Here is a 286,179-nt window from a genome sequence, read left to right on the forward strand (position 1 = left end):
AATGGTAGATGGTACCTACACAGGTGCATACACCGGGTTAGTAACTTGTTTGTCCCTTCCATGCATAATTGTTGCGGATAATAAAGGAGAGCATGGGAACAAAGGCAGTCAGCTATTCCAAGTACAAAACAAACAATCCTGCTGTTTAATCCCTGGTAGTCAGAGAAAAGAAACACCTTCTAGAAATGAGAGTTTCGCATCCACCACTAAGCATTATTATCCCAAGCATTTGAAGAAGCCAAAATCCAAACCTCCTCCTCTCTTTTTGAGTTGCTTCTGAAAAAAAAAAAAAAAAAGAGCAAATAAAACCCCAACCACCACCCACAAAGCAACCAACCTCTCCCCAGCCTTCCCAAATTTAATTGTTTTGAGTCCCAAATCCTGGGCCTAAGAGGCAAAAAGACATGGGTTTTTGTTTGTTTGCTTGCTTGTTGGTTGCTTCAAGACTTGCTAGTCTCTTTGAGACACCACAGGAGGCAAATTTCCATTTTCCCACCACAGAGAAAGTAGATTACACAGTTAAAATAATTATAATTATGGGAACCTGGGAAATTGGAAGAAATTGAAGTGTAATGAAATTGTTACAAGTCTGTATCTCTTCCCCAGTTGTAAAGTGGAGGGGGGAGGAATTACGCCTTCCAATCCCTTGTGAAGTAGTTCTGAGGAGTTACCAGTTAATGACCGAAAGACAATCTCCTGCTACTGTTGAGGACATATAAGAATTTAAAATAATGTGAAAAAATTGAATAATCTCATTTTTAATAAAACAGAAACATGCCTCACATAAGGTCACCTTATCTGAGTTATGTTTGAATTGGTACGTGACATAGTTAAATACATGGATTTAAGATCACAAAAGAATGAAAACGAATATAACAACTGCATTCCTAGAATGACTTTGCCGAGGAGATCCTATCACTGCAGTCTCTTTTATTGCTTATTTCCAACTTTGTGTTCTCATTTGTTGTAGCAAATCTCAACACTGTGTGCCCTGCATCTGCCTGCAGTTACCTGTTACCGCGTTTCCAAGACCACGTGCCAACGTAGGCACATGGAGGAAAAGCAACACCGGATTCAGTGATGATGGGCACACTCGGCCCTCATCCAAACGAGGCAGCAATGTAATAAGAAGTATGTCCTGTGACACATGAACATGTGCTCTGCCCCTCCGCGCTAAACTAGGGGTACACTGATGCCACCTTTCTCCGGTCCCTGCAAAATCCAAAAGTAGCTCTGAAAACAAAACATCCTCCATTAAAACACAGCTTGGGCTTTCTGCTTTTGTTGCTGTCACTAAATTAATGTTCCTTGGGCCATCGTGATTCAGTTTATCTGGCCTGCCAACAGATCAGATTTCCCAGGCACCCAGTGACCTTGCCCTATCATACCGAAATACTGCAGCGATTTAGTAGTGTGTGAACAGTGATACTCGCCTGAAGAATTCAGCAAATTTACAAAAGCCAATTACACAGTGAAAGTGTTATAAAAGCAAACAAAGAATAAAAAGGCACTCTTACATACGGAACTCTTAGCCTCACCCATTGAGAATAACATAGCCTTTACATTCCTTGTACTCAGGAATAAATGAAAGCACTCTGTTTTGTTTGTTTGTTTGTTTTTGCTTACAGTAAGCCATATGAATTGGAAATAATATCCATTTCCTTATTCTCCCATATATTTTTCAAGATTAAATCTTGTGATAAATCAAATCTGGGTACTCAGCTCACCAAATTTCTTAAAAAAATAAATAAGTCTGGTATGATTACCATATATTTTTTCATTTACATTCAAAATTACCTAAAAGGAAGCCTGCCTCTGACTGTAGGCACTTTAATATCATTAGTAATATAAGAAAACCCTAGAAGCCTTAGAATAATCATTTCACCAGGAATCGAGCCATTTAGACCTCTACAGACACTCCTTTCTAACCTTCATCATGCTGGGAAATGACTTTAATTCTCTTCAAAAATTGCTACCAAATAGATGCTTTTTGCAGAAAAAGATGACCAAATTTGAGCAATTTCAGTTAATGACAGAAAACAAGTCCCACAGTCCTGGAGAATGCCCTGCCACCTGCTCCTTCAGTTACGTTGGGAGAGAAAACCAGCTGGCTGCCGATGATGGAGATAAACTCTTCTCCAAGGGTTAGGTCTTTGTAAGGCAGAACCAGCAACTTAAATACAAGCAGTAAGCAGTGGCCATCCACATGGATACCAAGTGAGATTTTCTGCTTAATAAATGAAGTACTGATTCTGCTTCTGTCACGTTGGCAGGGTGGCCGCAGCAGCAGCTGTGAGCGTGCCGTGTTCCGCACCTCCTTTGCCAGCCCTTCCCGCAGCTGTCTGGTCGAATACCTATGGCCCGCGGGAATGAGGCTGCGAGCACGTTGGTTTGCCAGGCATCTTTGGAAAGTGCATGTGTTACGGGTGTCACGCTCGGAGGGCACTTGCACGGTAAGCTGGAAGGTATTCAGAACGGTTTTGGGGCCATCTATTGCAGACAGCACGAGGAGACATTTTCTGGGAAAGCTCAGTTGCAGGGAGCACTCCACGCTGCTCCCAAGTGCCCACTGCAGCAGTTATTCACTTCAAGTACACAAAGGTAATATAAAAGCTTCTTCAGTTTCAATGTCATGCAATTTTCACACTAATAGTTCAAAGACAAAGTAAACAAGTTTCAACCACACATGCAAACACTTCCAGCTTTTTTTAAGAGTTACCAAGTGCATACCATAAAGACAAGTCTCGCTACATCCTTTGTAACCACTGTGAATTTTTTCCCTGCACAGTTATTCAGATCTCATTCCAAAATCCAGATCTCATTCCAGAATTCATCATTAAGTTAATTAACAGATTTCAGTTATGTTCTGGGTTTAAGGGGAGATTGTGGCTTGACTCTGGGAAGAAAACACAAAAGAAGAAGGCAGCTTGTTTTTCAGCTCCCGTTTTTGCATTTTCTGCTCAAGAGCCAGAAAGAAGGGAAGCATTTAAATTAGGAAGCACACACGTCTTGCAGGATTAGCATTACACGATTCTCAGGAGGCAGAGAAATTGGAAGATGGAAAATTTATCATGTACCATTTCAGGGGTGTTTTTAGTTTAGCTTTTTTTTTTCTTTCCTTTTTCCTGTTTCTCTGCCAACCTGCTGAACTGAAATCTTATTTATATTTCATTCATCCCTCTTTCTGTAATAGCAGCTACTCCGTTGGTAATATAATTGCTTATATCATAATAATGCCTTAAGTGAGGTTAAGACTCTGTAATGCAAACATATGCAACATATAAATATATATAACGTACAAAACATGAAATCTATCAGGATTCATTTGGGGTGTTCTGATTCTCTTGGCCTCGAGGCAATTTTATGTAATTGATATGCGTGGTGTGAAAAGTTTCTTGGATGATTATGACACAGATTTTATATGAAATTTCCAGACAAGGATCTATTATTACTTCAGAAATTTAAATGGAAAAGCAGATTTTTTTTCTAAGTAATCCCAAGAGGGTAAATTTGGGAATCAAAAGGCCAAAACCTCTAGATCATGTCTCAGTAAGTATATTCTGCAGTCGAACGTTTAATTCAGATCAGCTTTTTATGGAACATAAGTATTTCAAGGGAAAAAAAAAAGATTCTAATGCTCATGGTTATTAATGAAATGTCTCCTTCTGGCATTTACAATGCAAACCATGAAGGTCCCACTAGATGAACCTGACACAATGCGTAACACGGACCATCAGATTTCAACCCGTATTCATCCAGTAAACTGAAATGTAACTTCTGCTTGGCTAAAAAATGATTTTCAGAAATACATCTAATCTCCAGCAGAAGACATAAAACGATGGAAAATCCTCGGCTTCTCTTGGGAATGCTTTCTGGTGGTTAACCATATAAAATGTGTGTCTTATTTCCTATTTGAATTTGTCTGGCTTTTGCCTCCAGCCACTGCTGCTTATTATGCCTTTCTTCAACAGATTAAAGAGCCCTTTAATATCCTGTACTTTCCCCCAGGAATGTTCTTATACACTACAATCAAGTCACCTCTCAATCCTTTTAGATAACTTTTAACAGCTTGAGCTCTTAAAGCCTCCCAGTGTAATGCATTTTCTCCAACCACCGGAACATTTTGCTTCAGTGTTTTGCACTCTCTTATTTTCCAATATTCTTCTTCAAGGAATGAAAACCAGAACTGTATGCACTGTCCTACGGATGGTGTTGTTGATGCCAAACATGAGAAGTACAATAAGCATTGGTTTATTCCATTGTGTATACATCGATTAATCTTTTCTTTCTGCCACAGCATTGTACAGAAGAGCCCTTATTTAATTGCTTCTTTATTGTGACCCTTAAATCCTTCTCAGAGCCATTACCTTCCCAGGGTTTAATCTTTTATTTAACAGTTACAGCCTTCACACTCGGTTCTTTGACAGACAGCTTTATGTTTGGCTGGGATAAAGCTCACTAAGTTTGGATAGGACGCTTCTACCAACCATTCTGGCCATCGTTATTTAGGACTCCACTCATCCTTGACCTGAATTTTTGCAGCAGCTTCCAGGCCACTGCTACAGATGTAGTGCAAGGTAGGGATCTGCTTGGGATCGGGCCGCCAGCTCCACACACACAGTTTACTGGCACAGCATTAACGAGGCAGCACAAAAGTTATTTTTCTTAATTTTTATGATCTCAAAGCAGCACAGTTATTTTTGCTATAAAACCGTGTAGACTTCTGTCAGGTTCCTTCAAATTTTTATTCATAGAATCATACTTGCCGTGGTTGAGCATTAGTTTACCTCACAGTAAGCCAGGCATGTTTGCATTTTGCTACTGCTTTTATAAGATGTAAAGAATTCTTTTATGTGAGAATGAACTTTAATGCAAAGTGGTTGAAAGGCTGTTTTCCCTAATAAGGGGCAGTAAAACCAGGAGTTTTTTAGGAGTTGTACTCGATGATCCTTGTGGGTCCCTTTCAACTTGGGATATTCCATTAAGGTTGGAAAAGACCGCCAAGGCCATGTGGTCCAAATATACTATTATTTGAATTCCACACAGGATCTCTTGTTTTGGTTGGGATTGCTGTTAGGCTAACCAGCCACTTCCGTCATGCCTTTACACAGACAGCACGAAGCGGCACATTTCCCACTTGTTTAACCTTGTGATTTTAAGGCAGAGTACAGATATGCCTTGGTACTGGGGCAGGGAACAGAACTGCTGGGCAGCAGGGAGCAGCGGAGGTTAAGCTGAGGAAGAGGGGCTCGGCCTGGGACAGGAGGGAGGACAAACAAACAGCTCCTGGGGACGGCCATGGACACGGCCATGGGAATGAGACGACCGCGCCTCACGCTCGAGGCTGAAGTAAAGGCTGAGGCAGAGGCACGCCGCCCGCTGCCTCCCTCACCACCCCTCCCTGATTGGCTCCCCCTTCCCTTGCGGGCGGGACCGGCAGCCCACCACGACCAATCCGCGCCGCGAGCAGCTTTGGCGGGGAGCGCCCCACCCGTGCTGCCCAGAGTTGTGCGCAGGCGCCGAGGGGGGCGGTGACGCCAGGCTGCGGGCGGGCGGGCGGGGAGCCTGAGGGCGGCGGCGGCGGGCTCGCGGTGCAGCGCCTCGCCTCGCCTCGCCTCGCGCGGTGCCGGCCATGGCTGCGTGCCGCCGCCTGGCCGCGGGGCTGCGGGACCCGCAGAAGGTGGCCGCCTTCCAGCGGCTGTGCGGCGTGGAGGGGCCCTGCGGCTGGCCCGACGCGGAGCAGCGAGCCGGGGGCCGGGGGCCGGTGGCTAACGGCGGCCCCGCGGGCGGCGGGCGACGGGAGGCGGCGGCGGCGGGGGCCGGCGGCCCCCAGGGGTGGCGGCGGCGGCCGCGGCGCAACTCCCTGTCAGAGGAGGAGGAGGAGGGCTGCCAGGAGTTCTCGACCCGCAGCCGCCTCCTGTACTACCTGTTCAGCCTGGGCACGGAGCTGGGCAACGAGCTCTTCTACATCCTCTTCTTCCCCTTCTGCATCTGGAACGTGGACGCCTGGCTGGGCCGGCGGCTGGTCATCGTCTGGGTGTGGGTGATGTACGTGGGGCAGTGCACCAAGGACGTGGTCCGCTGGCCGCGGCCCGCCTCGCCGCCCGTGGTGAAGCTGGAGGTGTTCTACAGCTCCGAGTACAGCATGCCCTCCACGCACGCCATGTCGGGCACCGCCATCCCCCTGGCGCTGCTGCTGCTCAGCTACGGCCGCTGGCAGGTACCGGCCGTGCTCCCCCCCCTACCCTGGGGTACATGCACCCCCGGGGGGGGGTTTATGGAGGGGGAGGAAGGGGTTGGGTGGGGGTGGAATGTGAAATCCCTGCTCCTTTCGCCTGCACAATCGCTGCTTCATTTTTCTGGCATCCCGGCGAGTGCTCAGGCTGTAAGAGCAGTTGTAATGTTTCCGAGCAGTTCCAATATTTTGTCATATTTCTGAGCAGTTCCAGTATTCCAGTATTTCTGTCATGTTTCTGAGCAGCAGTATTCAGTATTTCTGTCATGTTTCTATCCCCAGTATTTCTGTCATATTTCTGAGCAGTTCCAGTATTTCTGTCTTCCGAGCCTTACTCTAAGTGATTGCCTCATCTTCTGAGCCCAAGTCTTACTGCGAGCTATCGCCTCCCTGTGCCCTAAAAATCAGCCCGAGGAACGTGCACGCCTTTCTCGAGGTTTTTCAGGTTAGCTGTTGTAAGGCTGGATGGTTTGAATGTACACTATTTGGATAGGCAATAGATGTTTTTGCAGGCTTTTGGTCCTGCTGACTGAGAATGGGCTGGCGAGTCAGGATCTAAAGGTTTTTTTTTTTTTTTTTTTTTCTTTGAGGCACTCTGTAGCTTGAATCAATTTGGCTTTTCTCTAACTCTTGTTTTTTAGGTTAATTGCCTGTAAACTGGAGATGCTTATTTTTGCTTTGAGGAGTACATGTACTTTCAGATGGCTTTACAACTATTAACGTGCCAATAATTAGCAGGAATCGGTCTCTGAACCTTTTCAGAGCCTTCATTCAGCAAAATCTGGAGATGTGTCTATTGCACTTCGAGTCAGTGTGTGTTAAGTTGCAGTAACACAGAACATCTGGCGTACGCAGGCTGTGCTCTCGGTTCGGTGCTGGCTGCTTGCGGTACGGGCAACACAACTCCAAAGAAAGCGCAACATGTATGTGGTTCTCCAAATCACTGCACCAATTCCAGCAGTAAATGGAGGAGAGCGTTTTCCAGGCAACAAACATAGGGTTTTAGCATTCTATGCATAATGTTTAACAAATTAAGCAGTAAGTCTACTTTTAAGCTGTTAATATTTACAAATTCTTATTATAATACCTGGCTATCTTAAGTCACGTGTCACCTTTGCAGAGAACCCTTTTCTTAAGCTTTATGCAGGAGATGAACCCTTATCTTCCAGTTACTATTAGCAGTCACCAGTTGTGTGCTGTCACGGCGTGACACTTTGTGGCTTTATCTTAGTATATCGAATGGGTGCCTGAAAGGAAAGAAAGAGCTGAGGGTTGGACACTGAGTGGTATTTGGCCTCTATTTATCAAAGCTTATGTATCTGTTTGTGTAAGGTGATACCATGTGCCCAAAAGAAAGCCCCTAGGGATTCATATTCTTTGCTAGGAAAATGTGAAATCCTACTCTGCCACATCTGTGCAGGCATCAGGTGTCACATTTTGTGGGTGTTCACAGAATAAATGCTTGGAGTTCTGTCACTGAGATGCTTAAGCTTAACATTGTTTTTTATGACTGACTGCAATCTGAATATTTGATTAGTATTTTTGTTAGATGTGTGGGGCTGATGTTACCTAAAGAATGAACGGGATTTTCTCCTGGCATGTAGGAAAGCTCATTTGGTAGTATCAGTCAGTTATTTTGCACACACTGTCATGTGTACAAAGGACAGCCTGGCTTGATTGCTTTTATACAACTGGCAAATTGACAAAGTATTAAATATTATTTTTTTAACTTAACCAGATTAAGTTTAGCTGCAGTCTACAGAAATATTGTGCTAATTAACCAGATGCATTTTTAATGAATGCATATTAAGAAATTATAAATATTCACCCCTAATGTTCTTCACTTAAAACCACACTTAAGAAATCAGGGAGCAAATTTAGTCTTCAGATGAATTGATTTTTGTCTATGAAACAGGTTTGAAAAACGACCTTTCTGAAACAAACTTCCACTATTTCAAAGCTTTCATTTAAAAAAACAAAAAACACCTGACTTTTAAAAATAATTTATAGTTATTAAAGGGTAACCTGTAGAATGTTGAATATCTTTCAATATACCTCTAAAAAGAAACAAGCTTCCATTTAATGCTTCTGCTGTTCTCCATATTTCTTACATTGACAGGAATTGGAATCTATATGACAACCTTTGTGTCATACTGTTCTGGAAATAAGATTTAAAAAAAGAATGAAGCAACTGACATCCTGACTTCTTGGAAAACTATTAATGATGAGAGAGTTTGTCACAGCTCTTTTATTAAACTGCAGCTATGTATCAGCAGCTCCAGGTGGTGAGATTTATACTTGTTGGCAGATATTGGGGTACAGTTTTCCTGGGTGTTCAGGCAAGCATTACTTGGACACTGATTGCAGTAAATGAGTCCACATCTTAGCATTATTTGTTCAGAAAAATCATAGTGGAATGAGACTGAGTGAATTTAAGGAGATACAGCTGTAACTCTGTGCAGAGATCTACTGCTGGAGTAAAGGTAACTTTAATTGAGTTTGACAATTTAAGGTTTATAATAAACCAAAGAAAGCCACTCTCTAGAAGAGATTACTCAGATGAAAAGGGAATCACTTTCCTGTATAGCTTACTTGGAGCTTGCTTTCAGTGGGTTATGACTTCCTAGTATTGTGTAATAATTTTCTATCAAATGCAGTCTGTGAGTCTTTCCCTTGAACAATCTAGAGAACAAAGAAAATCTGCGCTTAATTTTGTAGGTATGGCCCAAATTACCCATTTAAAAACAACAGTTTTGATTTCCAGTTGGTTTTCTTTTAACCTGTTGAATTAAGTTTGTGGTTTCTTATTTTTCAATGTCTGTCTAATGCTGGTACAATTCCATGCCTTTCACAAAGCATTCAGAAGGATGTGGGGCTATACATAGTAAAACTAAAATACTTGGTTATAAATGCAATTTTTCAGGAAAATTTTATCAGAGATACTGTATGTTAAAGATGGCTGTGACAAATTTTTTGTTAGAGATTTTGGACACAAGGAAAGTTCAATGCAAATGATGTGCTTCCGGATGAAAGTCAGATGTTAAGATAATTTTCATTGTAGCTAACTGTTCTGTCCCTAGTAGAATGTAATTTTTCAGTTTCACCTTGTTCAGTGAGAGCTTGCCTGAATCATTTGATTCTACTTGCATCATATGTTAAATATTTTTTTTTCAGTTTCAGCAGGAAACACTGCCTGTTTCAAAGACACTTCAGTAACCTCAAATTGCAAAGCTCAAATCAAAAACTGACCAGAATTTGAGCATTGTAGACACTAATATTTTTCTTTCCATCTTTGAAGCTCTGAAACCCTGAAATAAGAGGACAGACACTTAAGACAGTGAGGTTTCAGATCCTGATATGATGTAGGAAACACTAAACCTTTGTCACGCTGGGGAGAACCTGCTTGCTTTGAAATACTTGCAGCTCGATGCAAGTTAGCTTATACAGTGTACTGAGCAGGGAGGAAGAGGTGGTGTGAGGTGCTAATTGTTATCTGCAAAATCTCCAAAAGCCGAAGTCTGAGGCTATTGGAAACCCCCCTTTTTTTTTTTTTTAATTTTATGTGATGGCTTTGAACTGCTGCTCTCGAATAGACATCAACTCGTACTTGATAAGAAACACTGCTTGGGTTCGGATGGTACCCGAATGTGTCACAACCCTGCTGGTTTGTTTTCAGGGGAAAAAGGATCAGCCAGGGGGACAGAAAAGGCCCTTTTCTGCCCGATTTCCTGCAGTGCCCAGCCTGGCTCTGGCAGCAGCTGCTGGGCTGGGACAGTGACGGGTTCCGAGCCCTGCCTTAATGAGCTGAGGCTCCTGCTGTAGGCGGCAGAACAAACCTCGTTAAGTTGATACTCACTCAGCAGGAGCCCGGAGCCTTGATTGATGAGTGGCTTGCCTCTGTAACTACATTAACCAACCTCTGTGGAAAGGGCTTATCTCTGGTAGCAGTTGAAAGCATTGAATATGGCAGCATTGTCCTCCCTGTGTGCTTGCATGCCAGTGTTTTATACAGAAATCCTGTCCACAATGACTCTTTCCACTCCACTGAGGATAATGGTGACCCTAATAAGCACTGCAGCTGAACTTCCAGTAGTCATCGGTTCTGTAATCATTTCTTTGACACACCTCAAAGTATTTTCCAGTTTTCATTTACTTAATGCTCTGATTCTTCATGCTCCTAATTGTGTGTTTAATGTGGCACCGGGTCAAACACCCCTCCAGAAGTCTTTCATTTGCACCGTGACTTTTATCAACCAAAGCTGATGAATCTAATAACACGAGACGGGTTTGACAGGATCTGTATTGGGAGTTGAGAGAGTTGTGCATCATTGTGATTGTCCACTGCTAAGTTTTCCCTCTAGAATTGCCTTCCTGCTATCCCGTTTCTAAAGTGTAACTTCCGTCAGGTTCCCCTGGGCAGGGGGATTAATTAGCTGTTGGGGTTAGATGAACAGTCCCATCACAACACCGCTATAGTGGGAATTTTACAGCAAGCAAGTTGTACGCTTGTCTCATGAGTTTATTACGTGGTTTGCTTTAAACAATCCAACAAAAACACTTCTGACTTGAAAAGCAGAGAAGAAGAGGTGATCTGAAAGCCCCAGATATCGCAGTCAGGAGGTCTTGAGAAAGAGCTGGGAATTTGAAGGGTCAGCATTGGCCTTGTGTAGTTGAGTTGTGAAGCTGTGTTTTCTAGGTTCTATTAATGTTGTTAGCTTATTTGTAGGGGAAGCTGGAAAAAAATGGTGTCTTTTTTGATTCAGGTACTCTGACAAGTTTGAATTACACTGAGCAAGCAACCTATTACAAATCCCACCGGGGAACACCAGCCTGGCCTATTGAACTGCGTTGATTGGCATTCAACGTTTTTCAGTTTTGCATAAGCAAATCTTTAATTTGTGTAGAGCATCTTGGGGGACTATGCAAAAACAAGTACGGTAAGGTTAGAGGCCGAGTCCTTGGTGCAGGAGGGATTCAAAGGGAATACTTTGCTTCTGAAGCCATTTTTTTTCTTGGTGCATTGCACACGTGTAAAGCGCTGCTCATACTTTGACATAAAGTCTGTTGGTTGAGCTGAGAGAACGTCAGTTTGTAGAAAAATGTCTGTAGGTTTTGAGGGCATAAAAAGAGGAAGCTCTTGGTGATTCTTGCTGGGTGTGCCGAGGGAGGGACTGCCGTTTGTGATGGTTGCGAGGAGAAGCAGTAACAGGCTGCAGCTCCTGTTGCAACTCTTGATGTCTTTTCAGATGTGTAGCAGAAAATTAAACCTTTAGCTGCCTGAAAGACTGGCTTTGAAATCTTTATATTGGAATTCAAAGAAGAGGCATGTATCGCTCAGATTTTTGTGCTTTTTTGTATTAAGGTTGGTCAGCAGAAAAAAGTAACTGATAAATGTAGCTCAGTGTTATTTACCCCATAGCATCTTTTGAAGAGACTTTTTTTTGACTTTATTTATTCTAAAATGACTCATAAATGGTATTTCCTTTTTTTTTTTTTAACCACCATCTTCTCCCTTTTCTGCCTTCTCCAAAAAATGATCGTTACATGCTGTGTGTTTTGTACTCAGCTGACCCAGCAGTGCCTCAGTCATCTTGTAAACATCGCTTACAGCTTTTGGACGGGCTGTTGCCCACGCACAGCCCAAGCCTCTTGGTAAAGGCATGATGCTCTGAGTTTTCCTTGGGCTCTTCCTGCTAACTGTCCCACAATAATTGTTTCAAACTTAAGCTGAACTTCTGAGTTATTACTCGATGATCTTTTCTAATCATACTACAGAATACTGAAAATGTTTGGAACCCATTGTGGATATTGAAAACTTCTCTGGTACAGAATGCACTCTAGGGGTGTAAAAGAAATGAGCATCCCGAGCGTCGAACGAATGTTCCGTTATGAAAGAAGGAATTTTCTGACCGAGGTCAAAGCTTTTCAGATGGATTGTTTCCTTATGAGCATTTCTAAACAATGGTTATGTTATTAAGACTCTTGGCATCAAGTCAGATCGAGGGGAGGGAGGAGGACAGGCACTTCAGGGAAGCGCTTGCTATGCGATCCCATTACACACTTGCAAGCTCTCTTTAGAGGATGCGGTTAAAGAAAATGGGGATTTCTCACTTAGAAACATAAGGCTTGATGATCTGTCCCTCATTTTTATGTATAAAGACCGGAATGTTTCTCTTTCAAAGAAACATCAATTCAAGCATTTAAAGGGCCAAACGTCAATGACTGTATCTTCCTAATCTATATGTTGCATTTCTTTATCTACGATCTCTGCATTGCTGTCAATTCCATCTGCCTCTGCTCCATTTTGTAGTGTGCTACGTGCTTACGCATATTATCAAAGATTTATTCTGACCTTTGGGGAAAAATATTTGTGCAAGCTGGTTATCAGTGATTTGATGTAATATGAAGTGTGGGTACTTCTCTCAAGGAGAAAAATACCAGGTTAATGTTGATTTTTGAGTCAACATGTGATTTTGAAGTTCAGACTGAGTACTATGTGAATATTATTGTTACGATTTTCAAATCACAAGGCTTCTTACTGTATGCCATACTGTATGCCAAAAATGCCATACACGGTTTGATAAATATTCCATATACTTCAAAACTGTTGAGATGGTGTGGAAGTGATTGAGATAGAGGTTTTTGGGGATAGTCTTAATTATATCTGACTCTAAGTGACTTGGAGTGTGGTCAAGAATGTCAATTGATGTGTCAATTCTGTTCTTAGAAGGAACGAGCTAAGAGAATGGAGGTTTTTGGGTTTTGTTTTTTTCCTACTTCTGCCAGTTGTGATCTCTAGCAACTTTTTGGAGCCTCATTTGCAGGGAGATGCGATGCTTTCCGTGTAAGAATAGTGATGACCTGGGAGAGAGGGTAGAAGTGAACTTGTCATCTTTAGTGGTTTGTGCCTCTATGATTCTCATGTGGCATGTAAGGAACCATAGGACTAGAATTGCTGGAGTTCTGCAGTGTTGGTTTAGCCTCTTCCATTTAAGTAGAAACTGTCAGAGTGTATATTATATATACAACTGTATAGACAAGATATGAGCTTATAACACAGAAGTAATTGATAACTATTCCCATTTACATATTTGGAAGTTACATTTTTCCAGAATAAGACCCAAAATAAGACTGAAATGAACTTTAAAAAAAATATATGGTTTTCTTCCACAAGTACTTGAGATTGGTTTATATTAAAGCTTTCACATTAATCTTTCATACCACAGCTATTTAGGGTAGAAGACATAGTAAAAGTTGTTTTTTCTTTGGAGGTTCATTTGTAACCGGGAGAGAAGCTTTGTGAAATACGGTTTCTTGCAAAGCAGGGCTGATAAATGTTAGTACTTGTAAGGCATTATGCAAGTCGGTGGCGGATGGTGTTTGGGGGATTTCACATGCCTAGGCAGTGGGAGGTTACAAATACCCACAGCCATGGTGTAACAGCCATGGTATAACCTGTGTGTGTGTATATGCAAAACAATAGCCGGGCAGTCATTTTCCAGTTGCAACAGCACTTTAACAACACTTGTTAGTACTTCAGTACCGTATTATTTTCAGACAGTGATTTGGAAATAACTTTATAGCATAAGCTTTTTTTAGGGATTACGGTGATGTCCCCTGTTGGTGTTACGACTTGGCACGCTGCTGAGCAGCTGTCTTGTGAGCTGCGAAGTGTGTGGGAGTGTTAATGTGCTCCTTTAGTCACCTGGTGTGCTCATCCCTTATGCGTGAGGACAAAATTTGCAACTGCCTTATCACCTTGAGGCAGATCTTCAGCAGGCGCTACCGGTTTCGTGCTCGAGGAATTCTTGAACCCAGCGGTTGCTTTTAAGAGGCAGGAGCGAGCGCCCAGGGGAAGCAGGGATTGGTGCTGTGCCTTGTAGCAGGGCGGTGGTTCGGCTTGGTTTCTGCTTGCACCTAAGGAGGTCAGTGGGCTATGTTGCCCAGAAGCGTGCCTACAGCTTTGTGATGCTCCCCAGGTGGGTTCTGGGGTTGCGGGAGGAAAACCGGAGCAGTTGGTTGTGCAGGCTATGCTGGGAGGTGCAGATGTAACACTGGAAGGCACCAGGAGAGAGGAAGGTTAAAACCTTCTATAGGTTAAACATTATTCCTGTGTGTTATACACAGAGATGGCTGCCTGAAGCTCCTTTGTATCAGCCTCTAAAATAGCTATCCCTTTAGATAAACTGGTAGTTGTCCAAGTGTGCCAGTTGGGAGCATGGGAGAGAAGGCTTAGCGTGGGAGCTAATCACAAAAATCTGCTTAACTGTTTGGTGGTGGAATAGTATTCCAGAGCAAATTAGAATAATTGTTTCATTTTTTTTATAGTGGACTGGAGACACTACAGCTAGGTATATTGTGCTCGTTTGGGTGAAAAGAAACTGTCTGGGCTCAGGACTTCTACTGTTATGATCATCATGCATTAAAAATAGCAAAAATCAGAACGTGCCTAATGCTGCAAGCACACTTGTGGGCAGGTCATATGAACTCTGTCCCAGTCAGAGTAATTTGTGCTTCAGTTAAAAATTCTTCTGCGTTTCAGATTGTGTGAATCAGTGTAAAACGTGTCATTGGCTTTTTATTTGGGACACGATAGGGAAGGTTTTGAGCTCTCGGATACAGATGCTTTGGTGCTGAGGTACTGAGCTGGTGAGTGGTCTTGGATGTTTTAATGGGCATCTGTTTGCAATAATATCTTAAAAAAAAAAAAATAGTGTGAGAGCTAAATACTCTTTCCAAAGTGTTCTTCGAAGTAGGAGTTTGTGACACAGTTTCATTCTTCCCCAAACACCTCTCCCTTGAAAGTTCCTAACTGAGAGCAATCGCTTCGTTTCCAGAACTGGAATGAATTTCTGACTTTTCCCTGGGGTTCGTAGTTGCCTGCCCAGGACTCCTCACGCATGCCTTTTCCTTCGTGCTCCTTTTTAGGCTCTTGCTGTTCAGTTGCTCCAACATCTTCTCCCCCACAATCCAAACTTATCCCAGCATCATTAGCTGCTACAGCCTGCTGATCCTGGCATTTCATTAATCTTCCTGTCAAAGCTCCAGCTTCTGAGCTCATTCCTTCATCGTTTCAGTTAAAAATAAATTATTAGGAATGTGATTTTATTCAGTTACAGTTTCTAGACAATTGCTGTAGCAGAAACATATTGCTCCATGAATTAGTGTAAAGCCAGATGCAACACAGTTGTGAGCTGGGCACTTAGAACAGATTTTAATGTGAATTCTGTTTTTCCTGTGAAATGGAAGATTCCTGATTTTCTGAGAGAGTTTTTCTTTTTGGTTTGTCGTATTAACATGATCCTGGAGATGAGAATTCAAAGAATAATGGAATAATACAGAAGGCTGGTAATACTTTCTCAGACCTTTTGTTGAAAGACTGATTTAGAAGCTTGTAAATCCGTTAAATGGCCTTCACAAAGGATGACTTTCTCCAAGTAATTTAAATATCTTTTTCTCTAATGTGGTGGATGTTCTGCCTTCCAGCTTGCCCATAAAAGCAGCAAGGGAAAAGGCAAGAAAATTGCCTGTAATTCGCAAGTTTTCTTTTATTCTGAGATTCAAGTATATCCAGACTACTTGTTTAAATTGCAAATAATAAAAAGTTTATCTTGGTATCATTGCTTTTGTGTAGGAAGTGAAACAATTTTGGAAATGTCATTTTTTGTCTTGTGACTTCTTCTATAGAACTAATGCATATTTTTTAAAACTGAAAAAGGAAGTTGTATCCTGTCATGTACAACGTCTTGCAATACAGTAGTGGGGAAGTATTTCTTATCGTGGTGTAAGATGTGAAGTTAGTACAGCATATTTTATCCAAAAACCTATGAAAGTTAGCAGAAAGTGTAGAAACTTAGTATATGATGAGCAAAGTAAATTGTTCTTTCCCAGTGAAGGGTCCTAGTAATAACTTCTACCAAAAGGTGTTGGAAACAAGTATATGATGTTTTTGATAAATTTCTCATACCAGCCACGTTAATTAATAAGGCTTTACAGAGATCAAAGAGGATTACTATTCTAGGAGTTTCACACTGACGCTCAGAGACTTGAGTCAAGGATTGCAGAACCTCTAAAAGTCTGTAGAAAATTGAACTCATCAGTAAATTATTATGAGTTGTGTTTTCCCCCCCCCAGGAGAAAGGTAGGACTGCTAGATTCTGCCTGGACAGCTCTTGACAGTACTAACGTGTTACGTAACTGCTTCACCCAGAGTAAACTGTTCCAGAGCTCATAACACAAGGATTGACCCTCGCTATGTTCCCTACTTAGGGTACCATAGCACAGCAAGACTATTAGAGATCCATCCACTTGTTACTGCTTTGTCTGGAAGAAAAATGGAAATAACGGCCTGAAATTCGTATAGCCTGAATGCAAAGGAAGAGGACAAGAAAAAAATGAAAAAGTTTGACTTCATAAAGTTTTGACTTTATAAAAAGCAGACTTACTGATAAGCTTGGGAAGGTTAGGGCAAGAAAAAGGGTAAGCAGAAGTTGCATTAATTGGTTTTTGCTAAGTTCCTTTTGTGGGGTTAACCATGGAATTTTTATAGTGATTTTTTTCTTCAAATTCTAATACAATCTTTCATTTTTTTTCCTACCAGTACCCCCTTATATTTGGACTGATCCTTGCATTCTGCTGGTGTTTATTGGTTTGCTGTAGTCGAATTTATATGGGAATGCATTCAATTTTGGTAAGATATCCTAAACTTTTATTTCAACTATTTCTGTTAATTTCTGGTTTCATAAACTTCCATCACTTGATTTTTATTTTTTTTACAGTACAATAATTGTATCTAGCTTTATTTATTTTAAAATATGCTGTAATATAAAGTACAGGATAGATACACAGGTTGTGTAGGGTACATACAGAAACAGAATACTTGTATTTCCTTAGCAGAGAGCATACACTACAATGTGATCTGCAATGTGTACTTGCTTTTTCTAGGCTATCCTTACCATGCAGCAATCATGTATTAACAGGAATGAAGCAGCCAGACCCATTTAGCTCTATTTCTTGGCTTCCCCTAAAATAACTGGGTACTTGACTTCCAAAATTTGGGTCAATTTTCTAGCAGGTTTGTGTTACTTCGTCTCTGTAACTGTTATTTGCTAAACCTGGGATCAATACAAATAATGATGTTAGTACCCAGATGCAGTACCTGGGTAGCTGATTTGCTGATTTCTGTACAAGGTCTTCTGGATGACAGTACTGCTCAAAAGTCTCGGAATCTGTCATAAGAAGTGACAGCTAAATGAAACAAAAATGTAAACAAATGCATTATCAAGATTTACAGTAATGTGTACTTCTTAAATCTTAACCTTAAAGATTCTGAAGTCTTTTTAGAAAACTGTCGATATATGGTTGCAGTATTTTAAGATTGCATTTGCTCTTGTTGCATGGAATAAAGAAAGGTACGTTGAGCTATATTGAAGTGGTCTCCAGTGATGTTTTACAAAAAAGGCAGTGTCACTGAAGGTTCTTCTTTTCCACAGGGAAAGTGAGAACTGCATCATTCATTACAGCATCTTAAATGAGTTCAAACATAGTAATTTAAACTTCGATTATGAATGTGGAGCCATAGGAACTCCTACAAGCATCCAAAAAATTGAGGGAGAACAACCTTGGAAAGTTTTTTATTTTTTTCCTGCAAACTAACACATGCTTGGATTTTTTTCACTGTCAAATTCATTCAGGCTTGTTTGTATTGTGAGCATGATGTGGTGTGACAGACCAAAGCAGACTGAGTTTGTTCTGTTAACTTGGTGTTACATGTGCACCTGTAGCTCACTCAAAATGAGGTGCGTTGCTTGAAGCACATTTGGAACAAATCTGAAATCTCTCCTGCAGGAAGAGACAAACCTCAGAATCTAGCAAATTTCTTGAAGTATTGGGGGAATGTCAGAGATTTATTTATTTAATAATGGCTTTGAGCAGCCTGGTCTAGTGGGATGTGTCCTTGCTGAGGGCAGGGGGAATGGAATTAGATGATCTTTAAGGCCACTTACAATCCAAAGCATTCTGTGATTCATTGTTCTGAAAGTTTGTATATCAAAGGTTTGCATTTTCCCATGAAGTACTCTGTGCATCTGTCTAGGAAGGTATTCCTTCAAGCTGATCACTAAAAACATCTCTCCTCAGGCGTTAAAGATAAATTGTATGCGTTGGGTTAGCAGAATTCTTAAAGCATTGATACAGTAGCTAAAAGTGCATGTCAAGCTTCTGTTAATTTACGCTCCATCAGTCTTAGTGCAGAATTGGGTGATTAAGGTTACAAAGTGTAAACTGCCTTTTCTTCAACAGGGCAGAAGTAATTTTGCAGGGTAAGGGAGTGGCTGTTAATGTCCGCTCAGGTTTCATGTCAGCTACTCCAAGCATGTGCTAGTGTTTTACTTACTAACGTTTCAAAATAAACAAATAACAAAGTTGTCATCGTTGAAAAACAGAATTACCTATTAAAAAGGATTAAAAAATACACATGTGGATGCATGCAATATAAACATGGGAAAAACAAGAACACTACAAAATAGTGATCTGAAATGTAAGACCACTGCTATGGATGGCTAGAAAAGTTTTTGAAGATCACTTTCTAAAAGGAGAAGAGCTACCAAAGTGATAAACTTGGTAATGAGCAATTAAATTGGTGGATGAAGGAAGTGTAAAAGGTGCATGTGAAAATCACAGGATGGTTTGGGTTGGCGGAGACCTTACAGCCCATTTAATCCCGGTCCCTGCCATGGGCAGGGCAGGGACCCCTCCTGCCAGCCCAGGCTGCCCCCAGCCCCATCCAGCCTGGCCTTGGGCACTGACAGGGATGGGGCAGCCACATCCCTGTGGATGAAAATAAGGCAGCTGGAGAAAAGCTGAGGGATTTATTTGCATTAGTGATCAGGAGGCTTCCCGAGTCAGAACCATTTGAATGGAAGGCAATTGGGATGAACTGTTGCTTCAGCTGACAACAGATAATGTCTTAGAACCAAGTCATAGAAGAAATAGCTGTGCATCACATAGATGGGTTATTCAGAGCTCTCGAATCTTGGTAGCATTTGAGTGAATGCCATTAATTTTGTTACCTATTATATAAATGAACCATCCTGCCTGAGTCTGGGGGGGAAGGTGGTAAATACAGCAGGAGGCTGTTGTGATCAGTTTTGAAATGAACAAGTCTGACTTTCGTATGAGTTAAATTGTATGAGAGCTTTTATTAGGTATTTAATTAGTGGAAGTGAATAAAGATAAATTCAAGACAGAGCAATACAAATATTGCTGATGGAAGTCACACCTGGCTCATGGAGAAGTTGATATTCATGTGAATGAAGGTGATCTGCTCTGTAGTGCTTGGATTTCTAAAAAGCCTTCAACGAACTTCTTAAAGGTGACAACACTTGTAAATAGTCTACAACTGAGTGATTAATTAGCAGTGGTTGAAACTTAATGATAAACTGAAAAATTATTAGAGAAACCTCCTTCATTAAGAACAGACACTTTTAAAAAATGATAATAAAACCAAACTTCAGGTGTGAAGACACAGAAGTTCCCCTCTGCCTCCTCTGCTTAAATCGCTGCACCCCTGGAACCAGTTCTGTTTTTTCAGTGTTGTTTGTTCTGAAGCTGGAGTTGTGTGGAGTCTCAGCTGCCCTAATGCCTAGCTGCAGCAGTCCTCTGCTGCCTCACCAGTTTTTGCTGCCAACCCTCTTTGTGTTGGCCCCAGGCACTTAGGTCCAGTATGGAGCTTTTCAGCAAACTTAAGTTGGCAGAAGCCATTTAGCTGGGCTGGCTTTGTACTGGCTGTAGGCAGGAATGCCCCAGTCCTGGATAAAGGCCGTCGTAGCCACCGAATAGGTAGGTCTACAGTGTCATTTGATCATGATGCAGATGTTCTATTCATAGTTGACCAAATATAATTCATTACCTTACCCTTAACATAAAGAAAAGAGAAGTCTTGTGCAGTGAATGTGAAAATGTGAAAACATGGGAATTTGCAAGTAGATTTTAGCACAGAGCAGCTAGGTTTGTCTCCATGTTACTGTAACTTATTTTTTGAAATAGTTATTACACTGAAAACATCTTTCTCTCTCCTCACAGGATGTTATTGCTGGATTTCTTTATGCTATTCTCATCCTGATTGTCTTCCATCCAGTTGTGGACCTGATCGATAACTTCAATTTAACTTACAAGTATGCACCTTTAATTATCATCAGTCTCCACTTAGCCCTGGGCATCTTCTCTTTTACTCTGGACACCTGGAGCACATCGCGAGGAGACACGGCTCAGATACTGGGCTGTGGTGCCGGAGTAGCCTGTGGCTCTCACGTGAACTACCTGATGGGCATAGACCTAGATCCTCCTCCTGACACGCTTCCTTTATCTCTTTCCTCTCTCACTGTGACTGTGTTTGGAAAAGCCATACTGCGGTTGTTGATTGGAGTAATAATCCTGCTACTAACAAAGGTAGCGATGAAAAAAGCTACTATTCCCCTGGCATGTAAAATATTTCGCATACCGCTCGATGATGTGCGGAAAGCAAGACAGCGCATGGAAGTCGAGCTTCCCTATCGCTATATTACGTATGGAATGGTTGGCTTCTCCCTTGTGTTCGTTGTTCCTTGCCTCTTCAGTTTTATGGGTCTTTCTTGATGCAGATTGATCACTTGAAAAAGGAAGAAGAGAGCTAGTTGCTGTCTGAAGAGGTGCACTAGTTTGCTAAGGGAAGGCCAGTGAGCTTGGCTTTCAGCAGTCTTCACTTTAACAGCAGTACCTAGCAGGCAAAGCATTTAAAGGACATTGCACGTCTCTGGTGTGGTATGGGGCTAGGGGTCAAGTACAGTTCCTGAGAAGTGCTGAACTCTGTAAATGCTATGTCTGGCCTTATTGCTGTAACAAAGTCTGCGTGTTTGTGTGCGGGACGCGGTGAATGTACCTGGGATGTCTGTCATACTGTACCTGTATACACCGATGTTTCAACAGGTACATCTGACAGCTAAGCAGAAAGCTCCACTCATGATTTATTTGCCATTTCATAGGAACTTATTCAAGTTGTTGGACCATACACTGCCAAATTTGTTTCCCTCAATTATCACCTGAAGTCCTGCGTCATGATATTTCAGCTAATTGGCATTTTAATGGACCAAACTTGTAATGAGGTTAAATTTTAAAAAAGAAAACAAAATAAAAAAAAAAAGCTCTTTTCTTTAGCCTCCCATGCAGAGTACACTGTCTGGATTGGCATTGGTGATAGACAGAGAATGTATGATTCAGGTACTGTATCTTATGGGTTAATGACTGTGCCTTTCTGTTGTTAAATTAAGAAATGCCATATATACTGTGATGTAAAAAGACTAACTTTGTTTAAAACCATACGTAATTAGGCAGATGCTTTTAAATGTTAAATTGTCCATGTTGCTGGCATGGCTCAAGTTAACCGGAACGTTCACAGTTCAGCCTGTTCGAAATCGCATAAATGAAATGGCCCAAGAATTGTGCTCTTGAGCTCAAGAGGTGGTAAATGGACAATAACCTATTTGTAGGTATTTTTAATGTGTATTGTAAGTTCCTGGAAGAGGATATATTTTTCTGGAGATTGTTTTTACAATGCAGAGATGTTCAAAATTAATTATCTAAAAATATAAACAAAAAAATACCCCATTCTATTAAGAAGTGGACCTTGCATATGATTCCAAACTGAGAAGGACCATTGTTTTTAGAATGTGCTTAGAAAATCTTTATCCTTGGAAAAAATATGTATTTTTATTCATTAACATACTGTATTAAAGGTGGTAATCACTTTTACCCAACTTAGCTGTAAGATAATATAATGATCAAAGTAAATTTTTAAGCGTTCTGATAGGTAGATATGAGCACTCAGAAGACACTATGGTCGATGCATAAATGGCTTCTGCATATGTAGATTTTGAGTTGTTATGCACTTTTCAGCTTTTCATGATCCTTTTTTCCAGTGATGAGTATAGTATATGATGTTTGAACTGTAATTTCACATGTTTTTTTCATTTTGTCTCTTATACTGTTACCTAATATGTTACCAGGAACTGCTGTGTTACAGCAAGAGGTATCTAACTGTCTGGCCAGACAATAATTACTGTTGTTTTTGTATCAGTGCATTTTCTTTTTTTTTTTCCGGAAAAAAAAAAAAAAAATTTGGATAGGAAGTATAGGGAATAATATAGTTAGAATACAAAGCTTACTTTTTCTTACAAATTATTTGGAATCAAAAGTCTTTTTCTGTTGGAAATATGAGCTCCAAATTATTAATTTGTAAATTAAAAAAAAACCTTCCCATTCCTGTCTTTTCTCAAAGCGAAGTTATTGTACACTCCTATTAGATGATGTGAAAATCTGACTTTCTGATGTGCATTCGGAATTCACTGCTATGAATGTATTCAAAAGAACTGAAGTGTGTTAAACAACTCTTATAGTTGAAAAGATCTTACCTTATAGGAGAAAATCAAAAACAGAAATATGCACTGAAACAAGCTAGCTATTTTCTGTCTGTTCCTTTATTGCAGTTTTATGCTGAATGTGTAGTAAAAGATAAATTCGTTTCCAGGTTTTTGAGGGAGGGATTTCCACTGATTTGGCTTTGCGCACTAAGGTAGTTGTTGAATAAATAGCTGGGAGGAATGTACACAAAATGCCTTATGTTTAAAGCCCTGAGCAAGTGTTTGTAGTTCCAAATTACAGTAGTCTGAAGTCTGATAAAAGCGATGGGATGATTTTCTCTGAAATTTAGGGCATAATAAATATCTTAGTTTTACATTTTATAGTGAAGAATGTTTAAACTATAGCACAGAAAGGATGGGTCAACAAATCACATTTTTTAAGGTACGTATTTGATTTCTAGGAACTTCAGGTTTACAGAATTAGTGTGTTCTTAAATGTGTCTTCTCTAGCTGCGCTTGCTCTGTTGTACTATTAATGGAAAAGAAAACCTGTTGTGGAAAGTGTAGAATGGGTGGGAAAAAATAGGTAGGGCTTTCACCGGGTTAAGGAAAATTGCACTGTAGCTTGTTCTACTGTTACTCAAATATATAATATTCTATATTTTTATACATTACATTGGGTAACTTCAAAATGTCACACGTGTACCACATTTAGTCTGCAGGAAATACATATCAGAATGTTGGTTTATCCAGCACCTTTACAACCCTATTTGTAAGACTGCAACTACTTCGCTGTAGTTTACGTGAATAACTTTTACTATTCTATTTTCATGTTTTATAAAGGACTTGGCTCAAGAGGGCAGTTTAGCACAAAGTATCATGCAATGTGAATTACTGTTACAGAGTAAAGAATTGTAAAAATACAAAAATTAAAAAAAAAGATATTTATTTTAATAAATGTTTGGTTAATAAGATTTCTCCAAATCAGTCATAACAAAACAGGTAAAACTAGAGCACTTTTTCCCTAAGCTATTGCTAGAGTTGGACATGAAAAAATGTTTCCAGTGTGAGCTGCTGCCAAATTATTTATAACTAAATTTAACATAGCTTTAAAAATGTAGTTAAATGTCTTTTCAGAAGGATAACACACTTGAAACCTCTCGTGAAGTGGTGCAAAAACATTATTCATGTCACAGTGAACTTTCTTAATTGCAGTTCATAAAGTCCTGAAGGTAGAAATACCAGATTATTGAAGCAGATAGGGATACGCACTTACTACAAAAAGATACGAGATAAATTTGTTTTATGTAATTACTGTGTGAAATACAAAACTGAAACTAACATTAGCATAGAATGTAATTTGGCAATAAGTTCTGTTTTCCAAGAGGCTGAAGAGACAGGAATTTAGTCTTAGACTGCCTTAAGCCATGAGACAAACTTTTTTCCTGACCTGGCCCTCAAATAGACAAACATAGGCGTTGCATCTTGGGTTAAGTTCTGCAGCCTAGTCTTACGAAAAAAGTTTCGTGTTTACAATAAAACTCTTGCTTTTGCTTCCCATTCTGTGAACTGGGGTTGAAGCATCTTTCTTTCATGTCATCACCCGTGAAGCCCTTCAGCCTCTGATCACGTTTGCCTCATTACTTATCTTGCAAATTTAAAAAAGAAAATCAAGGTAATTTGGCAAACCAAAGGGAGATATCTTTTTTAAGAAACTTACTTAGAAACTTTTTTCTTAAGCTTACATACAGCTTTTCTCGGGGTGGGGGGACAGACACCAACTAAAAGATGCACTTCTTTAAAAATGGTATCTTTAAATGTGATATGTAGTTTTGTTTTCTACCAGAACAGTGTTAGATTGTCTGGATTTTAAAAGCTGGCATATTTTCCTTTGCTACTCGATTTTTACTATGCTTTCACTGTGTTTTTTACACATTTCTTGCTTATTTCCTGGGGAGTGTCCTGAGCTTCTTGTAAGCAATTGCTACTTATGTGAAGATTGTTGGTTTGAACTTGTAAATACTTAAGGGCTGTTAGTGGCTGTTAGCTGCTCAAATGCATAAAACAAACCTTGCATGCTGTAAGTAAATACATCTGCTGTGTTAAAAGTTGCTTCTATTTCAGCGTTTGCTTTCTCAGTACAAAAGAAGGGAGACTGACATGCAATATATAAAATATTTAATACTTCAAGTGTATGAGGGGGGTATTGCTGTCTAACCCCCACTAACTTTGCTGGGAGTTCTGCACCTAGTTCTTTATTTCATTGAGAGTGAACCCTGAAGGTCGTGTCCACAGTCTGGTGTGCATCCATGAAACTGTGTGCATTAAGTGACTTACTTTGTAAGGGACTGTTCTTTTTAAAATCACTTAGCCCAGTTTATACAGGACTTTTAAAGGGCTTACCTTGGAAGATGTTTCTTAGTCGCTGGAACTGCTTGTACGTTTGCAGCAGTTGATTGATACTTTTTCCTCTGTACCATAGTGGTGCTGAATAACAAGATCACTGAATGCTAGTAGATGAAATGTTGGCAGGAGAGTTAATTCTTGGGGGGATTAATTTTCTGTAATTGTTTGCGCTGTTTTCCTTAGATGTAGAATGTTTCTGGGTTATACAATTTACTGCTATATTCTACAAATGACTTTGAGGAAACTTTGACTTTTTATGTGGGAGGAATTGTCATTGAATGACTTCATGCCAGGACTTTATTCTAGTGTAAAGCTTAAGTGGTATTTTTGTTTCTGCAAAAAATATACAAGCCTATTTAAAATTTACTGTAAATACTGTCTTTGTCAAATGGATTAGTTGGGTCACTAAGTTGTTTTCTTTCTGTAACACTTTGTGAAACGAGGGCAAACAAAACTTAATTTGGAAGCAAAGAAAGGCATCATGGTAGAGAGGATATTGCTTTTTAGGTGTTCTCTAATTCTAACTGCATGCTGGAGTTGAATCAAATTTTCTATGCATTACAAAATGTGTTTTGTGCTTAGTTCTGCACCTGAAATAATTTGCATATTAGTAAGTGTCCATTTAACAGAATGAAGGGGTACAGAGGAGAATACTGCTACCTTAAAGTGATTGGTAAGTGTAAATAATATGCCCTATCAATCTAGACTAAACTTTGTGACTAAATTAGTCACTGAGCTTTTTCTGACAAATTTATTTTGTTTGCAAGTCAAGGCTGATATGCCAGAAATGAAAATGAGTTTTAAGACAGACATTTAAAATACCGTAACTGAAAAGGAGAATTCAGTAACCGGTAGCTTTAAAAGTAAGAGCAAAGACTGAGGGGGATTTTGTATTAAACTTAATGCACTTAAAATTATGCCAAAATTTGGCCTATACTTGATTTATATGAAATCTGTAATACAATATAGATACACATATATATAAAATAGTGCATATTGCTGTTTAGTTTTTTTAAAAAATATATGCATATATTTTTCTTGTTACTGCATTCCCTGTTAAAAGCAAATATCCATAAAATATAAAAAAGCTTTGTATTAGGTAAGGCTATATGTTGATAGTATTTTGGGAAATAGTGCAGTTGTAACCCCCCAGTCTCTCAACCTCTTGGAGAACTTTTATTTTAAACAAAACAAAAAAAATGCTTTCAAGTGCAAGGCCTGATTTTGGTTGAGGATCATATAGTGGTTGCTGTATAATAGGATACAACTGATGTGTAAAAGTTAATACATTAGAATGTTTTTGTTATTGTTAACGACTTTTGTATTTGTACACTTTCTGCGGTTGTCAACTAATATTTAAACTTGTATTTACTGGTAAGTGAAGTATCTAACTTCATCTGCAATGAGCGTAATAAACTACTGTTGGATTCAAATGTCTTCCCTTGTCTTTATTCCTTCCAGTGCTGAGGAGCATGTGGTTGGATTCATATCATGAATGTGAAACAATGACCACAAGAAAACTTGCATCATGTTATTACAGCAATAATTGTTAGAACAATATTGTCTCTTAAGATCTGGGTTTAGATGCAAAAATTCAGGAAAAAGAATGAAGAAATATCAAAATGTCTTGAATTTGGGGCTGCTTAGTTTCATATTGTTCATACTGTATATAAAGATTTAAGTTGCACCTTTCCATAACTTTTTCTACTTGTTGAACACTGATAAATCAATATGGAAACATGTTCTTATTCTTAGTGACAAAAAATCTGCTTTCCATGAGAGTTCCTGTTGCATGGAGGAAGAAAAACCTTCACAAGTTCTGAAAATACTGAAGTTTGGGTTTCCAGTGGGTATCTGATGGGTACTTTGACTCAGGCTGCAGTTGTAGCTTAATGAGATAGCTGAGTTCTTATTTAAAATCAGAATCCGCGTAGAAAACAACCACGAGTTTGTATCCTGTTGGCCCACCTTCTGGTAACTTGCCTTGCTAATATGTTTTGAGAAGCAGCCAGCTGTGGGTATTTTTTAATAGACTAGTAGTGAATACCTACAGCTTCTCATAGAATGCGTGTAGGCAGCATGTTAGCATGAGCTTTGATTCCATAGTAAACATTCCATAGTAAACAAATCTAATTTCAGAATAGTGTTAATTTCTAATACTTAATTTTGCTTTACTGTGGTTCCAAGACGTTTTAACTGCTATGTAATACATAAACACTGTAAAATATTGGTTCGTTTTAATATTTCTATAACTATCTCTAGCCTCAAGCTTCTTGAAGAAGAGCAGAAAAAAAGTTGGCTGGCATAAGTCTTGCTTCGTATCTTCCTGCAGTTGTACAATACCAAATGAGGAAGTATTACAGAACACCCTAGCACTGGGGAGAACTGACACTCAAGAGGAAGTAGTTATGCTATTTCAAGCCCATTTATTGAGGGCTGTACAGGATTCCTCCTTGCTATGCTAATTGCAAGGATTTACGTGGAGTTAGCGTACAGGATTCTACTTCTTATGTAAGGTAAGAACTTCTATGACAATCATTTCTCCTGCAACTCGAAGAGATGGTTGTGGTTGTCGACCTATTAAGGCCTTTTTGTCCTCTTAGAGCTGTCAAAATTTAGATAACCAGGTTGTTAATTCCGTGGACCACAAAAATGTTCGATCTGTTGGTTATTAGTTTGTTCTAGTTAATTGTTATAACAGATAACATGCTTTTTTTCTCAGCATCTTCAAAATGATCTTAAAAAAAACTCCAAAGGATAACCCCCCCCCCCCCTCCAAAAAAAAAAACAAAAACACCTATAGTGTGAAAACCTCACCTGCTCTGGGTGACACTGCTTGAGCACAAGGGTTGGACCAGATGGCCTCCAGAGGTCCCTTCCAACCCCAACCATTCTGTGATGCTGAGAGATGTAGATCAGCTGCAATTGTATGTTGCGTTCCTTGCTCTTTCTGTGAGACTGTAAGACCACAAGAGTGGCCCAAATACAGGAAAAATAGATAAACTACATCAGTACAAATTATCTTTAATAGTCCCTTGATGTAAGTTTAACCGTGATTTGCATATAGATTGTCTAATCTGATCTGACTTTTTTGCTTGCTAATTAGTTTGTGGAAATTGTCATTTTGTTTTAAAGCTAAGTTCCTCGCTAAATGTGTAAACCTACAGTACATTTGGAATTGTCCCTTTTTCTCCATCTTACATATTGCAATGTGTAGTGTAAGTTTATGCAAATGACTTACTCTGACCTTTATTCTGAACTTTTCTGAATTGCATGGCAAATACTTAATTTACAGATTGTTTTAGGTACAGCATGAAGAAGCCCTACACGTGGCTGGTACGCTTGGCTTCTCTTACCTCCAATATTCTGGTACCGCTCCCACCCACCCCTACCTTCTGGGACTAATATTCTCTTCTCCTATCTGCACAATTGTTGAAGGTGGATCATATCCTAGAGAAATATTTTTTTAACTATATAAAACATTTTTTAGGTTTGGGGAAGGTTTGTAATTTCACTAATAGTTTCGTTAATGTATATTGCAGAAATTTGTATGGGAGTCAAACGTTTCTTAATCTCAGGAAAAAAAACCTTTATGCTGCCACAAAATCCGTGAGAGGCTGCTGTTCAAATAAACACTTCATAATGAAATTCAGAGAAGCTTAAACAACAGTAAACTCCTCACAGAAGCAAGTTTCTCTTGGATGTTACCCTAAACATGTTATCTCAACATTACTAATGCATTTTGTTCTACTCCAGAAACCCCTAAAAGTTAGATAGAAAGCTGACAGAAAACAGCAATTTTACAGTAGGTGAAATTAGCTGCAGCTGGAGTCCGATCCACCTTTCATGGGTGGGAAAGTAATAATTTCCTCATTCTGTTTAAGCGGTCACTAGCCTCCCAACAAAGCATTTTTCTTCCCTCTCACGAACACCTCCTACTTCTCATCTACTTTTCTACTTTTTCTCTTCAAGTAGCTCCAAAGACCAGCAACCTACCAAGCTTTTACAGTCTTACTTTATGCCTGGTGATACACTGTGGCACGTGTCCTTCAACTTGCACTGGAGAGCCTTCATGTGCTAAACTGATTTCCTTCACGTGGTCATCCTCCACATAGGTGGGTATCTTAATTACATCTTAAACTCCGTGGCTGGTCTGAGATGCGCAGAGTAAGACTGTAGATGAGAAATAGCAAGAAAGTATGTCACTAGAGCATTGTAGAAGGAAATAGGAGAAAAAAAATGTGTAGCCAAGGTAATACGTTGGCATATGGGAGAGAAAAAGGATGTGGGAATGGGTGAGGGGAAGGACAAAAGGGATTAGCAAGCATTGGGAAGTAGGCTGAAGAAAATATTGAGAGTTGTGAACAAGATGAGCTGTATATGCTTTGCCATTTTCATAACAATGTTGTGGTTAGGAACAAAATAAATTCCATCTTGATAGTCTTAGTAACTTTTGAAGTTGTGTGCATGTTTTTTTTGTTGTTCTCTTGGTTTTGCTTCTTTTCCTAGATGACATGCAGTTACATCTGGTTATACTTTGAAGAGGGACTAGTTAGTCTCATGAAGTTGAATATTGGGGAGCTATTTTGGCTTAGAAATTGTGATCATATGGTAGCTATAGAACAGTCCATTGTTTGTGCTAATACTAGTGTGGTTTGATTCCAGGTAGCCTCAGATTTGTTTATAGACAGATTAAGCAAAGTGTTCCCAGAATTTTCTAAAAAAAAAAAAAAAATAAGTTTTTTTCCCCTTATATTTGTGAGGCTAATTGGATTTCATAGCAAGCATTTGAAGAAAGTATGTTGTACTTCCATGTCAGTTAAAAATAAAAAAAACCTGTAGTATTTAATCCATCACATGTTTTATCACCTTTCCTAGTACTTTAGTAGCTGTATTCAGATAATTCCTGCTGTAGAGAATTCAGTCCTAGTGGCTAATCAAGTCCACAACTGCTTTGGGAAGATTGCCAACAAAAATGCCTATATAAAGAGTTGCTTTGCAATTGCTAATCTCATGCTGTTAAGCAAAGGGATGTAATCATATTTGCCTTGCACAGAATGATTAAATTTCAGAACACGCTGACCCAGATTTCTACTAACCTGCAAAGATTTTTAAGCTGGAAAGTTAGAAAGCCTGTTACTTATGCTTTCCCTAGTTAGCATCTACTTTAATCATTCATTTTTGGTAATTTACTGTTTAGAGCATTATTCATGTTGTAACAGCTACTGACTGCTTAATGGTTATTGCTGTAGACTACAGTGGATCAGTTACAGATGCTGGAACTATAAATTAAATGAAGCTGTTGCTCAAATGGACACACGCTGCTTTAAGAGTGATTTTTCTCTGGGCTAATGTCCATAGGACAGAATGCAGTCTGACAATTTTTATAAGTTTTGAAGGGGTAAAAATTGCTGGCATCTTTAAGACAGTGGTAAAAGCACAAAGTGAACCAGTTTAGCATTCAGACTGATTTCATACCAATGCTAATTAGTGCACTGCATTGTGCTTGGCTTGCAGCAGCAGCAGTTCTTTTCTGGTGCCTTGGCCGAGTGACAGTATTGGTATTGTGTCTAGACTTCATGCATAACCCCACTAATACATAGTTGAAAGAAATTAAAAATTATAGTCAGGTTTGGTTATTTTCATTTACAGACATGTTCAGGCGTCTTTTTTTAAACATCTGGTTGCTGAGATTTTTCTTGTCAATGCAAATAAATGCCTATTAAAAATTTATGTACAAGACACTTTAGTTATGCAAAACAATATTGATGATACAGCGGTTTTTAAATATGTATCTGCTCTGAAGATCTTGTGCTTCTCTCTCTCTCTTGCACAGGCTTGAACGTTTGTGGGCCTAGTCTTACATAATGGATCTCATCATCAACCAGTTTCAGTTAGAAGACCAAACCTTGAAACAACGACAAAGATGGTAATTCCCAACAACAAAAAATGTACAGCACGTGGAATCTGACAAATAACATCCATTTTCTTAAGAAAATACCAAAAACAAATGAATGGGTAACAGATTTCATCTGTTTCACAATACACGTCAGTGGTATGTTAGGAACCTCACACATCGATCTGTTGGCTTGATAACAAGGTTCTCAAGAAAAGCCACGAAGAAGGGAAATAGCTCAAGCTAAGCTATCCTCTTTAGCATAAAATTAGAGCTATCCTCCTCTGTACAAATACAAAAAGGGCAGAAAATGCTATCAGATGAGCCCTCTGGGTGGTCTCTGGCTACCAGTTAGATGGAGGACTCCTACTGTTACTTCCACTTTGATCTTTCTGCCTTCAGGGAAAGCATAAGGAGTCCTTGCCACTAACTAAATGGCCAATTAAAAACAAATCTCAACACATGTACGCCTGTAGTATGGGTGGTCAGAAGGAGAAGAACAGAATACCTGTCTGCAATCAATCTATTTCTTGTATCTGAACTATTCCTGGAACACCTGCTAGCCTTTTAGGGGTAGTTAGAAAATAGTTGGGGAGGCTGAAGATGAGCCCACACTGCATGGCCTAATTTTCCTGTGATCATCTATGAAATCTTAAACTGGCACCCTGTGCAGATTGAGTAAATGCTAGCATTTTTATCAATAGTAGCATTGCTGACATAAAAAATTCATGCAGAAAAGAGATGACAACTCTTACTAGAGGATGCAGAAAGTTAGCTTAGGTTCTCTCAAGTCAGAAACCGGTAGCTCTGAGCTAAACTGTAGTACATGGGTGTCTTTATCAAACAGCTTGACTCTGCAATCAAAATATCCTTTTATTGTTGTATATAATTAGAGTAAATGATTTGTTTTGGTTTAAGTATTTCTTCATCACTAAGAGGCAACTAAGCATTAAAATACCTTCAGTAATCCAGGAGCTTGATAATCAGTCATAATAAACTTGCCTCATTTTACATTTTCTCTCAAGTTCTATTTCTCTTGAGTTCTGCAGGAAGTGATGTAGGGTAAACTCAAATTGAAACACAAATGAGATGTAACTTTTAAAGATGTTTTAAATCAACCCTTCTGTCTTCAGCAAATTCCATTATCTTCTAGTACTTGAGCTGCAGAAATCTGCTGATGGAATTATGTTCATTGATCCCAGGTATGTAACAATTCATCTATGTACATATGCAGATTAACTACAAATTGCTTCAATGTACAAGTTGGCATAGGTGGCCAAAATATGCTATCACATAAATAATCTTTGCATGTTGAAGTGAGCATACAATGAAAGAAGAGACATTGTACAAAGCAGAAAAGTATGAAGAAGCTTGTACAATAAAACTTCATTGTACATTCTTTTTAGATAACTAAGTAGTTAGCATATCACTGCTTGATTTGATAGACCTTTCCTGAGTAGTTCCAGTTAAAACTGCAACATGCAATATTCGTTGAATTATCAAGTCTTACCAACATTATTTGACAGGGAGTAATTGAAAGAATTTTCACCTTTCAATTTAAAGTAATTTCATATACATCTAGGTATTCTCATTTATTTTTCTGCTTTGAATGCTATACATAAAATAACTAAAAATAATGGAGCTTTCATGCTCCCTCACTTTTTAATTCAACTTCACTATGGGGGGGCAGAAACGCTTTTCAGGACCTGCATTTGACAGAAGGCAACCCAAGGACAGGTTAAAAAGCAAGATACTAAAAAATCTTATGGTGCATTATGGTAATGTCTAGAAGTTGCTGGCCACAGCTGGGGACAGTCATGGGCAAGCATACAGCAAAAAGTTCCTGTTCCAGAGAACTTACTGTTTGAGTACTTGATCTTAGTCCTAGACTACATGACACTGAAAGTCAACTTTGTCTAGACAGTTTCACTTTCTTTTAAGGTGGGAATCATAAAGATGCCTTTCTAAAAACATGTTTTAAGTTCTTTCTGTAATGTAACTGTCAAGAGTTACAAGCAATCTCCAGAGCAACTGCCATGCAATTACTGTGGTAAACTTCACAGATATATTTCTAATATATATTGTGACTCAGTACTTTCTGTAATATAGCTGGATTCATCTGGGAGTACTGAATACCAAATGTGAGGCTGTGTAACTATGTCATTCCAGTTGATCTTGCAGCTGTTTTCACTATGTGAACAATGAACAGAAGGTATTTGTTGAATTTGTGGCAATACTAACCAGCCTGGGAAACTCAGATGGAAAGCTATTAACTAAAAATATTTCTCACTGTATTATTGATATTAACCATACAGCCTTAAGTATTATAATGTATATTGTATTAAATTCAAGATTGTTTTAAATGAAACAATATAGATCTTGTTTTCAAAATCCTCAGGACCACTCCCCAGTCTGAGCAGTGATTACAGCGCTGAGTGATGGACTTCAGCCGGAGTAGCATTCACAACAATGATGGGAAGTATTTACTGTGAAAACAGTATGCATGTAATTTGTGTCTTTTGTGCTTTGTTGCCATGTGCTTAGGCATTTCAGGAAAAAAAAAAAAAAGGCCTCTAACTAACTAGAGCAAAATTAACAAAGAAAGGGTACTTCTTGGCAGTTGGTGAATTGGTCTGTCCTCTGTGATACATGCTTGACTAGCAGTTTTCTGTCAGCTGTGCACCTGAGCCTCCTCATGAATACCAAACAGCTGTATTAAATCTGGTTCTAATACACCATTTAAAGAGCAGACTTTAAGCTGAAATCCAGGTGAATCATTAATGTATCTGAAATGCAAATTGATCATCTCACAATTTTGCAGTGTGATTACAGAGAAGGGTATTAGGGTATTATCTCCTGATAGATTATAGTGCTGGTAGGTACTAAAAACAACAAACAATTAGACTGGAGTATGTAGAATTAATTAAAATTTTGCACAGTAGTGTCAGGCAACTGAAGTGTCAGTACTTTGAACTATCTTCTGACTGTTCTGCTTGTGTGTTAGGAGTTAAGAAGACCATTAAATTGAAGTAAAAATGTTTTTTTTAATAATGTTCTGTGGTTATTACCCATGTGACCTGATCTCATTACTGGGCTTAGTTAAAGCTCCTTTTTATCTTGCTAGAAAAATATAGTTAGTCCAAATATTCATATTTTAGGTTTAAAAATGCCTGTGGAAATCAAACATGAAAAGACTTCTATGTTTAAAGATGCTTATTGAAATAATGCATTGATTAAAAAACTAAGATTATATAACATTGATAATACTATGTACCATAACTTACATTTATCAAAGAAGATCACAAATCTAAAAGTTGAGGGCAAAATAAATATGCAAACGGTATTTCTCATTAAAGTCTATTTATTACACTTGTCAGGGCTGGAAAATTCGAGAAATATTTTGATGACTGAAGGACAAACTGCTGTCAGCCTTTAGGATGACGCGTTAGCCCTATAAAACACGTAATTTTCTTTTTTTTTTTTCAGAGGTTCCCGAGGTGCGCACCGCTCCGCCCCAATGCCACCTAATGGCGGCGCTCCCCCACCTGCCACACGCCCCTTCCTGCGCATCACTTCCCGCCCCGCCGCCCAGCGCATAAAATGGCGGCCGGCGGGGCGGGCGGGGCGGCCAATGGGGTGGCCGGGGAGGGCTGCGGGGGCGGGGCTCGCAGCAGGCGGGGCTCGCCGCGTGCGCCGAGGTGAGGGGCGGAGGGGGGGCGCTGAGGGAGGCGGTGGGGACGCTGCGGAGGGGCGACGGGGGAGAGGTCCCGGGGCAGCGCTGCCTCTCGTCTTCCCTCAGCCCGAGCTCTTCTCTAGCTGTGTGGTAGCGCTGGTGTCCGTGCTGTTGAGGTCCTGTGAATAAAACCACGCGTGTCCGTGCCGGTGCTCGGGGGGGCTATCACAGCCCGGGCTGTTTTGGGGAGCTCCAAGTGTCCTGAGGGGGGCTCTGACCCGAGGCTGCACCCAGCCTGCCAGAGTTTTTTTTTACCTTTGGGGGGAAAAAGGGGGAAGAAACTCGTTTTCTGTTCTTGAAGAGCAAAAGAGTACTTAAACTACTGTCGAAGATGTAATGTTTATGCCCTTGCATGATGATTTGTATAACCAACGGGTATTTTGAAATACACTGTCTTACAAAACTGAACTTTTTCCTGTGGAATATCGGGAGTGGAATTGTTAATGTTGAGTCACGTTAAGGACTATCACGGTTATAACACTATCATTCCAAATTCACTTTCACTACAAACTTATATTCAGAAGGATCCAGAAATGTGAGATCTTCTCTTAGTATGCCACGTTTTGGGTCTGTAAAAAGTTTATTCTGGCAATTAAGCCGTGTTTATGCCTTTTATTCCTTAATATTTCAGTTGAATTTTCTGTTGGAGGGTAATAAGATGCAGTGAAATGCGGGCACAAAGCAGCTCCTGTAGGATAACTGTAATTGTCAACAGAATAACCAAAAAGATTTCTGTTTATGTGTATCCCGAGAATTGCTTTCTATGTGCTGATTTTACAGAGTGCTTCTTTAAAGCTTACATGTAGGTTTCTGTTTATTGAAAAGTTAGAAAACAGGGTAGTTTCTTACATTTTCCTCTGAATATCTTTTTATGGGGGCTGGGAGCAGCCCTGTAGGGAAGGTAGACCTGGTCTCTTTAGCATGCTCTGTGTGTAGGCAGTGTTGTGGGGCCTGGTCAGTAGCTTTTTAAATGCCGTAAGTATAAGGTGATTTTTTTTCTTCTGCATCAGTCTTGGGAACAAGGGTCCTTTTGCTGGGCAACCCCAAGGTCTGGTCTGTACTGACTGTGTGGGAGGGAGGTCTTGTGTGAAATGACTGCTGTCATTATGTGCTGGTAGCAATTCCCAGCTGGGCTATGCAGCCTTGGCATGCGTTTACTGTAACCGTACAAACAATGTGATTTCTGAGCTTTTCTGAAAAAAAGCAAAGCTGGAGGAAATCACTGCTGCCATGCTGATGTAAATTTACCAGTGCAGACTTCTAGGGCACCATCTTAATTGGTGGGTGAAAGACATCTGTGTGGGTCAGCAACTCTGGTGCAATGACAGCTCTGTTAGAGGGCTTCACACCAGTCACAAAAAAGTGTTGAGACTTGTGAGTTAGAGACTTGGTCTGTCCAGGTTTTGGACGTAGGTGCGTTTTGTGACTGGAAAGGATTTTAGGCGTGAGCTGGGCAACGGAGGATGTAAGACAGGCAGGAAAAGTGCATTGCCTTTAGTTATGTGGGATTAGGAAGTTCAGCCTCAGATGTGTCTTTGCTCTCTTCAGGTTTTAACCCGACCCACTATCAACTTCTCCCTTAGCTCCTTCCCCTGCTTATGTTGCTGCACTGTCTCTTTTCCTTTAACACAAGCTTATATAAATCTTGCTGCTGTATTGTCCTCGCTTATTTCCTTTTGTCACCTTTTCCTTCCCTTTTCCTCCCCTCTAAGCTACTCAGGCTGCTCCTTCCTCCTGAAGCTGCAGGAAGGAAGAGCTGAGCTGCAGCCCTATGCACCTCCAAACCAAGCGGTGTTATTGCTGGTTCAGCGCAGGCTGAAGGGCACTTTGCTGACCTGCGGGTTGGTGCAGTCAGCATGTAGAGGTGAACATTATCAGCGCAGTCTGTAAAATAAGCTTAGAGCATTTCGTTTTGGGTTAAATAGGTTCGAAGGTAACTGTGATGCATGGATCTGACCAACTCTGGAGTGTTGTATTACCTTCTAAATCAAATGGGAGGAGGGAAGATTATGAAATTGTATGTAGAAGATTGTTGCTTTGTTAGATAAAGCTTTAGACTGGAAGTGAAGGATGCCTGACGCTGAAATCTTATCTTTAGTTCAAATGTCAGTAATTTGGATGAAATGCTTCTATGACATACACTTTATCAGCTGATATTTTGGTGTGAGTTTTGACTAAAAATATTTTGGTGAGAAGAAAAAAAAATGGGGGCAGACAGCTCACTGGAAAAATAAAGTAAGCCAATCTATAACACTGGCTCAAATTGCTGGATAAGTACTGAGTAGTTTCATTAGGCTGTTCTGAATGTCCCAGCTTTAGAATGTTTTCTATCCCGTTTCTAGGTCGTAGGGGATATTCAAGCATTTTCAACATTCAAAATATTTTGTAAGTAGTGGAAGGAAGCATATCTAGCTATGCAGCTGCCCATTTTGACAAGTTCACATTAATATTTTCTTAAAAACTCTTCAATCTGGCAAATTTTGGTTATTTCATTATGTCAGGTGTTCAAGTCCAGGAGGACTATTGCATTATCAAGTCTGATTTCCTTTGCAAGACAAACCATCTGTACTGCAGTTTATATCCTTTACAGGCTTTTACGTAGATTTATCTCCCCTTTTAAATGAAAATGTTTTGAGTTGACCTTAATGTTTACTTTCAAACTAAAAGTTGCAACAAATGAAGGAAAGAAAATATTTTCAAACCTATTAGTCTGTATTGGTTTTGTTATTTGAGACTTCTTGTTTTTCAGTCTTCACTGTGCCCTTATAAAGATGCTTGCTATTTTTTCATTCTCTAGTTTTTCAGCTATTCTGGTAAATGAGAACTCACTGCAAAATTAAAGGATTCTGGAAGCCCTTTTCCTGGTACAGCAACTGAAGCTGTGAAAAAGCAGAGGTGCATTAAAGTGCTCAGTTCTTACACTGGATTGAACTAACTGACTTCCAAAAAAAAAAAAAAAAGCTTTAAGATTACTTTTTTTGATATACTGTGCTTGTGTATAACAGTGATTCAATTTGAAAATGTTGAATGTCTCCTTGCATTTTCATTTTGCTTTAAGATGGAAGAATGTACATATGGTCAATATCTGTAGCCACTACTGGTATTTTTTTCAGCAGAATCTCATCTTTGTTCTTGAGTTATCAGCAACTTTTCACTCATTTCTTTCTGCAGCTAGACGTAACTATTGTGATCTTTTTCCCTCATGCCTGTTATTCCTAGGCAAAATTTTCCCATTGCTTAGCTTCCCATTAAAAGTAAGATGTAAAAGTGCTGTACGGTTGGTAAGCAGTTAAATGGGTGAACTGACAAGCCAGCAGTAAACTGAAATTGGCAGATGCTAGCTGCAGTTACGGTGGCAGTACCTGGAAATAGGAAGCTTCAGATGCTGAAGATTTTTCAATAATTTGAGGATCTTTTAGTAATAAGCGTGTACTTAGGTTTGTTGCTGTGGGAATGGTTGAGAACTGGAGTTAAGTGCTGTTGTTCCCTTGTGGAATCAGAAGGGACGAGCAGATGGCTGGGAGAGCAGGAATTCCTGTTTAGAATCATACAGGTCTTTTATGACCAAACCTGACTTACTCAAGCTTTTAAAACAATTTGTGGGGGATTTTTTGAGGTAAGTTAATTTGATTTTAGCTTATTTTAGTTTACTTGGTATGTCTCCAGGAGGTAAATCACCTGATTTTTGAAAGGTAAAAATGGATTTAAGGAAAAATGCATTTAAGTGCTTTAATATCTAAGGTAAATAATACTACGGTATGTGTATCGAATACCTTTGCTTCAGTAGCGTTTGTGCGACCCAAACGTGAGCCTCTCAGATGGAGAGGGGCATGGTTCCTCCCCCCTGTCATAACAGAAGATATAGCGATGGGTGTTTCTGGACTTCATACTTCTGGGATGCTTAAAGAACAAATACGCACGTACAAATCACTTATTTTGTGTGTGCTACTTCGTGTGTTGGTTGGAAATACCAGATCTGGATCAGGGTTGTTGTCCAGGAGTTGGATTCTGTGATCCTTGTTGGGTCCCTTGCACCTCAGGGCATTCTGTAGTTCTGCAAAGTCTGGAAGACCAAGAGCTACGAATTGATTTCACAAAACGAGACTTCAAAACAGTCTGCAGCTTAGTCTGATTTGGGAAAGAAAAAGCCACAGCGCAGTTGAATTTGAGCTGTTCTTTTCAGAGGCTTCACAGCGATAAATGAAAGCTGTGATTTTTTTTTTTTGATTTATGTCCTCATTTGAGGATCTTTGGCTTTTAAAAGGGAAAAAAGCTGGGAACTAAATGCTGTTGCTTGTAGTACTTCAGAGTTATTTCCTATGTCTTACAGTGTAAATTTAGTTTTTGTTTCTTTTTAATATCACTCTGTCGAGGAGATGATCAGCTTATCGTAAACAGATAAAAAGAGTGGAGGAATACAAAGAAGTAACGAGAAGAGTAAGCGCTCTCCGGTGGAACTGCGTGGTCCAGAGCCGAGCTGTGGGCGCTGATTGATGGAGCTGCTTGACTGGTGGTCATGGGTGACATCAAGCGGGCTGAGTGCGAAATAACACATCCTGCACGCCCTGGGAGCCCCAGCTCCATGGGGTTGGCTGCGTGTGGCTGTTTGGGGGGCACGCTCAAGCCCTTGGGTTCTTGTCCCAACAATTTCGAGGGCTTGGGGAGGGAAACCCATCGCCAGCTGGAAGGTGGGTGCTGGCTGTGTGCCTGCCTACCCTCTTGGTGCGGGTTTAGTGCCGCTTCCGAACTGCCCCGTGAGCAACTGTTGCTGGTTGGCAGGCGATTTGGTGTCCTCCAGAAAGAAATGATGAGCCTGCTTATCTCGCAGCTGCTCGCTTTTCAGTCAGCTTTCCTGTTTGTGCGGGGATGGCTGTAGGTGCCAGGCTGACGAGGCTATAAAAGTAGATAAAGTCAGCCAGACTTTTTTGCCCCCACTGTTTCAGTTGGAAACTCTTGACGGTTAAACTTGATTATAATTTCTGCTCTAAATTTTATTTATGGTCAGTTTATAGTCTTAAATTGTTGTGCCAGTATTGTTCTTGAGCAGTTCCCCTCCCTACCCAGCACTTATTCCTTTGATGTATGTGGAGATAGTGATCGTGTGCCCTCTCTGTGAGTCTCTGTCTCTGCCAAGCTATACAAGGCAAAGTATCCCAGCTACGTCTTGTAAAACAAACAGTCCATTCCCTGGATCATCTAACCCGTCCTCCTCTGCACTTGATTACAGTTTAGTTATCGAGAGATTGGCTTCAGCAATGAGTCGTGCTGGCAGCCTGCCGTGACCCTGCAAAATTTGGAGTGACTAAAGTGTTGAGAACAAGTAGGGCTTGAGAGCGGGGTTATTAAAATGCATGAAACTTTTGACTTGCCTTTTTTCCTTGTCTTGTTTTGGAGCAACGTTTTCCGCCAAAGATGCTGGAAAGGTCTTTGTGGGTCTCTGGAAAGTAAAAATTTCCTTCGTTGGTTGTAAAAAGCATGTAGTTTTTGTTGGGATTTGCCAGCACACTTGATGCTTCAGCATCTTTTATATGGAGACTGGGAGGTAAATTCTCTTCAACAGGATAGTGTCAACATAGCTCCAAGACCTTTTATTTCAGCCTCTTCCATCCCACTGTTGTCGCTTAGATGGCCTCTTTTTCCTTTTGTCCGCTACAATGCATTGAAAATTGAGCTTAGAGCATGGTAATGGTTCACCAGAGCCTGCCAGCTGCCAGGCTCTGCACAAAGGGCATGTTTTGGAAACTGACAGCCTGTGAGCTGCCACGGGCATGCAAGGATCTTCGCTTTCTCCTGTTGCTTTGATACTGGAGAGGCTCTGACAAATCATCTCGGAGTGGTGGTGTTCTGGATTAGCTGAATAGCTGTAGGATGTGGTTGGGGAGGATGCCTGAGGGAGCTGCGCGTTCCTGGGGAAGCAAACAAGGAAAACAAGGAGATGCCATTTCCCCCGCTTAGGCTCTGCAGTTTGTGCTTGCACAATGCACCTAGAGCTGGGCGCAGCAGTGTCGGCAGCGTGGTGTCACACTGTCACACACATCAGTCCTGCCTGGACAACACGGGCCACGTCTGCACCTCTGGGGGAATATTTCTGATCGGTTCACCGGCAGCATCCTTAGTGAAGATGTGAGCTGTAGTAGCTGATTTGAGCTTATTTTTTTTAAGAAAAGTATCCTGAAAGCATAATAGCCTCGTGTTTTGATGCATGTATGTACTTAAGCTAAATTACTGTTGTGAAAGAACTTCTAAAATACCCTGGTAAATAAAGCATTTTATCTTATTATAGGTATTTTGGCACTGATGTGTGGTAGCAAGAGCTATTTTTCCTGCCGTAGCTAAGTTTCTTTATATCCTTTTATTCTGGTTGCTGCTAAATTTAGGCTGAAATTTCCCAGGCTTCCTGTGGTGTAGAAACAAATTCCTTGGAAGAATTTCAGCAGAATTTACTAATCCCTGGGAAGGCTCTTCTTATTTCCAGTTTCTCATACGAGGCAAGTGGCAGTACCTAATTCAAGGGAAATAAATGCTCTTGTTTCCGAGCTACTGAAATATTCATGCAGGTGCACAATTTTTTCTCTCTGCCGTTCCCTGTAGGGTGGATCATTGGGGTTGCCCGCTTGTGTGGTGGTTTTGTTTGGTTTAAAATGGCACTGAAAGTCATCGCTCCTAGAGCCCTGTGCTGTGATCCCAGACTTGAAAGGACATTGAAGCACTCCTTGACTGGGGAATTGGAGAGTGCATCGCAGCATTACTGTGACTCCTGCGTTTTATCTGGTAGCACAGATGTTCAGAACAAGGCTTTTCTTTGAAAGTTTGCTGCTGGCTGCACTTACTCAGGCTTCTGTACCTGACTATTATGAAGTAGGCAAATGCAATCTTTGTTTCACTGATTAAGAAAGGAAAGAGTGAATGTTGCAGTTTGTTGGGAACTCCTCAGTAAGCTATTCTTCTAGGATCAGGACTGGCAAGTGTTCGAAGGCCAAGGTCTTGTCCAAATCCAGACTTCCACTCAGGTAAATAGCATCACTTCTGTCTTCCTTCCTTGTGAGATGGCCGTCTTGGTGCGTAACTCTGGTGCCAAGTCAGACACCTTGCTGTGTCCTTTAACAAAAGAAAACTGTTAGTGAGAAGGCAGGTGAGAAATAATTCAGAGGAAGCTGTGGACCTTCTCGTGGCTGATAACAGTTGTGTTGTGGAAGTGTGAGCAGAGACAAACGTGACGCTGCACCCAGCAGCACATCACACCCCGCGCGTCTGCTTTGCACCAGCGCTGCTGGCTCTGTGCAGAGGGCTGAGTTCCCTCTCCCCTGCCCTGTGCTGGTGGTTACGAAAAGTGTCTGCAGTGGGAGGTGCTCACAGGAGAAAGGAAATGACTTCTCTACGGTTGCTGTGGTTGGAGAAAAGCACAAATACACAAGGCTGAGACTTGGATTCCCTTCGAGGTTTGCAGCGGGCTGGCTGAATAGCCGTGGTGGTGTTACAGGCACCGGGACACGAAGGCACTGCGCTGTGAAGCTGGGAGCTGCCAGGCGTGCCCTGGAGCTGTGAGCACTGCTGTTAGCACAGCACCCGGACTGTGCAGGCTGCGGGAGCTGCTGGGTGCACATCGTCAGCCCTGTGGTTTGCCTGTGGGTGTCAGCTGGCACCCCACGTCCCTCCCTGGGTGAGAGGTTGTTAGAGAAAGGGTCGGTGACACAGAACCAGCTGCGATTCCCTGCTGGACAATTCTTCTTGTTTTAGAAGGTGATGTGGGTGCTTCACCACAGGTGTTGTGTGCGTGCTGGGCTAGAGGGCACTTCAGGTGCTGACTGTGCCTGGGGGAGAAGGAAGGAGCTGTGGGCATGAGCTTACCTTGGATGTTTGCTCTGGTCCAAACACCAGGGCCCAGCACTAGGATGATTTTCCTGGCAGCTCTTGCCTGTCCCCTGGAATCCCTCTGAGGCTGTGGAGTTTCACCTGTTCAGAGGCTGTGAGTGTGCAATTCCCGCATAGATCTGCCTTCGCAGGGAATTCTTACATACAGCGTTGTTTCCAAAAGTAAAGTGAAGGAGAATAAATATCATCTGTAAGATAAATGTCCCGGTAACAATATCTGTCTGCAGTTTAACCTTTCCTTGGGAATGTTTTGCATCTGCCTTTCTAAAATAGGATTGCTTCTGCTGCAGCATCCCTCAGCTTGGTCTGGGAGGAGCCAAGAAATGAGAGAGAGCATCTCTTATCCTCCTGTTACTCAGCCTTCTCCTTTTGCTGGAGCACCTCAACACATGGATGCAGTTACAGCTTCTGCCTGGTGAGGTCACTTCTAGGAAACCTCCCTCGATGATCAGATCTCCATTGGATCCAGCTGCTCACCTGAGCTTGAGTTTGGTGGCAGAGAGCTCACTTTGCTGCCTCTCTGTTAGTAGGTCTGTGTCAATAGCATGGGAGCAGATAAACAGAGATTAAAAATGGAAAACCCTCAAATTTATTTGGAATAAGGGTTGATACATGTTCTGGAGTAGGTAGCTTAGCTGTCTGAGCATCAGATTTTAGTAATTTTGATGTAAATTTGAAGTCAAAATAAATAATTTGAGCATTTTTACAATTTGTATAATGTTTTCTGGCTTAAATTATTTTTACATTTATTTGTCCATCCAGTGGATATCGGGTTGTTCTACACTTAAATTTTCTCTTGGTTCATGAATTTTTATCATTAAGCTTTCAGTCACTGAAGTTTAAATACTGATTCGTTGTACTTTGAACCTGAAGGCATGCCTAAATTTTTAAAATCTTCACCTGCCTCCCCCATATTTTTGTAGTGTTGGATACAAAATCAGAATAGGTCTTACTATTTTGAATGCAAAATCTTACACCAACAAACTTACTCAAAAGTTTTGTTTTAATGGAGATATTAAAAAAAATGGAGATATTCAAACTGTGGATTTTGATTTCTGCTTTTAAAATCAAGCTTAGTCAAATCCAAAAGCTGTTCTCTCTGTGGATATCTGGTATAGTTGAAAAAGAGGCTTTGTTCCTGTACTGCCATGAACGTTTGCTTATGCCCTCCAAAGATGAGTACGCAAATGCTATAGTTTCCTTTTCTGTTGTTGCTAATTCTTAAAGCCTAAAGCAGGGAGTTCCTGTGATGTTTTCCCTTTGCTCTCTCCTTGTTCTGATTCATATTTTTTCCTCTCAGCAGTACTGGTATTTAAGACTTATGTCCTTGGTTCTCTGTCCCAGCTACAGATTCCATTTCTGAACAGGATTGTGGCCCTGAAGTCTGTGTTGGAGGGAAGGTAGGATGAAATGGAGCTCATGGGATGCAGAAAGTTCATTAGCTCTGCTGTGGTTTTTTGTTCTTTTCATAGACTTGGGCAGTCATTTTTATCTCTTTTCCTACTTTCTGTTCCCTTGATGTAATATTTTTCTCTGTGCTACAGATGCAAAATTGAGGAGTTTTTCCTTGCCATGCTTTATTTGGAACCTAGACGTAGCTGATATGAAAGGATGAAATAATTCTGGCAGTTTACATCTTGTCTCTGCACTTCAGTATAGCCTCTTGTGCATCTTACTCCCTTCCTGCGTGGTGGGCTGAATGCTGTTCTCTTTGCCTTAAAAATGGCTCTGTGGGAATGCTGGAAAAACACCTTATCTTGCTGCTTTGGTAAAAATAACAAAATCAGCTACGGGAGCTTGTATCCTGCAGAAATTATGCATGCCTGATGGGGTTTCTGCGCTTCCCCTCAGCGCTTAGATCGTTTGGCTGATCCATCTTCTGCTGTGAAGTGGTGCCAGCGAGGAGAGGTCTCCTAAGACGTTTTGCATTAGTGAAGTGCAGCGTGCTAATGCGTCTCCTCCACCAACGCTGTGCTTTGCATTTTAAAACAAACCCGCAAAGCACACGTAGCTTTGCCTGCGTGAATTGCCTTCACTGTCCAGGGCTTCAGGTTTATTCCTCATTTGTTCTTGAACTTTCAATAATCATAAAAATGAAGGGAGGGCCTCTTTGCATTGTTTATAGTAGGAAAGAGCAGTGCAAGATTTCATCTACTGCTGTTCAAATCCCTTGCTATTTTTGGTATTTGACCTCTGCAGAGAAGATTGCCAAACCTACAGGTTGTTTTCATTTTTATTATGCGCTTCTCTTACAAGTTACTCTCGTGTATTGGCTAAATCTTTGGGGTGAAGTTCCATTCCTTCCACGTTTCCTGTGGTGGTTTTCAGAGGTAATTTTATGTTCCTATATGCTGTTGAGCTAATGTTCCCTTTCAGAATTGAGACCTATGCAATTTCACAGCATCTCATGTGCAAAACTAAAAGGAGAAGGAAAATTACTTATGAATTGCTGATTTATTTTTTCAAAAGCTTTTTGGATTATAAAGGACTTGGGAGCCTGTTGGCTTGAGTTTAAACTGTGATGTTTGGAGTGGTAAACAAAGAGCCCAGCAGTACGTGCTCAGACAAAATGAGAGGTTTAGTTAAAGGGTGGCTTTGCCTTGTTCGGAGTGCAGGTGAGGGGTGCAGCAGCAGTTACAGATGAGGAGTGGCACCACTGCGGATGGCGGTGGGCGCTTGTTTCAGGAGCAGGTGACTGGCGATAGCCAGACGCTGCAGCCAGTGCATGTACTTGTGTAAATGCACGTGGTATTTATTGCTTTCCTGGCACGTCAACAGCGCTGCATTTTGTCTGTGGTAAGACTGTACTTGGTAGGCCCAGACTGTGGGCCACTGAGTTGGAATAAGGGAAGAACCTGAATTTAATTGACTGCCTTATGCCCAGAGCACCAGCCAAAAACTCTTCTTTTTCCAAGGTCTCTCTCCCTTTCCTGCTGAGACAGGAGCAGTTGAAGAGCAAGCTCTCTTCTGCACAGCCTCTGAGCCCTACAGCTTGTGAAACTGATCCCTGTGATTGGTGATTGTGCCTTGTCCAAACCGTGCCACGCTGCGGAGAGGCTGACCTTGCAGGAGGTTGCTCGGTGACCGACCCAAACCAGGTGCCAGGGTTGTCGAAGTCAGAGTGCGCTAGGCTAAGCGTGCTTCCCTCCTGCAGCGCAGAGCAGTGTGTGCTCTGAAAGTGGCAGCACTCCAATGCTTAGTTATCTCCTATTGTGTTTGGAAGACCATTGTTTCCTATTTGTCTCATAAATTTAACAGAGATCCTATTCCTGCCATTTAAACTTTCCCATCAAAATACAACAGTGACTTCCCCTCCTGCAGAGGAAGGGCTGGCAGCTACACCCTGAAGTTTGAGCATGAGCTGTTTATATAACCTTCAATCACAATTTCATAATAGTCTGAAGACTTTCTTGCTCAGGCAGACATTTTCTGGGGTTTTTAGCAAAAACCTGGCTGCCATCAAATGCACTATTACAGCTTCTTAGTTGTTGCAGTGGAAATAGGATTGAGAACTGTACCCTCCAGCCTCCTGATGATATATAAATTGCACATCTATCTGGAAAATATGAAGAGCGTTTGCTGGTACTTTAACCTAGCTGTACCTGCGTCATTTGGGAGTGAAAGCTTAGGAGCTATCTTGGGCTAATTTTATTTCCCAGCGAGTATTATTAAATCTGAATGAAACATGGCTTTGCAGTCTGGCCTTTCACAACTTCCGAGAACCTGCAGAATTCCCTCACCCTCCTCTGACGTCAAAGCCCTGACATGAGAGTTGCAGAAGCTGCTCCCTGAGTAATCTTCCTCTATCACAGCCAGTAATATTGAACAACTGCAGCCTTCTTTCCAAATGGACAGCGTTTGTCAGGAACGTGTCTGAGCTTACTTGGCCTTTTGAGTATAGAAAAAGGTCTCAATATTTTGAGCTTGAAGCTTCGGTCGGTCTGGAAAAGTACCTTTTTCTAACAAAGTTTACAGACCCCACCCCAAATTTTCTGTAAGCATGGCAGTGCATGATAGCTTGTTTATAAAAACTCCTTTCTCCACATGCAAGCACTTGCTTGGAAACTGCATTTTATTGGAAGCTTCTGTTGTGATTCTTCAGGCTGATTGGATTCTTCAGATTAAGTAAAAGTTGACATTATTAATAACACTGTTAATAATAAAATGTTCTAAATTTTTAAATTTATTTTTTAATTAATTTACATGGAATTTTAATAGTTTTGTAATTTTCTTGCAGTTTTGTCTCTTGACATCGTGTTATGATCTTTGAGGTACTTTAATTAGCCTGACAAAAACACTGTACAGTGCTACATGGTGATTTTTCAGAAGTGAAGTTCAACAAATCCAGATAAAATTGGGCCTTAGCCTTGCATGTAGCTGAGCAAGCAGCGTTTGACAGCGGTCTGCTTTTGGTTCTGCTAAAAGCTTGTTCCATTTGAGGACAGACCAGGAAAAGTGGGTAAGAAGTAGGCTTCTTGGGTAGGTTGTACGCGGGCTAATGCCAGAAAACATGTTGAAATTCTTCTTGGAGGGGAAAGGAGTTTCCACAGGATGTCTGCATTTTATGGCAAAAATTACTTGTAGATGTGCTCTGAAAAGCAGCTTTGATGTAGGAGATTAACCTGGGACCTTGTTGTCGGGATATTACCAAGTTGAATAGTCTCGGCACATTATTTGTGACTTGGGAATTAAGCTTTTATGAGTGTGTCTACTTAAGCTGTTTTTTAAGAATTTGCTCATTTGTCACACGGTGTGATGAATATCTGTATGTGCCTAACAGGAGCAGGGAAAGCAGAACCTTGAAACTACCAACAACAGGGTAAAAAAAAAAAAAAGGCAGATTTGTCATGGCAACTTTTCCTTTGTTGCTGGTCTCTCTTGGAACATTAAAATGATTTGCCAAGACCAAGGAATCGTGGCAACTTGCTCGTTCCATCCCTAAAAATCCAGCCTGAAGAATTGGGAGAAAAAATAGATAGGACAGCTGGAAAAGTTGGAGGATCTCTTCCTGCATTTTGGCCTGCCTGAGTTCTCTTTGGTTTCTAACTGGACATTCTCAAGAAGAATCCATCTGTGTATGTGCTGGGCACTGGCCTGGTTCTTAAGGCAATAAGGAGATTTTTGAACACTGCTTTACCCACATTTACGTTAGCTGAAATACCTGTACAAGTGAGAACTTCAGAGTTGACCCCCCGAACTTACTCTGATTCCTTTTTTTTTAATGCAAAAGAGCAGTCTAATTGACCCTGTAGTTTGAACAGGAATCATCCATGTGGATGGTTATGCCTCCTTTCCATGCCCCAGCTACATCTTTTTGTTGAAAAACGGTCAAAGTTTGTGAACCCTGATAAGGTTCAGAACACAGGGTCTGAAACCACCTGCTGTTTGTGGTGGTAAGTGCTCCATGTCAATTGAAATGTTTCAGTACTTTTTCTGACTCTAAACGGATGGAAGCCTTCACCGCAGTTGCAGAATTAAGTTTTCCTTTGTGCTGCAGGAAGGAGGACTTTTATTTTCCCAAGGACTCCACGTTCTTTATATGTGAGGACTGAGAGAATATGCTTGAATGTTGTTTTTGCTTTGTAAAATTTTATACTTCTGTATATCACTGAAATACTGTCTGTTTCTAGAAGAATTCAGTAATGCCAGACGAAGAGCTGCCTCTGAAGGAAAGATTTTTCATATCCAGTTGCGCTAAAAAAAAAAAAGGCTATGCATTTTTTCTTTAGGAGTCCCAAAACACGTGTGGGCTCTTAGGAGAATTGACAAAAATGCCAAAGGTGCTCAGCTTCTGTGAATTGTGGTGGTGTCCTGCCGCCCGTCTAGGTGGTCCATGGTATGCTTACTGGTGTTGGTGTGTGTCATTGGGCACCTGAGCACTTGTACAGTTTATCTCATCTGGCCATTTCAGGCTATAGTTCTTAATTTTGCTTTGTTCTATGCCTACGCTTTGTGTGGCTCCCAGCAGAGAAGTTGACCCAGGAAGTCTTTGCGGTTGTCCTGGTGGGGTTGTTTGTGAGCTGTGCCTGCTAGCAGACAGAATTGTTCTTCAGGTGGTGATGATGCCTTTGTCTTTCCACTTGTGGAACATCGCTTTGCTGTTTACCTCAGAAAAACAATAAAGCAAATGTAGCTAAATGACTCTTAAAACATTCACAAACAGACTATGTAATCTTTGAAGGGGATTATATGATGTAGTGCTTACAGTCAGGAGAGACTGAGCTCCTTTACTTGGGAAACCCGTGCTGGTTTTCTGTTTCTGTAAATGAAGTTGTAGGCAGAGTATCAGGATAATCAGATTTGATTTCATACATTACCTTTGTGCAAGAAACTTTTTCATATATATATTTAAAGCTAATATTTCAGAATTTTATAATTAAAACTCATCTTGGGTTTTATTTATTGCAGATTTCTGACAACCTCAGGAACAGCATTTGAGATGTCTGCACTCGAGAAGATTGAGGAGCAGCTCGCTCGTCTGCGCATAGCGAAGCGGTCTGTGCTGAGGGAGGAACCCGCCTACTTACTGGACATAGACGTTTCCCGCTCTGCCCCGTCTGAGAGCAGTCGCTGTGTGGCAGTTTCGTGTTCCAATCAGTCCATTAGGCTATACAACAGAGAAACATTAAACTTCCTGCGGGAGTACAGTAGCCGTCCTGGGATGCTTAATGGAGTCAGGTTTGCACACACGTGTGACAGCCTGGTGTTTTCTGCGTGCAGCGATGGCACAATAAAATGTTGGGATATCCGTTTAGCAACTCAGAAGGCTGTGCAGATATTTAGTGGCTATCCTTCCAACGTCTTTATCAGTTTTGATATCAATTGCAGTGATCTCATAATTTGTGCTGGAACAGAAAAGGTTGAAAAGGATACGTTTCTGGTGTTTTGGGATGCAAGAGGCAACACAGACTGTGCCAGCACGACTAAAGAACCCTTGGGAGTCTATTCTGAAAGTCACAATGATGATGTCACCAAAATTTGTTTTCATCCTGTCAAACCTAGTTGGGTAGTTTCCGGGTCAACTGATGGGTTGGTTAATGTGTTTGACATCAACAAGGACAACGAAGATGATGCTTTGATATCAACTTGCAATTCAGATTCATCGATAAGTTTTATTGGCTGGTCCGGGAAAGGTTACGAACAGATCTACTGCATGACACATGACGAGGGATTTTGTTGGTGGGACCTTGCTCAGTTAGATACTGAAGAGCCCATAACTCTGCTGCGCATTCTGGACGTCAGAGACACGGTCTGTATTGAGAATGACAGCTTAAATTACCTGGTAGGTGGTGTGTACCACGAAAAGGCAGACAAACTCTTTCTTATTGGAGGAACATCAACAGGAAAAATTCACCTGCTGAGCTGCGGCGCTGATGGGCTGAGCCTGGTGGGCACCCTTTGTGGAGGACACTCTGCCACCGTTCGCTCTTTCTGCTGGAACCTGGCAGACGAGTCGCTGCTGACGGGCGGAGAGGATGCTCAGCTGCTGCTCTGGAGGCCCGGAGCTGTGGAAAGGTCCCTCACAAAGAAAGAGACTATGAAGATTGCTTCCTCTGTGCAGAAGAGAGTCAGAGTTCACAACAGCTCCCTCAAGAGCAGGAAAAAGTGAAATTCTGAAAATGGGAGCCTGCTCCGTGGAGTTCTTCCATTTGTTTAGGCTCCTGGGCAATACGTGGCCGTTGTTTTATTTGGAGGTGCTCTGTGGAAAGAACTCTGATGCTCGAATTCTGCTTGGGAATGTACATCAGTCATCAGATGAATGCCGTTTTTTTTAAAAAAAAAAAAAAAGATCCTAATATTAATCTGAAAAGAGTAAATGTTTGCTCTTTAGTTCTTGAACAATAGATCTTAAATCATGTTATATAAAAAGACTTTTTTTTATGGTTGTTTAATGTCTCAGCCAACATATTTAATGCGTAATATAGGCCTGTGGCTTGCATAATTTGTTACTTTCCCGGTGAAATTCCCTGGCATGTTCTTAAAAGCTTTTGTATCTCAAGCTGTGTTTTTCTTTCTTTACAGAGAACTTAATGAAATTGTTCAATATATTAAAAGATTTTATGTCACTTCTGAACGCTGGAGGGAATTACTTCTTGATGAAACAGAAAATAAGTCCTGTTCTTGCATTGTCATATTCCTGGTTTGTAACAGGCTCATAAAGCAGCACTTGACAGAGCCATCTTTTCCATATCAAAGATACAAATGTATTCAACTAAACAGGAATATGCTATTCCACACAGCTAATTTTTTCAAGTGTATGAGAAGTCTTAAACTGGTGTTATTTAGGGCGTATTTCCTGCATGAAAATACCCAAGGATCTCCCCAGCAGCATTTACTCTTCCTGGTAAGTGCATCTCAGGGGGCGCACCTGGAAGATGGGAGATGTTCAGCGAGTTAAAAATGGGCATAGTTATACCAGTTATGCGTAAAATCCCCAGTCCTGCATTTGAAATCATCTAGTGTCATGTGCTGGGTGGGAACGGTAAAACCCAAAGGGGACACTGCCTTCTGAGAATAGTTACTGAGTAACAGACTGATACGGGGGAGCTTTAGCAAAGCCTTTTAGAAGTCAGTGCCTGTCCTTTAAGAAGTAGTTCTCTTTGCAGAGTTTATGCATCTCTCTCTGTGATACGTCTGACTGCTTTGTTTCAGTGTTCCATCAAAGAGCTATTAAGTGTTGCAAAAATTGCCCAGTTCTGAAAGGGCCGAGTTTTTTTTGCTTATTCTGCTCCCCTGGCAGCCTGCGAACTGTGTATCTGGCTCTGCACACACAATTACTGTCAGCCTTCTGAGCGCTGCTGCAGTCAGATTTCGGGTGGTAATTACATTGAATTGAACATATGGGAGCCACAACTGGAAACAGCAGAAGAGTATTTAAGGATTGTGATGTTACAGAACAGCTGGCAAAAGAAGAGAGAGGTTTGTTCATGTGAGCCTGGACAGGTGATTCTTCTACAAGTTATAAATGTCAGATGCCAGGCTTGGAGGATGAGCTTGGAGTTCAAAAACTGTTTCTGAAGTACAGAGGATACCTCCAGTGTACGGTCACGGCTGTGCTGAAGATGCCTTAATTATCTATGGAAATGAATCCCCTTCACACACAAGCACCAAGTTTCCACATGGTGTGTTTTGCAAGCTGTTAATGCCCTCCAGCCACAGCTGTGCATCCATCGTTGTTCTGGGTCTGCCTGTTGGTAATTAAGATGTGATTCAGTTTGCTTTTCTTCCTGCTGGTTATTTAAATGTGCAGCTTCAATTCAGAAGTCACATCTCTCTGAACTTTATTTTTTTTAAACTTGTGTTAAATTCAAGTTACATCAACATCCTTATACATGAAAGATCACCAGAGTCTGTTGCTTTCCAAATTACTTCATGCTATTTTGAGACCCCTTGGGCAGTGTCATGGTTGTGATTCACCTGTACCATGTGCCCTTTCAGGTGTCTTTTCCTCTTGGTCACAGGTTATTGCCAGTTTCTGTGGACCTATTGGTTTTGTAACCGAGTGGGCCAAAAGATTCAGACCCCTCTGAATTCACCTCAGTGGTCAGATGTGGATGTGGGTTGGTACCAGCACCAGCAGTTGGAGGTGGGAAGCTAAAGGATTTTTCCGAGACCTATTTCATTGCAGATATGATGTACAGCTTGGTTTTTGTGTTTACCCGCCCTTTTCTTGGTATTTTGACACAGTCTGTGGAGTAAGGATTTCTTCTTGAATAAAATGATGTGTTGTAGAAATGCAGAGAGAGCGCTTTGGGTGCTTTCTTTGAAGTGTCTGAGAGATCATTTGTGTGTGCTGCCAGCGGTATCTCAGTGAGAGCAGTGGAGATGGAAGTTACGGGACTGCCATGTTTGAAGTTTGCAACCTCTCTCTGAAGTTAATTTCTATATTAATTTGATCCATAACAATTCCATACCCATCACAGTAGTTAATTTCTATATTAAATTGATCCAACAAATCCATACCATCACAGTTAAGCCATGATAAGTTCTCCCTGTTATGAACGTGACTTCTGCAAACAGTGGGAGGGGAAAAATGTGTGTATTTATCTCAAAATCCTGCAAAAGCACAGCAGCTGGCAGGAGACTTGGGCTTGTGTTGCCCTTGAAAATGCTTGATTGTTCTTAGTTTTCTTTTGTGTTGACTTAACCTGAAATTAATATCCACTAACAACTAATTAGTGCTGTGTGCTTTTGTGAACTGAAACTTTCTTAAAGCACAAGCAGAATGTGTCTGGAATCATACAAATAACAGACCTGAAGTGCGGCAGGTTAACTTGTCTGGGTGCACTTCAACTCTTAGGTCAGTTTTGATGTCTGTGAGTTGACTTCAGTATTGTTAAGAAACAGATTTGACCTTTATAATTGAAACTGCAAGTAGCAGGCATTCAGAAATTGGCGTTGTATTAATTGCTTAACCCTGGGGGAAGCTATCATTCCGGAAGCAGGATCAGATTTTTTCCAGTAAATGAAAATTAAAAATCCAGATAGATTACCTGACTGAAGAAAAGTGTCTGTCTATATTCAGAGGTGACAGTAAACCCATGGTACAATATTTCTGAGCAGCAGGGGAATGTTATTTAGTGAACACATGAAAGAAAACAGATTTACTCACATCCAGCATGTTCCTAAATTTCCTCTCTGTTTAATCTTCTTTCCTCTGCAGGTGAAACCCAACACTGGCTTGCCAGCCCTCGTGCTCCTTGCATGTGAACTTCCCAGAACCAGAGAACCACAGAATGGTTGGCAGGGACCTCACAGCCCATCTACTCCCAGCCCAGGTGTGCTGGGGTTTGGTAGGGATGTGGTCATTTGCAGTTATTCAGCAGAGCTTTTATGCTTGTGAAAGAATCGACACTTCAGGTGCACCTCACAAAGCTCGTCTGTGTTTGTCATTGTTAATCTGGAATGACTTCACCCCATTCCATGAAAAACATCTCCTGTTGTTTGGCTCCTCGGTCTGTTCTGGGGGGTAGCAGTGAGTTGTGGTTTGGTGTCTGCCTGTCTGGACTGGGAGAGAGGGGCAGCAAAGGCAGGCTTGCCCCTGCCAGCCCCTGCTCCACCACAGAGTCAGACCTTCTGCCTTTGAAGTAAGTGTAACGGCTTGATGGAAGCAGGATAGGGCCTTCACTAAATTATGCACAATATAAACACCCTTCGAGCATAAAAGCCAGTTCCTGTTTGTCCCTGGGATGAGCAATTTGCCAGTGAAGCATGCAAGAGAGGCTGAAGCTGCTCCTAGGGCTGGGTGTGCTCTCAACCTCTCACGGCTCCAGGCAGCAGGGCTGCTGCTGCCGTGTTTCACAGGGCAGGGAAAAGGGGAAGGAAAGAGCGAGCGGGGAGGTGACAGAGGCGGCAATTCAGTCTGAGTTTATAAATGTCTGTTACAGAGAATCACAGGGTGGTTTGGGTTGGCAGGGACCCACAGCCCATCTAATCCCAGCCCCTGCCATGGGCAGGGACCCCTGCCCCCAGCCCCATCCAGCCTGGCCTTGGGCACTGCCAGGGATGGGGTAGCCACAGCTCCCCTGGGCCAGGCATTGTTGTACTGTGCTCCACTTCTTGGTTCCTTATCGGAATTATTTGCAGATAACCTGATCTTGTGAAGATCTTTGGTAACTTCTTGTTTTCCCTACCAGTTTACTAACCTGCAGGGGAATGGTGGGCTGACGGGAGCGGAGCGGGGTTAACTTCAGTTGCTGCTGTCATCATGGTCTGTCCTACTCCGATTTCAGCACATGCATTTCTTCAAGCTGTACGTCTTCATGCCTTTAGATCCTTTGTGATCTGTATTTTGAAAGTATTTCTACCTTTCTGGAAACTGAGTGACAGAAAATATTACTCTTCACTTTGATTCTATATACTCTTGCTGCAATTTCGACACCAATATTTTTATGGGAACACATTCTCTTTTCAATTCAATATCAATTTCAGTCTCACCCTCTCATGTTCTGAATAAAGATTTGATGCTGATAAAAATCCCATAAAGGCAGCACTCGAGCAGCCGTTGCCACAGGAAATCAGAACTGGCAATGGGAAATGCGAGGAGGGATTCAAGAGAGTTCTCTGCGCTAATTTAAAACAATCACTTGGGAAGGTTAAATATTTAATAAAAGTTTAAAAGAAAAATACGCAATTTCAGCAGATCACCAAAGGACCGTTGCATCCCAAACCTGCTATTATTGATGCTGGAAAGTACATTACGCAATAAAGCTGAAGCACAAATGCAGACTTCACTTTTCTGGATGTTTTTAATACAGGAGTTCTTAGTTACCAGTGGAGCACAAATCATGGCAACATTCACTACTTTGGACCCAGATTAAAAGCAAGAAACACACACATGCAGGTAAGAAAGCTGGAAGTGACGGTAACTCAGTCCTCATTCGGACTTCTCCATAGTGATGGAGAGCTCTGCCTATAAATTAGCGCGGTTGTTCTGATTTTTTGTTTGATACCATTCTTGCAGGTATATAAGGAGTGAAAGCATAAATTAGTAAAATGTTACAGTACCTTAAATTGTAATTATTCCTGCCACATATTATTCTTTGCAGGATGTTGTCAAGTTTGCATTCACAATTTCATGTCTCTTGCCTTAGGGAAAAATGATTTCTTCCTGCACTGTTTTTTTTCTCTGCTTATCCTATCCAGAGCAAGGGAGGACGAAATCTGGACTCTGGGCCCAAACTCTGGTTCTGTTGTGGTGTCAGTGGCTGCCCAGCTGCACGTGCCTCTGAAATAATCCCCATGTTTCAATCTGGCAGCAACGTAAGATGTTTCTTTGGCATCTCAGAGCATGCAGCACGCAGCGGAGTGCTGGGGAGGACAGCAGTCCGTGTGTGAGCTGGGCACCGTGACTTGAGAGAAATTGTGGCTGACTTGTTTTGATGATGGAAACTTTTATTTATACGTGAAGATCTCAACTACTGGTTTAAAATTATTTTACTTGGGCGTCTAGAGAATGCAGGTGCAAAATTTTTGGGATCCATTTGAAGAAAGAAGCCTCAAGACTTTACTGCACCAGTGACCTTGGTGAACTGTGTCAGTTTAGGACTGGTACGTGAGAGATCGGGAGAAGTAGGTGGGATGTCCCTTGCTATGAAGTACAGTATTGGTGTTTTTTTTTTAAGGTTTGTGTAGCTGTAGATTTGCAGTAGGATCAGAGAGTTGCATTTGCTATGCTACACTTCCTCAAAAAATGCACACCGACTATACCTGAACACACAAATTTAAAACTTATGTTACCAAATGAGCGCTTTGCTGCCAAGCAGTTGTAGGTTTCCACATCAGACCTTTTTGACAAAACTAAATGGGGAACAATTACATTTGTCATTATGCCAGCACTGCAGAGACAATACCCAGAGGGACAACGATATCTTGGATCAGCTGGGGTGGTGTTTCTGCTTGACACCCTGAATCAAAGCCTAGCTGAGGCCGGCACTACACAACCTGTTCTTTACTAGAAAGAAATGAGCACTTTATAAAACAATTCTGTTTTGCTAAATGACAATATACAGTGATGCATGGGTTAGAGGAATACTTCTAGATACCAAACCAAGGTAGTCATAGGTAGTCATAAAGATCTCAGATAGCCTTCTACATGTGTATGTCATTAGAGCGACAAGAAGATTAAATGATTGCTGGAGATAATTCTTAGTTAGGCTGAATTTGTTAAGTCCTAACTATTGCAAATAATAGAAAGCATTGAGGCAATAAAGGATTGTAATAGGAGCACAGAGGCATCCCACACCCTCCCAGGGAATGAATGGTGGCATTTTGGTAAAACATCTTGGCTAAAACGTGCCCAAATCCGTCTTTATTTTTATAAGTGTTATTATTTTAACATTTCTGTTGTGGTTGAGTGCGAGGATGCCTAGACAGCAAGCAAACGAGCTCTTGGTCATTATGAACCAGCTCAGTGCAACGACCAAGTGCTTCTCATCCTTTTAGGCATTCACCTGCTGCCCAGGACATTGTGTTCCTCAGTTTTCACCTCATTTTTGCTCCACCTGTTCTAAGCCTGAACATTTATTGTGTTTCATTTAAGAATTTGCTCCCATTTGTTTTCTAACCTGTGCATGCATTCAGATGAGACATCAAGTAGCTGTGGATTCTTACAGGCACGTGTAATATATTAGGCTTATTTGCTGATCATTAGATTTATTAACATGGTAAAGTTGGCACATGGAGAGTCACCTAGTTATGCGTTAATATGGCAGTTTTAACTGTCCTGACAATACCCCTCAAATATACCCCCTCCCCCCCCCCCCCCCCCCCCCCCAAAAAAAAAAAAAGGCCCAAGACTTGATTCTAGTTCACAATTTCTGTAGGTCTGGGTGTTTTTGAAGAGTTTGGTTCATGAAACGATTCAGAAAAGCTCTGTAGTATTCTGTAAAGGAAAAATCAGTGTTTCTCAGATGGCTCTATAAATAAATTTGGTAGCTTCAGAAATAAGTGAAGGTATTTTGAGAGCTCCAGGCGTGTTTTTGCACATAATGCTCTGGTGAGCTAACAGAGGAAATGAACTTCCTCTTGTTTGCAAAATAGAAACCCCCTCAAGTTCTTAACATTTTTTCCACGCTGCTCGGAGAGTTAAGCTATGACGCAGGTTTTTCTTGTCGATCACAAGCTTCCACACCTAGCATGTTCCTGAGCTCTCCTACAAATCCTCGAAGAAAGATGACAGCGTTAGCTAGTGAGGATGCAAACCAGCACACTCAGTTAGGTCAGAATCACAGGTATGGGAGAATAAAGTGTGTTCATATAGCCAACCTATAGAAGAAAATTGGAAGAACAGGTAGTGGTGTGTTTGTGTCATTTTTCCATTCTTTTTTCCCTTTTTTTTTTTTAAAAAAAAAAGTTGATTTAATGTACTATTCAACCCAGGGTCATTTAGCATAGAAGAGAGAGTTCTCTGGTACCTCTGAGAACCTCCTGTCCTTGTTCTCTTCTGGACCTCGCACTATTTCTGCCATTAAGCCATTTCTGTCCTTTAGGCAAAGGTGAGCTTGGCAGTTACCAGGATGATTTCCAACTGTAAAGCTCCCAGCACAAGAGCTGGGACAGCACCAAAGAAACAGGAAACACCGGTTTTAAAAAACAACATGTTTTTACTCACCAACCTGCAGGAACATTACCGAGTGCTCTACAAGCACTGTTTGGTTTGCTGACCTTTTGGGCCACGTGGTCTCCATGCAGCATGCGGAGCGTGGCATCTGTGTGCCTGTTATCGAGCACAAGGTGCAGAGGAATCTCGTGTTCACGCACACCTGCTGAAGTGATGCTCCAAGAAGTACTCTGTGTGACGGAGCAGGTGGAGGAGCTTGCAGCTTGCTTATGCAGGTGATCAGTCAGCTATCAGAACTGTTGTGGTGGATGTTAAAGCAGCTATGTAAGTGGAATATTCTATATATACACGTGGAATAATAAACCACTGGTAATCTTCTGGAAGGACATGGTGTTCTGACATTCAGAGCTTACTTCTCCCAGATTTGAGACAGGATTTGAACTTTTTTCCATTGACTCCAGTACAACTAAAAATAAACCACCTAATTTTTAAAGGCACACCTTTAGGCTTTACATAGTTCCATGGTTATCCTCAAGGAGCAACTTTAGGACTGCTAACCCTTACAGCCCAAGCACAACTTAGGTGTCTAAAAATGGGTATCTCAGTTTTTGTTTCCCAGCCAGGGGAAGCGAGGCAAAAAGCTCCTCAGGTGCACGTGAGAGATCTGTGCCAGAACTGGCTCGGAGCTGAGAACTCCTGCTGCTCTCATCCAGTTCCTCTGCATGAGGCTGCCGTGGCTTTGGCCTCTTCTTCTGGAGCTTATCATATTACTTGGAATTTACTCTGTTCATTTAATGCCTTGAAGCCTCTGCTGAGGTCTAGACCCCCCAAAGACAGAGATGGTCCATGCCACAAGGAGCATGCAGCCGATATACTAGAGGGAATAAAACACACATAAACAGAAGCAGATGGGTGAAGAAGGTAGGCAGGATGTGGCCTGAAAAATAAATAAATAAATAAAATCGCATCTCACAGGTCCATACCATTTTTTTTGTCAAGCTTTCATGGACATTGGTGGCAAGGAAGGGAATGTGGCCTGTGCTGGTTTTAAAGAACCCTTGAAGGAGAACCAAGACATGACTTTGTGATTGCTTCCTGAGAGCCCCTCAGGACTGCAAGGGGTGGCTCAGGGGAGGAAGCAGGAGAACCTTCATTTGAAAGTCAAAGAGGTGACAAACTCCTACTCGATGTGTATTGGTGAGGTCAGAGTAAGACAGGTGTAACCCACGTGGCCTCTCGCGTGCTCCATCGAGGCTGAATTGCACAAACAAATGGCTTCTGTAGAGAGGGCAAGGGGATACTAAGGTCACAGAGCCCTATTTTCTTAAAGCGGTGAGACCCGGGGTGGCTGCACGGCTCCAAAACATGCTGGAGATGTTGCAGTGCCTTTGTCAAGTGTGAGACTGCAGCACCGTGCTGCTGGCGCCTCATGGACAGCAGTAATGACGAGCCTTCAGAGCACCCAGCAGGGCTCCGGCTGGAGAGAGAGGATTAAAAGCCAAGATAACCCTGAACAAGATGTGCAAGAGGAGCAGTGGCAGAGGCAGCCAGTGGCACAGGCAGGAGGAAGGGGTGCGGCTCGGGAATCAGCTAAGACGTACCCGAGACACTTTAGGATGATGCCCTGCAAGGTGATCTCAGTTTATATTTCAGTAGATCCACTTAGCAGACATGGCGGTAGGATTCCTGATGGTTCTGTTCTACCAAGGTTATTTTCCTTGCTAGGAGAAGGCAAGCACGGACAAGCAACTGCTTGTGCCAGTCTGACAGGCAGCTGCTCTTGGGCAACGAGGGATGTGGGGCTGACAGCGTGCTCAGCTCAGTTTCTCTCCTCTGAGCAAGGATCTTTGCCAAGCTCTGCCCTCAGACCTCTCACGCTTTGCACCTGTACGCACGCATCACACTGCTGGAGAACAAACAGTCCCTGTGAAACATCGCAGAGCTCAGCCTGCTTCGTTCCCACTGCCCCAGCCCTGCTACTCCAAAGCCATGTCAGGAGTGCACCAAACGTCATGTGCCATGCTTCAGTCACTGTGCACAGGCCGGGGACTTACAGTTTGGGAGCCCTGAGGTGGGATCTGACCTCAGCAAGGCTGGGCAGGCGCTGCAGGCTGCGCTCAGAGCGTGGCTCTGTGGTGGGTGGGCTGTGTCAAGTGCAGGGTTCGGAGCTGGGGAAGCCCGGGCTGTGATGGCAAGTAGCTCCAAGATAAAACTGCATGAATGCTCTTCACCTGGGTGAGATGAAAGCAATCTTGTTGGGTTTTCTTGTTCTTATGTTGTCAAAGAGCCAGAGAGGAGAGCATTAACGGCAAGCCTTAGGAATGGCTAAAAAGGAGGTGGCTGTAGTGGCAGACAAGGGGGCACGCAGAGGCTACTGCCTTCTGAGCTCTGCTGGAGTGCCTTCATCTGCCTGCTGCGTTCCCCAGCATGTCTTGTAAGCTGCAGTGCCTCTCGATCCATACCCACGTGGGATGGCAGTGCGAGGTGTGTGACGAAGCGAAGGCTGCGCTCGGTTCCCTCTGTAGATTGCGTAAGAAGCAGAGATGATACAACATGGGTTTTGTTTCACTGAAGTTTGACAAGTCCATGGAGCTTTCCTACCAGGTCTGTTTGGTTAACGACAGATGAGTATTGTTGTATTTAATGCGCTAAAGCCACTGATAATGCCTTTAAAATCTTTCTCAGAAACCAGGGCAGGTCTTCAAAGGCTGTGATCATTCTTAGCCTCCATTATGAGAAAGTTAAGTATGTTGTTAGTACACATTTGGGCTTTCCCCAAGCCATGGAAAACACCTGGAAAGCCTATGAAACACACTCTAACACCTCCTGAAAAATCTTAATTTGGATAAAGTCGCATATTGTCTCTGTCTCCCTTTTATTCTTAATGTAGGGGAGAAAAACCGCCTTCAAGCAACGTAGACCTTTTGGAAAACTGTACAAATCCCCTGGGGTGACGCTGCCTCTGAAGGCTGTGTAATGCAGACTATGAAAAGCTGCCAGGGCAACCCAAGGGCTTCAGCCACCACCATCGGGGCCGGTTTTGCAGGAGCCCACCTGCTGAGGTGACACACTGGTGGGAGATCCACCAGCAAAGAAGTGGTGGTGCTGGTGATGTTACTGCATCACTTGCACCGCAAGCCTGCTTGGAAGCCTGCTTAGTGAAATGCATTTCTTTAGTCGTGTGATGTTAGAAACACCGAATCTTCCCAGGAATAAAAGCTGGCCAAGCTGCAGCTGTCACAGCAAGGCACAAGTGCTTTGGATTTAAAACAAAACAAACAAACAAACAAGAAACCAGCACAAGTCGTAAAAATTATGATCTTATGTAGATGACACTTCTGGTGTTCTCTAAGTGACGCAGGGATAACAGTGGCTGGATTTTATACTTACAGAGTGGCTAGGTAAAAGAGAATTACCTAATACGTTTTTTATCTGGGACCGTTACAGTTACAACTGAGGAGTTACAACTGTAAGTTGTAACTCCTCAGCTGGCTAGAAATGTGCATGTAGCAACATGGCCTCTATTAGTAACGTGGAAATGCACACAACAAGCTGAACTCTACAAATTGTCATTTCTCTAACTTACGGTGCTTTGACTCAAGTGCAGTATATAATTATAATCCCAAATTAGATGTGAGTGGTGATCTGCTGGAGGGTAGGAGGGCTCTGCAGAGGGATCTGGACAGGCCGGACCGATGGGCTGAGGCCAGCTCTCTGGGGTTCAACAAGGCCAAGTGTCAGGTCCTGAACATGGGGCGCAACAACCCCATGGCGCACAGTGGGCTGGCGAAGGAGTGGCCGGAAAGCTGCCTGGTGGAGAGGGACCTGGGGGTGTTGGTCAACAGCCTGATGAATATGAGCCAGCAGTGTGCTCGGGTGGCCAAGAAGGTCAATAGCATCCTGGCTCGTATCAGGAATAGTGCAGCCAGCAGGACCAGGGAGGTGATCGTCCCTCTGTGTTCAGCTCTAGTGAGGCCACACCTCGAGTGCTGTGTTCAGTTTGGGGCCCCTCACTACAAGGACATAGAGGTGCTGGAGTGTGTCCAGAGGAGGGCAACGAAGCTGGTGAAGGGTCTAGAGAACAAGTCTTACGAGGGGCATCTGAGGGGGCTGGGGTTGTTTAGCCTGGAGAAGAGGAGGCTCAGGGGAGACCTTACTGTGCTCTACAGCTACCTCAGAGGAGGCTGTAGTGCTGTGGGGGTCAGTCTCTTCTCCCAAGCAACAAGCAATAGGACGAGAGGAAATGTCAAGTTGCACCACGGAGGTTTAGGTTGGATATTAGGAAAAATTTATTCACTGAACAGGTTGTGAGGCATTGGAACAGGCTGTCCAGGGAAGCAGTTGTGTCACCATCCCTGGTGGTATTTAGAAGACGTGCAGATGTGGTGCTCTGGGACACGGTTTGACACCCCATGGTAGGCTTGGCTGCACTAGGTTAATGGTTGGACTTGATGACCTTATATCAAGATCATCACCTAAATGATTCTACAATACACAGCCTCTGTACAACTGAAATCTACTGACATATTCAAAAAAACTTAGGGCATTAAATGTATAACTTGGACATGGCAATTTTTTAAATTTCTTTTGGACCAGAGGTTTCTATGAATACATCAAACTTAGGGTAAAATTAATTAACAGCAAAGAATGTAAATATCTAATTCTGCAACACATCTGTGAGAACTGCTGAATTCAGATTCGTTAGGATGACTGCACTGAGTGGGAATACTGATCAATATTTTCCTTGCAGAGGTCATAATGCAGAGAGAAAACACGCCCTTCGGCATGTCGCAGTTTACCTGTGTATATTATAGAACTCAATCTTTGAAGATTTTTTTTTCTATGTAATTACAATTAAAGGAAGCTTAGTCTCTCTGAAAGGCATGTGAGTGTGGGCCCTCTAGATGGGGTTCCTGCACTGTTCTGAGGAGTACCGGCTGCTTTGGGACCTCAGGTTCAGATAGGATCCCCCAGAAAGGAGGAGCCCTGGCTCCACAGCCTCTCCTCCACCGCCATACCCTGGAGTCCTTCATCTCTCCCGTGTGCCAGAAAAAACCACAGGAATGAAGTCAGAAGGATGTAAAGAGGCTGCTTATCCCACCTTCAACAGCCTGCGAGCACTGCAGACTCTGCTCTTCAGCTAATGACTCCATATAGGATAGAACGCGGTCATTTATTACAATAACCCAAGTGCGAGAGGGTGAATGCCTGCGAGCTGAAACTGGACACCACTCAAATTGGCAATAAGGTAAGTTATAATGGGGGGTGGGGGGCAAAATTAACCTTTCCAACAACTTCCCTAGACCCATGGAACACCATGGCACCGGAAGTTTTGACTGGATTATTTTTTTTTTTTTTTGAGAAATGGTTTAATGCAAGTGCCATTTTGAGTTGTATCTCTTACCAGACTAAATTATCACAATTTTCTGGCCGTCTCCCTCTACAGTTTGGGCTGCACCCTGTCCCAGTTAAAATATTAACTAGAATAAATGCAACTGTTAGATGTCTTGCAACATGACTACTCGGTTTGGCAATGCACGTAGACTCCGCATAATGCATCGAGGCTGACTTCAGCCTGCACGACTATTCCACTGGCACCTGCTTTCAGAAGGAACTTGTGTGATCTGAAGGGACGTTAAAAAAAACTTTCCCAAAGGGTCAAAAGGACTTTTTGTAGAGTCAAGAACAGAAATGGTTTAATGCTGGTTTTGGTCCGTGCTGTAAAGTCCCAGGATCACTCCTCTTCCCAGCCAGCAAGCCGGCTGGATCTGGGAAAATCACCGTCTTTCTCTTAGGTGTTCTTGGAGTTTCTGAATGAGCAGATGTGATGAACTTGTCCTCTCCAGATGACCAGAAAAGTCTATTAATATATCTGTCCCCATTCCAGAAGCAAAAACGTAAGGTGTTTCTGACTGGAGGTTTAACAAAGAACTGCTGGCGTTAGTTGCACAGGCAGTCTCAATTTCCAGGTAGGGTCTGCTGTAGCTGTTAAATGAGCTGGACTGTAATCTATCTGTAGCCTAAATGACCGAAACCCAGTCTCAACAATTACCTGGTGGTAGAGCTCTTGTAGCAGTCAACTTTGGCTATGATGAAGGGTGGCTGGTTTTGGATACTGGCAGGAGGAGAAAGTTGCTCTGAAGTCAACCTCAAGTGACTAAATAGTGACTGATGGATAACAGCTTTCGGAATAGTCCTTGATCACTTTACTGACCTTGATTAGTATTTTATGAATAATATTCTTAAAGGGCTTTTCAGCATTTATTTTGCTCCATCTTTTGTTTGCCAAAAGAAAATAAATAAATAAATAGTCCACCAAAACGTACGTTCATAAACCTTTAAGTTGTAGATAAATGTGAAGGCCGTTGTGCCTTGTTTGCATGTTACAAGGATCCAGATTTTCTTTAAGTGTTGGATTGATAATTCTAGGTAATCCTAGTGATAATTCAAACTACAGCTACTCACTGCAGCATCGTGTTTAAGCACTGATAAATATTCTTTTTTTTTTTTTTTCCCTCAAACTTATTTCACTGAAAAAGATCAGAATTATCTTTGAACCCGTTAGCCAGGAGTACCAACTTTCATTGAATTCTACTCCCTTCTCTTTCCCCCCGTTAAGAAATTCTCACTCTCTTTAATTCAGTTTAATAATTCTGTTGAAGGCATCATGCCTTCTACACTCCTATAAATTCTCAGCTTTCCTTAATTTGAAACATTAAATGTTCAAACTTCAGATTCAAACACTTAAAAAAATGAAGCCAGCTCCCTTAAAATGCAAGTGCTAGCCTGGCCTTTCTAAATTGGGCTCTGAAGTGAAACTTAAGCTGTAAGCAACACCAGATTGTTTCAGGACTGCGTGGATATGGTCCACGATGCAGGTGCAGTTCCGTGAGTGAAAAGAGTTGTGTTTGTGTCTTTGTCTTGAGTACTTTTCATAATAAAACTGCAGACGAGCTCCTCTGAACAAAGGAGGGAGCCAAAGGAGCAAGGAGCCTTTGCAACCACCTCCCTGCTTTGGTTGCCTTGATAGTTAGCACGGCATGAAAGCATTAGAAGCTCTGAATGCACATGGGACGGATTTGGTGAGTACCAAAAGAGTAAGTTGTGTAAACAGAGTGGAGCAGTTACCGAAGAAGCTGCTAAGGATATGCCAAGCAAGGAAGTCCCCATATCCTTTAGTAAAGAATCCGCACACATATGTGTGTGACCCTAAGCCAGAAACCTCTTGGTTTCACCTCCCAAAGCAGAACCAGATGCTCCATCCTGCTGGAGGAGGGAAAGAAGACGCATTCACTGGGTCAGATAAGGAACTGAAGGAAAGGTAGCATCTTCAGTTTGGCTTTCAGATGTTTATCTGTGCTCCTGGTGTATTTTCCCTTTGTTTAACTTTGGATATATCATTTTCTTATCCATTTTCAGGAAATGCCTGCAAAGCTGCAGCAACCTTGTGCACCTTGGGGCATGGGAATGAGAGAGACTAGTAAAGGAAGGTATAAAGGGAAGTTTTTTCCTCCTCAGAAGCCTGATGAATGGTGCATAAATACACATAAGGTTTTTAAATTGCATTTGTAACAGGGATGAGAGCAGCAGGAACAAAGATATATTTAAATACACACTTATGTATTTCATAACTATATTTAAAGGTGTTAAAGAACAACAAAGTTATGGGAGAAAATGATACTGCGAAAGAAAGGAAATAAGCAATTCACAGGAACAAAAGAACTATTGGATGAGAGAAACTTGTCTGGTGAATTGTGTGTCATGCATTGCAGACACTGAGTGGTTTGTTTGTACAGTCTAGTAGGTGTATGTTTGAGTATAGCATTATTCCTATTTCCCCCTAGGTTACAAGATCCAAGGAAATGGTTCTGGTTGAGCTAAAAAGAACAGTGAAATGGGCGATGTTTCCAAAGGGGAGGTATTATTCACTTACTGGGAAGGTTTGAGAATTCCTCTTGCAACGATTGGCCTTGGTCCCTCTCTCTTGTTTATAGCTTGAATTAGCAAGTCACATACTGAATTATGCCAAGTGACAGAAGGGAAAATTTCTGCGTGTGGAGCAGAGTCATGCTCCCACAGGGAATTGGCTTCCTTGGCATATCAGTATTTTCAGGCACTGGTGACCCTCTGAGTGAGAAATGGAAAGAAGAATGATGAGCCAGATTTTCAGACAGGCACGCACAATTAAACACATTTGAATGTGCCTTATTTATGCTCATAAGGAGTTGTTTGTACTTCTCTCCTGACATGTTTCAGCCTACTGTAACCTTCTTTGATAGCCAGGCAGGTTGCTACCCTCCTGAAGGGTTTGATTAGCTTGACCTTGCTTTCATCCTTTCTAGCAGCAATGTAGCCCTGGCTGGCTAGAATAGATTTCAGCCCGCTGCAAAGGCATGCACAGTAGTTACAAATTAATTGGAGAGGAGAAATAAGCTAGCTGTAAGCGATTCATATAGCACATCTTTTTGTGTAAGGCTACAGAGTAAGAAGGTGAGGGGCTGCATGTGTTTACTACGGGCTTACCAGCATGTGTTTGAGGCTGCGGCTATGATTAGCACTTTCATATGAAGTTCCTTTCCCACTTAAAATGTATAAGGCTGTAAACATGGTCTTTTGTTTCTTAATGTAACAAACATCAGTAGAAATTATATATTACCTAATGACTTGGCCTACACTTGAACCCAGCTTTCTGGGTGGGGAGTAACAGATTTGGATGCCTCGTGTGACCACTGATATCATTCATGATGGTTTTACTCAAGCACACTTGTGTGTGAACCAGAACTTTTTGTACAGGTGGAAAAGTTACCCTACTTTTGGGGTTCTTGGGGTTGTACTCTTGTCCAGCTTCCCAGACAAGAAGGGAGTTCTACATACATAAGCATGTGTCTTACTGTAGCAGGCAAATGGGTTCAGCAATGCTTTTGCTGAGTTAGTGGAAAAGTTGAATAAGCATGGCTGCGGTAAAAAAATGCAGAATGAAGATAAGAAGTAGATAGATACAACTCTGCAGTTCACAGTTTATTTAAAATTACTTGCAAGTCAGTACAAGCAGTCCTAAAATCTTTTTTTGTAGATTAAAGAACCAAAAGAAGAACTGGAATATTGCAATTAATAAAATGTAAGAAATTCTTGGCAGAGTTCAGTGAATGCAGGTAGTCCACCCGATGTCGGTACCCATCTTTCTGTGGCCAGGGTATGTGGTAGGATAAAGCAAATGGAAGCTCTGCTCCATGTAGTGGAAAGTGCTGACAGACAGGTTGTTTTTTTCTGTAATATTGATTTTTCTGTGCACAATCTTTTTTTTTTTTTAAAAAAAAACATCCTCTCAAGAAATTCTTTGGCTGTGTACAGCAGTCAATGGCACTTAGTCCCATTAGTGGGAAAATGGATGTAACCACCTAGGGAGTCTCTGTTCAAGGAAACACAGGAAGACAGACTGAATGGAGTCTCATCTTACTCAAACTAGTTAGACATTTTGACCAACAGCGTACTCTGTTTAACCACAGAAAATCTGCTCCGAGAGGATGTTGCCATTACTGGGAGTTGTATCAGAAACACCATCACCGTGATCACAACTCCGGTGAGAAACCTTTAAAATCTCTGGTTTCACAGTTCCTGCCTCCTGGGTTGCTCTGAAATGACCAAACAGTGAACTGAAGGATAAGATAGCTAATGATAACGTGATACAATGCAAAGGACATGGTATAAAATTTCTTAAAGCACAATGAAAATGGGCCTAATGGTCAGTTTGTTAAAAAAAACACCACCATGAATTGCAAAGGTAATTGGAAGTGTAAATAACTTTGATTTTGTAAATAAAAAAGACTTGATGGGTTTTGGAGTGTGGCCAGTCTACTGGATTCTCAATGAAAATATGCATTTTACAGCCACTGGAACTTTCTGTTTTGGTATGATGGAAGAGAATATCCCATGAGTACCATAAATCAGAGAAGTTCTTGGTGATGAAGGTATACAAGGGTAGCTAATGCTGGATTACCTTGCACTCAGCCATTTTGGTAAACAGTCTGTTTAGAGGAAAAACATCAGGAATTTCATAATTCTTCAGAATTAAACTGGACATAAACATGCCTAAACAAATGGTATAATTCTTAGGGCCACAGAACAGATAGGTAGCTCACTGAAGATTTCCAAGCAAAAAAAAAGTTAGTACACAGGGTCTAGAATAATGCAAAGTGGTGTTCAAAAAGCTTTATTTTTTCCTTAGATACTTAATACAGTCAGTGGAGAGTGGTCACAAGCAGCTCAGAGCAAGCCTGCCATTCAGTGGAGAAAAGTTTTAATGGAGAAATGGTGAAGACCATTCCCAAACTGCCTCTCCCTAGGGACAAAGCAGCCTCATGATTGTTTAAGACTTAAATAGAGACTACTTGCCTGGACCTTAAGCCAAAGTAGCTCCCTTGTTGATTTTTTAGGAAAAAAACTGTGATGGGAATGGGTCCATGAACACACACACATGCACGCATACAGAGGTCGAATCTCAAGCTGGCATTGCTGCTAATTCACCCAGGCACTGAAGCGCCCTTGCTTCCAGGATGGGGGGCGGTGCAGACAACATCAGCATTGTGTTGCTGCAGGAATATCAGGCTAAGACATATCCTGTCGCATATGTTGGCTGAACGTTAGCTGAGGTAGAGAAAACGTACACTGGTTCCTGCCAATTCTGACAGCACCCTGAGCAGGGACTGGCTCTGAGCGTTAAGGAGAAGTCATTCTAAGTCATTAAGTCATTCTAAGAATATGATAGATCTCCAAAAACCACTTACTCTGGGAAAAAATAAACATGTAAAAGTTCTGACAGAGGTATTGTGCAAAGCACCTTCAGGCTTGATTACCAAGGTCATACATGGGGAAGCCGTTACCAGTCTTCCTGCAGCTTTGGATGGATCAGGAGTACAACATATATCCCTCTGTGCGTCCATTCCAGAAAGCAGGAGGATCTGAGCTGTGAAGAACTGCCACATACGACTGACTTGGGCTAAATTGATTTGTGTCTGGATCCATGCTTCAACCTGCAAGAAGTATACTGGGCTGGGATTCCAGAAATAAGACTTTTGCATGGGAAATATGAGCCATCCTATTCAGCACAGTTTGTAAAAGTAGCAGCCATCTGTTGGGGTTTATAGAAGGCTGAGAAACACAGGATGTTTACTTTCATTCTGATGTGCAGTGGATGTGCCTCCTATGAGCAGACTTGTTACAATACTAATAAAACAACTGGGACATTAAGCCCAAGAGAAAAGCTCATTAAATGTAGCAATTACATAAATTGAACTTGAGCAAGATGGAAAGCATTGCTAACATACATGCACGCACATACGTACATAATCGCTTAAGTAAAGGGTCAGCAGAAAGCAGGTCAGATAGAAATTTGGAACGAATGCAGCACTAACTTCCAGACTAAATTGACTGCTTTCCTGGGTGCTTTATGGAAATAATAGGGGAAAGGTAAGATCAGAAAGGATCTGGTTTCCAAATAAGCCTACATAGTAGAATTATGAGCTGAGGTTCATGTAGGTAAACTCTCCCAAACGGAATCTGGTGTTTCCAACCACACTGAAACATCAGCAACACAGCACCAACGGGACTGTGGGACCTCTCAAGGCGAGACAGCGACATTCCCATATCACGGATGGAGACCACCAAGAGCATGTAAGCACCTGAGAGGGGACCAGGTCCAGGTGTCTTCAACTCTAGGAAAATGTGACTCACAATGTGAATAACCTGATGCTACTGTGAATTTAACCACTAAACGAGAAATATTCCCATGAGAATTCAGAGACGCAAGCAGACTGCTGCAAACGCTAAGAGAAAGAGTCCAAGAAGTAACCGAAGATGCAGATGGAGACACTGGCAAACAGCATTAGCAACAGCTACAGTTGTTTTTGCCAACAAATGAAAAAGTTAAGTATAGTAAATCAAATCAAATTAAACATGTAGCAGCAATAGATGTACTACCTTCTTTTTTTTCTATTTTTTTTTTACCATTTTTCCCCAGCAGGTAGTACAGTGTCTTTGTAGATCGCAGCGGAAAGCAGACTACCTTGCCTAAATTTGTTTAATGGTTTGAATAAACAGATAACATTTTGAATGGCAAATATTTTTGCTAATGAAATTAAAATATGCATGCGTGGCATTCTGGTGGAGATATCCTGTAGACGATTACCAGCAGGAGCAACAATAGATGACAATTTTCTTGAAGAAACAATTTGAATGGGATGATGGGCAACGGTATCATGTGACAGCTTTGGCGTGCATATTTGCTATAATTCTGTCAATCTGTTAAAAGCAAGGCAGGGAGTTGTGGTGGGGACCAAGAGGCAAGAAGTTTAATTGCTTAAATGTACATATCGAAACACTGCCAAGTGTCATAGCACCAGGAATGACAAAATCTACAAAGCATATTCACTGCTGTGTATCAGAAGGGTACTGTGTAGCTTCAGGTAACATCCCCACCCCCTGGAAATAGATGGATCATGTTGGGAAAAGGCCTAAGGTGTGTTTGAATGGGTGCACAGTTAAATTTGGTGGGATCAGAACAGTCTGAATGTTAAAGAATGAAACTCTGCATCAGAAGCAGTGTACTTTGGAAGAAAGTTCAGTAACTCAAAAAATACGTTTTATGTAGAAGCTGGAGCAAATTTATTTTCATACTTCCCAGATTCTGGCTTATGTAGTATTTTAAGTGATCTGCTTAAAAGTAACTTTAAGTATCTTAAACGATGCTGCAGCAAGTTTTCACAAAAGGAACCTAAGATCATAATATGAATTTGATCTAGGTACAAAATCAGTAAAAGGAGAAAAAATCTCATTGTAAAATTGTACTCAGCCAGCCACTGAACTTGGACTCAGCCAGGTGCTGCCCTTGGAGCATCTCACACTCAGACTATGAGATGCTGATAACCTTTCAAGAACTATGCTCATCAAAGTTAATACGACAAATAAAAAATGTCTCAAAAGCCCATCACTAAAACCCAGTAAGACATGGGAAATATTCTAAAATAACTTTGCAGGGAAGAGCTAATTTGAAGAGCTCTCATTAGCTATTTGTGTACTGCAGGCTCTCAGTATTAGAATGTCATTGTCCAATGTATTTTTGCTGGACTTAAATAAATAGACTTAAACTTAAATGCACTTAAATAAAAAGTGCAGAGGTACACCTATAGAATTGCAGTTAAGAGGTGAATCTACTTAGAGGTAGGAACTCACTTCGAAAGGCACATACCAGAACTAAACATGACTCAGAAGTGCACAATTACATTAAATATTTATTTATTCAGGATGAGTGAACAGCCTATGTGGTCTAATTATTTTTTATCTGTATTTGAGCTGATATGGCTCAAGTGGGAGCCACAATTTCTTTGAATGTACTAAATATAGCTTAAAGTGAATTTTCCAGAGGTGTCTGGTGGTACTTTTGCAAATCATGTTTTAAATTCCTACTTGCGTTCTCTTAAAAAAAAAAAAAAAGAAAAGAAAGAAAATCTTAGTTCTATTTTTGATCTTCTCTCATTCAAGTCTTGGTTCTTGCTATAAATCCTTCTGGGAACTACCTGACACTGGAGAATGTTGAAAACTCTGTAAGTATGAGGATTGGATAGCGTACTAAAATAGCCACTTAATAATGGTAATAAGCCAAATCTTATCATAACACATTACAGATTTTATATTGGTTCAAATTCTTCTACGTTTACTGAGTTATCCTACTTTAAAGCTGGTTTCTAGACTTCTCTATAGAAAGCTTATCATGGTGCATTTTTATTTAGTGGCAGATAAGCTTCTAAACTCATTAATGTGTTGTATATATAATGTATGTCGCAATTATGCTAGCATGTTAAAGTCCAAGGACAATCTAATCTCCTTGGTGTTCTTCGGCATGTTTTTTTTTTCTATATATGTTCATACCTTTTGCCTCTGTAATGGGATGTGAAAGGTTATTTCATCTTGTCACATAACACAAGAACAAATAATACAAAACAGTTCTGAAAAATAAGTCACTCATTCACCATTTCCACTCCGTCAAAGATATTGACAGACCTCTGCCAAATTCAAACTCGAGTTTTTTCTTCAAGCTCAAGATTCCCTGTATATGAATCCCCTTCTCGTGTGGTAATTGCACCAAGCCATCCTAACTTTCAGTCTTCTCATATTCTTTTTTCTAAATACAATCTATACCAAGGTAGGCGGCATTAAAGATAAGGATGCATGATGGCTTTGTACAATGGTATAATGATGTTTCCCATTTTATTCTCCATTCCTTTCTTAACCTTAACATTCTAGTCTCTTTTTTGTCATCAAGTATGTGAGAGTTTTGAATACTATTCCTTCTCAGTGTTTCCAAAGAAATCAATTAGATCAGTATGCTCATTTGAAGTGAGAAATTCTCATTTCTTCAACTAAGTTTTTAAACTTCCAGCACTTGCACAGAACACCATTTCTGTTCTTGTTCCAATTATCTAGTTTTGTGCGGTCTGCTTAGTCAGGTGTTTGCTACTTTTCATCTAAATCTAATCAATGCCCGTGTTTTTCCAGGATTCATAGCTTTCTGATTTCAACTCCAGTTCCCGTTCTCATTTGAAGACAATCCCTTCCTTGCTCACCATTTATATGGTATCTCCAATTCCTGTAGAGGGTCAGTAAAAAACTACAAGCCTTCCTATTCACGTATTTTTTTTCAGTGGTAAAATTATCCTATTTGTTTAAACTTGACAGTGGATTTGGATTTTAGGAAATGCCCTTATAGCCTTTCTTTTCCTATCCTTCCTATTCCAGCAGTATTCACACATTCCTCCCCAGGTAATGTTCCCACTGCTATACCTGCCAGCCAGGGAACAGACAGCAGCACTGAGGGGCTTGCACCCGTACTGTATATGGCTCGCCCTCACAGTGGGTGTAGAGGGGACTACTTGAGCGTAAGCCAAAGCTAACAGTTATACAGCGTGGGTGTTCAGGAGTCTGGTTCTTCACCTTTGATTTAGCAGTACAGCTCCAGACAAGACACTAGCAACCACTTTTGCAGCTGCAGGAATACCACACCATCGTCATAACAAAACACGTGCCTGTATGTCCAACGACCCAAGCTCTACCAGGCATTTCCTCCCTGCTGAGATCACTGCTCCAAGAAAAATATCCTTATTATAAAGTGGTATTTCTTTTATGGAAAGAAGGCATTCTGCTCACCTGGCTGTTTTCTTCCCTTCTCCAGGCCAATGGCCCCTTTGAATTAAGACCCTTTCCTTCACTGTAATCTCATCACCACTCTTAAAATGTTCCTGCGAGTTGCTCCATATCTTGATTTTCTATGCAAAGAAATCATACTTTATGGCCTCCACTGACTACAATCTCTTAAGTTGCCTCTACCACATGCACCACTAAGTGAACTAAGCTTATCATCCCACTTGATTCCTGCCTCTGCTGTTTATTTGTTGCGTTTTCCCTCCCTGCCATGTTTTAGCCCATTATTTTTCTGAAAAGGTAAGGCTGGAAAACACATTGCTCCCTCCCAAACTCTTTGTTTTGTTTTGCTCAGTGTGAGGGCAATCCTGCACATGCAGCAGGCTCCCACGAGGATTTGTGTTTATACCTGTAACTAACACTCAGCCATTTCCTTCTAAGTATTTCCGCTCCTGCTGTCTCTAATAGTTTGTTCAAAAAGCCTGTGGAAATGCCCTCGGCACCTGTACAACCTCTTCCTCTGCCTAGGTTCACGGTGCAAGCTTTGGAACCCATCAGGACTTATATTTTAAACTTATTTAAGTGCTTTAAGACTCCCCCTGATGTTAAATATTCCCTACAATGCTGAGCTACAGCATATAAATGTACACTTTTATATGCCATTATTTGAAAACTTTAAATTGAAAAGTATCTAAACATTAAAGCTGTGACATAGGACTGTAGTGGATTTACGTGGCAAGGTTTTGGTAGCTGGGGGCTGCAGGGGTGGTCTCTGTGAGAGGAATCCAGCACCTGCCCCTTGTAAGGTAAGGGGCAGTTTCAGCCGGCTCCAAAAGGGACCCAATGCTGGCCAGAGCCAAGCCACTAAGTGATGTTGTTTGCACCTCTGTGAGAGCAGATTTCAGAACACTCACTTGTTCTCTTTCAAAACAAAATTATTCTATCTTAGCCTACTAAGTACTTAGTGCCTCTGTACTTCGGGAAAATCTCTAGTATCAGCTGCGGCTAGAACCACAGATAGGCACTAAGCTTGGGAGGGAAACCAACAGGTACCTCACTCTGAGAGCTGTTCATACACGTGACATACACGTGTTCCGGACACCTGGACCACCCACTGGTATCGTACCCATTTTGTTTGTTCTGGAGTGTGACAATGAAGAAGCTGGGCCAAAGGAGAGGTCTGGCGAGGCCGGCAGCTCATGAGAAGTGGACAGCTTTATACTGGGAGATAACTGAAACGAGGAGACTTGAGCAAAAAGCAAAGAAACGGAAGAAGAAACAGGAGGACTTCTTCAAGCTGGGATTCAGACGTAGCCTGGCGGTGCAGGGGACAACATAACATGGACTGATACTCTGTTTCCATGTGTACTTCCAGCCTCCAGAGGCAGCGCCACGTGTGGCTGCCCTTGGGGAGGGCTGTGGAGCGCTGGAACCCCCAGAGGCAGTTGAGCAGCGACCGTTGGAGAGGAATCTGCACAAGCAGGCAGAGGGAAACAGGCAGAGAAGGGAAGTTAAGAAAAAACCCGTAAAACTACGCCTAAAGGAGCACCTGGGGCTAGAAGGCAAGTAAAGAAGCTGGGGGAGGGGAAGGATTTAATAAAAAAAAAAAAAAAGAACAAAAAAGGTAATTGGGGAATAAGCGAAAGCAGCTCGCTTGTTGTGTTAGGAGGAGGCAGCTAGCCAGCTGCAGAGGCGAGCAAGATCCTACTTATCTTACCATGTTGACTACAGAAACAGACTTCTAGTGACGCAGTGTCTATAAACAGAGAAGAGTTAGCTCCCCTTCGGGTAGTTGTGTCTATGACCCTAAAATCCTCACCCCACAAGTTTATCAGGAATTCGGCTCCTGAGGGCACTGACGGTGTTATCGCAGAGCTGAGATGTGGAGGAGCGGGAGGCAAAATATCCATGTAATAACACAGGCTTCTTATGCCAGAAATTTGGCACGGCAATTATATATGTTGGCCAAAAGCTGGCCGTACCTTTCCTCTCCAAAACGTGAAACATAAAAATCAGAAGTCAACTGCGGTGTAAACAGCCAAAATAGAATGTTTTTTTTTTCATTACGGACCGATTTGATTCAATAGCAAACAAAAACTCTCAGATTGTGCCATTACAATCAAACTGATGGAGCAGGACAGTCACTTTGATGCTGTATTCCACTGTGTTCATTTTTGTTAAAAGATGCATCAGAAAAGCCTTGTGCTTATGCTGATTTGCCTCTTCAAACAGCACTGCTGCTTCCTCCATAATACTTTCTCTTTCTGGTCTTTTTCCTGCTGGTCTGAATAATTAGTTCTCTGGGGAGATCATGTCTTTTCTTGCTTAGTAGTATTGGAACAGGGAATATCTGAACTAATCCCATGGTACCCCGATAATGCTCCTTTTGACATACAGGAGATCCTTTATGGAGCATTATATGACCCCTTCTGTAGACAAATACATGTTGGATGTGCTACGTGAAACATTTACAAGCTCCAGCTAAATCCATTTATGTTTATCACTCAGCAGAGCAAGACTTCCACAGCGTTACCTATTTAGCAATCCTGTTTGATAAGTTTCTATGTAAAGAGCAGACAGAATGCCAATGTGGATGCGAGCTCCGTACTCCTGCCTGGGTGGCCATAACAGATGGTCTATAGTGGAACTTCCGTCACCAAAAAACGTGAAGCAGAACAAATCTGAGTCACTGGTACAAAAACTGTTCTGGAGGACTCTCGACTGCTGTTCTGACTGCTAGGGTGCTAAAAAGGCCCGTGCATAGCTGGTGAGGAGCTGGCCACGAAAATTCCCGTCTAAACTATTTTTAAAAACCCCTTTTGTAGACCGGTAAGGCAGTGTAACTTTTAAAAGGTAGGCTCATCCTGTGCCTTTGACAGCAGTGGAGAAATAGTGACTGAAAAAACTTACTATTGTTTGTAGCTCTTCAGGAGGGGTTGCAGGTATTGCATGCATGCCTATTTATAGATAGGCCCACTGTATGTGAGCCATCGGTTGTGAACTTCATCTGAAGACAGTTCATTTTTATTCTTGCAAATTGATATTTTATAGATTTATACAGACACATAAAATATGCATATGTGTAAAATATCTGTAGTACTTTTTCTTTTTTCTTCTCCATCACCGCATTCTTCTCCATTACACAGGGACCTGTGTAATCATTTTTAAAATACTAAACTTTACAAAATATAGACCAAACAGGGAATAGGAGAAAGACAAGTAACCATGCCCCTTTTAAATATAAGGAGTTTTACATTTGTATCTTACGTTGTGATCTTAAATCTCCTTACAGATGGAGATTCTACAGACCACAACAGAAAAAAGAAGGCAACCTGGAAAAAAAACGGGAAGGCAACTCTGTGAACTCCGCTGGCCAAGTGATAAAAAAGAGGTAAGATTGTTCTTTATTCACTGATAAACCCCATATTTTTCTTGAGTTGTTACCATACAAATATTACCAAGTATAAAGCACCATAAAAATGTTTTACACGGTCAGAATGGACAAAACCATAGCACATGAAGCAGTTTTCAGAGAAGACAAACTATCTGTATGCATTATTTACCACCCTGTTCAGCTGTATCGAAGAACTAATTCTATAGCTATTCCTCAACGACAGAACGACAAGTATAAAGCCTTGTGTGCAGGGCAGCGAACTCGCACTGGGAGCTCTTCAAGCAGTCTTGAGTTTTATCCCTTCTAGGACAGGGACCTTAATAAATACCCGTACCATGTGCTTCAGTTTTAGATTTTTAGCATTTCACAACGATTGGTCTTCCCATTGTGAAATGAAATCCAAGTACAACCATTTAACATGCCATGCTCAACTTCACCTACAAAGCCTGTCTAGCCATTAGGCTGTGCTACAACTTCCCTTTCACAGAGTTTGCCGTCAGTAATTTTATGAGCTGCTCGGTGCACTGTTCAGTCCAGACCAGAAGAAGTGCACAGGCCAGTGAATAAATCTGAGTATTACCGTCTGAGGCTGACAAACAAAACTAATGGAATTAAGTACACTTAACAAAGCCAAATACGTGCATCTGCAGGTTTAGTTCCGTATTGATCAGAGCAACAGGAAGTTAGTGTTTTTGCAAAATTTTACCTTATGTTAGTATAAAAACCAAACTGACCTACATTCTTTGTTACAAGCCATTGCTCGCATTTAGGTTATTTTAGCAAAGTTGGTTTAAGTGAATTTAATTATATACGTATCTCTCCTTTAAATTCAGTTACACATTCTGTAACCATGGTACAGTTCAATCTCTGCTGAATTTTGGTCTTTCAACTACACTTCTGAGGAATGCAATTGATTTACAAGGATGACATGTTTACAGTTTTCTGACTTAAAAGCGCACAGAACTTTATTTTAAAAGATGTCGTGACTGCTTGATTGTCCATCTGTCCAGTAATAAAAACGAACGGAAAGTATTAGGAGTGTTGCAATAAATCAATTCTCAAGTGGCATTACTGTCTACTTGAAGTAGAAATAACTGGCTTGGTAGGTCAGCAGAAATGGATGCAGGGGTAAAACAGCTCAGCAATATTGTGAATAAATCACATTGAAAAGTATTTGTATTGGCATATGTAAACAGGAACATAGTCTGTGATGGGCATGACAGAGCAGATGCTGGTGTTTCTGAGGCCTTGACTGTAGTGCTGTATCCAGTCTTGGTGCTGCAGGTCAAAAGAAGATGTGGATGATTTTCAGAGAACACAGGGAAAAGAAATATGCGTGTTCAGAGGATTAAAAATGAGACCCACAAAGAAAGACTGAAGAGAAGTAGAACTGTTCAGTCTATACATAATAAAATTTAGGGGAGACATGCTTCTTCAGATATGTAAGAGGCACATTGAGAGATGTGAGGCAAAACCGTTCATGTCTATCACGGTTATCCTTCTGTAGCAGTGAACTTTTATTTAGTCTGTTCCTTCTTCCTCTTAGGGCCACAATGTGAGTTGGACCAGGGAACTTACCTGACTGAAAATCAGTAATTTTGAAAGCAGGTTCACAAGAGCTTAAAATAAATCTCAGTTACCTCTACCACAGTCCCAGCTCCTCCATTATACCTGTGCTGGTGCTCATGTAGCAGGGGAGTCAACTGAGTGGGACAAAAACTGGGTACCCTTTGCAGGATTTTGTAGTTTTCAGGGTACGGTCACAAACAGGGACGTGACTGACCCACCAGAACAACCAGCCCACAAACAGCCCTCAAGCTCAATTCATGAAAAATTATTGTACATCAGGGTGTTTTGGCTGTATCAACCCAGAAGGACTGCAGGTAATTTGATTCCTTTTTTTTTTTTTTTTTTATTCTGCCAGAAATACAAGGGCAATAGCGGATGATATTTTAAACACAGCAGCCATATTAACACCATTAGTTGTATTCTGAAAGAAATCAAGCCGTCACGTAAACAAATTAAACAAAACGATGATAATCCTCGATGCCACCTACAACTGCTCATCGTGCTGGCCGCTATACATATAAATACACTCCAAAAAAAAGAAAAAAAAAGCGAAATCAGACAGCCCGTTCCCCTGACAGCCACCCGGCGGGAAGGGGCACGGGGGTGCCGAAACCCCGCTCCCGGAGGCGGGCCGGGTCCTCCGGCGGCCCCGCGGCGCTCATCGCGAAGAGGGCCGGGGACTTTACCTCAGGATCACGGGTTTTTACCTCAGGATCACAGTTTTTTACCTCAGAAATACCATTTTTTACCTCAGCATTACCGAGTTTTACCTCAGAGTCACCGGGTTTTACCTCAGCCGCCGGGCCTCGCTCTGGCGGCGGCGGCCGCCGCTCGTCCGCCTCCCCCCTGCCCGCCGCGGGACGAGGAGGGCGATGGCGGTGCCGCTCTCCGCCACCGCTCTCCCGTCGCCGCCCCCTTCTTCTCCTCCTTCTCCTCCTCCTCGTCGTCGGGCCGCTCTCCCCTTTCCCGGCTGTCCCGGCGGCGGCGGCGGGCGCCAATGAGGCGGCGCGTCCCGGCGGCCGGCTCCAGTGGGCGGGCGGGGGGCGGCGGCAGCAACGCTGAGGCTGTGAGCGAGCGAGTGCCATGGCCGGAGCCCGCTGAGAGCCACAATAGCAGCGAGCCGGAGCGCGACCCCGCCGTCCGCCGGGACCCCACCGCTTCTCCCGAGGCAGCCGCCGCCGCTCCAGCCCCGTTCCGCCCCTCGCAGCGCCAGCCTCCGTCGTTATCTCACCTCCCGGTCGCTCCGCCGCTCCCCCTCGGCTCGGCCCGCACTCCTCCTCCTCCTCCTCTTCCTCCTCCTCCTCCTCCTCCTCCTCCCCCCCGAGCCGCCTCCTCAGGGCCCCCTCCGCCAGGGCTCCGCCGGGAATGTGAGAGCGAGGCAGCGGCCATCGCAGGCAGGGGCCGCGCCGAGTGCATGGGACTGAGCGGAGCCCGCGCCTGAAGCCGCCGCCAAACGCCGCCCTGCGCCGGGGGAAGGCCGCCGCCAACGCCGAGGCCTACAGGCTGCGGGCCTACTACGAGGCTGCGGGCCTACTCCGGGCTCCCGGCGTACCGGCTGCGGCCGTACTACAAGCTCCGGGCGTACAGGATCCGGCGCCGCCGCCGCCGCAGGGAGCGAGCCCGGCGCCTCCCGCCCTCGGGCCGCCGCCAAGCAGCGGCCGCGCTCCGCCGAAGCCCGGCTCAGGCCGCCGCCCGCCCCCGCCCCGTCTCCGGCTTCTCAACCAGGAGGGTCAAGGTAACGGAGCCGGGGGGGACGGGTGCCCCGGGGGGGGGGACGGCCGATGGCAGCGGGCAGGAGGCGGCCGGGGCCCCCCCTTCGGCTTGCACCGCCCCCCCCCCCCCTACCCCCGGGGACGAGCACGCGAAACGAGCCCCCGTGCTGAAGGGAACGCGTCCCCAGCCCCGCAGCTCTCCGCCCCACACAATCAATAACCTCCTTTTATTTTTTTTTTAATGTATATATATCTTATTTTTTCTCCCCTCCCCTCGCTGAAATAGCGTGGCTCGCTGCCGTGCTGTATTCAGGGGAGCGAGGGCTCGTTTGGAGGGAGGAAAAAAAAAAGAGATCAGTGTTTACTGTAAGGCTGTTAGCCGGGAAGTAGTCTGGTTGAATTAGAATGAGGTTTTAATAATTTATCAAGCAGGTTAGGGAAACTGTTACTAAATTTACAGCAGGGAAGTGTCACTAAAGCTTCTCACTGACACAATGAGCCTGCAGTTTAAGTGATCTGCTTGGGTCGCTGTCCATTATTATTATTATTATTATTTTGGTAATTTCGTTCTGCGAGAGGCCGCAGGCGTCCCTGCAGAAATGGTTACACTTCAGTGATGCACGTGATGAGGAGATGAATCTTTTTGACGAAACGAAACAAGGCCAGCAAATTCAGGTTCTACGTATATGTTTTTGCTGATATCCCCAGCGTTTGCTTTATGTAACAGGTAACTTTGGGCTCCTGTTTTTTGGCGGACTGGTGAGATCTTAGAAGTGGGCTGCTGAAGTACAGGCCATTCTATTTCAGTTTATCTGACTTTTTTTATTTATTAATCTTGGCTGGGGCCTGAATGCCCTGGTGATGGTGGCATTTTTTCCCCCCAGATGATAAACAAGGGCGGTTTAACGTACAGGGTCGTGTTGCTGATAGCATATTATATTTAGAAAGTATAAGTTGGTGGTGGAGAATATCTCAGGAAAAATAAAAAAGATGGTGTAAGGTTTTTTTCGTTACTGTAATGCCAGCTGCACACTTTAGCATCTGGGTGCTGCACATGCTTCCTTGAAGAAGCTCTGGAGCTTGCACTTCCATTTTTGATAGATTCAGTGCACATATCTATAATTTTGCATTAAACACTTCTTATCTTTCTGAACTTGTTTATGCTTGCAGTAAATCCTGCTTTCCAAAGGTTTTATTCTAAAAGACAAATCCAAATAACGTCTGTTTCAATGGATTTAATAATATCTGAAGCACTCGAGTAAACAAATATTTTAATAAAAAAAAGTACTTGAAAGTGCTCTCGATCTTGGGGAATCAACTTCTTTCAGGCTCCGAGTCACTTCGGTAATTGAAGTCAACAGACACTGAGGATGAGTAATGCTTTCCAAGGACACGCTCTAAGACCCTGATCCTGCAAGTGCTTATGCCGATGCTTAACTTTGCACGAGCGCGCAGCCCTGCTGAAATCAACACAACTGCTCTTGCTGCTCGTCGTGCTATCGACAAGGATAGTTCTGTGGATTTCAGTAGAGGTGTACGTGCTGGTGAAGTTAACTGTACACAGCGCTGCCTGAAGCATGTAGACTGAAATTCCTCCTTTCTTGTTTTCCTTGAGTATTGCTCCCGTATTGCACCAAGATGTGATAGGCCTTTTTAGCAGGCAGCACAAGACTGGTAAATACAGTAGCTGGATGGCTGAATTCACTGTTTAAATATTTCCTTTCAGTTTTTCTGAGGAGTATGGAATTAGCTACAGCAGCATTACCAAGGCCTGCTTTATAGGCAGAAGCAATGCTTATTTCTTAGACTAGCTGATAGAGTTGGGAAACAAACAAACTTTTGCTTGCAGAAACCTTTTCTTGGCTCTCTGCCTCTCTCTGCAAACCTTGTCTGGCTTATGCCCTTAGAACTATTATGGCTACCACACTGCTATTATTACAGAAATGCCAGAACATGGAGTAACAGCGTGTTGAGAGACTCAGTACAAAAACTGAGAATTTTTAAAATGGAGAGTAAACAAGCAGTATGTAAACTTTGTCAGTGCTAGTGCAGTTGTGCAGCATAACAGGACTTTCTGCTGTACTTTATTATGTTGCTGCAAAATCTTATATGGAGGTGTGGTAAATAAACTTTTTTTTGTCCCCTTTTTTTTTTTTATCTCTGCTGTGAAAAAGACATTCCTACCTTTTCAAGTACCCATTATTTAGCTTGCATGGTGCCTCACAGCATGAGTTCAAGGTGCTTTGTCCTGGACAATATATAGTTTAAGGCTTCAATCCTGTGTCAAATCTACAGGTGTATGAAGTTCTAGTGACACAATAACGTCATCATTAGGTCTGAATTTTTCCTGTTGCAGGATTTTTGGCAAGTGGAGGCAGATAAAACAAGGGAGAAGAATAATTACAGTATTCCATTAAGTTTATTCCATTAGACTTGCTTATATGTTGGTGGGTTCTCTCTCCTAAAACTCTGTCTGGGTAAATTGTCAGAAGGAGAACGGTAAAGAAAGAGCGAGGGTTTGGGAAAGTTTAAATTAATCTTTACCCATTCCATCTGTTTTGAATATGTTTGTAATACTTGTTTTCCTTCAGTAGGGATATGTCCTCAGCACCAACTACTCCTCCATCAGTGGATAAAGTAGACGGATTTTCTCGGAAGTCCGTCAGAAAAGCCAGACAGAAGAGGTCACAAAGCTCCTCCCAGTTTAGGTCTCAGGGCAAGCCTATTGAGTTAACTCCCCTGCCTCTGCTGAAAGGTAAGATCAAGAATGATTTTTAATTCAAAACCAAAACAATTTTACTTTACAGCTGACTTCTAAACTCAAAGTATTCTATTGCCAGAAATTGCAGGGAAATTTTGCCAGTAATGAGGAATGTTTCATGCCAGAAATGTATGTATTTAAGCTCCACAAAATACTTTATCTGTGACTTGAGGGTGTGGTAATTGTTTGTGATATTTGTGGAAGTTTTAAATGCTAATGTTAACCCGTACCATGACTTGAACTTTCAAGGCACACAGACTGCTCAGCAGTTGAGCTAAATGAGCAGTAATTTTGGCGAAGGCAGATTGATTTGTGAGCAGAGGGAAACTGCGTGACTTTTAGGATCTTACCTTGTAACGTGTGGGCCAGCAGCCTGTGGCCCTGGTGCCAAATCTAGCCCGCAGGCAGGTCATGAATGACCTACAGCAAAGCATTACTGAGGAGATAGCATTTGTGAGTAGGTAACTCCCAGCTCCTAGCTTCTGCTGCGTTTGGAAATTGAAAGGTCCCATGAGCTGCAGCATCTCAAGAGGAAAGATTCTGCCAATCAGGTCTTAGGCAAGACACTACTGCTTGGACAGCCTGCATATTCCCACTCCAGATGAGTTTCTGCTGGCAAATTTAACCTCTAATTTGGGAAAGAAAATCATGATCCAGCATACAGCTCTTAAAAGGATGCCAATATCTCTGTAATATCTTGAATGCTTCCCCTAAATCCTAGTTGTCACTGAACTTCAGCACAAATCCAGGGGCTGACAACACCTCTGAGAATTGCATGTGGCTGGTGTGGAAGAGGGAATCACCTTCCAGATGTGTTTCCTTTTACTGAATTCTTAAATGTTCTACTTGGTTTTTAGATTTTTTTTCATTGCTATTTTTTCCCATTACAAGTAATGAAACTAAGCACAGTTGATACTGATAATTCTGGAAAATAACAGGATTAATAGGTTTAATATGAGGCCTGTCCCATTTTTGCTTTGTGGGCATGTAGATTTCCCATGTCCCATCTTCTACCTGTTTGACAGATTTGGTAATCAGTGTGCAGAAATACGTATTGGATGTGCAATTGCACTTTGGTTTGGTTCTTAGCCTTGCTACTTCATAGGAATAGAGAAGTTGAGGGAAAACAAACAGGCAAAACACAACAATAAAAACCCAGCACATACCCCTTGTATGTATGTGTCTTTTAAATTAAATGAAACTTAGATTGTAGGATTTGTTCTGCTGGAGTTGTTACTGAAACATTTGGGGCTTCTTTCTGTGGGATGTGTGTGAGAATGCCCAAATGGCCATGCTTGGAAAAAAGCAAGGTCCATCCAACTGCGCCTTGCTGGGGCTGACTGACCCGTTTGGAGAGCAGAAGAGCAGGGTAGGCCTGGAGTGACTCTGGAGCACACTTCTTCTCTTCGCCATTTTTCAGCCCAGGGTCTGTCAACACTGGTGGATTTTTGACTTTGTAGTCTGCAGCGAATAAGCTTTTATGAAATTTTCCAGTGGTTTAGAGAAAGTATGATAAAGAAGCAAATGCTCCTTTAAAATAATTTCAAAACTCTCTTTTATACTTCTGCGGGTTGTTTTTGATCATTTCTCAGAAATACATCAGCTAGTATTTTTAAGTATGTGAATAGAGTTTGTCCTTTCGGTTAAATGGATAAATGACTGGCAAACATTTAGATTTATATTTGTATAAGTGAATAAATCAATGTTAAAATTATTTTACTCTATTGTGTAGCCCTTTTCAGGGAACACACTAGATGTTCTGAAACATAGGAAAACCATTGGCTTTGTCTGAGGACCTGGTCTTGCAGGAACACGGTCATATGCAGGTGCTTAATTTGACTCCTGTAGCTAGTCCCATGGATTGAGATATAAAACTATAATAAGATAAAACAGATGGGGCGCAGAGAGCGTTGTTGAGACATTTATGATTAGTGTCATAATGAGTTACAGTGGTCCAGCTTCAAATTAAGAATCTGATCCTGTGAGTTAGTTTTCCCTCTCTGACTTAATGTGGATTCCCGCAGGCACAGGGATCTACCTGTGCAGGTCAGTTTGTAGGATTTGGGCCTAACAATCTGAAACAGCAGTGGTGTAGGTCCTTCCTGAAGGGACACTGGCAATTAAATACTACACTATTCTTCAGAAATGTTCTTGACCTACCTATCAACGTTCTTGATATTTGTGACAACTAGGAATATTTAACCTGAAAGGAGTGAGAAAACAGAACTCTTCTGCATTTTTTATTCTTTTCCTGGAAAATTGCCTGGGAGTCCTTATCTTTTAAAGTCTTAGGATTGTACTTACCTTCAAACAAGTGACTAGTCCTATTACTTTACTCAGTAACCATATAATTTCCAATTTTATCCTTATTATTTGGGTCTTTCAAACCAAAACAGAAGAACTATCAGCAAAATTGCTTTTTTTAAGACCCTGAAGAATGAGATCAGTTTGGAGATCTACGGTTGCTAGGTTTATTTAAACTTCTTGTTTTGGGTAAGTTTCAAGTTTAGTCAAACCTCTTTAGAATTTTTCAGTACAGGAAAGTTTTAGAGGACAGACCTTGAATTCAACCTCAAACATATTTTATATTTGTGATGGAGGGGTTCTGCAGACAAAACCACACATTCTATGCTCCTTTTTTTTTTTTTTTTAGTAGAAATATATTGCATATTGACAGTTGCAGGCTGTCTTCTCTCAGAGAAGCATCTGCATGGACTTCAGTATCATTTTTTGATCACAAGAATCAAGTATGCAGCAAACTAGATAAATGCTAGTCCATTCTTTGCAAGTTCTTATGCTGCTGCTGTCACCATAATGATTTGAGCACCTTCCAGTCGTGTATTAAGTGACGTGACTACACATCTGTCACATCTTATCTGCTCTCATTCCTTTCCCCAGGGGCAGAGTCATATATAGTGAAATGGCTCGTTTTGGTAGTGTTTTAATGCAGCCTGCTGCTTTCTGTGAACATACATGAGTGTGTTGCAAAAACAGATAAGTCAGAGTTGTTGTTCATTTGGTAATAAAAATCTTGCAGGAAAGAGAAATAGGAGACAGACTATGTTTCAGTGTTACGGACAAGTTTGAATGATAACTTGCTATTTAGGAAATTTAGTGAGAAGAAGTAGAGTTTTCAGTGTTGCTTCCTCCAGTTAGAGAAAGTATAGGGAAATGAAGTTGTTACCATGTGTTCTATTATTTTTTTAATTAGCAGAAGTGTGTGTATTGTTTAGCGCTGTGTAAACAAACACTTGATGTATTTATAAAATGCAAGGTGCCTTCTGAGGCTCTCTTGGGCTCTGTTCAGACTTCGGAAGGCTCCAAGCCAAAAATCTCCTGTGATCTCCTACAGTCAAGACTTAACATTTTTGATAATTTAATTATTTTGTTATTTATTGCACTGTAACTCAATCTAATTTGGAATTCCCTTTTTATACGATGACTGATGTTGAATATAACATTTTGAAAGCAGCCTTTGCTCCTTTGTTTTGAGTGTAGATGAATGGGACAAGAAGTGCTGATGGAAGTTGTGATGCAGTTGTCCTGCATTTTCAATGTGTGAATTCTTAAATATGTTTCAGTCTCACTTGTATTTAAATGTTTGCATGCTCTTGCCTGGTGTATCTTGCACTGTATTATGGTTTCACATTTTGCCTTTGCTTTTAAAGAGCCGTCAGGGCTGGCAGGTCCCTTAGGAAGCTGGTTTGTGGCAGGGCAGTGTTGGTGAAGGGCCCTGTTCTGGAAATGCCTACATCCACCTCTGTGCCTTAGCCAAATCCACACCAAGTTTGTGGCGTGCCTCAAATCATGCTTGGTCTGTAGTGGAAGGTAGTATTGTATGTGCACTGGTAAGGGGTGTTGCTTACTGGAAGATGATTTTACTTTCATTTTGTACAGATAATCTTTTTGCTTGGAAGTCTTGAGCAGAAGAACAGGAGGAGTGCAATGCTGGAAAGCAATTAGGTGGTAAAAAGTATACTGTAATACTGGACACGTGAAAACAGACCAATTTCAGCACTACCTGTGAAAGCAGAACGGAGAGTTCAGTCCTGTTTTGTGTCAGTACCTGTAACAGCAGGGGAGTGTCCAAGGGATGAAGACATACATGCAGATGATTGAAAAGATCATATGGTTTATGAATAAATGTTGAGCATCTTGAGAAATTGGGCAGAAAGCTAGCATATAATTCACAGTATTCCCCCCTCATTCATATCAAAAATACGTGAATAAGGTAAAGCAAACCATACACAAGTACAAACGTAAGGTTGTTTTTAGCAAATTTTAAAACAATCTATCCCATTTTTTAAATTTCAAGGTATGCCTGTTGCTTCCTATCCTCCTTCCACATTTTCCAGTGGTCTAATATAGTGTAGTTACTTTCAGGTTTTTTAAAACGAGCGCATGTTTTTGTTGAAAACAGGCCTCAGCTCAAATATAATTTTTATTTTTAGATAATGTTTCTTCATTAAAATAGGCACTCAGAACAGAAGTTCTCTGTCAACAATACCAATTGCTTTGCTACCTCAATATTATGAAATTTATTGAGCTTCTAATACATTTATCAGATAGTTTCCATGGTGTTAAAGAACTGCTGTAGTGGCAACAAAAGAGCACTGCATAGTCAAAAGGGGAAAATCTTTCACTTGCTGTTTGCTTTTGATCATTATGTTATTTCCCTATAGGTGAGATTTTATTATAAGCATTTCGTAAGAATCCTATCTGTAGGTCAAATGCTGTAGGTCCTAAGTAGTCAAAAATCCTATCAATTCTAGAAGACTTCTGCTTAAGTGAGAATTGCAAGATGTGTACCACCTTTTTCAAACATAGCTACGTTTGATTTTTAAAAAATATCTTCTTTATCATAAGATTTAAGACTGAAAAAACTGTTTTTAGAATACCACCTTCAGAATTGTACATATGGGAAATGTATATTATTATCTGAGTTGTAAAAGAAGAAAGCCTCAATTTTCTGTTGACGTCCGTGGGGGTTTGGCTGCTTGTCATTTCTGTGCTGGTCTCCATTTGTGAAATTTGGAATGCTTTACAAATACCAACGAACTATGAATAAAATATCTAAACTAAATACTTTCTCCTAATTTATAAACAAGAACGTGGGTTCATAATGGCTGTGACTTTCCAAAATCAAATTTTGCTTTGTTTCCATAATTGGTAATAGATCCCAGGACTCCTCAATTATTGTCTGGAAGAAACCCTGGAACTTGGTTTGTTCTGTACATAATCAATGGTAAATCAAACATCAGTCCTGGGACTATTATAAAGAATTTTGCACTTGTTCTGGTTGAAGTAAATCTGGACATAATAGGCCTTCTCGGTGTAAGATTTGAGAAAAGGGCCATAATCCCAAAAGTGAGAAGGATCTGTCCCTGTTATTTGCCTTAAAATGTGTGGGGTTCCTGTCATACATAATTAAGATCTTCACTTTTTTTTTGTGCTCTTGGCAATTCTTTCTTAAATTTATATTTAACTTCCTCTTTAATTTCGTAAACATCTGGTGCTTGTAGAATAATTCCTCCAATGGTCTTAAAGATTTCTGTTTCTGAAATCTGTTTGTTTAGTAGTGTTTAGAGAGGGCCGTACACCAATTACATTCTGTCTCTTTGAAATTTTCACTGCTTGTTGTTGTCTCCCACATCTGGAATGTGGTTTTGTAGAACTACACTTGTAGAAAACGTGCATTTGTACAAATGTTGACTTGGAAGTTAAGACCATATAAAACAAACAAACACCAACATAAAACTTCTTACTCCAGCAATGTATTAGTGAAACTGCAGTTGTTGAGAAATCCGCCCTGCTTAGCCCCGATGTTCTAATGGTCTTTGTTGCTGTTCAGTTGTCTTTATTTATGTGTTTTTAAGTCTATTTAGGTCTGGAGGTTTTTCCTTTAGCCTGGCCCCACACCTTGAGTGTAGTTGCCTTACTTCCTGAATTTCTCAATCCACCTCCTGGAAACGTTAAGAAATGATCGTTCCCACCTCTTTCTTTTTTATTATTTTATTTTGTAAAGTGAAGTGACTTGCAGTCACTGCGTAGGATATATTTCTGTACTATTCATAAGATCAAGTCTAAAATCTTGATAATTCTTTGCAGGAACGTCTAGATTTAACCACCATCAGAAGCATTTGTTTTCAGTCTGTATTTCTCCTGCATGTCTCTGTAATACGCTTACCAGGGTTGTTTATTTCTTTAATAATGAAGTTTTCTGTGTCCAAGTGTAACCCTATGGGTCTGTAATAGAACCTACTGTTTCTGTAATAAGTACCTCCTTTATAATCCTTTCCCAAAGTACTTTTGACAAATATAAATTCTGGTTTAGCCATTCAGTCGTTTCTGTATAGCATATGTGATTGTTGAAGCATAGTGCTGCCTTGATAATTGATTATGATATGGAGCTTTACTGTTACAAAAGGTGTGTTTTCCATAGATTTGGAATCATGTGTGTGTTTATAAAAATGTGAGCTTACGTGTATTACATGTGTATAATACACATCTGTGTATATAAACAACTTATATGTTTATTTAATGTCACGTATAAAGTTTAGGTATTGAGTTTATTTCATTTTCTTTTATTTATTTTTTAAAAATTCACTACTTGTGATGGGATGCTACTTCTGTTCATTGGTAAAGTTCTGTCATAAGGAGGCAGGCCCTTCGTGTTCGTCCATCAGAAGCGTGTGTCTGCCTGAAAAACGAGCGCTTTTATTTGTGCTTGCTGGGGAGTGGGAGGAGGACGATCGACTATTTTTAGGTTCAGGGTAACTTCCTTTCACCTACAGTTTGCTCATTCAAACTGCTGCTGTTTCTTTGGCTCAGTCGTGCAGAAGTTCTTAGATGAAACACACGAGAGGACTGGCTGAGTTCAATGAGCTTTGGTAGGGTTAAGCGTTTATGGATTAGTTGTGGAACTGTGTGATCTTTGTAACTATCTAATTCAAAGATATTAACAAATGGATGCATGCTAGTTCATAAAAACTTCAGGAAAATCTGTTAGAAAAATGTTACAGTCTTGTTTCAGAAGTCCACAGCAAGGCTTATCTTAGTTTGAGCCCTTGCTGACTGTGGTGGTGGTTGTTGCAGATGCAGTTAGGTGATTTTTTTTTTTTTTTCTGTTTTTCTTCTGGTTGCAAACCTCCTTTGAGAAGTTTCCAAGAGTACGCCCCAGTGCGCTGCCTCTCATTTGTGCTGAGGCAAGTGTTTTTGGGGCCACAGTGTAAACCGGATTGTTAAATATGTTCTGCCTCCCCCCTTCTTGATTTTTTTTCTTCTTTTTTTAGCCATCATAATCTCAGTGATCTGCTTTATTACCCCGTGCCCTCTCAAACAGTTGAATCAGTGGAACTTAAACGGGGGTGAACTTCTGCATAGGGTTGGTGGCTTCTCTGTGTGTGGTTTTCGGGGGGGAAAAATGCTGTGCAGCCTGAGGATCTGTATCAAGTGTTTTGAAAAGATATGGTAGCTGTCCAAAGAACTAGTGTAAAATACTTCTGCGTGCTTAGTCACTGCACTTGATTGAAAAACTGTTTTTTGCAAAGTCTTGAAGTCAAGCTATAGGGAAATTGGTTTTGTTCAAAAGTCGTAATGATTTACGATAATGGCTTGTTATAGGGTTCTTGAACAATAGGTTTCTCTAGTTGATAGTGATGTGTGTATAATTTTGAAAATGTATATGTTCTTACATGTAGTTAATGTAACAACATATTTTCAGCCTATAGGAGGTTTATTTTTCCTATAGGTATTTTATTTTTGAAGTCACAGCATGTCTCGTACTGATTAACTGTTGTATTAAATTGTATTACTTGAAAACAAAGTATGTAATAATTTCATTTTAAAACACTTCAACAGTTCATGATGTTTTTATTAGGATCATTATTTTGCATTTACACAATTTATTAAGGTTTGACACCATTTTGCCCTTTCTGATCTACATGTCAGGTTAACTGGGGGAGTTTCCTCCGAATGTAAAGTGCCTGGCACCTTCCCGAGCATTTGCAGGAGTTTGTGGTAGAGAAGGATCACAGCATAATGGGGTTGGTAAACCTGGTTAAATGGTCAGAAAGTGAGAAAGAGAAAGGGATCCTTTCTGAGTAGCTTCCTAGAAGGAGAAACAGAACAGCAGATTGCTGTAAAGTCTGTTGAACATCACCAGACATATTGCTAGCTCTGTTGTAACAGTGGCTTCATGTGTTCCCTGACCTGGAGAGCTTCTTTCAGTAATTTAGTGTTGGACTTAACTATTGAGCAAGTTAAAAGAGAGGTGGAGGCAAGCAGTTTGTTATTATAAAAGTTTGTGCCTAATTCAGTGGTTTTGGACCATTAAAAGTTGAAAATTTTAGGAATTTAAATAAATGTATCCGCTGCAAAACATCAGTCACAAACTTAACCTTCCTTAGTTGATGGTTATTTTGCTGAAGTTAAAATAAATCATCAATGGTATCTCCGGGATGATGAATAAATGCAGATAGCTGTGTGTACCTTGTGGCAAAATACTCATTTTTAGGACTTGACCCCTAGTTGGAGATAATGGTTAAGTACTCGCATACAGTCATTTTATTAAGAAAAATCTAATACCTTTGTGAAGAATAAGGGTAAGGTGAAATTGTATCTTGTCTGCAGATGTACTCAACTGTCAGATTTTCATTAAAGCAATGAAATAAATGCAGCTTGCATAGGCACCCATCTTATGCCGTTCATTATGAATGGTGCCTAGGCATAAAATATACTTCATTGTGTAATGGAGGGAAAACTACTACTTTAGCTATTCTTTTATCCTATAGTTAAGATCTGTTGTTGGCATTATTATTTGTAATGGGTCTGTAGCTTTCTGAGGAGCATGAGAAAAAGATCAGTGTTATTAAGAAGAAATAACTGTGTTTTGTGTTGGATGTGGTCTGTGGTTTCATCCCTTAATGCTTCTCACCATGCCTGTGATACCTATCTGCTCTGGGCTGCCCTTCTTTTGCTTGGGGTTTCTGTGCCTCTGTCCAGTGTCATTAATCTTATTTAACATCATCTTTACTTTCTTTGCTTCTTTCTTGTGTGTGCTTGTACCAAACTTGTATGTTAAAATTTTTGTATACAGGTTGCAATAAATTTGTTACTTTCAAGGTTTTGAATGTCATGTGGATTATGTTGTAAAGGAAGACTAGTGTAAATAAAATTCCTAATGTTACAAATTGATACTGGGGATGGTCAGAAACAGAAGAAAGGGTGGTTCAAGACTTCAGGGCAATTAAATATTCTCTTCTGTTATGTTAACCAGCAGGATGTAATGTGATTGCATGAACTCTCATAACTTTACAAGTTTAGCTCGTGTCCTCTCCGCTGTCAAGTTCCAAGAGTAGGGCATAGATGTTCCATGCAGTCTATTTTTAAAAAAGAAATTCGGTCTAGCAAGTGTTTTCTGAACTCAGTTTAGAGCAGTTAACTGTGTGTGTTTATACAGAATACATTTTTCCATCCAAAGATGGAGAAGGTGCAAAAGATGATGATTGCAGCTGAGGCAATGCTTGAAGCCAGTGTAGTGAACATGCTTGTTGAACAAAGTGAATGTTACCGACAGAGTCAGTTTAGCAGCTGGTTATCTTTTGGCGTTTTCAAAGAACATTTTTGGGATAGTTTTTGCAGGCCATAGTTGAGGTGGCACAATCCAGAATTGTCGAACAGCTTGGGTTGGACCTTACAGATCACCCCGTCCCAGCCCCCTGCCACGGGCAGGGACCCCTCCCGTCAGCCCAGGCTGCCCAAATCCCATCCAGCCTGGCCTTGGGCACCTCTAGGGATGGGGCAGCCACAGCTGCTCTGGGCAGCCTGTTACAGTGCCTCACCTTCCTATACCCGAACCCGGCATCACTAGTTATCATCGCTCCCTTCAATTTCTCTTTATTCCACCCACCCCATGCTTTCCTTTTTTTTTCTTTGCTTGTTCTCTATCACTGTCTTCTTTACTCTGCTTTCTTCTTCTTCCCATTACCTCTGACAGATACAATTCACTTACTTTTCCACAAGAGGGTGATAAAACTCACTCATACATATGAAACCAGGCGTTCCAGGTGGAGTGGGTTGCAGAGCTTATTGAAAATCTCCATATAATAAAATCAGCTGTATTTAGAAAGAGGAAAAAAAGCCTGTTCATCATCTTAAGCTCCGTCAGCGTGTTACGGCGGTTGTTTGTCTGCGCTTCTGGAGGCAAGACGAGACCCTGTCAGGGAGAGATCCACCCTGCGAAGAGCGTGCCAGTGCCGTCCTGCCTCTGCTGCAGTAAGCAGACCTCACTGCAGGGCAGGCTTCTGCTCCTCGTGCAGTTGCTCTCCTTGGCCTTTATGCTCTTTGTGCTTTCTTGATTTTTTTTTTTGCTGTTTATTATTAGAAGAAGCAGAATCTCCACCCCCCTAGCGCTAAGAAACTTACAGCGGTTGAAATTTATTCTCACCTTTCAAAAGTGCAAAAAGGGTGGAAAAGGCAAGACAGAGAGAGAGAAAATAGAAATCTCTATCTGCTTTTGACCAAACCTAGACCTTAGACATTTTATTAAAGATTAAAATCCTCTCTGGTTTGTGCTTCTAGGATCAGAAAGGGTCTATTGGTTACAGGGCTGATGGAGAGAAGCGGTTATTAGTCCTTCTGGGAACAGTAATGGATATTTTGCCTAAAGCTCTGACACAGGGTTTGGCTCATGGTTTATTAGAGTGGTTTATTTGTCTCAGAGTATGCTGGATGGCAAGGTGCAGTAGCAGACCCTGTAGGTATGTGTGGCAAGTGCTTTAGTGCACTTTGAGGAAGAGGCAGTGTATTGGGGGTGCTCTTAATCTGTGTTTCGGATGCCATAAACTCAAAAAGTGTCCATTGCTATCAACAAAAGAATATTAATGCTGTAAACTTAAGAATATCAGCTGCCAGATTGTCTAGTAAGCCACAAGTGAAAAGTGCTGCAGCGAGTCCCTTCTCATTAGAGCAATGAGCAAGCGGGATCTATGCTGTGGGCTAGGCGTAAGCTAAGCAGTGGAAAGGCTCCTGGAAAAAGTCTAGACACTTCATCGCAATGAGTCAAAGGGAGTCCTGGCAGGGAAGGAGAAAGGAACAAAATGCTTGAGGTTATGTTTACCCTGGCCTCCCATTACTGTGAACTTCCAGGTCACAGAGTAAAATTTCTTATTCCTCCTTAAATTCAGGAAGGAAAAAAAATAATGTCCCCAAATAACAGGTTAAAAATGCTGTATTTTAAGAAAAAGACACAGAGGCAGCAGTCCCTTTAGAAAATCTCAATATTTAATCTCCTCCTCACAGTAGGGAATTCTAAAGGCAGGAGGAAAGTGTCCCGTTTCCCAGGACAGGTCTGTTCCTCTTCTTTCTGTGTCCCATTCTCCCCCAACTACCACATCCTGAATGAGCGCAGTCATGCTCATGCGGAGCTCCCTGCTGCTGGGGCAAGCAGGGCCACGGTTAAGGTTTGGTTCAGATTATCTCTAAATGACAAGTGGGACAGGTCCGTCCCATTACCACTCTTGAGGCAGACACTCCCATCCCAAAGCAACCCTTCTACAAAAGAAAAGATAACCCCCAAGAAACCCAAATCAATCTTAGGAGTTCTGCAGATGCTTCTGAGCTGGTTCTGGGAGAGGGAAACTTTCATTTACATTAGCAATGTAAAAATCTTGTTTTCAAGGTAGTGCCCCGAAGAAGCAATGTCATAATATCTAGAAACAGAAGTGGCTGGAAGCAGGTTTTGAAGTGTCTATCAGTGTACTTCTCAGCGAGTTACTTCTGCTTGGTAAGGAACAGCCACTCCCATTGCAGAAACTGTCTTAATCAAGGATTTTGCAGAGAGCAGGACCGACACGCTCTTCGGAGTAAGTTCTGAGGCGACCTCATTTGACGTGAGCACATCATTGGTCTCAGCTTGTTTCTGTACAGTCAATCATAGCATGAAGGCATTGCAGCACAGCAGAAATTCAGTTGTTTGGCTTTGAGTTGATTCACTTGTGGTGAAGTATGCCAAAGCTTCATGGTCAATAAAAAGCAAACAGTTTGGAAGTGAATGTATTCTCATGTTTGGTTTTGGATATGTATAATGCTTCTGAATTAAAAACCCTGATATTTGAAATACAGTTAATTGAAAAGTTCTATGGTGGTATGTATGATAAAGTCCAGGCTTTTTTTTTCATTACAGTTGGGCTCTTTAGTAAAGGTTTCAGTGCTTAATGATATTTTTGCCTATGTACTTTTACATGTCTCGAGCACCAGGACCAATGCAGTTTCTTGCATTGTTGTTTCCCAGGTTTCTAGTGCATATTGGGTATCTATATTTGGGATTATTTTTCCCAGACGTATTAGTTGGTGTTTTTCCAAACTGAATTTCACTTTATTTTCTGGCCATGTAAGGAATTTGCTTAGGTTCCTTTGTATTATTTCTGACTCTGCCGCTATTCAGTGTTCCATGTTTAATATCCTCAGAAGATGCTGTCTATATGCTATTTTAGTCATATAGATCATTAAGGAAGTTATTAATGTCTGGACTAAATTGATTCTTGTATCTCACCGGCATTGCTTTTCAGTTGGATACATTGAGAATTTTATCTTGTTATTTCCAGACTTTTCGGCAGTACTGAGTTTCTCTGTCTCTCCTGTCCCCCCAGAGTTGGAATCAATTTCAGACATAGGGCTTTGAGATAAAGAGAAGTGTGTTTTTTTTTGTTTCTTGTGCTAGAATAGAACAAAACCTGTAAATCTAATCACAATCGAAATTCAAGCTATATTACCATTGCATGTATATCTACACATTGATTTCAATCTGCTGTCTTTGCACTTTAATTTGTACAGTAGTAGTTCTTAAACGATAAATTATTAAGTAAATATTTTCCTAGCGGAATGTGCCTTCTATTTTTATATATCATCTTGAGAACAGAATGTGATTCCTTTCTGTAGGGTCAGCTGTTTGAAATACTTGCCTCTGTTTGTCCTAACTGCATAATCTATAATCCTCAATATGTCTTTAATCCACTTTATCTCTTACAGAACTGTATCTTTGGGATAAGGAAGACTATAGTATGATAGAATTTGAGGGTATAAAACTTAGAAAGATGAATTCTGTTTTTGAAGTAAGTATTGATAGACTTTGACAGATGCCACAGAGAAGAAATGACTAGTTAAGAAAATTAAATACTGGTATTTTCATTCCTATAGAATGAACAAATAATAATAAAAGTTTTATGTTACTTCATATCTAGGACTATGATAAAATTAAAGATGAATTTTACCACCGGGCTAATCTGAAACATCTCCTGCAGTGTTAAGGGAAAGGAATTGATTTATTTTATTTTGACTCTTTATGGTTATTGTGTGAAATCGAATTCAACTTAAAGATGTTTACTTTTCTGTGCATGGCTCAGGTAGAAAACAGTTTCTTTAGCAATGACCACTTGAGATTGAGTGAATCCATTACCTGGAATAAATGTGGTCATATGTATGCAGGAGAAAAACTTTTTAAAAATAAATTGCCTGTAACCTACATATAGGCAAAATGTGACCTTTAAACAAAATTACTGGTGCTGTTAGGGGCATCTGTCTTGATGGACTTGGTAAACTGTGCATTTTTCCAGGAGGATTATAAGGGAAGACCAGGCATAAACAACCAGCTACCAAAATTTCAAAAGAATTATTTAAATCCCAACAAAGATTTATTTAAAATAACTGTTTTTGTGTATAAATTTTAACTTTTTTTCCTGGGTAAATTTCAGGTAGAGTACTTCATTAGATGCATGTTGATTTCCAGAAGCGTTAGGTGCAAATATAGTTTCTTTGTCTTATTTTTTCTTTTCCAAGTGTTGCTTTTGCTTTTGTATGTTTTGGTAATTGACAGCAATTGAAATTTGTTAAATAAAACAAGTTGTCAAAGGTCAGGTTTCTATGTTTGTTTAATCCTAAGGTATTAGGTACCATTTGTCAGGGGATGATGGATTTCTCATTTTGTTTAGTAGTGACAAATAATCTGATGTTACGAGGTCTTTGGGTTTTGAGAGGGTTGTGCAGTGGTGTTGTTAAATGACAAACCTGTGCAGCACAAATATTTGTTAATGAAGCCACACGCCAGAGCAGGCCTGCCTTCAAACACCACCAGTACTTCTCCTTATTTTTGTTAAACATAGTTGATGTTAGACATGAATGTTCCTGATTTCATATTGTCGAATAAGATCAGAAATCTTAAACCTGGCATGGCAATCCTAATGTTTGTTGTTCTTACAAATGTCTAGGAACATGCATAACACTGAAAACCCCACATTCTTATAACACGGAACAGGAGGAAAACGTTAGTGTGGAGTTTTGGGATTACACATTTATAAAACTTTGGAGAGCCCTGTGAGGAGATTTGAATTGCACTGAAGCTTGTTTTTGTGAGTAGAGATTTCCTTTATAGGAGAAAAAAAAAAAAAAAAAAAGATGCTACGTAGAGCAGCATGGTCCCTGTTCGCTGCTTCCATTCCCTGGCAGGATGGGAGGGCCAGCAGCACGGGCAGCGTGTGAATCTCAACACCCAAACGTCAATTCCTGCACTTCTGTAATGCCATGCCGTGTGGTTACGGGGAGGGAGGGCCTGCAGGACTGACTTCCACTCCAAACAGAATCTCATTGTAATTTTTGCAGTGAAATAAGTGGGAATTTGCATTTTTCCTTTTAGGCAGCTAGAGATTGTCTACCAGGGCATTAGCTTCTCTGCTTAAATTCATACTGTGCTTTCTGCACTGCTGTACCATTTGCAGTAAAAGAGCAGTTGCATGGAGACAAAGAGACTGCTGATTTAAGTCTCAATAGAGAAGTCTGTTAGGCTTCAGCTGTGGGAGGATACTAAATGTAGCTAAGAGGTTGGCAGATGCTACCTGGACCAAAACTACTTGAAAATATTAAGCAGCTGTTTAGGTTTGCTTAAAAAACATGTGATGGCTGGAAGAGATGCTGGGAAAAATATGACAGATAGAGGAGTTTGGGTTTAAAAATGTATTGTTTGGATTTTATTTGCTGATCGTGTTGAAAAATAATAAAAAAGTAGAGTTCAGCTGCAAATATTTTGCTAGAGTTGATTGGGGGGGGCAACCCAGTCCTTCTTCATCTTCCCACCTGTCTTATAGTTTTTTTGTTGGCTTATGCAACGTCCTGGCTTTCGTTTTCAAAGGGAATAATACGGGGTTTGATTATGTAAGTTAAGCTTAAAGCTGCCTAGTGTTGTCTTTTGAAGTTTTCAGAAAGCTCGGTGCTGATATTAATGCTTTATAAGGTGGAACACTGTAAAAAATTTACGTAAGGGGTTTGTTTTGCACTGCCACATCTGAGAGCCCAGAAGCAGGGTGGTGGGACTGCTGAATTTCTTCTGCACACGAGCTGCGCTGCCCAAGAGGGGGAGCTTTCTTCATCTGCTTTGGACCACGATGGTCCTGGGAGCTGCCCTGGCTTCTCACCTTGGTGCTGAGCTGGAGCGTAAGCGCTCCTTAGCTCTGTCATTTCTGACCTGGCAGTGCTGTGTGGGACGCCTGAAATGTGCCACCCCAGCATGTTTGGTTTGTTTTTCCTCTCGGTGGGTGGAGAGGGGAAACGAAGAAGTTTTGCGAAGCTGTTGTGCCGCATGCCTAAACGTACAGGAAAGGCCTACGGAAGCCATTGCTCAGGACCACGGTAGTTAATTTAGGAAAGTGTGAACTTCTAATTAATTTCTAAGTGCAGTTCCCTGTATGATCTATTTCATGGGTAGAGCTGATTACAGGATCTCTGGGCTGGGTCATTAGGCAGATAACGTTAATGGAGATATTTATGCTTTGGAAGCCTGGGTTGGCACACGTGTGAGTAGAAGTGTTTCCAGTAGAAGGCATTTGATGCTTAACCTGCAGAAAATCAAGAGAGATGATTAATGCTTTGTGCCTTTGGAATATGTCTAATTTTGTATGCCTAAAGCTTTTAGCATGTGTTATAGAAACTGGAAGAAAAATCTTCGTGGTATGTCCCAGCCATACCTCGCATAGAGCCACAAAACAGTGCTCAGATGAACAAAAATCTCTTGGTTGAATCTAAATGGAAAATGCAGTTTTCTGTGGCCTAATTACCGCAGAAATGGTCATTTCATTGTGGGCAAACTTTACTGAAACCTAGATGATTTCTGCAAAATTATCTGAAAGAAGAAATGCTTTTCTCTTCTGAAATGAAACAAAGACAAGGCAAGAGCTTTACCCATGTGCCTCTATCTCGGCTACTGGTCCTGCTTCTGATGGAAGGGTTTTTTGGGCTCCATAAACATTCCTTTTCACTCATTTACTATTGTGGCATACAGCGTCTATAGTGGTTAAAATTTCTGTACACAACTAGGTTTTTCTTGTAGGATTTCTAAAGGGACTATTTCTGGAAGAGTAGATAGGAAAAAATGCACTTTTGTCCGTGTTAAATGTGCACTTTAAAACCTACCTACGGGCTCCTTGCCATTTGCCAGCGGTTTTTTTTTGCGCCCCGGCTAAGACTTTTGCTTTGCCCATAAATACCAGCCCAAATTTGTCAGTGTTGTGGGGCAGTGGAAATTTTGTGCGTAACAGCTAGATAGGGCTATCATCATTAAGCATGATGAAGCATTTAGCATCTGTTATTAACCAGAGTGTGCGTGTGTCATCCTCGCAGGGCAAACAAGCGCGGTTTGTTTGCCCTTAGATGTGAGAAAGGCGTCGGTGTTACCTCTGTGCGTGGCGTAGGGGACATCAACGCTAGGAGGTAGCACGGAGTTTGGGAGATGGCATGCTTGGAGAAGCTACAGGAGAATCACAGCGAGAGAGACCCATTAAACGATTGAAGAAACAGCAAATGTCTTATACAGTACGTTTGGGGGAAAGAAAGGCTTTGAGTTGTTTATCCAGAGGTTGAGAGGGGATATGGTTATAATAATATGGGGAGAAAATACTGGTCAAATGTGAGGACTAATGCTGCTGGCTAAAGCCAGAACTGAGGCCTGCATTTTTAATAGTGAGGACAAATGTGTGCTGGCAGGAACTTCTTAAAATGACATTGGGTTCTGGGTTGTGTGCTTCCAAATCAAGAGTCGTGACTTTCCTGAAAGTTACGGTGTAGTCGAACCCAATTTACAGGACTTAATTCAGATCACAGAATTAATTAACCCCCTTAATTCAAGGGGGTTGCTTCACCGTGGATCTTACTGACAGGTTCACTTACGTTAGGTGGTGCCTTCTGATAGCCTCTTCCAGCTTTCAGTTTTTAAAACCTACATAAAATCCCAGCCTTATCTCTTTCAGGAGCTGTGAAGGTTTGTCAGAAAGGCACTAAGGGATTGGGAAGAAAAAGCGAGGCTTTCGTGAATAGAGTAGTTGGGTATTTCCTTGGAGGAATTGCACTTTGTTGTTTCCTCAGCTCTGTGCATCTTGGGTGATGCTCTGCTAGCTGTTCAAAACTGCTTGCTCTTTTTGCTGCTCAGCCTGAGCCACCGGGTCATGGCTTACAGAATGGATGATGACTCAAAACGTGAAGGAGCTTGGTGAGAACTGGTCCTGAGTGCTACACGGTGCCACATAAACATTCAGAAAAATCCGGATGTCTCAAATTGGGCATTGAAAATTAATGGAGGATTTTATTCAGAATCTTTTTTATTTCTCAGTGCACTTTCAAATTAGTATCTTGTGAGTAATACAGCATAAAAGTGACATTCTTTAGAAGCGTTATTCTTGTTCAGTTTGAGAAAAACAAGAAATAAAAATTAAATATGACATTATGCAAACTCCTTAAGATTGGCTGCTTTTATTACAGCTAAGTAACTGGAAGATTGCTCTAATCTTATTTAAAAAGAAACAAGTCTGATTGAATTCATTTTGTTTTTCTCTTCAAACATCGGACTGTCACCAATACTTTTCAGAAGTCTTGGTTAGAAGTAATGATGCAGCCTAGTGAAATGCAGATATAATCCAGAACGGAGTGCTGTCGCTGCATTGGCTCACTTGGAGAAGGAAGGGACTTCGCACTCAATCAGCTATTTTTTTTAGCAATAAAACTTTTAATTATCTTGGTTTTTAATTCATTGTTTTAAATCATTATTTCATTATGCAGAATCCTTAGGAGTAGCATGCTGTGTTAGTGTTTTTACTGAAAACCATAATTCATTTTGTTTCATCAGATGCATTTATTCTCATTAAGCATGTTCTAGCAAGCCTCGCCATGTTCAATAGGAGTGTTGCTGTAGTTTTAAAATAATTTGAAACTGTGATCCCACCTAAGCTCTTCTGTTTTCTCGCTTCCTTCTGTCTGCCTGGAGTACAACTAACTTTACATGTGCCCTCTCTCCTGTCTCCTATTGAGAACACCGCTACCACATGCATTGACGTGCTGATTTTCAACTTGTTATTCCCTTCTTTGGCTCAAAATCTTAGGGAATATCAAACAATTTCTACCAGAACTGGGAATTGATATTGCACAGAGCCCAAAAGTTCATCTGTGAGGACGTATTGTCAGTACCTTTCAGTATCATGTTTGACCACTAATTCCATGGTGTAATGAGTAATAATTTATTGCAGTGTGTTACAAGTCCTTGCACTAATTTTTGCTGTTCTTGGCATTTGCCTTCTCGTTTCCAAGCAGCTCTCTTAAAATGAATCAAGCAGATCGCTAAAGGTGAGAGGGAATGGCTGCCCTTACCGAACTGAGTGTGAAACCTCAGAGATGCTGCTGAGGAGATTAAAAAAATAAATAAATTTGTGGCTGTTCTTATACAAACTTCTTAAAACTTGCTTTTTTGCTTTAGTCATTTTGTGATGTTCAGGAAATAAAACACTCTGTGCTGAAGAACCCAAAGTTTGTGGAGGTTCAGTATGTACTTCAATACAAGCAGTGAATTGCCAAAATGAAAGCCGCTTAGCACACCTTGTTGAAAAATTATTACGCTCTTGTTCTCTGAAAATAAAGGATTGTAATTTAAGGCTGCTTTTTTAAAAGAAGAGTTTTCTCCCGAGTTGTTTCAAGGTAGAGCGTGAAAAAGGAAGTAATTTGTGAAATGCTGAAATACAGTTCGGTGTCAAAGCAGCCGAAGAACAGAATTACTCAAAATAAATAGTTGCTCTTATTTTGAAAGCGTGTCAGAGTGTAGGAGCTTTATTTATGCATAGTTGCTATTGGCTGTACAAAACCCTCATTTCTGCGGCTAATGATAGATAGGAATACTAATAATATAACTCATGCCTTGTCATATTTGGCTGCTTAATCATCTTGTTTGGCACTCCCCCGTTTGTGTTGTGTGTGGACATAATTCAGGACCGAAAGCTCACTCGGGCACTGGTGTGACAGTGCAGCAATCACATGGGCTGGGATTATGCAGATAATGAAAGGACTGACTAGCCTCTGTTTACCTGCTAAAACCCGAGTGAAGTTGGGGACAGCAAACAGGCAGCGTGCCGGGAGCAGCCTTCCGGGAGCAGCCTTCTCGGCAGGACCATGGCCACCTCTCTTGCGTCACGACTGCTTTAAAGATCCGGGGTGGGTAAGCAGAAACCGAGAGCTCCGGCAGGCTCGGAAGCATGTGTCAGCAGTGTTGCTTTAAACTTCTGCCACGCAAAACTTTGCGCTGTGAGAGCCTTAAGGACTGCTCTGCTGTTGCTGCTTTCAAAAGTAGTATTTGAAGGACATTGCTAGCCTCTTACTAAAAACATTTGATTTATAAGCAAACAATTTCCTGGAAATCAACATATATTTGAAACATAAAGGGGGGCTATAGCATGAGTTTGAGAGCACATAAAATAGGGAAAAAAAAAAAAGGTGTTTTGTGTGTGTGTTTTCCTTAATTTTGTGTTAACAGCTTCAATTTTAAAACCTAAAACTAACATTTTCCTAGATGCTAGCACTGAACCTCGTGAATTGCTTGTGATTCAGAGCCTTGCTGTCTTGGTCTGGACGTCAAGTTTTTTTTTTGTGTGTGTGTAGAAACCAAATCCTTGGCTTGATACTGAGGGTGGGTGCACTTGGGGGGTGGCCTGTAACAGATGAAATGATGACAGTATGAAAGGAAGCATCTAAAAACCAAATGGGAAATAAGTTTTATTTATTCAAAATCCCTTTTCCTTCTGTTGGTTTTTAAATGGCATTTCCTCTTTAAGCGCTGTAGGTTCTTCCAAGATAGCCCTGATTTTTTGTGAAGTGGTTTCCATGCTCTTGTGGATGCATGAATAACAAATAATAGAATGGGTGGGGAGGAAGTTGATTGCAATGTGACTTAAAAGCATGGATGTTTTGACCTCGACGACTGGTTGTTTGAAAAGAGTGATTTGCTGTGCTGTTTGTTTGAGCCTGGGGTTGTTTGGTGTTAATCACCATCCAGTTATGAATATAATTCAGTAGTTAGACTAGTGAATTAGACCATAGCCTAGTGTTGGACTTTTAAACTCCAGCTAACACTCGAGTGAAGAGGAGGGATGTTGTTGGCGGTGCTGCGTTAATGGAAAGGAGCAGTATTCCACCTGGGGATGGCGTGAAGGTAAGGCTCTTCAAGCTGAAGAGGAATGGAAAGATAAGACATTTGTAATTACTGCTATGGTTGCTTATCTACTTCAAAATGGATTTCCTGAGACGTTGTTGTGAGTGAGTGCTCACTGTGAAATGAGGCATAATAAAAGGACGAGTTTTTCTTTTTACTGCTTGTTCTTTCTATGTTGTTTATGGCGTAGGCTCTCCTAAGTTTGGAGTAGGAGGCCTTTTTGATTTGCTTTATAACTTGCTATGTTTTTCTTTATCAGACTTTTATTGACAGGTATCATTTAAAAAATACTCTGTTTATGAACGGTGTAGCAAAGCAGTGGACTCGGAGGAAAGCTGATCCTTGTTTTTTCTAAGTGATAAATTTACTTGTATTTACAGATGTGGGATGATCTTTATGAGAAAGTGAGTGGAAGTTAGATCAACTTAGCACCTGGTCCTATATTCCGGATTCCTCTGGCCTCAGACGGAGAGTGGGATCAGTCTCCATGTTGTAACAGTTCTTCCTAAATTTCAGAATTAGGACCAGATCTTGTGTTACTCAGGAACAAATATAATTTGATTATATTAGCACTTTTCCCAAATAAGGATTGCTGAATAGGGTTAAAAATTTGTAAGACAGGCAAGTAAAGAAGTAAAGGGAGATGTGTGTCAATGTCTGTGTTACTCCGGCCAGTGTGTTATGTGGCTGATCTCTGTGCTCAAGGATGTTAAGAGGGACTGTAATTGTTTTTTAATTCAAAAGAGACTGCATAGATTTTATTTCTTGAAAATCTTTTTTTTGCTGAAATTAAGACTACTTTTAAAGTTGTCACTGAGCACCCCAGGGCTTCAGTTGATTCTCCTCCAGTCGGAGGTAAAGAATTATGTGCAGAATGAAGGCAAAATTGACTTAAAGACAAGGTAGGATTCCAGTTTTCCAAGCTTTTACGTGAAATTTAGAAATCCAGAAGATTTCTTACCAGTCATGTGTTCTAAATATTTCCATAGGAAAAAAAAAAATACTGTTTCTGTTTGGCTTAAGAAAGGACACTGGCATTGTTCATTATGGATAATAAAGAACCCATAGTGCAAGAAGCTTAATTTTAAAATACCAGTCTGGCAGGAATTTTTGTAAGCTTCCTTCTAGCCTGCGTATTCTACCCCTTGGACGTTCAGAAAATGTTATCAGTTTAAGTTATCACAATTTGGACACTTGTTTTCATCATCAGTTTTTGTTTTATTATTTCTTATCGTTCTCAAATAGTTCTAAAATTCTCACAAATGGCAGAGATTTAGTTGCATATTTTAAGGAGAAAATAATTCTTGTTTGTTTTTTTAAGGTTCAGGAAGTCGAGAAACATCAGATGACCTGTGGTGGTTATCTCACACCTGCCCTTTACCTTTTGCAAAGGGTTAATGGCAGCACATTGGGTAGTCACAAGAAACGGTAGGATGGTCACTGAAGGGGTAAAACCGAGCAGAAGATGTTGCTCACTCGCAGAACCAGGAAGCAAGGAGGAACTGGAAAGACCTGTTGTATAAAAAGACCGGGGTTATAGCTGGTGCAGAGCCCAGCAGAGGTATTAGAGCTGCCTAATACCGGAAACTGGGCGCAGGGGAGGAGGGAGAGCTCTGCTTGAGCTCATTTATTCTGCGGGAGAGAGGAGGAAATGCTGCTGCAGGCGCGCTGTTTCCCGTATCTGAACTTGCTCTAATATCTTAAACCGCTTTCTCCTCAACTTCTTTAGCTTGGAGGGCTTCTTAATGTTGAGAAGTAAAAATAAAAATTCAAGTAGTACTTAGCATGCTGCTACTTGGTGCTAGTGAGGATGTGGAGAAGCGATAAAATTTTATTCCTGACAAGGGTGGAGTACCGTATTTTATAATACGATTTTTTGCCTTAAAAGTGCTTTGGTCAGAAATACTGATGCGTGAGCTTGCACCTGTCTACAAGCTGATATAATTCTAAAGGATTTTTTTTCGGGTGACCTGAGATACTGAAGGGAGGGCCGTGGGTAAATAAATACTTGCACCATGAGTGCCCTAAGGTGGTGCTGCTGCCTGGAGGAAGGATTATCTCGTGGAGGGAAGAGTAGCACCCAAAGCAGAAGAACCTGCCATTTTTCTCCTCGTTGCACAAGCAGCCGTTCTGCAGTTCTCCTGCCTTGCTCTATCCTTATCTCTGCCTCACAGTAGAATGAGGAAACCTGTGTGTCCAGCCGTTCTCCAGGGAGGGCCTTGTGCAGGAAGAGAGGACAAACTGGGGGCTTCTTGTCCAATTCAGGACATACAACTCAGGAGAGCTCATCCTGCTGAGTGCGGGAAATGACCCTGAAACGTCAGAAAAGCTTCACGAGCACTGGGGACCTGCGGGTCCAAGCCAGGAGGGGAGCTGGGTGGATGCGTGCCATGTGAAGTTGGCAGTGTCGTCTGCAGGGCTCAGCCCAGCCAGGGGACTTGGACAGGCTGGAGCTGAGTGCCACCAGTGAACCCCAGAATCTCCGGCTGGTCACAGATCATCGTAGCTCTGAGACTGCCTCACCTGCCTGCGACGCTTGCCTTGGAGCTTAGGGAAGAGGAGCCTGCTCTAAAACAACAAACAGCTGTCAGGCCTCGGTCTGTGCAAAAAGTGCTTTGGTTGTGCCCGTACATCCCATGAAGAATGTGAGTACAGAACTGGGAATAGCCATGTCCTGTCCCATCCCAGCTATTTCCACAAATAGTAGCCCCCAACGTTTTTCCAGAATTTTGGATCAGCAGGCATGAGGTTTGGGAGCTGGAGAAAGAGCAAGAAGGGGCACTCTTGAGCTGGGTACTTGGGCCCAGGTTGCCTGGTGGGCTCTGCTGGTCTGACAGGGGCTCGCTGTCCCTCAGCTCACGCCTTGTGCTCCTCAGACAGTGAGTGCTCCTCAGGTGCTGTCATGGGAAGCCAGGACTTGTTGTCTTTGAGGCCCCGTACATTTGAAGCCAACTAAAAAAGAAAAAAGGCAACGGATCTTTTCTATAATACAATTAGTTGGAGTTTTTCATTGCCTTATTACCTGTGGCCTCTGTCTGTACCAAGGCTGTACACAACCATATAGAACACTTTTTTGTTTGTTTTTTAAATCTCATATGGAAGTGGGAGGTAGGATGTGCAGGGTTAACAATGTTGGTGGCTTCCAAGGGAAGGATTGCAGTCTGCTGTACCAGTTAGTCCTTTTTGGCAGTACCAAATTCAAAGCACATCTTTTTTGCCTTCAGTTCAAGCAGAAGAAGCTGCTTTCTCAGAGACGCAGCAAAACAAACCATCGCAGAAACATGCGGCTTCTCATTTGCAGAACAAATGATTTCAAGTTCTCTTGGGTCCACATGGAAAAAGTACTCCACGGTTTTGCCGGATGCTGTGTTCTCCAAAACATCCCATTTTTTTAATGACTGTTTCTTAATGATCCACAGCTGAAGGCCCCTTCCCTTGCTCTTGGCAGCCTGTGCAGTCTTTATGGGGTGGAACAGGATCTTTCTTTCGTCCTTGGGAAGAGCATTAATCCTGCCAGTATTTAACTGAATCCAGGATTACTAATCTGTTGAAAAGCTCTGCTTTTAGTTTTTACAACTGATGTTCAGGACATCTGATAGTTGTGTTCGTGTTATCGAGAACACGTGATGTGTTTGTTTGTGGTAACCTCAGAATTTTGAGAAGGGATTCATTAAACTATTATTAAATGATTGCGGTCTTCATTAGTAAAAATGAGTCAAGTTCTCTTAATAAAATGCTAATTTTCTCATTTATGTTCTATATTTCTGAAGTAATGGCTTTTAAATAGTCAGCATTTGAATTTGCCTTTCTAGTGGAATAATAAACTATCATAATGACTAAAGTAATTTAGGATGAATTTAGATCATTTAGCTATTTACTTTTCCCACTGTTTTCCTAGTAAAAGCTGCCTAACTAGTCTGTCTTATGATTTGTTTTTCTCTTTGTGCCATCTTGGTTGGTAGCTACACAGAAGCAGAATTCTTGAGAGGAAACTCCGAGGTTCTTTAACTTTCCATTAGCAAGATGATTAAGAAGCACAGAGGACTCCCTAAGTTGTGTGGTTGGTGTCTGTGAGGCCTGCTGTTCTATACCATGTATATAAGAAAGGTCTGTGTGGAAATACACCTGTTTGAGACTTGGGTGCTCCTATGTGTATTTTCGTTCTTTATTTCACTTTTTACAAATCTAACCTTGCATAGGTTTTCTGTCATTTTGTTTGAGGAGATCTTTGCGTGTTTACATATTTATCTAGGTAATAAGTGGGAAAAAAAAAAGGCGAATAAGTAGAAAACAGTTGATAAATATTACAGCTATCTCTCGTTTTCCATGGTGCTTCCTTACAGGATTTACAACGTTAAGTATATAAAATTCTCATGCAATAATGTCATTACTTTAAAAAGTGTCTGAGTGAAGTTGCTGTAGAATCTTACAGGCTAAAACTTGGTTAATTTGTATTAAACTCTGGGCTTCCTCTTGCATGGGAACAAATTTACTGGAAGTTTCCTCGTTTGAATACATGCAAGTATGAGGCATACGTATTCCTCAGTGCAGCAGCTGAGAAAGAGTTACTTGCCGAGGTTACTTTTCCAGTTGTGACTAAGGGGCCAATTAACAGCATCCGGAATGAGACGGCAGCACCTAGGTAAAAATAGATGGCATTTGGAGAAGCTGGGGGCTGTTTGGGAGAAGGTCTTTAGCTGCAGACTGTGAGAAGCGAGACAAAGAGGCGAGCTTCAGAAAGGAGTATTGCAGGCATGATTTTGAAAAACTCCACGAACGGGCAAAGGTAGGAGCAGCCACAGAAATGGCAGGAAGTAACACGGGATCAGCTCCCCAAACCGAGGGGCCTCAGCTGCAGGAGGAGTGCTGAGCTGGGCTCTTCACTCCCTCCTGATAAGAGGGATAATGCTAGCATTGATACTAATGTGAAGCAAGCTGTAACATCCTCTAAATGTCAAAAACCAGAGGAGTGGGTGTAAAGCTCTCTAGATTTCTAGGTCTTATATTAAGGATTGATACTTGGACGCTTCTGTCAGAGGGAGGAGTAATGCACGCAGAAGTGCTGCTTCAGTAGGTTTGCTTGAAGGTGATTAGTTGTTGCCTGACACTCTGAGACCAAATAATTGAGTAACCTGCCAGATACAGGGAGGTGAGCTTGATGTTACGAGACTGTATTTTGCTTTCCAGCCCTTACAGTTATAAATTCATCCTACGACTGCAGCAGTTTCACTGGTCCTTCTGTGTCGTTCCCGTAGGATACGGAAGCTGCTGGATCAGTGTAGTTTAAAACTCTTTTGTTCTTCGCTGACCTGTTTTGACTGCATGTTTGCTGCTGGACTGGGAAAGGGCCATCTGCATGTGCTCACTGATAGAGCCTAAATGTAACATAAAGAGAATGCAGAACGCTGTCTGCCTTCACTTGATAAACTTCAGTCCAGTGGAGGCAATTATTTAAAATGCTTGTTTTCATTGTAAATGGCATGCTCTACTTGTCATTTAATAATGTATCAGCGAATTTGATATTTCATGACAAGTAAAGAAGGCAAGAAAAGATGCACCTGAAGTCCTATTTTGTAAAATCCAGCTAAAAGTACGTTTTAAAAAACAGGCAAATGATGTGTGAAAGTTGAGAGTTCTTTCTAGCGGCCTAGTAATGGAGCTGCTAATCCTAAAACCTTTGTGCAAACTAGAGAATGTATGATTTCTTTATTCATATGGTCAGATACAAAGCATGCTTGCTGTACTATACATTTCTTTCTTGATCAGTGCTCTTTACTTGCAAAGACTCTGTAAAATGCCTTTAAAAAGTTATGCTAATTCCTCAGTAGCATATTTAGATAACCTCACTTACGAAGAGGTCCGTTTAGACTTACCTAAGTACATTTAAAGCTGCAAAATACACGCTTCTCCTGTTGAGTTTTTCACCATTAGTTTTTAGTGGAAGACATGACTGATGAGATTGCTCTTCCTTTTCTTGATTACTAAGCATTGAGCTTTCTGCCAATTAGAGCAAAGGTGTAATTGCCGTTCTGATGAACTGATGTAACACTCCCATTGAGTTCAGTTTGAACAAGATGCCTGCTGAAGATGAAGTTTGCAACCACATTATGACTGTGGATAAATATTGTTGATAATCTAATTTCCAGCTTATCGTCTTCAACATAGAAGCACGTTAACTAGTGAGTAGTTTGGGAAGAGGTAGAGAGAGGGTAGCAGTTGCCAATGAAGTGTTGTAATGTTTGGTAACCACAGAGGAGAGATTTTAATTAAGTATATTTAATGCCTAAACAGTTATGTCTGGTTAGCATTTGTAATGGGCTAAACTAATAAAGTTTTGTGGAGTGACTCTTGATGTGCAGCAGAGTCATACCTTCAGTTTTATTGGTTGCCTGACGTATCCTTGTCTATGTAGTTTCCATTTTTCTTGAGCTTGTTTATGAATCTTAAGAACTATATATAAAACTGTTTGACCCACTATAAATACTTTACAGATAACATACCTTTGTAGACTGATGGTCGTAATGCAGAGGTGCTAAATAATCTCCAGTGGAATACGCTTCAGGTGCAAAGGTCCATTGATCATCAGCAATATTTGTCTGTGCAGTAACAGATGACGTTTCTGAAGGACAAAAAATACCATGACTGATATACATGGGTGCAGGTAATATATTCTACCAAAAGAAAACTGTTTTTTTTTTTTTTTTTTTTATCTAGCATTTTCAGAAGAGGTCAGAGGTAAAGATGATACAGAAAAAACTTCCATGGACATTGTGGTAATGCAGAGCTGTGATAAGGATTGTGCTTTAGACAAATACAAATATTCAGAAATTAGGTTGTTGCTCTCTAGAACTTCGTGTTAGGGTGGTAAAGGGTCTACCCTATTTAGTATTCAAGCAGGGGAGAAAAAGCTACTGTTTAAAAGATAGAGAAGTGTCCTAATGTTCTACTTCAGTCAGGTTTCCAAGTTTTAGCAAAAATACCCCATTTAGGTCTAACAGAGCATTGAACTGAAAATGTAAATGCTAATTACTAGTAAATGAGCATCTCAGATGTGGTTTTAAAACTGGTAACTTGAGATTTGCTGTTCTGTGATGGAAAATACACTAGTTTTGAAGAGAGAGCTGGTGTTTTTACCCAGAAATAGGTAATGATAATAAAAATGTCATAAAATATCCAGCACAACATGGACTAATGTGGCAGGTTATTGGGGAGTAATACTTGTCATTCTTTCTCTATTGAACTGTTCCAGATCCTGAATAATCTGAAGATGAAGAGGTTGCTGGAGGAAAAAACCTGGAATGGGGATATATTTCTGTGCCCTGGTGCATGTGGGAGGGCTCTACGGGAATTACAAAAGCAAAATACAATGGAGTAGATTTATTTAGTTAGTCAGTTAGATAGATCTACGAGGCTTGGCAGTATGAGAAGGGACATTCCTGTATCTTAACAGCTTGGCTAATTTGAGTTACTGTCATAAGACATTGAAAAACAATCTGAGCCATACAGATGGCACTATCTGAGGGGTAGCTGGTTGATCCTAACTGCTGGGGTGCCTTATGTGGGGGAAATATCTTCAAGGAGGAACTGATATGGTAACCTCGTCTCTTGGCAAAGACCACGTGTAGCGTCTTTGAGTTCTACTTTCTAGCTTCTCAGCTAGCGAGGGGATCAGCATGTGCCCTCAGGTTTTTGGGATCTAACGGGAAGAGCGGTGACTTCTGTGGCTGCCTTCCTGAGGGACGAGCTGCCCTGCAGCCCCGCGTGGCGTTGGTGTAACGCTGAGTGCAGCTGGAGGTGCTGATTCGCATCTCAGAGCCTCTCAGTGGGTAGAGGCGGTATTTAAAAGACTGACTGATGAAGGCCAAACCTGGTAATTTTGTTCTTTCCTTGTGCTGGAGCCTCTCCAAGAAAGAGGGAACTTGTGTGAGGAGGAGAGCTTTCTGGGCTTCCTTCGGAATGAACTCTCAGCTTGCTTCCGCACCGTCCATCGTGACTTTGTTACGTCTGGTCTCTTTCTTACACAAACGTGTGCGGTTCCATGAAAACACTCGCTCCGTTACACACGTTGCTCCCTCGGCGGAGAGCATGAGAAGGCCGACACGAGGTGGACGAGTCAGCTTGCGTAGCGCGTTACTGGAAAATGCTGAGAGGGTGCTGTGCTAAATTACTGTTGAGTAGAGCACGTTCTTGAGGAAATTTATGCTGCCAAATGAGAAGAGAATGGAAGTTGTGCTTTCAGGGTTCAGTTAAACTCTTCTAAATGTATAAATAGGGTTATGTAACTTTTTCTTTTATGTGTATGTGTATTATTCAAGTAAATAAATGTAAACATTTTTAAAAACAAGCCTGATCTCTTCAACAGTGGGTTGAATATGTAGAATAGCTTTCACTTAATTACTTCTTTGACTGGAGAATGAAGTACTGTGACTTCTGGTATGATTTATTGGGTTGGTATTAAGCAGAGCAGCAGTCCAGGCCCTTGTTCTGAGCACATCTGGGTTGAGAGTTACGTTTTGGCTTTCCGGTGCTCCTGGTTCAGTGTGTGTGTCTGCGTGTGGCGGTGGTGCTTTCAAAGCATCTCTGTGTTTCTGAAGAAATTTCATAGAGAAACTCCGTGGTTCGAGGAAAAGGAGTGTTACGTGTTTTTGTGTGAATGCAGAGTAGTTTCAGAGCACTTATGAAGCCAGGTATAATTACTGCCCTCTTAAAGGAGGCACGTACAGCGATGTAGTTCTGTCATGATTTCATTGTGCACTTAATGTACCAAACAAGTAAGTTCCAATGCAAATCCTGAGCTGCCTTGTGACCGCAGAGTGGAAGGTAGCCATTAAGATTGCTGCGACTTGTTTGTGTTCTTACATATAGCGATCATTACAGAGCAACAGCTTCTCGTGTCATCTAGAAAAGAAAAAAGTGATCTGATAAGAATCTTATCAAAAGAAGACAGTAATCTTCTTAAGGATTCTTGTGTCTTAGGTCAGTGAGCCATCTTTTTTCTTTCTGCACAGGTGTTTGTCAATAGCCTGGAACTTACAAACATTCTTCTGTTTCTTGTTCATTTGTCTTATTTTTTTATTTTTATTTTTTTTTGCTATCCAAGGAATGTGAAAACCATGAGGCATTCGTTACAAAAAGCTTGTCCTGCCATTTTTCTGATATTTGTCACTAATGTAAAATACAGACAAAAGAAATGACAAAGTAGAAGCTGCAGCGCCATCACTCACTCCTACCTAGTACTGTGTTAATTTTAGACAGACACAATCCTGGTCTGGCAAAGTGGAAATAATGAGCCAAGACTTGCATCTGGATTGACACTTGGAATAGCAGTGCTCTCCTAAAGTCTCGAGGAATGGGGAGAGGGTGGCAGTGGTCCTAGAGATGAGCTTAGGCAGTTAAAAATACACACTGAAAACAGCTCAAAGGGGTTTTAAAGGAAAGGAAGACAGCAGGAGCAGGCTGACCCAGAGGAACACTGAGCTACTGGGGCAACTTTGCTCTGCATCTGTAACTTGAGAAATCATTTGGAAAATGAGATGTTTGTTTACACTGTGTTCCTGTCTCAGGTGCTTGTTAGGCGGTTTAGCGTAGAGGAGCTGAGCAAATAGAAGGCATTTTGTAGTAAAGTTCAGCTTATTTTGTACCTGCTTTACCTGTAGCTTTTGCAATTTAAATGTGTACAGAAAAGCCTGAGTTGAATCGAGGTGTGCAGCTCCTCTGGTAGCAGCTGAAGGAACCAGTGGAGGGTTCGGAAGTGCAGGCACGCGCAGCTGGAATTGGGTGAAGGTGTAAGGAGTGATACTTCGTATGGTGGAGTCTCGAGATCTTTCATGTAGAGCCTTGTGTTTGTAATGGAGTATAACGTGGAAAAAAAAAAAAGACATTCTGGGGTTTTGTGAATATTTTAATTCCTAGTTGAAGGATGTTCTAATGCAGCTCCGGGAGCTCCCGAAGTGTGAGCTGTTTGTACCAGATTTTACTGTTTTCTTCCAGCATACAGCTGGGTTGGCGGGTTGTTGTTGTTGTTTGTTTTTTCTATACTTGGATAAATTACCAGGCTGGTGCCTAAAAAGAAAAAAATAAAATCCAGTAAGCAATGTGCTCGTTTTTACATAAACTTAGAAAACAGAAGATGAACAGTGTTTTTTTTTTTTTTTGTGCGTGTTCAAAAATGTTTAAAACCTGTCTACTATTTTTTTCCTTGCCCTTGGAGAAGACTTTGAAAAGAACCAGTTATATCTTTCTCATCTCATGGTGGAACGTTAGGCAGAAAGTGTGTGGCAAATGTGTCCTGATCATTTTTTTTTAATACCTCAGTTTGGTATCCCCACGTAACCAGCAGGACAGTCGTGGACAGCAGTTCCTTCCGGTAAGAGTTGAGCAGACCTAGTGACTTTGCCTCTTCTGAATGAAGGTTGGCTTGTACTTTGAAAGCGCAATTTGGTAATAATCTGCTTAACACAACTAGCATGAACTTTCTGAGCCAGTATAAAAGAAACTTGACTCAGCTCAGGAAAATTGGCCGCAATAATTCTTGGTGTTTCAGCAAAGTATTTTTGTCTTATTTGGAGATTTTTTGCCACGTATTCAATTTAGGAAATTGAAATAACATCTGTATTTCTGCCAGCCTTTTTCACCTCTGTTAAAAATAAATACACACACATAAAAATCGCTGGTATTGAAATATTAACAAAACATGGGGGGAGGCAGAAAGCAGTCCACAAAAACTGTGATCACCTTAGGACTAAAAAAATAAGTGTTATTTGACATTGAGGTGAACTCAATGTAAATATTGTAATGGGATTATTAAAATTGTCTCAGAGTGTTAGGAACCTAGAGATACGTAGTTGCTTAATCAAATCCAGACCCTAACCACTAAATCATTCACTGTGTTTTGCTTAAACACTTTAAGAAAGAAAATATAGGAGCTCAAGTATTCTGCTCTGTTAATTGCGTTACCTACTCCCCACACAACTTTTTCCTCCGTCTTTTCCAAGTGTCTCGCTCATGCCTTACCTCATTCTGTTTCTCTCTTGGTCTTTTAATACGTTTATGCTCTTACTCTGCTTCTTTGGTTTCCCACTCTCCCCTTCTCATAATACTCTTAAGTTGTTTTGTCATTCTTCCATCTTTTCCAAAATTTTTTGGTACATTTATCCACTCGCTCTTTTTCTATCCGTTTTTCCTCTAAAATTCTTGTTATTTGAATTCTTTTCTGTACCTTCTCTGCCATCCTGGCCTTTGACCTGGATTGTTTTTGGTTTTGGTTTAAATGTAGTTTTAGGTAGATTAGGTAAACTATGCCAGTCTTGCATTACTTTGCTCGTCCAAACTTCCCATTCCTTGAAGAACTAACGAGGGGAGGTTGAAAAAAGTTGTCTGGTTTAAGGAAGAAGCTGTTGCTGTTTGGTTATGGAGAAACGCAGTGATTATTAGTACTGGTGTCAGTGTTGCTGTATGCTGCCGAATGTCTTGTGAGTCACTGTATTTTCGTGGGACCTAGAACAGCAGCTGATGTACCCAAATACCCTGATAACCTCTTGTTCCATGAGGTGCTGGAGTTCTGATTTCTGTCCACTATGTTTCCTCAGTGGCTTATTACTCTCTGAGATGTTTGGTATCACTTTGTTTCATAAGGGTTTCATCATGTTAGGGTAGTGACGAATAAGAGTACCCAAACTTAAAAACCTTGTGCGCTTGGGAAGCTTTCTGCTCACATCATTAGCGCTAATTTGCATTAATACAGTCCTCTTGCAACATGCATGGATGCAATAGTATTTTGCTATGCCTCATCAGTAACTTGACAGGTGAGCTCGTGGTCCTGGTCCACTTCCAAGCTGAAGGGTGTCCACAGCACAGGCACCACTGGCGTAATCAGGAGTGGGAGGAACATGTATTGGTCATACCCTGACAAAGCATAGCCTAAAGGCATCTTTTCATTGAAACCTGGACTGCCGTGGCTCTGGATTGAGCTGTACTGGCATATGTGAAGAGGCTTGAATTGTTGCACGCACCACTCCTGGTGTGGAAGTAGGCAAGAAGTTTGGAAGTTCCATAAATCCTAAAAATCTAGTTTTAAAAAAATACCTTTTTATTGAAATTCTTCTTGTTGTCAATTTGTTTTTAATTCTGGGTCCTGCGATGAAGAAAACAGTCCCCTTTCATCCATGCGTTCTATTGAGGGGTTGAATTTTGTAGTATTTTACATGCATGAATAGAGGCTGAATTGTGTTTAATACATTTAAAAGTGTATCTATGTCAAAAGATTCAGGCAGCGTACATAGCAAAGAGTACATCTGTAAGAAGTAGCCCCTGTTGCTTGTTATGCTGTTCCTTACACACACGGCACTCAAATCAAATCCTAGATCTGTGCTGTTTTTAGACGACTTGTCCCAGTAAATGATGTTTGCTGAAAACCCCTGTAAATGATCAGCAAGTATCAGCAAGCACTAGAGGGATTCACAGTACCCAAGATCCCTGAGAAAGCACCTGGGAGATTCCTGCCTGGTAAGAACATGCTCGGTTTGATCAGGGAGATGTCTGCGGTCAGGTGAATAATTCTCAATTTCACGATTGAATATGTGAAGGGACACCGATTAAGAAACAAGGTGATGGAGTATACCCTCTGTTACATTTCTGCTGTGCATTTTGAACGTGCTGGAAACAGTATGTTAGTGTTGTGCTTTTCTTTTTGTGCGTGTTCACTCATGAAAGTCAGCTTGAGTTTGTCCCACTGTGTTTATTGCTGTGTGAATAATGTTGGTGCTGGTTAGACTTTGTGCATTTTGAACACAACGCCTAGCTGCTGCCTTGCCTGTTATAATTATTAAGTAGAGATTGGGGAAATGGCTTAAAAAAAAAAAAAGTCCTTATTATAAATGAATGATTACTGACTTCACAGAGTATTCATAATATTGACAGCCAGTCATGAAAATGAAATGAATGTAATCAGAACAGTGATTACTTTCCTTAAGAAGTATGTGTGAGAAGCTGGAGGAAACATTTGTACTACTTGGCATCTCAAGACCAATTCTACTGTGAAAAGTGGCTTATGGAAATGTAGCTCATTATATACTGGGTGTACATACGACGGGACCTTGAGTTAGCCAGAGCTTAGAGCTGAAGTTCACTAGGCCTTCTTGTGAAGTGAACTCTTCAAAGAAGACCAGAAGACTTTTACATTCAACTTTGCAGATTTTAGTTGAATAAAAACTAGGAATTTTGCTTCTTAAGCAATAGGAACTTCATAGTGACTAGGGGGCATATATTGCCAACAGTAATACACTGGAAGTGGTAGTTTTCTTAGAGCATGTTGATTTTACTTTTAATAATGTTCTGATAGCATGTGTGGGCATATCATGGTTTTACTTAATTTTTTATATATAATCTGCAGCATGTGTCTTCTTTCATTTGAACTGTCTGCTCTCTTTTGTCTAACTTTCCCTTGCAGTTGCAGTGCTTGCTTATTAATTTGGCACCCCATTGTCTTCACTTCTTTGCTTTCCAGCGTTATACCCTTCCCTGCAAACTACAGCCTGAAGTGGATCATGGGGAGATGATCGAGGTGTTCAGTATCTCTCTCTTCTTCATATTTCACTGTCACTGCAAGGAGTATGTTCAGAACCGTAGCTCTCTGTTCCCTGGATGCAGTTTTGCTAATTTGCATAACTTTACTTTTCTATAATCCAAAAATCTCTTACCTGTAAATTAGCTTTATTAAAATATGCTTGTAGTATAAACATTTTTCTTTATGTTAGAAAGTTGCAATGAAAGTATGCTCTCATTTTTCTATTTCTTCATTTGGTAAAGGAACTGGAAGGCAGAGACTGCAGAGATGATTGATGAGAAGGGATGGGCTGGTTGGATTAGGATTGTTTTGGAAAGAGGCTTTCAAGAGAAACTAAACTGCTTTGGCCATTTTAGAATTAGTATTTCAGTTGTTGTAGTAACAATTATTGGTCCATGCCTGCAAAATTGGTGGTACTTTTAGGTCAATTTTTCTGATCACTTTATAAAATACTTGATTTTTTTTTAATTTTTTTGAAGATTTTTATCTTTATTGTTACTGTTCAGATTTAGGAGTAGCTGCTGTCACTGAGCCAATTTCCTCTGAATCTGTGCGTACTCAGTGTATTTCAAAAGCTCTGTTCTGTGTTTAAATGGCTAAGGAGAAAACTGACAAGCTTTTCAGCATGAAAATTAACTGGTGGGAGAGACCTTTTTCTGAAAATGAGGTGGGTTCTCACAGTCATCCAGACAGAAGCTTATCAGTCTTCAAATTTAGTTTTTAGTAAATGTATGCCCTCCTGAGCATTGGGCGTAAATCACACATGAGACTTAATGTGGTCATTTTGATTTTATTTTATGTATTATAAAAATATTTGAGATTTTTATACAGATTTATTACTGCACTTGCGCAACTTTCTGTTCTTTCAGCAGAAGTGGTTACAACGGTAATACAGAAGGTTACTAAATTTCAGGTTTTATGTTTTGTTGCTTGTTAGTACAACAGTAAAATGTTGCAGAATTCATTGAAATCTCTGAGTAACTGTCTGCTGAGAACAAAACGATTTGCTCTCTTACATCAGCGAGTTGTGAAACATCTGCAGTGAGCTGCACTGCTCCACTGTGGAGCTAGATAACCCCCTGTACCCCACGTAGTAGTCTTGGATGTCCTTTCTTAGTGATCTTTCAGTTAGGTTGTACATCTGCAAAAGAGGCACCAGAAGATTAAGGAAAACACCAAACAAACACACAAACAAATGAACCTCCAAAAATCACAAAACGCACCCTCAAACAAATAAGACTCCAAACACCAACTAACGACATGGTTGTGGAGGGAAGGTTGGGAACATGGAATACTGACTTTATTTATTTACGCTGCCCCGTATGTGGCCCCCAACAAGTCTTCTCTCAGACTTTTCCTATTCCCAGGTAGAAAAATCTAGGTATTAGGTGTTACCTATTCCCAAAGCACCCTGAATCCCCAAGAACAATGATAAATATTATTACATGAAACTTCTTAGCAGTTTTATTTTGCAGTATGAATGGCAAATTGCTTCGTAAAGAAAAGCAGTTTTGATCAGAACAGGTTTGGGGTTTTTCTTGGTCTTTGTTTTGCTCTTAAGAGTTTGCCCATATAGTTTGTGTGGCTTGCTTACACTGTAGGTCTGGCATGAAATTCATGTAGTATTATTCTATGGTAGCTTTTCTTGAGAAGAACTTTATTATATTTTTTGTTTCTTTCTCACACCCCCAGATACTTAGCTGAAAAAGGAAAGCAAGCTTTTATTAGTTATTTTAATGCTTTAATTTTTTAAAAATTTTCTTATTTAACACTGACACTACAATAAAATGAATTCAGTCCCGAGTCTGGTTATAACTCGGGTTGAATTGAAAATCTTAATGGATTCTCATTTGATTTCAGCCTGTGTTTGTCTCTGACTAGAGTAGAGTGTCCTTGTTGGCCAAAGTAAATGCATGCAAGCTATGTAGAACAATGCAAACAAAAACCCGTTATGTTTATGTAACATCATAGATTTTATTGATGGCATTTACATGTTGTAAAGCTATGTGCTGGACTAGCGTAAGGAAGAGTGCAGATTAGAATTGAACATAACGCTCTTGAGAAGTAACCAATTGAACTTTTTATCTCTCTTTTTTCAGGTTGTATTTACAGTCTGTCTTTTGGGAAAAATATTTAATTGATGAACTGTTGATTGATTGCTAATAACAGTGAATTCTGAAGTCCATTTTCCTTTTTCTGTGTCATTTGAGGGCAAGGAATGAAGAAAGCAGTAACACATGAGTTCGCAAATATGTATGTTCCTCAGGCCTGTCATCTCTTAGACTTCAAACTGGCTTCTACCTTAGAAAGGACACTAACAGAAGTGATCTATATTGTAATGAGTAAGGGCTAATGACTTTCCTTGACTTACCTTAGGTTTCAGGACAGGCTACTGTGAGAGATTCCTTGCCATTGGAAAGACTTGAGGGTGCCCTGATTTTGTTCCCTGCAGTTTTCCAGAGTATCTGGGGGGATTCTTTTCCTGCATAGCTCTTTTTGATGGAGTTCTGCAGGGCCACGTTGCTTCTGTTCCACAGATAAATAAAACCTTTGGGAGTGTGAGGCGAACAATTAAGAGGAGGGTCTGAAATGTGGTGTCATAGCTATACCATTTTTCTCCTCCTTAATTTTCTTTAGACAGAGTTGTTGCTGAGCTTACCCAAGCCTAATGAATAGTTGACAGGTGCATGCTACCTAGTTTTGTTAGTTAAACTCTGCCAAGATCTTGGTTGTTCTTTGTGGGACACAGTTTGAGAACTGCTGAATCCTGTCACAACTGCGTTGCTGTCTATGGAAGGTTAAATAAATTATTGTACTTTACCTTGTCAGTTCAAAAAGCATCTAGCATATTTATTTGTACTGCAATCTGTATTTATTCTTTTCAGTGATTAAGCAATGCCAGGAGTTGATGTGAAGTACATATATTATGACCTTTTAGTATTTCATAGATCTTATGATTTGAAACTAGTAACTGTTATGTACGTGGTTTTAAATTAGACAGATTCGTGGTTTAAAACAACTGTAAAGCTACTAACAACTTCCAGTGTTTAGCAAGTATTCCTTGACATGATGTGCTCTGTGTCTTAAGGATAAGAAGTTCCATCCTAGGTTGGTTCTTATACTAGCGTGTCCAAGTTTTAAGAAATAAACATCAGTTCTTTACAATTTAATTTTTTTCTACTTGAAATCAACAATATTTTTCATTTGCCTGTTGTGTTATTGCTTAGAAGGTCACTTGCTGGCAAACCATTTGTGCCTTAAAAATAAATAAAAACAAGGTAGATCAAAGGAAGTGAAGTGCCCTCTTGTTTGACAGCATATTTCAGGATAAAAATGCATATTTAATTTCTGCAGCTCTTCTGCATTTGTTAGCTTCTTATGTGCATGAACACTGAATAAACTGAGCTTTCTGTGCACTTGTGATAAACTTGGTAAGCTAACAAACCACTGAGAGAGAAGTTGATGTTCCCTTTATTATCCCTTGTTGATTATCCCTGTATTTTATGTCTCTTACCTGGTGAGAATTAAGAAAACAAAAAGTTGTAGTACAATCTGCTTACTTTATTGGGCAATTAAATATTAATATTCCATGTGATATTTTTCCTATTAATGCATACTGTGTGTTTGTCATACAGCAAAAAGGCCTCACTGTTGCAGTGAAATTGCAGTTGATTTTGCTATGGAAACTGTCAACGTGGGGGTAATGATTGAGTCTGAAAAACTGTCTGCAGAATTAGTCTTACTGTATGTTCATATAGAGTTCTATATTCATGTATATTCATATGCAGTTCTAAGTGACGCAGAATTTTTGGAAGTAGCTATTAATCAAATTTGATCTGACAGTTCTTTCATCTTTCTTTGGCGTGGAAGTTAACAATGGTGAACGTTAGCCTCCTGTGAAAGTAGTGGTGTATTGTATTAAGTCCTGAATGCTGTTGCATTTGTATTTTCCACTCAAGCCTGGACTTTTTTTGTGAACCTTATTTTCTTAATAGTGGTTGATTAACTTACTACTGCAACATGTTGTTCAAGATTGCAAATGCAAAATAATAACACAGTTCCTGCAAGGGGTGGGTGCATTTGTTTATCTGAGCTCTGTTTTATGAAAACTGCATGAATGCTGCTTTTTTTTGAAATTAATCTTCAAAAAGAAATCCTGTTTCATATAAAAAGATGCCAGACTCACAAAGATTTCCTTTCTTGTTTCATAGACGTTCCATCTTCAGAGCAGCCTGAACTGTTCCTAAAGAAACTTCAACAGTGCTGTGTCATTTTTGACTTCATGGACACGCTTTCAGACCTTAAAATGAAAGAATACAAGCGCTCCACTCTTAATGAACTGGTGGACTACATTACAATAAGCAGAGGCTGTTTGACAGAGCAGACTTACCCTGAAGTAGTTAGAATGGTGAGTTTCTTCTTTCTCATGGTCTCTTTAAATCCACTTGCAGTTCCAGTTACATGTTGTGGGCGAAATTGAACCCTGGAGTAGGTGGATTAAATGAGGCCTTTGGTTTGTATTTTCTGCTAGACATCACTTGGGGATAATTCTCCAAAGACAAAATTATTAATTTTTATATATATACTTAATTAAAGTCAAGTAGATGATGGTTATTATAGTGTAAGAAGTGTATGAAAGGAAACCTGGCTTGTTGCCTCATCGAAAGACCCAGCAGACATAATATCAGAGCCTGTCTTTCTCCCCTATACCCTTCCCTCCCCAGTATAAATAATGGAATAATTTTAGAATTTTCTTTTCTTTCTTTGAACTTTATCCAAGCATTTGAGTTTGTACTGAAGCTCTGAGATAGCTTAAAGTATGCACGGGTAATTAATTTTAAATAATAAATGGTAGAAATGTTGTAATAGGAATGGTGTGAGAATTTTATGGGTGTATTACGTGGTCGTAGTAGATGATGTTAGCAAGATTACTCAACAATAAAGCCATACCTTATACATACATAAATTGTCAAATAATGGTATTTTCAATCTAAAATGGTAACAGAATCAGATGCTATATTATGAAGAGCGTTCATTATAATTGGCAAAATCAATCTATGTTTTGAAATGTTTATTCTGTACTACCATACGGAACTCTTATAACCTGCTATCTAAATGAAAGGACAGTTAGTTCAATGTAAACTTGGTGATGTTGGTTTCCTCATGAAAAGGTGATACCAGGTGATCATGGAATCCACTGGCTATGTATGTGCTGTGAGAAGAGAGGCACGAATAGATTTTATATTGCATAATATGTGCTCCTTACTTCTTTCCGGGCATGCAATTATATGCTGTATTGCTTGTCTGTAATATTTAAAAGTAGCTGAAAATTGTGACAGAATCATCCAGCACTTAACAGTGAATTGAAAAGCAAACAAAACAACAAAAAAAAAAGTTAAAGTATGTGTGGAAAAATCTTAATATGGCTTCTTAATCTGTATGCATTTTCACAAAGTCCATAATTACGTGAAAAGACTGTTCCTCCATCTCTCCTGCTCTTCCTTTTTCCCTCCTGTGCTGGACCATTCTTCTGTAGGAGCTGCTTTTCAGTCAGTTGTGTTATTTGTTCAGCATGGGGTCTAATGCACCATTCAAATACTGTCTGAATACAGAGTTACTAGTCCATTGCTGAAGTCTTCTGCTGGTGCTGCACTGTAGCATCTAAATGGCTTGCAAATGTTACTTTATTCTTCCTGGTATCCCTCCAGGTGAACCGATGAGATCATACTTTTTGTATAGACAGGGCACTGATGCACAAATAACTTCAGTAAAATCATGTGCTTTTCTGGTACATAGAACACACCTCGAACCTTGCTTTCTGTAAGAATTTGGTATTTATTTCAGTGTTTCTGTTTTTAAGATTATATTTTCTTTTTGACTTTGTTTATAGCTGTTTTTTTTACCATAGCAAGAAGTAAGAAACACTTGAGCTGTAACTGCTCATAAAGTTCAATTTGAATAATAAATCATAACCTGTGAAGCAATCTGAACATGAACCCATAATGAGACCCATTTGCTTGTGTGTTCTATGGTCTCTACAGTCACTTAGGTTGATTCACAAAACTGTTTTTATCCTAAGGAAATGAGGCATTGCCTAAATAGTTTGAAAAGCACAGTTTTAAATAATTTACTTAAGTGTCGTCTCTAACTATGATATAGAGCAGTCAACTGGAAGTGAAGACAGCATGATTTTTTTTCCAGTGGATTTCACAGATATTTGCTAGTGGAGATTCAGGAATTTCAGTCCATCGTTTTTGGTGGAAAACTGTTCTATCTTCTCCTGTATTCCTGTGTTTCTTTCACTGCATCCTGCTCTTCCTATATTTGGGCTCTAGTGCTGAACTCAAGCCATGTTTTACCCTCAGTGCCATGGTACTTAAGAATGGGAAGACTGAAGATACACTCAAGTCCTGCAGCTGGCTAGTCAGTGGCCAAGCCTAGATTTTATTTTATTTTTTTCAAATAAAGAAGATGCCTAACTAGGGAAGTGGAGATATTTTTTCTGAAATCATTTCTGGAGAAAGTTAGAATCGTAGACCATCATGAGATGGAAGGGGGGACCCACAAAGATCATCAAGTCCAGCCCCTGGCAAGTTGGACTGCAGGTATTTTGTATTTTACAGGTAGGCTATGTGGTACAAGTACTATTTTTTTCCTTCCTCTTGCCTGTAAAAAGCAAGAGTTCTCCAATACTAAAGTACCAAACTGAGTACAGTTATACAGGTCACAGAGGGAAAGGTAGGACTCCTAATATTATAGAAAATAAATTTTTAGCATATGTTACCTGGTGAGCAGAGAACATTAGTCTGATTTGGAGACAGCAAGTGCTGTGGTGTGATGTTTGGTCTAACTTTTCTATGCAATAAATGCATGTTCTTGTTTCAAGCAGAAGGTGCTTATACTGTAACGCCAAGACAGACTTAATTGTACGCAGTTGACATCTTGAGCTCACCTGTGCAACTGCCACTATTGTCTGCTTTTGAGAATTTTCATCTAGGTCTCCAGCTGGGTTCACAAATGACTTGTCAAACTGACAGGCTCTGACCTGTCACAATAGCCAAGAAAAGAGCAGCATCTGCGTCCTTACCAGATCAGTGTCTGCACTGTCTGCCTGCCACAGTTGTCATGGGAGTGTTGTGGTTGAAAGACCAGTGTCTTAAAACGTACCATAACAGAGTACAAATGTTCTTTTTTTTTCCTTTGGAATGTCTTCCTGATTTTTTTTTTAAGCACTCAGATCCTAGCTTGTGACATACGAATGCAAGAATTAATTGGGCTACTGAAATTTGGAATAGAAAAGAAGAATTCTAAACTCAGGGGAAAAGCAAGCAGCTGTTCTGCAAGTTGTGGCATCATTTAAGAGCAGAAGAAAAGGTGCAGCAGTCTGAAGCTGATACTTTAAAAATTACTCACATTAACAAAGAAGAACTAATAGCAGAAGTACTTTCTTACCTTAGTTATTTAAAATGTCAAAATAATTGATATCTCTGAAAGAGCCTTTTCTTAAAGTTTTATTAGGTTCATGTATATTAGTGTTCTGTGACCCAAAATTTCAATTTTACAGATACTAGGATAGAGGAAGTTTGCCTATCAAATTCATCAGAAACTGAGATTTTTTAATTACTTCTATAATGTGGTACTGTCATGACATAAGGATTTGAAAAACAGTCATTTGAGGTAGCTAGCATGACAGCACCTGGGTATTTTTACTGTTGGTCATTCATACTATTAAAACCTTGATTCCTTATCATAATATCACATTTTCTGTTCCGTGTATGATATAATATTGTTTATAGCTTGGTGTGAAATCACCTGGCTGTTTTATTAATCCGTGTGTTTGTGTCTGCTTCTATAAACCACTCACTTCAGCTTGGTATATATAGAAGTGCTGTATTGGGTTTTAAAAAAAAAAAAAATTGCTAATGGTCACCAAAGCAAGTTTGCAGCAGCTTCATCGCTGTCATCAATATGGCTTGATGGGAAGAGCTGCTGGCATTGGTGTTAATGACGTAAGCTGGACAGATTTATTCAGAAGGGTGCTGCTCAGCGCACATCCCCTGCAGTTTGGATGCGTTGTTCGGAAGGGCACATGACGTTCTCTAGAATTAGGCTAGTCTTAAGAAAAAAGGCCCTTGCCAATTAAAACACACTCTGCTAAGAAGGAAATGCCAGTAATGTGACTTTATGAGCCAGTAATTGGACACTTTGGCTAAAATTTGATCCTGTCTGAGCAAAATGCGGAGGCTTAAACTAATGATGCTGATTTTGCTGGTAGATTAAGCCATGGTAGTTGATGGGAGTAAATGTTTGTTATTATCTACAGTATCCTGCAGGGTGTATGTAGTACAGCTTTTTGTGTTTTCTGGAGATTAAGACATACATTGAGGAAACTGATTCTTTTCATTTCAAAAATCAAAAGACCATGGAAATTAGCAAGCTGTTAAACTGAGAAATCTGGATGAATCTTCTTGTTGGTGAGCAACACGTAAGCTCTCCTGCTTGCCTCTTCAGAAATGGGGAACTCAACCCAACATTTACTGTGATCTTTATGCAACATCCATGGATCCTTGCCAGCCTGAGAGAGTTGGCTAATAAAACATTTTTGAGAGGTACCTTTTAGAACAGAGTATTACTTTGGTCTCCTTTCTTTTAGGTGCAGAAATATCTCTAGTTTCCTAGTGTCCTCTCCCTTCTCTGTAAAGAATAATCAAGTAAAATAAACTGCAATCTCTATAACCAAAATCAAATATTAGATGTCTTGTGGCTTGCAACACAGAGAAAGAAACTTGGTTAAGTGAATATCCAAATAAATACCACAAATTGCCTTTGAAAGCTTAGATTCTAATTCTTTTCCATGGACATAAATCCAGAGGGATTCCATCCCTTTTCCTGCAGGACCCTCTCAACAGATGTAAGACCAGATTCTGTTCTGGAGTGTTTTGTGACTGATCTATTAAATATGAAGAATATCTTACTAAGCCATGAATTTGATGGCATGTTGAAGTACTTTCTTTTTCTTGGCCATTTGTTGTCTGAATGGCATTATGAATTGCTTTATATTCTCTAATTTTGCTTATGTCTAAGTGTTTTTGCTCAGCTGGGCAGCTGAGCTCCACCACAGCTGCTCTCTCACCCCCCCTACTCAAAGTGAAAGGGGGAGAAAATATGATGGAGAAGACTCAAGGGTCAAGATAAGGACAGGGAGATCGCTCAACAATTATTGTCACGGGCAAAACAGGTTCAGGGTAGGGAGACTGAAGAAATTTATTGCCTATTACTAACAAGCTAGAGCAGTGAGAAACTAAAAACAAACTAAAGGACACCTTCCTCCCATCCACCTTCTACCTCCTTCCCCCAAGCGGCGCAGAGGAGCAGGCAATGGGGGCTGCGGTCAGTCCCTGACGCTTTGTCTCCACCGCTCCTTCACAGTCCCTCCTTGCCCCTGCTCCCCATGGGGTCCCTCCCACGGGATGCCGTCCTTCCCGAACTGAGCCTGCGGGGGCTGCCCACAGGCAGCAGCTCTTCAAGAACTGCCCCCACACGGTTCCGTACCACGGGGTCCATCCCCCAGGAGCAAACTGCTCCAGCACGGGTCCCCCACGGGCGGCAGCTCCCCCCAGACCCCCTGCTCCTGCGTGGGCTCCTCTCCACGGGCTGCAGCTCCGGCCCGGGGCCTGCTCCTGCGGGGGCTCTCCATGGGCCGCAGCCTCCTCCAGGCCACATCCACCTGCTCCACCGGGGGCTCCTCCACGGGCTGCAGCGTGGAGATCTGCTCCGTGTGGGACCCGTGGGCTGCAGGGGGACAGCCTGCTCCACCAGGGGCCTCTCTGTAGGCTGCAGGGGAACTGCTGCTGCCTGCCTGGAGCACCCCTTGCCCTCCTGCTGCACTGACCTTGGGGGCTGCAGGGCAAGTTCTCACTCCTTGCTCTCCCAGCTGCTGTGGTGCAGCAGGTTTTTTTCCCTTTCTGAAATCTGCTCTCTCAGAGGTGCAAACAGCATCGCTTACTGGCTCAGCTCTGGACATCAAGTCCCTTCTGGAGCCCGCTGAAACTGGCCTGTATCTGACATGGGGCAGCTTCTGCATTCTTCTCACAGAGACCACCCCTGCAGCACCCTGCTACCAAAACGGTGCCACGTAAACCCGCTACAGTGTTACACCCTACTTGCTAAATATTCATCATACTTTTTTTTTGTTGTTGTTGTTCTTGGATAGAAATCTTTATGCAAGTCTACCTATATTCAGTCTTACCTTTTCAATTCAGTAAAATCCCTTTGCATTTGCTTCTGTTAGTTCAAGTATTTGATTTAAAAATATAACACTGAATGGCAATTTTAGGGATATAAATAAAACCAGTTACTCTTCTAAGAATTGACAAATAATGCCTCTTGTCTAATACAAATTTGATATATCTTCTGGAAGTGTGTAAAATAGTAGGAGTTGATCTTCAATTCAGCTTGAATCAGAAGTATAAAAGATTGTTTTGAATCCATCCCAAATGCTGAAAGGAAGATGCAGTGTCCTGTGACACCCCCCAATGGACTTGGAGTGAAAATTGTCACATGGATGCAGCTGTGATGAAACAAACATGCCATTGAAGTTCACAAAAATATATAAAAACCATTTCATACTTCAACGTATCTCCTCTTTAATGTGAGGTTTGTCAATTCTGTAGAAGCAAGAAAAGAATCTGTTTTCTTTTATGCGTTATTTCTAAATTCCTCTGTTAGATACTTTTTAATATTCACATTCTTTATACACCTAGTTTGTATAAAAAACAATACTTACCGAAGGAAGAGGCTCCAGCATTCTCTGTTCCTTTCAAAAAAAAAAAAAATCAGTCGGAGGCAGCTCCTCTTGCAGCAGTTGTCCCTAATAATTTTTCTCGACAGTCTGTAATTACGTTTACCCGTATCCATTATTCCTCTTGTTGGTTACATAGGCTTCTCATTCGTCAGACTTTATCTGTGTAATAGTACAGTGGCTAGGTCTCAAGCAAAGAAACAAACTGGAACAATATTTTTATTCCAAGGAATACTTGGATGTCAACTGCATTTTTTGTTTGTTGGTTTTGTTTCGTTTTTGTTGAAGAGGGGTGTACAATCCCACCCTCTATTTTGGCTGTGCCATCTTCTTGAATGCCTTCCTAGCGTTGGCACCTGCCAGCAGGCTCAATGTGAATCTCCTGGGGGATTGTTTTCTTGGGTTTTGAAGTTCTATTTTGTTCCTGAGGTTGGAGTCTGAGACAGTATGAGTTTTGTAATACTGTCTGGAGTTCAAGTTCGTGCATTGGCAGACTTCTTGCTCTGTTGCCTGCTGTAGAGACGAGGGTATTGCTGGTACTGTGTGCTTTGGTTTGTCCGAGATAATTGAGTTATTGCTATGATATTATACTAGTATAGAATTAGGTGGGCAAGCATTAAATAAATTTTTCCCTGGATCGTCTCAAAATATATTTACGAGGCGATAGTGGTGCATGGAGTTGTTACTAGCGGGGTACCCTGCTGTGCTTTGGGTCTAGGTGACCTAGAGTGGAATTTCAGAGCTCTGGTTTCCAGCAGGCAGAAGGTGTACCTTTGAGCCTGGGGATATGTCAGTGTTAGCACTTCTAACTCAGATCATCAGTGTGCTTTCAAAGTGCATCTCCTATTTGTTCTCACTGTACTTTGCTGCTTGTTATAGAGAAATTTGGGGGTTTGTGAATTAGATTCATTCCGGACAAAGCATGTACTTCAGGAGCCTGCCTAAAGCTCTCCAACTAGCTAACGGACTTAAAGGCAAGAGATCACTAGAAAGTAAGTCCTCCCTCCAAGTAGAAGTAATGTGGGTTTTTTAGGACCTGAGCACCAGCCGTTTTGTTGTACAGACCTGCTCCAGTTGCACTTCCCTGTTTGCTAACACAGCCATATCCTAAGGGTCTCAGTTCTACCATCCGCACATCTGTATGGGCGGAAGCTGCTACTGCTGCTGAAGTGGGTGATGAGAAGTTAACAAGCTTAGGAGCCCTGATCTAGAGCTAAAGTCTTGCAGGTTTTTGATAGAATTTTTAGAAAAAAAACATGAAAAGGACCACCTGCCCAGTGGTCCAGGTGGTTGACTGTGTTCGTGGTCCATAGTTCATGTAGCCTGGCCAAAAGTAACGCTGCTGGGCAAGAAGAAGGCATATAATAACATACAATATTAAACTCTTGACTGTATTCTGGCAAGCAGTGGGGCAGAAAAAGACTTGACCGTTTTGGGTGACTTTCTTGACTATTTTAGTATGAATTTTTGATGCAGTGTATGGTTCAAAAAAGGGAAATAACAGGGAGATGGTCTGGCTTTTTATACATACCCCAACACATCTGGTGTGTGTTATTTGGAGGGGTTATGAAAATACAGGTGGGAGCTTAAAGGAGGTAGCGAAAACAACCACAGGATTCAAAACACGCCAACACCTGCCTGGGTTCAGGAGCTCTATCTGACTATTTAGCAACAAAGAGATTGAGAGGTGTCATTCATATATATAATGTATGCATAAAATAAAAATACATACGCACGTAGATGCATGCTGCGTATGCAAATGTGTGTGTGTGTATATATATATATATATATATATGCGTATGTTGAAAAGATCCGATGGTTTAACAGGAACCAGTGGGACTCAGGCTAGTTCAACCTTGAAACCAAAAGCAGTGCCCTACTCAACTTAGTAGTAAAACTTCAGGTTGTGAGAGCTCGTGGAATCATGATATATCAAAATAAAATTGGGTTTTTCTTTTTGTAAGATGTGCTGTCAAACTTCTGGGAACAGTGTAACGGTATATAAAGAAAGATTACAGCTGAGTGACTGCAGTAGTCACTTCAGGCTCTAAAACATGTAAATCCGTGAGCAATACTAAAAACAAAACAAAAATGCAAACCCATATATGCAGATGTGTTTCAGAAGGACAAGTGCCAGTGCCTGTTCCATGAGATGTTGTGTCTCAGTTCCAAGAGTTTCACATATGGTCTGATTACATTTTGTTGGAGCTTGCAGGCGAGTTTAAGCACTGCGTGTGCACAGATATCCAGTTTCAATCTCATATACACAGGGGGTTTATTTGGACAGTTCCACATACTGGTAACAGAAGAACAGGTATTCCCTGTGCACTAATTCATTTATCCTGTTTTATATAGCTAATACATTAAACTTCCCTGCATGCACACTGTTTTTATTTCAGGATTCATTCAAGAAAACTATTGCTGATAAAAATCTTTGTTCCAAACAGCATGGAATATGAGCACTGAGTTGAAACTGAATTTGTGAAGGGTTTCTGTTATAGCACTGATTTGATTGTGCTCCAGTGAGGGGCAAAGAGAGGGCTTCTCAAAACAAACATTTATTCCTGACTTCAGACATTAGCTTCTTAGAACTTTATTTTCTAAAAGGTAATATAAATAATAATATATCTACGGTTCAAATATAAACATGGTGATAAAATCAGAACTTTCTTGAAGCCTGTTACTTTTAACTGGATATTCATAGCTTTGTAGTTGTGGATTGCCAGGTACGAACCCTTGGATCTGTCCAGAACTTACGGTTCATCCTTCATGGTGGTGCCAGAGCAGTCTTCTCTATCTTTTCATTTAATTTGAATGAATTGACACTTGTAATTGCCTGGAGAAGCTTTTGTTAGAGTTGTGCCTGAGTGACACTGGCATTGAGCTTGGAGGTTTCTGGGCATCTCCAATTTAAAAATCTATCGTGTTGGCTTTTCCCACTTGCTCCTGGAAATCTTACTTGTTGCTGATGGATTAATTTCACTGACCTGTGAAATTGGTTTCTGGCACTTGGGTGTCTGGGTTGTGCAGAGCGGGGAAGGAGTGCTAGGCTTTTCTGCGCCTGCTTTGATGTGATCTCCTGAAAGGAACAGTCCTGGAGAACGGCGTGTGGACAACTTGGAGCTCACGGTAGGGAAGATTTGTCATGATAGAGCTTTCTAGACTATTAGGCTTCAGGTTTCCCTTGCAAAAATAACATCAGGGCTTGGAGGCACTCCTAATCAGGGGAAGATGGAAGTCGGTATTGATCGGTAGTCATTTGCGTTGGCCGTGGGAGAGGAGTCATCAAGGACTGCGTGCGCAGCCTGGCAGGGAGGTCCTTTGGCTTGATAACCAGCCGGGGTCAGAAGGGAAGTGATTCATCTATCTAGCTGAAGGAATTTTGGCACGCTGCTTGGGCCCGGGAATGAATACTAAATAGCTGCCTTCTGCCTGGTGGAGAAAAATTACTCTTTCCAGCTCCGAGGTGGCACGTCCCCATCTCCGTGTGACGGCTGTCAGTCCGTAACACACAGCTGGGCAGCTCGAGGACTTGTTGCCTTCAGTTCTCCCTCGGAGGCTTGTAGACATCAGCCACCCAGCGGCTGCTGATTCACAGGAGCGTGCTGCAAATTGGCACTGCGTGTAAACGAGCTGCCGTGCTGCGTCGGGCTGATTAATGCGACTGTAATGGCATGCATTATCTTTGGAAATTATGATTCCCCTGGGAATCACCTGAAGATAACCCGTTCTGTCTGTTCTCCTCAGGAGAATATCTGGATTTGGGCTCCACATCTTTCCTCCTTGTGCAAAAAAAGAAAATTTAAGAGAACAAACTGTATACGAGGACAGTATTCTACCTTGCCTTGTGTTTACTCCTGTGTGTTAAATTTCTTATGCAAAATACTGCTTTTGAGTTGCCTTGAAACTGGCGTCTCTTCTTAATGCACACTCCAGAAATCATTCTGGTTTTGTTACAAGCTTTAGGTTCAGCTGTCAGTGCTGGCACTTCAGTCATTGTTGCTGAAACCTTCGTTGTTCTGTTGTGCTGGTAAGGCCCTGGCACTAACTGCGTGAAACTTGGATTGACTTAATTTAAACTTTACAGGAATTTGTATTTGATTAACTTTTCGTTCTGGTAGTACGTACTTTTCCTTGCGGGTTTTGCTTGTGCCATCATACTTCAGCATTTGTTCCAGTTTTAAAATGTTAATACCTGACAAATACTTACCTTTTCTCTGATCTGTTGGTACAAATTTCATTAATCTGTATATCACTACATTTATACATCACAAGAATTTCTTATTTCAAATGAAGTTTAAAGCAGAAAAAAAGAGCTGCAGACTGTTTTTGAATTTGCTAGTTCTCTATTTTTGTTGAAGTGCTGAGAAAGTTGGCGTTTTCACATGTGAAGTATTAACCGAAAATGCTTCAGTAAGTATTGCAGAATCCCAGGTGTTTGGATGGAAAATGTACCTATTGGTGCCTTCCCCTTTTTACTTGGGAATCTTTGGGCTTTCTTCCTTCTGCGTCCTTGTGCCCAGATACAGAAACAACTCTGCCCTCGTAATTCTGATTGCTTTCCTTGTCTGCCTGCTCGTCTACCTTCTATATCCTCAGGGATATAGAAGGGGGAGCTCAGGAATCCCCGAGGAAGGACAAACTGAAACCCGTGTGTTCCGGCAGTGCTTACCTGGTTTAGAAAAGTCTCTTGGAGGGGCTTTTGAGAGAACTGAAAGAGTCAGAGAAAAAGATGGAGAAGAGGGAAAGAGAATGTCTCCTATTAAATGCTAGTAATGACCTGGCAGGTGTGCATACAGGACTCTCTCTATACGTATATTCAGTGTCTATAAGCACAGGCTGGTAAGTGCCAGGGTTTTATTAGGGTTGAAAGTCATGCGGCTTGACAACATGAGATTTACACGTACCGTGAAGGCTTCTGTAACACTGCTTTGCTGTAACCGTAGTGAAATACTCCCTCTTGTGGCAAGATGAAAAAAGTCCAAGCAGAAAACCCATACGACCAATCTTTTTCTGTACTCACTGGTTTGCCGTATTTATTCTTCAGTTAGGCAGTTCTGTGTTTCCCCCTCGTGTTCAGTGAATATTCCTCACTGGTATGTACCACAGGTACTACAGTTTTCTTTTTGCTTCGTCTTTTCATTTATGCAGTACCCGAATATCTTCTCTTTGTCTTGCAAGTTCTAAAACTTCACCTTAACTTATAGTCTGTTTTCATCAGACTGGATTGTATTTAAACTCTTGACTTTAAGTGCCCTTTTGTATTAAGTTGCCAACATACTGAAAACATGCCTTACAGACTACATTTAGAATATTTACAGGAGTAAAAGGCTGGAAAAATAAATGAGGGTGCTGAAGAGTATACTACTTCTGTTTCTTAACTAGATTAATTTGTCTGAACTACTATGTAGGGGTCATGTATAGACAGGATTAGGAGATAACATGCTGCTTTTCCCAGCTGTTTGATTAACCAGCTTAGAGATGGGTCAAATGCAGTGACAGAGTGCAAAGAAGGCACACCACCACCTTCAAAGTGCAGAAGAGGCCCTGCAGCATGTTTACAGTTTATCAGATTTGCTGCATAATAAGCTGTACACTCCATTCAGCAGTATTATTAACTCAGGAAACCATTCCAGTTGTCTTTGCTTTGTGAGGCTCGTGCCATCACCAAAGCAGCCTCAGCAAAGTACCTCTAAATGAGATTAAGCAAAGTGAAGCAACCATGAAGTAAAATCTGGGCTAAGTGACAAGCAAATAGTATTTGTATAGGATTTAGTACCAAGTTCTGTACTTGGCAAGAAGTGTCCAGGCGTATAACGTGTGAATTGCACTGGCATCTAGAGCAAGTGCTGACAGATGAGACTTTAAGCAGGTATCATTAATGTTTTCCCTGTGCAAAGGAAAATAACTAAGTGTTGTATGAAAACACTCATAAATGCATGTTGATGGCATTTCCCACTCCTCCAAAATGCTATTCCTCTTAACTAGCAGGCCTGTTGATGGCCAGCAGAATGGGGAATAAAGTGGTGAGCTCATATGGAACCTGGTGGAGAGAAGTGATGGCAGATGAGGATGATCACTGGGAAGAAGTGTGGAAAGCTGGAGAAGGGAAATCCAAGGTTGGTGGCAGGTTTGTAAAGTGATGTGTTCCTTTGCCCTATACCATTGATAAAGAGCTTTGTCAGGCATAAATAAGTAAAAGGAATACTGCTTATTTGATAGAAGACATGTAGAGTAGGCATAGACAAAGTCCTGAAATCTAGTACCTGTTTGAAAAACAGATCTCATTATTCTTTCTTTCACCTTTCAGGTATCTTGCAATATCTTCAGAACTCTCCCACCTAGTGACAGCAATGAATTTGATCCAGAAGAAGATGAGCCCACCTTGGAGGCATCGTGGCCACATTTACAGGTTTTTGATCATTTATCTTAAAAGAAATGCTTATCAGTACTTAATGTATCTAATCATTTTCAGCAGTTTTTTTTAACCTGTGAGTCAGAACTGGTCTCTGAGATATTATAACAAAATTCTATTTCTGCTCTTCTGCTGTTGCTCTTGGCTTATAACACAGTACCTACAAAGACAGGAGAGTACTTTGTAAATTTGCCCCATGTTAGAACTTTATTTCAAACTCGGGTTGACAGTATCTCTTACATTCTTGTTTTCCTTTGCTGATTTAAAAATTAATTTGTTTTCCAAACTGCTCTGATGCACAGGTGTTTTTCAGCAACATCAGCAAGGGCATTGTGGGGATGCTGCTGCAGCAGTTTTGTTTAACTGAGGATAGTTTAACTTTCGTAAAGAAAAGCACGCAGGTGTTGACTGCTGATCAGAAAAACAAATGAGAATCTACATCCCTATCTATCTCCCTTCCTCTCTGTGGGTTGAAGTTTGCTTTCAGGTGGTCATAGCAGGATGCGTGCTTACTGCTGTCTGTCATCACTTCCTCTCCTTCTCAAGTGTCAGTGGAAGGTATTTTGAACAAAAACATAAACTAATTTTGGAGAAAGACATCATCATTGATGCTAGTGCAGTAATTCCTTTATAGACAATATGGGTGCAGATCCTGTCTGTGTTATTCAGGACTATAACTTACGCCATAGGTAAATTTAGAAGAAGTTTGCCCGACTAGCAGTTTGTGAAGTCTAGGTGTTTCTGAGAGCAAAGGAGCATGATCGATCTCAGCTTGAAAACAGTGTTTTATTTGACAGTTGCATGCACGTATTTGCCTATGAGCAATTTGTTTCACTCTTTCATTCTCTCACATTTAGAATCCATCGGAATGTAGGTATCACCCCTTATTTATAATAAACTTCACAAAATAGAAATCTTAAAATCTCCAAGGAAGCTACAAACAGCTCTGCCTGCCTGGAAACAGCACAGGCAGTTGTATCTGTTACCCTGTGTTCATTGACACTAGTACTGTAGTTTTAAAAGTCACTGTTCAAAAGGAAAGGATGGAAAAGAAAATATCAGGCAGAGAGGTATCTCTGAATTCACGTTTTGTTTTGATATTTAAGCATGACACTCAAGTTTATGCCACTGTCTATGCAAGTTTAGGATGCTGAATAATTTCCTGATAAAAGAATACTAAGTAGCAATCCCCCAGAACTGAAAAGGTGCAGTAAAGAGAATTGCTAGCTGGTAGCTCATCTCATCGATGACAGGTCAGAGTTGCTGTCTTATGAGGCCACCAGAGTGCCTTTCACTTCCTTTTTGCCTGTTTTTATACTCTTTTTCTATATTGCATAAAACGTGTAATGCTATCCCACTGAATAGTTTAGGCAGAGTTGGAATTGCATGAAAGCAGGCAGGTTTTCTCCATCCCTCTGGCTAATCTTTACAGTAAATTAGGAAATTCTGATTAAATTCTGTTTTGTGTTTTTTTTCCATGTTTCAAGTTGTCATAGAATGCTACTCTAAGCAGTTTCTAATTTAAATTAAATATATCCAACTGTTTCACCAGCTCTTTCAGAATCATAAATTTCTGTATTTGGTATTACTTCAGCAGTCCAGAGGCAGTTTAAATATGCTTTCCAGTTACCCTGGTAAGCTTTATGAGATGATCACAAGCTCTACAAGATGGCAGTGTCTGTTCTTGGTGATGAAATGTCTCTGACTGGAGTTAAATAAGCAAAACTAACTTACAAAGCTTGTGTATTTAATTTTAACACTAAGGTAGCAATTTGATAATAGATAATATTTTTCATCTTTAATCCTTCAGCTTTGTGGAAAAATAAGTATTTTATTTTATATGGAAAGAATTTACTGAAACACTTAAAAATACGAAGAGTAATGAAGTCATAAACTAAAACATTTTTTTCCCTTTTGCAGCTTGTATATGAGTTTTTCATACGATTTTTGGAAAGCCAAGAATTTCAGCCCAGCATTGCCAAAAAGTACATAGATCAGAAATTCGTATTGCAGGTAAGCTGATCTGTTTTCTTTAAGGCTTCATTTTGCTTTTGAAAAAAATTGCTTTGAAAAGATGCTGTTTGGAATTTGAAAGTGAAACTCCGTTTGCATCAGAAAATTATGAACAAGCGTTTACAATGCAAGTTGTCAAACTACAGAGATAGGGGAAGTGTGTGTGTGTGTGTGTGTCTGTGTTTATACGTAAGTCTCTGTCGCTGTAGATATGTACAATACTTGGACAGGCTCCAGTTTTAATATGTTAATCAAAATATTTGACTAGCTGGAAGTGAGAGTGAGCTGAAAGGATAGCTGTTGAGAAATGAAAGCCTTTTTGTCAAGTCATCTAAAAATGCTGCCATCTAGGGAGACTACTTTAACCCCAATTTTAATGTCTTAATATTGTTAAAATATTTCTATTGGAAGGGGAAGCTATTTTTCACTACTGGAGAGCTGGCATCAAGGGCAGAAGTTTGTTAACATGCCTATTCCCCAAGTAGCATTGAAAACAGTGATGCTATAGTGCTTGGGGAGGAAGTAAATCAAAAGGCCATATAAAGTTCAAGCTCTGTTAAAAGCATAGAAGCAGCAGCATCAGTAATAAACAACATGGACAAAGAATGGGAAGCTTTATCTTTGAAATTTGTTTGCCATTATGCCTAAGTGGAAGAGAGCCTCAGTCAGTGAGTTGGTAGCCAGATTGTTGGCACATCTCATCCTCCCTCTCCTGCTTCACGTGGAACTATAGTAGGTAGACGTCTCTGCTGGGGAAGTTTCTCCCAGGCATCAACAGAGGCCAGAACAGAGATAGCTGAAGGAAGGTGTTTTCTTGGATAAGCCAGGAAACTTCATAGATATGCATCCTTTGCCTTTTTGTCTTCAGCTTTCAACAATAGGCCTGTCTTGTGTTTTCTGTTCCCATGGTGAATTAGTGCTTTGCATTTAGAACCCCTAAATCAGATAGAACTTTGTGTTTAAGGCTTGCTTGTAGCTTGCTTTTGAAATCATGGAAATTTGTAAAGATCCCTACTTAGTTGGAAAAGGGAGATGCCTTGGGGAGTGAGACTTGAATAAAAGTCAAACTAGATATGGCAGGAGAGACTCAGCATTTCTGAATACCTTTCTCTCACCTCTTCTTCATGGAGCTTTTATTTTTCTCTGTGATGCTCAGGCAATAAAAGCCGTGGTTTTGCTGTCCTTGTATGTTATTCATATAAAGAATACCTGAGAAACTTAGCCAAGAAAGCAATTTCAATCCTTAAATTCAAAGAAGGGACTTCAGTTTCCTTCGCAAGACCTTCTTCACTCTAGAAGAGCATTGGAATATGCATGTTTTTATTTTATCCATCTTCTAAATGCGAGTGTTTTTATGTGGATCAAACCTCTGTGATGAAGTTTCCTTTTTGTTCATCCAAATAGTGATTTGAACAAGGGGTTGCAACAGTCCTGTCATCCAGTGCCTGGTGGAGATGTCAGAATGTGACTGGGGGGAAGTCACTCTTGACAGGTTTTTACAGACTAATTTTATTTTCGTCAGGTAGAGCAGGATTGACTTAGAAGGAATGTTTGTGTTCAACTTCCAAATCTAGAGAATAAACATTTCCAGGTGCTCCTGTTACATGTTGCTGGGTTTGTTTGTGACTGGTGGTATCCTACTCACTTAAACCTTTTCAAGGCATTCAGCCCTTTTATGATTTGGCACAGGAGGTGCCAAACGCTTTTAAATAGGTCTATGACAAAGATTTTTAAGATCCTATTAGTCTTCAATAAATCTGCTAAATGACAGAACGTATCTCCTGAAAGGGGGAAGTGTGATATTTTGAAACCTACTTATCTGAAACGTATGATACAACGATTGGAGCTCAAAAGAATTCTAAGAATTTGAAGCTCTTGCCATATGGTTGGGTGATGCATTTTTATATAGTGCTTCGCTTAGTGTGTCAATTGAAGATTCATATTTTTCTATCAAAAGTTCTGCTCAGCCTTATATACACGTGCAAATAGATATATTTCCGTGTCTATAAGCGTTTCCGTGTGATCTATAGGAACTTGAGTGTGCTTGCACTTCTTCTTACTGTATTTTTTTGTGTGCCCAGAGTTAGGAACCTGTGTTTACAGGTGACTTACGTTGGAAACCAATTTGAGCCTTAAGAACTTTAAGCATGTTGGGTGTTTTATGACACCGACAATACAGCTGTGACAATCTTCCTAATCAGCTTTCTCTCTAACTTTTTTTTTTGATTTGATGGAGATTTTTTTAAAATGGGCATTTTTCAAGTTTTTTCTTGATTGCTTGTTTTTTGCTTTTTTTGGTTGTTGTCTTTTGTTTGGTTGCCTTTTTGAATATAGATTTGTTGCTGGCTTTCAGCTGTGTGTTTTGCTAAAATGTCGTGCACTAACAGTGTAACTGTTCATTTCTAAAGACTGCTGGTACACAGCCTGAAATGGTTCGCAGTGGTTGCTAAGAGACATGCTGTTGAAATACCTCCACAAGTATCTGTGTTGCTGTAGGTTGCTATTTTGGAAATTTTATTTCCCTTTTCTGTGTATATTTAATGTCAGAGTAGTCATGCAAATTAAGGAAGTCTTGCAGCTTGTCCATAAAAATAAGACTTTATAGTTGAAAACTGATAACAAATTGGACAAATCAAAATAATCTTTTTTTTTTTTTAAATGACAGACTTAGTCTGACTTCAGTAATGTTTCCACAGAGGACCTGTGTAACAGAACTGGAAATGTAAATACTTCGCTCCTAAAAACAATCCAATAAGAAAATTAAAAACATAAGTGCTTCCAGCTGTTTGCTGTCTTTGGGTGAAATTTGCTATTTGGGGAAGGATGAGGTGACTATTTATTTATTTAACTGCAGAAGTGATTTAACGAATGAATGTGTTTATAACCTCGAGTGGGCAGCTGACAAACCTCGTAATTTCCTCACGAAATTCCCACCGCAGATCCTTACTTCATGGAGAAGAAGTGGGAAACATCCAACGCAATGAAAAAGAACACATACATCAGTCCTAAACCTGACTTAGAAAGCAAAATCCCAGAAAGCTTAAGACTCTTTAATCATCTTTTTCTGATTTTTTTTTCCTCCTTAACCTCCTCAAAATGGAGTAGCAGTTTAACAGAGATAAGGTAGCATACATAGACTTACATATCAACTTATAATAGGTGTTTATAATTTATCTGATTGTAAAGCCAAGATAATTTTGTTTTCTACCATTCCTGTAATGATTTTCTGCCAGCATCTTAAACATTTGTAAGGCCTGTTTGGCATATTTAATTTCTCTTGCAAGATAGGTACTAGTTGACAGTTACTTTATTTTTCATGCAGGAGAGATAATCGTTCCTTTTCATTACTAGCTTAAATTTCATCATTTTCTGTGCAGTTCTTTTTTTTTTTTAATTTTAAGTTTACCCTTAAATTCGTTCCAGATGTCTGCCAAAATAACAAATGGTGTGGTGTCAGAAAAGATGGAGAAGGGATGAGGTGAAACTCAGATATTTGTCATAGAGGATTCAAGGGGGATAGAACGTAGATGTGTAGCTGACATTCCTGCTGCTTGTTTTGTGCCTTAATTCTAAGAGGCAACTTCGGGTAGCAGTGGTCAAGGATATGTTTTGTATAGTAAAACACAAGAGGATGGTAATCTCTTTTGACTGAGTACCACATAATTATTTTGCTGTTTTAAAATCTGATTTAACAGTTTCTTACTAAAGTTTTTTTTTTCTTTGTTTAAACTGAATTGAAGATAACATTTTGTTCAACCTGGAGGATTAAGTCCCTGATTCTTTGATTTATGTTGAGATGAGTGGAGATCCTGTGACAGCAGATCCAGTGCTGGCACAGATTTCAACGTTGAGTCTTTCCACATCGTGCAGGCCATGTAATCACTAGGAAGACTTAAGAGTTCATAATACAAATTACAAGCAATTAGAAAAAATGTGACATTGACACAAAATTGCGGGAGCAAAATATTGGAGCAAATGAGCAGTGTCTTTCAATTCTGCAGAGTGAGGGAGTAGGCAAACTGTCTTAATTTGTAGATGCGACAGCATCATATTATTTATTTTGGGGGAGGAAGAAGGCAGCATTTTAGAGCCAGTTAATCAAAAGTGTCTTCATGGTTGGAAGATTTCCAGATTTTTGTGTCAGAAGTGAAGATCAATAAGCTGAGCTTCATGATGTTGTACCTGGGTTGCAACAGACTTTTTTAATTCTGTATTTCTACACCTTGGGTAATATAGATGTCATGTTCTTACATGTATAAGCTTGCATGAATTTAACTGTCATATAGAAGTCTGTGTCATACTTGGCAAATGTAAAGTCAATATTCAGTTTTCGTTCTTCTTTTTCTTTTAAACACAGCTGTTGGAGCTATTTGACAGTGAAGACCCTCGAGAACGGGACTACCTAAAAACAGTCTTGCACAGAATTTATGGCAAGTTTCTGGGTCTTAGAGCATTTATCCGAAAACAGATTAATAATATTTTTCTACGGTAAGTTGTGGGAGAATATATTTTTCTCTTATGAACATTGTAGGAAACTGATACATTAATGATGTTTAACTTCTCTTTTTTTTAGATTTGTTTATGAAACTGAACACTTCAATGGTGTAGCTGAACTGTTGGAAATTTTAGGAAGGTAAATGAGTCTTTATTTATTATCTATCTCAAACTTCCATTCTGAATGTGTCAGAATAGTGTCAGACTTAGAAAAAAGTATTGCTATAAGCCCCTATTCTGAAAACAAATGTGTACATGTGGTCATCTTTAAGCCCGTGTGCAAATCTATAACATTTTTGCCAAGAGTATTTGACTGGATGCAAGTCACAACCAAAAGTGTTGGATGGATTTGTGTGTGTTACACTTCATCCTTGAGTGCTATGGATTTTTCTTTAAGCATGCTAACAGTGTGAATGTCTCAAATGTAATTCTGGTAAGTTAATTACCCAAGAACACCTTTTGTATATGCATTTACAGAACAACAAAGACAAGTTCTTATCTGTTGGGCAACAGGTTTGTGCAGCTGTTTATATCATTGTTCTTAAGTCAGAGCTGAATTACTACATAGATAATACTGCACTGCTAGTACAAAGGAGGAGAAAATTTAGCACTTGTTAAGATAGCATGATCCTGCTATTTGTAAACAGGTGCTGACTGCTAAATGATTTGAATGTAGAAAGATCTTGTTCAGACCTTCAAAATGTTTTCTATGATAACACTAACAAATATTTCTCTTCTAATTTCTAGTATTATCAATGGTTTTGCTTTACCTCTTAAGGCAGAGCATAAACAGTTCCTGGTGAAGGTGCTGATTCCTTTACATACTGTCAGGAGTTTATCACTCTTCCATGCACAGGTAGAATTTATAAAAATATTTTCTGATCAGTTAGAATGATATTTTTTTTTTTTTGCTACTTTGGAAATTTAATTGCCTAGCACATAAAAAAAGTGGGGGAAAAATCTTTGTAATGTGGGAAAATACAGTAGTTTTTTATTCATTTGCTATGGTTTTTATGATAAATATCTTCTATTCTGATTAGGTAATTAAAAATGTAACCTACATTTATAATTTTTATTGTTTAGTAGTTTAACTCTTCAGTTTTCCTCTCTGCTATTTTCCCATTCTCACAAGGTTGCCTTTCTCATTCTATCATCCCCTTTCCTTGTCCCAAGAGGATATCCAGGTTTCCTTAGTCTTGTCCTGTCTAGACTCTTCATCACTCTGGCAACTTTCTGAATAGTAATCCCCTCACTTTTGCATAACCTTAAACATTTTCCCTCACAGACCTCTTAATACCACATTTATGCTCTCATATGTCCTTTTATACATTCAGTTTTCATGATGATATTTTTCTTCTGTTACGTGATACCTGTTGCCTTTCTGTCTGATTTTCAGATAGCGCAGTCTTTGTTCTGCTTTTCAAGCAGCACTTGCTGACTATGTTACAGGTTTTAGCTGTGCTAGCACATCTTGCAAGTTTTCATGATTTTGCCAATATACAAGAAGTGTAAAAAGTTATTTCAGAGAGTAACAATCTTCTAAACTTTTGTTATATTCCTGTTTTTAGAATTCTGAGCTGCTCTGATTTTTGAGTGAGGTACTTTGTCACCTTAAGGTTTTTGTGATGTGTTACCTGTTGTTCCTGTGAACTGGACTTTGAATGGTTTGCACAGTGCAAACTATGCATCTCAGTTTAAAATTGGATACATTTTTAGAAAGCTGTATAGCATCTTGCCTTGAGTCTCTTTTTTTTTTTTGTGGTTTTTAAAAATGTTTTTTTGATATCTTTATAGAAATGTTCTAACTTCGTTTTCTTAAATCTTTGTCTCTTCACAGCTGGCATATTGCATAGTACAGTTTCTGGAGAAAGACCCCTCGCTCACAGAACCAGTAAATATTTTTCATATTTTTTTTCCATCATAAACAGCTTATTTTTTGTGAGGAATGTAAAAAAATAAATAATAAAATCGAATTTATTTTTCTTCTAATTCAGGTCATCAGAGGCTTAATGAAATTCTGGCCAAAAACCTGCAGTCAGAAAGAGGTAAATGATATGGTAGTATTAACAACAACAACAACAAAGTTAGTTTGCTCTGTGATATAATATGCAGGGAATTTTTAGGTTTCCCTGGGTAGATTGCATGATGTTGTGTTGGATCTTGGTGTTAGTTCTTGTAGAAGATTTTCCATACTTAAATTCTGTGTTTTTTTTTTTTTTTTTTGTGTCGTTTTCTGGATAGTTTTGACTATGAAGAGAAAAGCTTCTGATAGCCATGGTTTCTACTCACAAAATAAACACTGGTTTTTATGTAGAGAAGATGATTTCTTTTTGTTTTAGAAAGGATAGAATAAATATATAGAGGATAGATTGGAAAAACTGTTCAACTTGGAATTGTTTATATATGAGGATAGTATTTTTCCAGAGTATATGAAGAATTTTTTATTTTTGGCATATACCTGCTGAACATGTCAAAGATGCAGTTAATACTTTGCATTTTTGTTTCAAATTCTTAATGCAAATCTGAATATCCCTGAAATTTTATGACACAGCAAAACTATTACTTTGAATATTGCTTTGAAAAAGGAGTTAAAATTATGACTTTCCTCAATTAACAGAGTTAAAGACTTCGTCATTCACAGTCTTTGTATGAGGCTAGGTTTTCAGCATGGGTATGCTGGTGCAATTCTGAAGTTTGCTTTAAAGTACTACAAATACAGTATTTGCTGATACTTCTTTCTTTAAGAGACTACATACAGAGGCTGCCAAAGCTAGAACTGATTACGTTTTTTGAACAAGAGTCTTATTGAACTAGTGGGAGCTTCCATTTTTCCCTGAAGCGGTCGGATTTGAGGGTATGCAGCATTTTATTGATCAAGATAATTCGCAGTTGTTGAATTCAGTTCTTCATTCCTTGTCTGCAGGTCATGTTCCTAGGAGAGCTGGAGGAAATCTTGGATGTAATTGAACCGTCACAATTTGTCAAAATCCAGGAACCCTTGTTTAAACAAATTGCCAAGTGTGTCTCTAGTCCTCATTTTCAGGTCAGTTTGTATAGGAATGTATAGCCTCAATTTCAAACATAACCCCCCCCCCCAAATGTAAATACTATTTTACATTATGTGGTTTTAAATACTTGTCTTCTGAATTTCTGTGGAAAGGTATGTTGCAGTAGATGTTTAGTTCTGAGTTCCATTGTAACATTTTAAATATATTTGGGGTTACAGCACAGAACTTGAGCCACATTGAGTTTAAATTTTATCCAGGCAGAGTTTGAGCCCTTATAGGTATAGGTACTCATTGTATGGCCTTTGGACTGATAGGCCCAGTAAGATCTATTTGCTTCCTTTTTTAATGTGGCTGTTGTTCTACTACCTCCTTCCTTCTCTAAAGAGATGTCTGGTTAGAGGTGATAGATCCCATAAACTATTTTCTTTCTTGCATGATAGCAAGAAGGGGGATGAATAGGAATTAAGTTTAATCATATGCGAAGATGAGACAGAATTCATGGCTTGTATCATCTCTGTATTAAGTTACGTGACCTATCCTGGCACAAAGGCAGATGGGACTGCTGTAGGCTCTTTCTTGGTCTACATCTGTTTTAAGTACAGTGTAGATCAGTGTTTTCCCTCCTAGTTCCCATCTCCCCGCCAAGGTGATTTTGTCATTACTACCTTCCCCACATTTAAGATCTCATCTCACATGTTCCCTGCCTCCTTTCTCTTGTATCCTGGGGCTGTTACTTCTAACTGGGAAGTCACAGGATTGAGGGAAAGGGGAGATGGTAAGTCCTTCCACTTGCCCTTCCCTTCCATAGCTGCGGTATTGTTGCATCATCTGCTCTTGGTCTTCAGTGAGTCACACTGTATTGTTCAGGGGAAAGAGAAAGTGGATGCTGTGGGATCTAAATTACAGTACAAAAATACCATTAATGCAGGTTATAATACTGATTAAAATAGAGTTTTATTTCCCAAATTAATGATTTCTGTTCATTCATCTTAGTGAAATTCCTATGATTTGGTTTTACTTCGGATTATTACAAAAAATGTATCTGAATTCCCATTAATATTTTATTCCTTTGATTCAAAGGTGGCTGAAAGAGCACTGTATTATTGGAATAATGAATACATCATGAGTTTGATAGAGGAGAATTCAAATGTTATACTTCCCATCATGTTTTCCAGCCTTTATAGGATTTCTAAAGAGCACTGGAATCCGTAAGTTTTTGCAATTAAATTTTAAATTACCTCTTGTCAAACTGCTGATCAACGTAGGGAAGTGTCTGCTGAAAAATGACAGAACAGGAAAGATCCAGATTCAAAACTGACATGAGCAGGTGCAGCTCTGTTCATGCCAATATAAATTAGACCATGCTTAAGCTTGGCTCAAAATGTTATTAATTATCTGGTATGTAAACAAAAATCAGTACCTTATGGGATAAAAATAAACCTTCTCATAAATTGGAAGGAAGAGAAATCAGATGTTGCATTGTTATTGAAGAAAAAATGTTGCTCATCAAGTATTTCTCGTAAACAGATTTTTACAAGCTAGTTAATGTGTTAAGTGTGTTCCTAAATTATCTAGAATAATATCACTTGGCACTAATAAAGCTTTGTGGTTGTACTGCGGATGGTACTGATCCCCCTGGTAGACTTCTGGTACGAGCATTTTTCTGAATATTTATGCAGCATATATACACCAGTATGTTCTTAGGTTGGGTTGTTTTTCTAAATGCGTTTAAATACGGCTGTTCTCTATTATGCACGATTATAGAGCGGTAACTTCCTATAAATATCCTCTTAATTTGACTTTTTGATTTTTAAACTTGATGACCTAGTAGAAAATGTTGTAATAAAAAACAGTGTTACAGTTGGATGTCACGTATACTCTACTTTGGTTGAGATGTGTTTCTAAGCCAGAGTGGTGACTGTTTAGTAAACCCAGTGTGCTGTGGTCAGGTCCCAGTTGATTTGTTAAGGCCTTATTGTAAAGCATTTGTAAAACATGTCGTCTTCTAAAAGGTAAAATATGTCACCTTTTAAAAAAGGCAGCTGAGGGGAGACCTTACTGTACTTTACAATTACCTTAAAGGAGGTTGTATCAAGGTGGGGATTGGGCTCTACTCCCAAGCACCAAGTGATAAGATGGGCAGAAATGGCCTTAAGTTGTGCCAAGGGAGGTTTAGTTTTGATATTAGGAGAAATGCCTTTACTGAAAGGGTTGTGCGGTGTTGGAGCAGCCTACCCAGGGAAGTGGTTGAGTCACCATCCCTGGAGGTCTTCAAGATATATAGATAATAGAACACAAAAAAGACACTTCCCATGGCATTAATACTACGTTGCCAGTCTCAAACCAGCCTGCCCAACCTTGTGTGCTATGTACTGGGATGCTTCTGGTAATAAGAATATGCCAGTATCCCAGATCTCAGAGTTTTATACCCACAGGAATGTTGTACCTTTGACATGCAAACCAGGTTAAGATGCATGTAAAATAAAGAAGGTATTTAAGGAATCTTTTAAAGAACATTCTTAAATGCAGGCAACAAAAATGAAAGCTTATTGAAAGAAGTGAATAATGGATGGGGATGGAGAACTGGCACGTTTCCTGTATAGGTTTATATTTAAATGTTCCTAGCACCTGTAGCGTTCATTTACTTTTCTGGATGAAGAGTTGTTTCATAAGCAGACCTATGTCTGTATATGATAACTGTGGTATTGGATGAGGAACTGGGATTTCTTGATTGATAGTCTATTCAAATTCTTTGAATGTTTTCAGATTTTTTTTTTTCCCTTTTCCTTTTTCAGTTGTTCAGTTGCTTCTTTATCTTCAGCTCTGCCAGAAAAGAATTTTGAACTCTAGATAATCAGACTATTGGTAGACCCATATTACTTTGGAAATGCTGTTATATTTTAGGTTATTTATCTAGTCAGTTGGTGTAAAAGAGTAAACTGACTATAACTTTCTCAAACCTTTGTGGGACAAGAATGCCTTTGAAACCTTTTTGAAATAACTAGGATTATACATCACTTATTATATGAACAGGTCACATTTGTCATGTTTTATGCAGTTAAGCAACTGGAATTAAAATAAGCAGCGTTATATTGGCTTTTGTGGTAAGGTCAGGAACAGCAAAAAGCAAAGAAGGCAGGGGTTTATATAGATACTGTGTACTGCTTTGCATAGGTACTGCAATATCTCATCGATGAGACTTTTTTTTTTTTTTTTAAGATTTTATTTTATGATGTACCAAAGTGAAAATGAATATGAAATGTAGTGGTACAATGAAATCACTCTTGGAATGAAGCCTTGTATTTTGCAGAGATGCACTGAATATTCAGCTTCCTAGAAAAAAAAAAAAGTTCAGGAAATTTGAATCATTCCCTTTTTGTGTTTACATTCTGTTACTTCTGCAAGCACTGATGATTTTAATCTCCGGAGTTGCATTCAGAATTGCTCCACATCAAGAGCATTTTCTGTTGTTACCTTTTACCCTAGAGTTTTGGTTTACGCCATGTAAGTAGTCAGTAGAGACATGAGAGCTGATTCTCACCTTCAAATGTGTTAATCAAGAGTAGTTCCGTAGAAATCAAAGAATTATCATACTTGGAAGAGCAGAAATGATGGTAAGAGAAATACTTTTCTTTCATGTTTGATTTCACCTGAAACTAAAACTCCTTTCTTTTTCTTTTTTAATGTTTCACAGGGCTATTGTGGCTTTAGTCTACAATGTGTTGAAGGCTTTTATGGAGATGAACAGCACCATGTTTGACGAGCTGACAGCCACTTACAAGTCAGATCGTCAGCGGTAACTTTTTAAAGCTTTTTTTGTCAGCTGTGCATAAGGCCTGCTGTTTAGTTTATTCCTTACACTCAGCTGCAGTTGCATAATCTCATACATAATTGACACAGTGCCTTGTTTTTTCCTCTGTATTCTCTTGAGCCTGCTGTTTGCAAGCTGTAAGATAATGTCATGTAAATGTTGTTCTTTATTCCTTATAAAATACAGTACCTGTTGCTTAGCTTGGGAATCTGTACAGAATTCCTTTTGACCCCATATTCCAAGAGAGTTAGACATATAAAGCTATTTTCTGTTTTTTCTGTCTAAACATCAGGAAGCAGGTCTTTTGGTGTGCGCTTGACAGAACCCTGTTCCAGATCGCTCAGAGAGGTTGTAGAGTCTGCCGTCTTGGAGATCTTCAAAAGCCATCTGGCATGGTCCTGGGCAACCTGCTCTTAGTTTTCCTAAGAAAGGGGTTAGACCCAATGACCGCAGAGGTCCCTGCCAACCTTAAACATTATGTGAAGCTCTTCAGCAATAAAAGAAAACAAGTGTTTAAAGATGACACTTCACTTAACGAGTTAAAAACAAAACAAAAAAAAACCTCACACAGTTTGGAAAAAGGCATAAGGGAAATCCCAAAGATTTAATTTTTCCAAAACACTGCTCATAGGCTATATGTCTTAAAGCAAAGAGGCATCTCTCAGTTCTTTTGGTTCTTATTCAGAAGTCTTGCTGTAGCTGAATCTTTGAGTATGCAGGATCCATTAGGTGCACCACTCATACAGTCATTAGTTCCACCCTAATGATATTATGATACGGTATTTTTAGTTTGCCTGTTTTCCTGTGCTCCTTAATTTTCATTTTCCAGTTACAATGCAGATCCTTTTCTCAAGAGTTTTAGCTTATCCAGAATAACAGGTCCAAAAAAAAAAAAAATAAAAGAAAGTAAAATTCAAGAACTCTGAACAGTCTGCAACTTTAAGTCATACGTTTTCTGTGACTTAACTTTGGAGTTCCCACAAGCAAAGCGAAGGGTACTGTACGTATTGTATGTCATCAGAAATTGCTATGTTAGTACAGTCTTTCAAGGCTCTTGGATGCCATAGTTTTTGAATCATGTTGCTGGAGTCGCACTGTCCTTTTGTTCTGCTTCATTACTGTAAAATACAAAGTTTTATACACGTAAAATCTACAATTGACACATTAATACAGCATTTTACTTTTAGGGACTTAGAGCTGTATTTTAGCTAAGATGCAGATGAATTCTAGATAGCTGATGATAAGTAAGGCTCAATCTGCTAGATTGAGCACTGTGTGGTTTTCTAGCAGAAAAGTCTGAGGGTCTGGTCATCTAATCCAGCCTTTTATGGAGGAACCTCAGTGGCTTAAATCAATGGCAATTGCACTTTGTACCTTAAGATGAGGCACTTGGCTCTTAGCAGGATTAGACACTGGTGTAGTGTGTCCCGTGTCTGGATAACTAACTGTCGTTATAAAACATGTAAATACCTTTTAGTATAAACAGTGATAATTACATTAATTTTTACAGGAAAACTTCATTATTTTAACAAAACAGCGTTTTTTTTTTGCTAAACTAAACCAGGAGAAATATGTTCAATGTTAATGACTATGATAGGTCAGATAGGTAAGTTGAATGAGGGTATTATCACCTAAGAGTTTTACTAAGTAGGCATGTATTTAATAATGATTGGATGATAAAATGGATGATAAATATCTGGTAAGTAGCCTGAAAATGTCAGGCTGTTTATTTTTTTAACTCAGTTTTATGTGCGTTTTAGTGACAGTGGGCTCTATTCTTTTTTTTTTATCTGTTAAGAGACTTACCTAAGAGTTGCTTTTATTTGTTGTATGCATAAATACTATTGGAAATTACAATTTAAAATAAACAGGCTAGATGTTGGCATTGTGACTGAATTAAGATGTGTAGGAATAATACTTCTAATGTACTGAAATATTTTCAAGAATATTGTAACATGACAGGCAGGGAATCTGTATCTCTATAACTATTAGATTTTCACTTCATCTGCACCTTCAGGGTGATGTAATAGAAATTTAATGCATTTTGTACCTTGCAGTATCAGGGAGATTTATTCAAAGCAAGCTACAGCAGAGACAGGAAATTCAGAAAGCAAATAATGCAGGTTAAGCAAATATTTGTTTAGCTGTTTAATTTTATCAAATAAGCCATTTAAAGCCTGTTGTTAAAGCAAATGCTACATAAAATTTTTTAGGGGAAAAAAAAAGCAAAGCACTGACCAGAAGACAGATCTTAGGTCTGAACTTTCCCTTGGGTGATGGATGCCTAAGGTGTATGAAAGTAATGTATGTAATAACAGTGATTCTAAAAGAATAAAGGAACACTTGTTCTAGAAAGTGGCTGTTATTTTTAAGACTGAAAACAGCTTCCTTAAATAAGCATGAAAATTATTCAATGAAAATTAGTGCTGAAAATATTAATTTCTACAAATCGTGATATATTTGATCCATAATAAAAGTCCATGGCATTTTTTTCTTCTATATTACAAGGTAGTGTCTATGAACACTGTTATTGTGTTCAGTTTATGGACATATTGCTTTTTTTTAGTGATACTTAAATAGGTAACAAAATGAAAAAATAAAAGTAATTTACAAAAATTAAGTATATGTTATAATTGCAAGTGTGTTGAACAAAATTAGTATTGCTAATTAATGTGTACTGTATATTTTTTTTACGTAAGTTCTCTACAGTCTTCTCTCCTGCTAACTTTTTGTTTTATTTCATCTGTCAGTGAGAAGAAGAAAGAGAAAGAACGTGAAGAACTGTGGAAAAAACTGGAGGATTTGGAATTAAAGAGAGGTCTTAGACGTGATGGAATAATTCCAACTTAACAAAAAAACAAAACAGCATTATTAACCTGTGGAGTCACACATTTATGTAGTAGAAGATGGAGCAACAGTTTTCTGTATTGTGCAACTTTACAGTAGATTTCACATTTGTTTCATTATTACAACAGCACTGTATATACCTGTCTCTAAGTAAAGGAAAAAAATAAGGACTTTAATCCAAAGTTTGGACAGCAGATGGACTTCTCAGAACTTTGCAAACATAATCATTGTTTTAACCCTTCTTAAAAACCAGTCTTCAAAGATCTGTTGATGAAAATTGCAATGTCAAATTCCATTGTCAGGACCTGTTCCTTATTTATCGTTAGCAGAGAGTATAATACAACTTTCAAATGTGAACAATCTTAAAATTTAGCTTGTCTTTCTGCTAAACTGTTAAGTGTATTTATAGTAAAAGAGAAAAAAAGACTGTCATTTCCTTATGAGTTTGTGTAACATCCTCCTTCTCTGGATAACTTTACTGTAATTTGACTTTTTTTTTTTTTTCCTTTTGCACATCTTCATAAGTTGAATGTCCATTCAGATCAGGACCATGAAAAAACATAGGTCCTGAATAAAAGTTTTGTTTACTGGTGTGAGCATTTTTTAGTACCAGGCTGTCTCTGGTGCTTCTTTAATTTGAACATTAGGAGTAAAAAAAACTAGTAGGTGATAAACATAGTAGAAAAGGGAGCTTTGGATTCATGAACCTATTTATTGCAAATCAAAATTAGTGTCCACGATCCTTTAAAAATGGGCAGTGGTAACACCCTAGATTTCAGTACCTAACCAGTATTAGTGTTATGGAATTGGACACACATACCAGACCTGTTTTAGAAATACTAATTGCTAAACTATTACAGTATGTTTTTATTGGACCATTTTGAAAGAATAAAGACAAACACTAAACAGTGCAAGCATGAAATTGATCTCCAATGGTCATGGATCTGATTGGAAAATGAGTTGAGATAGCAGTTTGGACTGTTTGGAGTTGTTGCCTTACTTTTTAATATGTATTTATAAAGTGTTCCAGCAAAAGAGGATGTAGCCTCTAAGAAACATACTATAGTGTTTTTGTGGTTTTAGTACTATTACTCATCACAATACCAGCCCTATGATCTTAGCTGGAAAGGATTCTGGATAATATACTTCTGCATTCTCATCTGGATGCTCATTCCTAACTACTGTATTTGTTACCAAAAGTGGTTCTACAAATGCTACTGAAAAAATTCTGGAAATCCTAATGTTCTGAGTATTAATAATAAAGTTTAAAATGCTTTTATATCAAAGGTGCATTGTGACCAAATTGTTTAAAACAAAAGAAAAAAAAACAAAGAAGAGGGCTGTATTATAAGTATACATTATTGGCTATCTGCTTTGTATTTGAAAGTGGAATCTTACATCTTTGGTAGGTAAAATGCTGATAAGACTTATGTACAGTATATATTTAGCTAATGCAGTTGCATTATTATATACCGAAAGGTATGTGTTTTGGGATTTTTCTCCAGGATGCTTTTGAACTGTTATAGACATATGACAACAGTGAATTGATAATCCTAAACCATCAATCCAGCAGTATTTACAGTATAAAACTGAATTGGTGTTCATGAGTCTTTGTGATAGTTGCAAACATGAATTTATGACCTGTTGCCATTGATAGAAGTACAGTATAAATACAAGCTTGTATATTTTTCTTCCTACCATTTAAACATACAGTAGGATTTGAAGTTTTCTTGTTTCCAGGCACAGAAAAGAGGAAAAAAAGAATTCCCTACTAGACTACTGACTGTTTCAGGATTATCAGGTCACAGTTTGTACTCCTGGGTCTGCGCACACAAATGTTGTAAACTCAACAATTTTGTAAAAGGTTGGCACTGTTAATTCTGGAAAGAAAAGGTGGAACTACTCATATGCAACACCAAACACAATGGGATTAATGAGCTTCTTTAAAGAACACTGACTGGGACGCAATGTAAATTAGGCAGTTACTGTCATAGTTGAAACATTTTATTTTAAAGTGCTGAAGCAAAGGTGCAAGCTGAAATACTGAAGATTAAATAAATTTATAACAAATCATGTCCCTTAGCCCATTGATTTTGACAGTCTTTTATTTCTGTTACCAAAAAAAAAAATATTGACTAGTGTGATTTCTGTGTGAGATGATCACGCTTTGCAAGAGGGTGGACTTAAACTCATGCTTAAAGACTGTGTTCAATTGTGGAAAAACTGAGATGTAACAGAGGAAAAAAAATGTTTTCCACCTGGTGGAGTAAAACAAAACAATGTGAAATTAGAAAAAGCACCTTGTCCTGTACTTAGAGTTTAGGTGAGTGTTGTTTGTTCATAACTTTTTGGTTTTGACATGACATTTTGGTATTGATCATACAAAACTGATGAGAACCTGATGGGTTGCAATATTTTGTTACCTCTGATGTTACCTCTGATGTGGGGATAGTGGGGAGTATCTAAAGTTTATAGATGATTTATCACTTCCGAGAAGGAATGTTTTCTTTAAGCTGAACGAGACGATGTGATATTAGTCACTTGACTCTAAAAGGCTGGCACGACGCTAGGTTGCACTGTGCGATGTATGCGAAGAAGCACTTGCCACAATGATCTGACTGTACCCCCGGGATCCGCTGTTTGCCGCAACCCAAATGCGATATTCTGCCGCTGCACAGAGCTCCCCTGGGGATCGATGGGAGCTTTAGGCAAAGAAGAAGGCAGCATATGGGCCCAAGTGTGATCAGTGCATCTATTTAATTGTGCTTTTCATTTGCTTCTTGAGTTCCAGAAACTACCTTTATTTGTGTAAATGTTTTTATGAACTGCTTGGACGGCAGTTGATGGGTGATCGCTTATGTCCTGTGCCATATTGGTTTCAGGAGCAAGGATTGAATACTGTCTGGTAAAAGGAAAGAGCTGCGTTTTCAATACTAGGGCATTGCATCAGGTCATGGGGATGTAACAGCTGTAAAAGTGAAGTTCCTCTCAGATACTTTAAATTGAGCACATATTGCTTTCTTCATCTTGCAAGTCTCCCTTATTGTTTTCCTTTCATTGCTTTTGAGTGGTTTTTGTCTCTCGTCCAAAGGTTGGAATGCTTTAAATAAAAGTGTTCTACTGCCATTGGAGCGTTCACTAGTAAATTTAATCTTGGTTTTCTTAGCATAAATAAAAGGATTTAATTTATTTTTTATCTCCTCCTATATATGGAAAAATCAAGGCTGTTGGAGCCAAGAATTGCTTGAGCAAGAAATGCAGCAGCTGTACTTAAATTTTACATGTGTAAGTACAGCCTCAGGCTCTTACTCTGTGGAAAGGAAAATAAATTAGAGCTTTAAAAACCTTTTTATTGTTTTGTGAGGAAGGAGAAAGAACTGAACAGATTCTTCTCCCCCCAAATAAAACCAAAATGATTTGGTTTGGGTTCTCTCTTGGAAAACAAAGATGGCCTTTTCTCTTAATTGTGTAACTATCACTGCTAGCGATGGCCCTAAAGCAAGATAAAGGTGACAGTGCAAGATTGAAGAATGTTTTTATTTACATGTGACTTTTTTTTTTTTGCTCACCTGCTTCCCTTAGCAGCTAAGTTGTGAGACACAAATTAGTTTTTCCAGTTGGTATCTGCAGCAGATTTTGTATTGCCCAGTTTTTCATTTAAGGTCTATGAAACAGTATCTTGAAACAGGATGGAACTAATTTCCATTGAAACCTTTTATCCAAGTGTTGCTTCCCATCCACAGAAGTGTACACTTTTTATCATGACCTCTCTGAATACAAGTTTTTGTTATTTGGATCACTTACTGTAAATATGTTGTATTCATAACCTCATGTAAAGATGAGGGGTTTTCAAATATAAATAGTACCGATACATTTCTTGTTGTTGTCCTATTTTTGATTGTAGTATAGCGAATGACCTGTCATGCTTTTTGTTTAAAGGTTAGCATTAGATTCATAGATCTTAATATTTTAGCATTTCATTGTTTAAGCAGGAGAGGGCAGCAAAAGTTCATTTTTCCCCATAGGAATGCTCTGGTCCATTACTGTTTTTAAATTTAGATGCATTAAACTATCTGTGGGTAGGGGGGAAAAATGAAACATTTTTTATATTATATTAAAAGGTGCATATGAAAATATATAGACTGGTCCAACCAGACTGTGAAAATGTCTTCTACTTACATCAAAGTAATAATAAAAGAAAAATATCTTCCACCTCTGGATAAAGTACAAGCAGGTCTTAAGCTCTTGGGTTCAATTGTCATTCTTTGGAAATAGTTTAATTTCTTAAAAATGGTATCAAAGAAACTCGAACTCAGTGGTGCTCCCAGCTATAAATGTGTAATCTTCCTCTTTTGCACATGCTCAAGAGGCTCTGTACTGTGGGTGCATCTAAATAAAGAAGCAATGAAGTGTTTTCCAGGTGCTTGGCTTTTTTTTCCACCTCCTCCCGTCTAAACTTCATCTACCTTTTCAACAGTGAGCTACCAGCTACCCATTCCTATGCATTAAATGTAAAGACACTAGTCTAAGAAAAAACACCCAGCGAGGTGGTACTTTATGTTTCTGCCAGAATTACTAGCATAAACTTCCAGTTTCATTAGTTTTTTTTTTTTTTTTTTTTTTTTAAGGTCTTCTCATGATGATCATCATCCTTGTACTGCATGCTTGTGAGGAAGGTAAAAGCAGTGGCTAAAGGAAAACAAGCATTAGATCTACACGGTGTTTTGATAAACCCTTTGAGCCGTAACACAGCAGGTGAAAGAACAAGACTTACTCATTGTAGTATCATTCTACTGTTTTAGTCCTTGTGGTGCTCTGCATTTCGTTTTAGAAGTGAGGAGAAGGGCTTAAGATGGTTACTTGCATGGAAAACAGCCTCTGGAGAGAAGGGCAGGTAGAGCCTGGGAAGGGGTAGTGCTGGTGAATGGCTTTAGCAGAAGCACAGCCGCCGTGGATTCTGCGATAAAACTGGGGACTGTATGTATTAAACATCTACTGCTGATTTTAAAAGGTCAGCTTTCCTAGGTGAGTTATTCCAGTAACCTGATTCTTAACAATTCTTTCCACTTTGACGCTTTTCCAAATCGAATTTTCAGCAGCTGGATCTTGCATGCCTTCGTTAGAAGAGTTTATTGTTGGAAATCTCTTTAATACTTCTAAGACTGTATTCAGATCACTTATCATCTTTCTGTCTCTTATTGCAAGGCAAGTCTTTTCCAAAGAAGTTCAAAAAATAAAATCAGAACCTGCAGTAAGTTGGCCTTCAGGGTAGGATTTGTCTTCAGTACTTGCAAGTTAGAAAGCAACCCTTAAAGGACTGGAATTAGTAACTTAAAACAGTTTCCTACTTCTTGTAATGATAATTGCTTTGCTAATTTTTCACTTTGTCTTTCCTTCTCAGGAGTGTTCTGGTTTCCTCATGTAATAGCAGAGCTCCTAGTTTATCTTGCATTAAGTTTGGACCCAGATCACAAGTCTGTGGCCTACGAAAGTGATTTTGCATGCAGGTAAAGGCCCAAGTCTCTGTTCAATTATCGCTTTAACGTGCAGTGAAGCAATAGTCTGGATATTAAACTAGAAACTGATACATGCTCTTGCAGTATGAATTCAGAACTATTTGGTTTTGAAGATTAAATGCTGAAGCCAAAGTGAATATCTGGAATTTGTTAGTAAATACCTTGAAAGGAAGCATACTAACCCAAAGCGAGTAATGACTTCAGGCTTCTCTGGAAGCTCCCCATCACATAAAAAATAATATAGTGAAACTTTATTCTTTTCCTGGGTGTTTCTTTTATTATTACCATTATTATTCATTTTGTCTACTCAATACTTTTCCTCCCTCAAACCACTGAAGGTTCGAGATGCTGGAGATTGCTCAAGAAGAATGGAAATCTTGTGGTATATTTAAAAAGAAAAAAATAAGTTTTGTATTGCTGGACAGTGGTGCATGCCTTTGATAAACACTTGACAATGTCTGGGAACTTGTTCTGCATTATCCCTGAAAAAAAAGCACGGGGAAGGGAACGCAGTCAAAATATTCTACGTGGCTTCTGAACCTTGGTTTTGAGCTTCTTATTTTGACACCAGCAGAGAAAAGTTTTTGATGTTGTACGAAGGCTGCACTTCACTGACCGAGCTAGCAGCAACCCAAGAGGCAGTATTTACAGAGCATCTGGCTAGCGGAGTGGTGCGCTGAGGATACGTATGCCAAACTGCCAGCCAGAGCACAGTGAAGCTTGACTGTAGTTGGCCTGACAGTAAGGAAGGAAAGACATAGTGTTTTTATGAGTATATGTGCAGGCTTCTAGCAACAAATTCAGAAGTTACGTGCAAAACTTTGCTTGGATTGAGCAGGCTCTGGTCAATTTTGAATCTTTACCTCCTGATGAAGCATATAAGGGTTAGCTGGGTGAGCCTACTGGTCAAACAGCACCACTCAATTTTGGATATCTTTTTAATATTCATTCTGTGAAATGTACTGAGTTGGACTACAGATTATGCTTATCTGTTGTCCCTAAGATTATGTGATGACTCCCATGCATTTTCTAGAGATTGCTTTGGCTATGCAGATAACGTGCATGAGTGGAAGATAGCTGTACACATAAATATCTTACATCAAAATATGCATCTGTGTTCTACAGTCCTCCTTTTAGGCATCTTGGAGGCAGTAGGCTGAAGTCTGCTGTTGATACGTCTCAAAGTAAACTGAAATTTGGCAAAATACCCTTGATTTCTGCAGCAAGGAAATGTGGTATTCAGACAGTGGTAATTAATTTATTAGCCCACAGACTATTTCACAAACACAAAGGGGCATTATCGCTATTTGCTGTGCATGACACTCATCAGACAGTAATTGTTGATTTGGTTAGTGATTATTTCAAGCGTCAGTTCTGGCCAGACTAGAATTACCCCGAGGAATACAAAGAAGAGAGCATTTCCCGCTGCGCCGTGGTGCGTCTCGCCGCCCCCGCTCATGCCATCCTCTCAAGCGATGCCAGCCTCCTGCTACAAGGCTCCTCCAACGCAAGGGTGAGGACTTGCGACGAGCTGAAGTTGAGCAAAATTTGTCGTTCTGGTCAAATTCTTCCTGAGGAAGACAGGGTTGGTGGCCTGGGCTGGTGGGTGTTTCTGCCTTACCAAAGCAAATGGCTTTCCATGTGGTTAGCTAAACGTCTCTGAGTTTTAGAGTGGCCTTTGTGAGATAGTTCTGCTTTAGCAGAAACTGTGTTGAAGCTTTTTTCAGGTTAAATTCTATTTCTGTAATGATCTTCAATCTATTAACTCCCTCTAAAATTTCCAGCTTGAGTCATTAAATGACCCATAGCCTGCTTCCAATCCCATTGCTCTCTCTTTGGTTATTTGGAGTTTGTTGGCAAAGTACTTGCAACTGCTGAATTCTGTAAATTTGCTCCAATTATTAGAAATGCAGTAGAACAGCTGAAGATGTATATAGGACATAAGGGTTTTAATTTAACACCCTAATGTAAGATCACACGGAATGATTTTTCCCTCCCAATTTTCTTCTCCCGTCCGACCTATTTGTTTTCTTTTGCTCTACAGCTAATTCTGCTGATGGTAAATTTGAATACGTGCAACACAGAAGCCAAATGAGAGAACAAAGGAGCTGCTTTCAAGATCTGTGTTTCCAGAGAAGGTTTGTAAGTTCCCCTTACAGCACAATCTTCCATGCTCCTCCCTCATGCCCTTCTCTGCGCATGAAAATTCATGTCCAGCCATCCCCCAAAAGCTCCTAGAAGCACCATGCCTTAATTTAGGGAGTACCTGTGGTCAATATCTGCAAAAATCAGATCCTTAAGGGTTGTATAAGCCTTTTTGATTCTTCTGCTAAAACAGTTAAGTCAGGCCAAGTGTATGCATGATTTCGTGCTGGTTTGTAGATTTTGTCAGAATACGGGAGTGTTAGAATATGGCATTTTAGTCCATCAACTCTTTTGTCTTTTTTTTTTCTCTGAATTTTCATCTGTTTTTGTTGCAAAAAGTTTATGTTAGTAACTTTATGCAGTCCAAATGCACTCCATGTAATAAAAGAAAAACAGGCAGTTCCAGGAGTGGCAGCAGAAGCACTCACACCTGGCTTCCCGTGTCCCTGTCCCACACGTGGTTTCCCTGGTACAGCTTGTGGCACCTACAGGAGCTACATCTGTGGCAACAACTCCTCTGACACGTGGTGGGACTCAACCATGACAGAAGCTGGGGAGAGAAGAGGAGAAGTGCCAGCAGTCAGGTACATGTGGTGTGATAACACAGGATTTGTTTCCATAGGAGACTTCACCATCACGGGATATTAGGCTCCTTGCCTGGATCGAGAGGCGCTGATCCAACAGCAGCCCCCTGGTTTCTGCCAACTGCTTCAGACTTGCTTGGCCAAACCAAGAAGGCCCTAGCGTTCACGTGCAGGAGCAAGTGATCGTGCCGAAGGTACGAGGTATGTACAGAGTCTGCCTTTTACTTGATGAATGCAGAGTCTAGGAAAAGAGATTAACTAAATCAGTTAGATTGTTAAGAAACTCTCCCCCCTTTTTCTTTTTACTCCTTTTAATCGAGCATAATTTATATTCCTGGTAAATCCACCGTCATTATGCTCCTTTCTCTTTTCCTCTTCTAAATTACCAAGCCAGTTTCACATCCTTGGTGATGAAATGTATGCAGTGTGTAACTTAATGGAACAAAAATTAACCTATTATTGGGATTTGAAATCTAATAATTAAATGTAAATGCTTGGATTCATTGTCTAGGGAAACAGAACCTATAAATAAGCCTTTTAATGTCATACTGGTATTTTCTTTTGATCAGACTTCAATTAGTCAGTGATGTAGGATATCCTGTTTTGGTTGCATCATTATTGCAGCAGGGAGTGTTAGCATGAAATCCAGATCCCGTACTAATAAATAACAACTCATTTTCCAAAGCTTAAGTTGTCTTTTCTATGTAAGCTTGATTTCATGGGATAACTGTTCGACCAACTTTTGTACATTATGGTAGGATAGTCCTGGGGCAGAACTGGGAAATGTATTGTATCTCAGTGTTTTAATGGCAGCAGAAACAAGAACAAAGATCAGCTAAAAGGGAAAGCATTTCCCTTAACACCGTTTTCCAGTACCAGGATGGGCAAAGTACAGGTGAGGCTTGGGGTTAGTGATACCAAGCTTGCTATGGAAATGCTGGCCATTGGTTAAAAACGTGACCTTCCTTCCATCCTGGCTTTTCTCCCTGTGTGCTGCCTGACTTGGCAGTGGTTGAAGCTTTGAAAAGTATTTTCCTTTGCTGTAACCTTGAATTGTTTTCCATGTGTTCGCGTTCTGTCAGTCGCATCCATTATCCTCATCGGTTTGTTCGTGCTAATCCGTTTTCTAAGTAACATCTGGAAATGTCTCTTCAGCAAAGTACAGAACTGGGATGTTTGCCTTTTTGCCTGCACAGAGAAGACTGGGCAGGTAGGGGAGGAGAAGGGTTCCTGGCGTCTCTGTGCTGGTGGGATGGGAGTGTGAGCAATGCAATGTGAACAGGCCTCTGTACGGGCGCTGTTCCTCCATGCCCCCAGGTCCTGGGGTGAGAGGGCCATGGGGTAATCCTCACCCACTCCCCTGGGGTCTCCGGTCAGGTTTCCTATCCCATAACATGCTTTCCAGTGCTTTGGTGAATGGATACCTCCTGTTCTCTCCTTGCCTCTGGCTGGCATGCACCCTCTCTCATCCACAGCTTTCTTTTTCTCCCTCTTACAAGAGGTATTCATCCCATCCTAAACTCTTTCTGATCCCCCAAAGTGCCACCATTACTCCTTATCGCCAAACCCACTGCAGTCCCAGACCACATGCCTGACTTGGAGCTCGTGTACGCTCTGGTGGTTTTGTTGGGACCTGCTCCTCCTGCTCTCCAGAGCTCGTACCCACATCAGCCACTCTTCTGTTGGATCCCCTGGCAGGTCAAGTCGAGCCTCTCACCTGGCTCTTCTAGAAGAAAGAAATCCTCTGCTCTGATAACATGAGGATGTGAAAGACGTAACAAGTAAGTAACGGTACAAAATCAACCAGTGCTTAGAGGACAGAGTGTGTAGACAAAAAGAGTGTTGGTCCTGAACAGAATTTGTCCCTGTGCAGGAGGGTATTCTATTTTAATCTCAAAAACAAAAAAGCAACAATATGTTTTTCTATCAATGGCTAAGTTAAAAAGAATAATCATTTGAAAAGAAGAAATATTTTATGATTTTTCCTTGGCTGCCCTCATGCTTGCTTCAAGAGGGAGAAATACCCCCTTCTAAGAACAAGAATGCTGTGGTCATTGGTGGAAGTCCCATTGCAGTCAACAAAAATAAAATAAAGGTCTGCTGCGTCTATATGGGAAACTGGACAATAGCAATAGGAGTGATGTGGACTCAGTTTCCTCTTCCTGGAGTAAATTTATCCTATTAATATCATCCGCTGTTTTGTGTACATTAGCTGCATGACCCCTAGAAAGCTTTTATGCCTGTAAGCTTCAGAGAGGAGTTCAGTCCCGCTTTGCTTCCTGCACGTCTTAGAAGGATGTACCCATCGCCTCCAGACAAAACTTTAATAAATTTATGCTGCATTATTTGTGAATAGTACATGAGCCTGCAGTCAAACATTGAAGAACATATAATAAAACCCAATCCCCTCATGTTAAGTAGAGTGAGTTTTTTTCTAAGGCTGTCTAGACACAATGTCTGTGTACAAAAGAATTTTGTTCTGAATAGGGCACCACTGTTAAAATGATGATACTGTGCTAATGTGGAAATTGAAAGGGAATTTTTGCTTTCAAGGGTAGGGAGCTATCCTTTTCTGGTGTGGTTGTCATCTTAAAATGCCGTCTTTTCTCCTCTGAGACTTTCCATTATTATTACTTATTTAAAACATTGTTTTGAGCAAAAACTGCTTACCTAATCACTGAGGTGAGGAAAAAATGGAAATTAAGCAGTGTAACTTCACTTTCTTGTCTGGAGAGTACCAAATGCATACAGAAGAGGTATTTTGTAGGGGTTGCAGTGAGCATCATACGATGCTGAGAAGCAGGATGCATGCTGCCCATCGTGGCACCCTGTAAGGAGGTGGGCTGATATCTGGTAGACTCTGGAAGAAGTTGGCATGCATGAAATGCACTGCTCTGAGCCACAGCAGCAGAGGTGAAAATGAAGAACAGGCGAAATCTGTTGCAACGTTTACCTTCCTTCAGGGTGCTCAGATGTATAAGAAATTGGAGAAAAAAATCATTTTTGAATAATGAACATGTCAAATCTGTCTACATCCAGGAAAAAATATTTATTCCACTTCCCCCAGAGTATCAGGGCAGGGTTGTCATAGCCGTGGCAGTCAAGGGCTAGTCTGGATCTCTTGCTCTTTCTGCCCATGCCATTCTAGTGGTTGAATGTTGTAGCTTTGTCTCGTAGGCTAATAATTTCTTGGATATGTACGATGGCTGATGCAAGGTTAGTGTGCCTGATGTCTCCCCAGGAGTAGCCCAAATGAAAGAAGGTAAAGCCACCTCTGGATGAAATGCCACGAGCCTTCTTTAGGCAGCTGTGAAGATCCTGATTCAGTGCCTGCTGCTTAAAACTCCCCCTTGACATTAATGGTAGCAAGGCCAAACCACAAAGCAGGATTCTTTGGGTGGTGAAGTTCCCACACTTCTGTGATACAAAGAGTCCTTTTCATTCCACAGCTGCCCTTGGGTTAGGATGGGAGAAACCCTTGCTGCTCAGCCTGGAGTCACTGCCTGGCTCTTGGGTATTAGCAGGAGGTTTGCAAAACTTTTGCCTCAGACTGAAACCCAGTCTGGACACAGTCCTGCACATGTAATCAAACAACCGAAACGGGGGAAAATAACAAGTTAACCAATTTTCATCATTCTGTCAACACTGTAGCTCCTTGGATTAAAAATAAATGAAGTACTTTCTCAGTTGAAAAAGACTGTGAAATTCAGTGTGCAGAAGCTGTCATTGTCACTGATCTCTTCAGAGACACATTGCTAGTTCCACCAAAACCCTCTGTACTAGGCAGACAATATCACCTAACGCAGGAAAATGTGCAAACCCAAGTGTCACAGCCAGTTACCCAAGTATCTATTCCTTTTCAGCACCCTGGGACCAAGGTGTGTTTTCCAAAAGGACTATAAACCAGCCTCATTGTCCACTGTCAGTGGCAGTAGGGTTTTGCCCAGTGCTGAACTCTTCAAAGTCTAGCCTATAGCGCATCGCGGTTGAGTGATACCGAAGGGCCCTGGGTTCAGAAATTCAGTTCCATACAGCTGGAGCCAGCAGGCCATCTGATCCCTTCATACACTCATCACTGATACTAATTATGCAAACCTTTAATTTTCTAGCCATGCGTTTAGGTTCAAACCCAACATCTTATTATCTTTACAGCTTTATCTGTGAGTCATTTGTGATGCGTTTTCCTTATAAAGCAACATCTGTATGTTGTATTCTTTACATGTTGATGGGGTTCGGAGTCTTCCAGTATTTCAACTTGAGTGGGAATCCCTGGGGTACAGTTTGGCACACCATTCTGAAAACATACCTTTTAGTCATTTCACTGCTGGGTTTCAGCTTAAGTGGCTGATTGAGGATTTATACAGCTGGATTTCGGCATCTGTTTGCCACATGCCAGCTGCCACCAAAGCAAGAAATTATTACACTGGGTCATGATTTACATATTTGACCTTTAAGCGTAGGAGAATATAGCAGAAATTGTCAGAATCAAATACAATATAAAACCCTGTGAAGTACAAAGCTTGTCTTGTCAGACCATCGGGTCTTTATAAATTAATCTCTCGTTTGGAAGTCTCTTTAAATGACAAAAACATTTTGTTTTTATCAGGGTTTATCTATCTAATCTAATTAAATTAGACACATCTTACAAAGGCTGCTGAATATAAAGTGCTTGAAGAAAAGCAGAAAGTATATAGCAATAGCAGCATGAAATTGAGTCTGTGGTTCTCTTTCAGTTAATCTGTATTGATTAATCTGTATGCAGAAGACTACTGGCTCCTACTTGAACTTGCAGCTCAAGTAACTATCAACATCTTTTACTAAATTATAATTCCTGAACTCGTAAACAAGTTATAAATTATGAGTGATGTGATCCCAGTGACAGGGAGCTATTCCTCTCTGAGGCAGAGCTGAGTTTTGGAAAGCACTGCATGTATGAATGCACTCCCAGGGACTGGACATCTGATCGTCCTGTGCTGGCATTGGCATCTCACAGGTCGTGGCATGTGTGGAGGCATGAACGATTTACTGTGCAGTAGTGTGCCTGCTGTTGGTTTGGTTTATAAGGGTGGTTTTGAGATGGATTGTGGCTAAGGGGTGATATTCAGGACTGGTCTATGATAGTTGTCAAAAAAGGGTGCTAAATACAATCTCAGTATGGTCTCCGTGTTCTTCTTTCACAAAGAACGTGCTTGTCTGTCTCCAAATACATTACAGAAGAGTTAAAACAGAGATTCCTGCAGGAAGGACATGGGCTTGAGTACAGTGAGACAGTTGCACAGTGATGCTAACGTGTGAAACCAGGAGCTTTGGCATCTCTCGCTCTTCTCATGGTCCTCCTGGTAAATCTTCAGTTGCTGACAAGTCGGTGTGCCAAGACAGACAACAACAAATGGGCAACCCTCTGGTCACCTCAGCTGGTTCTGTAAGGCTGTAGAGTTTGTTTCTCAGGCCTGATGGTTCCTATATTTCTGTGTCTCTGTGTTTATGTGAGCCACGCTGGTTCTGTGACATGGGATGACTGCACCCATGAGGAGCTTGTTAAAATCAGCGGGAACAGGGTGATGAACTCAAACTTGAAATAGTCTGAGAACTCAAGAGTGTTGACTGAGATCCACATTTCCCCAGAGGGTGAAAAGAGTTCAGGCTGGAGGGTTTGGTTCTGTCTGCTGCCGAAACATCTTGCTCATTACTGTCTGGGTCTAGCTGTAATGAGCTTTGATTTGGACAAGTGCCTCTCTGGGGTTTGGGACTTGCGTTGTACTTGTTTTCCTGACTGGATTTGATTAGTTCAGTAGTTCCATGAGCTTATTCTAACAGGATTCACAGGAAGAGACAGTAGCTTTGTTTCAAGAGACTTCACTTCTAGCTTTGTCTAATTTGTAAACTTCACTCATCACCAAGGCAATGTTGAAAACGGAGCATTAGCCCTGGTGGTGATGCATGTCAAAATGAGAAGTCTTTTTTTCCAGTGCACTGGACACAAACAATAGGGAAAATAATGAATTAAGATAATACATCTTTGAACTTACATAGTTTTGACTAAGAAGCTTCATCTTCCACTTCTGAGCCCAGAGGAGAGGATTAATAGAGTTATGTCATTGCCCGCTAGTCTGTCATAAAAGTCTAAATCTCTTTTCAAAAGACCATTAGAGGAAAGTTACGGAATGCAGAATTGATTTGAGTTAAATTGGCTATTGCAGTCACTTATAATTTACATAGCATCCAAATTTATTGGAGAATCTTTTTCACATCGCAATGAACCGAGGGCAGATCTGCAGACAATTACCTGGTGTGCAAATAGAGAGCCCAGCTCTCCCCTGTATCAGCATTTAGCCAGCTCCATTGAATTTGAATTCTTGATTTACATGGGACTGAATGTGATCAGAATCATGGCCACAAACAGTCCAGCAAGCAAGAAAATATGGTCACAGCTGAGGACAGTTTAAGGACACGCACACTTTCAAAAGCTGGTGTGAGAACTGAGAAGCAATTGCAGTGTGTGATACTCAAAGTCAGTTATTCACTACAGGTTTGATAAAGGCAAAAACAAAGCACAAGAGTGAAGTGCTGCACATTTAAAGCTTCCATTCTATATCCTTAAAAATATAAAGTGAAACAGAGTACTGTCATCTCAGAGTAAATGTCTACTGCTCTGCTGCTTCATAGCGTTTCTGTCCAGATTGAAAAAAATAAATAAATAAAGCGGGACTTTTCATATATCAGTCAATCCTCCTATTCACCTTAATTCTTATTATTTCTGTCAAACCCTTTGGCTGTTTATAGCAACTTTGACAGAATAATATTAGTATCACCATAGTGCTTATTTATTAGTTTTTATATTGCTTAGTGTTTTTCAGATATTATAAATACGTTGGTAGGGTTGATGTTACTGCCCACCTGAGCAAAAGCTGCAGTACTGGTGCAACCCTTACCAAACGTCAGGGAACCCATGTGTCAGTTTGGATGCACATGTCTGCAGGAGCACAGATGTTATGTTTTTGGTGATCAAAGAACGACCTTGTTTTGTGAAAATGTTTTAATATCAGTTAATGTTTTATTTTTTTTCCCATGCCTTATAATAACATATCAATGTTGTTTCCGTCGGTGGTTGTTTTGCCCGTTTCAGTAGCTTCCTTTGGCCCTCGTTCTGCAGGTGTTGCTCAGGCATTTTTCCTTGTTGAGTTTCCCCTGAGACAAGGTGAAATGTTGAACAGAGAGGAAGCTAATCTTGGAAGCTGTCATTTACAGGGTGCCATTTATTTTTACATTCACCCACGTATTGCCTTGCCTTAGAGATGTCAAAAGAGCTGAAAACTTGGCAGGAACCAGGGATTGACTCAAGGACTTCATGCCAAGCAAAAGTCTGTGTTCTCTTGAAAAGTTTGCACGTCTCTGTAGTGAGGATGAGTTTGGAGTTAATTAGACTCATTTTCATGTTATTTCAGGGCATGTTAGTCAGTCATGGCCAATTGCACGTTTACCTGGTGGCTGTTGTTTCCAGACCCTATTTTTGACTTTTTTTTGGTGTTTGTCTTAAATTAACACTTTCTTCCCCAAATATTTTTACCAAGCTCTGATCATATCATGTATTTGACAGTGGCAAAACAGAGAGCTATCCACTTTCCCCCCAAGTTAGTAGTGTTTTCTTCCTTATTACTGGGAGCTATGCACCTTTCCAGAGCAAGGATATGATGGCCTTAAGGAAGGAGTTGCCTTACTTTCCTAGGGATCCTGATTAAAGACTTCCACAGCCTGAGCTTGGGGTTGTGTGTTTACTCTCTCCTCCTCATCCATTCTAGGTATCTAGGTATGTCTTTTTTTTTTTTCTTTTTTTTTTTTTTCCCCTGATATAACTCTATGTGACAACTCCTGAATCTTCAGTGAACTCCCTGAGAATTTCCCTGTTCCAGGTAATTTCTTCTTGGCAGTCACTTTCTGAGAAATGTGTCTTAAGCAGATCTTAATCTTTGCAATGCAACTCACCAACTCTAGAGAACAAGCTACAGAGTCAGACCATCACTTCTGATAGCATAAAGGCTTTCTATTGCAAAACATGCCAGCCAACACTCTTGATACTCCTACCCTTTCATGCTTCGTTAAGAGATAAGAGACACCTGAATTAGCATTTGCATGACATGGACTGGGACACTTATCAGGCAAACTGTTCTGCTTTATTACTTTTTTATTTTAAATTGTGGCTATTCTTGCACTGTTGGTGTATTTTGTTGGAAGGTGTCCTTTTCTTAGGCATGAACATTCTTAACTTTCTGTTTTCGTTTCCATTTTTCCCTGAGTTTTTCTTCCCAAACATTTTGCAAGGAAATCTAAGGTTTGAGAAATTCATTTTTCTGAAGTACCACTTGCATAAATACACCAGCTGTAATGCAGACTATCCTGTTAGCCCATATTGTATAAACCCAGGTTATGATCAAGAGCCTGAACTGAACCTTCAGTCCTGCTATGGATTTGTCTTATATTGGTATTACTGTATGTGTTAGAGATGCTCACTACCAATTTTCAGAAGCTCTGGCTCTTATAGTGGCTTTAAGACCTCCATTACCTCTTCTCTGGATTGAATCCATCATAGCTACAGGCCCTTTTCAGCAGAACAGTGTTATCTCACTGAGTTTGACATGCCTGAAGCAAACTGTGGATTAGCATTTTTCTCTTCCTGTTTAAGCTTACTCTTGGACTTCATTTTCCAGGACTGGATGCAGAAGGAGATGAATGGTGATTGTTAGTCCCCCTGCAGCAGCAATGCTAGAGAGACAGTGTCTGTGCTGGAGCAGCTGTGGTGCCGCTGCATTTAGTGCTGTGTTGTTCCACAGCAGATCAGATCTCCAGGACTCGACTTCGCAGTTTTCTTCACTGGGCAATTCATAACACAAGCAGCACAGAAAGCAGCAGAGAAATAATTACCTTTTTTTTTTTTTCCTTTGTAAGATAGGTCATTCCCTAAGCACTAAGCGTGGCATGATTTATTTCCACAGCAGGCTTGACAAATCCTCTTTTCTGACTCCATTTTTCTCATCCGAACGCTCATTCAGCTGGTGCCAGTTTGCGCTGTGATAACCTCGGGAGGCGAAATGAGTCTTTTAAAGCAGGATCTGTGTGCCTGAGACCTTCAGTTAGGACTGGTGTCCCATTGTAAGTGGGGCAAGTCAACATTTATCTAATTACCATTTGAGAATACATTTCCTGATTGCTGCATTGTGCTTTCTCTGCTTACATTTGGCAGTATTTCTGTCAGAGCATTTGTATGAGCTTTATTCGCTTCCTTTGATTTTAATTTTTAGATCAGCCATGTCCTCTCAAGGTTAAACCTATTTTGTCTGTCCCTTTGTAAATCAATTCTTCACATTCTTTAGAAATTTAGCAAATGACAGAAAGTCACATTCCAAGACACATCTGCAGCAGCTGTGAGGATAGATTACAGAACCGTACTGTACTTGTCTCTAATGCTTTTCTCAGGACACGAAGTTTATCTTTCTTTCAGAACTACCAGCAAAGAGTGAAAAACCTGTTGAGGCAAAGCCTAATATTAGATAAAGCTTCTAGAGGGAAAATTGAGTCTGGTGCTAATTTTTTCAGGGAGTTCATCAAATTACCTCTGCCATACATAGCTTCATCTACCTGCTTCACCGACATGGCTTTCAAACTCACTCCATTCTAACCTGAATCCTAACCTCTCTTCAATGCCTCCTCCGGGGGACTTGGCCAGTAAACCTTCTTTCATCATCCATTTCTCCTTCTCTGTCACTTTTGAACCCACAGCCACCCTTCTCACAGTGGTGAGAGTCATTCCTAATTCTTCCTTATTTCATATGTTTAGAACGACTACAGATTTTACGACCTTTTTCTCTGTGTGACCCTCTTGTGACCAGTGCATAAAGATCTGCTATCTAGTTACTGGCTTGGCTTGCTTGAATGGCAATCAGTTTCCTCGTGGCCAGCCAGCCTCCTGCCTGGCTCTCTGCAGTACTTACGGTGTGTAACCACTCAACGTTACTGTTTCCCTTGTCCTGTCTCATGAGGTAGCACATCCTGGGATCTTTCTTGCTTTCCAATGGCTGATCCCACTTAAGCTTCTAGTCCATTAACTCCCTGTTCCTTACTGTACCTTATTGCCAACTTCTACAGCCTGCCTCCTCAAACCTCTGTTTGTACAGTAATATTAACTCTGCTTCCTGATGACCTCTCCCTCCATGCTCTCTTCCATTTCTTTACTTGCAGGGCATCTCAGGAAGAAAGTTTGTAAGACCTCCACCAACTCTGCTTTTCAGTTCCTCCTCCCAAATCAGTGATGCTGTTGATATCCACAAGAAGACAGTGAACTGAGCTGAGGTAAAAATGTATTTTTTTTTTCCCTCTTCATTTTATCTGTTCCTCCACAAAATTTTATAAGACAATGTACTTCTGATAGAAAGAACTAGAAAACTGGGGCAAAGCCTAGATGTTTTTGTAGTGCTAGACTGAGAAAATCCGTGTTGCCTGAAACCAGGGATTTGATATCTGATGTGAAAAACTATAATTTTTCATTGGAAAGCCTATTTTCTTTTTTGTTAGAGTAGTGTTGTTAACTTTTTTTTAACCTACTCCAAATGTTACACAAAATACTAACGTAGTCATTGTCAGTACTTCTTTGCTTGTGTATAAGCTCTCACTTTCCTCCCCCACTCTTTGTTTCTCTCTCTCTTTCTGAATTGTGATTTAATCAGGATACAGACAGATTGCTTATAGTAGTGGGATATCTTGAGACTGGTCAAAATAAAAATAATCTATATAGGTTTTTAATATTAGAAAAAATACATTAGGGCATGTTTGAAGTTGAGAGACTCATCGTTGAGAGACAAGGATGGAATTAAAAATTTCCTGCATGGCTGAGAATTAGGGTGTTAGTGTTAATCTCTTTGAATAATTTTAATTTTGGTGTTTTGTGTGGTGTTGAAATGAAGAGCACCTGGTATTGGTCTGTTTTCTGTGCAGGGGATAGGGAAAGACTGAGCATGAAGTTCGCATCCAGAAGGCAGCAAAGAGCCTACACACATCCAAGCTCTCTTGCAGCGATGGAATTCCCCGTGTTTGAGGCTGAAAGCCCAGAATTCTTTTGAACAAGGGTGACTGTTTTTCAGAAAGCCTCCTGGAGGGCACAGGCTGTATATCGAGCTTCATAGTGGGACCTCTGCCTACGACTGGTCAGTGAGGGGCTAAGTCAGGAGCAAAGCATCCTCCCTGCTGGCAAAACCTCCCAGGACTGCATTCGGGAATTGTGCTGTTTTGCCAAAGAAAAGTGGAGTCACTGGGAGGCCAAAATGGGCAAAGCCCTCCCAGGTTTTGCTGGGAATTGGTTGAATTAAGCCCACAAATACTTTATAAACTCAAAGGTTACACATTGTGGAGGGTTGCTGCGTGCTTCCACGGCAGTTTTTGTGCAAAGCCTGTGAGATTCACCTGAACTTGACTGATGAGCAGACAACACTGTGAGTTATCGGTGCTGATAACCCTGACACCTTGAACAGCATATCGATTTCTGTGTTCTGCCTGTCCAGAATTCAGAGGAAAAGCCACACAAGCCTGCATGGATGAGTGGATACACAATCCTCAACAGAGGTCCTCCCTTGGTCAGTCTCTTTCTATCTCATTCTGTGTCTCAGAAAAGGAACATGAAAATAAATGGTAGACATAAAGATGTGACTTTTAAAGATGAGTGTGTCACCCTTTATTTCAAATAATTTTGAAATATGTGGGGAAAATAAAAATACACAGCCTTTAAATTTCTGATGTACGCTGAAGGCCAAGTGTACAAGTACACAGTATACTTGTTAATTAGCTTAAATAAAAAACAAACACACAAAAAAAACAAGCCAACAAAACACTACCTGGAAAAAGGCCAACACTCAAAATTTTCATGAGACATGATGCAAATCCTTCAGAAATCAGTGTCTGTCCCATGAATAGACAGAACTTTCAAGAGAGAAAATAAGCGAGAGGGGTCAGTTTGCAATTTGTCTCTCATTTTGCTTCACGAGGTTTTTCAGTACAAGTGAAGACAGGAGAACAGAATCTCAGCAGAAGTCAGTGAAACAAACTGGATTACACAAACCAAAAGTCCAGCCCTTGTTTTTCTAGTCCATAGAAGAAGAGGAATCTGTCAAAGCTGGTTGATATGCCATCTGGAATGTATTTCCTGTATCTGTCTGTAATCTTGGGATGATTTTTGCTAGCACATTTTCAGAATCAGAGGAAAATTGACAACCAATATTTTCACTTTTACCTGGTTTCTCTGCAAGTAGGAACTTCTAAACCGTACTTAAAAACAAAATTCTAAAAGTTTCTTTTAATAGCTTTATTTTTGGTCCATAATGTCAAAGAAACAAGCAGAAAATCAGAGATTTTTTTTAAATGGAAAATTGCTGATATTTTTAGATCAGTGGCAAGACTTTGGCTGTTTCTCTTGACCTCCCTGTGATCTGATGTGGCTTTGGATCTCCTGCTTTTCCCATATGCTATTGGTTTCACTGACAGAAAAGGTGCGCAGGACATGTCTGGTGATGAGGTCTGTGGAGTCCATTGTAATACCTCTCCAGTATTCCTCCTCCATCATCTAACCTGATGGGTCTTGACTTGAAGCTGGAGTCCTTTGCTGCTAGCAAGACTGTGAAGGACCCCTGTCACTCCTGGAGACTCATGGCTTGAGAATGGTCCATTCCCAGCTGCCTCCCAAGATCTCCATGTGCAAGGCTCAGCCTCTCTTACTGCAGACTCTAGGCAGATCCTTTGGATGACTGATAAAGCCTGAGACCCAAGAAGGACCTCAGGTGCTGCTGCACTAAAAATGCATAAAACGAGAGTAACTTTGGGGAGGGAAAAGGTGGAAGGAGAAGAATTAGGATGATGGTTGTAGAACAGACATCGGCTCTTACCTATGCAAAATGTTCTGAGGTCAGTGCGAGACTGCAGACAACAGCATTGCTTCCCCCTGTCAGTTCTTCCAATCACCATTTCCTAATTTAGACAGAAATAGTGAATCTCAGAGGCAAATAACAAGCCTTTTACAAGTCAGCTTGTGTGCATGCAATCAGTATAATTTACTGACCAGGGAGATAGCAGGGCCACACAGCAGCAAGAAAAACAGCCAGACAGTGGCTGCTCCAAGCTGAAAAGTAAAGTGAAGTAAGAGCTCTGTGGGTTCCCAGAAGGTGTTTGACTGAGTCCAAGTCCTGCTCCAAATTTATACAGTTGACCTTGGAAGTGAAACCAGGACCCTGAACCATGGGTTAGTCACCCTAAAACACCTAGAGCACCTATGTAATATATCTTGTTTGTTCCTATGTGATTCGATAGCGCATTTACTCAACAGCTAGTTGCTGGTTTCCAGGTCATACGACAGAAGGCTGAAATACTACCCACCAGAAGAATATGTATTTCATATTTGATAGATGCTTTTTTCTGGACAACAACAGATGCTGTTTTGTTTTGTTTCTTTCAAACATCATAGGCTGAAGCTGATTTCAATAAAGGTTTTCTCTGTCATTTTCTCAGGGCCAGGTCGTATTGCTGTGGCCATCTGTAGCAGCAGCACTGTGAGGGGTGCATACTTGCTGACACTTATCCTGACTTTTCATGATGTGCCTAGGTATTGAAGCATTCAGCGATGGGAATTCACTGTCCAGCAGTGAGCCAGTGGCAGGAAAGGGAGGTGACTTTCCGAGTTTGCAGCATGGGCATATTCTTTCACCACTCGTGTTTTACAAACACGTGCACTTCTTTCACCACTCGTGTTTTACAAACTCACTGACCAGTGAGTTTTTCCTAGCACCATGGTTCCTCAGCTTCTTTCTGTCCTATAAATAGCTGAAATTATATTTTCATGGTGAAGGCAATGGACACAATTTCCATGTTTCCTTTGCATAGTGCTGCTTACCTGTGTGACAGCTGCTCATCTTCCCTCCATCCATTCCCCTTGCTTGTACAGGACAATCAAATAAAAAAGGTCTTATCCTGTTGACAAAAATTCAGGGTTTTGTTAGCACAAATATTTGCAAAATCTTTCTTCTTTCTTCAGGGTGTTTACTCAGAACTTGTTGAGTGCAGGGGGTAATGATTATTTCAGAAGCAGCCTACAACCTCTTTCCAATGGTATTGCAATTCTGCTATGGAAAAAAAGATCTCTTTTGCCCCAGTGCGTGCTCATTACCTTGCAAGCACGATGTCACTCACCAAGAAAATCCTTTTGTTTTGGGGCTAGAGTTATGAAACAATGTGCTTTAAGCTAATTGCTGTTGGAAAGGAGAGGCTTACTTTACAGTCAATGACTTTGATGCCTTGGGTAGTTCATGTAAGGATCTGCCTCAGTCTTGCCTTGATTGACAAGACCCTTTCTATAAATTCAAGCAATTAAGCAGCCCAGTAGCAGCTGCTAAGGAGATCTAGTGAGCACAAACCTGACAAAGATTGCTGTGCAGGTCTCCTGCTGCTCACTCTGACACTCTGAAACACCATCTGCAATTTAAGCCTGCTGAAGGAGATCTGACTCCAACAAGTTAGGTGAGTGTGCTTCTGTGTTTGCTCCGTTGCGGCTCTGACTCACGAATAAAGCCGCAGGTTTTGCTAAGGTGGCAAAGAAAAGATGTTCAGTTTGTTCTGAAGTTTGTCTCTTTTGCTCTCAGATGCTTGCTATTAAAAATAAGGAAAACCAGCTTTTTTCTTTTAACTCTTTTGAAGCTTATATATAAACATATGTTCATTTAATCATGTGTAAGACAACAGTGTATGCGTAGCCACATACATGAAGGGTTCACTGTAGCAAACTCCATGTGCTGATCTAAAACTGGTTTAACAAATTTAAAGCATTTGGTTTAATGGAAGCCTAGAGACTCAGCTTCGGTCAGGCAAAAGGCAGGCGGAGCTCATTTTCCTGAAATGTATCCAGCTGAGGACACAGCCCAATGCACACAAGTCTGTGCGCCCTATTCAGCAGCTGACCTTCTCTCTCAAAGTTAAATGTCAAGTCCAGGGTTTCTAGGTGGATGTTTTTAAATGCAATGCAAGTATGGGAGGTATAAAGTGGATATTGTGGTTTAGAGCTTGAGTTACTTTCCATTTCTTTCTCTTTCTGATAGTGTTCCAGAGAGACTGGTTGCTCGCTTCACCAAAGGTTTGAGATAGAAAGGCAGCAAGTACCAGAGGGACTTGCCTATGGCAGCCTGTGTGGAGGCATGAGGAGTCCAAGCCTCCTCTGGTCACCTTGGCCATGTCCCTCCTGTCTAACCAGCTCTGCTCACTGGCTTGGCAGCCCTGGTTGGGTTTCAGCTGGCTGCTAGGGCAGCATTCGTGAGGGAAAAACAAGGGTTGCATCCACCTCTCTGGTGGCAGCCCAGGGAGCGACCCAGCGCCAGATGAGTGCTTGGGGTCTTGGTAATGGTAACACCAACGCTGCTTTTGGGAGGTGCTGGTCTCTCTCCAGAGGCTATAGCACACACTCAGGGATGCTCTGCTCCTGACTTAGGCTGAAAGGTAAGTAGGGTAAATCCAGGAGTAGGTGCCCTCAGCAAAATGCTGGTGTGCTCTGCAGGCCTAACCCTGCTGAAAGCAGGGAGCTGCAGCCGTCCTGCTACCTCTTGTAAGCGTGCATAGCAGACAGACAGACAGACACAGCCCTGACAGACTGTCCCTGCCAGGGTTGGTACTGCCGCAAGTGTGCCCTGAGAGGGCGACCAAAGGCCTATCTGCTGGTTGGCGTGGTGCAAGGCCTGGGCAGCCCAGATGGGATGGTAGGAAGGCATTTGCTGCATTGTAAACTTGCAGTGTGGGGATTTCAATGGGTTTGAGGCACTGGCAGGTGGCTGTTTTCTTCCAGACAAACCCCCCTGCTTTGTGGGGAAAGCCTGCAGGCCGCTGCTTTCTGACACAGACCGTGACAATAAGATTTCCCTTATGGGAGCAGGTGACCCCTCATCTGCCCATCTTCTCTTAGGCTGAGTGAGGAAGGGGAAGAGGGGAGGAAGGGTCGTCCTGGCTCTTGTACTGAACCTATGAACTTGGACTTCTCGCTTCCAGGACTGTGCCACCATCCTGGCTCTCCCAACCCTTCACTCCTCTCCCTTCTGCCACAGCATGAAGCTCCAGTGTGTGATCCTGGCCACTCTCCTCCTCCTGCTGCCAGCAGGCCGCGGTGGCAAGCCCGAGAGCTCCGCCATCGACCTGCGGACCTTCATCGGCTGCGCCGTGCGTGAGTTCACCTTCCTGGCCAAGAAGCCCGGCTGCAAGGCGCTGCGGATCACGACGGATGCGTGCTGGGGACGCTGCGAGACCTGGGAGGTGAGACTCTGGGCTGTGATCCCTTGGAGGGGTGGCTTTCACCCCCACCCAAGAAAAGCCCTCAAAAGAAAAACATTAAATAGCTTGTGGCTGCCTATGGGGCAGGCAAGGGCTGTGTACTGCTCCATCTTGCTGTTGGTGTCAGTGCCTTGCCGTGGTTCCCTCCCTCCTTGCAGGGTCTCAAAGGGCGATGTGCATCATCATGTGATGATATTAACAAAGTACTTGTGTAATGCTTGCATTTTGGAATTTGAAAGCCTCTTGTAGCTAAAAAACTTAAGGAGAGGAGGCCTTTATTACTTTACTTAAAGAATATTCCTTTGAGATTAAGATGGAGCTCCCAGTTGAGGGCTAATATATTTTGTTCCAAAAGACACATCCCAAAGATAATGTCTGTGTCTAATTTGGCCGTGTTTTAAATCACAGACCTGTGTAAATGTGAAGTAGCTACGTTTGTGTATGGGGTGTAGGGAAAGAGAGCACAAGTCTGCACACGCTTCAGAGAGCAAGTTTCTGACTCTCATCGCCTTTCTGCCACTGGGCGGCTCAAGGGGCCAGACCCAGAGCCTAGACCTTATTAAGGGAAGCTCCAGAGGGGTTTTGTCAATGTAAAGACAAGGGCTCTGTATAACTGAGCAAAGCAGGAACCAGTCTCTGACAGCTCACCTTCCCTGCTTGGTGGGACAAGGGAAAGGCCACCAGCTGCCAGATTTCACCAGTGGAATAAGGTTCCTTCAAGGGACCTCGTATCGCCCAGTTCCCCCCATCCACTGAGCACCTCTGGCAGCACAGACTTTGTAGGCTCTCGTACTGCACTGCAGTACCACGGGGATGTAGTTCAGCTGAATGCATCTGGCTGTAGGCTCAGCAGGTTCTAGAAAGCCCCTTGGATGGGGGAGGTTGGTAAGAGGGAGGGTGTCTGGATATCTTCTCACTGAAACATTGCATCTGTTCTTTTCCATGCCATCATTCCTGGTTCCTAGCACAGGCTCTTTCCAAAGCAGAGAGGGAAAGAAAGAAAATGCTAAAATGTCTTCTGGCTGCGTTACTTTATGCTTTTTCACATCTGTGTGAGGAAAAGGATTACAGTGGGCTCCCCCCGCTCCTGTCTGGGCTGCCCCTTCTTGGAGTCTCTGCAAAGCGCGTGCTTCTGTTGAGGAAAAACTCACTTTTCAGTGAAATCTATGCCACCATCATTCCAAGTGGGAGTGCGGGGTTCAGGGCCTTCAGGCTCCTGTCTCTTGCTGGTTGAGGTCTCTGGCCAAGCTGTTAATCTCATGAGAAACATCTCATGAGTGCAGCCCCCATGGGGGGGTGGAGGATCTGTAAGACATGCAGCCTGACTGGGGGGACTGGTCTGGCTGGGAGGGAGCCAGCTGCATGGCACCCGCGTGCACCTCTGCTCTCAGGCACCTCGTGCACACAGAAGGGTTTCCAGCAGCATGTGCTTTCTCTGATGAAAAATCTGCTTCTGGAAGAAGGCAGCTGCTTTTGGCAAATCTGCATTTGGTTGAAGCTCTAGTATTCTGCTGAAAACCAGATTTTTGGGTAGGCTTTTGTCTTCCTTCAGGCGGCTTTAATTGGAACTTAGTGTTTCAGGCTCTCACACGTGTACACACGCCCATTCCCCTTCACGGCTGGACCCCAAGGGACAGGTGTCAAAAGTTGTAACATAAAAATTATTTCTGTGGCCCCTTCCATCTTGATCCAAGTGGTTTACACTAAGTCCCCTTGAGGAAACTGGGACCCCAGATATTTGTTTTGCATCTTGCCTGATGCCAGCAGTTGTCTCCCACAGAGGCCAATTCTGGAACCGCCTTACATTGAGTCTTACCACCGCGTGTGCACCTACAACGAGACCAAGCTGGTGACGGTGATGCTGCCGAAGTGTGCCCCGGGCGTGGATCCCTTCTACACTTACCCCGTGGCCATCCGCTGTGACTGCGACATCTGCTCCACTGCCACCACCGAGTGTGAGACTGCCTGAGCTCTCCTTCCTCAGGTCAGGTGAGGGAGGGCCAGATTCTTCCCTGGCTCTGCACCCCTGCTATCTCCAGGCTTACAGAGGGTGTGAGTCAGTCCATAATTTGATCTCACCATCTAATGCTCCTAATCATTGACTTTCCTAGGCAGATGAGGCTTAATCCCTTCTCCCCATGCTGTTTAAAGCACTATAGCTGTAGAAACGTAGTACGCAGCCTTACAATAGCAAATCCTATGGAAAAGAAAAAAAGGATGCTGTTTCCCTTCTTCACAGGCTTTTCACAGTATGTGACCTTTCTTCACACACAAAATGCACGTGGACTAAACAGTCACAGAGCAGTTGGAAACAGGCCATGAAGGCATTACAGCCGGTGGAACAGCCTCTTTATTCATTTCAGGTTTTAGCGCCTTCCCAGTAATGTAAATGTAATTACCAGCATTTCCCCCTTCTCGCCCCCCTGTTCTTCTTACACTGAAATCTATCAGGAATAACTGTCAGAGAAAAGGCTGTCAGGCCAATTGAATGGAAATGGGTATCCAAATCACCACCTTGAACTTAGGGTGAATGCATCCTTAGCCCTGACTCAGCAAAGTACTTAAGCTCATGATTAAGTGCTTTGCTTAATATCAGGGGACTTAAAGTTAAGCACGTGTTTCAGTAATTTGCTTAATTGGAGCTATTCTGTTGAAAAAAATCTTGCCTCACAAGGGACAATTCCTTAAAAAATGGAAAGAAGCACATTAAATCTGTAAAAAACACAAAGATGCATTTCTTCCCACCCTGCTTTTTCCAGGATTGTCCTGGAGCAGAACTGACCTCATGTAAAATCAGAGAGGCTCTGCGCAGCCCAAGGCACCTCCCTTGACAATTTCCAGAATTAGAGGGACCAAGCCAAAACACAGTGATGATGCTTTGGTTTCAGTGAGCCCTGGCTGAAGTGATGGGAAGGAGGTGGCCATGAAGGGTGTTCCCACACTTCTCTGCACTGCTGAGCTCCTTGGAGACCTGCTGGTCTAGAAGGAGGTGCACACAGAGCTGGAGGGCAGCCAGAAGTGCTCACAGGAGAGCTGTGGAGTTGTCTGATACCCAATAACATGGCCACCAAGGATGGGATAGGCCCAGGACCAGGAAGACAGCAGACATGTGTCAAAGGTTGGTTCACACCTCTTCAGACCCAGTATTTACAAACTAGGGGCCATGTAGGAGCTGCTGCAGAAGCCCCCTCGGTGACCACAGCTCCGTAAATGCCTTTGTCCTCTGGTTCCCACCTGGAGGAGGACAGATGCATGTTCATCTCTCATTTCTCCTCTGAACAAAATGGGAAATGATGTAAAAGCATGAAGATTTTGCCAAGTGCGAGGGGCTCACAGGAGTTCACAAAACAAAGATGACTTCTCAGGTAGCCATTAGGAGAGAATTGCTGCTGAGAGAAATATCAGCACCTGACTTCCTCTCTGATTAAGGGTCTTCTGGATGCAGTTGCCTTCATTTCCAGGGTTGCATGACGGAAACTTTCCCAGGTGTCCTGTCCTCACTGAGACAGATTTTTTTTTTCTTTTTAATTTAACCTGTAATTTATTAGTTGCTGTCATGTTTTGTCTGGAATTGTGAAAGATGCACTGTGGTTGAGTAGGAAGGAGGTAATTTTGTCATCTGCCCTCAGCAATTCTGAATATAGACTGCTATATCAAACAGCAGCAGGAGTGGTTTTCTGGTGATGGTGAGTTTAACTGCCTTAAAAAGTCCTTGTGTTTTCTTTCAAATTGCATCTCTCAATGTCTCCAAGCTTGTTATTGTTCTAACCAGCATCACAACTACTATGGGAAACCTACAAAATATTTGTGTCCTTAATAAACCCCCAAATTGTAGTATGAATGCAATTTAAAGCAATGTGTCCTTCTTTATTTATGCATAGAGTTTTCTCATATGGAACATGTGTAAGCTCCTATAAACTCTTTGCCAGAGTTGCGAACACCTGCAAAACATCTCCTCGATGCTGATGTGAAGTCATTTCCTTTGCTGGATTTCTCTCACAGAGTCTGGCTGTGCTATAATCTCAGGATTAGAAGTAGGGTTAGAAAGTGGCAAATGTCCTTTGCAGCCAATGGGAAATACAGGCAGTACCCAGAGATGGTGAGGCAGTAGAAACCCAAATGAGTTTTCAGAAGAAAACACTGCAGGCTGTGAAGGAAGGTTTTGACTGATGTAGTAGCAGCCAGACTTGGGAGGCAGAAGAGGAGGAGTGGGAAGAATGTATTGACTGAAACCAAGCTAACACTTCTAGATGGTCTTTTAAGGAGAAGAGCCAAAATGAATGGAGTTGCTGTATTTTTGTCACCCACAGTAAAACCACAGTGAATGCCAGATCCCAGCAACCCATTTGACCTGCACATCCCCTTTTCCTAGAATCTCAGACTGGTTTGGATTGGAAGAGTCCTTGAAGCCCATCTAATTCCACCCAACCTCCTGCCATGGGCAGGGACACCTCCCAGCAGACCACATTGCTCAAAGGCCCATCCAGCCTGGCCTTGGGCACTGCCAGGGATGGGGCAGCCACAGCTCCTATGGGCAGCCTGGGCCAGGGCCTCACCACCCTCAGAGTGAAGAATTTCTTCCTTTTATCTAATCTAAATCTACCCTTTTTTTTAGTTTAAAGCCATTACCCCTTGTCCTATCACTCCACCCCCTGACAGAGTCCCTCCCCAGCTGTCCTGCAGCCCCCTTTAGGCCCTGTCAGGCCGCTGTGAGGTCTCCCCGGAGCCTTCCCTTCTCCAGGCCGAACACCCCCAGCTCCCTCAGCCTGTCCCCACAGCAGAGGTCCTCCAGCCTCTGAGCGTCCTCGTGGCCTCCTCTGGACTCGCTCCAACAGCTCCCTGTCCTTGTGCTGGGGCCCCAGAGCTGGGTGCAGGGCTCCAGGTGGGGTCTCACGAGAGCAGAGCAGAGCGGGACAATCCCCTCCCTTGCCTTGCTGCCCACACTGCTGCCGGTGAAGCCCAGGAATGATTTGGTTGGCTTTCTGGACTGCAAGTGCACACTGACAGCTCATGCGTGAGTTTTCATGTACCAGTACACCCAAGTCCTCTGCAGGGGTGCTCTCAATTCGCTCATCCCCAAGTCTGTACTCATGTTTGGGATTGCCCCAACCCAGGTGCAGGACCTTGCATTTGGCTTTGTTGAACCTCATGAGGTTCATGTGCCCATTTCTCAAGCCTGTCCAGGTCCCTTTGGATGGCAGCCCTTCCTTCTATCGTCATCAACTGCACCACTCAGCTTGGTGTCATCTGCAAACTTGCCAAGGGAGCACTCCTTTTCTAGCTCTGCTGGGCTCCTACAAGTGGGGCACACCACAGTGAGTTTCAAGGAGCCAGCTTGATTCCTGCTCCTAGTAATTGCAAATCTGTTTTTTTTTTTTTTTTTTTTTTTTTTTTTTAGAAGTTTGTATGCTCCTAGGTCTTCAGCGTGTTAAATTTTCACCAATTTTAATACTTCGAATCAGGTCTTTTGGCTTTCACTTCCTTTATGCTGCAGCTGGGAGTTTATGTCCTGCTCAGAATTTGCAGGCAGTCAAAACAGCCCACGTAATTCAGAACATGAGGATCCCCTTCCCAGGCTGCTGCCTTTTCCTTGGGGGCTTTTTAATGCTCCTTAAAGCCATAAATTTGTATGTCACCTTCCCACCTGCCCAAAGCAGTTAAACAACCCTTCTTTCTTTGGTGTGCAAGTTTGCAAAGGAGAGTTTGTCATAGAGGCCATCACATTCCACATCTCATCTCAGCAGTGGAGCTAAACCAGCACATGGGTTGTCCCCTTCACCTGGACACTGAGCACCGGCACCAGACAAAAATCCTCGAAATACCTGCTGCAGTGAGACTTTCTGAAGGAAGGGAGATGGTTGCATCTACCTGCTCAGAAAGGAGAAGGTGCAGGTATGGAGAAGGCATAACTGTACAGCTCTGAGTCTGGACTTGGCTCTGCCATAAACATACTAGGTGAGCTGGGGCAAAACAGTGGATTTCTTTGTGCCTCAGTTTCCCTCCTGGGCACTGGGAGTGACGACGATACAGCCAGTTTTTTCTCCCTAGTGCATTTTGGAGTAGGCTGTATGTCTCTGATGACTCACGTCTGCATCCTGCACAGCTCTCTGTTTCCTGGATTTGTTGTCACTCTTCTAATGCGAACAGCAATAGTCGCAGTCACGCCGCGCTTTCATTTTTGACAATACTTTCAGAGTATTGTCAAGACAACCGCTGTCTTGAGGCTCAGCTGCCCTCGTTTGCATGCAGCAGTTGGCATGTCCAGCAGGACTGACCCTGTCAGAAATCAGTCAGGAATATATTTTACCTCATGTTCAAACCTGAGTTACAGCGAGAGGGAGGGCAGGATGCGACCCTGGGTGCATGTTTCCTGCACTGACTGGCTTTCTCTTTGTAGGAAGGGATAGGCAGCTCCCTCCTGCTCTCATTGTACTCACAGGAAAACAGGAACCAGTGCCCTGGGCCTGAGCTAAGGGCTGTCTCACCCAATATCCTGCCGCTGACCCTAGCCAGGAGCGGATGCCCAGGGAAATGTATAAGCGTCGGGCTGTATAGCAGTATCCTTCCCTGGGCATATCCAGGCAACAGTTTGGGAATTTTCTGCTCTGGAGGATGCATTCAGCACCTTGGTGTTAAAGGCAGTACATGTCCTCCACACCGCTTCTTCCTGGGTATAGCCTGGCCATAGAAGAACTGGAGACTAATAACAGCTTCCTCCAGTGGCAGGCAGTCATATTCTTGATTCTAGCCCAGCATTTAAGGGCTGACTTTCCTCGTGTAATTTCTTCAGCCCTTTAGCCATTTCACTTTCTTTCTTGCCTCTCCCTGTCCTGTCTGTTGGGCCAAATGTTACACAGCTCATCATCTCCCTTGTCACCGCTAAGGGTTCGTTGGAGGGTTTTGTTATCCGCGTGTTAGGTTTGTCAGGGGGTAACAAACTCCCCTCAAAACTCTTGGGCTAATACTTTCCTTAGCTGCTTCACCAAGAGAGCTCCTGTGTTTGTAAGGCTGCTGCACGCTGGCTTCTCTCCAAAACACTGTAAATATTCACTCGGGGAGAAAAAAAATCCTTTAATGGTGCCGTGATATCTCATTGGAGACCACAGACAGTAATGCCAAGAACCCTTTACCTGAAGGCAGGGGGGGAGTAATATCTGAACAATCAACAAACCAAGCACCTCAATATTGTTTGAGGATGGGAGATTAAGCATCTCCAGGACAGTCCTTGTGGGTTATGCAGGGACTGGAGTGAGCCGAAGGCTGGGGGCCAGCAGGAAGCCAGACCTGCAGGTTCCACATCTCCACCTTCCCTTATGTCCAGGCTGCTGGGGGGAGTGGTTAAGCACCAATTTGCCCAAAGGGACATGATTGAGACCTAGCAAGCCTCTGCACTGCCAGTGTTACCTCCTGTTTCACTTTTTATATTGTTGGTGGGGGTCACTGGAAGGTGCAGGTGGTTCTAGGGCCACCCAAAAGCAATCCTATGTATCAGTGCATTTTTTTCCTGCCTGAGATGTCATGCTGAGTGTAAGTGATTAGCATCTGGGAAAATACATAGAGTGGCGATACCTTCTTCAAATGATGCTGTCAAAATACTTAGTAACACATTTATTTTGTTAAAATAAACTATGTACAATAAAGGATATTAATATGCAGTTACAATATACAATAATTACATGTTTAAAAGAGGATAAGCAAAAGAGTACAGAATCATGTGCAGTAAATAGGAAACTAATACTGTTTACATGATTTTTAAAATATGCAAAACAGTTGCTGGAATACTATATTTCCTTGGCTTGAAATTGTATTGCTCTGACTTGAATTTTGAAGATTTGGTTCATCTTTAAAAAGAGATATGCCACTCAGAAGTTAGACGTAACTTTTTAGTACTCATCCTTTGGTTTTACCAGACCCATACTCCAGAGATATTGCACGTAGCAACTTTTAAGAGAGAAAGCTTCAGTTGCTCACATCAAGTAAATGATGCTCTTTCTTAACTTGCTAAGAGCTGATGGATGATGTGTTAGGCTCTGATTTGGGCTGAGGTCATTGCATTTGCTTCACGAACGAACTCAATGAGAATAACTTGTTGCACTGTAACTGTAAGTATTGCTGAAGTGCTACGCAAAAAGAAAGGAAAGAAAATTTCTTGTCTTTGTGTTCTCAGGGAAGCAGAGAATCTCTTTGCAGCGAAATGCCTGTACGTAACAAGTGCGTCAACATCATGACAGGTTCAGCTGGATTCAGTTATCCTTGCACTCGAGAACAGTCCAGGTCTGTCTCCCTGCTCTTCCTCTCTGCAGCCTTCCTCTTTGAAGCCCTCCTTTTCACAAGGAGGAGGCTGGGGCTAGGGCAGCACGGCTACTGTGCTGTGCCCTGCTCTGTAGCACGTCCCACCCGGCAGCCTGGACTCGCCACCTCTGGTCACCGCTGCTGAGGAGTGGAGATGACTTCGGCAGTGTCTTTCCTCTCTCACGTAGCTTTATGTTAATGCTTGTTAAGGGGTTAATATTTACAGGTTTGGGGAAAGTTTGGGCTCATTTACTCCATATCGACAGGGTGGTTCAGTGCCTGCCGGTTCAGTGACATTGTTAGAGCAGCTGCCTGTTTTGGGGGAGTGTGTTGGGAGAGACGGTATGACAGTCACACTGTGGACGTGGCTTACATCCAAACTACTCTGACAGACATCAGACAAAAATCTCTACATGCTATCAGTACAAATAACTGTTGTGCTGGACGATCTGGAAACTGTAGACTGGCGACAACTGTTTGCTGTGAATTCATTAGCCTCTGATCAAAGTCAAAATTTGCCAGAGCTGCTATCAGCGAGAGCTCAAAGTGATCTTTGGCACAACCAAATGCAAAATTCAATCTGGCATGCTGAATGCTACCACTCCACTGGGATGAGATGAAATTTAATGACAGCAATGAGTGCAGTGTCAAACTCAGCAAAGATACCTATTTGTCTTGATATTACACTGCTAATGTAATCATTTTCATCTTCGGCCGCAGTAATGGTTGAAAGCAGGAGTTACAAATCCAGTCTCCAGAGCTTGAGCTAAAGATCAGATCAAAGTCTCCAGATGCCTGACTTCTTTAGGGAGTCAACAACCAGCAGCCAAAAAGTATAACAGATTCTTGGACCCGGCTCAGTGTATCTGTGTGCTCAAAGCTTGGTCAGCCACAGTAATAGGGCAGACAAAAAGGAAACAAGAAGATGCTCAAATGCTTTCCACGCTAGTCATGTGTGGACCCCACCGAAATTTTCCATTATCTTCATGAGAAATGAAGCTGAAACACAGCACCTTTGAAAATCCCAACCTGAAATTATAGTTAAAAGACGCAGCCAACCACTATGGCATTATGGTCTGTATGTTCTGGAAGGAGGCGAGGGGGGGGGATCATGCTCAGAGCTATTTTTATTAGCACGTGTTTTCAAAATCAAAGAGATTTTTCACCATTGACAGCAATTCATATGAGCTTGTCCCTCTGTGCATGTGTGGGTTTGTGAGCTCATTTTGCTCTTGCAGTGAGGTTCTGACTCTCTTTGTTGTTCTGTTGGGGTTCCTGAAACTGCCCAGGAAAAATAAATTGTCATTCACAGATTTCTGAAAGCTTTAACTGAAGCAAAGAAAGCAGAATAAAAAAAAAAAATCATCCTAGTTATGGGCACCCCCTTAATATCTTAAAATGAAATTTACATTTCAGGATCAAGCTGGCAGTGACTCTGGACCCTGATCTTGCAGCTATTCATGTTTTGTTTTGATAGGTGAGGAGAGCTGAGATCACAAGGCACTATTGAAGTCAGTGGGAGGCTTTTTCCTGCCCTCAGAGGGTCTTTATTCACTAAGAGGAAAATAGGCATTTATAGTAGAGACTTGTTTTCATTTTTACACAGAGCACAACTGTGTCCAGAAATTATCTGACATAGGTTGCTCCGTGCTCACCTCCTATCACAGTAAAAACTCTAGTCCTGTAGAGATGTGAACCAAGAAAATGTTCTGTATTTTCCAGATAAACACAGAAGCAGGATAAAACAAATTGCACGTACTCTTTAGGCAAAAGGAAAATACAGGAGCAATGCATATGCAGCCAGATTCCTGCATTCAACCTGTTCATTAAACAAATGGTTCCTGGGCTTTAACGAGCATATGTTGTATTGCTGCGGCGGAGAAGGCACATTTGCCTTCTCCATTTGTGTTTATGTTTCAGACCAGCCTGCCTTGAGACTGATTGATGCCATTGCAATTTATTTTTAATCTGGATGAGGTTTCAGTACTGTGAATCAGGAGGTATTTGCTGTGTCGCTGGGGAAAAAAGCTGAAGAAAAGGTCATGGACTACAAGTAAGCTTTCATATCTGAATTAGAGGGACGTTTTTGTAAGGAAGTGCCAGCTCCCGTGGTGAAAATACATCTGCTAGACACATACTCGTGGTGTAATTGGCCAATGTATCCCTTGCTGTGTACGACACTGGCTGTGATGAAGGGAGGCAGTGGTAGAAACTGTTTGCAAGAACTTCTACAACCTTTTCCAAGCTCCTACAAAGGGCTCTCAGATTGTGTCTCTGGAGTCTTGGGACAGTATCTTGGATGAGATCTTGACAGCTGTGTTTGTTTTGAACTGAAGCAGTGCTTTAAAAGAGAAGAAGGGTGAGAAGTATCAGTGACAGCTGCTGAAATGATTGTTCCAGTGGTCCTGTTGGACTCTGTGTGAATTCTGCAGCTCCCACTTAGCATGAGAGGCTTCCTTTCTCGGCTACACCAACCCTTCGTGTCAGGCGCTGTCCTGGCATATTGATGGTGCAGAAGATTAGCGGCAGGTCCAACGGGTGTCAAAGTCGAGGGAAAGACCCACATCGTGCCTTTGGCACTAATTGAGCCTAATTCGAGGCAGCGTGAGACAAAAGCTTTTTATTTCTCGGTCTGATGCAATTGATTGTTCTTCACGAGCTACACTCTGCTGTGACAGGAGGTGTTTGCAGGGCAGAGAGGGAAGGTCTGGGAGCGTTTGGCACGCAGGACAGTCAGGGGGAGCTCAGATTGAGAACTGCTCCCCTCCAGTCCCAGGGGATATAAGCACACGGGGCTTACACCTGGCTGAACAATGCTCCTGTATGGCACTGTATAGGGTTGGAGCTTTGTTTCCACATCTTTCTTTGTCAGAGAAATTCAGGTTAACAACTCCTGATAGAACATTAAGGTTTCAGAAGAGGCCAAAGGAGATGGGTTTTCTAGGATCTAGCAGACTTCTTTTAAGTTGTGAGTGCTTTAGGAATGGCAGCAGACTATTAGCAGAGGCAGCTCTGTCAGGAAAGGCTTTGACGTTGTTTGCATTAAAAGGACATTGTCAAATAGGTTCCTGGGATGGTTTATAGCCTTTATGACTATCCTGCCTCTGCTCCTTTGAAGGTGAAATCAGGGTCTGATTTCCAGCTCGTCTTACAATGAGAAAACCTATCTCCTTTCAGCTGGCAATCATTTATTGATTTTCTTTTCTTGTTACTAATGGTGCTTGGAAATAACTTGAAGTTTATATCTGTTGCCTTATGCCTGTGCTTGCACTGTGCCTGGTGTGTTGATATTTCTGAAAATAAGCTTTGCTGCCTGTTCACACACCATCTGTTGGCTTTTAGGAAAGGTATTAGGTATGACTTGCCAGATAGTCAATGAGTCTCCTGGCATCTGTCTACAATGCCTTTCTGAAGCCTGTTGCCCTGTGTTATTCCATCCTCCCCAAAACAGCAGAATATCAGGGCAGATCCTTGAAAAAATGTCACATTGCATAGATAAATGTGTGTACATAACGCAGGCCTAATGTTTATGGGTCCTGCATTAGCCATGTCTATTTAAAAAAAAAAAAAACAAAAACAGTTATTTTTGTTGGAAATGAAATTAAAAATAAAAGGAGTACAGAGGTGATTTCTCAGTGGATTGTGACCATCCTCCTTCCTTTCCAGCTCCCAAATGTCAAATTTTAATTACAATCAGCTTGAAAAACTTGCAATTCTACTGCTTCACAAACTTATGTGCTTCATTTTGTAGATATGAATAAAACCCTGGTTAATCTTAATATTTTTTACATATATCTGCTTTCACAGTTATGCAATGATTTGTGCAGGGTGCTACAGTTTAATACATTAGGATAGGAGCATTTTAGCTTCTATATCGCCATATGATTTTTTAGTTAATTTTCCTCCACTGTAGTTACATTAGCACTAAAACTTCCTATTTGATTTTTGATTTTATGTGGCTATCCTATGCCATCCGATTAGTATTAATAGGCAGTACTGATACTGGGTGGCACACAAAAATATCATTTCAGTATTGTGGCTTGCTCTGATGCATGCCGGGAATGCTATATTGCACTTTGCCAGTGTGCTCATTATTTTGCGATAAGCTCAGCTGTCAGTCTGGATTTTTGTTTCCTCTGTATTTTGTGAAGCTCTAAGAATATCTGGCAGCTCCAACCTGTGTGTTTGCATTGCACTTCAGCTACAGCAGACTTCACTTACTTCAACCCGAGACTTGTATACAGGCTAGTGCTCTACAGCAGCCTACATCAGCTGTAACAAAATCATCACCTGTTTAATTTCCACCAAAGCAAAGAGCAGCACAGTGAAGCTCTAATTGTTTTCTCTGATATCTGTTGAAACCTTTTTTTTTTTTTTTAGTTCCCCAGTGGACTTTTAGTCACTCCTAGTTTCCCTCATAGTCTTCCAATACCTTTTTACACGTTATAGTTCAGCTGATTGCTGGTGTCCCAGTTGCTACACACGTTGGGACAGCAGCACAGCCTCTGCGGCACGACATGAGCTCCTTCACTGGGCTTCAGCTCTGTCCTCGCTCCGAGCTGTGTTGTATCAGGCAGTCCATTGGAAGCAAATGTCTGGGACATAATAGAACCAAATGTAATGTATGTACGAACAAGGCTAGAGGTAAGGAAATTTTTCTTTTGTATAGCTTTGAATTAGTGCAACTTTGTTTTCATCCATACTTGTGCGCAGCAAGGAAGAGGTGGTGAGTGAAAGCCAGCTGGGTAAGAGCAGCAAGGCACTAAGCCCACATTTGATCGCTCTTTTCACTGAAAAACATTGATCTCCACTTAGAAATGATTTGAGGTGTCTGATCTGGTTTCTGTTGGTGTCCATGTCAAATAAAATTCATGCTAGAGTGAAAGCAGGAGCTTGGATCCGTAATCTTCAATGGCTGCAGGACTGGGCACTGCATCATGCTCATTCCCTTCTCTGCACCAATGGTGCAGTTCCTATTATTCTACTGAAGTCTCTAACTCCTCAGATTAACACTCGGTCTATAATTCACTGCTAATCACAAGGGTTTTCTGGTTGCCTGTGTGCACTGAGCCACATTAGAGTGCTTCTGGAGAGGAGTGGGGCAAGGGGGCCCAGTACACGCCTGGGGGTACTCTTCTGTTAGCTGCTTACTCTGAGCAGTTCTGGGACCACTAACTGCAGGTGTTGCTTTTGCAAGGAGTTACATTTCAGGTCTCGAAATCTGTATTTGCTGGCACTGTGATTTTCAGCTTGGCAAATGAAATCCACAACAAAACAGTCTCATGGCATTGCCAGGGTACCCGAAGGCAGATGCCCTTCGAGTTTGCCTCTGAGCATCAACGTTGCTGTGAAGTGCGAACGTAGGCACTCCCTGGAGAGGCTTTAGTGGGAAGCACACTTCTTTTCAACAGCACAGGGAGCTTACAGGCAGCTTGTGCTCCCTCCAGGTCTGGACTTCCCACCTCTGTGCTGTGGGCTGCAGCCCATCACCTGCACCCTGCCGGAAAGTCCGCTCCTGAGGACTGTGACTTGACCAGCACTTACCATAAGAAGAACGGGAAGTGGGAGCAAGGAAAGAAGTAATGAGTGAGAGGAGGGGGAACTACAGTAAATCACCGTGTTTATAACTCCACTTTGGTAATTTTTTTTTTTTTTTTGTATGAGATACCCTAAAAAAATCTTAAGGCACTTGGATCACCTTAAAGCACTTGAGATCAGAGTGACCTTTGGCTTTTCGGTTTTTGCTGTTTTCGTCTGCTGGGTGAGATGCAGAAATCCAGCTGATCTATAAGGTAATTTTTCAGTTGCCATGGCAACGTGTCTCTTTCATGTTCTCACTTTGGAAAGGCGATTGTTGCACGCTGGGATTTCATGTCTAGGGCAATACTCTTTGGTGGCAGAACGTCTTTGTTTCAGTACGTAAATGCTACAACTCTGTTCTTCCTTTCCCAGCTTATGGAAACATGGCTCAGCCTGAACATTCCCCTGTAAAAGTAAAGTTACTTGCATTTTTAAGTTGTAAGAACATTCCTTAAGTCTGGAGGTAAATGTTGATCCATTTTGATAGCTTGGGTGCAGCAACATACGGACACTGTGAAGTTTCACCATTAAGTGAAAATAAACTGAATCACTCCACCTTTGCTTCCATGTAGTTTGAACCAACTGAAGTATATCCTGACCTAGCGAGCTTTATAAAAAGAAAAGTAATTTAAAAGTACATCCTACCTATAGTGTACATTTTACATATTAGATTTCTACAGATCTCCATGTGCTTTCAGTCAGTTCAGATTCAATTCCTACTGTAAATTCCTAATTTTGATCAATACTTGCTTAAGGCCACAAATGGAGTTTCTCCTGTTTCTTTTTACCACCTTTAATTCCTTGTTTGTTTGTTTGCTTGTTTTCCAAACACCTTCCCCTTATCCCTAAGGTGAAGAAGAGTCGAGCAGGAGCAGGCATCCTGGTTTCTGTTGGCTCAGCGCAGTCCGCAGCAGTGGGAACAGGCTGCGTACGACTCTGAAGGTTTAGGAAAGCACATAGACATGAGATGGCCTAGCGTGATACAGCTTGGAGGTTTCACAGAATGGAGGGCGCCTATTTTGGTAAAAAGGACCCCTTTCTGGTCATGTTCCCCATTTCAGTTGCATGTGACTTTCATTGCCTTTCTAACCTGCTTGTTTTCACTGAACTCATCTCACTTTCCTTTCCAAGGGGCTTCACAAAATGGTGCAGCAGCGGTGGCATTTTGCACAACGCTTCTTCTTCTTCTTGGGATGGAAAATGGTCAGGATTGCTTCATCGAAGACAGTCTTAAGGCCTTTCTGTGTGAGCGCTGAGCACTCCAGGTAGCATTGTGCTCCGATCTGGAAGAGGAGAGGGAAGAAGTGAGTACCCACTGTTAGGAGAGGCGGAACGACCCTGTTCCAGCATGTTTTTATGTGCATGTGTCCTAACCGTCAGAAAGGGAGGTGAGGTCCTTGCTAGGTTTATATCTGGCTGCCTATGGGATTGGGGATTGAAGGACAAACTCAGTGGTCGTCCTGAGCAAGAGAGCAGGGATGATTAGGAACACCTGTATCTCACCACAGGGGGTTAAAGGAGCATGGAAATTCCCTGCAGGGCAATTCCTCTGGGAAAATTCCTCTGGGAGGGGGGCTGCACCCGTGTCCTCCTGCTGACCTTCTGGACCAGGGGCTTGGCCTCCCAAATGTGCAGTCGGGGGTCTTGAGGAGGTTCTGTCTTAATAGCATCTACCAAATATAGTCTAATTTATTGGTGTGAAGATGACCTGCTCTGTCTGTGTGTTGTTGCTACCAAACATGGGGAAATGCACGTTCCAGAGCGCTGGATCTCTGGCTGGGACCAGCCCGGGGGAGCTTGCCTTGAATGAAAGAAACCCGGTGGAAAGCTGTGATCGATCGATTTCCTGGGACCCCAGAAAAAGGTGTTACCTCCTTAGCCAGCTTCACTCCGTGCTCGTAGGTGAGTGGTTTCTCCTTCATGTAAAGCAGCCGAGCCAAAGTTTTGGGATCATCTCGAAGATCAATCTAGCAGAAAATACACAAACCCCATGCTCTGTACCACCTTGCTGTAATTCTTGAAAGAGATATCCACAGGTTTACAAACCCATCGTCCTATTTTCCCAGCCTCAAATGGTAATGAAAAAATGAATTACATACGTATTTTCCTGTTATTTTTCCCTTTAAATTTTCTGTTTAACATGAACTAGTTCTCACTGGCCAGTTATCAGGGCACAGCTCAGGTGGCTGCAGTACAGTAAAGATGCATTTCTCAGTGGCTTTCACTATGCATTTTGGAAAGTGGTGGTAGAAGCCTGAGCCACATTGGAAAGGCCGGCTGCTGTGATCCTGCACTGCATCACCTGTAAAACACCGTGACAGACCAGACACACACAGCTCTGACTGGCTGACTTGAAACAAAATCCTTTATTTCCATGGAAAATATCAAACTGAAACGTTCTGGCATTTCAGATCCATCCATTGTTATAGCATGTGTTCCAAAGGGTAATACCAATATTTTAAAATTGGTGTTTTAGATTATTCCAGTGTTTGAAACAGTTTGAAAACTAAGCTGGTGTTTGAATAACTGGGCTTTGCTCTGGCATGAAGATTTTAGTTTTGCCCAGAATTTGATCTCTTTCTCTAATTTGGCTGAGGTTACTCTCCAGTGTTTGGACATTTTCCAGGCTGTAGTATACCTGCTCCAAACCCATGTTTAAGGCATTTTCATTTGACTGATAGATTCGTAGGTTTTAAGGCTGAAATAAAGTGTTCTGATAATTCAGTCTAACATCCACTAAAGTCAGTAATGATGAGTCAGTAATTATGGTGTTGATGTAAAGCATGAGGGAGGCTGTTTCCTTCCGTTGTCTCCAAGTAAGTTTTGGTTAATTATTCCCTTTCTTTAAATTTAGTTTAAAGTTTAGCTTCTGCTTCCAACTATAGATTTTGATGTGTGTGTGTTGTTTTTTCTCCCCAGCTGTTAAAGCCCTGCCAGAAATCTTGTCTCACTATAGGTATTTATACCTTGAGACCACATTAATATAGATGTGAATAAAAAGATGGGATGAGTTTTGCCAGTTGTGACTAGCATGAAGGGACATCTGCATGTTGGTTTCCATTCTCAGTCCCTGAGTTTTCTTCTAATGCTGAAGTCTGGCTGACTTTCACATAATAAGTTGAATAGGAAGCCTTTCCAGAGAGCTCAGCCTCCACCCCCTGGCTCAGAGGTTGTGAGGACCCCTGCGACAGCTGGTGGTGCCCCAAAGAAGCATTACCTGTGTTCCTATGAGGACGTAAGGCACATTGGGCATGCAGACTTTCAGCTCGGGGACCCACTCCTCCTGGACGTTGTGGTACGAGGCAGGGTTCACCACCGAGAAGCAGATCAAGAACACGTCCGTGTTGGGGTAGGACAGGGGTCTCAGCTGGTTGTAGTCCTCCTGCCAGGGGAGAATGGCAAGTGTGTTATGGGATGGGGGATAACTGTGGATGGGGGCAGCCCTGGTTTACAGCCCTGGCTGCAAATTCCCTGCTGTGCTCTGCACACTTCAAGGGACAGCACATTTCTGACTGGATGTAGTTAAAAGTTGTCCTCCCTTTGACTCAACCAAGGGGAAGGAGATGGTTTTTTTTTTTCTGGAGCTGTTTGATACCAGAAAACTTCATCTGAGACCTCTGTCCTTCAGTGAGGATGCTCCCTTGGTGCATTGGAAAAGTCAGGTAATGGAGATAACCTGCTGCTTTCTTCGAGCCAGAGCGTTTGTTGAATGACCTGTCTCACCAGTGTCACAGAAAGGGTTGATTTGAAGAAGGATTTACACGGTAAGAGGAGGTGTTTGGACATATCAGCCAAGAAAGGGTGGATACCTATGTACAGGGAACGGCAGGAAAGGAAAATCAGAGACGCTGGTGAGACCTTTGGAGACTGAGGCTACGAAGTTTGTTTATGCCACAGTCAATGTGGGCTGATGCTCGGTGCCTGGCAAAGGCCTTTCCTGCGTGTTTTCAATTTAATCACTGCAAATCAGCCTCCTGAAACAGCCACGTGGTGGCAGCAAGCCCTCGAGAAATCTTGATTTAAGATTTTTTGGAAAGAAATTGGCTAACTGTAAGCAGTTTCCATATTCCAGACGTGTCTAATTAGAGGGGCTGGGACTTACTGTACCATTAAAATTACAAACTAAGAGCCATGAGCGCTCTGCCTAGCGGTGGCAGCTACAGAAGTGTGCATTTAACTGGCGTTTGCTTGTTCCTCCAGAGCCCCCAGAACATCGTTTTCAGGAGGAAAGGATATTCCTTATTCCTGATAAGCCTTCCTGATTTGTGCTAGCAGCACAGAGCACTGTATAAGCCGTAAGGAGGGACAGCCACCTGTCACATAGTGGAGGTCAGGGCACACCAGAGCTCTTATGGATGTGCTAACGCACAAGCACAGATGTCATGAGTATGAATTGAGCCCATGCATCCCCGTGTCTAGGCTGCAGAAGCCTCCAGAGCACATCAGGTGAGGACCGTGTCTCTGTTCCTGCTCACTCTGCTCCAGGGGAAGGCTGCAAAACCTTGCAACAGACCATTATGAAATACAGCGCGTCGGGATCATTTCTCATTCAGACACAGTTTGTTGTTGAAGTCAACCAAATAAACAGCGTAAAAAAAGGCAGTGGATGTTTGCCTGGGTTTGGGGCATATCTGGAGGTGTTGCAACTAGCGATAGTGATGTTTGGGAAGGAATGTGAGTCTTCATGCGTGTGGGCTGTAGCTGATCATTAATTCGTTTTGCTGGCTCATGCTCGCATCTTTCTGGCTGTTGTTTGGAGAATGCAGGGCTTCCAGCCACACTGCCTGGCTACTGGTTTGGCATGGAAAGGCCAGCGCCAGGTCTGGCCTTGCTCTTAGGTTCCTGTGGCTTGCCGTGCCTGAGAAAGTACAGTAAAACTTGTATTTATTTATTTATTTATTTATTACTTTTTTTCCCCGTTTTTTTAAATTGCTGTTGTTTTTGTTTGTTTGTTTGATCCCCCTGCATACACTCATTGTCATTAAAGCACTCCATACCTGAGACCAGCTTGTAGAAAAAAAAATAATAGAAAAACAATGTTTTTTTTTCTTCCTAGGACTGTTTGTGCCAGGGAAGCAGAAAACCAGATACCCCAGATCTGGGGTCCCTGCCAGCTCTCCCTCCAGGCTGACGGAGGGTCCTGCTGCAGGAGTACATTCTCCAATTGTTATTTCATTAGCATGTGTTTTATAGCATTGTAATGTCAAGTGCTATTTTTGGCTATGACTTCACACCAATGCCTTTGGAAAGCCACACAGCACAAGGAGAAGGAGGGAGGAAACAACCCAGATGATCTGTCGTTATAGCTTGAGCATGTGGGAAGCATCATCCCTCCAGCCTCCACGCAGATATGATCTAGTCATCAAGAAGTGATTCACGCTCCAAGTTTTGACTAGATGGCCACGTCTGCTGGACCCAAGTCTGAGATGGAAATGATCCTCAGGAGCTGGAAATGTCGCCTGGAGGCAGGTGGTGCTCTGGCTAGTTTGAAGCAGGAGATGGCAAGATGACTGTGGAGGGACGGAGGGAGGGGTGAGGTTTGTCAGCCAAACAGATTTATGTTTCTTTTGGCTCAGAAGGACAAATACGAGGATGTATTGCTGAGGAAATGGGTGGCAGGTGGAACTGTCAGCCCTTCAAAACACATAGAAATATTAAGGCGCTGGGTAAAATCTGATTGAGATCTGAATGTAACTCCAGTCTCCTTTGCAGGGGCTTGCAGAGCTGCCAGATCGTGACAGACACGCTCAGAGCTCCGCGTTTGTGAGTGCAGAAAAGAAAGTTGCACAAGCACTTCTCAAATTTCTGATGCAGGACAAGGACTTGGTTCTTATTTTGGGTCTGGTTTTTGGATTGTCTGTTTGTACCTTGTAAACAGAAAGGGTGAGTGGACTGTAACTAACATGGAGCTAGCCATGAAGTGACCACTGCTGCCTACAGACACATGATAGAAATAAAAAAAGTGAAACCTAGAGCATAAAGGCCCGAGCTCTGCTGAGTGCAGATTTTTCTGGAAGTGACAGTGTGTTGTGATGCAGTTTTTGACCTCTCTGCATACTGCTGTGAAGTACAGCCTGTAACGAGTGGCCTTTGGCTGACAGGAGAGTCTCCTTCTGCATTGTTTATGAATTTCATAGCAGTCACGGACAAAAACGTGCAGACAAGAAGTGCTCCTGAATGCAGAACCCAGCACCCTAAGCTGCTCTGTCCCAAATGCAGGCTCCCAGATCTTCTTTCCTCTCCTGCTGCCTCCAGTGACAGCTTTGATGGGAGGAACTAGAGGACGTGGGATGAACCATCCCTGTCAGGGAAGGACCCATGACCCCCTCCCTCCCCTCTTGGCAGCTGGTTTCCTGCAAGGTTTCTGTGGTCTTTTCTTTATCCTGTAAGTTTGCTGGCACTTTGGAGGTAGGAGAGGAAAATTTCATCGTGAACATGTGGTGCTCCTGGTACCTTCCCTTGCCCTTCTCCTGGCAGAGCACGGCAGTGAGAAATACTGCCCCTGTATCTCCAGGGAGCGAACGCAGCCCCCAGACCAGGGATCTTCTGCAGCCTTGCAGTGCACCCCCACTGCACCACAGCACAGGCAGTGGGAACAGTAAAAGCACTACGTCTGCAAGTAAGCACAGGGCACAGGCTCTCTTGTAATGGACATCCTTGGCCTGGGTGTCGGGATGCTGGGATGGGTGCCAAGCTGCCTGGGTTAACATTTAAAAAGTCGATTGCTGGTGACCGATAGCCTGGTGCTATGTTATGTTTTCTGGTCTTGGAAGCTGTAATTCTTCTCTGTATCTCCAATGCCACCATGTGGTAAGTGGAAGAAAATATTGACTTTTGCAAAACGCTGTACCTGCCGTAGGGGACAGGTATATGGGAGGCTGAACAGCCTCATCAGGCTTTGTTTTTTGCCTAGACAAAATTCCATCTTGGGGATGTGTGTATGTTTTACTGCTGAACCAGAACGAAAGCTATATGTAAAATAACAAAAAGGAGGTCAGCAGTTCAACCATTACAACTCACAAGCAATTATTAATATTTGTTAAACAGACAAATATTTGTTAAACAAACAAACAAACACAAAAGCCCAACAGCACAAGCAGCAAAACCCAATATGCGACAGTAACCAACAAATCATGGGACAGGAAACTTATAAGTGATCTGTGGTAATTTACCTGCCCTGCAGTGTCGTAAAGTCCCAGCAAGTGCTGCTGTCCTCCCACAGTCACAGTTACTGAAAGAGAGAAGCAGAGAGATGTTGTTTATGCACAAGCCAGTGGACTCGTTTTTGTAGCCTTTTAATTCTAAAATGCCAATACACCCCTGTGGTATACATTGATATGTGTCTTACAGTGTGCACCCTAAACCAAACATATAGATTCAATCCAAATCAAAGGGCACCTAAAGTCACAACTAAACCAAATGCTTCTGCAAAAGTATTTGCTGCTGTCTCTGCAGCCACCAGCTGATGCCCCCATGGTGCTAGGACTTGAAAGCAAAGGATTCACCTCACTGCTGTGTGTGTGTTCAGTAGGTTTGTCATGGTTTGTTCAAAGTGGTTTTTATTCTTTTATTCATTACAGGCTGTGACACAGTGAAGCATTCAGAAAGGGGTGATGCTCAGTTGGTTTTGGAGATGCAATGCCTGTCCTGTGTCATGCAATCACAGGCAAAATGTTAGTGCTTAACATTTGGAGATGTGTGAGGGATGCTTTGAAGGACAGAGAGGAAGAGGAGCACTAATGTTTTCAGGGATGTTGAACAGACTCTGGTGCAGTTGAAGAGAAGCATGGCTTGGTTTATTGATCACTCTTGGCACGTTTACTACTTCAGTTGAATTCACGTTGAACTTCATTTTGAGCCCATCAGCATGGATGAAAATGTTTTGCTATTGCTTTTGAATGAACCCTGTTATTAGCTGATCTCTGTAATCAGGATTATTTTGTATCATGGATACGATATATATTAATGACATTTAGTTAACCAGTGAATCTCCTTAAGTCGTTACTACTCAACAGGAAAGAAGGGGGGGATCTGATTCCACCCATTAACCAGTGGAAGATGTTAAACATTCTTTAGGAAAGTTGCTCAAAATAATATTGCTCTCACAGCCCATGGACTGTTACTTGTTTTAAAGCATGAGGGCAAGTGGTTGGAATGAACATAGAGTTACAGCTTGGGGGAGCCCAAGACTGGCACCATTGGCCGATCACAACTTAAAGTTAATGAGGGCTGGGAAAGATTTATAGTTACTTTTGCCAAAGAGGAGGTTTGAAAATGTCAGATATTTTTTTGCCTTTTTTTTTTTTTTTTCTAAGTGGTAAGAACTTTGTAAGAGAAAAGCACCTACCAGTTTTTAGAATGTAACAGCTCCTAGACTGGCAAACAAAGTCCTGCTTGAAATCTCTTAGACTTCAAGTCTCTGTCAGTGTGTTTCGGACAGACCGATTATTCAGCAGCTTTACTTGCTTGCAAAGCAATGCGGTAATTTTGCCAGCACATATACAGAGCAAAACTGACATCCTGAAAGTACAAAGGCTCAGCAAGGACCAGACTTGCTGATGAGAGCACAACAGGCCACTATGAGGTCTGCCTTGTAATTGAAAAGAGGAGGAAGAGAAGATAGAAAAGGGTCCAAGAATTCTCCTTCAGCTCCTCTCTTTGGGAGGTAGCTCATATGCAGTGCAGCTCCCGTAGGAAATTGAAACTGGGCTAGCTGTTGACTGTGGAGGTACCACAAATGCATGAGGGCATGAGGTCCATGCCATGGGTGGAAAAGCCCAGAGCTGTTTTTTTGTTTGTTTGTTTTGTTTTTTTTTGTGGTGTTTAGAACTGCAAGTCGCACTGTCGGTCCTCAGTTGAATTTTTGTGGAGTCTGCAGACCACCTCCAAAGCAGGATATTCATATGGCAGCTGTGTGGAGGTGCAGGTGATCTTACGAGTCTGAGGAATATGAAGAGGCATTTGCCATTTGTCAGTAATGGCACAGTTATCCAGCTTTGTTTCTTATGCTGGCTAACCTTGAACACAGGCAGAGTGAGCTGGGTTCTTCTTGCAGAAGATCAGCTCAGATCTTCAGTGTTTTAAACACTTAGAAGTTACACTGAAATTCACTCAGGCTGATGTGAAATTTTGCTGGCCCATCTCTTGGTGCCTTCTGACCAAGAGAGCTACACTGGCAAAAAGCCCCAGTGCAGATGCAAATTGCTGCCTTGCTGCAGGAGTTGGTATGGCTAAGATATTAACCTTTTGGATAGCAGTCCAATCCATCTATGATATGCGTCATATCCATGAGGATGTGCTGCAACAGTTCCTAAGTTATTTTCTGTGTTCTGTGGTCCATGAAATCATGGTGAATATTTCACAGTGGGTCTGTGGAGTCACACTGAACAGTTACTGATAGTTTGCATACCTCAGTTTGGCTCTTTGTGGTATTCTGGAATGGCTGAGGTGGAATTAAGAGGTCAGTGGTGTCCTACCGCTACTCTTCACCTACACAAGTACTCAGAAATTTCAGAAAAATACACCACAGGTCTACCCAGCTTGCACATCACTTAATTCTCCTTATAGCATCCTGCTGTGAATTTCTAGATGGCACCACACATTTCTTTTTCCTTTTTCCCCATTCATCTTTGTATTTTTTTTTTCTTGTTGCTTGTTCTAATCTGTCTCATCACTGGAGGATATCCCTCCTATGCACGTCACCTCTTTAAGTTCACAGCTACAACCCCAGCAGAACAGTTTTGCTGGCATAACTTCAGCAACAGCAAACTGCAGTATTTGGATCCCCAGCTCTGTATGCAGAGGGGACCAAATGGCCCACACTGATAATTCAAGTGATTTCTGGCTCTTGCAATAATGTTGTCTAGATTAACGTATTAGTGCTGAAATTTCTACCACAGCAAAACAGATGTCAAAATAAATGGGTTTTGCCTGTGAAAGCATCATGGTATTTTTATTCTAAAAGTTTATCAGTCTGTCTTTGTCAGGCAGAAGAGCATTCAGCATGTCCACTTGGTAGGTCATATTTATTAGCTGAGATTTTTCTGCTAGATCTGGAGGTCTTGCTTTTGGCTTTATCTTGGTTTACTTTTACTTACCTTGTCACTATCTTTTCCTGTTCTCCAGTGGCCAAGCCTATAGGAAGCCAACAGTGAATTCTTTTGCGGTCATGGGGGTAACACAGGCTCATTTACAGGCTTGTGATCTCAGTTTTATGAGTAGTCTTGGAGTAACCAGATAAATACGAACTCTTCTCGCCATTTACTGGCTGTTCTGATTTAAACAGATTGATGAATCAGAGTGTATATTCTTAGGATTACAAACCTGGAAGACAATCTTACAGCATTTTGGTTGTATTGCACTTAAATGGCATGGCCTTTAACAGCAAGTACAGTGGGGTCAGCAATAAAACACGGCCAAATACTTATGCAGCCCTGGTTCTGATTTAGCTCCAGTTTGTGTGGCATCAGACTGCACGACAGTGCAGATATTTTCCTCCTTTCACTTGGTGGTTTTATCCAAGTGCAGGATGGGCAAAACACTGCTTTAAAAATGTTCGTTGAATCATAACTTGGCTAGGTATTGCTTGCTGGAGTTTCAGTGACTATTTTGGGTCACCTCCAGGGCTATGTTGCAGGTCTGTACCTGTTTTTTTTTTTTTTGCTAATGGCCCTAAACAGACTGTCCTGCTTGGAGGCCACAGCAGAAAGGTAGTGCTAGATGGAGTTGCTGTGTGTGGGCTGGGTCTGGTGTGTGGACACCGAACTGGTCTGAGCTTGGAAGCTCTGTTTTTAAATAAGTGATCTGTTTGGGGATAGTCTGACCCTCTTTTTCGATGTTCTTGTGGCCTGTGTTTCTCCAGATTCACCTGTCAATGGTCAGTCTTTACCAAGCTCTTTCCCTATTGTGTTTCATTTCCTTGCAGCAAAGCTCTTGCTACTTTGTGGGACTGAATCATGCCTTTGGAAGAACCCTTCAGCAATGCTCATGGTCTGTACTGATGTAAATGGTCTGCAGCCCTCCCAGAATCTCTTCTGCTTGATTAATGGCATGAAGCAACAAGTAAGTCTCTGGTATGACACCAAACTAGGATGCAATAGTTCAGATGCCCTTTGCTTAGGTACAGGGAAGTGGATGTGCACATCACGAGCAATTTTTCCATTCCTTTGAAATGCTTGCAGAATCAAAGGGTTGTGAAACCAGTAGTCAGCATATATGCAATAGTTTAGGCAATGTCTAATGTGATAGCACAGGGGAGAAGTCATCTATTTATTCTAGTGCCTAACTGCCAACAAATTAAGGTCCAGCTGCTTTGGAGAGAGATGCCAAGAGCCTGACAGCAAGCAGAGACAGCAGTACCTGCCTGGATGGAAAGACTTTCTCATTTTTTGGGGCAAATTAGTCTGTCAAGCCTTGAATGTTCATAGGAGCCATCTTATGCCCTTGCTTTCAAGCTTTGACATTTAAATTTGTGTATTTTTCTATTTACTGTGATCGTATGTACCAGATGCATGTTACTTTACATAGACTAATGGACATCAGTATAACAACTACAATTCAGGTTGACCTGCTGGAAGTAGAAATGCCCAAGTGTTTTTTTTTTTTTTTTACCAGCTGGGAAGGAGGGTAAAAATCAGTAAGATGGAAGAGCAGAAGTGCAGGTTTTGGTCAACTGCAGTGGAATTTAGATGGAAGTTTTGAGTTCTTACTGTTTTAAGGGATGGGTAAACTCTTGACCAAAATTTTCATTTCTAGATAGAGAGGTCTTCACAATGTATGCCTTACAGATTTCCATTCACTTCCAAAGGCCCTTGTTCATGCAGGCCTTGCTCAAGAGGAAACAATACTGTCAACTTCAGCTTGTGCCCAGTTTCAGAATACTACTGTAAACCAAACTTCTTTGTTTGTAAGTTGTCTTCTTATTTTAATTCATAATCCCTAAATCGGGATCTGTATGGCTGAAATGTGAGGATCTTTTATACTCCACTTAGGGTTCGAAACCCAAACATGCCTCAAAGACCTTTAGGTCTCTAATTCCCTTTGTTTCCCACAGAAGTCAGGCACTGAAGTAGCCATTGGGACTACATGTTCCAGGCTTTAAAAAATAGCATTTTGGATATTCAATAAGAATGCAAAGTCATTGTGTGTAGTGTGTCAAGTGCACTCATGAATCCTGGTTTTGGTCATATTTTTGTCCAGAAATATCTTCCTTTAGCTGACCCACTGGAGGAAAATAGGAATAGAGTTGAGAAGGATTAACCTCTCACATGCTGCTTTGATTTTGGTTGGGCCAGTGTCTAGGGAACTTCTTTTTAGCTGCTGTGGGCCTATCTTCAGGAGATCTTACTCAGCTGTATCTGAAGCTGGGAATGCTAAAGAAATCTGCAAATGAAAGCCCTAAGGGCTCTACCAACTGACAACCACCAAAAGAAGCCAGTCAAAAAAAGAGTAAGAAAGGCATTAATGACATATCCCCATCACTCAGGCTAGGAACGACAATCAACTCAGCTGAGCTCTGTCTTCCCACCCCTGTAGCCCTTCTCCCTCAGAAATACTCCCTTTGCTTTGACTGAATGCAGTGCTGCAGCGTTGTGTGGCCAATGCACAAAGAAGACAGGCTGAGGGAGTTGGGGTTGTTCAGCCTGCAGAGGAAAAGGCTCTGGGGAGACCTTATAGCGGCCTTCAGACCTAAATGGGGCCTACAGGAAAGCTGGGAAGGGACTCTTTGTCAGGGAGTGTAGTGATAGGACAAGGAGTAATGCCTTTAAACTAAAAAAGGGTAGATTTAGAATAGATATTAGGAAGAAATTCTTTACTGTGAGGGTGGTGAGGCCCTGGCACAGGCTGCCCAGAGAAGCTGTGGATGCCCCATCCTTGGAAGTGTTCAAGGCCAGGCTGGATGGGGCTTTGAGCAATGTGGTCTAGTGGGAGGTGTCCCTGCCCATGGCAGGGGGGTTGGAACTGTGTGATCTTTAAGGTCTGTTCCAACCTAAACCCTTCTGTGATTCTATGAACACCGTCATAGCAGATGAGAAGCAGTGTTACGGGACCCCTGGCTCACCCTGGGCCTGCAAATGCCCCATGACTCAAGCCTGGGTCATTCTCTGCTCCCACATGTGAGCATTGTCTCTGGGAAATCAAGTCACACATCGCTCATGGCATGTTCCCTAACTTCCTCCTTTGTGACAAACAAGATCTGATTACAGGAAAACTGATTTCTACTCAAAATTACCCTGCAGCTTGAGTATATTCTTTCTGAAAGGAAAGTCAAAAGCATGCTGTTTCACCCTGTAATTGGCCGAAATACTGTACTTTAGATGTAAATTCTACTAAATGCCTTTCTTTAATTACTCCTGTAATCATCTACTACCGGCTTGTACAGGCCTTTGCTAGCCAGCATTTTTCAAAAGAAGGGCTCTGAGTAAACCTCACCATTTGCTGTCACCTCATCAATGGATGAGATCTATGTTCTGCTGAACAAAGATGTTTGCCCATCTGATATTTACAATATCTGAAAAACATTTCCAGTCTGCTCCCTGAGGTGGGAGCACAGAGAGGCCTCCAGGGCCAGGATTCAGCTGATTTTACTCAGTGGAGCTCTTGGTCTAATGAGGTGGTGAAGAATTCGCTTTGTCTGTAGGCCACAGACATTTAATGATTTTAAAGCCAGATAGGGTTCATAGAATCATTTTTTTCTGCTCTAAATAGCTTATCTAGTGTCTTCCTGCAAGGCATATTTTCTTGTTCTTAGATCATTCCTGTAGCTCTTCTCCAAATTCTTTTTTTTTTCAAGCAGTCACTAGGATGAGACAGTGTGGTCTAGCAATGCTTTCACTAACGATCTAGCCAGCAGTAACATGACTTTCCCATTTCTACCTGTCATTCCTCAACTGCTGACCTAAAGCTTGCATTGGTTGATTATTCTCATTATTTAATGAGTCTTGCAGTAGTTTTTTTTTTTTTTTTTTTTTTTTTTTTTTCTCTTAAGGCCAAAGTCCAGTCATTTCTGGCTTTTGTAAGTGTTTTGGTTACTGTGTTTTTAACTCTTCAGTTGCATGGAAAACCTGGAGACTTTGACTCAAATGCCTTTTGAAGCTTCACAAGGTGGGGGGCAAATAGCCATGTGGAGTCCTGCAAAGTTCTAGTGGTATGGAAGTCAATGTTAAAGATTTTTGAAAGTCTGGGTTTGACTACGCAGAGACAAGCTTTATCAGCAGGATGTTTCAGGTTCTTCTGGAAGTATCTGAGATGCAATATCTAGATGTTTTTCAAAGTTCCCTTTCCAGGCAACTCTCCACTGCCTCTAGGGATTACTCTTCCCCTTGGGCTCTAATTTCTCTCATCTCCCTCGTGATTAGGGTTGAGTGAAGACAGGCAGGAGGACACGTGCATCAACAGGCATACCCTCCCCTTGAACACCATCTGTATGAATTTTAGGATTCCAGTAGAACCAGTGGGAAAATGCCCAACCCTGACCTGCATTGCAGCTGCATTGGGAAAGCAGTCCAGCACCAAATGACAGCTCTATTGTCCCATTCTGCAACAGGAATGGATTCATCCATACAGTGCCATCCCGCAAAAAGATTTGTGATCTACTTTGTTTTGTTGTTGTTGTTTTTATTTTATCGTCTTGAGAAGAAAGAGGCCATAGATTAATAACGTGCCCACAGCTCTCCACAGCTGTGTATTTGCTGTGCAGAGATAGCTAACAGAAGAGAGGTACCGGTCCACCAATCACTTTTATTCAAACAGCTGATATGAGGTGCTGCAAATCTTCCAAAGTGCATTGAGAAGATAGATTTCAGTGTTAGCCAGTCTACATGACAAAGAACACAAAAGCAGTGGAAGTGGATTAGGAAGATCAAGCAGAGTGAATCTGGTCCAGAAATGGTTGAAAGAAAATGGAAATTCCCAATGCTTTCAGAACAAGCACACTAAAACATGAGCCAGCTTCTTCCCAGTCTGGGACGTTACTTATTTATAGACAGCATGAATGAAGTTGATTTATTGGAATCATTGACCTCATTGTTTGTAAAATCAGCACTGGAGGATTTCCCCTGCTTCTCAGTGAGTTATTGTTCTGCTAATCAATCTTTGAACAAATTCAGCTTTGCCGATAGCCGAGTCCACGGGGCTTTGGAGTCTCTGCAAGAAAAACTGTGCCCAGTTCCTCCAGTAATACAGTCCTGAGGGAGCTGTTGGGACGTCAGTGTTGTGCAAAGCTGTGTCAGATGGAAAAGACTACCACGATTGTAGTGCCTTGGGAATTGAGGAACAACTGACGTTGTGTCTGAGAGTGTTTTGTTAGGTTTCATTCTGTCTAAATATAGGGCTCTGCACTGCAGCAGACTGGTAGGTGCTTCCTGAGTAGTTCAGCTCCCTGTACATCATCAGCTGTCCACATGGAAGGCAGTTCTGCTCCTGAGTTATGGACTAGTAATAACTGCTTAAGTTATTACTTAATGCACCAAATTTGCAGGCTAGCAGACTTTGTTGTGTGCACTTCAGTGATACTGTAGTCAAGGATCTTTTTACTCTTTCCTGAAAGTAATAGCTCTAAATCCAAGCAAATGTTAGACAGAGGAACAATGTAGCATTAAGTAGTATAAATAGAAAGAACATGAACATATTAAAAATATTATGATCACTCCTAAACAATGAAGAATACTAGATGTCTTCTTAACTCTGATGGAGGGGAAGTGCCCTTCATGATATCATGCGGTTTTTGTGGCATTGAGACGAGTGAAAGAACAAAATTTTGGCTGTGACTGTAGTGTGAGCCTATCCAAAAAATGAAAGGCAGAATGTAGATTATTATCTGTATCTATATTTTTAGCTATACTAAATATTTTTAAAGTTTCCATTACCATAACACTGTATCTAGGAATACATGTTTTGCTGGAGCTGGGGTTATGGCTCAAGTCAATAGCAGAGGCTATTGTAGTAGAGCTCTGAGATAATTAAGAGTTACTGATAATTGGAATAATCTTATTAGTATTCTATCTGTCTGTGCTGACCTGTCTTGCAAAAGACCAGATACCATGGCATTTTCATTTATTTTAACACAGATGAAGTCAGTCAAGACTCTTTAAATCAGCTCTTTATTGAAACCTAATTCTGCGAAGAATGTATTTGGAGTCTCTTAACAGTGATGCTGAGAGCATGGTAAGTAGAGCAAGGAGTGTGAATTTTTCTCCAGAGAGAAAAGGTGGGAACAAAGGGAGTGTTTGAGTGTTTGCCGAGTTCCTCTCTCCTGTCCGTGTAAGGCAAAAGTCATTCCTCTAACTGCAATTGAGTGCTGGGGAAAAGACTATCTACAAAGTTATGACAAGCATCTGATTATCAAGGGAACGTGAGACTTGATAAATCGCATTGGAATAAATGGAAGATTAGTGACAAAATGAGACAAATCTCACTGAAATGTGCACAGGCAATTCACAGGTTGTTTCACAAAATAATTCCAGAGGCTGGCTGTGTGGTTGGTGGAATCAAGACAGCTCTTCACTGCTTCTCTACTTGTACTGCTCAAGGGTCAGAGCCAGATTTATTTATTTTTTTTTGCCTGGGAGGCAGTGAAAAACAGTCTGGAGAGGCAAAGCTCTCTAACAGCACCGTCTGTTAGGCACTGCTGTCTCCCTAAAAACAGTGGTGATCTGCCGTCGTCCCTGTTAGGTGGCAGCAGGAGCTGAGCTAATGCTGATGGAAGGGCACAAAATCCCTGCTCTGCAGCCGACAGGTTGTCCTCACTGCAGGCTGCATCACGAGGTGATAGAGCAGCTATTTCACTCTGACTTACACTGGCAGAAGACACTATGCTCTGAACTTGACAGAGATCCCAGGTGCTTGCTGAGAGGGGCTTCAGCGAAGGCATTTTAATCCTCAGCAGCTATGACACCAGTGGATTGAATTCTTTGAGGAGTGAGGCTGACAAGTTGGGGATCTTTCATTTCTAGGACTGCTGAAGAGTTCCTGGTTAAGAATGGCTAAGGAGCATCTTGATGTGTGCTGGCCAAGCTGGTTCTCAGGGCCACCCCAAATTAATCAGCATTAGTAATTGTGGTAGAACAACCAAGGAATGAAGTGCACGGAGCTGTATTTCCCATAACAGCCTGATATCAGGGGAAATATGACTGACGTGCAGGAATACAAACTGGGAAGCAATCACCAGCTTGGCTGCTGTCTGTGCAGAGAGCCTGGGTTTCCTATTCCTTATATGCAGGTGCCAAGCAAGCTGAGCAGATCTGCCTTGAGCTGGCTGCAGTACCTGATGCAAAGATGTGGGTTGTGATGGGCTGAGGTGTGTTTGGATGCTGAATTTGGGCACAGAGCCACGTGGATGTCCCTGAGGCACTGCCACGTGCGTTTGAGCAAGTCCCCCACCATCAGACCTGTTCTGCTCAGCGAGCAAAGAGGTGCCTCAGGCATCAATCCAGGTTATGGCAGCATAATTAAAAACAGCATCTCTGGTGCTTGAAAAGCAAGTACCTAATTCTGGGACTATGGAGGGCCATGACAAAATTGCTGCTTTGTATTCCCAGCAGCAAGGTTGGGAAACAAAAATTGTGCTTAGCTTCAGGTACCAAACTTCAGCTGCTGTTTGCCTGCAGCTTGCTAAGATCAGCCAAACATTTGTCCAGAAGCTCTAAACACACATGACTGAGGAAGCAGAAATATTAAACAGCACAAGCAGAAATCTCGGAAATATTTAAACTTTCTGATAGGAAAACCTGAAGTTAGAAGGGTTTTTTTGTTTTGTTTTGTTTTTTTCTTTTTTTTTTTTTTTTTTCTCTTTTCTTTTTCTCCTCCCTTGGCTAGCGTGGAGGTTTTAAACATTGGTAATGCTTGCTCTACATCCTGCTGAGATGTCTTCCACTTTCTTCTCAGTGTGGCAGCCGCTGCGGACAATGAACTGATTGTCATGTTGGAAAAACAACAGATGCAGATGGATGAAATGCCTGGTCTTAACCCTCTGCATGTTTGTGTGTGCGTACATGAGAGAAGGTGAGTGCAAACCTGAGCCTATGAGGTCCTTAGCCTTTATTCGAGTGTGATTGCACTCATGAAGCAGAAGGTGGGACAGAGTGAGATCCAGCCCCCATGACCTCAGAAGGGTACTTCCTACCCCCGCCTGTCTGTGGGATATTTGGTGGCCTTTTCAGCCCAGGCTGGGTCTTGCAGGACCCAGCTGCGTAGTGGCTGCAGCCCAGCCCTGGGTGTGGAGAAGGGGCTCTGAAGGGCCTGAGAATTTTGTTCTTTGGACAGAAAAAAATAAAAATAAAATCTAAATTCCTGCATAGAGCTGGACAGGAATTTTCAGCTAGAAATATTGAGTCAAAATTTTGCAGGTTGTTGCAAACCCATTAAAAATAAGGCTGATGCAAATTGGTGTGAGCACCCCTTTGATTTAAAAGTCTTGAAATGAAAGAGCTCAGCTTTTCCAGCAGATCCTCTTGCTTACTTATTTATTTGCAGGTTTGCTCTTAGCATGTTTTATAATTTTTAACCTCTCATCCTGTTTTTCACTGAAAATTAATTCTGAAATGTGTGGCTTTTTCAAGAGAGAGGAATTTGTAATGGGTTTCTGCTCTTTAAACTCCTAACTCTTTGGTTAGAATTAATGCACCTAACCTTTCCGTTAATCATTCCACGCCTGAATGCTATTTTTGAATCAGGTCATACGTTGCAATTCGACTAAGTTTCCAGGAATATCTTGCACTCCCTGTTGGCTGTAACTCCGCTTAGACTGTATTTACTCTTGAAAAAAAATTATTAGGCTTCATTCACCTTTTCTTCTACCTCATGAACACCAGAGGCAGCTCTGCTGAGCTCAGAGGAATGACTTCTAGCTGAGAGGAACATCAATCATAATGTCTCCTGGTTGGAAAAATAACTGAATGAATTTTGAAACAAGCAATGTATATTTTTATCTAAATTGCTCTTAAAAGACTTTTTTTTAAAAAGCAATGGTCACTTTAGTCCCAGAAGAGCAGAAATTTATGGTGAAATGATTATTTTTATAACATCTCCTTTGTTCCCTTAAACAAAAAAAAGAACCTCGTCAGCAAAATACAGCATAGTAGCATATACCTCAATTAAAAAAAAAATCAAAATATTAGCCAATATGAAATTGGCTTCTCTGCAAATTATTCTTTCATCTGGCAGAAATATTATTTATTTTCCATCTACCATTATTTAAGACTGTATTTTCTTAATAATTGACTGAAATAGAGAGCTCTTAAAACAGGCATTCTGAAAGATAGTTTTCAACATAATGCCTGGCAGTTTTTTTCTATTTCACACTGCTCTCCTGAGAGCTGAGCAGTTCACACCACCCCACCACCCTCTGCCTTGTTTTCTGAGGCTTTAATCTGTATTGGAAAATGTCGACACACTTCTTCAGTTACATGAAAGCAACGCTAATGGGGATCAGATCTGAGTTCAGAAAAAAAAAAAAAAAGGGACTTTGAAGAAAAATCACGTTGCAATGTGTTGCAAATAAAGGGGAAATTAATCCAGGTAGAAAATCCATAGCTACTTTCTGCAAATTATTACCAAGCTTGATACAATTTGTGCCTTTGATTTGAGTCGCTGGCTAGCACGGTGAATAGATTTTAAGCTGTGTATTTTACACAATCAGATACATTAAAAGCCTTGTTTTTAAGGAAGACATTGTTCTCTGTTTCTATTTTTATGACGGCAACACCTTGGATCATGACTCCATTGTATCAGGCCTGTGCAAACACGGGCAGAGACCAGTCTGGCTCTGCAGAGCAAACACGCTAACAATGAAGGTGGAGAAGGAAAATTTCCTGTTTCGCAGGAAGGGAAGCAAGGTGCCCAGGGGTGATGCAGCTCCTCAGGGCCCCAGCGGGCAGCCCGGGGCTGCTGTGGGTGCACAGCCGGTATCTCCTGAGCCTCCATCCAGGGCTGTAACGTCCCACACCCAGCCCTCTCAGCTGGACCATCAGATAACCTTTTCTCCCAGTTCCTGCCCTGTCAGAATAACGTGGCTGATGAACTTCCAGAAATTCATTCCGCAAGTACATCCACGAAGAATCAAGCTGTCAGGTTAAGTAAAGCAGGCAGGGTTGTTTCCCTATGCCAGCGGGTGAGCACTGAGTTATCCCAGCCAGTGACCTGCCCCTGAATGTTCCCCTGATAAAAGCAGGTAAAAAAAGGCAGGTAAAAGCGGGACACGAGGCTTTTGGGTTGGTTCACCCATTTTGTGCTGTGGCTGTGGAGCTGAGCATTGATTTAGGAGTGCTGCAAGGGAAGGAGCTCACAACTGTATGGGTTACAGCAATGCCAGGGCTCTCCTATACCAACCCTGCGCTTGATTTCGGAAGCTTTTGCTACTGCCACAGACGGGCATTACAAAGAATATCCCTGTGGCTGCTTGCAGCCCCACGCATACAAGGAACACAGCCACTGAGCTGCATCAGGAGGGAAGTGCAAGGGGGGCCTGATGCTGGTTTTAAACCCTCTCTGATGCTGCCTGCATGGGGTGGAGGAAGCACCCTGTCTGTCTGGGATGTGTAAGTCTGTCTGTCTGTCTGTCTGCTGGCACTCTGATGCAACGGGGCACTCTGCTCTGCAATTAGTGACCACATTGTGTGCTCATTATGGCTTGCGGCAAAACGAAGTGGAAGGAAAGGGGAAGTGAGTGTGGACCGCAGAGCTTTGACCTAGAACCAGAAGACATTGTGGAGAGAAAATGTAAAAAGCATATTTTTTCGTTTTAATTGCTGGTATTTTTAGTGCTTTGAGCAAAACACCTTTTTTCTTTCATTCTATATTTTTCTGTTCTTGTTACAACCTGATGTCTGTCACAGGGAGGCTGGGTAAGCCAGGTAGACTTTCACTCTGCAAAATAGAGAAGGCAGAATAAACTCAGCTGCTTTCACCAAGTGCACTTGGTCTGTTTTTTTTCACAGATGCCAGGGTTATCCAGATCTCCAATCAAAGAGAAAAAAGGACAAAACCCGTGCATGAAATGGTGCCTACACTTTGGCCGAAGGCTTTACGTAACCAGGCTGGGAGCTGCTGCAAGGACAGGGCTGTGCAATCTCGACTGCGTGGGATGGGCAGCAGGAAGGCAGTGATGGTGCAGTGACAGTGCCCAGTGCACCTCTTCCAGGCTCGGCATCACAGCCTATCCACTCTGCGCATCCCCATTGCCTGGTGAGGAAACTGTGTAAGTCTGAAGACAAAGGTTTTCCTAAACGCTAACACCAACAATGCAAAATCACGCAAAATCCCACCCTGTTCTTGAGTATTTTGGTTAAAACAGAATCTGGGGAAGTACTGGTCAGGGAAATGCTTACAGACCTCCGGCACCAGCAGTGGTGCCTGGAGTGTCCTGGTGGCTGCAGCATAGACAAGTGCTGGTGTACTCATGCTGACCCAGCACTGTGACAAACATTACGTGCTGTGGGACAAGAAACAGTTTACATATCCCTGTCCAGAGGGCCACCAAGCAGCACAGACCACAGAGGGCACTTTCCTAGCACAGCTTGCCAACAACAAGCTCTATGTGTGTGTGTGCAGCATTTGCTTTCGTGTTGCTTGCTCCTGGGCCAAGTGACATTTTCCACAGATGCTGGCTGAGATCAATCTGCACCTGGACATGTGTATGGAAATGGGGTCACAATTACCCAGTTTGTTTGAACAACTGTGGTTTCGGCCCTAAGCTCCTTTTTTTTATTTTCCCCCCATATGCTTACAGCTCCTGTTTCTAGCAGTTTGATGCCTTGCATGTACTAAATCTTTACTGCAATAGATGCACTGCAATTACTGTCCTCTCCCACTGTACAAACTAAATTTGCTGTTCATTTCTTTCCCCTCTGGCATACAGCCACTTTGTCTGTTGTTGTTTTCAAAGCATTTATCATCATAGCCAAAAGTAAGCTGCAATATCTGGAAGCTATACCTACATTATTAAATAACTCTGAGAATACTCATGGAGAGCAGGGCTTTCTCTGGCTTGAAAAACGTACCTTTGTACTGGAGGGAGAGTGTTGAATTTCATTTTGCTAAGGTTCTTGCAGGGATGCTAGAACAAATGGGCAGCTCTTTCAGTGTAACGTAAAAATAGCAAGTCTAAGTGCTTCCTGGTCCTCTTGGAGATTGAGCATTCAGAGACACAAGTCTGGGAGTGGCTTCCTGGGTTGTTTCATCCTTGGAGTTGACTTAAATAGGTTGGAGCTAGAGGTGGCTGCGTAAGCTCATTGTTTAAGTGACTTTCACAATATGTAAGGATTCAGGATCCATTGTCAGTCAGAACTGGGATTTGGAGGGGGATGGAGAGCTCAGGACACAGGTAGGATTGCAGCCTTCTCGCATGGCAGAATTTCCCCCTGCCAACTGGCATAGCTGCTCCGTGTGGCTTTGTTTTAAAACTATCAAGTGGAGCACGGATCATAAGCAGTGATGGAAATCCCTCAGTCCAAACCGAATGGAGGCAGTGGGTACGTAGCAGAGGTATGTGACACAGCAGCCTGGCATGGAGTGGCATGGACAGAGCTGTCTCGCTAGCTGTGATGCACACAGCTATTTTTGGCAATTTAACTGCCCGGGCAGGGATGAGTCTGGTCTGATGCAAACTGGCATGCTTCGCTGCTGAGGCTCATATGGCTAACACTGATGCTTGGCACATATTCTTGAATCGTTTCCCTCTTAACTTGCCACACTTCTGTCTTTGCTATTTGTTTTTAATCCTGTCTCTAGTCCTCACGCAGTGAGACGTCTGCAAGGCAGTGCTGCCTGTATCTCTAAGAAGGATGGAATGACACCTCGCCATAGATATGGAGACATTGGTACACCTCCCGCTGTCCCCAAAATCCTGCCACAGGTCATCCTGGAGAGCAGGAGCCCGCTGCTGCTCTCTGTGTCTGGACAGGCTGGTAAGGTACTCTGGTGCTGGTTTCCACACGCACAATTTTTGGTAAACTTCTACTGCGGTGTCTTTCCCCTTGACTAATGTAAAAAGATAAGGTGTTTCTAATCTAGTTATTAGAAGATCCACGGCTCTGCAGGTCAATGGAGATTTAAAAGCATCATTTAATAGCTGAACCGTGCTGCTGGCCTCTGACTGTAGCTGGTGCTTGCAGGGAACCCAAAGCAGCTGCTCGGAGAGGAGCTGTGATGTGTCTGTGCGAGAGGCAGCCCAGGGCCAGAGGCCGATTGTTTCTCTGAGTCGGTGGCATTTTTTCTTCCAGGAATTTTGCTGCATCGTGACTGAAAGGTCATCTTTCTCCTAGCAAGTGAAAGAGGCTGACCTCGATCCCACCACTGCTCCGGGGTCCTTGCTTATAGGGACTGTTCTCATGATGTGGATACAGAGGAGGGGAGGGGACACTTCCACTGGGTTTATTCCCAGTTCAAAACATTACCAGGAAAAACCCTGATAAATCTGAAAAACCTGAAGGTTTCTCTTCAGTTGCTGCTGTCTCATTTCCCCCTGTCAAATTCCCCACGGGCTTGTCATCAGCATTAATCTTGCTTGTGCGGTTCATTCCGCCCTGATCTGCGCTGCTCCCCATCCTCATCTGAGTCAGCCCGGCCACGGGGCTGGGGCAAGAAACGGGCACTGCTCACACAGTGCATCCCTCTGTGCTCCGTCCTGCTGTGTGCTCTGCAAGCACCGGCCATGCCCAAGTCCACCGTGCCGCACCTGTCTGCATGCTGCACGCTGACATTTAGGGAACAGCAGGCTGACTTCCAGCCCGGGGGATCTGTGGGACTCATATTACAGAGTTTAGGAAATCCCCATAAAATTTGAGCTCATTAGATGGGCTCCGTAGCAGAGGCACATCAACAATGAGTCAGATTTGCTGTTTGTCATGCAGCTCACGGTCAAAGCGCACTGAATAATTGCCCGGCTTCCTCGTGTGCAACAGGGAGAGGGCAACAGGGAGGCGGGAGATGTGCTTACAGCTCGGTCTCACGCTTCCCACCCCTGGCAATGTGCCTTCTGACATCCCTCCCACCGAGGAGGTGCCCGGAGTGCCAAAACTTGCTTTGCTGACGAAGGCTGAAAAAAATCTTTCCCTGCATTTGATGCCGGATTTGTATGACAGGTGCTTTTAATGGAAAGATGATTTCTTAAGAAATTTCCTTTTAAATGAAAGTCTGCAGAAGATGTTGTATTTGAAAGGTGAAACTGGCTACTTTTCTCTTTAGAGAAAAGACAAAGGAAATATTGATAGACATTTTAGATAGACAAAGGAAATATTGCATCAAAATTATAGGAAAAAAAAATAGTAAAGCCTGGTTTAAAGCGGTTGTGTTGAGTGTTGCTGCTAGCACAGTTTCTTTGATCTAGGCCACAGAAGGAAGCAAGAGCATCCTTTGGTCCTGGATGGAAGATGTACGACATCCTCCTCCCGTGACACAGGCTGCCGCTGCTGTCTGAACCGAGTTCATCCGCAAACTGCTTCTGCACGCATAACCTTCAGGGAAGGTTAGTTACACACGGGGACTTGCAAACATCTGACACTTGTGCTGACAGGAGAGCTAAAAGACGACGAAATGTATCTGACAGGCATGCTCTTCCCTTGCACAAGACTAAGAAGAGAGAGCATTTGTCAAAAATGGATGCAGTGTGTGCGTCTCTGCTCTCACGTGGTTACGGTGCAGCCTTTGTAGATGCATGCCTGGCTGTGTGGCCTGCAAAAAGATCTTCTGTCCCTTCAAACGCCACTTTCTATCAAATCATGGAAATGCTTAGAAGCCAGTGTTGACATTAATGCAAACAGATCTAAAAAAATTTCTGGTAAGGTTCCACTGATAAGCACTTCGGCCTTAATCTTGTGGGTGGATGTGTGTGGGCAGATGCTTTTGTTCCTGCAGAGCCTCTCTGAGGGCAGGGAGAGCGCACACAGGGTTGTAAGTCAGCTATTTGCCCTGAGTTTTTTGCTGGACAGGGTCTTAGTGTGGGGTTTTGAAAGGCAGCTAAATGATTTTAGTCTATATGTCCATCAATTCTCAGCGGGAACTGTAATTCATTAAGTGACTTAGGCTCTTTCGAAACTCTGTTGTTGCTTTATTATTTAAAAATTATTGTTTTATTTTTATTTTTCCCAACCATTCACACTATATTCTATCTCGTAACCAATTGTTTGAGCCCAAATTTTGCCCCCAACTGTTCATGTAAAACCCCGTCTTCAACCAGCCAGACACCAAACAGATCAAGGATAAGCATGAAAACAACGTAGAAATCTGTGGGATTTGCATAGGTCTCACTGTGTTGCATATGCAGCAAATCTTGGAGAATCCAAAATTGAATAAGTTATCTAAAAATATGTTTTTTTAACTGAATCTTGAATTTCACTAAAGTCTTTTTAATAGCAACACAGACATTAAAATACCAGTTGAACACTTAATTTCAAACACTGGGACCTGTGGTATGTGTGCACCCAATTTTTTTTCTTGGCAGTAAAAAGAACTTAGTGAACGCAGTTCCTATAAGATTTGCAACAGTAACTTCAAGATTTTTCAGTGAGAACAGACTACTGCTGTCTTAAATACCGTGCTGCTAGAAAATGCTGCAAAAGTTTGTCCTGTCGGAGAGACTGTTTGTTCTTCCACCAGTGCCACATGTAGGAGCTGTGCTCTCAAGAGACGTCTGTTCCTGAAAGACCCCTTCCCTTCCAGGCTTTCCGAGGTCATGCTTCAACATGAGACTTGAAAATCCTAAATGTCAGCAAACAGTGGGGCAATCTGTTAAGCGCATTCAGAATCTAAATAGATTGTCTTTTTCTTTCTTTTTTTTTTCTTTTTCTTGCTGTGTAAGCTTAAAAATGTAAAAGAATTCCATCAACTTGCTACCAAATCTATTGTTGTCCTGCCTGCTCTTTCAATGTAGTGACTTCTGCATACACACCCAGAGCTGCCTGCCTATCACTCAGGTTATGCTTTCTGTTCATTGCTTTTGCAGCATTTCTTATGTCTCTCTTGGGCTGAATCCCACTGAGTCAATGGAAAAGTCCCGTTGCTGGACTGGAAGCAGGAAGGGGCTGTTAAGACTCCTTCTAGTCTGAACTTGACACTGCCTGTAATTCACAACATATGCAACCAGAAGGGTAATAATAGCCCAGTAAGGAGGGCTACCTTTTACCCTTACACGGGAAATTAGTGTATTTGTGTGTCTGTCCCCTCTGTACTCCCTTGTACTCTGCTTTCAGAGATCCTCAGGGTAGCAATGACACTTTGCACAGAAGGTTGGAGAGCTGCCACTTTGAATACGAAAAGGAGCGATAAGCTTTGTCAGAGGCTCAACCAGCCTTTGAGGTCAGCCAAACAAGCAGATAGTGCTTGTTGGGAGTTCTGTTAATAAATTACAGCAGCTTTACACTCGTTAGGTACCAGCCTGCTATTAGCTGACACCCCTTCTGTGGCTATCTGGAAAACACCTCTCCGGCAGCGTATGGCTAGTGTGACCCAACACCGAGTGACAGCCAAGTGCAGGGCGTTGTTTTGAGCTCTCAGATCACCAGGGCTGAGTTTGCCCTTGCTCTGAAGGCGAGCTCACGAGCTGCACGTAAGGATGAACAAAGAAGGTTGCTGCTAATCCCGTTGGCTTGTTTGTGCGCTGTCTTGGCATCAGCCCCGGTGCAAGAGATGTCGCTCAGCTTATATATGGCTGAGGAAAGTAGGGGAAAGGAAATAAAATGCTGCAGGAATAACCCTTCACAAGTACTAAGTGCTGGAGAAAGTGAAGACTCATTTTCACTTCAGAAAAGGGGATTCTGGTCTGTAGGCTTTACGCAGATGTGCATGTCCTGCATCTGGGATGCAACGGGGACTCCATCTGCTGAGAGCAGCAAGACCGAACTTTGCAGAACGTGAAAAACAGCCAAAGCCTCCACTGTATAAAACATACTGAGGAAAATGGCTCTGTTGTACCCAGCTTTCCATCTTTAATACAAAAAGACTGCATTGTACTTTTCCTGCACAGCCTGAATGCAAATTCATAACTATGGTCAATGTGGCTGCCTTGCTTCCACGAGGTTTTTCGTACAGTCCCTGCTTATTAAAATGTTAAGTCCTTCATTGAAATTCCACCTCCAGTGGAACAGCCCTTGATCAGCCGTCCCCGGGAAAACAGAGCGAGCTATGATAGCAAAAGCATTGTGATGGACTTCCCTATGCTTTCTTGTCATTTTTTGAAAATTTTCCATTATTTTGGATAAATGGTCAGTGCTGCTCTGGAAACTTGGTTGTGCTTTTGATTCTCTATTATCAAGAAAAGCATAACATCATTTAAAACAAACACCCGAATCAGAAACCAATCCTTGGATAACTTGGGAAGGGCCTGCTTTAATAATATTTTTTGAACGATCCTGTGACTCAAGTGGCATTGAGCTACCATATCCATCTGGCCCTATGTATTTAGATAAAAATTATTTTTCACAGAAGAGAAGATCTGCAGATAATATTACAAGATGGGATGGAAGATGTTCCAACAGGGCTTTGTAAAGGATTCGTAGTTTACTTGTCTTCCTCTTTCTCTCCTTCCTGTCTCTTTAGATTTAATTATGATCCTTTTTCCTTGTTCCTTTGAAAACAGCCTTTAAAAAATGCAGATGCCTTTGGAGCTGCAGTGAGAAAGCCCTCAGCTCACACAATGAGAGTCTAAAGAGAATGATGTGAGGCTGGAAGATAACTTTAGGCAAGTCCACGAGAAGGGGTAGGGTATAAACAGGGTCCCAGGAAGTCTCCTGACTGCATCTTTACCTGCCAGTGTAAAGAAAGCCAGTGGAAACAGGAAAAAGGCAGAGAGCCCAGAAAGTGGCATTTGTATCACTAGGTGTGCTGACAGGTAATTCAGTGTCTAAATATTTTACACATGTAACATCTTGTGAAGATATGAGTGCCTGTTACATTTCCTCCTAAACCATAACCAGCATTGTTAACAGCATTTCCCCATTCTTGTTGCCATTATTGGCCTTAGTCACAAAGATGGTTGTCACAAGCTAGCTTTGACACCTCTGCTGCTCTCAGTTCAAAGAGATCCACCTCCTCCAGGTCTGACTTGGGTGGAGTTGCTCCCGGTTTCCACAGTTTGAGGCAGACAGTGATGTTTTATAGTTTTAAAATTGATTGGGAGGAGGAAGAGAAGCAGGGAAGAAAACACAAAGGCAGAGGGGGAGGAGACAGGCAGTACAACAGGCAGTGTGGACTATTGCCTAGCTTTATTTAACGGGTGCTTTCAATGGCTGGGAAATGACACCAGAAATTTCACAAAGGCAGAATATGTGTTTCAATGTATAATTATATGCTTACAATGTAGTGATCTGGATAATTACGGCCATTATAAAAAAATCCTCTCTTTTTCTTTTGTATTACAGCTATTTCATGGATCATAAAGTATTATCCACTACACAATTTGGAAATTACTTGTTTGTTGCTGTTGTTTGTTTTGTTTTGCTTTTTGTTTGTTTTTCATCAATTACTACAGGTCATCACTGCCTATTTGTTGAGAACAACTCACTAGCAAATAATACAAATGAAGACAAAAACAATCCTACACCAGATCTGCTGCACTTACTGACCGTGATCACAACTGCAGTCCCGGGACAGGAAAATGCTAGCCCAAACGACTGTCAAGATCTGGCCCGGTACACAGCATTTCTTTCAGTAAGTGGCAATCTCTCATCTCATCCACGTGGACGTTTTGTGAAGCAAAGTCCTAAATTTCGAACCTTGTAGCTTGCACATATGTTCCTACCACCCACCAGGGACTTGTAAGACTCCAGTTAGAACAGGCACTCTTGATTTTGCTTGCCTTGTACTGGGAGATATATGAGAGTGCTTGTTTATGTGAGATTTGGGAGAACAAAGGCTAATTAAATCCCACCCTTCCAATAGGATATATATTTTTTCAACCCTGAAGCAAATTTTCTATGTCTGTGTGTTTTGGCTTTTAAACTCAATAGCCTGCAGGCACCAGCCACGTCAGCAAAGAAATGGAAAGCTCATTATTACACTATTAGAAGGTTTAAATCTTAAAACCAGAGACTATAACAACAGCAAATGGGATATCAAAGGCATGCCCTTCTGCTTGCTCTTTTCACTGAATTCAGGCCAGAGGGATGCTGTGAAGGGTGTTTTGCTGTGCCTGCACACTCTCCAACCATCACAGTACATTGAGGGTATAATTTTTTTATTTTTTATTTTTCGGTGATATTATTGCAGATTTTTATTTGTCCAGATAAACAGAATAAAACCAGATAGGGTGAATTCTGGAGGTAAAGAAGTGCTGTTGGGTCATGTGAATGAGAGTTCATTCCCTGCCCAGTCTTGCTGTGAGCAGTGCCTCTGTGATGCCTGTGCCACGTGAGTTTCACAGGGCAGTTACCTCTGCTCTATAACTGGCCCACAGGTTACGGCATGCATTTTACCACCACCACCAACAAAAAAATATTGTGCATTTTGGGCAGTTGCAGGCCATTTAGGCTATTCTGTATGTATGGCACTTGAAAAAAAATGTTCCCTCCTTCTGCCCTGAGCTTCCTATTTTCCTCACTGGTCCCTCTGAACTTGTTACCCTGCTGCTCTCTATCATTTTTTTTTCCACAATCCCCAGCCTCAATACTTGCGCTACTTGAAGCTTTTCCCCACAGACCTTATTTTCTAAATATTCTATTATTTTTGTGACTTTCTGGGACATTTCCCATTTCCAGAGCATCCTTCAGAAGGCCGTACCAGGCTGATTCTAAACAGAGTGATCTAAATACAACCTGGTTGTACAGGACGTGCATTTCCAGTGCATTGCCCAGTCATTTTAATCCTGTAGCATCCTTTCCTGTGCTCAGGCAGGGGCTGTGCACAGCCCTGGTTTGCACCCATGTGAGCGTGGTGCTTGCCCCAGGGTATGCAGGTCACAGAGTCAGACGGGGAGTGCTATTTCTGGAGGATACTGCCACCGAAAGCAAAATGTCTCTGTCACAAAACTGTTTCTACATAAGCAAAGATTTTAAGGCTTCATCTGCACATATATCCTAGGGAGGAAGTCTGCTGTATCCTGTACTGTTGGTTCCCTAAGGGGAAAAAAATCTGCTTGGAGCAGGTCCTTCGGGGGATTCGAAGCTCCCTGGAGGAATGCATCCCTGAGCCAACAGCGTCAGGTGCAGCTGATCCCAGTAAAGCCCGGGGCTTGCGAGGGGCTGGGTTGGTTGACAAGGGTGGAAGGATTTCAGGATAGAAGCCAAGAGCAGGGAGGCTGGAGGCTGACAGCACTGTATACTTCAGAGGAGTATACTGATGCTGTACCTAAAAGCAAACCCTAGAGAGCAAAGCTGGCTGGTGTAGCTTGCTAAGTCCTGCTGCGTACTCTCAGCAAGTCACAAGTGCGAAACATGGTCAGTACATAGGACATTTCTACATGAAACATCAGCAACGGTCCCCGCAACTTTGATTTCTGAGACATGGTATAAAAATTTTTCAGTCCTAGTGAAAGAGGCTGTGAGTCAAGGTATTGCCTCCCAGGGTTTGTTTCTAACCCTGTGGATATTTTTGGGAATTGCCAGGTGCCCTCCTGAAGTTTCCAGTTTAGGTTTAGGTCTGGTGGGACCAGAGGCACTAGCTGGTGTCTGAGCCTACACAGAGGGTACAGTGATGGATAGTTAAAAATGAAACTTGCTGATACCAAATAGCATAGAGATTTTGCATCATCTGTTAAATACCAGAAATTAATTTGATTTTCACTTCCACCCCACCACTGGAAGACAGTTACATCTAAACCTTCAGCCCACAGCAGTCTTGGTGGGCAGGCCCTGTGTAATTCATGCAGAACCAAGGTGGGAGGATGATCATTTCCACTCTCTGTAGGCTGACAAACAAAAAGCTTTGGATGGCTTTAATGGGCCCTGATGAGACACAAGAAGAGCATCAATTTCAGCTGTGTCTGAGTGCTTCAGCACAGACACAACACTGAATTGATGGCAAAAGTGTGTGGCAGCAGTTGCTGCCAGGAGAGTTGTTCTGGGAGGAAACACACAAAAATCATTTAACTCCCTCCCTCACTGCTCTAAGTTAATTTGGACATGCTATATTCCCAGCACAATTATAAATTTAAAAATAAGCACAGCCAGGGCTTTAGCTGGAGAAGGACCGCATTAGTGCCACACAAAAGGCTGGAGTGTAGTTTACAAAAAGCTGCTTTTTAAATCGTATGCCTACAATCTATTCTTTCTGGAACAAAATATGGTACTTCCAGCCTACAATATGAAGTGAGTCATAATATTGCCATTCTGCTCCCAGCATAATTGGAGCATACCTATGGTATGAAGTGGGAGAAATATTTGGCCAAGAAGAAAGCTCCAGAATTTTATGTACTGTCAAGACATGCTTAATAAATAGAGAGTATTATTTTCATATTGCGTAATTCAGACTTTGCTCATTCTGGGGTTGTTTCAGCAAAAACATGTAAGTGCGTGCTTATCTTTAATTAGTGTTTAAGCCAAGATGACTATTAACATACTTATGGGAAGACCCTAGGGGTCAGGCTTCCTGATGTATATGGAGGCAAACATATGCTTGCACCTGCATGGGGGCTGAATGAAGCCTCGCAGGTAGGTGCAGAGAGTGGGTGTTAGTGGCAGAACGCACATATGCATGCCATGGTCTGTGGTCCTTCATCCTGTGCTTGTGCTGTTTCCCTAAGGACAGACTTCAGTGGTCTCTGAGATCACTCGTGTGAGCACAGAGTCAGCTGGGAAGGCTTTGGAGCAGGGTATGAAATTCTCATTGTGACGATGTTCTCCAGAACCAGATTTCATTCCCTGTGTGTGAACAGATTCCGAGAGGAATGATCATGTTGTCTATGGCCAACTGTGAAACGTTTTGGCAAAGGAGCCGGGGCTTGAACTTGAACTCCTTCAGGTGAAAAGCAAAGGCAGGAGCAAGCTGTGTGCATATGATATGGCAAGTGAGGCAGCTTGTGGGGTAAGCTTTGGTCCATGACACCGACGATTTGGCCTTGATTCCTGCCCTGCAGCTGTGTGACTTTCTCGATGTCAGTTTGAGTTTTGACCAAACAGCCCAGAAAAGTCTCTTGCTCTTGGTGATGAGAGCTCACAGAATCATAGCACCAGTCAACATTTGAACCCTCCGGAGTGTGAAGTAATAATGGCCAGCTGGTGCCATCTCAGTTGGGAAAGCAGTTAGCAAATGGCTAAGATATGACAATTAAATCTGGTTTATACCACACCAGAGAGGACTGGTTTGGATTGGCTTTCAGAGGATTTCAGAACAAAGGAGTTTCTCAAAATCTCTGCCCCTTCCGAACAGCAACATTCCTTTGTACCAGCAGGATCTTTGGACTTCGAGTTTGGGAACTGATTCTGGAAAACAGACGGGGATCCACTGCTGAGATCCTCTGGTCAAACCAAGGTGACAAAACTGACAGAAAAAATGTATGTCCTCTTGTAATCACAGGAAAACACTGGTGGCAAGTTATTTTGATCCCATTCATCATTTCATCATCATAAGCTTACAATTCCCTGTGTAATTCTTTAACAAGGTGAAACAATAGCTTTGAGAGAGTACTCTCAGGGCTGTATCTTTCTGAACAGCCTGCCAACCTGTGTGGCCATGTCTGCCTTGTCCTCTGGGTTTGCTCACCTCCAAGAACCTATTTCCTTACCTGAGGGTATGTGGATGATGGCAAACTGCAGCAACAGTGAGTTTGTTCTAGCAAATTTGCTTTCCTTCATATAAACATTTTTCTCTGGAGTTTATTTCCACCCCTGTTCCTTTGGATGTATTGATCTCCGTAGGCTTGCGTCTTCCTACTTTAAGATCTGTTTTCTTTTAAAGCCAGCTACGTGTCTGGGAAATATACACTCTGCTGTTCCAAGAGGGCAGAGGGAGGTATTTCTAGAAATAGCAAGATGACAAACAAATAGAGAGAAATTCTGGTCTTGGCTACCTTACTGTAAACTCAGCCCATGGATCTTTTTTCAGAACTGAGGTTTCCCATCTGTCAATGGATGGCTATAAGTCCCAGCAGATGTTGAAGAGACATCTGGAGTGTATCCCTTGCACTCCCAGTGTCAGTGAGCATCACCCAGTTGCAATATACATTTGCTGACCTAGGCGAATTTGTGGTCTTCCCTCCAAACAAATGGGTGATTGCAAAAATTGCGGTATGTCTGACATCCTCTCCTACAGTTACTAAGAGTCTCTGACACCGAGACTCTTGTTTAGCACTTGTCTTTCCATAGCCAAATTTAATGAGCATCTAAATTAGCCATTTTATAAACTAATGGGGTGGGCGCTGAGGAATGGGCTCTCTGCCATGCTGCGACAAGACCATTAGCAACGGGGAAATTGGGAACCTTCAGCATGCAGGAAGCTGAATGAGTGGATTTGAACCTCTTTGGAATGAAAATGAGGGCAAGGGATTTTCCAAGGAACCCAATGTATTTTTCAAAACTCGTCAATTGAATTTGAACGGGCTCTCCAGCTGCCTTCAAAATCTTCAACCTCAGTTTTGAAGGTGAGAAAGAGGAAATTTTCCATCCTCCTACGTCTGGTCACAGCCCAAGGTGCCCGGTCAAGGGGGGAAAGTCTTCCAGCCAGCCACATTTTTCTGAAACAGCTCAATTGTACAGAGCGAAAGCCAAGGCCCAGCTTTGTTCTGGGCTTTGCATGTATTTTCAAGTCAGTGTTTATTTTGCCTGATCTGCCCTGACTCTCTGGTTCCTGTTAGTGTTCTCGCCTATTGTTGCTGGTGAACTCTGGCCCTTACCGGGATTTATGGTGGAGTTGCCTTTGTCTGAGGAGGTACAGGGGAGATTTTCCAAAATTGGAGTGCCAGGACAAAAGCAAGGGCAGAATGTTTTTGCTTTTCCATCCCATTCTACCCCTTTTATCTCCTGCTTCCTCTCCTCTGGGCTGTTTTTCATCAGCAGCTGCCCTGCCTCTTGTGGTTGCTCTTTGCCCCCTGTCCCTTGTAGAGGCATGGAGCTGCCAAGCCTCTGCCCTGTGCCAAGATGCCGTATATGTTCCTCTGCTGGCCAGCCTCTTTCTCATCTGTACATACTATTAAAAAAGGTGGAGGGCAATAAATCTCATTTACAACCTCCTATAACTAACAGGGGTTGCATCCCTGAGATGGTGAATGCCTTTAGGACTTGTCTTTGTTCAGCAACATGCATCTGTGCAAATGATTTGGAAGAAAATTCCCTAAAGCAGAAACTACAGACGCTTCTCTAACTGTTTCTGTAAATTAATATAGCAAAGAAAGTAAGTCAGGAAAAAAAAAAAAAAAACAAATATGGCTTCTTTGTAATCTGATAAGTCTTTGACAAAAATAATTTTTCACCATTATTAATACATGAGCATTTCCTTCCGTCTCCTGAAAATAAATAAGGTGAAAATTTATACTTGTTCCTGAAAAATTATCTGTTGTGTGTCAGAAATCCCTTCATTCTGATTTCCTTGAGCTTAGCAGTTTGCACAGAAATGCATTAAGGAAATTATCTGCTTTTTTCACTTATTTTATCGATCTGCTTATTGGCCTTCTATTACATGCGACACATTTGTTCACTTCAAGGGTTTCCTGGCTTAGATTTGCTTTGACCCAGCTCTGTGAGTCTGCCCAAGCCAGATGAATCCAGCAGTTTGTGTGAGCATAGCTAACTTTGAAAACGATTGCTTAAGAATCTATTATTTCCTCTGTATTCAATATCAAAATGTGTTTACTACAGTTTCGTCATACTGAAGATCATCAGACAAAAAGCTGTGTATTACGGCAACAGGCATAAATATTTACAACGAGCAGAGCCTATCTAATTTTAGGTACCTACACCCTCCGCGCCCACTGGGAAATGAAACCAGGCTCTTCCAGGATATGCTCCCAGCTCTCCTCAAGAAGCAGATCCATTAGGCACTGTCGGTAGTGCCTTCTCGTTACCTCTGATGGCTCTGTTTCTACTCTTGCCTGGCAGCTCACAGCTGGAGGATGTTAAAAGGGTACGATAGCTGAAATTTAGTGGTCTTCAGACACCCAAAATGAACTTCTTTAGGTCAGATGTAATTCATTGTAAGAAACAGGATTTTGAGCCCTCCGCTGAGAAGCTCCTGGGAAGGGCAGAGCACTTTAGCTTCTGGTTGATGGAGTGAATCCTTTCTATTGAATAGTGGTTGCTTTGTTTGTTAACATGAGAGGTAATAGAAATGCAGTTATATGGGGAGATCCAGAAAGTAGCCCTACAGTAAGAGAACTCGGAAGTTGGAATATAGGTTGTATTTCAAGCTCGGACTAATTGTACTCAACCCAATTTCCCTGACTATGGTGGTGTTCTTCCTAGTTTATTCAGGCATAAGCTCCAAATCAGGTCCTGTATTTCCTGCATAATCTATAAGCAGTGTCGCTAGAATGTGGGTACAGACATTTCCCCCCACATTCACTGGGCATCACCGCTGAGGTCCTTGACCCAGTGTCACAAGCTCTGGGTTCCACTCACAGCAGCAAGATATGAAGGAAGATGTGCTTTGAAAACCTTTGAAAGCACTTAGACTAACTTGCTTCTTCTGGAAATCAAACCTATGTGGTCTTATTAATTAGAATGTAGATTTATTAGACAGTAATGTGATGACAAAATTCATCGAAGGAGAAGAGAAAAAAAATCTTTAGGGAGCATATACTAGAAAGATTAAAGACACCGTGAGAGAAAAACAGTTCTGTTTTCTCTTTTCCAGAGCACTTGCCTTGTGCTGTCGTTATGTTTGCCAAGGCTTGCAAGGATTGCCAGCCTCTCCCTGCAGCCATCGCATCTCTTTATATTGAGAGAGGATAAAACCACACCTGAGCTCACACTATGTCAGGCATTTTCCTTGGAAATTTTTGTCTCTGTTGCACAAACATTTCATTTAGAGGAAGTGGGTGGAAATCTGCCTTTGGATAATAATGGTTGTGATACAATAACTGTAAAATGGATAATAACAGTAACCGACTAGTACTGGCCAGGGGGCTGATAATTCAACTTTGCGGCAACTTCTGAGGTTTTACTATTTGTTTTCATTTTACAGTGGAATGAAAACAAAACCTTCACGTATTATGTTTTCAATTTAGGTCTTTCTTGCTGCACTGTCAGAAATAACTAGAGTGCCCTGGACCTCAAGAATTTGTCCTTCCAAGTATTTAAAGAATGCTTCAACTTCCATGAATCAGCATTTTTCCTGGTGGGATAGTTCATCGAAAATGCGCTGGCCAGAACTTTTACTAACCCTAAAAGTTCAAAATCATGCCTAATGCCCCAAAACATAGTTGTTACAAATAACTTGTTTTATGGTTTATAGATTGTTTCTGGACTGTCTTCTCTTAAGTATACCTTTTCCCTCTGTCCTCTAAGGAGGTACATCCGTTTCCCACCCTCCTCCACTTCTTTTCTCCCATTTTCTTGGGCTTTTCTTGTTTCTCATGCAGCTTCTGGGCTCTTTTGACCTTTCCTAGGTTACACGCAAGAAGCTATGCTGAGATAATGTTTTTATGGTATGCTGTGGCAGGGACTTGCCAGGAAAGAGGTGGCTGCTGGACGGTCTCTGCAACAGATAGTGGTCACTGCAGGGTGGTCCCACTACCTTCCTGCAAATCCCTGTCTGGCTGCTCTTTGGTTTTCATTCTTCTCAGATGGCATTTTCCATCAGGCAGAGCTGACATCCGTGAGAAGGCAGAAACATCTGCTGTTATGCCCTGGCCGGCTGCCGCCCTCACCAGCTCGGCAGTGCTTGAGGAAATCCGAAGAGCCACACGGTAATAATTATCACTAAGTGCTTGTGGGGCAGCCGCTATGTGTGCAATGTCTGTGGTTTGGGTTTGGACCCAGCTGGCTCAGGGATGGCTCTGCAGGACCTATACCTAGTTCTGGCCAGCCCCGTGCTCTGTGCTGCGCCTAGGCATGCTTTGGAAAAAACAAATTGTCTTTCTTCTTTTCTAACACTTCAGGTGGGAAGGCCTTTTTTTCCTATTCCTTGGAAAAATGAAAAAAAAAAAACAAAAAAAAAACAAAAAAAGCAGAGTGGAAAATAAATATCCAGGAAAAAAAATGCATCCATTCATTCTGAAAGATGGAGGGAACAGCAGAAAGGGGATCAAGAGCTGGAATGACTTCATGTGATGAAAGGTAAAAGGTGATTCTCCAGTCTTTGTATGAATTGTCACCATGAAATAGTGTGAACGTTATCACCCAGGGACAAGGTTCCCCTGTGTCCTCCGGAATTTCCACCCTGTTAGGCCTAGTCTCAAAACACCGTCTTCCTTGCAAAATTCTCACAAGAGTTGTTCTTTAATGTCTCGTGTTCGTATATTTAAATAGAGAACAGGGGGAGGGAAACCCAGTTGGGAGCACCATGTGGAGACAACACAAGTTATTCCTGTTCTACCATTTTCTCGGCATAGATTTCCTCTGTCAAACAATACTTCAGATTCAGGACCTCGTTCTGCATTCACGCTCCCCATTGCTTCTTACTTCCTTGGGAGCACTGGGAGGGACTTATGGTATTGCTACAAGCAGCTCTTTACAGGAAAAGAAATTAATTGGGCAATATGCTTCAAATAATGGAAGAATGAATTATTTCAACATTTTAGCAGTTTCCCCGGAGGGAGAGTAGAGGGAGGAAAATGCACTTAACACTCTAAAATATTAAAATAACAAGAACCACAACAACCTCACCCCTCTGGACTTCAACCAAACTGAATGGTTTAGGTAAATTCTCAGCAGATCTCCAAGTGGTACACCATCAGAGACTATTTCTATGCATGGCAAGGGAAATTCTCTATATTAATGATATAATGAACTGCATCAGCTAATCTGGAGTTCTTCAGTAAGGCCTGGTTTCTGGCAGAGTAGCTGAATATTTTTCGAAATATGAACTCCCCCTTTAATATCAAGTTTGATCCTGTTTTCATGGATGATATTAATGGAAAATTGCTTTCTTGAAGCTGTATTTCATATATATATATTTAATGAGAGATGTTACTCCCTTGTACTCCTGGAATAGGCTTAAGATATTCACAGCAGTAACTAAAAGGCAGTGAGATGAAGGGAATTGTACTTGATTTTTGAGATTTACAGGTTGCACACACAGAACAAAGCAAAGCAACACTCTTTCTATTAAATACAGTATACAAATACCCTCCTCGATTTTGTTCATGCTCTCACTGAAAATTTTAATGGCAAATTTGCAGAGAACAAAAAGCAGACTAAACTGAAAAAAAAATACAGACAATTCTATGGCATCCTTTGTGTTTTGATATAGTGGTAAAGGTATACATGTAGTTCTAGCTAACTAAAAATAAAGATACGATTACAAAATACCTATCTGTGTAGGCAGATCCTGAACCCTCATTGAAATTTGTGTGCCCATAAGGAGCAATTTGGGAGTGGGATCATAGAACTGACCCTGTCAACAGCTGTTGTCCGACTTGAATGGACAACATGAAGCCCTTGGGTTCTTCTTCCCCTACTTCTGCAAGCCATTGCTTGAACTGTATAGAAAAAAATAGACAGTCTCAGGAGGCGTATTTCAGTATAAAGAGTTTGTTCCAGGGCTGAGTTTCCCCAGCGGAAACGCCTCACCTTTTAAATGAAAAATCAGGTCTCTGCGTTTCTGCTGCTTGTTGCCATTGCAGTGGTGCTGCTCACGGAACGGGTCTCAAGCAGCCGGGCCCCAGAGTTAGAAAAGGACCTTGACTCTACACCTAGTTATTGGAGGAAAACACACGGAGGTAAGCCAGCCAGTCCTGAACCAGAGCTGGGGAGGCTGCTCAGAAATAGAGAGCGTCCGAGATGGGAAGGGTCTGGCCTTTGAGGACGGAGCTGCTCACAGCAGCTGGATGGCTGCCCGCTCTGGAACTGGAGCATGGGACAGTTTATGAACTTAAAGCACATTTTCCAACCTTATGGGATTTTCCTTATGATCTGTTCTCAGCAAAGCAGCGTTATTATTGTAAATAGATGCTCTTTTTGTCCCGTCTCCCAGGGGATAAAAATTCATGTTATGTTTGAAAATGTATGTTTTTCCCACTCGTTGCTGAAGCAGTTCCTTTCCACAAGGTCTGCAGAAAGCCGAGCATTAGCAGATACTGTTAATATCATTACTTCAAAGTTCTAGCTGAATGTCTTTGCCAGAGAGTCTTTAATAAAAGACGTGGCCTCCGTCCCCTCAGAATTGCAGGGGTTGGAAACGAGTTTCAGTGAGTCATCTCAGGCGTCCTCCTGCATTGTGGCAGGACCTCTCTGTCCAGCCCCTCTGCTCTTAACTCTTTCAGATGCCTGACTGCTGGCTCCTGTGCTTGTTGCTGGGACTGCTGTTTCCACAATACACTTATGTACTGCTCTGAACCAGGAGTGAGGATCCAGCACTGCGGTGCTGTTCCCACTCCTGCTCCTAAGCCATCACCCTCTTGCCTGTGCCACTATGTTTGGGAATATTTTTACAGCTGCCTCCCTCCTTCCTTTGGGAGGTTTTTCAGCTCTTTTTTTCCCCAGTGCTTCTCCTGTTGGTGAATGAGTTTTCCAGGCTTTTCTTCCCTTGAGGCTGGTTGGCATGTTGTATATTTACGGAGTGTGCCAGCTCCCGAGGCAGAAAGGCAACCCTGGGGCAACTCAATTTTTGGTGTGCTGGACCTACCCTAAGTTTGGGGAACTGTGCCAGCTGTCACACAGACCTCATGCCTTCTCCTTTCCTGGGATCAACACTTTGTGGCTTCAGGGACTAGCTGAGGACACCACTCCCCAGCAAGAGCCACAGGTTGCAGATGGTTGCTGTTCCCCCAGCACCCTTCCAAGCCATCTTGAATACTCATATAATGACTCTCTTTGCCTTTAGTGATGTCTCTTTAAGAAGAGGTTATTGGTTTTGGTCATAAATCTATGAGTATGTATGCAGCAGAGCAAGTATTCAGGAAAAGCCATCACTGCATAATGAGATCTGCATCCATCTCAGTCAAAGGTGATAGCAACCACAGAGCTGGACTGTGCCATCAGGTCCTCCTTCATGCTATGCTCACCTGGCTGTGTCTCTGGGACTGCTGAGCCATGATGGATGGTGCTTGGGATTGCAATGAGGTGTAGTGATTCATTCTCAGCTTTGGGAGAGCTTTCCATGTCCACCTGGGCACATGGGAAAGTCATTGGCTGATTAACAGCACTTGAGCATTTTAGCACATGGACAAGTTGCACGTGAGGTCTAATCCCTGCATTCAGCTGAGGCTGCTGATAGCATGGCTTGTCTTGGGTGAAAGACTTCTGAATTTGACTAATGTTTGGCAATAAATAGGGTAAATTCACCTTTTTTTTTTTTTTTTAGGTTTTATTTATTAGAAATTATTTCAAAACACATTTTCCGAGATCTTATGTGGGAAAAAAAAGGAGAGGTGAATACCCCATCACACATCCAGTCTAGTGTTCACCCTGATCTCAGTGGTTCTTGGACAAAACCTGAGGTGACAATTTACAAAGCCTCCATTCCTCTGTATCTTATTCCTTGACTGGAAAAGACTCATAGCTTGAGATACAAGAACATTATATCTGACAGGAGACTGGTGAGTGGTTGAATGATCACCCTTAAAAGAAGACTAGAAATACAGTAACTTGGATTTTTTTCATTGCAAAGATAAATAATAATTTGACAGGAGATGTCATTATTGTTTAATGACTTTGTCTGAACAGAACAATTGAAGGAAATATGTTTGCTCTTCCTCATCCCTTGCCATTTCCATGATGTCATTAGGTTTGGCCCTAACAATTGGAAAGTTAGAACATAGGAAAGGCACTACCTGTAGGGTGAAATGTACACAATGATGCACGGTAGCAATGATTTGTATCATTAGCACAGAGATCTGTATCAAGGTTTATCAAGAGAACAGATAATGAAAAGGAAGCTTTGGTAAAGGCATTGCATGGACTTACTAAGAATCTAAGCCATTGTAACTGCAACTCATTTAGTCGCACACTAGCACATCCTGCAGAAATGAAGAAGTTTGTACTTGTCTAGGAACTTTGTATAGGTGTCTTGCTAATTTTTTTGTTTGTTTGCATGTTTTTTCCTTCATGTGGAGCATCTGCTGTTGAAAAGCATCTGCCTGGTTGTCAGTGTGTGCCTGGTATGGCACCACCTGCATGTGCTTTTGATCCCTGTGGAGGGTGGCTGGCCACATGTACTGAGTAAATTATTACTTTTAAGAGAGTGGATGTGATTTTTAGTTTAGTTTAGTGGATGTGTTTTTTTAGTGTAGCTGTAGAGTCCTCCTTCAAGAGCCAGGGTCCGCAGTTTCAGACTTGGTTTTCTCAGCTTATGTTACCTCCTGCAATGTTTCACCCTTAAGGAGGGGAGGAAAAGACTAAGACTGTCTTCCAGTGGTGGAGAAAAGGGTCACTTTTTCATCACTCCCACTGTTAACCCTTTTTCTGCTCCAGACAACCCCCTCCATGTCTCCTCTCAGCAGTCCATTGCTGCATTCACAAAATTTCAAAATCTGTTTGCCCATCTGTATATCAGAAGAATCATTCCAAAAAGTCCCTGATGTAGCACTGAGCAGCTTTAAGATAATTTGCCTTTCATCAGACCACATTTGGTTCTTACCCTGACCTCTAACAGAGGATGGTGTCAGCTCACATTTATTACCTCTTACAGAAGTCTTATTTTTTAAGCAGCTAATGATAGCACTCAATCTGCCTGATATCAGGTCCAAACTCCCTTTTTGGAAACCTTGTTAGAATTTCCCCTCTGTAGCTTTCATGTGGTGATAAATTCCTTGGGTTAGTCACATGCCATAAAAATAAGTATTTCTTTTTATGCCGTTTGACTCTCTCATCTTTCCTATGCATTTCCAACCGTGGCTTCCCCTAGAAAAGTCATCATTCTACCTCTGAACCATCAAGACACTCAGATGGTCTAACTTACTCCTCTCTTAGTATTTTTTGTGTTTCCTATTGCCCTTGAAACACCACAGATCTAATAAGAAATGGTAGACAGAGGGGTTTAGGCGGAATTTGGGCTGGATAAATCTGGATAAAGTAACATGGCTGCTTCATCTACTTCTCTAATTCCTGGCACTATCCTTCCTGACGTGCGTTATAGTTTGTTTATTTTCTATGTTTAGCATTTTGACTAAATGTAATTTGCTCCTGGGCTGTGAGTTCAGTCTGGGGTGATAAACAAGATGCGCATGGGTATAGGAGGGATGGGCACGGGGCTCTTTTGTGTCTCTTCGTAGCATAAAGCTTTTGCTTGTGTAAAATCAAGACATTAATAGCAATAGCACAAAGAGAAGCTGTATGGCAGAGGCAGAGGCAAAGGTAGGAAGCAGCTCAAGTGCGGCACACTCCTACCCAGCCACAGCTGCGTTTCAGTAGTGCCAGGGGACAACGGGAACATCGCCACTCTGTCACTGCTGCAGAAATGATCTGCCCTCAATAAATAGTACCACAGAGCATGCACACACCTCTGTCTGCATGGGCTTCAAGTGGCCTGTGCACCCTCAGGACAATACAGGGATGTGTGTGAGGAAGAGAGATATGAGCGATAGTCATCTCAGCTCTTCGCGTGCTGTAAAACACCTTCAGGAGGAAAAAGTCTTAAGACGCTTGAGTGTGTATGCAGGGCCTGTTTCATTTGAATGTGCAATAACCATGGTCATTCAGGTAAAAAGCACCTCTTGAGTATATAAAGACCGTCTAGGCTTCCTGGATGTGCAAAAAACATGACGATTATTGGATCTTCTCTAGCTTATGTGACACAGGACAGAGAATTAAACCTTCTGTGGGGAGCCTAAGTGTAAGTGGTTTTATAAAATTTATCTTCCTAAAAAGGCAGCCAGGAAAACCTTTGATTGCACCGGTGGCTTTCTGTTGTGTCGAATCTTGAATGTGTTATTGAGACCTTTGTTTTACTGTGGATGATACCGGGAAGATTGACAGAGAAGTCCTTTTAGCTACTGAGAGGCAAAATGAACGTATCTGTTCTGTGGCTGTTAGTCTGAAAAGCCAGATCTTAAAAGAGAGTCAGTGCTTTCCTGTCTCTGATAATGTTCAAGTCTGTTTGATCAAAACTGGATGAACATTAAAAGGAAAAAAAACACTGCAAACATCCATGCAAATAAACATCACAGCTCGCTCTCAGTGCTATTTATAGCTGTTTCAGTTTAATGACCCCAAACATCACATGAAACATCTAATGTGCTACCAAGACTGTTTATAGCAGACAACTGTCTCAAGAACATGGTAGTGTGAAGACTCCCACGGCAGCACCCGTGCAGAAATTGCAAATCTCCTTGGGTAGCCTCATCCTGTCTACTAATCCTGTTTAGGAAAAATTCGACAGGGGAAAAAAGTAATGGGATGGAGTTCAGGTCATTGCTCACACACCCTGACAGACAGAGACAGGTCGAAACCAGTGTGCCCATGTAAAGCATCAGCAATCAGTAATAACTCGTACATCCAAAGCATGGACAGATGTGCTGTTGTGCCTACAGCTGGAGAAGTTTGGGGTGTTCCAGCACCCATCTGGTTTCTGCTCTGTCTCAGCTGCTGGTTCCTCCCCCGTGGGGAGAGGCTGCAAGGCGAGGCTGCTCACGGTGCCAGGGTGGTCCCAGTCTCCCTTGGGTGCTCCTGCCTGCACCAGAACTGAAGGCGCCTGCTTACAGCCCACTGCAAGCCACTCTCTTTCACGGGAGGACAGGAGCAGCAGTGATTTGTGTCAGTGCTGTGGCATGCGGGCAGCATATAATGGTTTTATGGATTTGCATAGGCACATGCTGACTCTTCTGGGCAAGAGTGATAGTACTGCTCCTATGCTAGTAAAAATGCTGGAGCAAAACTCTTTCCCTTGCCATTTGCCTTTGCTGCTCAGCAAGGGTGGGTTCTCTGCTCTGCAACACCAGTGAGAGCTTCAGCCCCCTTCAGTGCTCAGTCAGCCCCACTAGTTTGAAGAGTGCACACTAAAGTACAAAGAGCCTGTCTCCTAACAGTAATTAATAGTTGTTTTCTTCTATATTGCTTTTAATTTACGGAGCTTCAGTCATGGCTGAACTATTCTGTATGCTATTCATTAGCTGATCACATGCCACTGCTAATTTTTTTCAAATGGATTCACTATTTATAAATGTTCGTCAGTTTGTGCCGACACATGAGGGAAGGAGGGACATATTTATGCCATCTACTTCAAGTCTCTAGTGCAGATGTTTGCAGCTCCGCTTCAGAGGGGCTGACCTCTCTCTCGTTCACCAGAGTTACACCTTTGGTTCCTAAAGCTATTTGTCTGGCATTCACCTGTGTGCAGTCCCTAAACTAGACGGTCTGAGACGTCCTGCCTTCTTCTCCTTAGACTAACCATCAAGTGAGTCCATTCACTTTTGGTTGCAGAGTGGGCTGAGTTAGGCACATGGGCTGGTACAGCTTCCCAGTCAACTGAGGGTTTGCATATAGAAAAACAAATCCACTTTTGAGTATAAATTTTGGGGTGAATACATTTCATGCTAAAAATTGCCTGCTTTTTAAAGTTCATGAGTATCAAACAAGATGCTCAGTGGCTGCCTAAGTAAAAAAGATGACGCATCTCCCCTCTGCCTTCCACAGAATGACCCTGTTCATTTTGGCACTATCAAACCAGCTCGGCTAGTAATTAATTGATCTTTTTGGTACAACCTCAGCCCTAATTAAACATTTATAATTTCATATAGTTAGACACAATACAAGTCACCCTGGCTGAGAGACCTTTGCTCATGGAAAAACGGTGTTTGATGTTGGAAAGACAGAATGGAAGCATGTTAAAGCATCTACTCACTATCCAAACAGTCCCTATTGTTACAGCTATGGCCAGTAATATCCTGTTTGTCACTGGGATTGCACTTTGGTTCGCCTGCCCTAGAAACAGCCATTTACCTTGTGGCTAAACCCTTTCGGTGTGGGACTTGGATTTTCACCAAAGGTAAGGAAACCTAACTCAGGGTTCTGGCCTCCAGCAAAACCTCTTCAAAATGCCTCGAGAAATAAACAGAATCATAAACTTCCCTGCATCCAACAAAAAAGCCCAGTTTCATATCCAAATAACAAGTTCGCCTTCCCCATCTGTCTGGCATTACCTCTGACCCTGCTCTGTATCCATCACATCCCAGCCCTGGCAACGGGCCCTGAACAAATTCATTTTTGTGGACTGTGGGTGAAATCTGTGGCAGAATATTAGTGGTGTGGAGTTAATAACTGGTTTGGACTTTTGTACAGTGCAGCTGCGTACATGGTGAAACGCCAACAGCCTTTCGTCCCAGGCAGTGCCGTATCCAAGCCCTGTGAGCTGTCTGCAGGAAGCCTGTTCCTTCCCTGGGTGAAATCCACGCATTGCCTTTGATTTTCTGAGGGGCAGGGCGAGTCCAAATTTTATAAAGTGGCTTCAAGACCTCTCATGTGCAAGGCTAAGTGCCATACAGACATAATACCAGTTGGAGGTCAGCCCTTTGAAACGCTAGTTGCTTCCTCAGGGACACCTTGTTGGTGTGCTTATCTGCTTTGTGCTGTTGAAAAGCTGCCCCAGGTCTGCGGCTGACAAGATGCAACAGAGCAGGGCAAGTAGATGCAGCTGGTGCTGTGGGGCGGTGAACGGTTAACGCCTTGGCCATGACAGCGGTGCATCTGGAGCTCTTCCCAATTCTGGGCTGGATAGCATCACTGTCTCCCCCGAGTCGCTGGAGTCGCGGCGGTGAGAAACTGCTCTGAGATCACAATTGGAATCCTCAGTTTTTAAAGCCTCCCCCCCCCCCCTACTTTTTCCATTAGAAAGAAGGAAATTTGTAAATGCCCTGGGACTCACAACCAGGCTGTGACCCGGTGAGGCAAGACGAAGCACTTGCTAACACACCACTGCTGCTAATAATGCCTGGGTGAAAAACCTTCAATGGAAAGTGCAGCTTTGCAAAAAATCTGCTGCAATTAATTGCTTATGAGCATTTTCAACACAGACCAGCTGAAATTGGTTTCAGCTTGTTTGGGTAGGTCAAAATGGTTGGTTTTGACAGGGGCAAGGGCAGGGGCAGACAAAGCTGTGTGGTGAGGTAAATTTCAATGTGATTTTCCAGCACTTTGACCACCCTCCAGGATCTACCCACACGCAAAATCTTTCTGCGTGCCATGGTGGTAGTGCCATGCCCATGTTACCACCATGCCACCTCTCCTTGTGGCTGTGGGCTGCCACATGGGGAGGGGTAGAAGGTCCATTACAGAGTATCCTAAAAGCTGTGAGCTTAGAGGTAAGTCTGAGCCCAAGTGAGCTCTTTCCTCTCAGTGTACACAGTATATTAAAGTATTTTAATGGGTTATGTTATATTTTATGCCACATAATGTCTTTATGTTATGTGAGTGAGTTTTTTTTTTTTTCTGGCACTCTGCTCCAGAAGCCTATTCTATTCTTATTCCGATTCCTATTCTATTCCTATTCATATTCCAATTCCTATTGCTCAATTTTGTGTTCTGCTTTGTAGTGAGATAGGTTTAATAAACAATGGGATTTCTCAAAAAAAAGAAATTCCATTTTTGACCAGTGTTAGTTTTGACCACTGGCACTGGACAAGGTTTGTCTCACAATCGCATGTTAATAGACAGAGCTATTTTTTCCCTTATCTTTCTGAACTTTGTCATCGGAAATATTCTTAGTTTACGTTTATGTGCTATAATAGTTTAGAAGGCAAACAAGAATAGCTGGAGATACTTTACAAGTCTAAATCTTCAAAGCCTGAAAAAGCAGATTGGTTTAAAAGTGCACACCTACTGCTTTTACCTGGTACCCTAAGGAAACGAGGATTATAGAGTGACACTCTTCATCTTCCTGTCCTTCTCTCAGCCCTCCTCTCCCTCAGTGATTTTGGAGCCCACTGGCAATTTCTACCACTTCTGACAGAGAGGAGATGAATTAAGGGATGTCCCTGCAAGTGACCTGGGAGGGAAGAGCCGGATGCCCCACCAAGTGCCAGCCTGAGTGGCTGGCATCAGCACTTGGGTGTGCGCAGCCCCCATGCATACACTTGTGCCCCCATGCTCACACCAAGGGCACTCAACCCACAGATCAACGTATATGTGGTCTGGTGCCAGCTAGCATTTGGGTTTCTCCATACGCAGAGGCATTTGCAGGGCTTGGCAGAGAGCAGAGGGTGGTGGGCGCTGGAGCCAGTGTATTGCTGGACAGCAAGGCTGTAAGGGACAAGCAGACCTCAGCATATCATGGGAAAGTAAGTGGGTGCTATCACAATATAGGACATAAATCCGTGCAGCCTTGCATAGGATTTGTGCCTTGCGGAAGTACTTATTTACACCATAAAATATTCTTTCATATATCTTGTTTGGGTAAAGATTTTTTTTTTCTCTAAAATGGTTGTTCAGTTTATCTGGTGGTAATAATAAAGAAAAGAGAGTGTTGCTTGCATTAGAAGTGATGCTGCCCACTCTTGTGGAGGAAAAGGTCTTCACATTTCCATGGATCAGATTCTGCAATTACACAGCTTTCTTGTTTGGCCAGTTCATCTGCTAAACCTGACACGAAGCCAGAATGAAAACAGAGATTTTCCCATTACAGAACACCAAATCTATGATAAGCCACGCCATGAAAATTCAGTTTTTAAGGAGGTGGAGAGAGAATGAGGGAAACTCCAACTGCTGCTGCAAGATAAGCAGCAGTTCTGCAGTGCTTCTAAAGTCTGCTTTCAGGGGGGGATCTTAAAAACAACAACAACCATAAGGCAAAGGAGCAGTGAGATAAGAAAAACAACAGAACCTGGGATAGGAAAACTTAAGCAGGATTTTGAGCAACAGTTTTAGCCTGTCACACCATCTGTGTGGTAACTCTGGACACAGCTGGGTAAAGTAATTGCTACAGATAGAGGCCTGTGAATATTATGCTTAATCTGTGGGTCTGTTCTGCACAGTGATGCAGTCAACATCATCCATGATCTCCGTTATGTTCATATTTTTTTCTTACACTAAAAATTCCCTCAGTATAAAGTACTCAAACCAATCACCGCTTCTGCTTTCTCCACTGTCAAGTTATAATATTAAATTCTATTTATAGATGGAGTAAAAAAAATCTCCCTGAGAGCTATATTCTGACAGCACTCAGAGATATGCTGATTTTCTCAAAGATTACTCCTTAAATAGGACATAAATATTGTAATTTATGTAATTTATCACCAACAATGTATATTTTATGTATACATATATATATATAATCTTCACCATAACTGCAGCCTGCAAAGTTCAGAACTTCAGAATTGAAAAAAAAAAACAAAACTCAAACCAAGCAGCTGAATATAACCTGACAGAGGCTGAATTATATTTGTTGTCCCCAAAACCCAGTGTATTTAATTCCGTCCCTAATGCTTCTTACTTGCTGAAAACAAACAAAAAATCGGAAGCAAACAAAAAAGTTCTATGCATAAATCCCACGTTGCCCCAGTTGTACGAACTGCCATCTAAGCTCTCTGGCCACCGTCCAGGCCTGGATCACATTCCTGGATGAGAAGTAACCCGTACATCGCCCCCGAACCATCCTTGATCTTCCCTTACCTCCCACCTGGCCCTCCTGCAGCTCCCCATTAAAATTCCTTTTAAAGCCCTTCCTTACCTGCGTAGTGGTCAAACACGGTGGGCACGTACTCCTCAGGGAAGGCGTCGTTGGCATAGCTCATCAGCAAACAGGTTTTCCCAACCGCGCCATCCCCAACCACCACGCATTTTAACATCTTCTTGGGGCTATTGCTGCTCCCGTCAGTGCAGTTATCATCTTCTTCCTTGCAGTTCATTCTTGCTGCTGCCACCGCTGCTCTTGCTGCTCCCAGGACTTCCAAGTGCACATGAAGGAAAAATGAAGTGCGATTGTATTGACTTTTCCTGAGTTTGGAGTAGTGGTGGTGGTGGGGGGGGCGAGGAATCTCAAACTCAGGAAATCATACTAATGTTTCCAGGCTGTCACAGCCGCTTCTAACAATTACCAGAGCAGTCAAGAGAATCATCGAGGTGAATAAATTAAATATAAGGAGAGGAATATTGCGAAAATCTGTCCTTTCTTGTTCGTCCGAGTCAGGAAATCCTCATCCTGCCCCAGAGTTCTCGGTATTTATTGCGACTTAAAAAATATCAGCAGCCTGCGGCTTTGAGTCGCGTCTCCCTTCCTCCAGCCTGGCCGCAGGAATCAGGGATTCCTGTTAAATCCACTCCATTTTCCATTTCATTTCTAACATGGAGGAGAGTCTGGAGGGTTTTAATGGAGTTTTTCCTTTCTTTCTCCAGCTTGCTGTGTGTCAGGAAATCATGGGTTTCCTGCTGAATTCCATATTAGGATCAGTGGGCTTGTGAAGGGCTGCAAACAATGGGAGCTCTGTGTGTATTTGTACTTTGGAGGAACTCTGCCAGGACATGGAGAAAGAAAAACACTAGAGGTCTCTCTGCAGACCGAAGTTTTTAGGCTTCCTGCTCCATCCCGCGCTCGGGCTGGTCTCCGGGCTGACGGCACTGATTCGGACGAGGAGGATTTCGGAGAGGCGTTGGACCTCCGTGGCGTGCAGGGTACGGCGAGGCTGGGAGCCCCGCTGCTGCCTCGGCGGTGTCAGCTGTGCTTTTCCCGGGCGTGATCCCCGCTGATCCCGGGGTCGGTATTTTCTTACATTTGGGAAGAGAAGGGGGGGAGGTGGAAAAGCAGGCAGGAGTTATAGAGGGTAGGTAGAGTTGAATGTGAACTTGCTCTGTGTCTATAGCTCTTTAGAAAAGTTGGTTTGGAATAATAAATCATTGATTTTTCAAGTTGGGCACTCAGAAAGCATCCCTTATGTTCCCCCTTGTTTTCCCAAAAAAGAAAAAGAGGGATTCCTTCTCCCCACCCCCCTGCCCCAGCGTAGCTTTGTAAACACAGATAGAGAGCTAAAAGAGAAATAAAGAGTTACATGAATTAAAATGTGTGTGTGTGTGTATATATATATATATATATATATATATATAAACTCCCCATAGCGTTCTGTGGAAAAACAGCTTTGAACTGTACGATCCCTGCCCCCCCCATCTCAGATTTGTTCTGGCACTTCACGTGCCTCCTGTCTTCTCTCAATTTAAATATATAGCAGTCTATATGTGGGCAACGTAAAGGGCCAAACTCCCTGCTCCTTCCACAGGAAAGATTTTGCAGTTTCCAGCAGAAACGAGCCAGACATTGACATAAAGCCTAGTCCAGCGGCTCGGCACATCCTGCTGGCTGCGTTTCCCTTCCATAAGATTAAAAGGCTTTGAAAGGGGGAAACAAGCCCCCGCTGGGGCTCCATGGGGAAGCGCACCAGCGCTACAGGCTTCCCCTGCCTTGCTCATGCCTGCTCACACAGAAATGCCCCAAAGCTCGCACAGCTGCTGAGTGACACACACCTGGAAGCATAAAGACCAACACAATCCTAATAATGAACCTTCTTAGCCCCAGGCTGTGTGTTCTTCAACATCTGCAGTGAAGGGGGCTCAGCAGACCCACCTGCAGTCTCGCCTGGGCAGGCCCAGTCCCATCCCTGAGCTCTTCAGAGACCCGGCAGTGTGATGGACCAGGCTCTCAACACCTTCCCCAGGAAGTGCTCGATGGATAAAACAAGGGAACAAGGTTGAACAAGGTTTGTTTCTTTACCTGGATAGCCCCAGGTCTCTCTTTTCCTGCTTTTAACAGGCATCTCTGTCATTCAGTAATTTATGCAACATGCCTGCATTCGTTATCTTCCTCCTCTCTTTTGACAAGAGGGCTCTTCGGAGGTGCTGTTAGATGCAGCACCATACCCATTGTCACAGTCATCGTTGCAGGGTTAGCCCCAATTAGGATTTTGGGTGGCATCCTTTTAACTTCAAAACTACAGCCAAAAGCTGAGGTTTACCCCCCCCCCCCCCGAAAAAACTTGTGAGCTCTAGGCACCCAAAGCCCCATTGTTCAAACAGTCACTCTATTGATCATTTCCACCAGCAGCAGCACATCTGGGTAATCCTGGTGGGGTTCAAGTGTTACAGGATTTTGTTCCTTAAACTTCTTGCTGCAGCTGGGGCAAACTCCAAGCTTGTGCCTCTGTTTAGTTATTACATGGCTGGGTTGGTGCTCTGACACTCTCTGTGCCTTTGCTTACCAACCCACTGGCCTTGTTGGATAAATTTGCAAAACCCATGAGTAAGCGTATGCTGTTGCAAGGTAACCGCAGAGCCTGAGGAAGCAAAAAAAAAATAAAAATCCGATAATTCATGGTTCAGTTCCCCATTGCCTCTATCAGACAGAAACAACAACTAACTCACTTCCCATTTTACACAGGCATAATTTATCTGTGAGCTTTTCCAACACCAGCCATGGCTCTAGCTAAGGCAAGCCTTAATGTTAGTTAGGCCAGATTTAAGCCTACAATAAAATCCACACGGTTCATTCCACCACACTCATCAGGGTTGTGTTGCTTTGACCATAAAGCTGGGAAGTCTCAGCAGGACTGTCCCTTTCCATTTTTCTGCAAGAGGTTAAACAATGAAATTCCTTTGTGGTTTCTCTGGAGGCGTAAGACACTTCATCCTCCTCCCCACCTTTCTTTAAAGGGTCTTTTGAAATTGCTTAAAGGAGTTAGCTTTTGTGGTTCTTACAATATCGAGGGGCTGAACTGGAGGGTCTTTGTAGAATCCTCCAATTCCAGCTTCTTATTTATAGGTACCTTGTGGGATTAGATGCATCAATAAATGAACTACATCCCTTAGCAATGGAAACGCAGCCACTCATTAGACTCTACCTAATGGCTTTCCTGGGAGAGGCAACAAAATTAGTTTATCTTGAAGGTGAGGAAGGTTGACATCTTGCCCATACAGCTCTCAAATTCAGTGCTACAATTTTGCCTTACCTATATAGATGATATGTACAGCTCTAGCAGAGTTATGATAAAGTCGTAAACTAAGGGACCAAAAGCATATGTTTTCTTTAACCTCATTACTTTAACTTGGTTTGGCACCATTCAGATCAGCTGGACCAAAACATCGTACGAGCTGATTAGTTGCAAGAACATATAATCACGTTGGTTTATACTTCTCTCTCAGGAGGCTGAGACAACATTAACCCCTCTGCAATCTGGGGTTGTATCTTGCAAAGTTGGCACTGACTTTGCTGTGTGAATTAACAACCCAGTCCTCTTGTCTACAAGTCTAGCAAAGTTTGAGGCAATCCTGCCACGTCTAACAAGAGATTTCTTAACCTGTAAATTGCAAGTGGCAGTGCTTTAGGTTAACCTGACCCTTGTGCAGTTGCAGTGCAATTTTCAGCTACCCTTAAACTGCTGCTGCAGAGCTGCCTACGAGCCCCAGCGTGGAAGTCAGAGGGTTATTGGTAACGATCAGCAAAACTCAGGTCTTGTGATTTAATCTGGATCCAGGGCTTTTTCGCTCTTTCACTAATCAAGTTAGAAACGGCCAGCTTTTCTCACAAGAAAAGCTCAGTCCTTCCCATCTTACAAATCCAATAAGAGCAGGCTGGTTTCAAGCCACGAATTTTGACAAGACGTGCCTGAAGTAAAACAGTGAGCCCAACTAGTCTGAATGCTTGGAAAGCTTGCTTTGCTCCGTGTGGTTCTCAGCTATCCGACCCAATTTTCTTCCCACTCATTTTACAAGCCTCTAGCCAAGATCATCATGGCAAGAAGGGAGGCTGAAGGAGACCATAATAGATATAGGCAGATGTTACTAGCACTGGGAGCGAAGCTGTCACCTGAGGCACTTGCTAGCAAAGATTCTCAAGCAAAGAGCTCTGCTCTAGTTGAAGCGCTTCTGACCTTTTGTTAATTAACAAATTAACTGGCTGCAGACCTATTCCTGGGACTGCAGAGTATGTCCAATTCCCACACGTCTGTGTGGAAGCATCAGCTTCATCTTCATCAGCACAGGTCTGACAGGACAGTCCCTGCAGCTGCTTCCTCAGGGATCAGTGAGTTCAAGGCCTGTGAGAGGAATTTTGGTGAGAAGATCTGTGGGAGGTGAAGGACTTGCAAATTTGTTAATTAGCTCTGCAATGAGCAGTATGTTTGCCAATTAAATCCATTCTCTATTTCTCTGCAGGCTTTCAGAGGGAGAAAAAAAAAAAAAAAAAGCTGTATTGTGCTCTTCCAGCTCTCCTTCCCTAACCAAATCTGCCACTGCCACATTTTTCCCCAGTGCCTCCCGTCATCTTCCTTTATGCAAGCTTAAAGCTTGTAAGTCAGAGGAATTTTCTCTGTTAAATATTTTCTTTCTTACTCTTTCTTTTCTTTCTTACTCTTCTTTCCTTAGGCCTTGCCCTCCTTATCCCTCCCCTGCATCATCCCTTCTTGGCCTAAACAGAACAGATCTGTCCCTATATTCTCACCCATAGGAGGCAGCTCCATGGGGTGGGGGGTTTTGAAGGTGACTGCACTGCCATGAAGCTTCTCTCCCCACCTCTTGCTGCTAGAAACAGCCTCGTCCGTCCTCCCTCCTTCCACCTGCCAGCCCTGATGTGGGAATGAAGTTTCTGGCGCTGCTGCTGAACTGTAAATTGACTTCAGGTAAATCTTCTCACATTTTTTCTTATCCTTTGTCCAATCTGTTGGATTGTCAGAGGGTTTTTCTTTTTTTGGAGGGTGAAGGGGGGCAGGGATTGTATTGTTATCAGACCGAGCATAGCAGAACCATACTGAGCTTAATTATCACTGTGCAGTTCAAAGCCAGGTCAGATTCAGCACCTTTTCTGGACTGTGAGATGGTAAGAGCCAGACTCCTGCAGTTAAATGAAATCAAGACTTTAAGCATCCCTATAGTCACCATACTCTCAGGGGAGCCTCCTGGACCCCTAGTCCTAGATAGAGTAGGCTTGGGGTGGTTTCTCTTTGTTTTTGGGTTGTCTGTATGCATCTCTACAATGCGGTAAGAAAAATTGAAATGAAGGCATTTTATCTTTATTCCCTCCATCCTCTGTTCCCCTTTCTTGCTGGCAGCCCCATCCATCAGCCTCCCACCCTGGTGAAATGGTCGTTGAGACCTCAAGTGAATTTGATATGTTGAAAAGCAGAAGCAGTAAAAAAGGGAGGAAAAAATAACAATTTAGCATTGACCACAGTGGGGATGGAAGCACTCTGCGTGAAGCATTTTTAGAGACAGTTTGCTGAATGGGTAGGTGCTGAGGTTCGGCTTTGAGGCTTGTTGAGTGAGAGCAGGCCTCTTTACAGCCATCACACACCATCAGTCATGCTGCCACCATCACCACCACTGTGGTGGTCCACACCAGCAGCAGGGAGTCTCCTGTTTCATGCTGCTGCCATGGATATAATTAGTGTCATTGGGTTTCCCTTTGGAATGAGGAGCTTATAAAACAAATGACTTTTGGGAGATGAGGTCAAGCAAAGGATGATTCTTGTTCTGCTCATCAGAGTACCCTCATCGCTGAACTTGTTTCCCAAAGACAGCTGCTATCTAATGAGATCTGCAACACGGTGTATTTGTGGGTTTATGAAGGGGGAGGGATGGAGGGATTATTTTCAGCTAGGAAAGATGATGATCAGCTTGCTAATTTACAGTTCTTTCTGCATCACTGTCTGTAGATAGTCCTGTGTTACCCATCCATGCAGCTGGTGGTACTTGTCCAGTGGCTGTATTTCCAGCTGTTCTGTTTATAGGTATTTGCATTTTGACTTTGGGGGTCAGTTTTCCTTGGAGGTGTGAAAGTACCCTCTGGATGGTGCAATATGTTCATCTGGTGGTCTAGTGCATCCCTCCATTTGCATCAAGTTTCTCTCATTTCTTTCCAGAAAATTGTTGGCTGTAACCTCTGCCTTCTCTCCTGTCTGGTTCCTGTCTTGCATGGCTGTTTTATATAACTTTTTAAGTTCCTCTCCTCTCCTCTCCTCTCCTCTCCTCTCCTCTCCTCTCCTCTCCTCTCCTCTCCTCTCCTCTCCTCTCCTCTCCTCTCCTCTCCTCTCCTCTCCTCTCCTCTCCTCTCCTCTCCTCTCCCTCGAGTAGAGCTGATGTCTGGAAAAAAAGCCATTTACTCCTCTCCATATGACAGTGGGGAGAACTGGACTTAGGTATGTGTTCAGCCAGGGATTAACAGAGCAAGAAAAATACCACGTCAGGCAGTTTCTTCCTACCTACCTATGGTGTCTCCTGTACAGGATCCTTTTCTAAATTACATTTATTTTGGGTTGAGCAATACAGCAGGAGGTTAAACAAGGAGGAACCTCATCTATGCCTCTTCTGTATCTTAAAATATCATTTGCAACTGCAGATGGTGGACTGCTGAGAATGTAAAAGGGCTGCAATCAGGAAATCAAACTGCACCAAGGGCACCAAAATTGTGACCAATTAGCAGAGTGCATATGTGTACTCAGTGAAGTCATTAAAGGGACAAATCTATTTTGTTCGCTTGTGAGTAACGCTTGGGACATAATCCGCAATTTCTTTAGAAGCAGAGAAACTTCCCCAAGTTAGATGTGACTGAAAGTAATGTCTCCAACGGGGAGAAAACGTTCACGTCTAAAAACATGCCAGTTGGAATCTGTAGGTTTTCAGCTTCCCCCTTTCAGGCCAGATTGCCAAGCTGGCTTTATCATTGGAATGAGCACACAGCTGATTCATAAAACATTCATGCAGAGTTTTTACTCTCTTGGAAAGAAGGGAGCAGGCTGCTTCCAGGGAGGGGATGTGCTTTTGTGCTTCATGGGATCTTTCTGCCTCCACTCAAAAATTAGCAGAAGGCTGGCGCTGCCTCCACATTTCAGGAGCACGCAGATGGGACAAGGACCAAGGTAGAAAACGAAGGGGTAGCAAGATTGTGATGGGCTTTTTCTCTGCTGTGTCTCCTCGCTGAGCCTATCCTGAGCAGAGTGTTGTGGCAAAGGCACTGCAGTGAGATCCAGGGACCCATTTCCAAACCCACCACTCAGACATGCACAAGTGGAGTGGATCACTTAAGCCATGCCCTTACCTCATGTGTAAAACAGGAAAGAGAAATGCTTCCTGTTTTTTTTTGTTTGTTTGTTTGTTTGGTTTTGTTTTTTTCCTTTATTTAATTTTTTTTTTTTTTACTGCTAACCTTCAGGGCAGAGACCAACTCCTGCAGCATGTGAGGGGGGTGTGTCTGTGGAAGAGCTAAACCAACCTATTTGCTGGCTGTCACCAAGAAAGCATTCGGTCTAACCTCACAGTGAGATTGTTAAAGGTAAAAAAAAAAAAAAAAACAAAAAAAACAAACTGTTTCAGGTATACATTGTTTTCCTTCATGTTGTATTTCTGTGGGCTGAACTCTCTGTCAGGACAACCCAGCTTTCCATCAATGACAGAGTGATGGGAGGAGCACTGGCAGCAGCAGGGGACTTTTTTTTCCCCTTTAGAAGCAATCATTTTTGTTTGTACCACCCAATTGCCTTCTTGCTCCAGAGGCATCAGGGTGTGGTGGTAAAACAAGTGAGGAGCACGTGCATCCTACCCAGGCTGCAGAAGCTTGTGCCCAAAATTGCATGAGGCCTAAGGTCAGAGCATTAAAGCAAGGCCTTGGGACCTCCAGGTACCTGAACGGCATAGGGAGAAAAATTTCAATTTGCTGTGTCTGCTGGCTACTCACAGACAATTTTTGCAGCCACAGCAAACACAGGAGCTGTATTTGGTAGCTCACCACTTGGGGAAAGAGGTATCAAAGCATTTGGGGGAAGGGGTGGCTGAAAGTTCTGCTCAGTAGCTGGTAATCTTTCTGCCCTAATGGACTGTACACCAAGATCTTCTTGTGGCCAAAGGCCGTTAGATACGTATAAAGTACCTTCGGGTGCTGGGGAGGAGTAAATGAGAGCTCCATGGAGCACAAAGAGTGACTCCCCAGAGCTCAGTGCAGAGGGGACCACCAGGTGCTGCCACCCTTAGCGGGTCCTGGTGGCTCAGTCCCTCTCCACCATGGAGGCCCCCTTACGGTGTATGGATTGTACCTAGCTCAAGGGCTACAGCCTGGGCTCTCTGAGCTCATGCCATGGCAATGTGTCCCTGTGCTCTCTAAAGTGTGTATCCCCAGTGCTTCCCAAGAGGTCAGTGCAGGATTTGTGCTTGGCAGAGTTGTTGCTGCAGGTGATACAGCTGTCAATGTACCTGTGATAACATGTTTGGTTTGTGTGTGTGTCATAAGCTGCAGTCACAGCTATGGGTTGCAGAGCAGACATGCCATGGTAAATGTTCCTGGCTCTTTCAGGCTGATATAGAAACTTTTTCACCCATCTGTGCCACCTCCTTCTCACTGTTATGTGGCTTATTCCTCTACCAAGAGGGCACTGAGATTTCTCATTAGGAAGCACTGCTTATTCAACAATGGCTGTTTGTGAAATTTAGGCATAGTATATCACTGGGGAACTGTGACTGCTAAATTCTGCAATACGGTACTAAGTTCCTAAGGGCCAGAGTTTCCTTTCCCTGCTCCCTGTGCTCCCACTGTGGCACATTTGTGTAAAATGAGCCTGGCTGCACATTTGCCACCATCTCAGAGCTGTCTGGGTTTGCTTTCGGTGTCTGCTATTAAGTGGCAGGAATCCCTGTGGGTTATCTTTCTCGGTTCAGCAGCATTTGAAACCATGCTGTCTTCATGAAAATGTATTCTGTAATGGTGATTTAGTAGGCAAAGATGACTCATGAGGACTTCAAATTTGGTTTGACTTTATTGCAGTCAAAGGTCCTGTAATGCACCCAAGAGGTTATGGAGTCTCCATCCTTGGAGATATTCAAAAACCATCTGGACATAGGCCTGGACAACTGGCTATAGTTGACCCTGCTTGAGGAGAGGGGTTGAACAAGATGACCTCCACAGCTTCCTTCCAACCTCAACCAGTCTGTGATTCTGTGATCAGATACACCATGCAGCTTGAGCTCCTCTCTGTTGCAATGCAAAATGAAGTACATGCATATATTTTGTATGCCTCTCTCCACATACATCCCTAAGGACTGGAACTGCAGCATATTTCAAGAACTTGTACAGAGTCCTCTAGTCACACAAGAAATCATGACTTTAGGTTCTTGCATTTATCATCATTTCTTTCAAAACAAATATTCTGTAAACTGCAGCTTTCGTGAGTAATATGGGGATCGGTTCCCAGTGAAGTGTTATGGACTGAGTTTGACTCCAACATAATTTTTTTGCTGTCTTCAAGACATATTTGGTAATAGTCAAATACAGGTTGCTGGTTGTTACAGCAGTGAGTAATGTCTAGGAGGTGGTGAGGGGGATCCATCCTCATTTTTGTCTTGTCTCTCTGATTAGTGAACAGCAAGCATCTGACCTATCTCTTTGGCTTATGTTGGGGATGAACTCTATATTTTCAGATATTCTGGGAAACACGTAACTTCTCTTCCTTGCCTATGAAGCAGCTTTTGGGCAGAGGCCTCTGCATCCTTTCTCCAGAGGGCTGTGATCAGTGCTGTATGGAGATGAACAGATGCCTTGAAACAAATGGGTTTATTTAACATGTGAAGCAAAACATTAGAGGAACTAACTTAAAAACAGTAAGCAGCTGATAAGCATCTGTAATTTAGGCTTCAGACTTCTTTGATGGACTTTGCTCATCATTGACAGGAGGAGAACAACCCCAGATTACGTGCTTTAACTAATGCAGGCGATCTGAAGACACAGCCTGCTCTCAGTAGGCATCACCCAGTAGGATTTTTTTTCTTGGAAATGCTTTTCCCAAAGCCCTGGGCCTGCTGTGCTCATCTGGGCCCTGTGACCATATGGTACACTGGCTTTTGTCAGGGGACCCAGCTGTGAAGCCTTCCTTTTTCTTTTTCAGCTCAAGCATCAAAGCAGCCTGAGAGCACAGTGTTGCAGGAACCGCTCCGTAATCATACCCTCCAGACCAATTCATCTTTAATGCCTTGGCCGTAGAGCTTGTGATGACTCTGAAGTACAATCACGCTCCCATGTCCAGTCCCGAGCCCACCAGCCTTCATCACAGTCACCAGCTGAGCTGAGAGCGTGTGCTGTTTAGGTACATGATTGCAAATAAACCTGATGGCCTCAGAAAACATTTCAAACCTTCCTGTCCTCTCTATTTCTGCCCTACACCTATATCTGAGAAGGGAAAGCTCCTGAGTCCTGGAAAATGTCATGTCTTTCTCTCTGTCACAGGTGAGAGCCCTCTCCTTTGGTGGCAAATGAATATCAGCAATAAGATTCTTCATTTCAGCTTGTTACTATTACACAATTTGAAATGCTTCGGTGATTTTTAATCTTTCCTCTATATGATCTTCAGAGATTCATCTGCTTTCAAAATGGCCACTGAGAACAATTTTGCTGTGTTAGCTATTGGGTAAATAATAAGTCTCACTTAAACCTGTTCACTAAGTGTCTGAATAATGGCATGGTACTTACACATCTCTCCTTATTCTCCAGTGTCTTGAGCATTATTAATTTTTAACAGATTGGAAGTACAGCTCAGATTGCCAACAGACACTTCTTGCCTCTCTCAATTTCATCTAGACCATCTTGGGCCATATTTTAATTATTGGCAAAAACAAAAACCAAACCCCAAAACCTTACTTTGTAGGTTTTTCCCACAGAAGGAGCTGCCAAGCTCCTCAGCAAATCTGTCCCCGTGAGACTTCCCAACTTTTTTGACCAGGTTCAGTTCTCAGTTCTTTTCCAGATTTGCACTGAAGTAATAGGCATTGGAAAACAGTCCACTGGGAAATCGTGTGAGGGTGGGTTCATGTGACAGATCTTTCTGCAGCTTGTCATGCCATGAATAGCAGAGCAACAGCCTTTCAGCACTCAACCATGTCACTGCCTGCGTTGCTTTTGATGGAACTGGGGTGAGTGCCTGCTTGTGGAAATAAGGAAAAAGTTAGCTAACTGTTTTTATCTCAGGGAAAGGGTTGGCGTGTGCTTTCATTGAAAGTTTGCATAGTATCTTAATTTAATTGTCTCCTGTTACTGTCCCTGCTCTGGTTGCTTTGTGCTGGCATGTAGGATTTGCATTCAGTAGTGCTTAGAAGACCACAGTGGTTACATTAAGCACTGTAAAAACATACAGGGAAACTCAGCAGCCCCAGCCCCATGGTGTTTGCAGTCTAAAGGTGCAAATGACAGGCGGGAAGCAGAAAGGAAAGGGCTGTCCAGCTCACGTGTTATGTAGTGGTACTGCTAGAAATAGCAGCCCATGCCCTTGACTCATGAATCAGTGGTTATCTTCTGAGTTAAATGCCTTTGAGTCATGTGCTGTGCCTACAGCATGTTGCTCCAAGTGCAAGACCAGGGCCAGGCAAGCTGTTTACAGGATTTTTCTGCTGTGGGATCTGTCACTCTTCAGTATTTGGGGAGGACTGAGTGTGAGGTGCTAAAACTGTCCTCTGGATGCTACTCAGCTGTAGTGCAGACAACCTGTAGGCTCAAGATGGAAATCCTCTGAGTCTCTCCATAGCAGAAGATGTTTAGTTGAGAAGTGACTTGGAAAAGCACATTCCCTCTCCCTACTCATTTGTATCAAAGACTGTATAGACATAGACAAAGAAAACCTGATGACACAGGGGCCTCTCCTTAATTCAGCTCTTCCATCCTGTCCATGTTTAGACCATCCTCATTGACCAGGCTTGAATTTGGATTTGAACTTGCTGCATCACACAGCTCACACCAGCTGCAGCCGTTCTGCCCCAAGGGGCAAAGTGCAGAGCTGGACACTTGCCTGTGGCTGGATTTCCTTGGCTGGCAAGTCCCTTGGCTCCTGGCTGACACAAGTCAGTTCGGGAGCCAAGAAGTTGTCAAGTTTATGGTTTTGAGAAGAGCAGAATCAACATGGGCTTGAAACTTCTGAGAAGGTCTTCTCTCTGCCTTCCAGAGCACAGAAACCCTGTTTATGCCTGAGCAGACCGGAGCTGATTGAGCCAGCAGCTTCGCATAGCCATGAGCTGACCCCTCGCAGTACGCAGCTGCTCACAGCTGTCCCACTGTGGATGCACACAGCTTCGTTTTTATGGTGTAGGGCGAAAATTTGGGCTTTAAAACACTATCAAGCTATTTGCTTCTCTTTCTCTGTCTCTTTCCACAGCTGACCTCCATGTCCAGCCGTGAAGGCATTTTCTGGTTTGAGTGCCGCTGAGCAGAGTGACATCCCGGCCTCTCCTGCCACTCTGTAATTAACAGCCCCAGACATGGAGCAGTGTCTGACCCTCTGACATTTTTTTGCCAAGGCTTTTATTAATTTGACACTAGTTTTCATAGCAACTCACCAGGGAGCTGTAGCAAACACTCAGCTGTACCTGACAGAAAATGGTGAGTTTATATGCTCCGGAGGTTGTGCTGAGCCTCAGAGGCGAACTGTGATTTGAATCCTCCAATTCTTTGTTTAAAAAAAAAAAAAAAAAAAGGATTGAAGTGGGTACAGAACAATTGAAAAGTAGTATTTGTATCACCTTGGGCTGCCGAACTCTGTTATCACGGTCTATCAAAGCTCCCACCCTCTGGGGATCAGGCACATAGACCTGTAACATCCCTGTGCTCAGTTACACTAACGTCCCTGTTCATGAGGAGACACTGCCTTGTCACCTGGAAACTAACTTAAAATGAAGGGATGTTTCATTCATTACCTGATGGAGAATTCTTTCATCTTCTGAGGTGAGCTTTTCTGTTGTTTCCGTGAAAAACTCTTCTCAGTGCTCTTGTGATCCCTTCACTCCTGCTATACTGACTTCTGACATGAGCAGACTCTTACATAGTAATGTTTGGACACCTCACATGCTTTTTTCTTGGGCCAGACACTGTGATGGTGGCCACAACAGATGCAAGTTTGGTATTACTTTTTTGTGGACTTATACCCTTGTTTTCACATGGTCTTTTGCCTCAGGGTTCCTTATCCTAATGCAATTTGGTGGAAGTGTTTGTCCAGTGGAAACTGTCTTGACCGGGGAAAATCCTTTTTTTCTTTTTGAAAAGAGAAAACTTTAAATATTCTGTTTAAGATAGTTCTGCATTTGCAGATAGTCTCCTTACTTAACCCTAAATTCCAGACATGATCTGGTTGCTCTAATTAGGGACTCAGTCCACCCCAGATTGTTTTTCACCCTTAGGTAATTTACAGCCTCTTCTATCTTTTCTCTTTGCTGCCCAGTTTGCAAGCACCTCCCTCATCTGTTTCCCCTTCCGTGTGCAATGCACTGCTCTTCAAAGGCCCATCTATTGTTTTCTTGTTTTATTGTTAGTCACCTTTGTCTGACGTAACTGGAAAACATTACCAATGTCACCTTCTTTCCTGGCAGAAACCAGACTGCTTCCTACCTGTCTTCCTTTTGAGAGGGCAACCTTGCCTACAGATACCAAAAGAAATGCTGTTTATATCTCTTCCAGTTGTTGGTTTTCTGGGAATTATCACTTCAGAGGGGGCTTTTAGCATCTCCAGGGTTCTCCTCTATAAGGTTCCTGACAGTCCCCTCAGACAGTCGATACCACGTGTTGTTGTGCTGTTATTCAACACTAAGGCATCCTTCAATGCTGTCTGGAGGCTCAGCCTTGTAGAGCATGAGACTGTCCAACAGTGGATCTTGTATAACAGTAAACAGTTTATTCCATGCATGGCTCATTTCTCCCACCCACCTGCTAAAGTTGGCTTTATGGTGTCTGTCACAGTATCCACATTTTTGCCTATTCTTGGCAAATACCTTAGTTCTTCTGCTTAGGAATTTCTCTTCCAACAGAAAATAAAACTTGTAATTCTTTTAGCCCCAGGCCATTGCTCCATGGTGTTTATCCTCTGAGTCTTGAATAAAACCTTTCTAAATAGCCTTGCTTGCAAGTGACATACCATGCCAGTGGTCAGTGTGTGTTTAAGAAGTATTGTAGCTCTTAATACTGCATCCCCCCCCATGCCAATTTAACAGTAGTGGCTCAATATCTTCACATCCTATATTTTTTACTATTCCCTAACACATCTCCTGTTTAAATTCTCTTAAAAACTCATTAGTTTCTATCTCAGTTCCACTTAATATATCAGTGAAGCTTCCATAAAATAGCTTGCAGTTGAGACAGAAGTTCCTTTCTCTCCCACACGCTGTTTCTGATGGGGACAATATATGATCATGTGTGCCTGTCAACTGCAAATGTTGTGGTCCCGCAGTGGTCTTCAGCTCCTGCACTAATACCTGCTGCTAATTCTGGTGAGGAGGTGAACAGGGTCATGCTGCTGTTCGTCCCTGGTTGCTTCCATTTGCAGTGAGGTGTAATTTGAGGGACTGCACCTTGCATTCATTTGCAAAGCAAAATAAAAATAAAAATAAAAATCTTAGGTATAGGCAAATTTGGGATGAAGGAAAGGGCGAAGAACATCCAGACACCGTAAAGCTGCAATCTGTGTCCAAAGCATGCCCCGATGCAGTTTCACAGCTGCCAGCAGAGAGGGGTAGTCAGCCGTGTAGACAACAGCTGCATTGCCAAGGAACAAAATTACAGAGCCAGATGTTCTTCTTGGAAGTACATTACACCGAACTTGGCAGATGAGTGCTGTAGCTGCCAAGTGCGTCTCTTATTTGGTCATAGGTAATGATCCCTCTATCAGGGAATGCAAAAGAAAAAAAAAAAAAAAGACCACACAGAAAATCCTCATCAAAATGTTGTACTTGAAACATTAACTTTTCCTTTATCAAAAAGACGCAGGAGCTCCATGGCAACCTTCACATCTCGTTTGATGGATGATGTTGTTTACTACCAGGCATGAAGTGAGAAACTTGCCGTAACCGATGCCAAGCACTTTCAAGGTATTTGCTACTGAAAGGTGACTAAGAGGCTGAGATAATTTTTATAGCACCCACAGTTGTTTGTGGGCGCTGTTGTAATTCTCAGCTAGGGCTGCAAGTGAGAAGGAGAACTTCTGGTCCTGTCTCTAAAGTAAATACCAGCAGTTCGGGTTTCTGAGGATATGTTTGTGCTGCAGCCATATCTGAGACTACCAAGGGGTAGAGACAGACCCAGCCTCGCCGTGGAACAGCCAGCTGGGTGTGAGTAGAGACTAGCTGCTGCTGTGTAGAACACCTTCCTCAGCTCACTGCTTAGGTATCTATTTTCGCTGGAAAATGTTGAAGCCTGATGTTGCCTGTATTGCTGTCCAGAGCTAATGTTGCTGTGGTCTACAGTACTCAGCAATGACAGCATGGAGACATATGGGCCCAAATTTGTGCCAACTAGTGGGACACAGTTCATATAGGTGCCCAAGCTGGGGGTACGGTTGTGTTGTTGCTGGTAGTGGATGAAGAGATCCACCCCTCCAAAGACCCCAGACACCCCCCAAATGTGCTTATCTAGTGAGATCTTAGATGACTGTGTCTTTGGAAATGGATAATATCAGTCTCTCTGAGATACCTTGAGAGATAATTCATCTCTTGTACATCTTTAGTCATCTTTCATAAACTTTCTGCATTTGATCTGTCTCCCCTGGGACTCTCAAGTTGCAAACCCAGTATCTTTAAAAAACAAAGAAACCAACAGCAGCCCCAAACCCTCTGAAAAATAAATCTCTCAGTAAGGAACTTACCCCTAAGAATTGCTTTGGCCCAGCATTTCCTATGTGTGATATTAAACTCACTCCTGCACCACCAACAAATTTAAGATTCGGTATCTCAGGGATTGCAACAGAGCTCAGAAAATCTGCAGGTCTCAAACAAGACTTGCAGATTACACAGGAGGATTTCTTTGCCTCTGGTCACAGCCAATTTACAGCCCCCACCACTGATCTGCAGCCCAGAGGAAAAAGGTCAGTTGCAAAAACAGGGTTTGGAGCGAGAAGGGCCCTGCTGCTTACAATATCTTCCAGGGACTGGGGGACAATAAGTGTCTCTCCCCACCTAGTGGTCATCGAGAGATTTCTAATAGAGCAGTAGCCTGAACCAGAGGGGTTAGCAGCCTTCTAAAAGTGATGCATTTTGATTTTTTTTTTTCCGTGCCAGCACCGGGAGGAGGTGGTTGCTGTCTATTGTATCCAGCTGGGATGAAAGCAGGGAGAAGGACTGGGTTTCCAATACACTCCTCCTCAAAATATAGGGAGGGTAAGAAGCTGAACTGATGGTAGGAAATGATTGTAAGAAATGATCAGGCGGTGGACACTAATGTTTTTTTTTTTTTTTTTTCTCCATAATTCACCTGCTGTTGGTTTTGTGGTGAGTGAGAGCAAATTTTAAATGTGACAGGAGCAGAAATATCTTCATTGCTTGACGGCTTGTTTGGCCTGGCTGTGGGTAATTCTTTCCGCAAACAATGCGGCGTTGGGCGAGGGGAGAGGAACGTGAAATTAAAATGCATGTTAAGCAAAGCTGATGCTTGTCTAAATTTGAATAAGGGAGCAAAGAGAGTAAGTAGTGAAAACAGAGTTGTTTGAATTCTTCCCATTCCAGCGCCCTAAGGTGTTACCAGTAACATGGAAAAAATATATATGAGGCAAAAATGTGACTGCAGTATTAACACAATGCATTCCACTCCCTTCCCGGAGACCATTCATACAGAGTCTGCATGGCTGTTAAATCATCCTCTTTGGGAAAGCAGTGTGTTTTTTTTTTTTTGTTTGTTTGTTTTGTATTTTTGCCACTCCCCTTTTAAAACAGGCCATGAAACAGAGCAAATAGAGTAGCCAGGTGTACCTGCAGCCCCAAAAGTACCTTGTTGCGACTTTGCACTACTCACGTATGGCTCTCTGCCTCAGGGCTAGATGATCTTTCATCGTCTTTTCCAGTGTAGTGTGAAATAAGGATAATGATACTTGTGTGAATAAAACTTGGAAAATCAAAGCTGAAATGTGTAATTAAGGATTTCAATTTCATCGCAAGTACTGGCTGAGGCTAATTCTCAGCAGGGCCACTTGGTCACCCTTCCCTCCAGCTAGAGGAAACCCTGTGGCTGAGTCCTCCTGTTCTGCACATGGACAGGAGCAGGGGTCTCAGCTTATGCAGCTGCTCTTTCCCCCAGCGGGCTAATTTCCCAGAAAACTCCTATAGAAAATCCCTAGAGCTTAAGGCTGTGCTGAGTATTTTTTTTTCCTTTCCTCTGAATGCAGAGACTTGACATGAGTAAAGGGAGCTGCTTTCCCGGGAGGCAGGTGGGGGCTCAGGAGGGGACAGCAATTCAAGGGGGGCTGTGTGCAGGGGGCTTAGCTGCATTCTGCACCCCATCATATCGGCCAGCCCCAGCTCAGGAGACCATGCTCATCCCATTCACCTTCCTCCTCCTCGGGGGAAGGACATACAGAGTCTGCATATTTCACATCACAGAGATCAGATGCAGGGGAAGGGTCTGCATTTGGATTGATTCTGGCTTTATGTGGCTTGGCCTATAAATACTTGAGGCTCCTGCATGAACGCAGCACCCAGAATATAGAAATCTGTATTTCCCAGCTTCACAGGAAGAGGTTTGTGGTGTGTCCTCAGGTGAGCTTCAGGGTCACCAGCTGGGTAGGGACCCAGGGGCAGCTCCAGTTGCAGCTCCACCAACTCAACCCAGATACCTGCTTCATCCCTCACTGATGGACCTTCTCCTCCTGCACACCCCAGGGAGTGTGGGACAGCTGCTGTCCTCTGAGATTTCTTATAATTCCCCCAAACAGATAGTCTAAGCAAGAAGCTCATATAATAAATCATCTTGCCTGAGAACTGAACTACTCTGAGCTTTACCAGGTTGGTAGGAGCTGAGTTTGTTTTTAATAAAACCCTGAAAATGTTTTTCTTTTTTTTTTTTTTTTTTTTTTCATGTGAAAGCCCTGTGGCACCATGATAAGGGGTCAAACTGTCCTGTGGCTCAGGTGAGGAGGTGAGAGAAGTCTGGCAGAGCGTCTCCACGTGCCACCCGATGCTATCTTTCTGAAAGGTACAGCGGCACAAGTCTGGAATGGAAGAAGAGCAAGGTGAATTTCTTCCTTGTCTCAACCATAATTATTATTTTCTCCACTTGATTCTACAGAGACCTTTCATGTTACAGTGGTACAATAAAGCCGATGGAAATAAATGTGCATCTTCCCTCCAGCTCTCTTATCAATACCTTTGTACAACGATAAATAACAGGAAAGCAGAGTTCACTTGTCAGTGTTACCAGCTGTCATTGCTTTCTTTAAACATACAGTCATATATATTTCAGTCTTCTTTATTGCTGACTTCTCTGAAATAAATAACAACATGAGATGGGGCTGTGGACACATTGTCTTACCTAAGACAAGATCTTAAATAAAGACTTCTAAATAAGGTATTACTGACAGCCAGGTGTTAGATATCTTGCTTTTTTATTCTTATTTTCAGTAGTTGTTTTATTTTCAGGGCGTGCCAGAGAAACTAGTCAAAAGCAAACCAGGTTGCTAATTAGTCTCAAATTAGGTGATGTTGACAGCTAACCCTAATTTACACTTCGACACTTAGAAGGGTGTGTGTACTTGTTGATACCTCGCTGGTCTGGCACAGCCCTGTAAGCATTGTAGGGGAGAGCATCCCCTTCCCCATCAGACCCCATTTTCTGCCCCTTGCCTGGTCACAGCTGGTTCTGGCTTGTCTGTGGCCTCTGCTTGACCAGACACCACACTCGTGTCCTGATGTTCCCAGCGGATCCAGAGGCCTTCTGCATGTTCCTGGAGTTTTACTTCCCATCGTTAACGTGAGTAACGTGACAACAGTGAGTGCAATTGAGCAGCATGGACACTTCAGGATCCAACATGCCATCAGTTTGAGGACAACTTGTTGGGATGTGCTTTTGCAGGCAGGTGCCCATGGAAACCATGTTTTTCTAGCTTGTCATGACTGAAATCAAGATACCCAACATCTGCTACCTCCCCCTTTCCCAGTCATACCATCAACGAGGGAAATGAGTTTGGGTTTGGTACAATATGTTCCTGACGTATCCGCTCTGGCTTTTTTTAGTCTCTTTATTTTCCTCCTGCTGTTTATAACAAGATTGTTTAATAATTTGCTCTAGTCTCTTTCCAGACTGACAGTTTTATGGTTCCCCAGCTTCTCATTTTCCACCTTTAAAAGGGAGAAGCACTCTGTTTACCCTCCTGGTATGTGGCACAAGCGATTTCACACGAAGGAGCAGCAAAATGATATTGCATTATGACAAGGACTCTGAGTCATTGTGAGGATTAACCAGGAACCACGGCGGCGAGGGGACAGTAGCGATGTAGCAGGTAGCACTGTCCCACCTTTGCAGAGGGTTGCGTGAAGCTGGGCAGAGCCATACAGTGGCAGTGGGATCAGGATGGCTGCAGAGAGAAAAGAGAATGGCAAGGACAAGCACTGAAGACACTGGATTGTCAGTGGTATCCAACAATGTTGGTGTTTGGCTTTGGGTATTTTGGCGTTTCAGAAGTGCAATGTTGACTTGGTGCGTGGCTCTCCATCTCCCAGTGTGGAAAAGCTAAACATTCCTTTTCCAGCATGCACTGATGGTCTGAAAGAACTAAAAGGCCAATAGATGACATCTAGCTTTGATCATTGCCATGTTAATCCCTGATGTTAAAAAAAAAAAAAAAAAGGAAGAAAGAAAGAACACTCTAGTTTAATAAAAAATGAATTAACTTCCCACACATCTTATTTGAAAGATTTTTTTTTTTCATGACATTACTTTGTTGATCTGTTTGGGGGGATTAGGTACTGGGACATGATGTTTGTACAGACTTTCTCAATAAGCTATGTTAGGCACAAATATCCCTTAAGAAAACTATTCTGTTCTTGCTGTTGATAACTGTATCCTTTTTTATTATTCAGAACATGAGAATACAAGACAAAAAAACAGAGAATCCGGAAGATATCTGGTTTGTAAATAACTTTATAATTTTCCCTTTTTCTGTCTCCGTGTTTACAGGACAAAATGTTTAAATCCAAGTGTACCTTCGCTAGACTGTATCAGTGTTTATAGAGCCTGTTTTTCACAACTTAGAAAATGAAAGTTCAGGGAAATTCCATCATTCTGGTGGTAATGAATTTCAGGTCTAACACCCCTGATGTGTAACAGCACATGAAATATTTGTTCATTTAATGTTGAGCGGGTGTTGTGACGGTATTGTGGTTGTTTCTGAGTTCATTCATTCGAGAATAATGTTTCTCTCTTTACAGTGCAGAACTGTGGCTCAGCCTTAGCCCCTTGCTATGATATTTAGGTCCTGCGCATGGGCATTCAAGCCAGTACAGTACGGAAAACAAAGGGATGATTGAATTCCTGAAGGCAAGGGCATATTTAAGTGTTTGCAGGATCAACAACTTAATTTCTCCTTTTAGAGTAAAAAGTAACCCTAGCATTGTTAACTACAGTACGCACAGTTAACTACAGTACATTGCAACGTGATGGATTACAGCCTACAAAACGAAGAAAGCCACTGAAAATACATTGCAACTTCTAATTACCAGTTTTATCTGTACTGTGACAACAACTATGGAAGAAATCTTTGATCTCATAATAGAGCCTGGATTCTCTTTTTCTTACTTACTGCAGCAAACAGGAAGGGGATATTACCTGCTTTCATGCTAACTCCCTAGATAGCACTATTACTTGCTGTTCCATGCAGGGTTACAGAACAGCTTTGCACGACAGACGCTACTTCTTTTTTGGCATAGCTTTGGAGAGGTAGCGCATGGTTTGTGTTGGTCATGTTCTTATTGTCACTTAATAAAAAGACTTGTAAACCTGCCCTCCCACGTCACACATAGCAGTGCATTTGGGGCCAGGTCCCCACCTGGTCTGAAGTGGCCTGGTGAGCTGAGGCTGTGCTGAAGGTGATGGCTACAGCCCAGGCTCTCCCCTTGGCCACCTTCCCTGTGCCCCTCTCCTCCCTCTTGGCGTCAGGCTGGGCTCTGTGCCCCCCGCACTACCAGCACCCCAACTTTGGGCTGCCTCTGCTTTGTGCTTAATAAGGCACAAGGGGACATCAGTGGCTCCATGCACAGCTCTGCTCCTGAGAGCCACCGGCAGGAGCACTTCACAGCCTGCTGGGCCAGCTCACCTGCGCACATCGTTGGAGCTGTGCATCAAGCTGGGAACGAATGGACAATAAAGTGTATAAACCTATGCTGAGAGGTAAGCAAGATTACCTAATCAAAACCCTAATTTAATTCTGCCATCTCCTTCTTTTCTTCACACCAGGAGTTTTAGGTAACCTTCACTGATGGCATTTAGCTTCCTTTTTCACTGCATTTCTACAATGTTTTTCCATGCTACAAACAAAAGCATTTTAAAATAGCTATTTTTTCTCAGTACTAAAGCAGCTGCATCATGTTCCCAAGTCAAATATCCCAATTATTTAAAGCAGATCTCTTCTTCATTCCTTCAGTATTTCGTCAGCAGAAATTAAGTCAATGGAGAAATGTGATGGCTGCAAAGTTCAGTTTCCATATTGCCATTGCAGAGAGCTCTCAGTCAAGTGTCTGCAGTCAAACACTAACTGCAGCCAAGTTCATAGACTATTGGAGACACCATAAGGGAGTCTCACAGGAGAGACTGAAGCTCGGTCATGGAGGTACCCCTTTTTCCCTTAAAAAGCAGTTAAAAGAGGAAGATTTTTTCTGCCAAGTCACTGGTGGTATTGAGAAAGAGAAGTCCTTTGGAAAAGCCTATCTGCGTGCTGGTGTGCAGTACATAAATGGATGGAGACCAGCTGCAAAACACACACACCTCGGTTCATGGGGAGGTGACCTAAGAGTAAACCCAGGAAAATTCATCCCCTGCTTTGCACATACACAGAAGTTTCAGATCTCTCCATTGCCAGGGGATGGGAGTCCATTAACAGCTCCAAAAGGCAGGCAACAAGCTCCTTGCTGGGGCTAAGAGGCCTTTACTTCATTTTTGCTCATTTGTAGGGGTTGGTATCACTTGAAGACTGAGAGGCAGCACTAGATAGGAAAAATTTTAAAAGGAAATTCCAGGATATATTCAAGTGCTAACAGGGTGGTGTCTGGGAAAGTGTTTAAAAAGGGGAAATGAGCAACACATCTAAGAAAACAAATGAACATTTACTGAAGATTTGAGGGAGAGGACTAAACTGACTGAGGGTGTTGTTTCACTGGCTTCTTTTGTGTTCACTGGGATGAATTTGGCTCCAATTATATAAATGACAAAAGCAGGTCAAAAGATAATTTTCTGTTTTATTTATACAGAGCCTTGCTCTCGGTGGTTGCTGTTCACAACTAAGGCTCGGGAATGGTTTCGTAATGCAAGTAATGAAGACTAATAGTGCAGGTGAATTGTTTTGCATCTGATGTGCAGGAATAGTTTAAAAATTGTGATGATGTAACTGGGAAATCTGTGCTCATTTTAAAGTTCCAGGTGGTTTTGGAATTAACTCTGATTTTCTGAATAAAAATACCTGATGCAGCATCTTCAGGATGTCTGTACTTGAATCGTGGCTGTCTTGTCACTTATGATGACCAAGGTATATAGTTTCTTCTGCTCTTCCAGAAAACGTGATTTACGGCTTTGTATGGTGCACCAAGAGTAGCAAAATGAGAATTAAGTCAGGAAGAGGCAGTCTTGAGTGTTGTGCAAGGACTGGGCCCGGATTTGGTTAATTGCTTTACATGGAAAGAAGCTCTCACTTTAGCAGTGAAATCGCTGGGTTGCATGTTATCTGGCAAGTCTAGCAGTTGACACAAAGGAACTGAACTCTTGAAACCACCTGTCCACTGATGACTGTACAGTTGGATTTTTCCTTCTCAGTCTCTGTTTTCTACATGCACATTGTTTTCTTGGCTGATGCCTGAGGTCTTGCTAAGATTCAGGCTGAACTTCCGTTCAGTCTACTGAGTTTGGTAGATAGCTCCCCTGGGAAGGGGAAGGGGTGAGCAGAAAAGATGAGACTGCAGGGCAGCACACCCTCATCTTCCTTCCTTTCTTAGGGATTCTGCACTGGGATAGGGAACCACCTCATGTTGCCTTTCAAGAACAGGTTTTTATTTATCACTTTTCATATGCAGGTTCCTATACATATATATATATATATGATTTTTTTTTCTGTGAAAGTACATTTAAATGCATTAATTATAGCCTTTTTCTATTTGTTACCATTTGTGACCTTGTAAAAATTAATCTGTGGGCCCTGGGCAGCAAACTGGAGTATATCCCACAGCAAATTGCTTGAAGCAGCCAGCCACAATGTAGTGTCTGAAAACACATTGCATCCTTCTCTGAGCACCTTGCAGTTTGTGTGTCTGTGTGTGTTAACACACAGCCAGGAAAGGACTTTCAACAGATTTCCTGGTGCTCTCGTTCACGGACCCCATATGCATTTTCCATGAAAGAAAGGTTTGGTGGAAACTCTGCTTTGCAAAATTCCTGGATGCCTTTTTGCCTTCCTGATGTCAATTTACAGGAAAGGTTGGTGTAGCCCTTTGTAACATTAGGAAGCAGTTTTGATTAATATGAGTTACCTGTGTGTTATGTTTGGTTTATTTTCTAAGCCTGGCTGGAAAATGGAACAAATTGTTGCAAGGAGACTGGTAAACTCCTGTGGTGTAGGAGAACTGCATGAGGTTTTGAACCCCAAGCAGTAGTGATCAGAAGGTAAAATCTCAGGTGGAAAAAGAAGAAAAATTTCCAATGACATGTTGTACCAAGCTTTTGAATAGTGTGTATAAGGGGCATCAGAAGCCCAGTATAGAGGGTTATTTGAGCCTGGGCTAGAGGAACCTCAGTGAGCAGGTGCCAATGGCCAGCCTGGTGCATAGATACGTGGCTCATGCCCATTTTGAGTGAGTGCATCTGATTTTGTGCTTGAGCAATGACTGCTGAACATCTTAATCTTTTCTTAATTCTGGTTATTGTTGAATGGTCTCTTCTCTGTCTTTTCTCCAGGGAAATGTTAAATTATTCTTTTTTTTTTTTTTTCCCCCCCTTCCCCCCCCCTCCCGGCTGTCTACCAGTGTTTATCCCTCCCTGGAAGAAATCCAAGTTTTGTAATTAAGGCACTGGGAACAGTATGAGGTTTGATCAGTAGATAAAACATAATTATAGCAGACCTGTGAGTCTCTCTGCAGTAAATATTTTAGCACCTTGGGCCAAATCCTCCATTAACATAAGCAGAGTTATTGGACATCACACTGTCTTACAACAACTGGGAATCTGTGCAAAACTGCATAGACAGATCCAGTGTGGTTGTGTGGGAATACATCTACCCCTGTCCCCCCCCCAAAAATAATAATAAAAAAATAACCTTATTAAGATGATGAGGTGCAATTTCTGTGCAGTTCAGATTAAATTTGTTGTTGCTGTTGTTTAGTTAGTGTTTTTTTTTTATTATTAATTTTTTTTAATTTTTTTTTTTTTTACATTCTGTAACACACACTTGCTTATCTTTTTTCCCCTGGCTGTTTTTGAACATCCTGAAATAGAATTATATCTATATGGGTAAAATTTTCAAAAATAATCTGTTTAGTCGCAGTGTTGAGTACACTGTTTCGTAGTTGGCTTGCATATGTTAATCAGGCAAGCGCTGTAACTTATACCTTAATTGGGGCGCTTAGGTGAGGGTATGTGGTAGAAGCATTTCTCAGACAAAAATCACAGAGAAGATTGTTTTGGAGAACAGCACCAAACTGGCTGAATATTCCCCAAATTCCACTGTTTCTGGGTATCTTCTTTACCTCCCTGCTGAGGTCCTGAGCCTATTTCCATGCCATAGCTAGTGGCAATTGCTATTTGTGGCCTTCCTGACCAGTGAAAATGCTGTAACGGGAGGTCAGCCACGTCCCCCAAGGTCTTCCCCAGCTGTGAGACTTGGGGGAGCCTGACATTAAGTATTATTCACTGAACCAGCAAAGTACCAGATGTTGTCCTGCTGACTCCTCACCCCTCTGGGCTGGATCGAAGGCTGTAGAGGGACATGGAGGAAAATCATCTGCCACAGACATGAAAAGAGAAGGACTTCTGGGAAGAACAACCCCCCTGCATGTGATGGAAAAGTCTCCAAGGAGACCAAATGGATGAACCATAACACAGTTTGAGAAGCTGTCCCCTCCCAAGGCTGTGTTGACAGTCCTTTCAGCTAGTCAAGACCTACTTCCTAAAGGATCTAAAGATTTTGCTGCTGAACAAATAAAGTGACCTGGTGGGGAGGATGAGCCCCACTGCCAGGTCTCTCCAATGAGCAGAGCTTTTTGTCCTGCTGCTGCCAGATAGAGGGGCTAAAATGTTTCCAAAATATTTCCGAAGGGAGACCTTTGCTGAAGAAAGAGAGCTGAACAACCAGTTTTCTACCTTGTCACAGATGGCGTTAAGATAGCATCTTATATAAAAATGAACATTTAACCAATTGGGCAACCAACTTCCTCCTGTCCATCTTCATGCAGTCACTTGCAGAAATGACTTGCTTAATATTTCTGAGGGTGCTCTCCAACGGATTGCATCTCACTCTGCAGGGGTTGTTCAGAAACTAGAAGGCATAGAAATCAAGACAAAAGGAAACAAAGATGAAAATCAAAAAGAAAGTGAGTTTAAGACCATGAAAGTCCTATGGCACTTGCTGCTTGCTTTAAGTTTGTGGCACAACTCCTGCAGGAAGGGTTCTGCAGCAAAGGCAACAGTTGGTAATAGACAGCTTATAGCATAATAGAGGAAACAAATCCCTTGATATGTCTTGCTTCAAAAGCAGGACCAATAACCTAGTGTATTCCAAGCAAGGACATTGCGACTAATACACTAGAGAGTTTAAAGAAAGCATTGAATAACAATGCAACATTATTAGAATAGGAAGAAAAATAGTCTCATTAAAATGGTATGTCCTAGCCTGATCCTTTATGAAACAAAGGTTCCAGGGAGCTGAGGGTGAAAGGTGAGTCTATAACCCTTCCTGTATTAAGATATAATATAAAATAATTAATATAATAAAATATGAAAGGGCTTTCTTTTGTTCTCTAAAAACAAGGTCCAGGGCTCAGCTGGCCCTTCTGGGTGGCCCCTATTCTTATGTGGGGCTGATACAAAAACTCTTACCTCAAGTTTATGCCTGCACTGTGTGCATGATCAAAGAGAGAACTGCAATGATATTTAAAGTCATCGGAAAGCCGCATGTCTATAAAAGAAGTATTTCATTATGATGCAGAGATGCCAAAAGCATCATTTCCCTTCAAGGTTTGCCAACTCATTTGAAATAAGACGTAAAGGATGCATCTGTGCAAAGGCTTGCAGTTATACAGCTGCAAGAGAGGGAAACCAGTTGTTTATTCCTTCAGAAGTCTTGCATTTACAAAAGTAAACAATGCACAGATTGAAAAGGATGTATCCCATACCATACGCAAAGGCTGTCTACATCTATCTGTGAGCACTCATACAGGAAAGCTGTGGTTGGCTCTGACCATAAGATTTTGGAAGCAATAATGAGAAATGATTGTGGCAGCACCAATGCATCTATAAAACATAGTGATGTTCCCATAGAAATATGCTACTGTGGTTAAATACAGACCAGGAAAAAATATACCCCATGCAGATTTCTTGATCAGATGGTTTTTGGCAGCGGGTAACAATTAGGAGAAATTTTCAGGCGTAAATTAACTTTGTTTGGACTAAGTGGCATTTGTGAGCTACGTAAAGCCCAGCCATGCCAAATGCTCAGTTGTCCTCAATCATTTCATTGTGTTTCAGTGTTACAGTGGCTGTGAAAGGAAGAGTCGACAGTTGTAGGTTGTGTTGGGGATCCACACTCACAAAGACAAAAATTGTCCATTTTGGCAACACAAGTTTCACAAACAGCAAAGAAGGGCCAAGAAATAAGAAGTGACACTGTATCTCTGACAACCTTCATTTTTATGGGATATTTTTGTCCTCTGAGACAGAGCTTGGTAGTGCTGATTGAAATGAGATGCTTATTTTGTTGAAACTAAAAAAAGATCAAACTGTCTGCAATTAGAGTTTTCAGTTGTGGGTTTATTATTATTTTATTATTTTTATTTTTCCATTTAGCTCAAGGACTATTATTGGAAACTGCCAGTAGGAGCTATAGAAAAGACTTGCTACTTCCACCCTGTTATTTATATGTATAAGAGTTACCTCTTGCAGAAATGCTTATTGTTTGGCATAGTTCATTTTTGTTTTGTTTTCCTGGAAGCCAAGTGTATCAATAATGAGATTTATTGTGCTTTTTTTTTCTTTTTTTTCTTTTTTCTTTGAATCAGTCTTGATGGCAGCTGCTACCCTCAGATTAGTCATCAAACAAACAAAGCTTTCAGTTCATATATTTGGCTCAGGGTTCAAAGAGCAACTAGACAAAGTAATGGAGGAAGAACCTGTCAATGGGTACTAAGTGCAATGAAAGCATTTGTTTTGGGAAGCTCCTATACTGCAAAGTATAACAGCTTTGGAGGATAACCTGGCACTGTATATTCATATACCTACTAAGTTCTTGTATTCCTTCTCATATATCTGTTCTTGGCCAGTATTGGAAAGAGGACAATGGGTCTTTCACATGAGGCAGTATCTCAGTTTTTTGTCCATGTGTTCTTATTCCATGTCATAAAAACACAGCAGCTTTTCTGCTTCTAACACCTTTCTCAGCAGCCACACCTCTGATTTGTGGAGCTACATTGGCTCTACATCACAAGAGAAAATAAAACTGCCTCCCTAGCTTGTTGATATGGTAATCTGCTTGCCAAAGGCTGCATGTGAAATGCAAAATGAACAGGATGTACTGAAATGAAAAGAGAGTGCAGTTAGGGACATCCCCCTCATCCACTGCTGCCCTCCCCCCAGAGCTGTTTGGAAACTGTCACATTTTGAAAGTAACCATTAAAAATCAAAAAGACGGGTCATAAAACCTCATGAAAATCCCTTTAAAAGACTAATACTGGTTCACATATTTCATTAAATAACAACCAGAGCAGTGAACCATTTGTGGCTGGCTTGGGTCATGTGAGCTCATTTGTGGCTTGACTTTCTCTTGATGAAATTCCTTGTGAGAGCTCTTCTCAAAGAGGGAAAAAAAATAAGTTAGTTTCACATATCAGGCTCAATCAGGTTGCCCAAATTATCATTTTTCACTGCTGTCAGGGAATCAGAAACATCCCTGCACCTTCTCCTCATCCCCAAGCACCATTCTGGCATGAATAGCATTTGGACCAGGTGAGTGTAAAGAAGTGTATGGTAGCAGCAGGCCAGTGGAAAGTTTAATGAAATGGTTCAGACCACTACAGCAACTACACGGGGTCATCTGGCTATATAAGTCTCGAAAACCTTCATATTAAAAACAGCCGGTGGACCCCCTGAGGTTGTGTCCCCCTGGCCAAGAGACATGGTCAGTGCTATTCCTGCTTGGTGCAATCAAGTTGCTTTGGTACAGCGACAAGCAGGACAAACACCTCCTCCATGGGTAAAGGCGTGTGATTTGGCTGAAGAAGTACCCAGATACTGCTTAGGATGGAAAAGATGTATCTGGAGATGGCTAAATAAACTTGCACTGAGAGGTTTCTACCCTTATGTGATGCTATTTGGATTAGTCCTGTTCACATCAGTGGAACTGGAGTGGTGTATGTACATTTGTGTTAGTCTAGCTGGAAAATATCCAAGATGTCTAGATAAAATTAATATTTTTTCTTCTTCTTCTCAATTTTGCAGTCAAAAATGGAAGTTTGATAACTGAGGAAAACAATTAATCAAAGAACCTTTCAAAAAGGGAAACTGTAACTTAAGATTTGCTGCCCTAACAGATGTCTTAAGTTAGTTAGAACAGGTCATCCACGTGAGGAATCCCAGAAGGATGTAAGTAAGGCTCCTCCTATTTTATACTAGCACTCTTCAAGCAAGTCCACCAATTTTTCTATTGTTTATTAAGGTCTTCTGTGTTCTTTTATAGACATCTGCTCAGCAGGAAGCAGTACTCAGCCTCTGCCTTTGACGGCCCAGGCAGGATTGTGTGCCATCTTTGACACGCTGCTCCCTCAGAGCCTGGGAAAGCAGTAAGAAATATGAGATGTCCTGCAAGAATGTGGAAGACATCATCTGTCTTGGAGCTTGGTGAGTTTCCGGCAAATTTTACTTATGGTCCAGATTCATATTAATTCCTCAAAATCTGCCATTTGAGAGGCTCTGAGCTAAGAAAACTGGAGGAAATTGAAAATCAGCATAAACCAGTGTCACCCTTGCACACAGGTTCTGAGTTATTTGGGGCCTCCTAGCTGAAGGGGAAAGCTTAAGATATCCCCGTGAACCTAGTGAAAATGTCTCCTCAACGCAAAGCAGCTGTCAAAAGCTAACAACAGTAAGCAAGCTGTGTTAGCAAGGGAATAGGGAGTAATACAGAAAATCTGATGGCTTGACAAGTTAATCAAAGCTGGGCAGCAGTTTAAGAAACCTCAGAAGGATATAAAACAGAGCTGCTCAAATGATTTCTACTGAGAGCTGCTGGATGGATTTAAGTGCTGGAGGCAGTTGGGTCATTTCATCTCCAGGAGGATGGCAGGTTATACGTGAGTGCTGGGGAGAGGGAATGGAAGTTGCTTTGCAGCACTGAAGTGGGACTGGGTGATGTTCTGGTCCTGTGCAAGAAGGGGAGCTCCTGTTTTGCCTGGGGAGATTTATGGGGCTGAAATGGGGTTTGGTAAAATGAAGAGAAGGAGGTGTAGGGATAGCTTCTTAAAGAGGGGATAAGAGAAGGAAGATGAAAGGAAATTTCTGGAGCCAAGGGGGAAGCACACAGGGGTCTATGTGAAGATAGGCTGGTGGAGGAGGGGGCCTATAGTTGGGTTTGGAGATTGAGAAAGCAGAGAATACATTTTGCAGCTGGTCCTTCTTTAATAGCAAATAACTTTATTAGACCTTGCTCCCATCTTGGCAGCAGGGGAAGAAAAATAAAGGAATGTTGCACTCAAATACCTAGCACAGCCCACCAGCAACAAAGAAGCATTTTCACCATTACGAAAGGTGCAGAGAGCAGGAATAGAGCAGGAATGACGGGTGAGCAGGCATGGGGGCTGGCAAAGAACCAGATTGTGAAGCCAGTGTGACAAACTCCCAGAGAACTGGGAATGCAGCAGAGCTGGGATGTTGCAATGTGGTAATTCAGTGTTAACACCTAAGGAAATTATGGAGGTTATTGCCCTGAACAGGGCTTCAGAACATAAAGAATGACTTGGAGCTTCAGGATATGGGTGTGTGTTAGTAGGTGGAGTAAAGGAAAACAGAGAAGAAGCTTTGAAGAAAAAAAAAATGGAGCTAACACTTTCTACATTGAGTCTCTATACTGCACAGGGTGGGATTAGTAAATCTTACTCATTAAAAGCAGAGGTGCACTCTTTACTTTTCAACAACAGGTGAAATTCATCCTTACAAACAAAGGCAGTGGAGTAACTGGAGACACACCTGCTCTTACTGTGGTTAAAGTTGCTCTTATCTCTAAAAGAAAGGCTGTTCCTCACTGATGTGCCTCTTTGCTGATCTGATTATGCCAGCTCATGAATCACAGTGGTGTATTTACATTTCTGAAACACATAATGTTTTGCCTAAGATCTTCCTAGAATTGGTGATAGCTATTACTCATTATCTAAAACATGAAAGAGGGAAATGCTTCCTCCTTTGGAAAAACATCATACCCTTAGGTGAGTGTGCTGGTTCATTCAAGTGTAGTTCAGTTTTCAGAATCCATTGTGCTTCTCTATTTACTTGAAAGATAGACACAAAACTAAGACAAAAAGAAGTGAGAAAACAATCGTGTAAGAAAGCACCAACAAATTCAAAACCAGTCTCTAAACTGAATTATCTGTTTACAGGGATATAAATGCCCTTCTGGCTCTTTAATACTGACTTGCATTTGTTGTACTAATGCTTAAAACGGAGTCTCTCATTCTTCATTATTTGTATTGAATAGCCAGGAGAAGATATCCTTTGGAAAAAAAAAAATGATGCTCATTACACTTTGAAGAAGGTGTTTGTTGCTAGGACATGTAATGTATTTTGCTATTGATTCAAGCCATATACCAGACTGAAAACTTGACCCACCTAAATGCTTTCTTGGTCATTCTGGCCGCACATTCAGAGGTGGCTGAGCAAGAAACCAGACCCATTCCCTCCTTGTGTGTGCATTACTGACTATGAAGCTGTAGTGTTTCTACTATGCCATGATAGATCTAAATGTGGGCACTGCTGAATCTGTTTTAAGAAAGGTGTGTTGTGATTCTGACATGCTGCTCACACCTTTGGAAATGCGGTTCTTTGAACACATGTCAAAGTCAACACAAAGCTTCCAGAAATAAAATGAAGAAGGGATAGCAGAAAAGAAAGATAAACAGGTCCTCAGAGTATGACCTCTGTTTGGAATGGGCGTGTTAATTTGAAGGTTGAAGGGCTCAGCTGACTCTGGAAGCCTTTTTTTTTTTTTTTTTTTTTTTAAACATTAATTTCTTGTACTCAGTAAGAAATAGGGCTGTGATAGCCCATGTGAGAAGAGACTGCAGCATACGGGAATTGCTCACTTTGGGGTCTGTTAGGGTGAAATTGCAGCTCTTGACAGACAGAATTACGGAGAGGAACAAGATGAAGAATTGAGCTCAGGGTCACAGGTGATCCCAAAATAACTGCCAGGAAGGTGGAGGTTGTTACATCTAAAAAGAAAGGTTTAAGAGGCAACAGATCAGGAGTTTAAGTGATGAATGGGAGGAAAGCAGAAGGAGAGTGGGGTGAGTAGCAGCATGAGGTGGAGGAATAAAGAAAAGACTGCAAAAAGAAAGTAGAGGCAACCTTATTCTGTGGGAGCCAGGAGGGTGAAAGGGCTGTTGGTGTCTGTCACCGGGAGCACTGGTCTCAGGTGAGGGCCAGCACCCTGAAATGCAGGGCTCAGGGAAACAGCAGAGCCTGGTGATGTTAACAACCTACATTTGCTGTCTTCTGCTCCGTTTGTGGGACTGGGCTTGGGAGTCAACTGGAAGGCAGCTGAAATCATGGAAAAAAATGTTGGGAGCTGATGTAACCAGGACAAAAGAGTGATTTGCAAGAGGCAGACAATTTTGCTTTCCAGCATGCAGCATTCTGATCATTCTATGTTTTCTTGTCTTGTTGGCAAAAATATGCCAGCAGGAGACAACAAATGGCTTTTAGCTTATTGTTTCCTGTAAGGAAAGCATTATTTTTTAAAGATCCTTCCATTAAATCTGCATATTCTTAGATCCTGAAGAAAACAATATGACTGAGAGTGTGGGAGGGAATTGAACAGCTGAAAATCTCTTTGCGAGGTCCTGCAATGGAGAATATATATTTTAATGTGAAACAGCGATGACAGGAGAGGCTTTAGAGAGCTTCAAAGCAAAAGCATCCAGGCAGTCAGTCCTGCAGGACTTCAAAACCTTTCATTGAGACAAAGCTTTTTGTACATCAGAGCTTGAAATTCAAATCAAGCAGAGAGCAAGGCAAGCCAACTCTGAGCATTCTGTGCTTCGCTTGAAGTCCTTAAAGGCTACAGAAGTTTCTCCATCACTTGCTTGCATTACACACAATTCTCAGTGCTGCTTTGCAGGTGTTTCTTTGCTCTCTTTCTTCCAATTTTGTTAAGCGGTCACATAGATTTGTAGTGCACCACATGTGCTTTTTAAGCTCTTGTTTGGCTGGATTCTCCTTCCCTCCTTCTGGTCTCAAAGGAAGATTTGTGTGAATATTTCAGATGTAACCCATATTTCTATTTTAAAAGCGTTGCTCTTCTTATCTTCATGGTCCCAGTGGTCACAAAGGGCTACTTACAAGGTTAACGTCAGGCTCCCCAGCACAGAATAAAGTCACCCTGGATTATGCAAATCACTTAAATAAACTCAATTGCTCTTCTCAATGGCTCTCCTTCCTTCTACTCATGATGAGTTTTCTTGATTTTTTTTTTTTTTTTTTTAAATGATGGGAGGGGAGAATGCAAGAAAGAGCAAAAAGATCCACAAACCTCTATTAAGGAACCTGAAATAACACTTAATTCTATCCACATAATGCTGGTTCACAGTAACGTATACGTTTCAATAATGAATGTCCAAAGAATCATCTAATGTAGGCTGCTTCAGCTTGAAGGCGGAGAGGAGACTACACTTCCTTTTGATGAAGGAACAACTGGGTATTTCAAACTCGTATCTATGATTATTCTTTGTCAGATTTGATTCAAAGAAATGCTTAAAGCTTGCTTCTAAGTTACCCATATTTTAAACCCTAATTTCAGTCCTGCCATCTTTCTTTATGTGCTGCTGTAACTGAGAAACCCTATGCTTTATCACTTACACTTCTGGCACAGCTCATCTATGCCAGAGACGGGGGGAATGGAGAGACTTTGAGTTTGAAACTTGGCTTTGGACAAACCCAGCAGAGGACTGAGGTGACTCAAGGTCTGGTACTCTGAGGCTTTGCTCACAGGCATTTGCTCCCAGGGAGCAATATTGAAACCTGCTTCTCTGTCAAGGTAGCATGAGAGCCTGGTGACTGAATGAACACCAGCCTAATCTCCTCCTTGGTCAATTGTGTAGGTAATCATAAAAATTATGTAACCCTGACCTGTTTTCACCAGCACTGCAGCAGCTGCATGTACCATTCCCCTGCTGAGCTCTTGAGAGGATTTTTGCCCAGGGAGAGCATCCCCATGCCACTGGCAGTGGCTGTTGTGGATGTGCAGAAAGCCACAGATCCAGAGACCTTTCAGGGTCAGGGAGAGTTCTGGTACCTCTGGTCTTGGGTGACACGTGGTGCCCTGCATGGCACCGAGGGGCTGGTGGCACATGGGGGGCTCACAGGCTTCTGTCCTGGGAGCCTTGGGGGGCTTGGTGCCACAGGGATGTGCCGCCACTTACAACCTGGCGTGACCTGAAATGGGTGGCTTGAGAAAAAGCTGTGCCCATCAAGGGTAGGAGTGTCTCTGCCAACCAGTTGCAGAGAGTTAAGGCAACCCCCAGCAAGAAATAATTCTGCTGTTGATCAAACAGGACAAGCCAAAGGTCCTGGTTTCAGCTGGGCATGGCATGGCTGAGGGAGAAGAGTTTTGTGTGGGTATGTGCCTGCTTTCCATTTTCTTGGAAATGGTGAAGGAATAGCCCAAGGCAGAGTCATGATTGCTCAGCAGTAGGCATCTGCTGGGCTACCAGCAGTCACAAAACTCCTCCTGGCATTCCTGTGCATTTTAATGTTCTGTTATTTCATAAACAGATTATTTTGTCCCTCAGTTCTAATCCTGATATCACTGGTATGCTTTTAACCTGAGGACAGAGGCAAAATTCCTCCAGTGAGAGGCAGTGGCTCCAGAAGTTAAGGTAAAGGAATGAAATGGGACTTATGCCTCCTGCTCCTGGCTCTGCTGCAGCTTCACAGCATAACACACAAAGTCACCGAGGCTCTGGGCGGTTCAGCCATCTGCACGGTGGAGACCACATATGTCTCCAGGAAAAGGCTGTCATTTGCTGATAACCAGCTCTGGGTCACCTTTCTGATGAAGCAGGAGTCTGTGGCATCACAGGCTTGAAGAATAGTTGTGACAGCACTTCACACAAATGCAACAACTTTAATGACACCATTTGCAGCATAATATGGGAGGACGGTAATTCCTGCTATGCATCTTCAATTCTGATGCTGTTTCTAGGTCAATACAAGGCAATGGTCTTTATGTTTTGCTCTGCTCTGTAGGTAGAAGCTGTTTATCACTTACATAGTGATACTTCCATACAGCCTTTCTGATGGACAGATGCTCAGCCAGCCATGCAGGATCAGCCTGGCACTGTCCTCTGTTGACACATCTGCTATCTAGGAGGGACAGGGAGTGTGCAGCTGTGGGCGGCTGGCAGGAATCCTTGCTGAAAGGCAAAGGTCCAGAGATGGGCACAAAGAACCTCCCGCCACCTGCAGAAGTGATTCCCACCTCTGAGGTGATGTTGTCTCTGCTACTGCTCCTGAGACCACAGGTAGCAGTCATCTCAGCATCTTGTGCTGTCCAGAGCTGGGCACAGTGTTTCACCCCACCTTCGGTCAACAGAAAACAAGCTATTGGACAATGAACTTTTTGATGAAGAAGTTAAATTTCTTTTGTTTGTTTATTTATTTATTTATTTTTAATAAAGGGCAATTCCATGTTTAGGATAAAGTAACTGCAGAAAAGTTAGGCAGATGAAGATGCTGTTAGTTCTCAGTTTGGGTGTCTCCTCAGAAACTGTCAAAAAGTGTTATAGAAAAGCTTAAGAAAATGTTGTTTGTTTGTTTGTTTGAAATAACTGACCCCAAATTAGCATTTTTTACTTTCTCTAACAGGTAACCCAGAGGGCCCAGGCCCTATGGCTCCAGTTTACCATGTGTAGGTTCTGTGCCTCAGGACAAGTCGTTATAGGACGCTCCCATCACTGGGACAGACACAAAAGCTTCCCATGCAGGAGGATGAGGCTCCTTACTCATAGAGGAGGTGAGAAATGCCTTCAGGTGAGCCTGGAGCATAATCTCTCTGCCAATGTAAGATTTAAAATGTTCCGTACAACGCTTTTCTTAGCACTAGGAGCTGGAGGAATCCCTATGTGTATATGCTATGTATTTAGCTATATATAACCAACAGGGGGCATTAGGTTTATGCTGATTAAATGTGGATTTCTGCTCCTAGCAGAGAGAAATCACAAACTTGCTTGATTGAAAACAGCAAGACTGGAATCCTGTATCCTGCAAATTAGTAAGATTAGGCCTCGTTTTTCCAGAAGATTTATAATTAGTAACTGGATAAGTCTATTCTATTTTCTTTGTCTAGCTTATGTCTCACTTGAGACGAAGATAAGTGAGATTGATATAATTAAGATCCAGATGATTTTTGCATGATCTGTAGCTCAAACAGCACTTGAAAAATTTAAGTGTTTCTGGTGCAAATTGGTTTATATTGATGGCTTCCAGTTTTCTAACTATAAATTAAAGTAAGGCTGCAATTATATTTTTTTCTGATAGAAATTAGATTCAGCAGTACAGAGTCAACTGCTGCTCTTCATTATGGACAAAACATTGCCCTGAGCTGTTTGATTACTGAATGCAAATGGCTGTAGCAAGGAGCTACAGTGCAAACACAAATTGTGGTCTCTGAAAATGAAAGTAGTATTTATTACAGGGATAATTACGATGGCTACAGCCACTCATACTCCTGTATGTGGGACCCTTCACTCATGTTCTGAGGGAGATGTGTTTTTTGATGCTTATAGCACTGGTTAAAGAAGCAACTTTTTCCTCTTCATACGAGGATTTGGAAAACTGTAGCCTTTTCTGTGCTGTTGCCACACTCAAGCAGTTAGATGGATGCTTTAGGTGAAGGGCTTTCTACTGTCTGTGGTTAACCTGAGCTGCATTTGAAAATAAATGCTACACAATTAGGAAGTACAGCTGAGGAGAACTGCTTTCATAAAGCAATATCAAAATGAATTGTTGGCTAAAAACGCACAGATGCTCTAAGTTTTGAGAAGTTGATTTAATTACCTTCCTTATGTTAAAATGGGTTTTAAATAACCTAATAACTTTAATTTCTTCCAAAATGAAGTAGCAGTTATGGTTTTGAAATAAAGTAAACAGATGAGTACCTCTAGCAGTAGCAGAGCTTTTGCCTGCCAGTGCATCTGGGATGCTGTGAGCAATTTTGGCCCCCCATGGTCAGATAAGAGGAATTCTAATTGGATCAGTGGCACACAGCATCTTTCTTCCCCTGAGCTTCTTAATACCCCTATCATAAAAGAAAAGGCAAGAGGAGTCTGGTTCATTTTTATCTAGCAAGAAGAAAGGTAGAAGGGATACAACCGAGTACGGCCAGTCCTGTAGCAGAGGTAAGAATTTATAAAGTGTGTTTATAAAGTAAAGCATGTTTTTTGCCTGAGAAATAGATGAAAGTTTGCAAACCTGCAGGTGATGAGGAAATGAATAGTTGTGTGGCATCTCTCTTTAGATGGTGCCTGAAGCAAAGAGGGTCGGATGCTTCCCAAGCATTTGCACTGATGGTAAGTCCATTCAGTCAGTGTGTTCCCTGGGGTGCCCAACCCAAATCTGCTCTGTCAGTAGTGGGAAATGTGTAGCAGTGACATTTCTGAAGTGCCCAGGTTGCTCTGATGTTGCCCCACTGACCTTCAGGGGCTGTGCTGTTCTCCCACCTGATGCAACTCTTTTGAATGAAGCTGATGAATTTCCACTGCGTGAGGGGAAGAAGAGCCTGTCCTGATGCAGAACGACTTTTCTCCATTTGTGTTCCCTGCATGAGAGTATGGGTGAGTGGTGGTTACAGGGCATTCCCTGGCTGGAGGAAATCATGAGGAAGGTACAAACGCTTGGGTCACCATCTTGCTGCTGCCTGGGGGTTCTTACCTCTGCCTGCTTGCCCAGCTTGTTTTGGATCTTAGCAGACAGCTCTGCATTGCTAAATGGGTACTGGGGGATCACAAACTGTTCCTTAAGTGCCAAATCTGCATTAGAAGGCTAGGCCGGGTTCCCTTCAGTGCACTCTAAGAAGCTGCTTAGTTTTAATTGCTAGTATCAGATTGTAGATTTCCCTTCATGAATAAATGAAGTGCTTAAAGATGTCAGAGGTTAAGTTACTAATAGGTAATTGCTCCAATAGCTTCTCCTTGAAATCTGCTCCTATCTCCGCATATATCTGTCTATCTGCTCAACGTCAGCAGTGATGGTTTGCTACTTTTAAAGCCCAAATACTCAGGGGTGAGCCTCCTATTCAAACCTTCAGCACAGGAGGACCGTGTAATTGAAAAAAGGAGAGTAGTTAGCTGAGGGGAGGGTTGGAGCAGATTCACTGACAGAAAGAAATCTGAGACTCCTCTCTTTCCTCACCTCCTCTTTTCCCCCAGTCTGTTTTTTAGCTAGTGCATTTTAAAGTTCGTGGTCAGGATTTCCAAAGCATGGGAGAGGGCTAATACATGTGTCTGACTTGAGCCCAGGAGTCAATAACAAAATTACATCCCACTTTGATGCTTGCAGATCTCTTCCAAAGATGGTCTTGAGTTACTCTGGCCCAAGCCCAGGAACAGCTCCATGTGCCTGTATGTATGTGTTGGTCTTGATGTCTCACTTTGTGCCAGGCCCAGAAGCAGCTGTGGTGCAGGCCCTTTGTTGCTCTTGTGCACCTTTCTAAAGCAGTAAGAAGGTCTTGAGGAATGGTTACAGCCTGGCACCATCTGCAGCTGCAGTTGTAGACTGAGTGGCGGCCTGGTCTCCTGAGGGCTGGGATGCTTGTCCTGGTCCAGGAAGGGTCCCTGTCATTGCTCCAGCTGCAGAGACTTGACTTGATTGAGGGATGGTCCTATATCTTAGGACCTCTTCCATAGTCCAAAGGTGCTGCAGGCAGTATGAGGTCTGTAGGCTTCAGACTGGCCACTTAGTATAAAAACAAGTGTGTTTTAGCTTCCATTGCTTACCTGGTGTGTTTGTACTCTTAAGGGAAGCAACAGGATCATCTGGAAATATATATATAGAAAGTTTCATGGTTGATGCCTTGGAACATCCTTTCTTTAAGGCAGAGTTTAGTGTCCTTCAATATATAACTTCGTATGAGCTACAGTTTAACTACATCTCATCTGTTGGACCTGCTCGTGTTAGTGAAGAGTTGTATTATTCTGTGTATCCAATAGAACAGCAAATTAGAGACACCTTTTCCATGCTAATCAATTAGTCATGTAAGATGTTACTACTTTCCAAAGAAGTGCTGGAGTAGCAGCTGTGTCACTTGTTATGAAAGGTTTGTGTGTCAGCAGATTCTGTGTCCATGTTACAGTTTCTGCAGAGCCAGCAGCAAACCCTAATAAAACTTAATGCAAGAAAACATCGCCAGCGAGGTGATGGGTTGAGATTAACTGAACTAAAAAGAGGCAATTACATGCTAAGTTTTTAAAATTTTCTGAAGAGTCAACATTACAAACATAGCAACTTAAGGACTTCTTTCTGCTTCTGTGAAAATCAATATGAAAATTTGCACAGAATTAATCTAAAGAAGAAAAAGGAGAGCCATCTAGCACTCGTCCTAAGCCTGGGCAGCTAAACTGTGTGAGCCATATTAGCTGTGGGCTCAGTGGAAAACTTACCTGGTGCAAGACTATGGAGCTGAATTAAATGTTTACTGGGGAATCTGTGTTGTTATCCTGCAGATCTTTTGCCTTAGGAGTCAGGAAAATGGATTCACTAATCTGTTTTTTCTCTTATTGCAGTTAGACATAAGTTGAAGACTAACCTGTATGGTAAGGGCAATGTTCAGCTGCCTTCCAGAAAGGCATGGGGGATCAGTTCCTCTGTTATGTGGTGCATCCATGGGTAATTGGTTTTGCTACCTATACACTGAAATTGAGGTTTCCATGTCAAACTGGTGTCTGTGAAGAGAGAGGGCGTGTGAGCAAGGGTTGATGCAAACATGCATCTGGTGTCATCCTTCTCTCCATCTCAAAAGGACTTTAGGACAGGAACATGAAGCGTCAGGCTGACAGTAAGAGGATTTGTATCTGATTGTAGACTGATTTTTATTTATTTATTTACTTATTGGTAGCCTGACTGCTCTGTCTGAATTTTTTATCTATAGAAGAACGCTTTTTTGCCTGTCTCTTGTCAAGCTCAAACTGAACCATGTAGGAACATGTACCTAGAGTTACAGTGCCTTCATTGCTGAAACTTTCTGGCTTTCCAGCAATATAAATTTTAGCAAGTATGTTTAAATTCAAAATTTACCCCCATGCTGAGTTCTAATGACTGTTTCTACTGAAAGCCATGGCTGAGCTAAGTCCCAGTGTAATTTCCTTCTCAAAGACAATTTTTTAAACAATTCTATATAAATGGTTTAAAATTGAAAGACCCATTATTCTTAACTGTGTCACTAATATTATAACATTTTTACCCAAAACATATAAAACACTTAACTTAGACTGCCAAATTAGAAGCAAAAGCCGTGTTTAAAGCATTTCTGTTTTTTAAGTGTATAATTTTCAGGACAATTTAATGTCATCCATTTATGTCGATGCTTCAGCTGCCAAAAAATCTTGATTTTTTTTTTTTTTTTTTTTTTTCCCTAGGGTACCTGAGGCACAGCTCTTAAGCTCTTGGAGACATTCCTACAGAAGTAGAGTGTGATGAAAACAGTGGGCTTCTAGTTCTGGAGAAGGCTTTTATGTAGCTCCTGCCTGTTCCAGAAGAGGCTCCAGAATGTGATGTCCTTGCAAAGAGACAAGGCCAAAGAAGGTGTTGAAGGTGAGTATAAATGTGGTGCCTCTGGGAAGGAGAATGAAGTCTGTCTCCAGCCATCCTGCCATGAGCAGCACTGATGGCTCTTTGCTCTGTCCTCTCTCTGGCCAGCGCAGCTTGCCTGGTGGCTTTCCATGCGTGCATGCTGCTAAGTGTGGAAGGAGAAAAGATTCAACCAAATAAAAGAACCAAGATCAGACCTAGGGTCCCAGCTCCCGGAGTCATAGGAGTACACATAATCCTAGCTTTAACTCTTAAACAAACAAAAAAAAGTATCTTCCCCTGGGAGTACCCCCAGGGGGGGAAAAAAAAGCCTGGAAACATGGTCACATAGCTATGAAGCTATCTACATCTGAGTGCAGGAAGCCCAAAAACTATCTCTGATGAAGCAAATGGCTCCATCTTCCAGCAGGGTGCTTGCTTTCCCCATGTGGGAATAAAAATGTTGGTTTTGCAGAGTTACATTGTTTAAAGGTAAGGAATGGGGTATTGAGATATGCTTGCAGTGATAAGAAAACTTAGCAGGCGACCTTGTAAAATGCAGACAACCAGACTCCTTAGAACAATTAGGTGAAAATCACGGTGTTAAGTCAAGTCAGATAAGTGAAGAAACATTACAGTAAAACTGTAATGTACAGTACAGTACTGTACAGTAAAACTTCAAACAGTAAAAAAGTCAAAAGAAATCTGAAATTTAACAGGCCGGCAACTGAAGGCCATGCATTGTCTGTGAAGCATATAGATAGATTGTGAACCTGGATTACCCGCTCAGTGGGGAAACAGGGGAGGGTCCTGTCATCAGAAAGTATATAAACCGTGTTTTGGAACCAGTAGGTGCGCTCCTGCTTGTGGGACGCCCACCATTGCAATCGCGAATAAATTACTGCTTCACTGAGATCCTCGTCTGAGCCTAAGTTATTGGCTACGGAGTGTTTCTCCTGCATGGACAGATGCAAGGACTTTCTTCTGTCCGTCAATTTAAAAATTTAAGAACATAGCATACTTTAGCTATCCTTCCCTGGGGGTCACACCCCTACCCTCCCTTTTTTGTTTTAGAAGCATAGCTTCAGGGTACAATGGGCCTGTTCAATAATTGCTTGACCCGTGGGGAGAATGAGGTATACCCGTCAGATGTTGAATACCCCACTGCTGAAAAAAAAAGTGGGGTGCATGGGCCCCATATCCTGGCCCACTATCTGTTTTAATCATTTTTGGAACTCCTAATTTCACAAAAGCTGACAGAAGATGTTTACACACATCCTTTGCCTTTTCTCCTGCACGAACAGATGTAAAAATACAATCAGAAAAGGTATCAATTGAAACATAAACATAGCAAAGTTTTCCAAATTCTGGCAAGTGTTTAACAAACAATCCTTTAAGTCTATTACTATTAATGTCCATGAGTGGGGGAGCATAGCTGGAGATGGCAATCCCGGTTGAAGTGCTCCCATATCTTCCATGACTTCATTAATTTTTCTCAGATCATATAACAGTCTCCATTTTCCATTCCTTTTCTTGATTACAGACACCGGAGAGTTCCAGGGCTAGTCATGGGAACAATATATCTCGCTTTAAGTTGTTAAGCAGCTCAGCCTTCGGGCCCTATGTATCCTATTCCTCCTGGATCGAAGGGAAACAGATCCGGCTCCTTTTCGGGGCCTATAGAGCCTGGATCAAAACGAACATTCAGGTCACCATGGGGCGTAACAGCAAAGGCCTGCGTTGGCTGTAGCAGCGGAGGGGCCGATGGCATAGCAGGCGGATCAGTAAATGAGCCCGCAGCTCCCTCGCTATCTGGCCACACGTCCCTGATTGTGGTCCCACATGGCTCTTTAAGACCTCAGATATTGCTCGCCAGGTGCCGAGCAATCCTGCCACAACCTTATTGTTTTTAGTAGCAGAGTCCCACACCTTGACCTCAGTTTGGTCCCATGTTTCAGGATCATAAACTGTCTGATTCGTAATAAAGGGAATAAGCTGTAAGGTTACCAGGACATTTTTTGTTTCTAAGGTCATACGATTCCCCATAGCGCGAAACTGCTTACCTTCGGCCAGTGAGGGGCAGTTGTGTGTGCGGGTCCGCTTCTCTCAGCTTCAGCTTCTTTTCAGCTCCAGTGCGCCTATTTCCAGCAACTTTCAATACGAGCTTCTTTGAGCGGTTTGCTGAGTTTGGCCGAACCTATCTTCATGAGGCGATCAATGTCCCTGTTCCTGTCCTGGTGCCTGTTCTGCTAGCCTGTCCCTATTCATTCCTTTTTTGGTTTTGTCCCTGTTTGGGCGCCATTTGTGGGACATGCAAAGGGATTCTGGGGAGCACCGTCTGGCCACGTGCCTCTGCATTCGTGTGACGCTAGGGCCTGGGCTGCCCAGGGCAGCTGGGAGTCGCTATGCCGCGGTGGGGACCGAGGGCGGGGCGGGGGTCCTGTGACGGGGCGGGGGCGCAGGTGACATCAGAGGACGTGTCACAATGGGGGAAGAAGACGTGTCACAATGGGGGGCGGCTTTTAAGGCAGCCGCAGGCAGCACTGCTGCATTTTGGCCTGAGCCATCGGTGAGTGCAGTACCGGGGGGAAGACTGGGATGGGCCAGGGCTGGGGCGCAATTGCCTGCCCCCTGAGGGCTTGCTAAGCCTGCAGCCAGGGCCCACCCGCTCGGGGCAGGGCTCGCGGCTGTCACCGCCAGCTGCCTCTTTGCTCTTGCTGCCTCCCAGCTCCCTCGCCCCCTCTCCTACCTGACCCCAGGGGCCTGCGGCTTCTGCTGTATCTCCCTCAGCCGCCATCCATCTCCCACCCAGCCCCACTGACCTGCTTCTCTCTCACCTCTTTCAGACCATGGTTTTGGCAACTTTCTTCGTCCTGACGTTCCTGGGCTTAATCCATAGCCCAGCGAAGGTTGGCTACGAATTAGATGAAGCTACAAATGAGTACATGCGGCAGCGTACGGAGGAGCTTCAAGAACGCATGATGCAGCTCCTGTTGGAAATTGAGGCGGGGGAGAAGGAGCAGAGCTGGGCGCATATGGGAGCCCCGCACTTACCTGAGTTGCAGCACTGGCTGTTCTGGGCCTATGGTGGTGTTGCTCTCCTGTACTTTTGGAACTTGTGGCTGCTCCTTAGAGATATCCCGGAAGATGAAAGCAGCAGTGAGGAGGAGAGCTCCAGCAGCGATGAGCAGCAGAATAACGAGAGAAATCCTGTTGAAGGAAGGGATGAAGGGAGGATTTTTGCAGAGAGAATCCAGTGGCCAGTGCAGAGCATCCAATTCAACTGTCAAATGATAAAGGTAATGGTGGGAGACCTCCTCCGTTTCATGCGATGGAGCCTGATGAACACTTTCTATCCGGTGCTGCATCCACCCATTGGAGTGGGTAGTGCCTTTGAAGGCTGGAGTCCCCATGACAACAACACTATTGTCTATCGCCTGCTCGTGCCCATGACGGCTCCTCGTGGGCACTTCTTCCACCTGGAGCTGGGCAATGAAGAGGAGCTGCCATCAAGGAACTCCTGTATTCGCGTGGAGCTGGTGTGCACGTGCATGAGGGAGCAGAACTTTGGGAACATGGTGTGCTTCCTTCACCAACCTGAGGAGGAGCTGAGAAGAAATCCGGAGCCCAACCTCCTACAGACACTGTGCACTGACTCCTACCTGGATGTGCATAAAACCTTCAACTGGTTCCAGCAATTAGTGAAAAGAGCTTATAAATTTTTCCCTGAGTCGGCCAGAAGACACATTCGTGTGCTGCCATCCAGACGCTCCTGCAGGCTTCGTATGATTGATGTCTTCAATAGAACCCTCTTCACTGAGATCATGCTTGGGGTTCGACAAGGCAATTCAGACATTTTTCTGAGCAGCCAGAAGACAGAGGCTATCTTCACCCCTGACACGATTTGGCCACAGAGCTGCGCTGTGGCAGAGATGAAGTTCTTCCGGCACATAGCCGCGAATGCGCAGCAGGACAGTTTCCACCTCAGATGCATGCAGCTCTGTGCCCGGATCCTGGTGGGCAATGATTTTACCACCTATATGTTGAAGACAGTTGTTATGCACCTGCTGACCATCATCCCTTTGGAAAGCTGGCACAGGAGGGATTTTTTGCAGCGGATGGATGACATCATGCAGTACCTGCACTGCTGCACAGTGGAGAAACGCCTGGACCACTTCTTCTTTGGAAACGAGGCAATGCCTAGGATCATCATCTTGCCCCCAGATTTCCAAACGTCCAGACCACCCAACCTCTTCCAGCACATGGCACAGGAGCCAACTGTCCATGCCCGGGCGCTTCGTGAATTCCAGGAGCTGCGAGATCGGCTCACAAGACTGCTGACCTTTGGGAACTGAAAGAGGTCTTCATGCACAGAGCTCTGCGGGGCGCTCTGCTGACAGCAGGCAATGACCTCCCACCACAGAAAGAAGACGGGAGAATGCAGGACACAGAAAAGGATGGGAAAACTCTGTGCAGCAACCCACTGCCAAGTGCGGCAAGGTCCTTGTATGGACAGTCTACCAAGCGTAGTAACCAGTGATGACTACGGTGGCTACAAAGATAACTGTTTGCCACGTGCTGCAGAGCTGAGCGTGCTGGACATGGAGAAGATGCTGCTCAGTCGGCAGTGGGAATTGCTCGTCCGTGTTCTCTCCACAGCCAAACCACCCTTGGGGGAGGCACACCCCATGCAGCTGAAGAGGCCACTGCAGGGAGGCTTGAAGCAGAGACTTCTTTACCAGCTGGACGGTGACCATCTGGCTCTTGCCCCGTGTCCACTCACTCCGGGAGCTTGGCCTCTACAAAAATGCTAATATATTTCTTGCTTGAACAAATGTTTTGTCTGTGAGTGTCTGTACCACACTTGGTCAGGAAAGGCAGGCATGAGGTGCTGACAGCTGGGCTGCCACAGCATCGGGGAGCATTTTGCTGTGGAGCTGATTCCGTGGGCTCCAACTGCGCTCCTTTCGGAGCTAAAGCTCTGCTGCCTGTCCTTGTTCCTCCAGCAGGGCAATGAGAATAGCTCAGCACCCTCCACAGTGCCGTCTGTTGCTGGTGTGCTGTGTGGAGTCTAAAGGGGGGACTTGTGCAACCTGAGGCAAACCATGCCCTGGGAGTCCAACGGCATTGCCCAGGATGACCGTGGGGAGGCAGAGGTCACGCTCTCCAGGTGGGGAGCCCCCTGCACAGGGGTGAGTGCCATCAGGGAACACTGGGGCTCTGCCTGCACTGGCTGCTGCACCAGTACGAGCCTCAGGCACAAGCCAACGCAGAGCAGCGTCTCCAAGAGCTGGAAGTGGGGCTAAGGCAGGAAGAGGAGGAGTGAGCGTCCGGCAGCGCTGGGCACCTCCCCTCCCGCACACCCTCATTGCCATTCAGAACTGTCTCCCTCGAAGCACTGTGCTCTTGTGCCGGCCCAGCCAGAGGAGAGGCCCCATTCCACCACCAGCACAGCCACCAGGACCCAGCCGCCAGTGGCACGGAGGCACCGAGAGCACTCCCACGTCCACAGGCTCCGAGGCCAGCACCAAGGGAGCCGATGTGGCATAAAGACCACACGGACACCAGGGTGCTTTTAGGATCAGGAACTGCCACTACTTTATTGATGACATAACATCAGCTCTCTCTTACTGAGGGCCTAACTTCATCCCTCATATTGAGGACATAACTTAATTATCCTTGTCGCATCCCCATATTGAGGACAGGCTCCCTTCTCATACCATTCGCCCCACAGCAGTTCTTTTCCACTAACCATTCATTGGTCAACACCCAGCAACTTCCATGCCTTAATGGCTGGAGAACAAGCAACCGGAGAAGGCAAGGCGTCTCCTGAATCCCCCTTCTTTGTTCCCTCTAAACTCTACATTCCTGATGGCCTCATCGTTAAGAGTCTGATGTTATCACCAACCATGGGGCTTGTCGACCCCCATGGCCACACTCCCACATCTCCCTCTTCTTTATTAACATAAAAAAGCGCGATTAACGCAAATTAGGAAAGCACGATTAACACAAACTAAAACACAGAGAAAAACTACCAGGCATACTAATTCTATCTTTAGCAGACTTTGTAACCACACCCCTAGGAGAGGCAGGCACTGAGTGCTGCCCAGCTGGGGGGGCTCTGGCTGCCCCTCCAGCTCCTGGAGTCCTTGTTTGTGGGTCCTGCATATGCCAGCGGGACCCTCCCATACGTTGTTTTTTGTTTGAGCTGGAGTACAAACCGCGGAGGAGAGTGCTGTGATCATGTTAAGGCAGATGATGAAACGGCCGGATGGACCTATCGTGCTGACACCCATCTAGGACCGGCTCCTGTTAAAACACAAGCACAACCTCGGCCCCAGGTTATTAGAGTGTAGGGCCCTTCCCAATGATTGGTGCTTTAATTTTTTACCATGACTTGTGTTATAAATGACCGAGTCCCAAACAGGATTGCAATCAAAGTTTACAATTTATTAAATGAATAGAGGCAAGCAAACAGCGCTGGGTGTGTCGGGAGTCTCTGCTCCACCAAGACGCACACCTGTTACATAAGGCGGCTGGTTTTTATGCTCCTAGGGTAATACATATTCATTACTACTTCTGGAAGAGGCAGGGTTATTATAATTGGTTTCCGGAATCCGAAACCCTCCCAGGGGCACCTGCGTATCAGTCTCTGGTGGTCTCTCAGGGGTCGCTCAGGCTGAAGGCTCGTGGTCTTCCTTCCAGACTTTGTCCTTCAGTCGTCCTTCAGCTCCCCCTTCCTCCTTATTTGGTAGCCTCTGGGCCGGATTTCAGAAACTTGCGCCACATCCCGTGCAGTAGTCAGCAGTTTTCTCTAAAAAACCCTTTTGTTCTCTTATCACCTAGACCCGGGCCTCAATGTTAACCCTTCAAATCCCTTATTGACACGAATTGCAGGACCATTCCTTACAATCCCTCATCTTCTTTTTAATATCATCAATTCGTGTCTCTTCTTCAACCTTTGCTAGTAACAACTGTATTTCATCAGTCAGTTCTCAGGGGGTCCATTTCTTAAGCATCATTATTGACACATCACCTTTTTTCTCTACCGAAGTCGTCACAAATTGGGTACTATTTATTATTCGCCATATCAACAACGTAAAGCAAGGTATCATACAAGGTATAAACAATGACATCATTACGCCACATAAAAATAAAAATAGCATCCTTTTAACCCATGGTCCACCAGGCAACCATGAAAAGATATCCCAATCCATACTCTTCCAAGGTTGTACTGGGACATGGACTAGCTTTCTAATTTCGTTTGTTATCTGTTTAACCACTTTTCCATTATCATCAATCTGTAAACAACAATTAGAATCACTCAGTTTTCCACACACTCTCCCTTCTTCTGCTAGTAAATAGTCTAAGACCATTCTATGTTGAAAGATAGCATTCCTCATCTGAGTGGATTGATCAGCCAAAAGATCCAAGGCCATTGCTGTTTGATTGGTTACAATTTCGAGGATAGCTTGCAACCTAATTATTCGGTTTAAATTATAAACAGGTTCTCGGGCTCCCGATACCACTTCATTCGGGTTCCAGGTAGCTGGCCCATAATGCTGTATGATTTTTTCAGGAGGCCATTCATCCTTTCCCCATTTTTGGGCACTACCCCCGGCTAAGGAAGTATCAATAGATCGTTTCATTCTGTTCAGGTCATCATATAATCTTATTCCCAAATGTTTGTTTGTGACAATAAAAAGAACAAGGGTCTTATGTACCCCACATAGCATATTCCTGACTAGTTTCCGAGTAGCCTCTTGTAAGTGTGTTTGCCACACACCCAATAATGTCCCTTTAGGGCCCACATCCTGTTTGGAAAAGGACCATCCCATCCCTCTTTACCCTTTGGGGCGTGATAATACAGAGTGTCCTTATAACCAAGCGGTCCTGTTACAATGTCTGCCCCGTTTGTACTCGTATATGCGCACTTCCAAGCTCCCACATTGGGTTTCCACTTACAGTTACGGCGGCCTGTCATATTATAAACTGACCAGAAATGTTTAAAGAACACTCGCCTCCCATTCTCATTCTGCCATCTCCAGCAATAGACCCGCACCACATGCTGTTCTTTAGTGGTGTTATCACGCTGACAGCTCAAGATTTGACCGTCAAATTATCCCCCTGCTTGTGCTCTTGCCATGGTTTCACATCCGGATCCAAAAAATGCCCTATATGAGCACTTCAGCCAAGTCCCGTTTCTCAGCTGGACATGTGTGGCGTTCCATTTCCCACTACGTGCGGTACAGTTTATAGGATTACATCCAGGATTAGTATAATCATATCTGGGAGACAGAGTCCAATTGCAAATGCTTTTTCCTACCGCCACCGTTCCTGTTCTGTTCAAGCAGTATATACCCTGAGCTGATGAGTGCAATTGCCATGGGCCTCCTTCCTCTTTCCAAAATTGTGTCCCGTTATGAACTTCGCTCAAATTACTGACCCACCACCCCTCGGTCCTCCACAAATCCAGCAGTTACTAAGGTTAAAGGCCTTGGCCACTTCCTCCCCCAAAGTGAAAAAGATATTCCTCCGTTCTTGCCCATGGCCCAATTGCCCTCGTAAAAACAATACCAGGAAGTGTAGCATTTCTTATCCTTTTGCGCCGTCCAATCTTGAGAGTGTGGGAAACACCTTCAATCATGGGGTTGGGCCCGCTTTCAGGGTCGATTTGAGCTTGTGTTACCATTCAGCCTTTCGGGGTGATCCAGCTCCTGGAAAACTAATCACAATTTTATTATGGGTTTAAAAAGGTTCTTATGTTATTTTTCTCAGGACAACCTGATCTTAGCGTGGGAGAAGTCCGGTCAAGGCCCTCTCATTCGGCGGTCAATATCCATAGGGATTGCCTCCCTCGGTAGACCATACACACCGCAGTGGAGGTCCTACCCCGGTCTTCCCTTCTCCCTTTTCTCCCTTCAGACTTGTCCTCCTTATCCGGTG

At 42.1% G+C, this 286,179-nt stretch overlaps 6 protein-coding genes and 5 long non-coding RNA genes across 23 annotated transcripts; 7 read left to right on the forward strand and 4 right to left on the reverse strand.

Moving 5' to 3' along the window:
* The first annotated feature begins 5,547 nt into the window (after nucleotides 1–5,547).
* On the forward strand, nucleotides 5,548–26,468 carry SGPP1 (sphingosine-1-phosphate phosphatase 1). Its single transcript, XM_048080634.2, has 3 exons — nucleotides 5,548–6,220; nucleotides 16,836–16,925; nucleotides 20,318–26,468. Exons 1-3 carry the CDS (start codon nucleotides 5,633–5,635, stop codon nucleotides 20,867–20,869), a joined length of 1,230 nt encoding a protein of 409 aa, XP_047936591.2. The 5' UTR covers nucleotides 5,548–5,632; the 3' UTR covers nucleotides 20,870–26,468.
* A 1,047-nt stretch (nucleotides 26,469–27,515) lies between these two features.
* Nucleotides 27,516–29,345, reverse strand: LOC136790995 (uncharacterized). Its single transcript, XR_010832027.1, has 3 exons — nucleotides 29,051–29,345; nucleotides 27,853–27,993; nucleotides 27,516–27,640 (listed from the first exon to the last, which is right to left on the reverse strand). It is a non-coding gene; the product is annotated as an uncharacterized lncRNA (long non-coding RNA).
* LOC136790996 (uncharacterized) lies at nucleotides 29,028–33,068 on the forward strand. Its single transcript, XR_010832028.1, has 3 exons — nucleotides 29,028–29,150; nucleotides 30,872–30,964; nucleotides 32,085–33,068. It is a non-coding gene; the product is annotated as an uncharacterized lncRNA (long non-coding RNA).
* Nucleotides 33,069–34,517: 1,449 nt separating this feature from the next.
* On the forward strand, nucleotides 34,518–50,610 carry WDR89 (WD repeat domain 89). Of its 3 annotated transcripts, none has more exons than XM_048080642.2 (2): nucleotides 34,518–34,629; nucleotides 48,945–50,610. In XM_048080642.2, the coding sequence occupies exons 1-2, from the start codon at nucleotides 34,532–34,534 to the stop codon at nucleotides 50,143–50,145; spliced, it is 1,299 nt and encodes a 432-aa protein (XP_047936599.2). In that variant the 5' UTR covers nucleotides 34,518–34,531; the 3' UTR covers nucleotides 50,146–50,610. The 3 variants fall into 3 exon arrangements, with proteins under 3 accessions (XP_047936599.2, XP_013038444.3, XP_066854577.1); XM_013182990.3 differs by lacking the exon at nucleotides 34,518–34,629 and adding an exon at nucleotides 34,649–34,780; XM_066998476.1 differs by lacking the exon at nucleotides 34,518–34,629 and adding an exon at nucleotides 44,844–44,866.
* LOC106037194 (uncharacterized) lies at nucleotides 50,318–54,312 on the reverse strand. The gene is made up of 2 exons (XR_007169629.2): nucleotides 54,182–54,312; nucleotides 50,318–51,724 (listed from the first exon to the last, which is right to left on the reverse strand). It is a non-coding gene; the product is annotated as an uncharacterized lncRNA (long non-coding RNA).
* A 19,309-nt stretch (nucleotides 54,313–73,621) lies between these two features.
* On the forward strand, nucleotides 73,622–154,101 carry PPP2R5E (protein phosphatase 2 regulatory subunit B'epsilon). 8 transcript variants are annotated; one of them, XM_048080636.2, is made up of 15 exons: nucleotides 73,622–74,351; nucleotides 76,082–76,180; nucleotides 82,056–82,219; nucleotides 120,510–120,706; nucleotides 133,410–133,511; nucleotides 135,435–135,527; nucleotides 139,885–140,015; nucleotides 140,101–140,160; nucleotides 140,769–140,877; nucleotides 141,859–141,912; nucleotides 142,016–142,066; nucleotides 142,945–143,064; nucleotides 144,110–144,237; nucleotides 146,724–146,825; nucleotides 149,591–154,101. In XM_048080636.2, the coding sequence occupies exons 3-15, from the start codon at nucleotides 82,063–82,065 to the stop codon at nucleotides 149,688–149,690; spliced, it is 1,404 nt and encodes a 467-aa protein (XP_047936593.2). In that variant the 5' UTR covers nucleotides 73,622–74,351; nucleotides 76,082–76,180; nucleotides 82,056–82,062; the 3' UTR covers nucleotides 149,691–154,101. The 8 variants fall into 8 exon arrangements, with proteins under 8 accessions (XP_047936593.2, XP_013038442.2, XP_066854574.1 ...); XM_013182988.3 differs by having other exon boundaries at nucleotides 82,059–82,219; XM_066998473.1 differs by lacking the exon at nucleotides 73,622–74,351 and having other exon boundaries at nucleotides 76,066–76,180.
* LOC136790994 (uncharacterized) lies at nucleotides 75,796–78,792 on the reverse strand. Its single transcript, XR_010832025.1, has 2 exons — nucleotides 78,544–78,792; nucleotides 75,796–77,461 (listed from the first exon to the last, which is right to left on the reverse strand). It is a non-coding gene; the product is annotated as an uncharacterized lncRNA (long non-coding RNA).
* Nucleotides 154,102–154,232: 131 nt separating the features above from the next.
* On the forward strand, nucleotides 154,233–179,606 carry GPHB5 (glycoprotein hormone subunit beta 5). Of its 3 annotated transcripts, XM_048080644.2 has the most exons (6): nucleotides 154,233–156,716; nucleotides 157,248–157,341; nucleotides 157,971–158,133; nucleotides 168,166–168,276; nucleotides 174,048–174,252; nucleotides 176,051–179,606. In XM_048080644.2, exons 5-6 carry the CDS (start codon nucleotides 174,049–174,051, stop codon nucleotides 176,237–176,239), a joined length of 393 nt encoding a protein of 130 aa, XP_047936601.2. In that variant the 5' UTR covers nucleotides 154,233–156,716; nucleotides 157,248–157,341; nucleotides 157,971–158,133; nucleotides 168,166–168,276; nucleotide 174,048; the 3' UTR covers nucleotides 176,240–179,606. The 3 variants fall into 3 exon arrangements, with proteins under 3 accessions (XP_047936601.2, XP_013038520.3, XP_047936600.2); XM_013183066.3 differs by lacking the exons at nucleotides 154,233–156,716; nucleotides 157,248–157,341; nucleotides 157,971–158,133; nucleotides 168,166–168,276 and adding an exon at nucleotides 172,194–172,479; XM_048080643.2 differs by lacking the exons at nucleotides 154,233–156,716; nucleotides 157,248–157,341; nucleotides 157,971–158,133; nucleotides 168,166–168,276 and adding an exon at nucleotides 172,195–172,479 and having other exon boundaries at nucleotides 173,992–174,252.
* Nucleotides 179,607–181,863: 2,257 nt separating this feature from the next.
* On the reverse strand, nucleotides 181,864–237,429 carry RHOJ (ras homolog family member J). Its single transcript, XM_013183061.3, has 5 exons — nucleotides 236,758–237,429; nucleotides 195,315–195,373; nucleotides 191,360–191,524; nucleotides 190,014–190,109; nucleotides 181,864–189,425 (listed from the first exon to the last, which is right to left on the reverse strand). The coding sequence occupies exons 1-5, from the start codon at nucleotides 236,933–236,935 to the stop codon at nucleotides 189,279–189,281; spliced, it is 645 nt and encodes a 214-aa protein (XP_013038515.1). The 5' UTR covers nucleotides 236,936–237,429; the 3' UTR covers nucleotides 181,864–189,278.
* A 28,118-nt stretch (nucleotides 237,430–265,547) lies between these two features.
* Nucleotides 265,548–276,288, forward strand: LOC125184941 (uncharacterized). The gene is made up of 3 exons (XR_010832026.1): nucleotides 265,548–265,827; nucleotides 265,922–266,082; nucleotides 272,317–276,288. It is a non-coding gene; the product is annotated as an uncharacterized lncRNA (long non-coding RNA).
* Nucleotides 276,289–276,308: 20 nt separating this feature from the next.
* Nucleotides 276,309–282,437, forward strand: LOC136786288 (inositol 1,4,5-trisphosphate receptor-interacting protein-like 1). 2 transcript variants are annotated; one of them, XM_066998471.1, is made up of 2 exons: nucleotides 276,309–277,257; nucleotides 280,080–282,435. In XM_066998471.1, the coding sequence occupies exon 2, from the start codon at nucleotides 280,083–280,085 to the stop codon at nucleotides 281,586–281,588; it is 1,506 nt and encodes a 501-aa protein (XP_066854572.1). In that variant the 5' UTR covers nucleotides 276,309–277,257; nucleotides 280,080–280,082; the 3' UTR covers nucleotides 281,589–282,435. The 2 variants fall into 2 exon arrangements, with proteins under 2 accessions (XP_066854572.1, XP_066854570.1); XM_066998469.1 differs by lacking the exon at nucleotides 276,309–277,257 and adding an exon at nucleotides 279,365–279,802 and having other exon boundaries at nucleotides 280,080–282,437.
* The last annotated feature ends 3,742 nt before the right edge of the window (nucleotides 282,438–286,179 follow it).

This window comes from Anser cygnoides, chromosome 5 (genome assembly GCF_040182565.1).
Source record: "Anser cygnoides isolate HZ-2024a breed goose chromosome 5, Taihu_goose_T2T_genome, whole genome shotgun sequence".
NCBI classification, from domain to species: Eukaryota; Metazoa; Chordata; class Aves; order Anseriformes; family Anatidae; genus Anser; species Anser cygnoides.

Bases quoted from the DNA above. Each gene is read 5' to 3' on its own strand.
- GPHB5 (XM_048080644.2), top strand. From the start codon at position 174,049: ATGAAGCTCCAGTGTGTGATCCTGGCCACTCTCCTCCTCCTGCTGCCA. The intron at 174,253-176,050 runs GTGAGACTCTGG...TGTCTCCCACAG, and splicing joins GACGCTGCGAGACCTGGGAG to AGGCCAATTCTGGAACCGCC.
- WDR89 (XM_048080642.2), top strand. From the start codon at position 34,532: ATGGCGGCCGGCGGGGCGGGCGGGGCGGCCAATGGGGTGGCCGGGGAG. The intron at 34,630-48,944 runs GTGAGGGGCGGA...TATTTATTGCAG, and splicing joins GGCTCGCCGCGTGCGCCGAG to ATTTCTGACAACCTCAGGAA.
- PPP2R5E (XM_048080636.2), top strand. From the start codon at position 82,063: ATGTCCTCAGCACCAACTACTCCTCCATCAGTGGATAAAGTAGACGGA. The intron at 140,878-141,858 runs GTAGAATTTATA...GTCTCTTCACAG, and splicing joins TATCACTCTTCCATGCACAG to CTGGCATATTGCATAGTACA. The intron at 144,238-146,723 runs GTAAGTTTTTGC...AATGTTTCACAG, and splicing joins TCTAAAGAGCACTGGAATCC to GGCTATTGTGGCTTTAGTCT.
- LOC136786288 (XM_066998469.1), top strand. From the start codon at position 279,719: ATGGGGGAAGAAGACGTGTCACAATGGGGGGCGGCTTTTAAGGCAGCC. The intron at 279,803-280,079 runs GTGAGTGCAGTA...CACCTCTTTCAG, and splicing joins CATTTTGGCCTGAGCCATCG to ACCATGGTTTTGGCAACTTT.
- RHOJ (XM_013183061.3), bottom strand. From the start codon at position 236,935: ATGAACTGCAAGGAAGAAGATGATAACTGCACTGACGGGAGCAGCAAT. The intron at 191,525-195,314 runs GTAAATTACCAC...CTCCCCTGGCAG, and splicing joins TTTACGACACTGCAGGGCAG to GAGGACTACAACCAGCTGAG. The intron at 189,426-190,013 runs GTAACACCTTTT...CTCCTCTTCCAG, and splicing joins GAGTGAAGCTGGCTAAGGAG to ATCGGAGCACAATGCTACCT.
- SGPP1 (XM_048080634.2), top strand. From the start codon at position 5,633: ATGGCTGCGTGCCGCCGCCTGGCCGCGGGGCTGCGGGACCCGCAGAAG. The intron at 6,221-16,835 runs GTACCGGCCGTG...TTTTCCTACCAG, and splicing joins TCAGCTACGGCCGCTGGCAG to TACCCCCTTATATTTGGACT. The intron at 16,926-20,317 runs GTAAGATATCCT...CTCTCCTCACAG, and splicing joins TGGGAATGCATTCAATTTTG to GATGTTATTGCTGGATTTCT.